The 215,304-nt window shown below is 41.8% G+C and overlaps 12 protein-coding genes across 21 annotated transcripts; 8 read left to right on the forward strand and 4 right to left on the reverse strand.

The window, feature by feature from the left end:
- Window positions 1-2,544: 2,544 nt before the first annotated feature.
- Window positions 2,545-10,525, reverse strand: atp6v1c1a (ATPase H+ transporting V1 subunit C1a). Of its 2 annotated transcripts, none has more exons than XM_041045193.1 (13): window positions 10,392-10,525; window positions 9,702-9,862; window positions 9,016-9,083; window positions 7,757-7,842; window positions 6,996-7,090; window positions 6,741-6,832; window positions 6,064-6,162; window positions 5,868-5,936; window positions 5,672-5,764; window positions 5,277-5,370; window positions 4,777-4,874; window positions 4,513-4,639; window positions 2,545-2,855 (listed from the first exon to the last, which is right to left on the reverse strand). In XM_041045193.1, exons 2-13 carry the CDS (start codon window positions 9,831-9,833, stop codon window positions 2,757-2,759), a joined length of 1,152 nt encoding a protein of 383 aa, XP_040901127.1. In that variant the 5' UTR covers window positions 9,834-9,862; window positions 10,392-10,525; the 3' UTR covers window positions 2,545-2,756. The 2 variants fall into 2 exon arrangements, with proteins under 2 accessions (XP_040901127.1, XP_040901128.1); XM_041045194.1 differs by having other exon boundaries at window positions 9,702-9,874.
- A 4,350-nt stretch (window positions 10,526-14,875) lies between these two features.
- Window positions 14,876-22,103, forward strand: LOC121185732 (antizyme inhibitor 1-like). Of its 2 annotated transcripts, none has more exons than XM_041044109.1 (12): window positions 14,876-15,071; window positions 16,608-16,729; window positions 17,974-18,184; window positions 18,346-18,519; window positions 18,626-18,798; window positions 18,983-19,117; window positions 19,295-19,376; window positions 19,554-19,628; window positions 19,819-19,981; window positions 20,168-20,283; window positions 20,438-20,655; window positions 20,774-22,103. In XM_041044109.1, the coding sequence occupies exons 3-12, from the start codon at window positions 18,083-18,085 to the stop codon at window positions 20,886-20,888; spliced, it is 1,353 nt and encodes a 450-aa protein (XP_040900043.1). In that variant the 5' UTR covers window positions 14,876-15,071; window positions 16,608-16,729; window positions 17,974-18,082; the 3' UTR covers window positions 20,889-22,103. The 2 variants fall into 2 exon arrangements, with proteins under 2 accessions (XP_040900043.1, XP_040900042.1); XM_041044108.1 differs by lacking the exon at window positions 14,876-15,071 and adding an exon at window positions 15,672-15,899.
- A 364-nt stretch (window positions 22,104-22,467) lies between these two features.
- On the reverse strand, window positions 22,468-25,486 carry LOC121185730 (Krueppel-like factor 10). Its single transcript, XM_041044107.1, has 4 exons — window positions 25,366-25,486; window positions 24,467-24,691; window positions 23,367-24,342; window positions 22,468-23,182 (listed from the first exon to the last, which is right to left on the reverse strand). The coding sequence occupies exons 2-4, from the start codon at window positions 24,680-24,682 to the stop codon at window positions 22,911-22,913; spliced, it is 1,464 nt and encodes a 487-aa protein (XP_040900041.1). The 5' UTR covers window positions 24,683-24,691; window positions 25,366-25,486; the 3' UTR covers window positions 22,468-22,910.
- Window positions 25,487-31,723: 6,237 nt separating this feature from the next.
- On the forward strand, window positions 31,724-62,629 carry ubr5 (ubiquitin protein ligase E3 component n-recognin 5). 6 transcript variants are annotated; one of them, XM_041044013.1, is made up of 59 exons: window positions 31,724-31,946; window positions 35,342-35,386; window positions 35,505-35,586; window positions 36,279-36,355; window positions 37,947-38,066; window positions 38,725-39,004; window positions 39,192-39,351; window positions 40,229-40,378; window positions 41,181-41,392; window positions 41,563-41,679; window positions 42,071-42,181; window positions 42,374-42,528; window positions 43,124-43,241; window positions 43,388-43,572; window positions 43,744-43,853; window positions 44,306-44,418; window positions 44,545-44,691; window positions 44,835-44,946; window positions 45,090-45,244; window positions 45,364-45,561; window positions 45,801-46,011; window positions 46,308-46,434; window positions 46,611-46,762; window positions 47,365-47,460; window positions 47,706-47,829; window positions 47,964-48,061; window positions 48,471-48,628; window positions 49,001-49,092; window positions 49,226-49,372; window positions 49,598-49,716; window positions 49,918-50,044; window positions 50,345-50,474; window positions 50,717-50,877; window positions 51,039-51,278; window positions 51,571-51,694; window positions 51,963-52,074; window positions 52,205-52,336; window positions 52,761-52,793; window positions 53,422-53,679; window positions 53,808-54,076; window positions 54,277-54,488; window positions 54,588-54,821; window positions 55,121-55,194; window positions 55,391-55,563; window positions 56,120-56,269; window positions 56,644-56,861; window positions 56,990-57,110; window positions 57,415-57,787; window positions 57,951-58,038; window positions 58,129-58,273; window positions 58,466-58,596; window positions 58,758-58,818; window positions 59,630-59,811; window positions 59,984-60,068; window positions 60,185-60,340; window positions 60,954-61,067; window positions 61,173-61,317; window positions 61,445-61,530; window positions 61,811-62,629. In XM_041044013.1, exons 1-59 carry the CDS (start codon window positions 31,885-31,887, stop codon window positions 62,021-62,023), a joined length of 8,580 nt encoding a protein of 2,859 aa, XP_040899947.1. In that variant the 5' UTR covers window positions 31,724-31,884; the 3' UTR covers window positions 62,024-62,629. The 6 variants fall into 6 exon arrangements, with proteins under 6 accessions (XP_040899947.1, XP_040899948.1, XP_040899949.1 ...); XM_041044014.1 differs by having other exon boundaries at window positions 59,633-59,811; XM_041044015.1 differs by having other exon boundaries at window positions 57,415-57,760; window positions 61,811-62,628.
- Window positions 62,630-63,804: 1,175 nt separating this feature from the next.
- Window positions 63,805-70,208, forward strand: LOC121186455 (protein LYRIC-like). Its single transcript, XM_041045201.1, has 13 exons — window positions 63,805-64,459; window positions 64,692-64,814; window positions 65,543-65,624; window positions 66,043-66,216; window positions 66,597-66,647; window positions 66,832-66,972; window positions 67,223-67,297; window positions 67,412-67,480; window positions 67,607-67,728; window positions 68,089-68,205; window positions 68,337-68,444; window positions 68,654-68,780; window positions 69,219-70,208. Exons 1-13 carry the CDS (start codon window positions 64,124-64,126, stop codon window positions 69,281-69,283), a joined length of 1,590 nt encoding a protein of 529 aa, XP_040901135.1. The 5' UTR covers window positions 63,805-64,123; the 3' UTR covers window positions 69,284-70,208.
- An 820-nt stretch (window positions 70,209-71,028) lies between these two features.
- Window positions 71,029-81,657, forward strand: LOC121186185 (lysosomal-associated transmembrane protein 4B-like). Its single transcript, XM_041044856.1, has 7 exons — window positions 71,029-71,124; window positions 72,181-72,292; window positions 74,174-74,247; window positions 74,601-74,723; window positions 74,927-75,025; window positions 76,460-76,555; window positions 80,587-81,657. Exons 1-7 carry the CDS (start codon window positions 71,029-71,031, stop codon window positions 80,665-80,667), a joined length of 681 nt encoding a protein of 226 aa, XP_040900790.1. The 3' UTR covers window positions 80,668-81,657.
- Window positions 81,658-82,634: 977 nt separating this feature from the next.
- LOC121186013 (matrilin-2-like) lies at window positions 82,635-92,695 on the forward strand. The gene is made up of 13 exons (XM_041044593.1): window positions 82,635-82,758; window positions 84,561-84,705; window positions 84,853-85,425; window positions 85,541-85,663; window positions 86,014-86,136; window positions 88,306-88,428; window positions 88,998-89,120; window positions 89,847-89,969; window positions 90,521-90,643; window positions 90,739-91,149; window positions 91,277-91,429; window positions 91,901-91,993; window positions 92,436-92,695. Exons 2-13 carry the CDS (start codon window positions 84,579-84,581, stop codon window positions 92,489-92,491), a joined length of 2,151 nt encoding a protein of 716 aa, XP_040900527.1. The 5' UTR covers window positions 82,635-82,758; window positions 84,561-84,578; the 3' UTR covers window positions 92,492-92,695.
- A 327-nt stretch (window positions 92,696-93,022) lies between these two features.
- LOC121186507 (skin secretory protein xP2-like) lies at window positions 93,023-101,360 on the forward strand. 2 transcript variants are annotated; one of them, XM_041045257.1, is made up of 5 exons: window positions 93,023-93,116; window positions 93,263-93,364; window positions 96,531-97,712; window positions 99,626-99,691; window positions 99,998-101,360. In XM_041045257.1, exons 2-4 carry the CDS (start codon window positions 93,277-93,279, stop codon window positions 99,685-99,687), a joined length of 1,332 nt encoding a protein of 443 aa, XP_040901191.1. In that variant the 5' UTR covers window positions 93,023-93,116; window positions 93,263-93,276; the 3' UTR covers window positions 99,688-99,691; window positions 99,998-101,360. The 2 variants fall into 2 exon arrangements, with proteins under 2 accessions (XP_040901191.1, XP_040901192.1); XM_041045258.1 differs by having other exon boundaries at window positions 93,047-93,364; window positions 96,534-97,712.
- Window positions 101,361-102,162: 802 nt separating this feature from the next.
- Window positions 102,163-105,756, reverse strand: LOC121186508 (2-iminobutanoate/2-iminopropanoate deaminase-like). Its single transcript, XM_041045259.1, has 6 exons — window positions 105,620-105,756; window positions 104,834-104,939; window positions 104,473-104,527; window positions 104,280-104,348; window positions 102,326-102,381; window positions 102,163-102,242 (listed from the first exon to the last, which is right to left on the reverse strand). Exons 1-6 carry the CDS (start codon window positions 105,682-105,684, stop codon window positions 102,183-102,185), a joined length of 411 nt encoding a protein of 136 aa, XP_040901193.1. The 5' UTR covers window positions 105,685-105,756; the 3' UTR covers window positions 102,163-102,182.
- A 250-nt stretch (window positions 105,757-106,006) lies between these two features.
- pop1 (POP1 homolog, ribonuclease P/MRP subunit) lies at window positions 106,007-114,986 on the forward strand. Of its 2 annotated transcripts, none has more exons than XM_041044858.1 (16): window positions 106,007-106,122; window positions 106,354-106,465; window positions 106,627-106,767; window positions 107,129-107,304; window positions 107,423-107,683; window positions 107,791-107,878; window positions 108,080-108,258; window positions 108,410-108,684; window positions 108,786-108,879; window positions 108,981-109,089; window positions 109,207-109,326; window positions 110,732-110,853; window positions 111,002-111,193; window positions 111,903-112,057; window positions 112,713-112,943; window positions 113,624-114,986. In XM_041044858.1, exons 2-16 carry the CDS (start codon window positions 106,357-106,359, stop codon window positions 114,321-114,323), a joined length of 2,952 nt encoding a protein of 983 aa, XP_040900792.1. In that variant the 5' UTR covers window positions 106,007-106,122; window positions 106,354-106,356; the 3' UTR covers window positions 114,324-114,986. The 2 variants fall into 2 exon arrangements, with proteins under 2 accessions (XP_040900792.1, XP_040900793.1); XM_041044859.1 differs by having other exon boundaries at window positions 106,050-106,122; window positions 106,305-106,465.
- A 652-nt stretch (window positions 114,987-115,638) lies between these two features.
- On the reverse strand, window positions 115,639-139,401 carry LOC121186189 (NIPA-like protein 2). The gene is made up of 11 exons (XM_041044862.1): window positions 139,170-139,401; window positions 129,648-129,716; window positions 128,315-128,483; window positions 123,062-123,121; window positions 122,038-122,159; window positions 119,929-120,025; window positions 119,506-119,641; window positions 119,139-119,227; window positions 116,836-116,899; window positions 116,429-116,526; window positions 115,639-116,224 (listed from the first exon to the last, which is right to left on the reverse strand). The coding sequence occupies exons 1-11, from the start codon at window positions 139,248-139,250 to the stop codon at window positions 116,118-116,120; spliced, it is 1,092 nt and encodes a 363-aa protein (XP_040900796.1). The 5' UTR covers window positions 139,251-139,401; the 3' UTR covers window positions 115,639-116,117.
- Window positions 139,402-147,750: 8,349 nt separating this feature from the next.
- LOC121186188 (potassium voltage-gated channel subfamily S member 2-like) lies at window positions 147,751-149,345 on the forward strand. The gene has a single exon (XM_041044861.1). It carries the CDS (start codon window positions 147,751-147,753, stop codon window positions 149,188-149,190), a length of 1,440 nt encoding a protein of 479 aa, XP_040900795.1. The 3' UTR covers window positions 149,191-149,345.
- The last annotated feature ends 65,959 nt before the right edge of the window (window positions 149,346-215,304 follow it).

Here is a 215,304-nt window from a genome sequence, read left to right on the forward strand (position 1 = left end):
TTAGATTTAGTTGATTTATTTGGTTTTAGTTTTTTATCATCTGATATGATTTTTTTGTATTCATTTTTAATTCATTTTATGTTCTGTTTTTGCTTGCGATGATATCCATGTATTTTATTACTTTCTCTTAGGTCAGATGTTCAAAGTGTTTCACAGCGATGCTCCACCCATACAGGTGTTTTCACTTATTTGCCTGATCAGTCCTCTGATTAGGACACAGCAGGCATGAACAAAATGTGTTTGATTAACATCTCTCTCTCTCTCTAACACACCCCTTTAATCACTCTTATTGATCTGCTGTAATGGGTGCTGTCACATAATTCATGGTATGGTTCTATCCTCAGCCTGTGCAGAGGTCCAATCAGCTGCATCTGAAAACACCTGTGAGGGAGCTCTCAGCAAAATCAATGCCCACACAATGCTTTCTATGTTTTTATTGGAGGTGTCGGCAGGCTGCGTCCCCTCAGGGAGACAGTGTTACACAGCTCTGCTCCGACTGATCCAGTTAACTCTTTATCATACAGACTACAAACACCTGAGTGATAGGTGTGTTTATATCTGTAGGTGATTTGTCACATTGACAAAGCCTGATGGAGATCTTTGTCACATCAAAACCTTAAATGAAATTTTATTGGGAGTTAACACTGCTGTGTGCAGATCTCCTGCATGACTCAATGCCATCTTTTCATAAAGTATGTAGCACTTCTTACAGCATACATACAGTACAGACACATGTATATCGTGGTGGAAGTATAACTGTAAATATATTTACTCATTTAAGCACATCAAGTGGTTTTGATATACACATGATGCAAACATGTGACCTGTTTGTAAAATATGATGCAATGTTGGAGATGAAACTTCCCAATAGTATAGGAAACACTTCTGAGTGTTGGCAGTGGGGTGTTTTTATAATGTAGTATTGCTACCTTTACTAGCAATATGTCTTCCACTACTGTATGCACTAATTAACTGAAGCTGCTGACCTGTATCTACATGATGTTATTTATTGCACTGCTGCCATGTGATTGGCTGATTGGATTGACTGCATGAATAAGCAGTGGCACAGGTGATCCTAATAAAGTGCTGAGGCTGCAGTTGGAACAGACTCAGCAAACCTGGACATCTGAAGCCTGTGAAGACTGGAAAAACATAGGCTGGTCTGATGGATCTGGATTTCTGCTGAGGCTGCAGATGGTCGGGTCAGAATTTGGCATCAACAGCATGAATCCATGGACCCAACCTGCCTTGTGTCAACAGTTCATACTGCTGCTGGTGGTGGTGGTGGTGTGATGGTGTGATGGTGTGATGGTGTGAGGAATGTTTTCTTGACTCACTTTGAGCCTTGATACCAATCAGTCACTGTCTGAATGCCACACATTTGTCTGGGTATTGTTGCTGACCATGTTCATCCCTTTATGGCCACAGTTTACAATCTTCTAATGAATACTTCCAGCAGGATAATGCTCCATGTCACAAAACTAAAGTCGTCTCAAACTGGTTTAATAACAATGAGTTCAGTGAACTTCAGTGGCCTCCTCAGTCTCCAGACCTGAATCCAGTAGAACACCTCTGCAATGTGGTAGAACAGGAGGCAGAAATATCCAGTATTAGTATGGTGCTGGGTGAGTGTGTTTGTTAAACTTTATTTAGCAGGGGTCCAGGGTGGAGTGTGTATGTAGTTGCTGGTCCCTTCCCATTCCTATATGTGTGAACCATTCTTTTTGTGTTTTCAGTCACAGCTTATTGGAGGCAGAAGTCTGCACCAAAACACTTTGGACACCTTCGAGCATCATGGAGTGGCGTCATCTAAGGTATCAGTTTGGTGCCCCCTGCTGTTGGTACATGCAGCAGGTCACTTCCATGTTTAATCGTAAGTATTTTTCTCACAGATTCCCAATGATTTCTGCTTAAAGAGGAAGTTTCCTTGAAATTGCCCATGGCTCTGCAAATGATCATGAGTCCTCACGAGGTTTCACAGCGAAACTCTTTCTCCTACACACAGAGGCTGCAATATGTGTCTCATACTCATTTCTCTCACATGAACATCTCCTTATGACCTTCACGTCATGTCACATTCATACTCCTTTGAAAACATCAAATCAGACAGGAAATGACAAACATGCTTTTCTTGATATTTATAAATCAATTCACAAACATTGATATAATTTATTCATCAATCATATTTATTTAATCAATGGCTTCACAATACTCAGAGATCTCTTTTTGACAGCAAATGTACACAACATGAAACAACAACACACACTCATATAACATCTTTGTCTCACAATGGCTGCAGTGGTAACCCACAATCTCACACACAGATCTGGTTGCCGTGGGTACAATGCTAAACTTGCCCATATGTAAACACAAATCTCTGAACACCGACACTATCAATACACACCAGCACATGTGGAATGACACAGTAAAATATACAACTCTCCAGTATGATTTTTTAATTAATTTTCACATCAAGAAAAAGCAATTATTTTGTGGCTTGTGGAGAAAAATAAACTGTAAACAAAAATATTTAAAAGTCTTTTGTTTGTCCCTTGGTTGTAAAAGTGGTAGAAGCTTGTTGATGAGCCTTTTCACCACAAGGAATGAACATGCAGCATTGTCATTCAAGCAGCTGATGTGGAGTGGAGACAGTGAGCAGAAAGACAGCTGGGACAGTGGGAGGGGGGGGGGGGGGGGGTCACCAGGAAAAAGATAATTTAATCAACACTCAACATAAAGACAAAATCAGGAAAGTGTTAAACTTTGAAGTCCAACAGATTGCAGTCGATCTTGTAGTAGACGTAAGGATAATACTCCTGCTGGCTCAGGTTCAAGCCTGGGATGTCCATCGCAGACTGGAAATGAAATAAAAAGAAACAGCAATGTTAGTGTAGTTTCAATGTAATCAAAAAAGGCATTTGTCCACCTCAAAACATGTCCCCTAAAAGTGCTTGCTTTTGCCACTGACGGGCTCAGGTTGTTATTATAAGTGTCTGACAGCATTATGGATCGGACTCCTGCAGAGACAGACGTGTCCAACATGTAGCAGAAGTCTTCACAGGCTACCTTTGGGGAACAGGCACACTGCACCTCGCATACCATCGTGTCTGCACTGAGCATTTTGACCTGGATGACTACTGCCAGGCAAACAGGAGGAGAAATCCTACACCAGAGCACATGCTTTACATGCAGATATAAGAGGGCGACTTAATGGCAATGAATGAAACTTGCCCCCTTGCACAAACAATACAGGCACTGAAAGGGATGTTACAACCAGACCAGATGAAGCCAAATGTTAGCAAAAAGGTTTATCTCTGCAGGGATCCTTTCCATAATAACAATCTGAGCCTGCTGCAGCTGTTTCACTGTTGTCAGTTATAGCGTTCTTACTCAACATTGGACAGATTCCGAACATTTTTGTCCCTATTAATGATTTAGACCCAAAAAAGATAGGAAGGTTTAAAAATACTAGAATTATCCTTCAAAACCAAAATGGCTGAACAAAGAAAAGAGCACCACCTACAGCAGAGATGTCCAAACTGTGGCTGCAGGTTTTTGTTCCAACCAAGCAGCAGCACACCAGACTCGACTCATTTAATCAACTGATCTCAGTCTTCAGACAGCTGATTGGTCAAACTGTGTGCTCTTGATTGAGGTTCAGTTTGGACACCTCTGACCTACAGAGTCAAGTGAGGACTGAGAAAAACTCAACAGCCTTTAATGCTAAGGAAAAAATGTCTCTCACCCTAAATCCCAGGTTCCCCTGCATCTAACTTCAAACCCTAAAATGTAAGACTTTTTATTTTTTATTTTAACTCCTTTTCATGACAAGTTTAAAAGTATCTGTACCACAGTCTTTTTTCCAGTAACCAGCTGTGGCCACCAGGGGGAGTACATGTTATTCTCTGACACACTGATGGAGGACAAGCAGCGATAGCAGCAGTAGAGTCCAGTATCAGTATGTCCCAAGTGAACATTACTATGCATACTTTTTTTGATGTAAAATGTACAATATACTAATTTTTATACTAATTTGCAGTTAGTATACAGAAAATCAACATCCTTTACCATCATAAACTAACGGAAATTAAATTTGGAATAAACTTGGAATATCACTGTCAATTAAACTTCCCAAAGAGAAAACAGATTTGTCTTTCTGAAGTTTTTCTTTTACTAAAATCTTTATGGATCCCTTTCATGACCTCCAACAATTAAATGAGTAGCTCCTCTGTTGCCTTTGTGTACTGATCCATGAACAGCACACTGAAAAATCGACAGTATTTACGTAGCAGCCGTGTCTGCTTTGAGTAAACTTTGTTTTGTCTCTTTTCCAGTGTGAACACACTACATACTGCTTAGATGTGTTGTGTAATACAGACTTGTGACAGACTGCAGGTTGTGTTGTTTAAATTAGTATTAAATTTCTACTACTAATGCTTACACTTCTTGATGCTATGACCTTGCAGTAAGTACAGCAGTAGAGTCTTGACACAAAATTATAAAAGTACTCACATCAATGATAGCTGCTGCACTGCTGTCCAGATGTTTGTACAGATCATTGAGCACCTCCCTCAGCTTCTTCATGGTCTTCTTGTTTGGCTGCAGCAGCATGGCCTGGAAGTTCACCGGCAGCCCGTATCTGCAGGAACACCACATCACACAAAGGAGCAACACACACAGTTTGAACAACTTTTAACTATTGTCACTAACAGACAATGTCACCTGACTATGTGCTCTGCTTTTATATAGTTAAATACATGGGCGCTATTAATGTACCTTAAAACAGATTCCACAAAAACCCTAAGTGCTTTAATGTGGATCCACGCGATGAAGGCTTCACTGAAGTTCACTTTCAGCCATCGAACAAGTGGCCCCTGCAAAGAGGAAACGCAACTTAGGCTTAGAAAGACCATTCCTGAATATTAACTTTCTGTTTTGGATATAGCAGTCTTACAACCTTGAATTAATCTGTAACCAATGACTCAAACATTTGCTGCTTATCAAAGCTTATAAAACTGGCAGATATGACTAAAAGAAAATGGTGCCATTACTTCTCTTTCTGTGTTAAACACGTCCATTTTCTACAACACTACAGGTAAGTCAGAAATATTTTTTACAGCAGTGTCAGCATTCTCTGCCTGCTGCCGGCTGTAACTGGTTCTTTTCCGGTAAAGAAAAAAAAAACTCCAGTTTTCTTCCACAGAGCACACTGGAAAAAAATCATCCCGTTTCCAGTTCCCTGCAGGGGAAAACAATTCAGTCTCCATTTCACTTACAAACTGCTTCTTCTTATCTGTGGAGAGCCGTGTCATCTCCTCTTTGTCTGCCTTCATCTCCTCTTCATTGTACTGAAAGTCTCTCACTGTGAACCTAGAAATAAGATGGAGTGGAGAGAACAGAAATCAACATCATTTTATGATGAATATTTCAGTTTTTATAACAGTGCTGGCTTACATTCTTCAGATACTAAAAATGTGTGAACAGCATCAGTGGTGTGAAAATAATAAAATAGTTTTGTCCAGCCTGTGATCACTGTAGTTCTGATACATGTGTATATATAGTTAGAGCTATTTATATTTATCTAGCAGTGAGACAGTGAGCAGATTTTCTTTTGTATACGCTGTGTTGTTGTGTGATAGTAAAGTGGTAATGTATGTAGAACAGTTCTTACTTGTTCTCCCTGGCTTTGTGTTTGAAGTCATCAATGGCTTTCCTAAATAGAGTGACACCAAACAGGCCACTGTCATTGTCTTCAAACAGCAGACTGAAAGAAAAGAAAGATCAAGTCAGACGCTTGATATGAGTGTGTTTCTGACAAAATGTCTGTTTCATTTCATATTTTATTTGCTATGTTGACATTGTCTCACTTTGAAGATCGAGGCACCACCATCTCAGCGAGTGTTTCATATGTTTTCTGCCAGTCGGTGTACGCTGTCCTGAAAGAACAAAACAGCAGAACAAATTAAGTCTTTCTTCAAAACGATGCGGTGGCAACTTTCTGCTTCATTGCTTTGAATTTGACAAAACTGCCATATTGTGGTTGACTCGTGAGGTAATACTCACTTTGGTACAACTACCAGCAGAGTGATGAGGTACTCTGAGTCCAGCACAAAGTCTTCCTTCTTGACAATGTCAGCCAGGCTCCTGGTCAGCAGGCTCCCCCTAGTGGTACACAGCAGCATTAGAACAACATGGATGTGATGCAGTGAAGTGTAGCCTGGTGTTGACAAAGCAACGCAGAGTCGCACTAACTTTTCAGGCCACAGTGACATGGTCATAAAACATGTCAAGTAATCCTTGAAGTTTAACTGATGAATGAACACAGGCCAAGAGGAAACAAAGCGCTGTGACACACTGAGTGAACTGAAACTTTTGTAAGAAAATCTGTAAGATCAATAAAACAAGATAATAAAATGATATTTCCAGGAGTGAGATCAGATCTAACCAAGGAAGGTTTTGACAAAATAACCTGGTAAGACAGTTTAGTTTGAAGAAGAAGTGTTAGTTAGTGTGGAGCTGCCTGATAGAACCGATGAGATGTGCTGTCAGCAGAGGGCCATTTAGAAGATTCAGTTCTGCTAATAGTTGCATTAATGTTAATAAGACTGGGTAAAATTCACTTTTGGTTTTTGAGATTTATTTTCTTAACTGTCCCTGGTGTTTTCTGGGACTACAGCACCTCTATTTTTCTTGAAAACTTAAGTGTTAGGAATGAGTTTTACTGTCTGTGGATTACTTACGCATTCTTCCTTTCTAAGTTCTGCAGGTTTCCCTTCAGGTTGTTATAAGCTGATGCTCTTGTCTTTAGGTCATTGTCAATCTGGGTTACTTGCTGTAAAAGACGAAAAGCAAAGCTGAAATTATTTATGACTGAGATACAGAGCAACATGGCAAAAAGAAGACAATTTTACATGAATATCTGTATAAATTCTTATAAATCCAAAGGCTTATATTTATTTTGCCTATGTATTTTCCAATCATATGGACAGACCCACCTTTGAGATGATTTCAGAGATGTTTTTAAGTGACTGCTTGATGGGATATTTTGCCATGTCCCACTGAAATCTTGTGATGTAGGTGACAAGATCAACTGAAAAAGAAAGCAAAAGACTTGTCATGCTATTATCAGCCTTTCATGAGAGTTTAGTAAGCTGAAAGTTAAGTAGAGCAGTTTCTTTACAATGCTTTCAAATACAAGTACAACGGCTTTCATCCAAATGACAAAAATACATATTTTCTTAATCACCTCGGGTGGCACCTAGTTATGCAAATAGTTTCAGTTTTATTTGGCAAGATTTTGACATATCTGTCACAGAAATTTCTGCTACTATTACAATACAATAAAGGTCAACGGAATTTAGTTTCTGATGTTGAAAGTACTGAGTAAAACTGAAAAGAATAATTTATACAATTCAACAAGTATACTTAAACTCAGTGTCCCTGTAACACTGGATGTTCCACACATCTCACTGTGAACAGCACTCACAGGAACTGTATTATACCAAAGAAAAAAAACGTAGATTTCTGAGGTAGATATCTCTGAGGTGGTTATCTCAAAGCCTGAGCAAACAAAACCAAAAGCATCTGCATGGTTAAATACCAGGGCGTAAGTGAGAATTATATTTTGTAATTTAGATGATCTGAATCTAAAAATATGACTATATAAGATTGTAGAGAACATTTAGATCAACATCAGTGAGCCCAGACTTGTATTTTCCTCAATGGAGGATTCCACGTGTTGTAATCGTCACTGTACCTCCATTGGCCAGCAGGTTCTCCTGTACTTTGTCTCGACTGTCCTCCAGCACGTCGGCCATGTACTGAGCTACCTTCTTCACCACACTGTGAACAGCCAGGAGACATCAAAACACACCATGCCAACACAAACTGCATGCACAAAGCCAGAGTAAACCCTGCATTCACCCTGCACATGCTCACACGACCACCGTGAACTCATCCTCTGAATTTTACACAAACATGCACACACATCAAAAAGTTTCACATATTCCTGTTAAGGTAATTTCCTGACAAGGCAATCTTTAATATGGCAGACTTTCAGAGATAAAGATTTTCGACCACACTGCTCAGCAGCACATCAAAGAAGAACTGTGTCAACAGGTGAAATAGATAAAAGAAACGCATAGAAAGCTGAAACATTCAGCTGTCGTGCTAGGTGGTAGTAACACAAATGCAAACTTGGCCAAACTGACCATAACAATAACAATTCAATCCTAGAGTAGTGAAGCCAAAGACTCAGCCAAATCTCATATAGAGAAAACATTAAGAAGAAAGTACATCTGCCACTTGGGTTTAATATTAACTATCTACAATACATATTATGTATTGTTCATATAATATGAAATGAAAACCTAATCCATTTAAAACTCAAATGAAAACAATAAATACATTAATAGGTGCAAATTTGAAGAATTCACTAGAGTAAGTATTCTCTTTTGTCTACATATGCTGGATGGAAACTTCAAAAAGGAACTGGATTAAAGACAGACTGTAGTCAAACAAGTGAAACGGTGTTGCAAAATTGGTCTTTCTCACAGACGTGGAAATATCCACAGAGGAAGCAAAGCAGGCCTCAGGCAGTAATGGCTGTGTGTGAGTTTTGGATGTCATATTTTCAAAAGACTATAAATTAGTCAAACATACTTGTGGCACATAAGTCATCGGGTATAAATACGACTAAAGAAAGAGCTGCTGGTGTGTCACCCAACTGTAAATTGCCAAGTTTAGACTGTGAGGCTCGCTAGCCTCAGGTCCCTGTGAAATTCCTCATTGATACAAGGTAAGGGTAGAGATTAGGGATTGGTAAACCCGCTACATCAGAAAGCCTAGAGTGCAGCAAGTTAAGGTAGATTTTTTTAATGCTGTTTAAAATACAGACTGCATTTTATGTGATTGTAAAAGCTCTATAAAGTAAAAATGTAATCACTAAAATGATCATCCTTCAGAGACAGAAAACAGAAAGATTTAGTTTAAGTCAGAATACTGCAGGTAGCATACCTTTCAACAAAGGAGTCTAATTTGGCCAGTTCATCCGACAGTCCGACCAACACATCTAGTGTCCCAACCTGTTTTTGGAGACAAAAAGCAAAAAATAAAACACACAACACATTATGACTTTTGACTCATCAGAATGGAAATCTGGGTCAGCGGGGTTGTGTTTAAACAGTGACATCTGGGGCTCAATCAGCCTACAGTGACATCCAGGGGGCCCTATGTGCTTAGGACGGCGCCTCTTTGTCCAGACCAGCTCATGCATTGCTAACAGTTCCAGGAGAACATTGCAGCCCCATGTGGCAGCAAGGTCAGCGAGGTTACTTCACCTCCAGCACAGAGAGGACCCAGATGAGCTGAACTGCTCTGTGGATGAAAACTTCACATAACCAACGCTTCAACATGCAGGCAACAGATTCGTCTAAGGGCTGCTTCCCATACACAGAATCAGCTTATTCTTGACAGTGGATATATGAGGTGAGTTTCTTTGATATTAGCCTACATCTACAACCTCTAACCTACCTTCTTTTCACACAGAAAACCATGAATTGCTTAGGAAAGAAAACTGTGACCAAAATGAGTGAACTACTTGTGTGTAAAATCCATAGATTCTTCATTATCACAAAGTTATGGCTGTGTACAGACAAAACAAATATGAAACACAACAAACAGGGATTCAATTCAATGCTAACCTTGAGGTCCGGTATGTTGAACTTGTGGTTGGTGGAGAGGTTGTTGGTACGTGTGGTGGCTGCCATCATTTTGTCCCATGTTTGCTGGCAGGTCTTCTCTCCAGGTGCAGAGATCAACCAAAACTCTGTCATGGTTACAGTACTGGTGCAGCTTAAAAAAACTGAAAAGAAAACTATATTTAGACTAATGTGACTGTCTCTGTTGTTACTCAGTTAATAAACCTATGAGGTTTTGTTCCACCCCTTCCACTGAGTCTGTCTTTTTATAAACAGCACTGCTTTGGCTACAATACTGGTAAAGTACTGTGCTTTCCCCTTCTCTCCGTTTTTAGCTAAATGCTAGCTCCAGAAAGCTGCTTGTGCTGTTGTCATGAAGTATACTGATACTGTTTACCACTAGGCATGCTAATGAAATAATGCTACAATAGCAACAGGAGCTGATTCATAGTTAAAATCCACTGCAATCTGGCAATAATATTTTCCTAGCACTCCCATTTGTTTTTTTAAAAGTTACATAAAGTTTGAAAGCCATAAACAAAGATTAAATAGCACTGTATGTCCAACGAAGCTGGCAAAAAAGATGGTTAAGGTCAAGCAACATCCAGCAGGGATTAGCTACGGTTAGCCACTTAGCATTGCTCACAACAACAACACAGGTGGCTGTTGTGATTGTTTGACAATTTCACTCACCTGTGTGTTAAAATTTGGCCGTTGCCAGTTAAAATACAGCTGTCTGCAATGTTTCTATGGCTTGATCATTTTCATAGTTGCCATTCAGTGCAGTTCGTTAGGTCTCCTGACAGCAGCATCAGAGTCAGCTGACCTGTTAGAGGAACCGGAAGGCCTCTCACAGTCTCTGCTGCTCACTGAGGTAACTCAGCAGCGACCACAGCTGGTGGATAGGGGGTACTGCAGCGCGAGTAGTACGTGCACAGCCCAAAATCAAAAGTCACAAATTTACCTCCAGAGGCTTTACAATCTGAAAAGCACACCAACCCTCAGTTCGGATAAGGAAATATTCACCGTACAGACCTCAAGGTGGAAAAATGGAAGAAATCTCTGAGCAGAGATCCGTCTTCCAGGACAGACACATGAAATAGATACCATGTGTACAGAACATCAAGGTGACAAAATTATAGATCAATGGAATGACCCACCGTTGTGGGTCTGTAATACTCAGACTTAAGGATATTTGCGTGGGGCTTGCCAACATGCAGAAGCCTCCAGATAAAGGGGAGCCTCAGCAGCTAGCCCCCACTCTGGAACAACCAAATCAAGATAATACTGCTGTTATGCAACAGTGGGACAGGGACAGCCATGAATGATGACTTTATTTTGAAGAATGGGGCTGACATTTCCATTGCCATGGTCAATTTAACAAAAGCTAATTTAGATCAGGGATTTTATTTATTTATTTATTTATTTCATTTTTAATATGGAATTTGAACAAGACTTCCACCCCAGACTTGAGCCTCAGTCAACATTCCAAGGACATTATTACCTTATTAGAGAAGGAGACAGACAACCGTGGATGCCAAGTCAGCAGCATTTGAGACTTTGGAGTTACTAAAATTGGAAAAGCTGGGTCAGGTTTCCTGACTTTGGGTGTCTCCTGTACAGAATCTGAGGAAAACGCCCCCAAAGGGACATGTTTATAGTTCAGTGGGTCTGGGGTTCATTGTTTAGGACACAATGCTTGGTCTGCCTGGAGCCAACCCTCGACATCAAACGGCAGGGTGAGTTTGCCCATGGCTGGCTAGAGGCCAGTCTGCTGGGATGTTATCAGGACGCACACACACGCCACAATCAGTCAGAGCGCAGGCTACTGCTGGGAGTCCAGTAAGTAATCTCTTCAGGTTCAATAAGAGAGAAAAGTGTTGTTTTAGCAATAAATAGTTTTGAATAGAAAAATGACCATTTACAGGCTTAATGTGATTCACTCTCACGCACAACACAGTGTCCTTGCATGGACTCCCACAGCTCTCTGGAAACAACCATCACAGCTTCTCACGCACACGTCCTGTGATTCGTTGCAAAGTTGTGTTGGGTTGATGGTTACTGTTGTGTAATAAGGCCTGGAAGTGTTAAAGCATTAAAATAAAACAGAAGCACTAAAATATCTAACAAATTTTGAAACTGATGTAATGGGCAGACTGCCACCACCTCTATTTCTTTAGAAATGCTCCCTCTGTTTCTACTAGTACTAACACAATGACACACCACACAAGTTTGGTGTTGAATCACTCGTGTTCCAGGAATTAAGGTCTCTCGAAATGCTTTGTATACACTGTCTCACTGCACATCACCTGTTTAATCTTTACACTACCTGCACTTGGTTTACCTGGACTACAGTGACCTACTGCTTCAAGATACGCAAGCCTGCTCACATACACACACAGGGCCTAAATATAAGCTAGTGTACGTATGTGAGCGTGGATACATATGATGCAGTGTGTGGGATACACACTCCATTTGTAGGCTGTAGTGTTTGCCTGAACACACACATGCAGACACACCACTGACAACACTGACTGATCATGATTTACTCGTTAAATATTGTACAAATCTTAAGAAAAAAACACTATGAGTAACTACGTCGAGTTTAATTAATGGGAACTACCTGATGTTTTTCACAATGAAACCATGTTACCACAGTTAGTGATCTCAACTCCTGACACAGAGTTATTTTGTGAACTTATTATAATTAATTAGCCTATTCTGCAGTCTATCTTGGCAGAAAGGAAATGAGGGTGAAGTGTGTATCATTTTTTAGACTGTGTTATTGTTTGGCCATCATGGTATATCTTGCTGTATCTCTCCACCACTTTGATACCATTGTTGAAAATGACATGTCGTGGGAAAACCCGAGATAAAGTTAATTCCTTTTAGGTGGAATATTATACACTATAAAAACGGCAACTTATGTTCTTTGGCACAAATACCAATCACAAGTTGTTAGGAAACATAGATAATCAGTGTTTAAAGGAAAAACTGAAATTGCCAACAAACCAAAAACAAAAGTGGGTGAGTCCTGATAACTTCAAATCTCAATCTGTGATTTATTACTAAGTAAATCAGCTCTGTTAATCATGTTCATTAGCTGAATAATGCAGGGCTTAAAATCAAAAGTTCAGTCAACCAAATATCCAATGGATTGTTTACTTAGCTTATCAAATTAAATTATACTTTGCATACTTCCAACATCAAGGTTAAAATTCCCCAGAAGTCCCTCTTTTTTCTTATATGAAAAAAGTTACAAGGTGAACACTGTTATGTGTGTTTTCTTGGCTATGCGTCTCCGAGGTGTTGGATGGCCTCTTTCTGGTCAAAATTGAATCAGTGAAAATCATGATGAAGATAGTTATGTTAACAGAAGTCAAAAATGTTGAATTGGATAAACTCAAAGCTTAAAATGTAAAAAAATAAGTTGAGGAAGGTTGAATTTCCTCTGCTATTCTTGGAAAAGCCTGTTCGCACACTGCAGATCAGGTATTTTTGATGAGATTTCTTTTGCATATTTGTTATATTCCTGCAGAGAGTTGCTTTATATTGTCCTGCTTAACATTCAGATCAGTGTGAGGAAAAGTTTGTTTGGAGTTCCTTTCACTTAGTGACATTCTTTGGCAAAAAAGAGCTGAAACCACTGCTGAGTGACTTAACAACACTTGTAACACTAGAGTCTGTTGCGTAAGACCATTTCATGGTGCGTTTAACCACTCATTTGTTCAAGTATAGAAAGATGTTGTAGATTTACAGATGTCTTATCTTAATTGAGTTTTGTTTGTAACAGAAATGTTATGCTTAAAAATATGGAGAGTAATCAAGTTGTTGAAGGCGTTTAATCATTATATTTTTTCGTTGTGGGACAATGTTGTTTGTCTCCTCTTTGACTGGAGATTTTTGGTCAGTTAGGGTTAACCTCTGCTGGGTCTTTCTAATTCTGTGCATTGATGTAATCTGTTTGCAATGTTTGCAAATAAGAATTCCTGCTGCACAATGCAGCCACTGGAGTATTTGCCCTCACAGTGGGTGGTACGCATGTCTCGCTGTTGCATACCCAGTGGCTGCGATTGCTATTATGATCCAAACAATGGAAATCAAACATTGTGCTTTGCTGGAAGCCACTTTAGATGCTATGTGCGATTAGACTTATATATACATAGGCTCATTTAGTGTCGGAGAAAACAGGCACAAAACACGGAACAGCTTTTGTGTTGCAGTCCAAGGAAAAGACGTTGCCTCTCCAGCTTTTACAATGGACTCTAAGCAATAGTTTTATTGGTGAAACAAATGCTGCTATTGTTTATTTTTCCCTAAGGAGTACTCAAAGCTCATCTAGCACTCTGAAGAATTTCACAGTTGTGTGAATTCACAACTGTTCTGGTCAACAGTAAAAAAACAAAAACACACCATGCACTGTTATATGACATGGGTCAGTCAGGGTGGATTTAAAACATTTAAACGATTTTGCACTGTTTTCTCTGATATGTTGGCTAACATATAATTTCTGTATGGAGTGGGGGATACAAAAAAATGTTTGGTGAATCATGGAAAACTGTGCAGAGTTTAGAAGAGAGAAAAGATTTGTTTTTATTTGTATTCCAATGATACAGATGTTGGTGCATTTGTAGTTAGTATTGACTGTACTGTATGTCCCTGCCACTCTGAAACATTTCCTCGAAAACACTGAACTAAGGGAACATTTAGAAACAGACGCTGCTGAAACTGAACTTTGACTCCAGGATAAAGACATGAGTGGATTGTTAGAACAAACACAAACCCCAAAGGCAAACTTAATAAATGATTTCATAGACATATTTTCCAATATTTAAAAAAAAAAAGATATTATATTGTTACCAGTAGAAAATGTGCCATGAAAATCTTTAAAAGCCTAAAACTGTGCAATAAGACACATTGATATTTTAATGATAGCTGATATTTTCTACCCAGGTATGTTGATCTCTTTATACCAGAGTGATGTCAGTGTTTATATGGAGTCAAAATAGCCCCATGGAAAACATTCCCCTTCTGTTTAGCTGACAGTAGCTGAGCTTTCCTTGGCACCCTCCTCCTCCACTGTTGAGGAGGGAGACATGCAAATGTATCTCCTTGAAAAAAACACACTGCCCCAGACCCTGCATTTTCAGACGCAGGCACAACTTCTCAAAGTCACAACAACAAAGGCACAGGGACGAGAGAATCCAGTCTGAGTTTGAACTACATGCATCCATCTACTCATTATTCATGGAACTTGGATTTTGCAACTGTTGATTTTGGCTACACTGAAAAAGGGAAATTCTGCAAACTTTAGTGGACAGCATTTTGTCCTTATTAGTGAGCCATGGGAGACACAATGAAGACGTAACACAGGTAATATTGAGAAACTTGAAACTAGCCATTTTAATATTTACTAAGGATTTTATGCATAAAGATTTTAGTCAACCAAGGTACAATTTTGTTGGTGAAGTTTACTTTCACTGTTTCACAAATTTAGTGGAGTAAAATCTAGCCTAAATTACACAAAATGATGTATTTGAAATTAGACTATTATTGTTGTTAGTATTATTGTTGCAATTTGGGGATAATTGCTGTGTTAATGTATGGTTGTGTTAATAAATGCTCCGTATGTCATGTCTTGTTGCTCTTGAAAGCAAAGCTGAGGTCACTGGTCTTTGGTTTTGACAGCTCTAAACTCCGCCCATCTGAGATGTATCAAACTCTCCACACTTATGTAAAATCAGACCAGGAAATTGTTAATGTAAGTTGTAATTTTTAAATCATATTAACTGTGTGAAAAACCTGATTAAAAAAACGTTGATGGAATCAATGTTTGATAGAAATGTTTCCAAATTAATGTCCTTCATTCTCAAAAAAACGTGGGCATGTTTGTCAATGTGGATTTTATTTTGATGCTTTAACCGGATATGTTACTGTTAATTGTGGCGCGCTTGACGCCGCTGTTTGTAAGTCTGTCGGTCCGTCTCACCGCTCAATCGACCTCCGCCGTAACCGATTGCTCGGTCGTTACTAACGAAGCTTAGTAGCTCGCACCTTCAAAACATCGGACAACAAAACGTCGACCTAATCCACCACGTCCATGGCAGTTATCCTTTTCTCTTTTTGTAATCCCATCACTCTTTAAAAATTCCGCCTAAAAAGAAAAAGCGTTCTGTCCCCTCTGTTGGGTTATCAGCAGACGTAAGTAACGTTAGCTAACAGCTTTGCTAGCTGGCTAATTAGCTTGTTGTTAAATTAACCGGGTAACGTAGCATAAATTATAAATTCTGGCTATAATAAACTTAAGATAACGCGATAGTTAGTATCATTGAAATATGAGTAACAGATGTCTGTACAACAATATTTACACTGTGTGTTGCTAGGTAGCTTGCTAAGGCTAATTTTAGCTTGACCAGTGAATACAAACGACCTGTCACAATAGCAAGCAAGGTAACTTAGGTCAGCCATGGTAAATGTGGTTTTCAATAGTAGCAGACAGTGCGGTATTTGGATTGCCATACCGGGGAATAGTGAAAATAGTATTTACTGTCGTTATTTAATATAGCAATGTAAATCAGTTCACGCAAAACTGCTAGTCATGATGACATCAGTTCAATATACTTAAAAAATGGTAACATTTCAGAAAAATACAAAAAACAGTCTTTACGGGAAAGTTATCACATACAAAGTAAACCAACCAAAAAAATCTAAAATAATTTTTCTATGCCAGTGTGCAACTCCCATCCCATAACACTCGTTCTTCCTGCTCAGACAGGCATACCAGTATTATTATCAGGCAGTACAGGACATAAATGTTAAGGTAGATGGGAGCATGTTCTCTTTGTCAGAGTTTGTTTCTCTGTCAGTGACTGATTCCTTTGTGCCCTGTCCTCATCTGGCCCTTTGTAGGTGTACAACAACTATCCAGAGGATTTAGGGGCAGCTCTATACCGAGAGCCATTTGACTTCAACGCTGAGCCACCTTGGGATCCTAGCTGATAGTGGACGAGTTCTTCCCAGGACTTATCCATGTGAGTACCTTAGGTGTGAAATGAAGAATTAATGGATCTTCTCGGGTGCAGTGTGGGTATTCTCCTAGCAGAAACATGCAGTCAAAGCCATGTTTTTTTTTTGCATGTGTCTGTTTGCAGGGATAGATATTGTTTTTAAATGCACTGTGATAAATTGCTTCACTTAAACTCTTGACAGAAGAAGTAAATGGTTGTTTTAACAAATAAGCATGTCCTAGATAGATCACAAACAGTCTATATTTATTTTAGATCTAACATTTCAGTTCTATTTCCAGCACTTCTATCACAATGACACAACAGTGTGTCCTGGACTGACTTTTAGCTGCAGTAGTTTTTCTCTTCATATGATTTAGCTGCAGTAAAGGACAACCATATGGTTATAGACGTTAATTCTGCTGATGTGTGAAATATACATTCATGTCCCCAATTAACATCATCACTTCTTTCATGAAGGATATGGTGTGTGTGACATAGTTAAGCATTTTCCAAGTTACATAAAGTCATGGTTGATGTTTAAAGAGATGATAGGGTTGAGCCATCTTTCCAACACGTATTTTGGCAGAGAACTTAATAATTAAAGCGTGCACATTTCTTCTATAATTGCAGTAATTTAATTTTCTTTCACAATGAAATCACAGAGGCACTGCACATTTACCTTTGTCCTTCTGTCTGTTCATTTGTTTCGTATCAGCCTCGTCATAGCGGTCTAGAACACAGCAGTCTTTCTAAGCACATTGTTTAGTCTCCCCATTTAACCTCCCAAAACCACAGTCATTTCAGATCTGGTCCAGTCACTACTGTGCCTCTCTGACGTATTGTGCAACATTATTGAAAGTAAAGTTGTGACACGGACGCAGACAGTATTGTACCTTGCTTAATGCCATCAAAAAGAACCTTTACGGGTCACCAGCTCAGGGATTAATGGTGATTGTTGGGAGTAATTGATGGTAAAGTAAATGAACCCTGTGCCCCAGACTCTGTGTTTTCACAGTGGCTTTTCAGAAGAATAGCCACTACCACAAAGCTGTCCCATAACATGGAACCTGTTCTGTGCTCTGATTGGATGTTCACTGAAAATAACTTGTTTCATTGGGGAATCACATCAGATCGGTTTAGCTTCCAGCTAATGAGTAAACGAGAGTTGAACAAATGAGAAACAAATATGTATCGTCCAAATATGGTGAAATTGTTTTGACGTATTGAACTTCCTGTCTTACATTGACTTTTCTTGTTTTCTTGTACAGTTTGTTGCAGAAGTCTAGGACCCCAGGGGCTCGAGAGCAAGCGAGCGAGACCACTTCAGATTAGCCACATTCTTTATGCCTGTCGGATTAGAGGAAAACGGTTGAGAGGATGAAAGGTATTGCTGATGAACCACAGTATTCTGTTGGCCTTCTGGAGGGAGGCATGGCGCTCTGTGACGTGATTGACAACCACATTTATGAACAAACTCTGGTAAGGAAGCTCACTGTCTTATAATTTTAACACCAGTAACACCTGCCGTTGTATTGTGTTGCGTTATTTGATGTGAGTGTTACATACAGACACATTTTGCAAAAGCTTGCAGTGTCTCTGTTGTTCTGACTCATCCACATTTATGTTTCCTTCTTCCTCAGTCTGAGAAGAGTGCATTCTTTGTAGCCGACCTGGGCGTCATAATGAGGCAGCATGTTCGCTGGCGAACGCACATGGCCCAGATTCGACCCTACTACACTGTCAGATGCAACAGCAGTCCAGCTGTTATTGAAGTTCTTGCTGCTCTTGGCACTGGATTCATATGCACCAACAAGGTACTAAACCATGCAGGATGGACATGATATGATGCCATGATACTCACAAGCCCACATGCTGTAAATTCATGGAGTACAATTCTGTCTTTGTCTCTTTGTATGCCAGTCTGAACTGGAGCTGGTGCAGAGCCATGGTATTCCCTCTGAAGATATCATCTACAGTGGTGTTTGCAAACAGGTTTCCCAGATTAAATATGCTGCTAAGAACGGCATTGACCTTCTGGTGTGTGATAATGAAGCGGAGCTACGCAAGATTTCTCGCTGCCACCCCAATGCCAAGTACGTGCTTGATATCCCGGCACCAATGATCATGTGACTTGAAAATTCCCATTTCTACATTCTTTAATAATTGACTTTGTTATCACTTGTTACTCACTTTTCATTTGTTACAGCAGATCACTGTTCATATGAGCAACAAAAAGGTTTTTATCAAAGATTCTTTGTTTCTTGTGTTTTAATTCAGGCTGCTGCTGCAGGTGTCAACAGAAGCATCTAACCCAGAGGATGAGATCAGCATGACATTCGGCTGTTCCCTGAAGGACTGCAGGCATCTGCTGGAGAGAGCTAAGGAACTGGGTGTGCAGGTAGTGGGGGTCAGGTGAGGCCTGCAGAAATGCACTGTGACTGGTTCTAAAGCAGTTTGAAGAAATGCAGGTATAGATTGTGTACAAAGACCACAGCAGCTCCCTCTTGAATTAACCAACAAACCTACTACAGGATGAAATTTAACTTCTAGTTAAGGTGTGAGATTGACCATTAAACTCTCACCCCACAGGTCTCACATTTCCAGCTCCTGTGAAGATGACCAGGTGTATGTTCATGCTATCTCTGATGCCCGCTGTGTCTTTGATATGGGAGTAAGTAATCTTAAATATTGCTATGTATCTTGTTACACTGTTCAGTGACTACCGTTTCCATTACCTTCTCTCACACACTGCTGACTTTTGGACACTTGTGATCGCTCCAGAAACACTCAGTGGTTAGGTAATCACTTGTGTTTTGATTACATATTTACCAGCCTTTGTGTGCCTCAGGAGGAAATCGGCTTCAACATGAAAATCCTGGACATTGGAGGCGGTTTCAGTGGCTCTGAGACTCAGCTGGAGATGGTCAGTGTATTTCTTTTAATACTTTATTTTTAGAGTTTTTATTTTACTGGAACACAAATGCACAAGAGAATGGAACAAATAGGTCACAAGGGGTAATACAGTGCAGCTCATATGTTATTAGTGGTTAGCTTTGTGTTCCTCTTCCAACAGCCACTTGCCTGCTTCTTACCATTGTTATCTTTTTTTGCAGATCAATAGTGCAGTAATGTCCATGGTGGACCTATACTTCCCTCTTTCTACTGGGGTTTCCATCATTGCTGAGCCTGGCAGTTTCTTTGTGTCCTCTGCTTTCACCCTGGCTGTTAACGTCATCTCCAAGGAGGTGGTGGCACGAGATCGGGACCAGGCACATGGTCAGTGGCCTGATAGTCATTTTCACAGGCTAATTTACTGTCAACAAAGGAGGATTATGACTGGAATAGAGAACTACACAAATTTGTGAATCATAAAATGTAATACAAAACAGAAACAAGAAAAAGTTTGCAAATAAATCTATTAAACTCTAATAGATTTTTTAAAAAAGCGTTCTCTCTGAACAGATGATCCATCTCCCAACGATGAGCCAGAGTTCCAGTACTACATGAATGAGGGAGTGTACGGGTCATTTGCCAGCAAACTCACTGAAACAACGATTGCTGCTCCATCTGTTCACAAGGTGAGTCTCAAAAATTCTTCATCCATTCATTTATTTACACAGGGTGGCCCAGTGAGAGTTGCATACTCTTTTGCATGTACAAAGGACAATAAAAGCAGAACTTAGTCACAGACTGAATGTACAAACAGATGACTTCTTCTTTGCACGTTATCAGAACATGTCCCTGGATGCTCCAGTGTTCAGCAGCAGCCTGTGGGGTCCCTCCGGGGATGACCTGGACCAGGTAGTGGAGCACTGTTTGTTGCCTGAGCTCAACATCGGAGACTGGCTCATGTTCTCCCATGCTGGGGCCTACAGTCTGGGTCAGCCACTCTGCACCACCACTGACTCACCCCCTCCCCCTGTATACTATGTCATCTCCTCTAGAGACTGGTAAGGACAGGTGACATGCTCTTAAATTTGGAGTGCATTGCAAAGGTCACAGTGTGAAAGAAATCCTGTTTTCTGTGCATAAATGTGCATTTGACTCAGATTTATTTTCCTCCGCCAGGTTTGAGATGCAGGACACAGGTGTCACCCATGAGGCCACACTGAAGAACTTCTCACTGGTCCCTTATTTCCTCAACTCTTGCCAAACAGAGGCTGCACTCTCTGTCCCAGCTTAGCAATCATCAGACCAGGAAGGTTTTGACTTCCCTTACTGGTTTCTGCTGCTAGCTTCCCCTGGTCTGCATTCCCCTGGGATGAACTGAACTAACAGTGCAGAAAGTGCTTGAAATTGCTGGGACCAGATTGAATTAATCTCGCAAACCCCAATTGTACAGTGTATTATGTGATTAGACCTGGAAAACCCAAGTAGGTGTTAATAAATATGCAACAAAATGGATGACTCCAGAAAGACAGATGCATTCTTCCCTTTGCTTTGGGCATCCCATGCCACTACAGTTTACACTCATACAATAGATATACAATAATTTTAAATAATTATATTTGACAAATGTATTATCTGTATCTCCGTTGCTGTTGCCAGTCTTGTAAAAGTAAGAGATGTATCCCAGAGTGAAGCAGTGTATTTAAACAGAAACACAGTTCTGAGACGTTGTAGAGTGCTTTGCTTCAAGATGTGTTTTAATGATTTCAATTGGTTGTATAGTTTATTTTGTGTGATTAAAAGCTCGATTCCGTTATTACATTTAAAATACGTCGTCCTTCTCAGTGTTTTAAACTGGAGGCTTGCAGCACTACGTTGCTGCACATATGAACGTGCATTTACTCAGCTGTTTGATGCAGTAAATGAAGCCAGTGTGATCAATGGGCAGTGTCACCATGAAACCCACTCCTGGAAAAATGATATGTGCAGTCTGCTCTGATTTGGCTGGAAGTCTAATGGCTCAGTGTTCACCGCTAAACTGGTGGTTTAGTGTTTTTTTCCTAAGGCGCTGAGCATCTCGCTCCCAGACTAGTGAAGGACAGGCAGGTAACTGCTATGCCACAACATAGCAAAGCAGGTTTGTTACACAGCATGTGCTGCAGATGGAACATGGGAAGTGTTGATGGATAATGAATCAGCAGACATGGAATGGAGTCTTTTTTTTTTTTTTTTTTTTTAAAGAAAGCATCATTTAAAATGCTAGAGCCCTTGCTTTTTTTTTTACTGTTTTTGTTGTATTTGCATACAAGTTTTTCAACATTTATGACTGTGTTGAAAGAAGATTACATTTTGTAACTCTGCAAGTATACTTTCAGAGTGTGTATCATATCTGTGAAGTTGTCTTCCAATCTGTGTGTAAGGCATGATGAATTATTGGGCATTTGCCTGTTATTAACTTGTAGCTGTGCTTGTCAACATGAACAGTAATAAACAAACCTCACTGACTGGACTGTGAATCGCTGAGTCTGTCTTTTATTAGCATAAACAGACCATAAATGTTGCACGTAGTGAATCCCTGCTACTGCTGTACAGATCTAGCTGGATAATTGATACCCCTCTCTCAAATACTTCATCACAATCCAGTTCTCATCTTGGATAATGTCACAGGTTAAAGGGGATTTGATTTGAGGACCTAAATCTTATCTTTCTGTATATGTTATCTGAGTAACAGCATTCAATCCATGGGTCTTTGCACATACACCTGGCATTACCATAAGTTTTTCCTTATCAACGTAACATATCCAGGCACAGATCACACTGTAATGCCAGGTGGAATCAGGGTGTAAAGAGACCTGGAAACATTTGAACAATGATGAAGAAAAAGGTTCAGGTTTATTAAAGAATTCTACTTTCCCACCAAGGAAACAGCATTGTGTGCAAAATTGTTGTATAACAAATAGATTCTCATATGGCACAAAAAATATATTCAACATTCTTTGGTCTAATATCACTGAAAAGTAAACATACATTTAGCATCATCTGTAAAAGTGTTATGATAATTACCTGGTTTAAGGCATTACAGTAGTTGGAAGTCATGTAAACAATCTCATTACCTCGTTCATGTTCAACTATAATTATTTAGCAAAGCAGCAAAGAGCTTACATGTAATGTCATTGACTTTTAGGATTAGCAGTGTTGTGCAACTGCTCAGCTGACACGTACAAATGAAGAACACAATCCTGTGCGCTGTGAGGCCCAGTCACAAAGGTTCAGTTTCACAGCTGGACAGTTTCTACCCTGGATCCATCTGGATCCCTCAGAGAGAGTTCGATGAAGAGAGTCTGAATGCTGCGGGAGCAGTGAGGTCAACAGTCTTGGTGACCCCTAAGGTCCAGCAAGGCATCTTACTCGCCGCTAGGTGTCTCCGGGCGTGCTTGGCCAGGTGGTCGCTGCGCATGAAGCGGCTGAGGCACATGGTACAAACAAACTTTTTCTCTCCTGTGTGGGTTCGGCGGTGGCGGGACAGCTCATCGGAGCGAGCGAATCGCCTCTCGCAGCCCTCCCACTTGCATTTGAAGGGCTTCTCACCTGATATGAAACAGACAATGAAATGGAAATTAAGTCATGAATTGAGGAGCCTCCGATGTCTCACTTCTCTTCATGACTAGTGGCTATTTTTACTTCTTCCAGTTTACTGTCTGCACAGGATGCTGACATTTGGCTAGTACAGTACAGTACAGTACAATTAGTCTCCATATCCTTCATCTCTTACCTGTGTGCGTCCTCATGTGGGCCTTGAGGTGGGAGCTCTTGAAGTATGTCTTGCTGCAGTCCTCACGGGGACACACATGACTGCGCACACGGGACAACTCCGGCTGCAGCGGGCTCTGTCTTTGCTGTGGTGAGGTACGACCAGGTGCCGGGGCGATGGCTGGTAACTTGGTGCCACCAGATCTCACCAGCGCTGGTTGAATGTACAGAGTAGGAACAGCTGGCTGAGGGACAAGGAGCATTATGGGACCTTTTGCAACCTCACCCCCAAGGAGAATAACCTGGGTAGAAGAACCTGCTTGGGTTTGTGGTTGTAGTAGTGGATGCTGTTGTTTGTGCTGCTGTTGTTGTGGTGTGTGCACAGTTGTAATTGCTGATGTGGCAGGTAGCTGGTGTTGCCTCTGACTCTCAGAGGATGTCACTGGCTTTTGTACAGCAGTGGTGGAAAGAGAAGAGACAGGAAGAATCTGGTGGTGGACAGGCACTGGAGAGACTCCATTAACAACAGCTGGGACAGAGGAGACAGACTGAGGGGTGTCTGGTTTATCATCTGGGCCTGACAGACTAATCTGGGTCTGGCCGTCCTTCGCCACATTTGGTAAAGTCGCACTTAAATGTTTCTGTGGCGTGGCAGCCCTGAAGTCAGACTGCATTATAATCATCTTCTCAGAGTCTCTCGTATTCAGCTCATCTTCAGAGTTCAAATCTCTTTTACAGTCTCTTGTATGAACGTGAGTGAGTCTGTCTTCCTTCGAGTCAGGGTGGACGCTGCAGCAGCAGTGCTGGCCATCTGCGGTGTGGCGGATTACACTGGTGCACTGGAACCTCTGCTGAGAAGCTGCAGTGTGTGTGTGCAGTTGAGTCTCTTCTGTTGGCTGCCAGGTTGAACTTCCAGATACTGCAGGTTGATGCAAGGTTGCTGCTGAGGGTGGATGGGCGGCCTCACAGTGGGGTGGGCTGTATGGTGGTGTCATACACTGAAAGAAAAGAAATGTTATTAATGTTTGTATTGATGAACTCGTGCTAGCAGAGTAGTTACCTTTTAAACTGCTGAAAAAAGAAACACAACATGACAACTCTCAGTCCATATGCGTCACTTACCAAAGGAGAATCCTGAGGCACAGCAGACCCCGGGGGGCCAGAGTCGTCCTCTGAGCAGTCTGAGGATGGAGTCAGGGGTCTGAAATGTCCGAGCCTGAAGCTCCTGGTTTTCCAGTGCTTAGTCATGGACATCAGAGCCTCCACAGCCTCCATGTCACCTGCACCCATGGGCTGGAATTCACTGTGGATGTTTGAGCGGAGCTCCTCAATTTCCATGTTGTAAATCTGGTACAAGAGCAGAAATTAGAACAAGACAAGACTCTGGAGTGTTCTTTTATTAAATCTAGATGAATATATTTTCATTTCACCATAGTCTTGTAATCAACTTCTTAAATAAGCCTTTATCACTGTGCTGGATTTAAGAATTCGCATTCAGTCTTCCATATGTTAATGAAGCCGACATACATGTCTCATTAACAGTCAGTGGTTTAACGCGTACTGATGTTGACATTTATCAACATATGCAGGAACATGTACAGGAGCATGTGAAGCGAGCATGATCAGCTGCTGCTCTTCAGCTCTGGGGCCCTTTCACCTACTTTCACAGGGGACAAAAGAACCAACTGTGCTGCTTACACAAACAGTCACACTACACCTAACAACCCCTCCCACCCCCTCTCTAACCTGACCATCACAGAGTACATCATACTTATCATCATAGTCCTCAAAAACCATCACTTATGAGGCTGGAGGTAAATTAATTAGTTTGTGATACAGATAAAGAAAATGTTAAAGATCTTGACAACCTTCCTTATAAATCAAAAGCAACTACTACTGTTTTTCATAAACATTATGTCTATATATATAACTTAGATAAAGCACTTGAAGTTATCAGAAGCAGAGGAATGTCCTAAGTGATGGAATATTTGATGTTGAAAAAATGAAAATGATCTACTTACATAAGTGTGTGACCGGTTTAGGGCCCCGGTTTAACCGCAGAGTACTCGTCCTTGCGTCTTGTGTGAACACTTGAAACCAAATTTGTGCGTTTCCCACTTTTCTCCTCAGCCTTGTTCCCATTCATCCTTTCAAATGCGGTGGGGAAAAGATGGGCGTGGCTCGACGCACCGCCCAATAGTACGCAAAGGTGTGTTATGCACCGACCAATGGGAGGTGGGCTCGGTGCGTGATCGGGGGCTGATGGCACCGTGGAGGCAGCGTGGTACACAACAGCGTGGGCGTGTGAAAAACATTCTAGGCTACGCTCCCCTCAACCCCCTCACCCAACACACACACAGACACACACACACACGCCTTGGATGAGTCACTTCACCCCACCTCCATCAGACAGAGCAGACACACACCTTCTATTATGACTAATCATATTTTGGAGGGATGAAATTTAGACAGCAGAACACCTGTGATCATCCGTTAGCAAGGTGTAGGTTTGTAACATAGATTACTCCAAACACAATATTGTGTTTTGTAGCTTTGAAATAGAGTTTTCTTATTAATCAAAATTTCCAGAAATATCCTCATTTTAAAGGGCATGGCTAAAAAAAAAAAATCAAGGGCTCAGACCTGTACACAATTTCCTATTAAATTTAGTCTGTAAGTGTAAGAAAACTGAATAATAAATTGTGGGAAATCATAAACCATTGATAGAATTTGTCCCCAGAATTATTATCTGAACTGGTTTGCAAGTTTTGGTTGATATTAAATAGAGGTGTGCGTCTGCAGGTGTACCAGGGTCTGCTAGACATAATGGAAGTTTTTCTATCAGGCCTTGAACTCATTCATTCAGAGAGATTGAACTGCTTTGACAACATTCCTCTTAATTTATCTGGCAGTTTCACAGAAAGTACTTAATTGCACACAATGAAATTCTAGCAGGCAGTAAAGCATTAAACAGGTTAAAACATTAATGTAAGAAAAAGGGAGAAAATGTGTTAAAGCTGGTAGCATAAGCACAAAATGATCATTTCTTTTAAGAGCTTTAAAACAATAGATTCTCAAGCCTAAAAGGATGTTACGTGATGCAATAGGAGGATGGACTTCTTGCTGTTATTGACACTTGACATTTTAAACTTTAAAAACCTTTTAAGCCTATTAAACACTCCTCGTGAATTAGACAAAGACTTCAATATATGAATCATATATATATATATATATATATATATATGGATTTTTTTTTTCTTTTAGAATTTCTTCTGAAAATCAACCTCTCATCTGGTAAATTGGAAGATGCATCAACTGGCTACAAGAGACAAACTTGTTGATGCTGGATAGACTTCACTCTCTTGCCTATTCTTTAATTAATTTTTTTTTTTTTTTATTTAAATGCTACACAGTTAGCAGCCCTCTTGTCCTTTGTGGGAAAAAGAGGTCAGCCAACAGGAGATGGCCTCAGGCAGCCCCGTGGATTAGGTAAGTGTCAGCTGTCTAGACCTTCCTGCACAGCACAGAGAACCAGAACAATAGGCCGGCTGTAGACACACAATGGAGAAATACACACACACACAGACACACAAAACTTTGACTGTGTCTGGCACTGTGGGATGTTCCTCAAAAGCATATCCAGGAATGAGACGGTCAAAGAGAAAAGTCTGGGTTCAAATGACATAAAGAAATATATAAATAAATAAATAAATAATAATTTATTTATTGCTCTCTACATCCTTAAATGTTTAATTTAACATCTAAAACATCTTTACATCCTGATTCCAGCTCTAAGTTTGAATTGAAACTATTGTGCCAATTAAAGCAAGCAAAAATGCTTTTTTGAAACAATTTTTCCATCTGAACATTGACTGGATTGATTTGGTAAATAATCTTTTACAGTGTAATTCTTTATTTTCATACACTTCCTTCTGTTTTAGCTTTCTAAAACATGCACTGTAAAACCAAAGTTTGAAGAATCTTACATTTTTATATATGTACTATAAACCCACATTTGCATAGTCTAATGCTCATTTATTTTACAGTATATTGTATTCATAAACATTTCTTTTTCAGATGTTCTGTGCTGTTTTATTATTAACATGCCAAATATGTTCGTGTTATTTTTACTATTTCCTTCGGTTCTGCCATCTTTGCCTGTCTTCATAAAGCTGTCATCTATACTACCTCAGTGCATATGTAACATGTTTGTGTGTTGAACTGACTTAGACGTCACATTTTCTTTGTTGTATCATGTTACAGCGGCAGTTAAAGAGGCTGCTGCAGTAACACCAGTTTACTCATAAAGGCCAGTTTACCCATTGGCCTGTGAAAACAGCTGTGTAGCATCTTCTGTGACTTTACAAAATCCGAGACAAAGGTCAATCAGGGTTGAGAGACAGAGAACCCATGTTATGAAATAGATGCATACCATTTGAAACGAGTGGTCATTTAATAGTCAGTCAAGATCTAATGAAAGATGAGATCAGCCTCTGCTATCTGTCATTCCTTTTTCATCTGTCGCTTGCAACTTTGTGGAAGTGCACATCTGAATCAAAACAATCTAACATAGACTAAAAGGTTCTGCTACTCAGCAACTTCAGAGCTGGGAGATAATTTTTGTGTGGGTTCATCACAAGTAGTGATGTTGTTCATGTTATACAAAGTTATTTAATCTACTGTTGTTTTTAAAATGGTGATTTGTGCTGCTTTAAACCAAAGCATGCAATACTACATACTGCAGAACTTTCTTATGTAATGTGTTATGCAAACCAAAATTATGGAATGACCTCTGCAGTAATGGTTGTGGTATAGCATGGTTCGGCCCCTTGATCTGTTTCAATTGGATTATCAAGCTGTAAACATTGCAAAGCGAGCGCTCATGGCACAAAAAAACGTATGTTTTTATAGTTCCTGGTTCTGTGCCATGATTCTGTGCCACGTTACTGGTCTTTAGCCAATCAGGTTGCTCTGGTTTTATAAGAATGATGCAATGGAAACCCAGTTTCTTGGTCCGTGTTAAATAGTCACAATAGCCGTGCCCCTTTGAGCAGAACTTTACAACATCCTCAAGGTATTGTGCAATGGACAAATGGATTTTGTTAGAATGTAGTGGCAGCATTGCCCCAGAAGTTACAGCTTCTTATACAAAGTCAGCCAATTTTGTTGTTGAATGGCAAGTGAGCTTGTGCCAACAGAGACTCACCCTTAACATTTGCCGTTACAGAAATGGATGTTTGTCTCTTTTCAAAAAGTAAAAGCCTCTTAAAAGACAGCAGCCAGGAACAGCTCATTACCTTTCTTTATTCCTCATATGCTTGCAGGCCAACATAATGCCCTTTAAGCTGTGCAGCATCTGTGACTGGGTGTTTGGAGCAGAGGGTTTGTGCCTGAGGCCTGGACTGACCTGTGCTGACGGGCCTGGAGAATTACCCCCTCATGGTTAGTACTGCCATGGACCTGTCCAGATATGTCACAACCAGAACTAAGAGGAGTTATTTTAAAGTCTTACTCTCCAGCAAGTGATCGCGTTACCTCACTGGGAATAACTGGGAACTGACCGACAGCGGCTGGTGCCGGTCCACTGATCTATGAATGAATGTGGAAGATTGTTCAATAACCAATCGGGTAATGGTTTAGCTTTGGGTCTGTCTGGTCTCTCATGGTAACACACTGAATTAAACTAAATAAAAACAAACACTATAATTTATTAAATAAAATCTTGTCCGTTTTGAAGGGATACTTTCATTAAATTACAAACCTCAGCCTGAAATGTACTAATTTCCTAAAGCCCCAAACCCAGTAACCTTGCTTGAATGAGTGCAATCTCCTGGCTCTGAATCTTTGTACCCGTTTTTAACAACACCAGAGGTTATTTGATAACCCAGTGCCCAGCTACCTAAAAATAGCTCTGGAGATTTCTGGGGTTTATTTGACTTCACTCTTGAAAAAGCTTACAGAGTTTTTTTGCAGGGCAACAGAACTGGCGTCATTAACCTCTGTGTTGAACTGAGTAAACAGAAAAAAATCCTTAAATTTTGTCGCTGCTGGTTTCATGACCAGGTATTTGCAGCAGAAAGTAAGACCTGTGGATCTAATGCAAATATAGACTTTAATTTTAAATAATAATGATGTAGAAGTATTGCCAGTTATTTTAACTAGTTACTAACAACATTGTCATTTTAACTGAAGAATAAAGTCACTAGACATTCAAACACCATTGCTCACATAAATGACAATGCCTGAAATCACATATTGTGTAAGTAAATAAAAAATCTATATAATTTTCTTTAATGTTATTTGAATGAAAAGACCTTCAGTAATGAGCAGTTTATGTAACATTTATCTTCTTCTCTTCTATATCTGCACTTTATACTTTACGAAACCATTTCTTCAGTTCTGAGTCCTGACAATGTGAGCTGCAGGTCAGACTAGATAAAGTAATATTACAACAACAAAATCAGTCATTTGGTACAAATTCACTTTGCTTTTTACTAAGTGGGAACTTGTGCTGCAGATGACAGATAAATGAGGAACCTGACCTGGGGCAGTGAAAAAGCATTTTTCTGTGTCATACTTCATTTCAGATTGGCTTGATGTGTCCTTTGACAGGAAACATCCCGGTTTCAGTTCCAGCTGTGGAGGACATTTTTTTAAACATTGTATTTTCATTCAAAGATATTGTCCAATAGATATCCTGGTGCATTACAGATTATGTCTACCTACACTGTGTACCTCTGTTTCTCTGTGTATGTATCCATATATACACATACATTTTGGCCTCTGGCAAATACTCTGAGCAGCAGTGCAGGAAAGCAACAAATACTGTCAGGTTTTGCATGGCTTTCTGGGACTAATTCAGAGCTCATTATGAAGGGTAAACCCTGCCATCTGCTGGTGTGAAAAAACAAAAGCTTTTATTAGATTAATCTGTAGATTAGAAAGATAACCAAAAGATTAGCTCCATATCCATTTGATTTTGATTTATATTAAAACATTTGATTCAAATAGTCTAAAGTCCTGTTAAGACTGCGTTTTACTTTATCCACCAATTGCCAATGACATCAGCATAAAGGTTAAAGTATTTTATTATTAAAGTGCATTATACTGAAAAACTCTTTAGCACAAGAAGCATAAAACTCTCTGGATTATTAGTATATTATTAGATTATTAGTATATTGGAACTATCATATTGGAACTATCATTGGAACTTTAATTCATGCTGTGTGGTGCCCCCTCCTGTCCCTAATGGCTGCCATAACCAGGCCAGCCCCTCCTCATATATCCAGCAGGCCAAGAATCAAGCACTGTTGAAAGACTTTTATCACTTTTACATAAATTTGACCTTGAGCCCACATTTCTGTGTCTCCTGCCTTTCTCTCACTTCTGGACCAGAGGATCATGCATGCACCACCATTGCTTAAATGATTTCCTGAGCTTCATAGGGTTTAAATAATGTGGGCAAATACACCCTGACAAAGTTTTTCATGGTAGGGAGACCAATACAGAGCCCCAGTTTTCATCCATTCATAGAGCTCAGATTTAAGTTGGATCAGTTTTAAATATATTTCTAGTGTAAGAAGAGCAGCATCATATGAGGGTCTGACATGAATTTTGCCATTTCCTGAGTGGTGCTGATAATGTTTTTGTTTTTTTTTTTCTCTCCAGAAAACCATCACGATGCATCATGACAAAGACTCTTCATTTTATCTCAAATTGATTGTCTAGTCGTTTGTCCAATAATTTTGCGATTTATGTCCATCTTCACAGTATTATTTATCTAATTAGATATGAAATGTGCATGCATAATCCTGACTATAGTTATAAAAGCTAATAAAAGTGGAATGTGAAATATCCTCCAAGATTAGTATAGAAAACTGTATCAAACCACATAAATATTAAAACCATCCTCAATCATCGCACAAAATAATGCTTAAATTGGTGTATTATGTTTTGACTGCAAAGATATAGAATAATTTAATACAGTTTTAACTGCACAGAAAGCACTTTTTAAAATCTAGATTTCTTCAGTCTTCAGACCCCTGTAATGTCCTATTGTCGTAGCTTTTTGTATTCTTTTGTCTTTGCTCGTAAAGAGACAACCTAGCAACATTTAACCCTTTCTCCGGTCTTTACAGTCCAGTAGTAGACCTGCAAATTACTGCAGGTGCTTGAAAATGCAAATAAAGAAAGATATGTCGGGTGAACCGGGTGAAAACAAAGACTTTGGAATATCAGAGTGTAGTATTTCTGATTACACTAGTATTGCTTTTCTTCTCGAGGCCAATCCCGTCCAATTTAACACATTTCCTGTTTGTGCTCGAGGTCCAACCAGCGGAGCGGTTGCATGTGTACTAATCAACACACAGAGAAGAAGCTTGGTAGAGTTAAGATGGCGGCATGTGGGTGAGGAGGCTGGGATCTGAACTCGAGGTTTTTCGCCATTAAACGATTCCTATGAATCCACATATATACTGTGATCGAAAGATTTACAATTTCCACATCTTCCACACGTTTGTGTGTGATTTTGGATTGTCCCCATGACATCTATACACTTCGTGGTTCACCCGTTGCCCGGGACCGAGGATCAGCTCAATGACAGGTATTTTGTTGCGGCCCGTGGAAAAGAAGAATTTAAATCAATATTTATGTGCGAGGTGTGCTATATAGGGGTTAGGCTGTATTTGTGGACGATGTTGACATTGTCATGCGTGTGGATTCGGGTTTTAATTATTTAAATGACCCCCCCAGGGTTGAAACAAGGCCCGGCATCTTGAACAATCCTCGTTAGCTTGCTGCTAACCAAACAGTCGGTCCAGCTTTAGTTGCTAGCCCGTTAACTGGCTATCGTACGAGTAGCTAACACTAGCAGGCTATTTCCTTGGTTCTCTAGAAGGATTGGCTCCCAGTCAAAGTTGAGATAGACAATGCGGGTTGGGGGATGGGGAAAAGAGAGGGAAATAAGGGTCGTAAAACACAATCTTGTCTAAAAAATTACGACTTTTCGTGTATAAATTGCATATACACTCTTTTGACGTGTGTCTGTGTTTGTTTTGTGGGCGTCTCGTTGATTATCGTGATCAATGAGGTAGCTAACGTCAGCTAACTGATAGCTAGCTGCTAATGCTAGCAAGCTAATTCGCTACCACGCTCTTGACAAAGCCAAATATTTGTGGTTCGGGGTCTTTTGTGACAGGGTGTTTCTGAAAGTTTAATGGCACAGTTTTCTTGCTGTAATCATCGAAAATACGTGCTCCACGTGTCCGTTTTCAACATTGCGCACAGAGATAAATATCTAAAATATTAAGTGAAGCACAGTTAGCAAGATCGTATTCTCATTAATCCTGTTATCGACTTTAATAAGGAGACAAGTCAAGGCTTACAAAGTGTGTAAGATGGATGCTGGATTCTTCAGGGTTCATGTGATCACACTTTAATTTTCATTGTTATCCAGACAGCAAGTAGCTACAGTATACATGACAGTAAATTTCATTGCACACATTATTTTTTTTAGGACTGACATGCTTGTGGCATACACAACGCTGCGTTTAATAGGGTTTCGCCAAAAAAAAAAATGTCCAAACTAAAGAGATCATTAGTCAGTAGTATTTGGAAGGAAGGTCCAGGAAATCGTGTGCGACCTGTATTTTGGCAGAACATGTGATTTATGATAAACCTATTTATATCATCCATTGAGATTGAACTGATTAATGAGCTGTTCCACTTAAAGACAAAGAGGTTGAGGAGTCAGAATGTTTTTAGAATGACCTTGAGATTAAGAACTGGATATAGGCTCAGAATATTTGAACCCTTCTGCAGGTTGGTGTGCTATTTAACTCTTGGGGACTAGCCTTGGTGTCTGGGTGTCTGAATGTAAGGAAAGCTCTGTTTACGCTTCTGGTTACAAATCTTATTGAAAATGCCATTCAGACATCTTGGTGGTATGGACCATTGGTTCCTTGAAGAGGTCATGGCTGTTTCATCCCCAGGCATGCATGCCATTGCATGCTACAGTCACCATGTGCTGCTGGGAGGCCCTCTGCTCTCTCTTCCCCATGAAGGAACTTGCAGTTGTCAGAGCAGATAAGTGCTTCTATCTTAAATGAAAAGGGATGGTCCAGCTTTGCTCATTAGAAGCACTTGCCTGGCATGAACATCTGATCAGATTTCCTCAACCAAATGCCGGTGGTTTGTTTGACCTAGCTGAGGTCTGTTTAGACACATTAGTTTAGCACAGTGTAATGGCCAATGCTATTACCTTGTACCATTTGTATCTCACCCAGAGTGATCCTGAGGAAAGTGATAGGAGCAGTGCTTATGATTTAAGAACTTGTCTCTTGTTTTAGTGAATTCATGAGAAAGGTTTGTAACAGTATTTGTATGCTTATACCTGTTATTAACATGTAAATTGTATTTAAATAGTTCTTACCTGGTCTGTAACTCTGCTGCATTTACACTCACTACTGATGATGAGTCTTCTGCATTCAGATAAAAATGTTTTCATCCCAAATGCCATTTGGCATTCGTTGACGTCCTTTCATTTGAGTTTGAATCAGGACATTCATCAGAAAAGGTGCCTCAGTACTTCTTTATCTATGCATAATGGCCATGTATGGAGGAAACAGATTACAGAACTATATATTTTACATGACAGCATAGGCCAAAAAGGTCTACTTGTGAATCCTCTCAAGACATAAGACAAAAGCTGGGATACAATGATTCTTAGACCACATGTGTTGTTAAGCATGATCGCACAGCTGCAGTCCGTCAAGACTTTGGTGTAAATGGGTTACATGAAGTATCAAACCAGTTTGTCATAAAGGACATTATAAGTTTGTATTGGATGTTATTGTGGAAGTTTTTTCTTCCACATTAACAGGAAGTAAATGTCTAATTACCTTCTTCATTGTTTGCTCTGCAGATTACTAATGAACTGCATTGGAGATTAAATTAGGCTGGCCACTTTGGAAAAGATTATATTAAAAGTTCGCAGCAATCCTTCAATATGTAGTTTTCAGTACAATATTTGTTATACTTATCCTCAAACTAGAACAGACATTGTTAATGTTGGAGTGGCAGGCTTGAGACTTTCTTAGCAATATATTATTGAGGTAGGAGGAGATATTTTGTGTGTTGGGTTCCAGGAATAAAAATCCCATTCATGTTTTGCATGGACAGTGTTAATTGTTTGACAGTTGAAGTACATTTGTGGGATAGATGGGCATGAAACTTACTTGACTGAATCATCTGTACAAAAACTATATTCTTCTGAAAAAAATGGTAATTTTTTAATAAGGCAAGGAGCATTACACTGAGCAACATCCAGTGATTGAGCATAAAATTTGTTTGTTGTTGTTTGTATAACTTTTGAAATACAGTATTTATTATTCCATTTTGAGTTATGGATTATTTTTGGATCTGCAGCAACTTGTGCCAAAGTTGACAGCCATTAAAATATTCTATAACTTCTATGACTCGTGTCTCTGACTGGCAACTTCTCCTCAGCAACAGACACTGAGACTCAGGGTTACTGTAATTTTTAGAGTCGTCCAGCAGACAAAACAGACAGAAAAATACTTTCCTTGGAAAATTGAAATTAAAATAACTGATGGCTGTAACAAAATACTTCACCGGTGATGTTGCAAGCAAAACATTGTTCAGACTTTTAAACCATCATCATCACCAATGGCTTCGTTAATGCTCAGTGGAGACTTGTTAATGCTGTCATGTGGGGCAGATGCTATGTTCCTAATTTGCCTCATTTTTTTGACATAAGTCATGAGAGATATACTAATCCTGGGGATTATAATGCCTTATCAGTTTGAACTGAAGCGGTGCACACGTGTTGCAACTGTTTGACATGCACCTTTCTGTGCAATTGATTGTATAATATGTGGTTCATATCAACACTGTTTTGAAATTACTTAAATGAACCTGCATTAATTAGGTCTTAAATGGTTTGTACCTGCATTAATGTGGTCCTCATCTTCTTGTCAGGCTCCGTGAAGTCTCAGAGAAACTCAACAAATACAGCTATAACAGGTGAGTTTCTGTCAGTGTTGTAATTGTAGGCTCCTTTGCACAATGTGATCAACTCTTGTAAACAGGATTCTGTTCATTATCCTTTATATTGTCTCAGTTGTCTTCTTTTCCAATGCAGTCATCCACACCTTAGTTTGCTGGAGCAGGCCACCCTAAAACAGTGTGTCGTCGGTCCAAACCATGCCGGATTTCTCCTTGAGGTAATTCTGTAAGACATTACATCACTAGCACGAATCGAGCAGTTGGGAGTATATTTTATTATCTGCTGCCCACCAAAAACACTTTAATGTAGTAGGAAGATTTCCATTCTAACTGGGTCGCCATTATCAGAGGACCTCTGGCTTTTGCTATTAAACACTGGGTAATTTGCCTCTGTTTTATTTTCTGGTTGTATAAATTGTAGACATAGGCTAGATCTAATAGATTGGATATGTTGTTTATACACAGGACACCACCCCAATTAGGCTAATCCACTTTGAACAGGGCTACAGACACACTGATGAGGCACGTAGTAATTGACCTCACGTCAAACTGGTGCACGTAGGTGGCAGCGTGTCCAGGAAGAGTATGGAATTAAATGGCTTCATTCTTTGCACTGTAATTTTGCATTAATAAACATCACACACAATAGCATGTGATAATGTCTAATGTAATACCACATGATGAGGTTAGAACATAAGTTATATCATTCAGTGTAGTGCACCTGTATGATAAATGAATTGGTATGGTACTATAATATAGACTCTGTAATTTTATGTTTGTCTTGATATAGACTTCAGTCTCTAATCTAACACATTGCACTCAACATTACAGTATGATTAATTTTTTTCCTTTTTTTTTTTTTCATTTGTCAAACATGTGCCACTAAAAATCATGAATGCGTTTCTTTTAGGATGGACGTGTGTGTAGAATCAGCTTTGCTGTCCAGCCTGATCGCCTGGAGCTCAGCAAACCGGATGGCAGTGATGGGTGAGAGACTACTCTAGGATGGGATCTGTCCCGGAAACTGTTTTATCTTTGGCATTGAGTTGGGACACAGATGGCTTGTGGAGATGTCTAGTTCAAGATGCACTGAACATGCTCAGGCTTACTGATTGTGGTTTCTGTGATTTGAATTCCATTTGGCATTTGTGCCCTTTTTGGCTGAGTATGAAGCTTTTGGACATGGTTTCACTTCTAGAATAAGGCTCTGGCTCTTTGCTACAAAGATTTCCAGCCATCAAGGGTAAATTTTACATCTGAATTTATATCAGGTCTATTCCCAAAATGTCCTCTCTTAGGCTGCTGTTGGACTGACAGATGCTTTGGTGTTGTGCTTGATGAGATGTTGATATTTACTAAGTGATTCCCTCAGTAGAGCTTCTAAACTTACATTGCATTGCAGGCACATATTTGTTTTTCCAATACAAGAATACTTTTATTAAAGAATACCTTTATTCTGACATTGACACCAAGCAACCAGCAGCAAGACAGTCCTAAAATTGTTAGTGTAACTTTTTCAAAGCAAGTTGCCTTTATGGCTGTGCAAGTGTGTGCTGCTTGCTGTGTTTCTTTTTTCTATAAAGAGGCTGTTTTTTTTACTAGCTGCTTTGTTTTGTGTTGGCTATGAGCGTGTATTTTTGGTGAATGGCTCATTGATAGTTGTCGATATCCTGCCAACAGTTATTTCAGAGTCGTCAAGGCCCCTCTAGCTGCTAAATGTGCATGTGAATCAGGCTGTAAAAGGCTGAGAGCTCCCTGCTGCAAACTTTTCTGCAGAGCACATGTTTTGTTCCCTGCTGCAGACTTGCAAAAGATGATGAAATGTTTCACATTGCAATAGTCTTTCAGTCAGCTCCATTGTGGGTTGCTGGGAAGCCTACGGAAAAGATCACTGCAGGTTGTCTTTGCCAAGTTTGTCTGCTTACTGAACACGGCCTAATATCCTGACTTATAATTGTTCCATGGATTGTGTGAGCTTGTGAATTTGCTTTTTCTCTGTTTCTTTGTAGTAATAATTTGAATGCCTGTTTCTGTATTCAATTGTTCTGTTACAGTATGGTACTAAATGTGATTGTGTTATTTTGTTGGAAATGATTTAAATTCAGTGCCATTGTAGTCTCTGTTTTACAAAACGCTGGCAAAATTGTCATAATTTAGTTCCCTTGCCACAGCAAAGCACCATTTATACCAACTGCCTGTTTAGAACAGAATCAGTTATGAATATTTTAGTAAAGCACTTTTGGTTAAACTCAGAACACATCCCATTATAAGAAATCTTGAAATAGGAGCAAGCAGTCGCAGCCCCAAAACCCCAAGAACTTTTAAAAATGGAAAGTCTTGAAGGAGGAACGAGTTGCAGCCAATTCTGATTCCCAAGGGTGTTGCCATGCTAGTCTCCAAAATACCCCGTCCTGTTTCACAGTATAATATTAAAAGAAAATGAATCCTGAACCAAGGGGTATACGTTAACAAATACCTGGGGTAAATTTAGTTTCTGTTAACCCAGGTAATCAAAAGTCTTTTGGTCCTTCTGGGACGTCTGTAGGTTTGTAACTGATCTCCCATCTTTTGTTTCCAGTTCAAAGTTGAGCAGTGGTTCAGGGACAGGAAGGAGCTCCAGGCCAGGCAGGACTAGTGATCCGCCCTGGTTCCTGTCTGGTTCTGACACACTGGGCAGACTGGCAGGCAACACCCTTGGGTAAGTTCGGGCAGGGTTGACAGAGACAAATGGTCCTGTGAAAGCTCAGTGTTGGGAGCATAGCACTGACGCTGCAGTGGTTTAGGGGTGCATTCCCCACAGGGTTCAGTGCCACACATTCAGAGGAGAAAACTTCAGGGTGCCGTAAAATGTAACAAATTAATGTGTCAGCCAAACGGCGTACATCATTGACCCTGCTAAATTTGCAGCATATAGTTGTTTTCTTAATGCTCTTGGGAGTTGACCACTGGAGAATCGATTCCCTCTTCAGAATATGTCTGCTGTTGAAGTTTTGCAGAATAAGTGTCCAAACCTGCACCCTTACAGTTTAATGTTGAATTATAAAAAATAATGGTTTAAATATCCAAAATATGTATGTAGTATATTTATGAATTATTATACTACATCTGTACAGTTTTATACTATATTAAAGCTTTTCTCCTACACTACCTAATTAAATTGGAAAAGGGCTACCTGTTAATTTCCTCCTGTAAATGCTGCTGATGCAAAACCTTGTTAGCCTGCTCTTCCTTGTCTCTGCTGTTACAACGGTTGAATCCCTTCCTACCCAGATGTGTGTGTGCTTTGAGTCTACTGTTATTCAGATGGTGTTTTTTGGCAGTTGTGTCTGACCATGGCCTTGCACTGTATGTAACAGGAGTCGCTGGAGCTCTGGTGTAAACGGAGGCAGTGGAGGAGGTGGAAGTGGAGGTGGAGCAGGGGGAGGAGGAGCGGGAGGTGGCAGCAGTGGAGGAGGAGGGAGTGGAGGAGCAGGTGGAGGTGGAGGCACGTCGGGCAGGTCATCCACTGCGGCTCGCGATTCCCGCCGACAGACCAGGGTGATCCGCACAGGAAGGGATCGAGGCTCGGGCCTCCTAGGTAGCCAGCCGCAGCCAGTCATACCAGCTTCTGTCATCCCTGAAGAGCTTATTACTCAGGTACTAAATTCTAAGATGGTATATACTTTTTCATGGTAAGATCATTAATCATTAATGTCAGCGTTTTCTAAAACCTTCTTTAACTGAAACAGTTTGCACAGTGAGCAGTGCACATTTATTCACTGAGCCACAAATGAGTATCAGTAAAATATGTTTTTACCTTGTTGCCCTTGTCACTTTTCCCCAGGCCCAAGTAGTCCTTCAGGGGAAGTCCAGGAGTGTGATCATTAGGGAGCTCCAGAGGACCAACCTGGATGTCAACCTCGCCGTCAACAACCTGCTGAGCCGGGATGATGAGGATGGAGATGACGGAGATGATACGGCTAGCGAGTCCTACCTCCCTGGAGGTTTGTTGAAACAATGCAAAAGAATAAGTGGGGAAAATGTTATTGTGTTTTTATTTATTCTTATTAACTAGATCACTATTTAACACTGACGTTTAGGCTTAGCAGCAGTTCTGCATGTCACAGTACACATGGCTTGTGTTAAAGAGTGAGACACTATCAGTCAAAAGTTCTATAGCGTCCCATTTGTCCAGTTTGGAAGTAAATGAAGCCTTTAAACTTATCACAAACAGTCCCTACAAGGCGACCCAACTCTTGTTGATGACAAGATGAAACCTTCTGTCTATACAAAGGCAGCGTTGGAACAACACTGTACTGCAGGAAGTAGTGCTGTGTATTTCTGTTAGAACAGTGAGAAAAAGGCAGTAACACAGGAAGACAGACTGTTTGGTCAGAGCTTCATCCTACAGCAAGATAATGAACCAAAACATTAGAAGAACAGAACCAGAACCAGACAGTGGCTTCACATGATGAAGACCAGCACAGTCTCCAGACTTAATCCACATGGAGCTGGTCTGGAATGAACTGGACTGAATGTAAAAGAAAAGCAACCTGCAAGTGCAACACATTTGTGGGAACTTCTGCAACAGTCAAGCAGCAACTTTCTGCACCATTGATTTTCACTGTAGGAAGCACAAGTGTGTTTGGCTGCTGGAAGAGTCAAAAGTTTAAATTAAATGTAACATGACCAACAATCAACTATCTTTACATCTTTATTTTTGTTCTATGCTTTTAATTTCAGAAATACTGAGATATAGGAAAAATTGAGGTGTTTCACTGGTAGTGTAAAATAACCATAAAATAACCATCAAAATAAAACAATGTGTAGGCTTTTTTTTTTCTGAAACCTTGCATCCTTTTGTACCTTTGTTCCATGCAGAGGACCTGATGTCCCTGTTGGATGCAGACATTCACTCTGCCCATCCCAGTGTGATTATTGATGCTGATGCCATGTTCTCTGAGGACATCAGCTACTTTGGCTACCCCTCTTTTAGACGCTCCTCGCTGTCTCGCCTGGGATCCTCCAGAGGTAACTCAACGACTCACCTCTGTCTAGTAAAGGGGAGGCATGGTGTTAGAGAGGCAGCACTGGTGATGGCTTTTTTTTGTGGGGGTGTAAGTTCACTGGCTTCAAAGGACAACACAACAGACAGGTTGGAGAATGATGGCAGTTTTTTTGCATTATTTTTCTGTAGAAGGATTGCTTAAAGATTTTAATAAGATATTTCTGTTACAAGCAAAATGCTTTTGCTGAAAAAATGACAATAGTTTTTAGAGATGAAAATATTTTCCTCTTCCTGCTAAATAGATACTTCACCTTTCACAATTTTATGCTAAATAATGTGCAATGAAATTGTTTTGTCCTCTTTTCTGGGGAAATTTTCTCTTCAGTCTGGGTAGCTGGTTTTGTAATAGGAATGTTTGGTGTTAAAGGCTATAAATGTTTGGTGTTGTATGGTGCATGGCTGTAGTACACACTGTGAGCTCTCTGAGAAAGGCCCGCTAGGCCCACCTGTCTTAACAGGGACCTTTTAAGGCAGTCTATTCTAAAAACCTTCCTAGCCCACTTTTAGCCCATATGCATGCTTTCTCTCTGTCTATCCACTTCCTCTTTTACGTCGCATTTTAACATATGAGCGTGCAAACTGACTCACTCACCAGTATAATTAAGTCTCCCACGCAATCTTCAGTATCGCAATTTTGATTTGCACTACAGTAATTCTAAAGACTCTTATCTCTCTCTATCTCTCTATTCTTAACACTATGTTGACGGGTCTTTCCCAGAGAGTGGCTTACTTCTATCCCACTGGTGTGACCTTATTGCATACCAGTTCTCCTTCTTCCCTTAGAGCGTGACTCAGAGCTGTTGCGTGAGCGTGAGTCTGTATTGAGGTTACGCGAACGCCGGTGGCTGGACGGGGCCTCGTTCGACACGGAGCGAGGCTCCACCAGCCGTGAAGGCGAGCCCAGCCTTGACAAGAAGAGCATCCCAGTCCAGAGCCCTGTCTCCCTGGGAGAGGAGCTCCAGTGGTGGCCTGACAAGGTACGAAGCACACAAACACTGCTGCTGATTTAATGTGTATTTTAAAACAAGGAAATACCAACCACCTCACCGTGACATTGCAATTGGAGCTTGATAGCAAATTCACTGGAGATTTAAATTTCAGTTTAGCCTCACCTGACATTTATGGAGATCTCACATTTCCTTTCCAGGATGGAGTGAAGTTTGTTAGCATTGGAGCCATGTTCTCAGAGCTGGTGGCTGTCAGCTCTAAAGGAGAGCTTTATCAGTGGAAGTGGAGCGAACCTGAACCCTACAGGAATGCACAGGTGGTGAATTCAACCTATGAACGGAATTACCAAAAACCATATTATATTTATTTTTTTAATGAAGTGCAACATGCAGCTCATTCAAGAAGAGTTGACTCGAACTTGGCTTGTGAGTAACCACTAGCGACTGAGTCACTAACGAGCCGAGTGGCATCAATGGCCTTCATAACAACTCCACAGAGGTTAAATATATTTGCCTGTCCTCCAGTCAGTGACTGAAGAGCCCTCTTGCTGAAACGTCTTCAATATCTACAACCCAGTCCACATTCCCTCAATTCAACTCTTCTTGGATAACCATGACCTGGATGACTGAGAATCCTCAGACACAACATGCACCTGCGCCTTAATGTAGCATGGCTAAAAATATAACTTAACTTTTCTGCCTTTTCAGAATCCTTCTATTCATCACCCACGTGTATCCTTCCTGGGCCTGGCCAATGAGAAGATCACCTTATTGTCTGCTAATAGCATCAGAGCCACTGTAGCTACAGAGACCAACAAGGTAGATTATCACTGCTCCTCTTGACACAAGAATGTGTGTGTGCCCTGCTTTGTTCTTAGCAACAGCTTTTGATCTCAGGATTATTTGTATGGCCAAAATTATGATTGAGTAAATAAATGTTTCTAAAGTTATTTGCATCACATACATTTAATTAATGAATTGTTAATGATCTCATGTTTGTGTGTGGAATAGGTGGCAACCTGGGTGGACGACACACTGAGCACAGTGGCCTCTAAGCTGGAGCACAGTGCGCAGGCTTTCCCTGAGCTGCAGGGAGAACGCATGGTGTCCCTGCACTGCTGTGCTCTCTACACATGTGCACAGCTGGAGAATAGCCTCTATTGGTGGTGAGGAGAAAAGGGGTTTTTCCATTACATTCAGCTACATTGAATGGAATTATAAATCCTTTGTTTTTAACAATAACATTGGCTTCTGAATGTCACCATAACATCGTTATCCTGCTGTGTACAGTCATAGCAGGCATTTGGGTGTTCATCAAAGGCTTACAATTGAATTTATGTAGGATTCAGTCAGAAAGCATTGTTAAAAAAAGGGTTTGCCTTGTCAAAACACAAGTTTTTGTCTCTCTTTGTATTGCGTTGTTAGGATTAAGTTTTGCCTTGTTAAGAAACACACACTTTTCTTAAACGGATTGAAGACATTTTCTGAATTGTAAGAGTTCCCTGGAAATTTGTGCATATGTTTCACAGAGCAGCCCTTCCTTCAAAAAACATTCAGCCGTAGTAACTGTCTTTTCCCATCCTCTGCCAAAATACACAACAGGAACCTGTAGCAAACACTGTGAATCCTCCTTGAGACCTGACATTCAGCAAGGATTGAAAAGTGATGTCTCTGTCAATACAAAGTGGGAACGGTATATGTCAGGGAAAGATTTGAATGTCAGCGATGTTTTGACACTTCACTGCTTGCATTTGTCTGCAGGGGTGTTGTGCCTTTTAGTCAACGGAAGAAGATGCTTGAAAAGGCCAGAGCCAAGAACAAAAAGCCAAAGTCCAGCGCTGGCATCTCCTCGATACCCAACATCACCGTGGGAACACAGGTGAGACACAGTTTGGACTTTTCATTGTTTTTATGACAGTGGTGAGGGCTTGTGTATAGAGTGATGACTCATTTTAGGGGATTTATATACGTTTTGCAGTTAGTATAAAACCTCGCTGCTAATAAATGTCCCAACTCCTTCCATAGGTGTGCTTGAGGAATAACCCCCTCTACCATGCCGGTGCAGTGGCCTTTTCTGTCAGTGCTGGGATTCCCAAAGTGGGTGTCCTTTTGGAGTCTGTCTGGAACATGAACGACAGCTGCAGGTTCCAGCTGCGCTCACCAGAGAGCCTCAAGAATATGGAGAAGACCACTAAGACCCAGGAAATCAAGTCAGTTTCTTTTTATGTAGCAAAAATGTGCATGTTATTTTATGCCAGTATACTTTTTACCACAATTAGAAGACACAGTCTTCAGTCTCCTCTGGTGAGAGAGATTAGCTGTGCTAGATTTCTTAAATCCACAAGTCAAATTCATCTCACTATCTTGGTCTTACCCCATAGGACTGAGAGCAAGCCAGAGCTGGTGAAGACTGAGATGGGTCCTCCTCCCTCCCCAGCGTCTACCTGCAGTGATACCTCTTCCATTGCTAGCAGTGCCTCACTGCCCTACAGTATGTCATCTTCTCTCTGCCTCTTAACCTCTAGCTCTCTCTTGACTTGTCCTTTCTATCTCCCAGGCACAGAACCAATTTCTTCCTCACTCTGTGCTCTCATTAGCCCCTTGACTTTGAAACAGATGGTGCACAAGCTTTTTATCAGCACCCCCCCACCCGCCCGCCTGTTTTCCCGTAAAGGAAGTGTAGCCAGCTCACAGTGTATACTGTGGTATATTTGGTTGGCCTTTCCCATATCATATGAACCATACCGCTTGCTTTCAGTTTTGATAATTAGTTTTCCTTAGTCCACACTAAAGTTGTACTCACCTGGTCAGCAGTTCATTCATACTGTCCTAATCAGGAGTTGAATTCTAAACCATTTACAGTTTATTAATGTAAATAATATATAATCTTCTTTGAAAATGCAGTGATGGAATCACTAAGTTAACATGCTGTCATACTTGCAGAGCGAAGGCGTTCTACCCCGGCTCCCAAAGAAGAGGAGAAAGTGAATGAAGAGCAGTGGCCTCTCAGGGAGGTGGTGTTCGTAGAGGATGTTAAAAATGTCCCCGTGGGAAAGGTGGGTGTACTGAAACATGGTAATGCATAGGATTAGAATAATGAGTAATGTAAAAGATGATTGATGTGTATTCCTGTGTCATGACATCTCAGTTTCACAACTTAATACCTTCATATTCTGTCTTAGGTACTTAAAGTGGATGGCGCATACGTTGCTGTGAAGTTTCCAGGAACATCAAGCAGCATGAGCAATCAGAGTACTGCTGCTCCCACTGACTCGGACCCGTCATCACTGTTACAGGACTGTAGACTCCTCAGAATAGACGAGCTGCAGGTACAGAAGTCGATCCACTATTGTCTTCATGTCAGTACTCTGAGTTCAGAGTTAATAGCTATATTTCTGTGTGGGTGTGAGCCTCTGTCCTCCTGACACTGCTAGTCACTGACTTTTTTTTTCTTTGAATTTGTTCTTGACAGGTGGTCAAAACTGGTGGGACTCCGAAAGTTCCTGATTGTTTTCAGCGCACACCTAAAAAGCTCTGCATCCCAGAAAAGGCTGAGATTCTGGCTGTGAATGTTGACTCCAAAGGTTGGTCTTTGCTATATGTTTTTTTATGTCAGTATGAACTTTATATACTTTGTCAGTATATTTGTTTAGTGTCTGTAGTTTTCTGTAGATGTTCATTGATGTATGAAGTGTTTCTAACCCTTACACATCTCTCTACCCCCCAGGAGTCCATGCAGTGCTGAAAACTGGTAACTGGGTAAGGTACTGTATCTTTGACCTAGCCACAGGTAAAGCTGAGCAGGAGAATAACTTCCCTACTAGTAACCTCGCCTTCTTGGGGCAGAGTGAGCGCAATGTGGCCATCTTTACTGCAGGACAGGTAAGATGACCTCCCAAAATGGTGACATATAATTGCAGATAAGCATGACATTTTGTAGAGAGATTTCATAAAATTTCTGTGCATTTAAAATGTTGAAATGATTACGTTTTGTTTTCCAGGAGTCTCCTATCATCCTCCGAGATGGAAATGGCACAATCTACCCCATGGCCAAAGACTGCATGGGTGGAATTCGAGATCCTGATTGGCTGGACCTGCCACCTATAAACAGCCTGGGAATGGGGGTGCACTCTCTGGCCAATCTCCCTTCAAACTCCACCATTAAAAAGAAAGCTGCTATTATTATTATGGCCGTTGAGGTAAAAATTACGTCATGAATTAAAAGAAAAAAACTAAACTAAACTGAAGCTAACAAATAGGCGGCTGTTGTTTCCTGTCCTTGAAATGTGAATGTTAGTCCTCAGCGACACAACAGTCCACCGGTTTTAGTGGCCATGGTTTCTATCACATCTGTCAAGTTTTTATCCACAAATGTGTCTAAGAGACACCACATGAGTAATCATAATCAGTACTCACTCATCCTTTTTGTCCCTTTCAGAAACAGACGCTGATGCAGCATGTGCTGCGTTGTGACTATGAGGCGTGTCGGCAGTACCTGGTGAACCTTGAACAGGCGTTTCTGTTGGATCAGGGCAACCAGGCTCTCGGAGCACTTCTGGGCCACCGCTGTGATGGAAACCGCAACATTCTCCATGCTGCCGTCTCTGTCTGCTTCCCTGTCAGTAATAAGGAGACCAAAGAAGAGGAAGGTAAGCTGCTGTATTAGTCTTTCAGTACTCAGGTCTTTCTGAAAGCTAGGTTTAACCATGGCATAAAAAGTAGCTTATCTTATTTTGCTGGTTACATTTTTCTTCCCAATGTGTGTGTGTGTGTGTGTGTCTTTTAGACTCTGCCATCTTTATTAGAAAATGGAATTGTGGAAGAAAATTGCTTTTTCTCTCAACACACTGTTCCAGCTCGGAGTCTGCTCAGCTGTATCAGTTTAATTGCCTGCTTTCTCCTGACTCCCTTCTCCGTGCTGAGTGACCATGCTGTTTCATTTCAGAAGCTGAAAGGTCGGAGAGAAACACATTTGCAGAGCGCCTGTCTGCTGTGGAGGCGATTGCCAATGCCATTTCTGTGGTTTCAAGCAACAGCTCTGGAAATAGGACCGGCTCCTCCAGCAGCAGAGGGTACATAACCAGCTATACTCATTTTGCGCTGTTTTGCTTAATAGTCTGCACAGAAAACTGCAAGTGTCATTTAATACACATGGCTGCTCCCCAAAAGAAAGGAATCTCTTCGCTTTCCAATTTCAGCGAGCAAGTTCTCCAGTAGTGTCATGCTTTACTCTGTGTGTCATCTCCAGGCTTCGTCTGAGGGAGATGATGCGGAGGTCTCTAAGAGCCGCGGGTCTTGGCCGCCATGAGTCCGGACCGTCATCCAGTGACCACCAGGACCCTGTGTCACCACCCATTGCCCCACCAAGTTGGGTCCCTGATCCCCCACCCATGGACCCTGGTCAGTGAATTTTAAGACTGTAAAATTAGTGGATTATGTCTGTGCTGTTTAGGGCCTACTGTGCCACTGCTTCAAAAAATAATCAAACCAAAAAAAAAAAAAAAGGTGCTTTCTCTGCTTTTGTCACAGTGTAAATTTATGTCCTCCAGTAATGTGTAAGTTCACATACCAGGTAGAAATCTTAGTAGTGTGTAGCGGTGTGTGTACCTAGGATTGTGTTGTTTTGCCATTTACTTTGTAAGAATCAAGCCACAGGGTGTGAGTGATTTCCAGAAATGTGCAGTCCTGACTCAAGATTATAAGTTGCCATGTTGTGTGCTGACATTTTGTAAGCCTAAAACGGGAGAATTGGATTTCATCTTCTCACAGGTCCGTGTAGCAGAACACCCACACTAGTGCAACCTTTTGAGTTGTTTGCCATAGTTGTCGGTCTGAAGGCCGCCTTGCACAACTGTGTTGGAAAGTCTGTGTGCAATCAGGAAATTTTCCTTCCCTTAGTCAGTCAATCTATGACTTTGCAGTGATATGTCTGCAAAGGTCAGTGAAATCTAGAGTCTTAGAAATATTTCAGAGCTTTGTTGTTTTTATTATTTTATCAACAGATGGTGACATTGACTTTATTCTAGCACCAGCTGTGGGATCACTCACCACTGCTTCCACTGGGACCAGCCAGGGACCCAGCACCTCCACTATACCAGGTAACAACATCTCCCCTGTCGAAGAGGAGTGAGGATGAGATGATATTTTTACTGCTATTCATAGTGTTGATATGTCTCTACAGGAGAGATCATTCTAAATATGTTTGTGGATAAAATATGACATATGGTGCTTTCCAATATACATAACATGGTATCTGTGGAAATTACTGATTCATCAGCTGCATTGGGCGTTTAGACTCGGTTTTTATCTGTTCTCTAATGGACTGTGTTTTCCATGTGAGCAGGGCCGTCCACTGAGCCATCTGTGGTTGAATCTAAAGACCGGAAGGCCAACGCCCACCTTATCCTAAAGCTGATGTGTGACAGTGTTGTTCTGAGGCCACACCTACGGGAGCTGCTCTCAGCAAAGTATGATTCTTTATTACTATCTGAGTATATTTACAAGTACTAGATTAGCCTGATTTAATCTGCTGTTCTTTTTTTGTTTTTCTGTCTGTCCCTCTAAAGTACTCATGTACATTGTTGTTGTTGTTATTTGACAGGGATGCCCGTGGAATGACCCCATTCATGCTGGCTGTCAGTGGGAGAGCCTACCCAGCAGCCATCACTGTTTTGGAGGCTGCTCAGAAAATGGCCAAGGGTAAGTTAATAAGTCAGTTGTCTGTGTGCTGCTGTATGCTGGCTTGCCATTTGAAGGGAGACTGTTGTGGTCACATATTGGTACTTAAATGCCAGCTCTTTGTGCATAATATTATGTACATATGCCCTATGCATGTGTGTGTCAAAGACAAAGAAAATAGGGGAGAGAGGGAAACAAATTTTGCTTGACCAACCAACCGCCGCCAAGTTCTGAGAAAGCAGCATATTTTTTGAGAATCTGATGTAATTTTATCTGGTTAGGTAACAGCTGGCACATTGGAGGTTATCCATGAGTTATGTGAATCCTGACCTATTTTGCTTCCTTGCTTGCAACAGCTGACAATCATGTTGTAGCTCACATTCCTCTGTTTCTATGTTTTCCTTTTGTTCCTCAAATGTCATGAGCACAGTGGGTGACCCGGGCATTACAGAGAAGGAGGATGCAGATTCTGTGTTCATGGAAATGATTTGCCCCTCTGGGACCAATCCAGATGATTCGCCCCTGTATGTTCTCTGCTGCAATGACACCTGCAGTTTCACTTGGACGGGAGCTGAGCACATTAACCAGGTCAGCCCTACAGGATATCGTTACACTGAAATTTAGAGAGAAAGCACATGTCAGTTGAAAAGGGCAAGTGTTGCAGACTTCCCTCAAGCTATGTACAAGGGTGTCAGTTAGTAATGGGAATTTCATTTAATAAACGGATGTTTTGGGAGACAGTTACGTAACTGACAACCAACGAGCTCAAAAAAAAAGAAAGATGTGTTTTTTTTAATGCTTAATTATTGCTACTGAGTGTAAGCAGCAGAATAAGCAGCAGGCACCAAGTAGAAAGCATGAATATATAGAACATGTCAAGCCAACCTCACTCATTTTGTCTCATAATGTTGTTGTGAGAGTCGACACAGACATTTTTCATCACACGGACTTTGTATTTAGGATATCTTTGAGTGTCGAACCTGTGGTTTGCTGGAGTCCCTCTGCTGCTGTACTGAGTGTGCGAGGGTGTGTCACAAAGGACATGACTGCAAGTAAGTCCCAGTTTTAAGTGTGACCTTATTTAATCTTTGTAAAGGTTTCAGTCTTTCTTACAATTTCTTTTCATCACTTGCGTTTAAACTAGGTCGCACTTATATTCACAAATTTGCCTCTTTTATTTCCCAGGCTGAAGAGGACCTCTCCCACAGCATACTGTGACTGCTGGGAGAAATGTAAATGTAAAACACTGATCGCCGGCCAGAAGGCTGCTCGTCTCGATCTGCTGTACAGGTTACTCACAGCCACTAACCTGGTCACAACACCAAACAGCAGGTAAGACCCGTGCTCCCTGAACTAGTTATTATCATCTTCACATCACATAGGGTAGCATTTTTTCTTTTGTGCTTTATAATTGGCAAGTAACTGAGCATTTTAGGCTAAAACATCTGAACTGTATTATCTTCATATGCTGATATATAGAAGAAGAAGTTACTTCATATTTTGGATTTTTGTGAGGAAAATATGATATTTTTGACTGACTTTTGCTTCCATCTGCAGGGGAGAACATATATTACTGTTCCTGGTGCAGACTGTTGCCAGGCAGAGTGTCGAGCACTGTCAGTACAGACCACCACGCATCAGAGAAGACAGGAACCGCAAGGCTGCTAATGCAGAAGGTAGGTTCACCGTCATTTTCTCATTTTATCCACTTTAACCATCGGTACAGATAAACAATTTATATGTTTTAAAATTTTATCTGAAACTATTTTCTGCTATCTTTTTACTCTTCTGACTTGTAAAGGTTGTGTCTTTCTGAAACATTATTTCCAGAAGGCACCTGGTGTATGCAAACATTCTTCTTCTTTCCTCTCTTTCAGACTCTGATATGCCAGACCATGATCTAGAACCACCCCGCTTTGCTCAGCTGGCTCTGGAGAGGGTTCTGCAGGACTGGAATGCCCTCAAGTCTATGATCATGTTTGGTTCTCAGGAGAATAAAGACCCGTGAGTATCACAGCAACGCAGCACCCTCCAGCTTTAAAATGGAGTTGGTAATAAGAGCTTGAAAGACTGCGCCCGGTTTACGGTTATTAAAGAAACAATATCCTAGTTTATCCTAGTTAGTTTATCCACAGATGTCCTTGCTGCTTTTTTACTAGTCGTACACCAGTCCAGTATACTTCACTGGCAGTGATACTGGCCTAATTGAATGAATTGGTATCATTCAGATGTGACTGTGATGCAGCTGCAGCCTCATGTTAACTTGTACAGTATTTTCAGTGTTGTATTTTCTGTCTTTCCTAGACTTAGTGCCAGCAGCCGAATTGCCCACCTCCTGCCTGAAGAGCAGGTCTACTTGAACCAGCAGAGTGGCACCATTCGCCTTGATTGTTTCACCCACTGCCTCATTGTCAAATGTGCCCCTGACATCACTGTAAGTCCAGTTAGTCTTTCCTCCTTCTCTCTGGCTCGCTCCCCCTTGGTTTCTCTGTTCCTTACACAGTCTTCCTAGTGTGCACACAATGTTAAATAAAATCTCTTTACCTCAGTAATTTTTGCAATAATTACTGCAGTAATTATGTGTTTTCTTCAGGTTTTTTTTTTTTCATTGTTATCACACCCTTGCACTTGGAGTTATTTTGGTCATCCGTGGGTGTTTTTGTTCTCCTGTATTAGTTCATAGACACTTTACTGGGCACACTGGTGAAGGAGCTGCAGAACAAGTACACTCCTGGCCGGAGAGAGGAGGCAGTCAATGTCACCAGGAGGTTCCTTCGCTCTGTAGCCCGGGTTTTTGTCATCCTCAGCGTGGAGATGGCTTCTTCCAAGAAGAAAAAGTATGAACATACAAAATTAAGGTTTTCATGAACAGTTTTAGACAAGTTGACCCAACCTAATTGTAACATACAATGCCAACAACGTTTGGCAGCAGATTTCACAGGATCTTTTGAATTGTTACAAACACTGATTCTGTCTTATCTCCATTTCCTCCACATAGCAACTTCATCCCACAGCCCATTGGGAAATGTCGGCGTGTTTTCCAGGCTCTCTTACCCTACGCTGTGGAGGAGCTGTGTAACGTAGCGGAGTCGCTAATTGTTCCGGTGCGAATGGGCATCGCAAGACCTACAGCTCCGTTCACTTTGGCCAGCACTAGCATTGATGCTGTTCAGGGCAGCGAGGAGCTCTTCTCTGTAGAACCTCTGCCCCCAAGACCGTCACCTGACCAGTCCAGCAGGTTGGTTGGTTCTAGTGCTTTCATTTTCCTGTGGAGGTTATTGAAGAGCAGTGAATTATGGAGGATAAAGATATACATGTATTCTAACAGTGTGCTGATTAAGAGCCCATGTTAATGTGCTGAGGTAAAGAAATGACTTGTTTTTCCAAATCATTGAGTCATTCAGTAGAATTTCACTGGAAGAGAAGAAACTAAAAGTAGAGAAGATGCTTGATTTTTCTTGTTGACTACATATAAAAATGTCTCGGCTTGTGCTTGATTTTTTTTTTTTTTTTTTTTTTTTCCCCCCCAGCTCCAGTCAGACAGCCGCCTCTTATATCATCAGGAACCCCCAGCCTCGACGCAGCAGCCAGTCTCAGCCTGTCAGAGGAAGAGACGAGGAGCAGGATGATATCGTATCAGCAGATGTGGAAGAGGTGGGGAGCCTCATTAGAAAATCATTACCGCCATAATTAACTTTATATGCAAGAGATTCAGTGCATGTTGGTGATGGTGTTTCCAAGTATGTAGAGGGCCACCTTGAAATCAAGCCGTTTATATACACTGTAAGATTACACAGACATTTTGATGGATATTTTACGTTTCATTTAGTCTTCTCATTTTATAGTATAGTTTTAGATTGGATCTGGTGTTTTGCCCTATTTCAAAGTTTACTCTCTTAGGATGTGCTCGTTTGTCTCTCAGGTTGAAGTTGTGGAGGGAGTAGCTGGGGAGGAAGACCATCATGACGACCAAGAGGAACAGGGAGAGGAAAACGCTGAGGCAGAAGGACAACACGATGAACACGACGAGGACGGTGAGACACACATCCTACTTTTCATGAGTGGAGTAAATTTAGTTTCACTGAACTTCATTTAGTGTGACGAATAATTATTTGTAGCTGAAAGCCTCGCCAACAATGAGTGAAGCATCTGTGTGACTTTTAGGGAGTGACATGGAGCTCGATCTGCTGGCAGCAGCCGAAACAGAGAGCGACAGTGAGAGTAACCACAGCAATCAGGATAATGCTAGCGGCCGCAGGAGTGTCGTCACAGCAGCCACTGCTGGCTCTGAAGCAGGTTGGTCGACAGCTGTTTTTAACCTTTCAGTTTACATTTAATTTTAGATTTTCATTTAAATCCTTCCTGAAACATTTTCCTAAGTTTCAAAGTACTGTTCCTTTTTTTTTTTAGTATTATTTATTTTAATTTAGTTAGTTATTTATTTTTGTGGAAATGCGGTCACCTGTCTTATTGACCCCCTTTAACTGGAATCTTTTCCAAACTACTTACTAAATAGCAAAACTGAAATTGGATTTCTGAATTGCTGCACTGTGGTGTATTTTATTTTCCTTGAGTTGAGTGAACAGACTAATTCTGTTCTTACAGAATCACTAGTGCTTAAAAGACAGCATTTTGGATTGTGGGGATTTGTGTTTGCAGAGCTAATGATACAGCAGACAAAATGGTCCCTGGCTGAATACCCAATGTATTTCATTTGCAGGCAGTAGGGTGTCCTTGGCATTTCCTATTTTTGGTATGAGCTCCTCTTTACTTCAATGCACATACAGATGTCAGGGCAAGAGTGAATTTGCAAAGTGCATACACAGTTTCCTGCTGAGAGTTCCTTCAGTCCGTCCACTTCTCACATTTCACTGTTATTGTGTCATTTTTGTGTCATTTTGAACTAAAACTGTCCCTCGTCACAAGTTTAGTCTCGTTCTTTCATCCAAATAACAAACTAATCAACTTGTAGCCTTTCCAAACGGTGTGGTGTTCCTTCTCCTTGGTCATCTAAAATGTGTAGTTCCTACTAATAATGTTGTTGTTGTTTCATTTTCTCTTAGAATTTTCAGTACAGTTTAAATATTGGTGTTCTGTGTCTCTAATGAAGTTTCCAAAAAAATACAAAACATTAAACCATAGATTATTTATCACAAGAGAGCAGCTGTTGTTTTGACCTGAAGCCTCAGTGTGTTCACCATCATGTTAGTGTTGTTTGGCCTTGTAGTGGTGTGATTCACTAACCCGCACTCCTGCCTGGAAAAAATCTGATGTGAAAGACAAAAAGAGAAAGAGAGGCGAGATGAATACTCAAGCCCTTAAACTTGTCTTCCTTGTCTTCTTTCCTCACCCCTTATCCTCCTGCCCCCTCCTTTCTGAAGGTGCCAGCAGTGTCCCTGCCTTCTTTTCAGAGGATGACTCCCCGTCCAATGACTCCAGTGACTCTGACAGCAGCAGCAGCCAGAGCGACGATGTCGACCAGGAAACGTTCCTTTTGGATGAACCACTGGAAAGAACAACTAGCACTTCACATGCCAACAGTGCGGCCCAGGCTCCTCGTTCCATGCAGTGGGCTGTAAGAAACACCCCCAGCCAGAGGGCCACTGGAAGTGCCCCCTCTAGCTCCTCGACACCAGCTGGTCAGTAATTTGTCTGTCTATGCAGTTTTATTTATATTTTTTTTAAAGTTTCTTTGTTTCTCTGGATTATTGTCACAGAAATCATTTATGTTAATTTGTTCCCATTATGATCCTTGTCCTTCTCACAGCGAGCTCCACAGGCCTGATATATATTGACCCTACCAACCTGCGTCGCTCCAGTGCGATCAGCTCCAGTGCAGCAGCAGCAGCGGCAGCGCTGGAGGCCAGCAACTCCAGCAGTTATCTGACATCTGCCAGCAGCCTGGCCCGGGCCTACAGCATTGTCATCAGGCAGATCTCAGACCTTATGAGTCTCATTCCCAAGTACAACCATCTAGTCTACTCACAGTACCCTGCTGCTGTTAAGCTCACCTACCAGGATGCAGTCAACCTGCAGGTAAGATACAGCGCCATCATGTGGTGGTCAAAGTAGCAAAATACTGGTGTCCCTGCCAGTTCCCATCCTTAAATATTAAACCACGTTGTATCCATGTCATTTGGCAGTGGACAGCAGTGACTGTCTGATCTTAATCATCTGTTTAATAAAAAGCTGATCTTCCAAATGAATTGAATAAGAGTAAATGTTTTCTGAAACAGAACTATGTTGAAGAGAAGCTGATTCCCACCTGGAACTGGATGGTGTCTATCATGGATTCCACCGAAGCTCAGTTGCGATATGGCTCGGCCCTGTCATCTGCTGGAGACCCTGGTCATCCCAGTCACCCACTCCACGCCTCTCAGCACTCTGCTCGCAGGGAACGTATGACTGCTCGAGAAGAGGCCAGCCTCCGTACCCTGGAAGGACGCAGGTAAAAGAAAGAAACTTTGGTTAACTTGTTTAGTGTTTGTGCATTTGTACGTTTAGCGACAGTCTCACTTGTTCTGTATGTGTTCTGTATATGTTTCAGGAGAGCAGCCACTTTGTTGACCGCTCGCCAAGGCATGATGTCGGCACGAGGCGATTTCCTGAACTACGCCCTATCACTGATGCGTTCCCACAACGATGAGCATTCTGATGTGCTTCCTGTGCTGGACGTGTGCTCGCTGAAGCATGTGGCCTACGTCTTCCAGGCTCTCATCTACTGGATTAAGGCCATGAACCAGCAGACCACACTGGACACCCCACAGATAGATAGAAAGAGGTAACTGGAGAAAATCTGAGAAAATACTGTCTCTTTATTTAAAAACTAATGAATTACATGGATAGAATTGCATAATGATTACCACTGAACAAAACTCTAGAGCCATATTTTCACTACTGTTTGTCTTTCTTTGCACTTGGTCTGCTGGGTCTTTCCTTTATTTTGTCTGGTATCTTTCTTGATAAAGACAATGCCAAGAATGATGGTTGCAGAGGCATTTGATTAACCACTGACTAACATTTAAAACAATGTCTGCATGAACCTGTGGTTTAAACGGTATTTGTTATTCATATTTGTAGGAATCGAGAGATCTTGGAACTGGGTTTGGACAACGAAGACTCTGAACATGAGAATGATGAAGACACCAATCAAAGTAAGTCAGATAATAACTAATACTCAACTCTTAATAATTACAAAAACAGCTGTATGAGATGGGCAGATGCATGAAAAAGTAGAACTCAGATTTGTTAGATTAAGACAGTTTGTTAACATTTGATATTGATTAATATTAACTTTGATTACCTGTCTTTTTTTGTGCTAACAGCTGCTTTGTTTCTGCTTTACCTCAGGTTCAACTCTGCAGGACAAGGACGAGGACCCGGTACCAGCTGAAACGGGTCAGAACCACCCCTTCTTTCGTCGCTCTGACTCTATGACCTTCCTGGGTTGCATCCCACCCAACCCATTCGATGTTCCCCTGGCTGAGGCAATTCCTCTGGCAGACCAGCCCCACCTCCTGCAGGTCAGACCTTGTTGCTCTGACTCTGATTCACACATTTACATTTTACTTTCATACATACAGCATTCATACATACAGCATTCATACATGTAACGTTGCTGACAGTGATGGCATCTATGCTGATCATGTCTTGAAAGTGCTACCACTGGCAAGGGAAGCATTGTTCCTTCATTCGAAAAATTATGTGACGGGATGATGGATATTTATCAGACATTCTGTTACAAGACAGGGGTTCACCTTTTGCTCCCATAATCATAGTCTTAGCAAAGCACCTTCAAGTTCTTAGCCATGTTTAATTGAGCCTAACAGTTCCTAGTTTCTTTCCGTCGCCACGAGGAAGCAGTGGATAGGGTTTGTTGTGGAGAGGCTGTGTTGTGGCACACTTGTGGTACAAGCAGCAGTTGTGGCTTGAAGTGGCAGGCACCACACCAACACACTAGACACAGGATACAGTCATTACACAGGCTGACATAATTGAATGGAAGATATTAAATAATGTCCAGACAGCCTCTGTGTGGCGTCAGTAACTTTACTTTCAAATTTGCGTCTTCTCTCTCAGCCTAATGCCAGGAAGGAGGATCTGTTTGGTCGTCCCTCTCAGGGTTTGTACTCCTCCTCCTACATGGCAACGAAAGGCCTGGCTGAGGCAAGCATGGACAGGAACTGCCTGGAGGTAAACATGGGCTCCTCTCTACCCTCCCCCTCTCAGGTATACCACCCCTCTTCACTGAACAAACACTCAGGCACCTGTGCTCTAATATCCACACATAACAAACACCACTGAAATGTTGGAAATAGCTCCACTTTAAAAAAAAATAAATCTGTAAAAACTATCCAAGATTCCTCATTTCCTCTTCGTTATTTCCACTACTATTTGGAGGCGTTGGAAATAATAGATGGGAACATTGGAGATGTTGGATAGTCGTTTTGCTTACACAGTCATTTAAAGTGTGGATATTGGAACATAGCCTGCGTTCTGTGTCCCATTTCCACATTTCCATTCTTTCGTCATCACACTGCCATCATCTCAAGACACACGTGTTTGCATTCCTGAAGAACTACTCTGAAACCTCACTAAAACAGATCCTGCCCACCAAGATGTCGTACTCAGCCAACCTGAAGAATGTGATGAGTATGGAGACTGGCCAGCGGAGCACTGAGAGCCAGTCACTGGCAGAGCAGGAGCTGGAGGCTTCAAAACCAGGCCCTTCACCCCATGACCTCGCTGCCCAGCTGAAGAGCAGCCTGCTTGCTGAGATTGGCCTCACTGAGAGCGATGGACCACCTCTCCCATCGTTCAGGTAATTATCTGGGCTGTGCCTCAGGCTTAGCTGGAATTGTCCTTTGAGATAAATAATTGTCAAGGATTTTTTTTTTCTTGGCCTGTTTTTTAAAATATGAAAATGTTGTGTTTCCCCTTTCTGTCCAGACCTCACTGTAGTTTCATGGGGATGATGATCTCACATGACATGCTACTAGGCCGCTGGCGTCTGTCACTGGAGCTCTTTGGCCGTGTCTTCATGGAAGACGTGGGAGCTGAGCCTGGCTCCGTAAGTTCTCATCTCAGCATTTTTGTAGTCTGTGTTTCTACATTACCCCTCGTTTCATAACCTCATAAATGTTTTTAATTTCCAAACTGAATGTGACACTTTTGCTTTGGCTCAAAAACGCTGAATTAAGCTTCATCAAGATTTTTGACTGTTGAGGGCCAGAAAGGGGGCGTCCCAGTTCAGTCCTCTCTCTTGCTACCTTTGGAATGCCAATGTTAGCATTTCACATCATATAGGTTTAACTGACAATGATCACAATGGAGCACTTACCATAAGCTCTCTTTTTTTTTTTTTTTAATACCAGATCCTCACAGAGCTTGGTGGCTTTGAGGTAAAGGAATCCAAGTTCCGTCGGGAGATGGAGAAGCTGAGGAACCTGCAGTCCCGTGACCTGGCCTTGGAAGTGGACCGGGATCGGGACCAGCTAATACAGCAGACAATGCGTCAGCTAAATACGCACTTTGGGAGGCGCTGCACCACCACACCCATGGCTGTACACCGGGTGAAGGTCACCTTCAAAGACGAGCCGGGCGAGGGCAGCGGCGTGGCCCGCAGCTTCTACACGGCCATCGCTCTGGCCCTCCTCTCCAACGATAAGCTGCCCAACCTGGACTGTGTTCAGAGTGTCAGCAAGGGCATGCAGGCCAGCAGTACGTGTCATCACGATTACAATTCAAGTATGACAATACATAGAAACTATACTGCATTATGGAACTTTCATTGTTACATTCAGTCATGCTTTTGCTATGCTGAAAGCAGTTGTCATGAGTGAAAAAGATTTTACATTATAAAGCTGACGTTTAAAAGTTAACGTGCTCTGTTTGGTGTGGATTTGCGTAGATCTAATGCAGCGTTTGAGGAACAGAGACCGAGAAAGAGAGAGGAGAAGTGGAGGGCTTCGAGCAGGATCTCGGAGAGACCGAGACAGGTGGGATTCAGGTTGATACATTACCCTCTTAAAGAAAATTGAAAGAGTCTGTGCTACATGAGCCAAACCTGTTTTATTTGTCTTGTACAGAGACTCAAGGAGGCAGTTGTCCATAGACACAAGACCTTTCAGGCCTTCATCTGAGGGAAACCCCAGTGATGAGCCCGACCCTCTGCCTGCACACAGACAAGCCCTGGGGGAAAGGCTCTACCCACGTGTTCACGCAATGCAACCGGTAACAAAACATCTGCATCTGATAAAGCCTTCTGTTATCAAAACTGTTTTTTCGCCTGATGGGTGAATTTGCACGTTTGCACATTGACATGCCGTCTCAGAGGCTTGCATTCTAGTTAATACTTCTTTTTTGGTTTAGATTTAGTTCTTTTTTTTGACTGGACTTAGACCAACTGTGTGTTTGTCTCCTCAGGCATTTGCCAGTAAAATCACTGGCATGTTGCTGGAGCTGTCCCCTGCACAGCTGCTGCTGCTGCTGGCCAGTGAGGATTCCCTCAGAGCCAGAGTTGAAGAGGCTATGGAGCTTCTCATTGCACATGGAAGGTGAAACATCCTGATCAGCCACACAGCCACAGATGCGAAATATGGTGGCGGAACTTGGATTCCATTAGTTCTAGTCTCTGTAGTGAAACACATTGATACCTCACTGGTAAACTGTACGTTTTGGCAGACTAACTAAATTCTCCTCTCTGTTGTCTTCACAGGGAAAATGGTGCTGACAGTATATTGGACCTGGGTCTCCTGGAGACTCCGGAGAAAACACAAGTAAACTCAATATCTCTGACTATCGTACTGTCCCGTCATATAGTTATTCATTTAATTTCTAACCCTGTTATATCCTGAAACATCTGGGGTCTCTTTTTGAATGTGGTTTAAGTAAGTCAGGCTAACGTGCTGGTAACCGGCTAAAATAATTCAGTCAGTTCTCATCCAGCTAATTAGGTTCTTTGAAACAGTTTGAGGATTTATTTCTTGAGTTTTAGCTTTAAATAAAGACAGATGTGGACAGCTGGACGGTCTCATGGACATAGGTCTCATTTTTATCTATGTCCCTGCATGTTACTTCTGTCATTTTGTTCTACATTGAATTCCACTGTGTTTCCACACTTTGATCACTGTTAAATTACATATTAGAAGTCAATGTGGTTAGAGCACGAATAATGCTGGTGCATGGCTGGTGAGGTTCTCGACATGCATGAGACATTTCAGTGATAATCATTAGCCCGCCATAAAAAATTTACTGTCCAAATTTCATATGTTCTGACTCTGTTCATCTTTTTAACAGCCAGAATCCCTAAATCTGGATTATTACTGTACAAACTATTTTGTTTTATAGTTTATCATTCATAATTGTAGGTAGTTAAAATGTGATAATTACATCAACAGATTATAATTCTGTCTCAATAAGTTGCGCATTCTTGTCTAAAATCATAACGGTATCAACACTCTTTCATCGTATCTCCAAGAAATGGAGCCATTTATATCTGAAAATGAGTTCATGTATGGGATTCACTCTAAAACTCTTTGCCATGCTGAGCACAGCCCTACCTTATTCTTTTTTTTTGTGTGGTTGTAGCAGCAGGAGAACCGTAAGCGTCATGGTTCAACCCGCAGCGTGGTGGACATGGAGCTGGATGACCCAGACGACGGGGACGACAACGCTCCTCTCTTCTACCAGCCTGGCAAACGAGGCTTCTACTCCCCACGGCCTGGCAAGAACACAGAGGCCAGACTCAACTGCTTCCGTAACATTGGCAGGTAATGAATTGTGGTGGTGTTCTGTCACACAAAAGAACTACATTTTGTTTGCTTGGTTAAAGGAAAACAAGATTTTCCCCACAATCTTAAGAAGTGGACAGAGTGAGGGTAAATATATCAAAGCTTGAGTTAAGTGGGAAACACAAAGTTGAATGTTTAATTTTCTTTGCAGAATACTGGGTTTATGTCTGCTGCAGAACGAACTCTGTCCAATCACTTTGAATAGACATGTCATCAAAGTGCTGCTTGGGAGAAAGGTAAGAGAAAATAAGTTTTTTATAATACACTTTTGCACCTGTAGTGCTAGCCTGCTCCATGATGTTGGTTCTTTTCAAAACAAAGTTGCTGAACATCCCTGTGTTTGTTACTGCAGGTGAACTGGCACGACTTCGCATTTTTTGACCCAGTCATGTATGAAAGCCTGCGGCAGCTGATCCGCCATTCGCAAGCTGGTGAAGCAGACGCGGTATTTGCTGCCATGGACTTGGCCTTTGCCATTGACCTCTGCAAAGAAGAAGGGGCTGGACAGGTAATGGACTACTCTGTCACCGTGTCTAACCCTAACCCAGTTATAGATTTTAACACTGAATGTCAACAAATTCATTCTTAGCCTGTGGAGTTCAAGTTAAAAATAACACTGCATTAAAATTTGCAAGGGGGTGTGTTAACCTGAGTGTTGGTGAGAAGCTATCTATAATTAGACTTTTACACGGTGATCTAGCTCAAGTCTACATTGTAAAAGGCAGTCATATAAATTACCTTTAATTTCAGGAACCTTTCTTTAACCTGTCACTTCACATTCAGATTCAGAGGTCTCACAATTCACCCCCAATATAACCTCAACGTGTCTTTATTTATACACACATCTCAAGGCTCATCTGCCCTTATTCATTCTATACTCATACAAGATATACAAAGTCCTCATAAAAACATATCAGTAGTTTATGAAGGAAATCAAACACAGTGATTGGCTTGGTTTTCTGTTTCAGTATTTGCATCATGCGTTATTTGGTAAATTAAACACTTGAGGTTGAGATTTTGAAAGCAGGATCTGAATGCTCTTTCTGTCACACTGGAAAGATTTGTAGTCTGGAATATATTTATCGTAAAGTGATGAATGACTCCTTGTTCTTCTGGCTCAGGTGGAGCTTCTGTCTGGTGGGGTTAACATGCCAGTAACTCCCCTCAACGTGTATGAGTATGTGAGGAAGTATGCAGAGCACAGGATGCTAGTGGTGGCTGAGCAGCCTCTCCATGTAAGTAAAACACAAAGCTTTTTTTTTTTTTTTTTTCTTAACACAGACAAATGTTTTGTCAGTCACCTATGTGTCCTCACTCTAATTCTGGGTTCTGTCTGTTAGGCGATGAGGAAGGGTTTGCTGGATGTACTTCCTAAGAACGCTCTGGAGGATCTGACGGCCGAGGACTTCAGGCTGCTGGTCAACGGCTGCGGAGAAGTCAATGTCCAGATGCTCATCAGCTTCACCTCCTTCAACGATGAATCTGGTAGGGCTGCTCTGTCTGGATCTGCTCTGCTCTGTCAGCGTCCGTCCATTTTTCTGTCTTTTCTCTGTTTCAGTATTGACATTTTTGATGCAATATAGTGAACAAAGACTTGTCCTTCATCCAACAGGGGAAAATGCAGACAAACTACTGCAGTTTAAACGCTGGTTTTGGTCCATAGTGGAGAAGATGAGTATGACTGAGCGGCAAGACCTGGTAAGTGTTTTTTCATTGTAAATATACTTCAAAACCAAAAACTGTTTGCCAGTTCAGTGTTGGTCAGTAATTACTGGACTCAGAATAGACTTGCACTAATGATTAGGCAAGTGGAATTATATATTCATTATTTTTGACTGTTGAACGCTACATATCAAAAACATCAGTCAGCAGCAGAATATCAGTCATTTGTTCTAAGTGTCCCCCATTGGCCATTTTGTCCTCCTTATCCCAAAACAGAGTGGTGACTAATTTGACTTATTGTTTTCCTCCTCCTCAGGTGTACTTCTGGACCTCCAGCCCTTCTCTTCCAGCCAGCGAGGAGGGCTTCCAGCCGATGCCCTCCATCACCATCCGGCCTCCAGATGACCAGCACCTCCCCACAGCCAATACTTGCATCTCACGTCTCTACGTGCCACTCTATTCTTCAAAACAGATACTCAAACAGAAACTCCTGCTAGCCATTAAGACCAAGAATTTTGGTTTTGTGTAGAGGTTCGACAGAAGAGTTTAAAAAAAAGGAAAAAAAAAACATGTTTACTGTTGTGTAATATTTACCTAGCTCCATTTTTGTAGATTTATTTTTTGTCTATACAATTTTATGAAATTCGACATACTGTCGCTATCTCCCCAGGCAGTAATATTTGTTTGTGTTGTGAACACAAACAGCTTGTTATTTTTATTTCAATTTTTATTGCTTTTTTTTTCTTTTGTGTTAATGAAGAAGAGGTATACAGTCCAGAACATTCCTGCATTGGCACTGTAAAATGTAAAGCCCACAGCTCTGCTCTATTGGCTTAAACCTTTGCTTCCCAGGAATTTGGTTTGACAGAAAGCTGTCTACCGAAACCCAGCCAAAGATGACAGCAGTAGAAGTATTTAAAAGAAGAAAAGAAGACACTGTGATTATAAGTTTTTTCCTTCCCTAGAAAAGTACTATCACTGACAGTTCACTGCTGCCTTTGTGGAAAGTCCTTTTTTTCTTGTACAGGGGGAGTAGGGAATTTCAAAATAAACTTGGATGCAAATAAGTTGTCTGGTCTTGATTTTATTTGTTTTTGTTTCCACTACTTTATGTTAAAGAGTGGTGGGAAATTTATATTAGTGTGTAAGGAGGCTGCTGTAATGAAAATCCTTGACTTTTTATATTTTGAATCAAATCACAAATATCACATCTCACCACACAGATCTAGTTTGCTCCTGTAAACCAAACCACAAGTCATTTCATAATCAAAATTAAGTGTAATAAATTGCAAATTGTGCAAAAAGTTGTGTATTCTTGTATATATTACAAGTACAAATTTGTCAGTTTATGTTGGTGTCTTGAACTGGAGGTTTATAGATTAACCCACAGAACCATGCCAGTTTAAATTCTGCTTCAGCACCACACACACTGATTTGGTTTGTTTATTTGCTGAATTTTATAAATGGCCATTCTATAAGTTTGATCTCATATTGCTATTACACGTGAATTTTTACCTGCTACACACCTGGTGGGACTACTCAACCTACCCTAGTCATTTATAGGCTACTGGATAATAGCTAGTGTACTATAATTATTAGTAGTAGTAATAATATTTTAATAACTGTGTTTATGCCATTTTGTAGAAATGTGTGCATTTGCATTATATAAATAAAACTTTTAAGAAGTGTCTCACAGAGTTTAACAAAATAATGATTGTATGGAAAATGTGTGGAGTAAATGTAATACTATTTGACAAAGAATTTGACAAAATGCACCCGAAAACTATCTTAGTCTTTCTTTAGCAGGACTGGAAAAGTTTTAAACAGAGGGATTTGGCCAATCAGCATGAGAGAAATCGTTGCCCCGCCCCATCCTTTGGAGCTGTCACGGCCCGTTTTTGTTGCCTTAAAACATTTGGTTGAAAAAAAGGAATTTAGTGCACTCGGCTAAGAAAGCTGCGCAAATCAGATTAGCCTATTAAAAAAAAAACATCGGAATGTGTCATTTATTATTGACAATAATCTTTGGGGGCTAAAGGCTCCTTCACATTAACTGAAAGCAAATGTGCAGCAACAGTTATTGGCAAATAAATAATTAAAAACACTGCTGTGTCCTGAGAATAGTCCTCCTCCTCAATCTGGCACTGAAAATACATCGTTGCCTTCTAAATAGCAATATCTACGAAACAGAACACTGTTTAAACTGGCTTTTGGATCTCACAGACTGCTACAGTGCGCAGTCGCGACTCACAATCTCGGATTTCTGGTTTACAAACGACAGTGAAGGCAGCGTCTCTCCTCCAGTTAAAACGGAGCCATATGAGGTGAACCTGCTGTACTCGCGGTCACCGTAGATGCATTGTGGTGGTCAGCTAACTGTGGCTTATACTCGTACGATGATATCAGCTAGTTTGCTGACTAGCTCGCTAACTTAGTTTGTTACCGCAGTCTTCGCTGTGTTTAGGTAGCTAGGTGTCTGACAAGGCCGATGTTGCTGGTGGAGGAGGGGATGAATTTATGGTTTTCCATCATGTCGAAATCGTTCCGTTATTTTTAGCTAGCACACCAGGCTAGCGCAGCTAATAGCGGCAAGCAAAGCGTGACTAATCTGTCTGTTGTTTCAAAAGCAATGCAAATGGAGCAGTGGCAGGACGCGGCCTCTCGGCAGGTCAAGCTGGTTACAGATCGTTTGAATGAACTGTTGTCCAAAGGCCTGGATCTGCTGCGGTCCGAGCTCGGCGTGGATTTGGGACTGAAGCCTGAGCTTATTCCGCCATGGGTGATCTTCTTAGCGGCATGTACCGGGCTGGTGCTGATGGTCGCTCTATGGGCCTCAGTCTGCCGGTCTCTTTTCAAGAAACGACCCGCCGTAAGCTCTGTGGACGACGGCATTGAAATAAAGCGCGGTGTCAGTAAACCTGTCAAAACCGAGGAACCGAAGAAAAAGAAGAAGAAAGCAGAAAAGGCACGTAAACTAAACCAGTCTACACCCTTTCATAGCTTGATATCCATACCGTTAGCGAGGCTAGCTGTCATGCTAACATCTTATTGACAGCTGGAGCTAGCTTGCATACTTTTACCCCAGGCTAGTATCCAGCCTGGCTATGCTAGCCTTTGATGGCTTTAAATATATTGACTGTAACATAACTGGAAATCGAAATGGCCCTCTACATTTTATCTTCACATGTTCTTTGCAGAAATCCCAACCAAATGGGAGAGCTGTTGCTGAACCACAGGAAGAGGCTGTAGTCTCGGAAGAGATAGTGCCACATCACCAGCCGCCGCCACCACCAGAAGCCAAGGCTGAAAAGGTTGCAGAGGTAATTTTCTGTACCTAAGACACATGGCAACACATTCTCCACAATATGGTGGTGTTATCTATCTGGACAAACATCGTTATGTGTCCATAGTGATTGATGTTTCCTGGTTATGTTTGTAAATGGTTGTTTTTGCTTCTAAGTCGTATCATTACATTTGTCCTCCTCCTTTCTCAAACGCAGTTGAGAAAACAGCACGTTTTTTTCACCGTCACCCTGCAGTGCTGTTACCAGACCAGCTGCCAGTGTTAGGTTACAGTTTTTAACTTGCAGATACAGCAAAATCCTGGACCATGGCTCTTGGCTTTGAGCAGCACAAGGTGCAGTCTTTCATCTGATGCTCCCCCTCTGGATACCACAAAATAACACAAACTGTGGCCCTAAAGATGCTGAAATCAGAATATGTAATTGTGCAGACACAGAGATTGAGAGATTGAAAATATGCTTACAAAAGGGACATGTGACAGATTTAGGGGGTCTTGGGTGTAGTTTCACTTATAAATAGCTGTGGCTGTGGAGCATGCTGATTTGATTGACTGTCCATGGTTCAGGGAGCATGGGTTCGCTTACCCAGCTGCTGTTCTTGGAGGTGAAGTCATATGTGTTGCATAGTATCTCCACTGTAGCCTTTCCCCTATTTAATTAAGCCCAGTTTCATGATCTCAAGTGCTTTTAGTCAGATACATTAGCTCTTCACTTCTACTTTATGCCCACTGTTTATCCTTTTCCAGGGAAAGAAGTCCAAGAAGAAGGCCAAACAGGCTGTGAAAGAGACCAAGACAGTGACTGCAGAGGGCAAAGAACCAGAAGAAGGTGAAATATTATGAATCATTAACTTGTTATGGTCAAAGTTGCTACTGAGGAGGTTTTGATTCATTTTTGTTTATCATTAAGACACCATTTAAGGGAACGACAACAAACTTAGCAATAATTTTGTAATTAGTTTGAATGTAGCCTTGGTTAAATATTTATTAATAATTATAATAACTAATTATAATTATAATAATTTATTATAATTTATAATAATTTACTCTACCAGTCTCAGGTTGGTAGTATAGGACCAATTTGAAGCTCCTTTTCTTCAAAATATATTTGGTGTGTATTTCAACAGTCTCTGCATCTATTTCTTCATCCTGTCTAATCCATACCATATTCCCTCACTAATCCCACAGTGACCCCATGAAGCATTTTGCAACTAATTCCACACTGCACTTACAATGTTTCTTTTCAGGCACGTGGGAAACCAAGGTAAGCAACAAGGAGAGGCGTGAACAACGCAAGAAGGACAAAAGTTCTAGTGATGGCTCAGCCAGTCCTGGTGGAGGGGACACACCAGTGAACAATCCCCCAGAGCCGCCTAAGGCCTCTGCACCCCCTGCACCTGCAAGCCAGAAGAAGAAAAAAGGTGGGTTTAATTGTGTATATTTTCATTTAGGTTGTGATTTACTTCTTTTGGGCAGTTTTAAAATTCAGAAGTGGGAAGGAATGTGCGATTTCCTTGTGTTTTCTTACCTGCACACAAACACAGAATCTCTGCTCCCTCTTGGATAAACAGCCTAATTTGGCATCTAGAGAGAGATCTGTATAGGCTGTTGTTGCATTTATGTAGTCTCTTGTTGACAGGACAGACTATGAAAACAGCCAATAAGGGAATTGAATTGAGTCTCCAGTGAGTTTTCCTTGATATGTTACAGCACAAGTGTGTGTTTGTGTGCTCTCTTGAAAAACAGCCTTGTGTGGATGGTGTTCTTGGCATATGTTGACCTTTTCATCCTTTGTTCTCAGGAGAATCCACAAAAGTGAAGGCAGAGAAGGTGGAGGCTGTGGTATCTCAAGGTAATGATCTGCAGAAAATGTCTCACCAAGCACTAAAAGACACCTCAAGTACTGATATCTTATCTTTGTGTAATAGTAAATCAAAAGTTCACTTGCTTCACCGGTTACTCTGCTATTAGAAGTGTTGCCAACCTGATCTGTGTTTATTCTGGCTGAGTGTCAAGTGCTTCTCTCCTGGTTTTAGTTAACAGCAGAGAGGTGGCAGCAGTGACTGCTGGTGTGACTGACATGGCAGTCAAGGTTTCTGCTCACAGCGTTGCTCCGAAGACAGGCCCCTGGACGACCAGTAGAGAACCCGTATCACTGTGGAGAGCAGAGATCGATGGTAAAAATGTGTTATTTCTACTACTTGAGCTCTAGGTGGTTGATACTACATGTGTTAGTGTAATATTTTCAAACTTTATGGCATTTTATGAAGCAGTTAGTGCCTGATAGCCTCTCAGTCAGCTGCAGGGGCAGATGTGGGGATTCACTGATTAATATCTTGATGCCAATATTAACCTCAGTAAATGAATCGGGTATTGGGCAGGTGTTACTGATCCACATTAAATTCTGTTTCCTCGTCACTGTTTCAGAGTCATGGACTGTGATTGACAGGGCTGTGCCCACAGCAAATATGTCTTTCACTGGACTGGGAGTTGGTACTGCTGGTAAGTATACAGTAAACTGAAAATGTGATAAATAGCTGTGGCCACTAGATGGCATAGTTCTCCAAGCATCACATGTGCCTGGCAGATTGAGTCACTGTCTTTTGTCTGTTGTAGAGCCCCACCCTGTGAGCGACCTGCCCTGGCTCAGTCAGCCCAGAGTGGACGATGAGTGGTCTGGGCTCAGTAAGGATATATAACTACATTTTTATGTAGCTTCATAATTATGATGCTCCTTTACACTTCTAACTATTTTCTGGTGATATATATATATATATATATATATATATATATATATTTTTTTTCCCTCAGATGGTGGTTCAGTCGACCCCAGCTCTGACTGGAACGCCCCCTCTGAAGCCTGGGGTAACTATGAAGAACCCACTCCCGAGCCCCCTCCTGCTCAGGAGCAGCCACTGCCTGAGCCTGCCAAGGTTAATCTTCTGATCAGAGCCTCTGTAAATACGCCCAGGAAAAACTAAGCATTATGGGAGTTACCTGGAAGTTTTAAAAATAACACACCAGTAGCTGATGAGTCCTCTGGGCTCAGGCCACAGGGCAGCTGTCCCGGTTCTTTCTTGACTGTCGCTCTGCTGCTCATAGTAGTGACTCAACAGAGCGAATATATACATACATAACTGAATGTCCTTTGATCTCATTTGTGGCTGAGTCTCCGTAGATCTGAACTGTTCAGACTTTGAATACTATTATATGTTCACTGCTCTGTTTTGTTGCTGTTTCTAAAAATGTGAGTTTTCTTTCTGAGTCATATTTTCTACAATTGTGCTTCTCAGGAGAATGATGAGGATGAAAAGGACAAGGGAGAGACTGCTTCTGATGGAGCTGCAAAAACGAAAAAGAAGAAAAAGAAGAAGAAGAAATCTGCTGAGGAGGGAGGAGCAACTGGCCAGGTAACTGCTAGTGAGGAAAAAACACGCGCACACACTTTTCTGTTCTCTTGTTCTCTTGTCTTTGACATTTCTAAACTTTTTCTTGGAGTCATGAGAGGGTTAGATGTAAACTCAGCTTGTGTCCTGTGAAGGGCGAGGAGCCAGAGAAGGAGGCAGCACCTGCAGCGTCAGTGAAGAAGCAGCCACCTGTTCAGGAGAATGTCGCTGCCATCCAGCCTGTCAAAACAGCAGCTGTTGAGGTCAGTGGAGCTAATATCTGATGCAAGGGCACGTAGCCTAAAATGCTTTTCCTTATATGAACCACAGAACTCTTCCTGCTCCGTCACATTAAACATTAAACGGTCTAGGTTAATCACAGAATTAATTGAGCAGCTGATTTCTTTTCTCTTTTTTAACTGCTTTGATCCAGCTTCTCTTTGCTGCATTTATCAAAACTGTGTTTTGCTAGGCGAGAGTGGAGCGACCAGTGAAGGACAACATATCCCCAAAACCCCCCGTCACACAAGTGCCACAGAAGTCCACTGATGGAGAGCCCACTGCCAAGCAGAACAGCCTTCCTGCTCCAAGTCAACAAAGTAAGCCCATTACACTGTCAGTCAGAAAACCAGAAGCTTCCTGACCACAGCACTGAACCATTTGGTTAAACTAATGGTTACTTTTCTGGCTAAAATTGTAATTGCAGTCTAAATTGGGATTATTTTCTGTTTGTTAAAACTCCAGGCCAACATAGGTGATATATGTCGGCATCTAGCAGGTAAAATTACAGTGTAAACCTTCATTTTCTCATCTGAGAGGAATCAGATGAGATGTCACAGGCACTTGCTGCCTTGCAGGGTTTATACTGATTCTCCCACAGTTTTCTTTTTCATGCCAGTCAGCCGTTTTTAGCAGTTAGCCAAAGGGAGGTGTGACCCTCCTGATGTGAAACAGCTTGCTGAGTGGGCATGAAAACAGCAGCTCACATGTTTTAGAGTTGTGTGACTAATCTTCCTTTTTTTTTGGTGTTTCCACAGAAAAACCTGAGGAGAGCCAAGCGCCCAAACCAGCAAAGAAGAAGAAGGCAAGGAGAGAGACATGAGATCGAGTCCAGTCTGCAGATCTCTGTATGCAAAAGACTTCATATCCTGTTTATGCAACACCTTTTGTGACAAGAACTTTGAATTGAGGTCTTCATGATGAACTTACCTTCAAACCTGTCTGGAAAATGAAAACAACTTTTATACACGTCGAGTGTCAGTCGGTGGCTCATTGAAAACTGAACCTAGATGCAGTGCAATCTAATATGATGCGGTGTTAATGATTTTTACGTATGCATTTGATACTGATTCTGTCCTCTAATTCTACTGAATCAAGTAACTGATTGAAGGAGCTGTATTGTAGTAAATAGACATGTAGAAAATACTGATCATATGTAGAAAACTGATGATGTGGTGGCTAACGACTGGACTTTCCGGTGCAGAGAATGGAAACGGTCAGCATGCATCAGGTCACACAGCGCTGGGCCGTAATGTTGAACCGACCTTTGCTTTGCAGTCTTTTATTTTGCTCTGACTTTTGTGAGCCATGATGGTACAGTGAGCACCGATGGGTGAAAAGAGATGAGAGATCAGGTGTTTGCTTCACGCCATGGCTCAGTAGAGTGTAAACATTTGTGACATAAACGAGACATGAGCATCATTAGGCGCAGAAAAGGGAACCGTGTCTGCTCTGTATTTTTAGCATCATAATGTGTGACTACAACATTTCATCGACTCAGTCCATCTGATTTGTCCCTTGTCTGACGTCGTACTGCGGTGTTTCCTTGCTGTTTTTACTGCCTGTGGCTGGAGCCGTGTGGGGAGCCTCTGATCGTAGAGGTACCATTGCGGTGTCATCAACCTCTTCATCGTTTTCCACCTGTGGTTGATTTGGAAGTCTTCAGAACCTTTTGTAAAACCTGTTTGTAATAAAAGAAAAGCTTAAGCCATATGTAAAAAGACTAAATAAAGGCCAGTTTTTCTATAGTTGGACTTCTCTGTATTACAGTTTTTGGGTCAGCAGCCCACCACTGTGTAATGATTAGTTAAACAGGATGACAATCTGTGTAGGATCATCTGTGCTGTCACGCAAAATCCCGGAGAAGTAGTTCAGTTTTTCCTCAGAGGGAGAAAAATGCTACAATGCTGTGCAAAGACGCGACCTGTAATTTCTGGATTAAAGTGTTTAATTTAAGCCTCTGCTCAATAACTTTCTGGAAATGACGGGTTACATCATCGGATTTGATCCTGTCCAGTCTGTCACACGCTCCGGTGTGTATTATCAGCAGGGCGACTAAATGCGTCAGGTTGGGCAGAGTTAAAGGCAATGAGGCCGGAAGCAGGAAGTATTGGTCTTCAAAATAAGAGTATAGTGTCAGCCAATCATAGTAAGCGAAGGGTTGAAACTGGAGAACAACCGAAGTACTGATACACACAATACACGTTAGATTATCTCAGGTTCATAATTTTATCCTGGCTACTACTCTTTAGATTTTCTGCCAACTAATAAACTGCATTTAAGTTAATTACTGAGAAAATGAAAGGCGATCTTTGCCCTTAGTGTTTTATTTTGAAACCGGAAGTTACACGTTCACCTGCCGCTGGTTTGGACTTTGACGCTGTCCTCCCCGCTAATCTGCTCACAGTGATAAGTAACGCTGAGGTCAGAGGCAGCCGGATCCTGTTTGTCAGTCCTCAGTGGAGACCCACGTCCAGCGGACGGTTCCCTGGAGAGCGGGCTCTCTTTCTTCACACACACACCGTCGCTGATCCTCGATGCCCGCGCTGTTGTGATAAAGCAGACAAGATGATGATCTCCCCGTGGGACCGCTGGTACTCCACAAGCTGCTGTCTGTGCTGCCATGTCCGCACAGGAACCATCATCCTGGGGGTCTGGTACATGGTGAGCACCGCCTATAGTTTGCCACTCACTGGATCCGTGTAGATATCCAGAAACGCCTCCACCAGGGAAAACATGGGCTCATCAGCATGTGTGCCAGATTTGATGATCAGGCTGGATTTTTTATTCCATTAATGCCCATGTTCTTACTTTCAGAAAAGGACTAAATTAATTTATTTTAAAAAGACCACATTGTGGCTTTCAGGCTCTCAGTTTGTTACACTTTAAGATGTACTTGTCTGAATAGGAGGGTTCTGTGAATAAATATGGACATTCTGAGTTTTAGGTGGGGTTTTCCTCCCCTCGATTTAAAAAAAAAAGTAAATTATTTTAGTAAAACTGGGAACCTTTCATTTAAGAAATAACTCATAATGTGAGTTTTCTTACATTTTTGTATCAAATGGAAACATGAAAATATATGTACCGTCTTTTATGTGCTATTAAATGTCAATGTGGGATATGTATGGACTGTGGGGACAGGAGAGGGTTAACTAAACCAAACACCACCACATGGAAAAATCCTCTCTCTGCTCCCTATGAATAAATTAGCTGTGGGCCTCTTCAGGTAGCAGGTTTTGTGTCACTCTGCCAATTGACCGCAAAGAATTTTCCATTGCTGATCAGTGGGGATGAGTATGAGTCATCTGCATAATGAGCTGCACCAGTCAGACCAAAACAAAGGCTTATGTATGTGTCTGTACTTTTACTTTACATTACAATAAGACATACCAGACTTAATGTGATATAGATACACTATTTCTAGGGATAAGCTTTAGTTTGTCCTTTTTAAGTTTCTACAGTTGCTGCTTATAGGAAGAAAATTCAAGAGTCAAGAAACTTCCATAAAGAGTATTTAGATCCTATTCGACTCTGCAACTTATTAAGATGAACCCATTAAATGCAAGGTGACAGATTTAGAGAGCTTAACATGCCAGAGTACGTTCAGCATCTGCCCCTTTTCATTCACCTGTTCCACTATCTCCTGCCTATGTTGCCACTCTGTCTGTCTGTCTGTCCATATTATCACCTTTATCTGCCCATATGTCCTTTGTCCCTAAGCTCATCAATGCCGTGGTGTTACTCATCCTGCTCACAGCGCTCAGTGATCCTGAGCAGTACCACCTGACCAGCGCTGAGTTGGCTAATGACCTGGATGTCATGGATGATGCCAGTAAGTAGCCCAGAAGCCTGGTGCTTTACAGTAAATGTCCCATATGTAGTCTCACAGAGCTATAAACCAGTTTGGAGAGAACATGGGAATTGTTCTGATTTTAGTATTGTAAAACATTTTCTGATTCCATTTGAATTACAATATAATTAGAATTATATGTAGTCAGGTTAACATCTTGTTTGCATGCTGTAGGAAAACCCCACTGGCCTCTATTGTTTCTGTTGTACCTGACACTAAGTCTCTTAAACCTGACTGTGACAGATGACTTCATCTCTGCTTGTGGTGTGGTGGGCTCAATAGATTTGTCAGCTGACTAATAGAATGATTTATTGTGCTGTTAGAGGGACCTCACACATTTGTCTAGACGACAGTCAGCACTTCTTTTTAAATCAAACACCCAAAGCCACAGACATGCAAGCCTAATGTCCATCTGTGCAGAGCGTTTGAAAAGCCTTCTTAACAGACCAGGTGTACGCTGGAACAGTCCGACTGGAGTTGGGCCACAGCGTATGCTGCTGGTAACCTCTGATTGGGAATGACTGTATTGTCCCAGTTCCAGGGGATTAGGGCGTCCGATGATCCATTACTGCAGGCTGGGCCAGCTGCTGCCACCCTAACATTAGGAACACACACACACATTTGGAATAAAAAAATGGCTTCTTGTTGAAATGAAGGACACTGTAAGGTCCAGTTATTCCAGCACTTTCAATGCTCAGATATGACAAACAAACTGAACTAACAGTTGCTGTGTTTTTTTTTTTTTTAAACTTCTGTCACTCCCTATGGGTTGGAAATGTGCTGCTAATTTTGTTGAAAAATGAATCTGATAGGCAACTAAAAATGATTCTAGGCCTTTTACTGCAGGTATTTTTCCTGTCAAGTAACTCAGTGCGTCTGTGATGCTGGGCTTCTGTTGACAAAGGCACTGGTTATTATTCTTTTGGTGCATTGGCTCAAAACATTCAGAGCAGCATTAAAGCCTGCACTGCAGCCAGTCAGGGCATCAACTCTTCAAATCAGGATACTGAGCTGTGAGATAGAGGGGATGAAAAAATAAGCTCACCAGGCACTGAACAGTGATCTGCTGTTTCTACTTCATTATAATGCTCTGCTATTGATGTAAAACACTGAGGGGACAAAAAAACAACCTTTTGTAAACCAACAGTTTGACTCCAAATGAATGATAATGTTGCTGCGTATCTGCTGGATGTGTAAATTTTGCTCTCAGGTTTGCTATAGTAACTTAAAAGGTGATGATATGTAAATGTTGTGTTCATAGCTTGTCTCAGGTTTAAAACTATCTCAGCTTTAAATTGACTTTTGAGGCTCGCAGCTCTTTCCTCTCCTGGTGACATTTGTGTTTGTTTGAATAATTGGTGTGTGATTTTCCAAAGGTCTGATTCTGTCTGCCCTCATGGCATTCTGCTAAATTAGACTCTGGGAAAAGAAGCATTAAATTTGCCTCTCTGTACACTTTCAAATCCTTTTATGAGCAAATGTGATTCATACTGTGATTCAGTGCTGCAAAATATCCATTGTAAGTTTATAATAGAATACACTGTGTATGGCAGTTTAACCAGTCAGACAACAGATAACAGTTCCTCCATTGAATTCACTATTTTTCCCAGTACTGCCACGTGGATTTTTGATTTTGCCTGGTGCCATTCTTATGTAACTCAATGATTAGTTCTGTTATGGTGAGTTGATACAAGGTCAGCAAATCACAGAGTAGAGGTTAATTCCTTGTCTGGTTGGACAGATGAGGCATGACATGACGTTGTAAACATTTTCTGAAATTTGATTTGGAATTGAGCGTACCTCAACCAGAGTAACATTAATAAATAATGTGTTTTTCTAACTTTACTTTTCTTGCTGCTCCAGACATGTGCATTGCCTCAGCGATCTCTCTGCTGATGATTCTTATATGTGGGATGGCCACATATGGTGCATACAAGGTAAACTCATGATTTATTTGATCTTTCTGTTCGCAATGCTGCACATCAGAACTAAACTTATATAGTTGGACGGCAAGAGTGGAAATGAGAGAAAAGAATTATTAATGTTCCTAGTCCCCTGCCATATACACTTCCACTACATCTATCTTTGAATCTTTGAAATCATAAAAAGTCCACGTACCATCCCTCCTGTTTCATCACTTTAAACACACCGTAATCTCCTTGTGACCCACATTGAGAATTGATTTCTGTCTACAGTGTTGGTTCAAAAGCTCAGCATGATTCTCTGCTCTCAGATAAATATATTAGCTTATCCTAAAAATCAAAAATCCTAAACACCATCTCTGTTTCAGCTGCGTGCTGCTTGGATCATCCCATTTTTCTGCTACCAAATATTTGACTTTGCTCTCAACACCCTGGTTGCTGTCAGCATTGTGGTTTACCCAAACACCATCCAGGACTACCTGCAGCAACTGGTAAGAAACATCACGCGTCTTTCTCTTAAGCGTGAAGTCAGTGACTTCTAACAGCAGCCTATTGACTGCTTTGTGGTTCACAAAGGTTTTACATATTGGTATCGTTGTATGGCTGCACATCTGCCTCTGCTGTCCAACGAGTGGTGCTTCTTAAATGACCTCCCTGCTGCTTACTGAGTGTTGTTTTTCTGCCTCCTGTGCAGCCTGATAACTTCCCCTACAAAGAGGAGATTGCTGCTCTCAGTAATGTCTGCCTGGTCCTCATGGTGCTGCTCTTCATTGGCTGTATTCTCAGCTTCAAGGTAATGTTTTCTCACCTTAATTTACATATTGCTCCATAGGTCGAGCAGCACTCATTGCTCTTTGAAGGCTTGCCATATTTGCAGCATAACACATTTTCTAATTAAAGTAAAGATGTATTATGTAACCTTTTGACACAAGCTGGTGCTTTTTTATGTAACCTTCTGTCCAGATGTGATTTTATGATGATTTTAGAGGGGTGGAAATAGGTTTGCTTTCACCCATCCTGAGGAATGGAGACCCCAAGTACAGTATAGGACATGAATATTTTTATTTTGTTTATTTTTATGAGATGTCCTTTTAATTATCTTGGGAGGTTTTTTGGTGAGAGCCATGCATCTCACAGCAGATGTGTCCAATAGGCCTTTTTAACAGCAGACATTTTTTACTTACTATTGTAGGAAAAGCACTAATAACACATTACAAGTAACAGTAATGATGGTTCTGTTCAACAAGATCCTGTATTCTATAATGACAAACTGCCAGCATGCTTGGCAACAATATGTTTTCTACTGTCATAAATAAGTGAAGTTTCAAATTTGTATGTAGAACATTCAGAACCTGTGTTCAGCTCAGCAGTGATTTGGACGGAGGGATTGATTCGTTTTGCACAATGAACATCATTATCAGACTGTCAGTATCAGTTCCGTTGGACTGGGAGGTAAATTTAGTCATCTCTGTTGTTGCAAATGCATCTTTGAGGATTCCTGAAAGTATCTGAGCTGTCAGAGCTTTAAAACAGCCTCTTAATTGGGTTATTATAGAAGTTAGAGAGCTCAGCCTGGCTTTGGTTCGTGCGACTGGATGAATGTAGCAGATGGTGTTGTGTTTGGCTGGGGAGTTTCAGTAGCAAGCTTCCTGTTGAGAGCCAGATTATTGCTGAATGACAGAACAACACAAACTTGTTTTTTTGCAGCACTGAAGTGGTGTGTAACCTACAGACAGACCCTGAAAACTGGCAGAATGAATTGCAATTTAAATATGATGTGAGTTTGTTTGTGAAAGTTTCTGTGAGTAACATACAGGCACTGTTGGGATAGGACAGCCTCTTATGTGGCACATGATGTGTGTGTTATCATGGCGACATCTGTGTCTGTCTGTGTGCAAAAAAATACATTGCAGAGATTCAACACTTGCACCTTTACTTCCCAAAGGACATGATGCCCTCGTTATATTTTGGAACACATTGGTACAATCACTTCCATAAAAAATGGAAAACATGGTTTTCTTGAAACTACAATACTGTGCTTAAAAGCTTAATGTTGTCAGGTTCATAGTTCATATACTGTGAATACCTGCCATGTGTTAGGTGAAGCATACTGAAAGAGGTATACTGATATTAGCTCATTAATCCACTAAATAACATAAACTGTGTCTGTCATTAATAATCTGTGTAGATTGTAATCAGTGTTTGTTTCTCCTCTGTCTGATATCAGGCTTACCTCATAGCATGTGTGTGGAACTGCTACAGATATGTGAGCAGCCGGGGTGCTTCTGAAATCCTGCTCTATGTTACGACCAATGACACCACGGTAAGTCGCCCCTGATGATCTTTACTGTACCATAAGACCCATATTACCATGACGACTTAAAGCTGGTGATGTCACATAATTGTCATAAATATATTAATTCAGTGCCTATAGGCTCCGTTAATTACGTCGTTTTTTGCAAACTTTATTCAAACAGGAGTAAATGACGCATTTGTCTGGGACTATTTTGAGTGGTGGATTAATACACATTTGTTGCATTACTGAGAATTTACAGAAGCAGGTGAGACTGAGTCAAATAAACTTCAATGTCCACATTCGTGATGATGAAGGAACATATCGTTCAGTGCCACAGTGACTCACTGGTGATTTTTAATAGATTTTGGATAATAATGGAGTTCTATGGTACATTACAATAAGACACATCAGGCTTCAGTTACACGGGCAGCACTTGTTAGTAGAGTCAAAGATTGTTGGTTTTGGTATTTTCATGGGATTTTGTTGACAGTAAGAAAGTACAGAATATCACAAAGACTTGTCCTTTAAACAGTACTGACACTGTGCCGAGTCTATGCTCCATTTAGTTGTTCAGCTTACTGGGAAGTTGCACTACAGTTAAACAAACCCTGTAGAAAAAAAGTACATTTCTTCTCATTATTTCTGTGTTGGACCACCTGTGAGAATGTTTATCAGACTTTTCCAGTGAGCTGTTACTGATGTCTGTGTGAAAAGCTCAACAATCTGTTTGCTCTCAGCTCAGTGTTAAAACATGTGCACTCCTCACATGCAGTGGACAGTTGCACAAATACTTCTGTCAGCATTGACTGTAAGAGAAATATTTTCACAACAGATTCACATTTCTACAAGTCTGCAGATATAATTGAAATACTTGAAAAAAATCACTAATGTTTAAAGTGTTTTACACTTATAATTACCATACACAGTCCATTAAACCTAGATAAATTCTTTATGGCTATCTTGTCATCGAGAGACCCAACATAAAACAATGTCTGATCTTGGTTTGCTACTTCTTTCCCTTCTAAAGGCAACAAAACAACTCCTGTGGAAAAATGATTTCCTTTTTTCAATCCAGACTGCAAGTCTTTCATTATGTGCGTAGGTTTCCAGTCTGGCAGCTGTAAAGTCATCATGCTGAAGGGGGGAAGGAAGTATAACGTCAGGCTGTCGTAGCAGGTGGTTTTATACAGGCTACAGTAGCACGGATGAATGAACAGACTTGGACGGAAAGATGAGGCTTCATGCTGGCAAAGCCATTATGATGGTGGGTGAAACACAGCAGTAGTATAGTGGGCTCTGTACTGTACTGTACTGGGGTCTCCTGTCGGTGTCCTGTTGCCCGGGTCTGGCCCTCGGCCCTCTGCTACTCTGCTGCCCACACGTCTATTATAACTACTTATACTTTGACAGAAGGGAGAAGAAAAATGAGGCTGTAAAAACACTAATGACTTGTTATGACTATCATGAAATGCTGAACGGTTAAGCTGTGAACTGTAAGCTGCTGGCTCCAGTAAGACGGACATCTGACCTTGTGGTACTTTAGGTTTCACAGGTATTTTGAGAAATCTGCTCTCCTCGGTCGGCAGCTTAAGACTCCTCTGAGTGTAACATTCCACACAATTTGAAACAATCGACTACACTCGACAGCTTTATACACTGTGTGGCTTTATGTGATGTTTTGGGGTTATAAGAAACAGAAATGTCCACAGGCTCCTGATGTGTAAAACACCTGAGCTGTAAAGAGGAAAACGGGAGGCCGCCCTCCAACTTACTGACATCATTAGTGAAAAGTGCCAGAAAAACAAGAGTCTGTCCCTTTGTTTCCTAACATCTGCCTCACCTCTGTAGGTATGCTTTTTCAGTTAGAGCCAGGCATATTCAATTAGAGCTCCCCACAGATCACGGGGAGGTTTGTGGCTTTTGCATAACAGCTTGCATGACTGTATATTAGTTATACAGTGGTTAAGTCATAAGTCCACTAATGTACTCCATGTGTGCCAAATTCCTGGACATACAGAAAGGTCACTCACACTTAAACTTTATTTAATATTTAAAGATCAAAATATAAGTTAATAATTGAAATAGAAGAAATTGCTGAATGGCCATTTCCACAGGGAGTGTAAACCTACAGGAGAACATTAGCAACCCTGTGTTCTAGCTGTTACGTTTCTATGCAACTAAACTGCAACAGCAAATACATTTTGTAGGAAATTTAACTGCAACCATGTTACGTTCTCTGTGAGTGTAATGAGGATATGTTGTTAATTCAAGCACTTGGTAGATTTGCAGATATGTTGATACTGAACACATAAATAGTAAATGTTCACAGACAACTTCTGCTAGAATATCTAATCGTGCAGTGTCATATCCACTTGCAGTGATTACAGCATTATGAAACTTCTTTATGATTATGTCTAAGAACTCAGAGCACTTGGTTAAGGTTAAGGAAAGAGTGTGGTTTTTGTTAAATGTAAACAAACATGTCTGAAGTCATTGTGAACCTTTTCTGTGTGAAACCAGACCATTTTTCCCCAACCTTAACAAAAGTGCTTTTGTTGCCTAAATAGAGAGGACTCTGGACAGTCTTTGGTTTTGTACGCCCCCCATCCACAGCATCCACCTCCTGGCGACTCCACTGCTGTAACTAAACGTAGCGCTACATTCATTCAAAAAAATACAGTCCCTTTGAACATAAGCCAGCCAGCAATTACATTTTCTACTAAACGTATTTGCTGTTGCTGTTTAGTTGTATAGAAACATCATTTATTGAAGACAGGGCTGACATGAGATCTGAGAAGTATGTTGTCAATATCTTGTTTCCTCAGTTCTGGATCTGTCATCTGTCAAAGAACAAGACATGAAGCACAAACATCTGTCCAACAGAAACTGACTTACTTGTAGTGCACATGGACAGCCATTAGCCAAATTTAGCAGCAGTCACCACTTACCCTACTTTTACTGTCAGTGTGAGGGATGAATAATAGAAGATGAATGAGTAAATCTGCCCTCTCTAAGTTAGACGATCTGTGTGCAGCTTTAAAACTAAATCTGGATGCCAGCACCTGTTTTGTTGTTTCACATGGCACAGTGTCCTATATATTCTTCATAACCCACATTCTCATACATTCCATGTACTGTATTTCCTTTTTGTTTTGAAACAGTTTATTATACCTGCAGACAACACACCCACAGAGAGCCACTAAATGGCCAAGGACCCAAAATACACCTCTGCCCATTGATCATAATGGCCTGTTTTTGCCAGCTCTTGTCAGTCAGCACTAGCCTCGTCATTATTTCTAGCATTAAGCCCACATATAGTGATGGTGCTTTTAGCTGCCATGTTGTGCAGACCTGGATCCAGCTGACTTGTCTCTACATCTATTTCTCTTAAATTAATATTATAAATCAGTTTGCCAGTGTGGCTCTGGCGATGGTAACATCAGTTAGTTGATACTGATGGACTGCCATTAAATTTTGTACAGATGTTCATTTTCCCCAGATGATGAATTCTACTGACTAATGAGCCTCTGACCTTTCCTCCTGGTACACAAATTCATATCCACCTCAGGATGTATTGTAATAACTTTGGTGATCCCCTGACTTTTCATATAGCACCATCATCATATCAAAATGTCAGTTTATTATTGCTTTGTATAAAATGTGGCATACAAATAAAGTTGTAAAGTACATAGTTCAGTTGTACATGAATGTGTTACAGTGCATGTAACATAATCGTATTTGGTTGAAATCCTGCAGTTTAGCCTATTAGAAAATCATAAGGGGTTTTGTGCTATTTGTTTTCTCTGGCTTTACAAAAGTTTCATTTAATCCAAAATCCTGTTTTTACAATTTAATTCTTCTGTTTGGAATTGCACCAAAGTTGGTTTAATATTACGTGATTTAAACAAAAACAGGCTCAGACACTGACAGAGCCATCACAGTATTTCACTGTGATTTGGATGCATTCGATATTGAATCAAACCTGCACGTCTGCAAAGCTTGGAGCAGCTCATACTAACCAAAAGCTGTTTTTCCTCTTCTTTCCTCTTTATCTTCAGGTGCTTCTACCTCCATATGACGACAGTGTCGCTGTCCCTCCCAAGCAGGCTCCTCCACCCTACACCACTGCGACGGCATGAAAACATTCCCGGGATGCTGCTGCCGACTGGACTCTGTCGTTAATGAAACCCCAGCAAAATGTATGCACCACACTGCCTCTCCAGTGTACAGTATATGCTATTCATGGATATATTGGAGCTACACACGCATTACAGTACAAGCACGCATGCACTGACATGCACAAAATCATGTCATACATATTCACATGCACACACCACAATCACCACCGTGACCTCTCATCCCTTCCTGTTATTTATTGGTGAAATCCTATTCTTCCTGTAACTCCTCCATGTATCCTTTATGTCTCTGGTTGTGTTATTCCAGAAATGATGTGCATTTTTATGCATTTGAATCTGGGTGAAGTAACATATGAAAGCTCTAGAAAGTTTGATAGATGATAGACTACATATATTTTTATTAATTCTATTTATGCTCTGTGTGTGTGTCTGTGATAGTGTTTTGTGAGTCCTGACTTTGATATTCATATTTAACTTATGCACAAATGCAAAAATGATGATATTATTGCCCACTTTAAAGAGTGAAGAGTCATCATATGTTTCCTGTTTGTCTCGTCTCTGCTTGTGATCAGGGTTGAATTGCCTTCATTCCTAACTTTCTCTCTGATGTTTTACTGCACTTTATAGACCTGTGTGTGAGGTGTCACCTTGACTGAAAGTTTTCCCAAAGAAATACATCAGCCTGTATTCTGGCATGATCTTAGAGCAGCCTGCTGTATATCGGACATATCACCTTCCTTTGCTGTTTTATTCAACATAGTTGTCCTCTGTTATAACAGTCAGGAGTGTTGGGTTGTGCTGGTTGACCCTCCTAACTTTTAAATGTAACTGTGTGTTTCTACCGAGTGACAGGAAATGTCTTGAGCTGCTATTTATCTATTTTGACAGCACAGAGGTAGCACTGATCTGGAATCGGTATCGGAATGAGTTGCTCGAGGAAACCTGCTGCAGTGGCTCCAGATCAGGCCTCTCTACGTTTAGCAGCTCAGTAAATATGGACCCTGGTTGTGTTTTTTCAATTAAGCCAACAGGAGCTTCTGGTCTGTGTAAACATGAGTCTGTTCCACCAGATGCAGTTCTATTGGCAAGCTGCTCCCTGGACACAAAATGTCCTGCAAGGACACAAAAGTCAAACGTGAGGACAGCTGCTGAATGAAAAAGAAAGATGTGACATTTGTCTATTAAAATCTAATTTCACTAACAGATGTTTGTGTCTTTATTTTGAAGGTGAAGCTTGTGTATGAAATCAAAAGTAAAATTGTGTTTCAGGGATCAAATTGAACCCAATTTCAGTATTATTATTTGAATTATACTTCACACAACTCTTTATCAACAAGTTATTTCAAAGGAAAATGTTTCTGGTTCTTTCTGCTGTTGACACTGACCCTGTCCTGTACCCTGCCCCTGGAAACTATTTGTAAGAGGTGTATAAATGTCTTCATTGTGTGGCAAGCAGGTACCACCAAACTGAGATGACTACCTGCTAGGTCTTTCCATAACTGGCTGCTTCATGGCTCCTTGACTGGGGATATGGAGAGTTCATCCAAGCATCACTTGTAAAACTACAATACACCTCTTTCACAGTGGCTATGACTTATTAGACTGCAGGACAATGTAAATTATATACCATATAAATTAAAGTGTCGAGACTTCAGACATGTTAACCCTCAGATACCCCCGCTTTATGCTCACAATTTAATGATTGTTATACATACAAATAGACAAAATCTAACACAAGTGCAGAGTTGGATCTTTTGAAATGTATTTAAGGTGGCTTCAGTCCCAGCCACCTGTCGGTAAAAGTATCCAAGTGAACGACATCTACAGAGCTACAGAGCTAACTGTTTTACCAATAGACTGAGCTGAACAAGAGGCGTCCCTGTGGTTGAAGTCAGAGGGGGTGTAAACAGAGACAGAGGGTGGATGGAGTAAAGAGCAGAGCAATGAAAGAGCCTGCGCAGACACAAAAAGACGGGGTTGGGATATATACATGTTTAGCTACTGGACAGATTGATCCTGCTCTCGACTCTGTGTTTGGATTTCTTGAGTGACTTTGATTGCAGGAATTGAGAAATTGTCCGTATTCATATAAAGGTAAGTGGCTTTATTTGTTTTCCTGAAAGCATGAGTGTTTTGTTGCTGGAGTACTGCAGACAAACATCTTTTTCGAAGAACTAATACTTTTTCTTTAGCTTTTTAGAAAACATGGTAAGAAGAGTGATCATCAGCTGTCATCTGTTCTGTATTTACACGAGATCCAGGTTAGGAAACAACTTTGTTTCCACTACATGCATCATGAAAAGCCATCAGAGTGAATGTGCAAACCAGAGATCAGGCCCCATAAAACACTGTTATGTACATGCTGCTTTTGAATCGCACAGTAAACACACTACCTTTGCTTTCATTTACAAGGAAATTTGAGAGGGTTTATTCTATGATAGACACCAACTGTTTGAGTCACACAAACACACAATAGACAACAATAAAATTACTGTAATTATGATTCATGTTTATTTGAAAGATAACTTAATGTTTCTGTACTTTCTTAGCCGCTGATGTATTGGAAGGTGGTTTTTCTTCCAACTAGTCTACATATTAAATGAATCATCTGCTGACGCATGCCAGTGAAGGACAGAGTTTTGGAAAGTTGGTTGGATATTGTGATATTGGAGTGTTGGTGTGTCTATAGCACTGCACATTTCTCATACAGACAGATAGATGTTAATGAAGAAAACACTGTCAGACTGCTGGCAGAGAGACATCAAACAGATGTGAGGTCAGAGGTCAAAAACTCTGTGTGGGATGCAACACGGAAATGTGACCCCTGCAGGTCTCAGGTCAGCAGCTACCATATACGTGTCTGTGTGGAGCTCTGACTGAGCTCTGAGTCAGTGTCATCACCCTGGGCAGAGCTGACAGAGCTGTTCAGAACGCCATCTAGAAATCCACAAATTCTAGTCGCCTACATGTTGCCTTAGAGCTAAGCGTCCTTGTGTGTGACTAATGCCACATCATTGTGTTTATGAATGTAGATCAATTTGCGAGGTATGCACTGAGTACAAGCAGGTCTCAGACAGCAGCAGAGCAGAGCTGGTAATAGTAATGAGGTAATGAATGGCTCTCCTGGGGACTGCATAGGGAAACGGTCTGTAGTCTGTAACAGCCTCTCTTAAATCACTTTAAACCACCTATGCAGCAAAACGTCCAGAAACCCTAGCATATGGAGTTCTGTCGACTTCATATGATGGCAGATGGGAAAACGTGACCTTCCTGTGTAGCTCTCACTTGTTCAGGAACACAAACCAGAGTGGAATGCTGCTATGATCCGTTTCATAAACATAATATCCTATCTGAAATTGGCCTTTTCTCTTGTCTTCGCAAGTCCACGCAGTCTGTAATACAGCTATACACATTAAAATGTGAAATCCGAACCTGGGCAGGTCAAGTATGCAAGAGGTGAAAGTTCCCCCTATTTATATCCCGCTTCGTCATTAACTTATATGTAACACTTCACCAGTCAGTTCACTGGAGTCACTTTACTTGTTTCCTGCTCCAAAGAGATTGTCTTTTCTGTCCTCTCTGGTCATTTGTTTGCCTCATGATTAGCATGACATCTCAAAAATAGTCAACAATTTTCAATGAAATTTGATGTTGAGTCAGACAATAGTTATATGAAAAAGAGGAAACACTATAATATTTTAGTCTATGGTGCATAGTCTTATTTTCCTCCACTGGACCTACATTCAGTACATTCAGGTACCAGTAGGAACCAGAAGGTATTTTGGTTCACTGGTTTGTACTCTTCCATGCAGGCATGTACTCTGCTGGCACATTATTCTGGGAGAGTTTCTGTCAGCTCTTGTTTTTGTGCCTTTATCTCTCTATAAACGCTGCAGGTGCCATCCTTCGGCAGAATGATGTTCCTGGCCTTTGGCCTCTTCTGCCTGTTGTGCTGTAATGCAGTTCAGCTGGAAAGACGCAGTCCGAGACCCCTTGCAGCCAGAAGGCAAAATGAGACCGCTGTCCAAACCAAAGCACAGGGTAAGAGATTAGTTAGAGACCAGAATGTTTGTTTCATCAGCTGCATTTATGTCTATTTCTGAGTCAAATAGGTTTTAAGATCTGGTTTAGATTGTGGTTTGAATCTGTTTCCCTGAACACAAACTACCTCCATGTCTTTCATCACAGAGATCCCTTGCAAAGCGATCCCGCTGGATTTTGTCTTTGTCATCGACAGCTCCAGAAGCATCCGTCCCAACGACTACGAGAAGGTCAAGACCTTCATCATCAATCTGATTCAGTTCCTTAAGATTGGTCCTGATGCCACACGGGTTGGTCTGCTCCAGTACGGCAGCGTTGTCCAGCCTGAGTTCTCCCTCAAGACCTACACCAACAAGGCTGACGTGGAGCAGGCGGTGAGGAACATGGAGCACCTTGCCACAGGGACCATGACCGGTCTGGCCATCCAGTACACCATGGACACTGCCTTCACAGAGGAAGAGGGAGCTCGACCGGCGAGCCTGCAAATCCCACGAATCGCTATGATTGTGACTGATGGGAGGCCTCAGGACACGGTGGAGGAGGTTGCAGCTCAGGCGAGGCAAGCTGGCATCCAGATCTTTGCGATCGGAGTGGGCAGGGTGGATATGAACACCCTGAAGGCCATAGGGAGCGAGCCACACTCTGAGCATGTGCACCTGGTGGCCAACTTTAGCCAGATAGAAACCCTCATCTCCGTGTTTCAGTCCAAACTGTGTGGAGGTGATAAATCCCATCTACGTCCCTTTTTATTCCAGTGTCACTCCTCATTCATGTGAGCATGTGTGTTTCCATTTGTTTGAGTCTGTGTGTTGGTGTGTGTCCCTGCATGCATTAGCCACAGAGATGTGTGAGGTTGTGGACCATCAGTGCCAACATATCTGTGTGAGCAGCCCTGCTTCGTACAGGTGCAAGTGCAGGAAAGGCTTCACCCTCAACCCTGATGGCAAGACATGTAAAGGTGAAGGAACTCTTTTTCCTGATCTGTTCTTTTTTAATTTAATGGTGACTCTTTCTTTTTTTTTTTTCATTTGCACAGTCATCATCCTTGGAGACTGTCCAATGCAACGAAAGACTTTTTGCTACAAAGCAGCTTCACCTTCTTCTGCTGTTTGTACTTGTACTTTGTACAGCTGTACTTTGTAAGGCTAAAGAGTGAATATTGGACTTACATGCATCCAGTGAACATCAACTCAAAATGACTGCTAACACTGCTAACAAAACAATCAGTCAGTGCAGGTAATTTTCAGTAATCCTGCAAATACCACAGCAGATGACAGTTGGGTTTCTCTCCATGTTGTCACTCTGTAGCTGAGGACATGTGTGCTGTGGTGGATCATGGCTGTGAACACATCTGTGCCAACCTGCCTGATGGCTACGAGTGTCGCTGCAGGCCAGGCTATCACCTCAACATGGACCTGAAGACCTGCAACAGTAAAAATACTTTTCTTACTTTACCAGGGGCTCTTCTCTTTCTTCTTCATATCTACTGACCTCAACCTCTGTCTTTACTTGCTCTTTTTTTAAAAAAATACTACTGTGCACTACATTTTAATATGATTGTCTGGCAATAACGGTAACTAACCCTGATAAAAATGTCACCCAGCTTTATCCTATTTCTGTATATATATATCGCTTGAACAAATCCAAATCAGAATTTCTATTTTTTCTAACACACGCACAGTGTGGTGCAGACCAGTGAAAGCTTTAATGCATGTCCATCAGCATTAAATATGCTGGACATGATTTGTCTGTTTTATTTATATCTTGCCTCCATCAGCGTAGTGTCTGAGGTTGTTTCTGGTTTCCTTATACAGTGGATATAAAAAGTGGATCTATGCATGCCAGGTTTTTGTGATGAGACCAAGATCAATCATTTCATTTCAACTTTTTCCACCTTTAATGTGACCTATAACCTGGGGGGAGGGTGTGCACACCCTCATATATCTGGGGACATGGCAGTGTTCAGAATTGACCAATCACATTCAAACCCATGTTAAATAGGAGTCAGTACACACCTGCCATCATTTAAAGTGCCTCTGATTAACCCCAAATAAACTTCAGCTGTTCTCATAGGCTCTTCCTGACATTTTCTTAGTCGCATCTTACAGCAGAGGCCATGGTCTGCAGAGCTCTTCCAGAGCATCAGAGGGATCTCACTGTTAAAAAGTATCAGTCAGGAGAAGGGTACAGAAGAATTTCCAAGGCATTTGATATACTGTGGAGCACAGTGAGTTTTGAAATGGTCCAGCCAGAGCCCAGACCTGAATCCAATTGAAAATCTGTGGGGTGATCTGAAGAGGGCTGTGCACAGGAGATGCCCTCGCAATCTGACAGATTTGGAGTGTTTTTGCAAAGAAGAGTGGGCAAACATTGCCAAGTCAAGATGTGCCATGCTGATAGACTCCTACCCAAAAAGACTGAGTGCTGTAATAAAAAGATTTCAGATATCAGTTAGTTTGTTTTTCAGTTGAGTTGTGCAGGTTATGGGTCACAGTAAAGATGGAAAAAGTTCTGAAATGATTTATCTTGTTTTTTTTTTTTTGTACTGTATATATACGGTCAGTCAGTAAGTTGTGTGGCTGATAATCTTTTTAGAACACTTTTGGTTTAATCATATGTACTCTTAGTGCGCTATAGACACCATCTTGATGAAGGCAAAATAGACCAGAAAATGTTTAGTGAACTAAAGCATGGTGTACTGGAGTGCACTTGAGCAATGTGTGTAACATTGATGGACCTCCAATCCAAATGATCCAGCATTTCTCCTACTAGCGATGTCCCTCCACCCATGGCTGGAAAACGTCCCTTTTGGTCCTCTGGTGGACATTTACAGGGCTTCAATGGGGGAGATTTCCTGAAGGAAGTGTGCTTTTGCAATCATCAGAGCAGCTGGTGAAATGTGGAGGTGTATCCAGGGTGTCATATTATCACCAAATCAAAACATGAAAGGATCGTTTGATCTTTCCTGTCTTGGGTTCACAGCTCTGCACCTTTACCAGAGTCTTTTTAAGAGTGGATATTGATTTTGCGTCAAAGAACAATAGATTTCTCCATGAAAGACTCTTTTGTCTGCTTTGTTCTTGTATTCTAAGTGTACTGTGTCCAGTTTGTGTTTATCTGCAAGTCCCTTTTCATGTAAAAAAAAACAAAAAACAGTCATAATACTAGAATGGTAGTAGACATTCTAGTTGTTGCAGAAGTAGAGCAATTGAGATTCAGAGCACTGTGACCTGAGAAACCATGGCTGTGAGCATGACTGTGTCAGCGATCCACAGTCCTACATCTGCAGGTGTAAGAAAAGCCATGTCCACAGTCTTGGACTTGCAGCAGTAAACACCTTTGTCTTGCAGTAATCAGGTCATCAAGTGACAGAACACAGTCACTTCACAGGGTCAGCTGAACAAAGAGGACCAGTGTCTCACAGTGTCTCACCCTTGCATGAGTTTTCAATTAAGAACTACTGAAAACTGAGGAATACTAAACAGGACAAATACCAAATGAAGTCTGGCCACACTGAGCTGCTGCAGATAATGAAATACACAGTGTCAACAAAGCAACAATCTCTCTGCTCTTTTCTCTTTCATATCTAATGTCACCCAGAGACTGATCACTGTGCTGATGGCACCCACGGGTGTGAACAAGAGTTTATGAACACCGAAGGCTCCTGTGTGTGTAAATGCAGAGAAGGCTACACACTCAGGCCTGATGGGAAAACGTGCAAGAGTAAGTGTTAAATGCTTTTTTTTTTCAACTTGCTAATAATGTGTTATTCATTTATACCACGTGCAATGCTGCATACATTCATATTTTTTTGCAGATGTCCTATTAACCTGTTTCACATACACAGTTTGTCTCTGAAGTGCAGCAAATATGCAACATTAGTGTAACTAGAATATTAACAAATGTATAGAAGCAAATCTGATAATCTGTAGACTCTCCAGGAAAACTTTTCTTTAGTGTATGGGGGCAGTACATAAAGACTGGTCATGTTTATGTCCAGACAAAGAAGATTTAGCTGTCTGGAGTTTGATTTCCTCTGTACCCACTGATACAATAGAATAAGTGGGGGAATACAAGAAAGGAGGAGTTGAGTTCATCCTCTGGAACATACATTAAATTGTCTCAGTAATTTTCCTATGATCTGTTCATGAGATTTTGATGTTTCCAGTGCACAAATGAAAATCCTGGTGTGGGGATCTCATCAGATACCCAAGTCCTAGTATGAGAACCATAGTGTAAACAAAGTAACCACCTCTCTGCTCTTTTTTGGTTTTGGTCTAATTGTCATCCAGAGCTTGATCACTGTGCTGATGGCACCCATGGGTGTGAACAGGAGTTTGTAAATACAGAAGACTCCTGTGTGTGTAAATGCAGGCAAGGCTACACACTCAGGCCTGATGGGAAGACATGCAAGAGTAAGTACTCAATACTTCTCCCCTTCCATAGATGTAATTTTATTGAAGAAAGAAAACGATTTTCATCCAACTTCCAGAGTCAGACAACACAGACATTAACATCTATTGCAGATCTTACATTAGTGCTACAGCACTGTCTGAACAATTTGCCTTTGTGGTTGACTCTGACCAAATTTAAAAAAAGAAATCTGGTTGGAAATTAGTTGGTCACTCTTTTGAATAAAAGGCTTATCTAACTTCAGATGTTCACTGGAACAATATTGTAAGAAACATACCATCACTGAGTTCAATGCTAGTGTGAATGCATTGATTAGGATATATTGGTAATAATTTGTGCCTTAAAGAAATGTTTAACGTGAAAAGTGTTGCCAGCCCCCAGGAGCTGCAATGGTTTTTTTTCTTTTTTTTTTTTAATGAAGATTTTGGATAGACGAAACACACCATCACTGTGTTTCTCTGCTACCAGTAATTTATTGCAGTGCTTGACTACTGTGCCCTTGATACCTGTGGATGTAAACAAGAGGTTAAAAACACAGATGACTCATGTGTAACAGCAGAAAAACCTATGTGCTCAGATGTAATTGGAAAACAAGGAAGAATACTATTCATCTGTTTGTGACTGATGGAATTAAGATTCACCACCACTGGTGATAAATCCATTGCATGGTTCAGAGTGGGAAGCAGTGAAGAGTTATTCTTAGGTTATAATCTGACCTCTACCCGCAGAGATTGATCACTGTGCTGATGGGAAACATGGCTGTGAGCAGGACTTCACGAGCACAGAAGATTCGTGTGTGTGCAAATGCAGAAAAGGATACACACTCCGACCTGACGGCAAAACATGTCAGAGTGAGTCCAAACTTATTTATTACGCTGCACATAACACACATGACTGGGATATTCATTTACAATATCCCAATATGATGAGATACTACACAGTAAAATGATCTCATTTTGTAAAACAGAAAGGCCTGACTTCAGTCTTGTGTTTGAGGCAAAGTGAACACACAAATGTTGTTATGACTCTTTCTCTGCCCTGCTGCAGTAGTTGCATGTTACATAATTCAGAATGAATCTGGACCCGGGAGGGAGGTCAGTGCTAATCCTGGTGCTCACTAAAAAATGTCCCCTCCCCCCAGATTAAGGGAATATCCTGTGTCCCCCATGATGACGCATTTATATCTTCAGATAATGATAACTGCGCTCTGTACGTCTGTAGCTTTTGTCTTGTGGAACAGACATGACAGAGGACTTACAATAACTCACAGCAGGGAAACAAATTTCCATTTAAAAAATTGCAATTTTAATGGTGGCAGGAACTAATTTCTCCGTGTTTTATAAAAAGTAAATAATTTGTCAACACCATACTAATCCTTTTCATTCTACAATGAAACTCACAGGTCTGGATCTATGTCAGACCGTGGTCCATGGCTGTGAGCATCAGTGTGTCAACACCAATGACTCCTACATCTGCAGATGTTTTGAAGGATTCACGTTGACAGAAGATGGGAAGAGCTGCAAAAGTATGATCTTAGCCTTCTTTGATGTAGACCATTGCCTTAAAAACCTCATATAAACATATAAAACGTGTTCAATGTTTAATTTGTGTGTCTGACAGAACCTGAGTGTGGTGATGGAGTAATGGATCTGGTTTTTGTGATTGATGGCTCCAAGAGTCTGGGCCTTGTCAACTTTGAGCTGGTCAAACAGTTTGTAAATGGCATTGTGGACTCGCTGGACATTTCCAAGACAGGCACACGTGTCGGCCTTCTTCAGTTTTCCACCAAGGTTCGCACAGAGTTCACCCTGGGCCAGTACACCACAGCACAGGACATCAAACAGGCTGTGACCCGGATGCGGTACATGGGGAGAGGCTCGATGACAGGGTCTGCCTTACGTCACATGTTTGAGTTCAGCTTTTCAGCCAAAGAAGGCGCCAGGCCGAACGTCCCACGTGTCAGCATTGTGTTCACTGATGGAAGATCGCAGGATGATGTTTCTGAATGGGCTACTAAAGCAAAGAACTCTGGTATGCTTATTTTTTTCAATGGAAATTTTCATTATACAGCTTTTCCATCCACATTACTAATTTTAATCAAATTAACTTTACTCCAGTGGCAGTTTGCTGTCCTTATCCTGCTTTCTTTCACTTTCAGGGGTCACCATGTATGCCCTGGGTGTTGGCAAAGCCATTGAACAGGAGCTGAGAGAAATTGCCTCAGAGCCTGATGAGAAGCACCTTTATTATGCTGAGGATTTTGAAAAAATGGGAGAAATTACAACAAAGCTAAAGTCCAGGATTTGTAAGGGTACGCCACACATGACTGAACTACTGTGTCAAACAACAAAGTTTATCACAGGAAGTTCAACAAACAGGGTCTTTGAAAGAGCTAATATCAGATTACTGATAGCACTGTTCAGTCATCTAAAGCTCAGTATTCTGGTGAATGTTCAGTAAATAAAATGGTGCATCGCTGCCACCTGCTGCTACCATTATCATTACTGATCCAAGCAACTATCTTTTTTTTTTTTAATGCAGCAGCAGCAACACAACACAACAGAATTCTCCATATCGTGTAACTCAGCAGCCATTTCTACTCTGCAGTCGTGTGAACTCCTGACTGTATCTCACCCACATGTACAGCTTCCTCTACAGACGCAGGCAGGGAGACCCGCAGGGAGAGATTTAAAAAGACAGGGTGAGGAAAAGGTGAGAGAGAGAAGATAAACAGATCCAAGGACAAGTTGATTTTCACATCTCATTTATTCTTTCCCCACAGACAAACCATCTGATGTAAACATGTGCCAGTGTGAGAACGTGATAATGTTTCAGAACCAGGTCACTGAGAAACTGAAGAACCTGGAGCAGAATAATATCCTTTTGAACTTTTGTCAACACCACAGTTACTCTAACATTCAGTGAGGATTTTTTTTTTTTTTTTTTTTAAATCTTGGGCAGATCTGTCTGTGCCAAAATATTGTTCTAATATAGAAATGACAAAAGAGCAGTGAAAATGAATGGGCAAGGAAACACATTAGCCTCTCAAATTATATTGTAAGTTCTAACTTTAATAAATACAGACAAGTTTGTTCTGACCATTTAATACTATGATATGTTTTTAGATATAGCATGATTAGATTCTGAGTACCGTCACTTTTGTAGCTGGTGGAGGTGAAGCCAGTTTTCACTGTTTTACATTCAAAGTTTTATGGTTATTTAAACACTAATTCTCTTCAAGAGATTGCAAAAGAACTGTCCTAACCTGGTAGATTGTGTGTTTCATTTGGATCTGCATCCTTCCTTAACATGGCTACTTGCAGCCATGTCAAAGAAGCTGGAGACACTCGAGAATCAGCTTGTGCTCAAATAAAAGGCTGAGATTTGTCCATCCCTCCTTTGACCTGCAGCGAAGCATTCACAGGATCACTCCATTCCTGCTCAATGCATTGATGCTTTTTGCAGAAGCTATTTATATACTTTTGTATACAACACAATGTATTCAATGTATTTTTGTCTGTAATGTTCTTTATGTGATGCCAAGTAAAATAAATAACCCGTTGAGCAGGAAACTCCACAAATAAACACTTTACATTATGTTTTCATCATGTTATGTGTTGGTCTCTTTGTCTCCTTTGGTCCTTGTTGTCACAGCGAGCAAAGGATTTCATTAAAGTCGACATCCAAACAGCAGACCCCACTGCAAAAATAGAACCAGTAAAGAAAAAAGAAAAGAACATTTTACACATGCTACTCTAAACATTGCCACAAGATGGTAGGTCTCCTCCAGAGGGGACACTCCTATAAAGGGGAGGACACACACTTTGAACAGGCGTTTGCCTCCTCCTCCAGTATGAATAGAGTGACTGTGAGCAAGAGGCAGTCAAGGAACATTCAGCCGTAGAGCCTGCACTGCTCAGCTGTATGCTCACAACAGATCGTTGTCTGGGGCAAGAGGGCAGCAGGCCATGCATGAACACACAATCCGAGAGATAATGGTGACCAGCTACTCTTAGGAACTAAGGAGAGATTAGCTGTCCATGTTTTCACTGCTAGGCAGTGTCTGTCTTTGCTAAAAGAGAGCACTGGGACTTGTCTTTGCTCCTTAATAGGTTTCAAGTTTTTTTTTTTGTTCTCATCTCAGCTCCTTTGTCAAACATGGGGTGCTCCTCATCCAGTGCACAGACTGTTGATCAGGAGAAAAGACCAGGTACAAAGCCAGAGGAGAGCAATGGAGACACAGTAGGTAAGTGGTGATCACCTTGGTGGAGTTCAAATGTTTAAAAGTGTGTGACTGTTTGTTTGTGTGTGTGTTTTTTAACTAATGAGTGTGAAACATGATCTATACTCTGTCTCAAGACATGTCCAGTAGTTTCTCAGTTACTTTCTGAGTCAGGTCTTGCTGAGGGGTGTGTGACTGCTGCCGGTACGTCTGGTACACCGTGTGCTTTTTCACTCTCTCTGCTGCACAGCACACTGCAGTGCAGAGAATTATTTATGTTGAATTATTTTCACATCAGTGCCCAGAAGTGGTGGGCATACACTTTTTAGTCATTTAACTGTTATTTTGCACAACATTCCTCTGACAAACACTGGAAACAGCACTGTATTATTTACTGATGAAATGAGACCTGAGAAGGAGCTGATTTGTACGATCATGTTTTATTCTCTACTTCATTCCATGAAGCACATTTGGGATTTAAATTCATTTAGACTGTTAGACTTTAACTAGGACTACATGCAGCTCCTACAGTAGCACTGCGTGAAAACCAGCTGGGAGAGTTTAGCAATTTGAAGCCTGAGGCAAGAGTTGTGATCCAACCTGTTTTCTGCTGCTCTGATTTGTAACTTTAGATATTTCCCTCACGCAGAAAAGTGCTTATTTTCTTCAAAGATCAAATGGAGGCGATCTAAATGTCAGTGTGCATCAGCTTCATGTTTCCAAAGTTTGTGTGCAGACAAAAAGGCCAGTCAAAAAGCGAGTCACTCAGATTATCATCTGTGTGTGCGTGATAAGGGGTGCTTGAAATTTGCTCCAGGAATTTACAGCTCTCACACACAATAGATGCAGGATCACAAAGAGGAGAGGCTAGAAGACTGACGGCCTCTTGCAAACAGTTTTGTCAGGCTGTTCTGAAATTCCTCTGCCAGGGACAGCAAAGAATGGCCTCAAACTTTTTTTGCATCTAAACATACATTCTCTCTCTGTAGGTAATTGCCTTGGTCTGTTTGGCTTTGCATGTGTTCAAGCCTGAGCAGACACCCACCAAGAGGTCTGACACAGACCATGATTGTCCATTCATAGCTCCAACAACCTATTGGCACATGGCTATGTCATGCCAGGCGCAGCTGCATGTACAGTGTGTTCTCACTGTGTCTCCCCCCACAGACACGGCATGACAGTTACAGTCCTTGTTAGAAAATGTTTCTTTTTGTATGTAATCACTTCAGCTCCTTCATAATTTGATCTGAAGAAGGAAAAGATGTAACTCTTAGTTTTGTTTTTTTGTTTTTTTAAGATAGAAGCCTAAACAGGAGTTATGTACTCATTACACCTGGCACAGTTCCTCTGTGTTCATGAACAGCACTTCCATCTTCCACTATGTCACCGTATGATGTTTGTGTCAGGGCATTGTCTCTCCAGCCAGCCAGCTATGGTCACCTGGAGAAGCTTCAGTTGGTTTCCAGGCCCTTACATCACCCCAACAAGAAAATTATTGTGCTCTTTGCCCAGGCAGTGTTCTCTAAAAGTGGCTGAATGGGTGGAGGTTTAAATCGTACAGTATACAGTCTGTTTAACAAACCAACTGTGCGACATCCAAGTCACCACTGGTCCCATCCCCTGTCCGGGCCCCTTGCCACCACCACCACCACCACCCCCACCCCTCTTGTGCTCCTGGCCAGCCATGCCACTGTTTTGACTGGGATCTCTGTCATCTTTGGCTGCTAAATCATGTTGACACACAAGTCATCCATGCCCGGAGAGGCTGTCTCTGTCTCGACCCAAACATACATTCAGGCTTTTCAGCACCAGTTCTGGCCGAGAGTTCAGACGACAGCTTTCTGCTCTGTGTCATATTTGGTCTTTGAGGTGGATCTCTGGTCAAAGAGCAGGAGACAACATGGAGAACATGTTGGAAATCTTTTTTTAAGAAGCTTAAAAAAACTGTCTAAAACTGTCTAAAAAGCCTGTAACAATTCTACACTATTAGCTCAAAAATACATATTTCACTGCACCTAAATACTTTTCGGGGTTGCGTGTTCTTCCACTGGCTCAGCTTCATTTGAATTGCAAGGCCGTCACATTCCCTTCCACCCATCACTCTCAGCTCTTTTTAGCCCTTCTGACAGATAAATAAAATCAGGAAGCTGCAGCGTCCAAACTGTCCACCCATTCAGCCAACTGAGCCCCCAACTCCCCCCCGGCTTGTCTCATTTGTGAACAATGTTCACCCAGTTATCTGTAAAATAATAATACACATCAAAAGCTTCTGTTAGGTTGTTGTGATTCTTGTAACTGAGATGTGCATCGAAGTTCCTGACATTTAAGTTGAAGTATCCAAGCCCACTATTGTTCCTCGTCTACTATAATATTTTCCCAAGCCTTATTAACACACACAGCTATAAGAACAACGGTCAAGGAATGAGAAGAAAAGTATAGTCTTCTCTCCAAAGTCAGCAAAGCCACTGTCACGTGTATTTTTTCTTTTTTTTTGGAGTGACTTGCATGTCCTCAGGGCTGTAGACAAACACAGGCTTGAATAAATCATGTTTTCAGCTACGGAAATGAAAGGATATTTTCCTCAGCACGCACTCAGTGCGCCCCTTAATGCTTATTTCCTATCACTGGCATTCCATGTTGGGTTAAGCTGTGCTCCTGCTGTATTCATGGGGTTAGGTTTTATGTCTTGAGTGAGTTAAAGTAATCCACGTAGGTAAATTATTGTCCCTGTGCACATAAAATGTATTACTCATGATATGTTTAATGCAACACTTAATTCTCTGCATGCATAATTTTTATACATTTTCAGAAGACTATTATTTTGAAATCAGTTTAGAAATAAACCATACAGGAACATACATAACATACATACATCCTTGCACAATTCTAGTCTGTGTCTGGTGCATGTTATCAGAACTGACAAATAAATGATGAATGTGGTCAATTGTTAACAAAACCATTCAGGTCAATAGACCAGTTCAAGCACAGATCCAGACCCCCTACCAAGTGTCCAACTGATTCAAATGAGTAACCCTCCTGAGGACTTTTCTGTTGCTCAGTGTTGTCATGCAGTCAGTGTTACAGATTAACAGGACATCACCTGCTGAAAGGACTGATGAAGACTGATTAGTGTCACATGGTTGTTAGTCGTAAATCCTGATCAAGCTTTTCCTGTCCCTTGTATTGACAGCAGTCAGAAACGGTATCATCGCAGAAGATGCGCAAACCATTGAGGACCAGATGCAGCTGCCTGTGCAGACTGCTTTACCAGATGATCTTCAACCAGGAACGGATGGTGAGGCAGAGGCTGTGTTAGTGGCCCTGGAGGCCCAGGAGGATCTTGGCTCTGGAGAGGACCTTCTGGCTGCTCCTGAACCACAGCCAGAACCTATTGCCCCTGAAGAGACGGCTCCAGAAGCACCGGCTGCTGCCCCAGCTGCTGCTCCAGCAGAGGTCTCTAATGAACCCGAGGCTGCTGTAGTGGTGGTGGAGGCACCACCCCCTGTGGAGGAAGTTGCCCCTGTAGAAACTGTAATGGCTGAGGCCACGCCTGAAGTCAGCCTTGTTGAGGCCACAGAGGAGGCCCCTGTTGCTGAATCTGTTGTGGCGGTGCAAGCAGAGGCCCCTGCTGTTGTTGAGGAGGTTCCTGCTGTGCCAGCTGAGGCCTCTCCTGAGGTTGCCACCCCTGCTGTTGAGCCTGTTGTATCTGAGCCAGCAGAGGCCCCAGTGGTTGTGGAAGAGGCCGTAACTGTGGCCGTTGAGGCCCCTGCAGAAGTGGCTGCTCCTGTGGAGGTAGAGGCTCCAACTGACAACGTGGCACCAGAGACTGCTTCGGCAACAACGGCTGAGTCCTCAGAACCAGCACCAAGTGAGGCTGCGGCACCAGGTGAAGCTCTAGTACCAGATGAGGCTTCAGCACCAAGTGAATCCTCAGCACCTGTAGAGGCCGCAGAGCCTGTAATAGATACTGAGATTGCTGCAGCAACAATTCCAGAGATGCTTCCATTATGTCCAATCACAGCTGAAGCAAAAGCTGAGACTCAGCCTGCCACTGAAGAGGCCGCAGAACCTCCTGCAGCCCCTGCTGAGACTGCTCCACCGGCAGAAGCCACCCCTGCTCTGGCTCCAGAGCCTGAATCTGCTGCTACTGAGCCGGTCCAGGCAGCAGAGGCTTCAGTACCTGCACCGCCAGTTTCAGAGACCCTCGCAGAAGTAGCCCCAGAAGCATCACCTGCAACTGTGACATCTGAGTCCATGGTGGGCACTACAGCCCCAGCAGAGGCTCCTGTGGCTGAACCCATCCCAGCAGACTCTGAAGCACCCACAGCACCAGCCCCTGCTGCTGACCCGGCTCCTGAACCTTCACCCAATGGTATGATACACTAACACCTCAAGAATGATTTCTTTCCAATCCTGTCATACATTTTACATCGCTTCTTGGCATGTTCAAAAAAAGAAACAGCTCATAGCCCCCATTTTTAAGTAGTCCTCCTACAGCGAATGTTGGAAAGTATGAAGATTCCCAGAATGAAATCTATATTTACAAGTGTTTTTAACTATTTAAAGCAAACTGTATTTATATTTAACACCTGACAGTTAAATTTGCTGCAGAGGAAAACTCTTAATGAATGAAGACTGACAACAATGCGAGCGAACGATGGCTGCCACTGTTAAGACGTGCGCTCATCTTGAGGGAGTTTGACAAGTTTTTCCTCATCGATTAAACACAGAATTGACAAACCTGTCAGGGCTCTGACTTCAAGGTGTCATAGCTCCTTTTATTCTGCTCGTTAAGGCATGAATGACAGATTTTGACAGTTTTTGGGTGGAGGTCAAACAGTGCAGCATTGCCACCGGCTGAAATATTTGGGAAATTTATGCAAACATGCGTGAGGCCCGATTCATGTGCAAACAAGCAGAAAGGATAGATAGGAAGCTCTTGTTCACATCCAGGTAAATAAATGACGGTTCTTCACATGTCCAAACAGCCAATCCATCTTCTTGCCACACATATGGCCAAAGTAAGAACGGAGTTTTACAACACCACCCCCTCAACTGTGTTGCCATTGGTAACTCAGCAGGTATCCAACACATGCATGATTAGCAACACCAAACTCTCAGTAAACTATTCAGCTGTCCTTGTACTAAACAATCCCTCACACAGGGTCCCATGCGTGCTCCTGTGATTGGTCGGCGCTGACAGGATGAATTGGATATTGTTGGGCCTGTGAAGCTGAACTGATAACGTAGTGTGAGGCACAGAAAGCAGCCGTACACACTCTGGGCAGCTCGTCTTGAGTGTGTCGATTATAGCAGGAACATATTTTCAGCACAACAGCTCCAGTCACGCCACGCTCATTGTTCCCTGTTGTGAGCTGCACATAGAATGATCATGTCCCACAGCTTTGAATTACACAAAACAATTTAAATACTATACAGGCCTGACTGGATTCCAGTCATCATGCAAAAATTTTGAAGTAAAAAAATAAATACATTCAGGACTCATTTGAAGATGATTGCCTTAAGATTACTCTTCAAGATTCTGTTCTATTTTATCATCTGCGTTTATTTTAGGCCATTTACAATTTGTACGTATACAGTGTTTTCTCAGAATTGGAATGAATGTGTTTTATTCAAAATAAATTTACGAAATCTGGCTACAATATGTGAAATTTTACACCTAAATGTTACTGAGACCAGATATTTTCTGGTTAAAATATAGGTAATACCCAGAGTATCCAGTGTACAGAATTACTGTGTATTAACTAGCTAAATGTACCTCCAGTGGTCAGTTGGACTGTGTAAAGTGCTGCAGTCTAGGTTAAGCCTGCACCCCACTCTTGACTGTCAGAGAACATGTTGTACTTTTAGGGCAGAGACGTCCCTCCAGGCAGCACGTGTGGAATACTGGTCTGGTGTCGAAGACCTTGCATAACTTTTATGAGACTTTCTCTCTGGAGGCTATGCTGTGTGCAAGGAAGACCAATTAGCATACAGTACAGTGTGTGTGTATGTGTGTGTTCAGAGGACAGGTTAGTCACTGGTAAACCAGTTCAGCAGAACCAGATGTGGTTAAGGAGGAACGTTAGCTCTTCACTTCTCCTCTGTGGGCTGAGGTGACAGCAGTTACGTCATAATTTTGACATTGGTAAAGTTATTTGTCAAACTAGTTCAAAGTGTCCTCAGCGTGACAGGCTGAAATATGGCTTGTATTGAATGAACATGTCACGTATGGATTTCTCTCTTTGTGTGTGTGTGTGTGTGTGTGTGTGTGTGCGTGTGCAGTGGTGTCTGCAACAGAAGCCTCTCAGGATACAGAGAGCATGAAGACCAAAAAGGAGGACTGAGTTGGTAAGAGCACAACCACAAACCACACTAAATCCAATACAAATACTGCAGGATCAGACCCACTTACTACGTGTTGGAGAGCAGTCATTGCATGCACTGGAACTTAGCAGAACTTTGAATTCTGGGTGCACAGAACAGATAAGTGAATTCTGTGACAAAACATACAAGGTTGAGTGTCAGTTTTTTGATATCAGCTAAGTCTGTCAAATCTACTTAACGAATATGAATATATTATATTATGAATATGAATAATATTCCTGTGTGTCAGCTGTTTCACACTGTTCTGACTCTTCTCTTATCCTCTTGCAGGTCTAAGAAATCGACCAAAAATAATGACAACTCCTAAAACTACAAATACAAAGTGTACTGGAAGAAAACCATGACAAAGCAACAAAACAAACACTACATTTACAGTATTCTCTCATCATCTCTCACCAAACCAAATTACAGCAGATACATTAACATGCATGGTGCCTTAATAACTTGTCTTTTAGGAAAGATCAGGGTTTTTCCTACATTTGTGATTATAAACCTTTGATGATGAGTTTTCCTACTGAGACCTGGAGTGCCTAGAGCCACACGTGGGCTTTTCTATGCAAAGTGCTATGAAAACACTTGGGACAGGTAACATGAGACAAGACGGTGCAATACTCTGTGAAATCTGTGAACTCTTGCTTTAGAGATTGTTAACTCATCAGTGACTAGAGTGGCAGTGTGCTGAAGTGTAGAGAGCAATGCTTACAGTGAATCCTTGACTATTTAAAGTAGCTGCTTCTGAGGAATACAAGCCAAACACAACTGTGAATAAAATTATGCGAAGAGGTCGAGGCGACACCAAAGTGTGTGAGAACACCAATATGAAAGGATCACACTTTCACAAATTGAATTTTTACATTTTCTGAATTGTAAATTGTGCCATTAATCCACATCTTGCTCTGTGTTTACACATTCTTTAATAGCTGCCTTTTCAATGAGGTTCGTTTAATTAACAGGAATGACAGTACTAATTGTTGAGTGACAGAGTGTACAGTGTAATACTGATAAGCACTACTGTGAGTCAAATCCATGGTTTCTTCAAAAAACTTTTTTGATATCACTTTATTGGTTTACATTGGAAAAATCATGAGTAAATGATGTTTTGTGTAAGGAAATAAAAATGCAAACAGATGATCTGATGCATATGCAAATGATTAGTAATGACATAATGAATCATTGCCAGGTTAAGGATGCAGATGATCCCAGTACTGATATGTCATCTTGCAGTTTCATGGAGCCATTTTGTGCAGTTGCCTGGCAGATGTTCATTAAATTCTCTTCCTGAAAATAACGACATTTCCAACTTACAGGCACTTACAGGCATCATAAGGCCTGCCAACGCTGATGTAAAACGCACACTGGTTTTGCTGCATGACATACACGTGTAGTAATAGATCCCCCGGTGAACAGGATATTTACATTCTCATTAATTCTACATGCTGTGTTAAAAAGCATCAAGGTTTTAGTAAAAGATTTCAGTTACATAAGTTGTGATCGACTCTTTGGGAACAAAAATCTGTTCTGATGTCTGATATCCTTTTTCTTTCTATCTGTTTTTTTTCTCTGTAATATATTCATTCTCTGAGCTTTGTCTATGATTCTGCTAACCTTTTAGTGTACAGAATAAAGTTTTACCCACTAATACGTGTGCCTTTTTTTTTTTTAAACTGAAATGGGACTGTGTGTTTCCAATACCCTAATACATGTTTTATTTTAAACACAGACACAACAGCAGGCCACTTCCATGATCCAGGCATAGAGACATATTTTTCATTGTACTGCTTATTTTCCCTGCAATTCAAATTAGTAATGACATGATGTGCATAAAACGTGTCCAGGCTCCACCGCATGTCATTTAAAATGAATTAATACTTTGCATAAAAGCTGCTTCAGCTTCTCTTGTTCCCATATTTGACATGATGCAACACACAGTACCTTATCCAAAAATTACATTGATCTTTCTCTGAGGTCTTTGATGAATTCCCTATGCTCGCAGTGAATGTTAAAACAGTGTTAGAACAATGATTAGAAAAGGACTTCTGTAATCTATAATATTTTAAATCATATTCGGGGATGTAAATCATACTGTCCTTGTGTATAAATGGTTTTCCATCCTGTACAAACGTGGGGGCATCAAGAAATATCCAAGATATATGAACGAAAATCGGAACCAACTGACAAAACTTTGAAAAAATATCACCAAGTGAGTTTACAGTGATGATCAACACGTGGTTTCACTGAGGTGAAGGGTACAGATCACCAAACATTTATGACTGAGTTACATTACATCATCCATCATCTGGTATAATGAGGGAGGATTCCCATTGACATAGTTGCAACAGCTTCATTATAGATGATACATGTATAATAAAAGGGACTAGTATTACGCAGGAATTAGATTTTATCAGTTCTTGCCTTGTCTACAAAACCAGTTTTTATTCTTTGATAGATGTCCTTGTTAGGAAACATCAGTCAGAGGACCCAAAACAGCAACGGCTTCAATCTCAACCAGTCCACCCTACAGAGAGAAACAGCTTTCAGTTTGGTTAAAACCACAACAGAATCAATGGAAAAAGGAACAGGTCTTCAGAAAATACGTACTCTGGGAAGAGCAGCAACCTGGTAGGCAGCTCTGGCTGGGTAGTTAGTGCTGAAGACTAGAGAAAGCAGCATATTAAATGGGATGAGGTTACAACAGGCACATTTACACATGCTGACACCAAGTGAAACATGAGGTGGGTCTCAGTCTGTTTGTTTCTCTTACTGACTGATATAAAGCAAACCTTTCTCACAGCAGATAGTTCGACCACCACAGGAAGAAAAGCACAGGTTTGAGTAACAACACTAATGAGGTGTTCAGTTCCATAGTCTCAGTCAGTCTGCACAAGCAATCATTAGTCCTATTAGTTACATTTGTGCTTCTCCTGCTGAGACATGTCGCTATGTTTGCCGCCAAAGGGGCTTTTGTAATTAAACCTATATCAAGTTTATTTTTGTATTTGTTGTTCTAAACTTTTATTTTTGTTTTTTTAATTAAGAAAAATCTTCTTGTACACTGGAAATGATGTGTAACAGTGTGGGTGAGCCCAGCATGGGTGAACAGACAAACAAAAACGTAATTGTTTTTTTTTTTTTGTGAAGTTTTCCATCAGTACAAAACTGAAAAATACACAGATTTCTCTGCAAACACTGAATACAGTATATAATAATACTGTATACAATTATAACAAAACTGGAATTTGGAAACTCAACCACACTATTGGACATACAATGGAAAAGTGATTTCTGGGATATGTAGTGCAATAAGTACTTAAAGGTCCTGCACACCCCTGATACACCAACACAGGTGTTTTCACTTATATTGTTTGATGTGATCTCTTCAGTGGACCAAGAAGGCGTGTACAGACCAGGCCTGATTATAATGTCTCTGATCCTTCTATTAGTTTTACAGAACCTGTTAGGGTGGGAGGATTTATAGCTTTGTCATTCTTATTGGTTCATAAAGTTCGATGAGCTCATGTAATTCCAGCATAGCTCCACCCAACTTCAGCCTGAGAGGAATAAGTGAGAACACCTGTGTGTTTGTGTGTTTAGGGTCTCTGAAACCAAAGATCAAGGGATTATAACTAAGATTTTCTGGAAACACAGTTTGAATAGTCATAAATTACTTAGCACCCCTTGATGCCACTCAGAACTGTGTATAGCTGCGTCAGCAGTAAGGTACCAGTAGATGAACAGCAACACAAGTGTGCTGGAAGAGTAAGTACTAAAACACAAACACCAGAGCAGAAGGCCAACCAATACAAAACTACTTTAAAAAAATTGCACTGAGAAGAATCTGGTGCATGTGGATAAACATCCTATTCTTTCCATGTTGAATATTTCTGGGTTCCCATGCAGGCTTTGTATTTAGAGTTGAAGGATTTCTTGGTCATCTGTGGAGCATCAGATGTGGCATGTTGTCTGACATTTAGTTTTAGGCTTAATCCACTGGCAGCAGCAACAGCAGCTCACATTTCACACTGCTTAGTGACTCAGCAAACATTAGCAGTCCCTGTACGAGCCTGATGAACAAAAAGATCACCTGTTTCACACACACAATCTGCAAAAAACAAAAAACAAGGCTAATAATTTTCTGAAAGATGCATCCTGAAAAATATAATGCTCATAAATACATTCATTTCTTTCCATAGGGAGAATTAAGATCAATGTATTTGTAGATAAGCACCCAGAAAAAAATAAGAGAGTAATCCTTCACACTCTGGGTGATAACGAGGCCATTATGCACAAAAGCATCAGGCAGGGTCTTTGTACGTAAAAGCAAACCAAATGAACAATCACCTTCTCGTGGTTAATGCTGGACATCTGGATTGTGCTGACACCTAGTGGCAAAATCTGGACTGCACAATTCAAGTGATGAAGGTTTGCTTATGGAGTCACATGACGGCTTATCACACCAAATTTCTGATCATGACAGATGGTCACGGTCACGATGACATAACAGCAGTGATAAAACTGCAAAGAGGAAATCAGAATAATAGTCAGTCAAACTTACACTGCTTGTACACATCGTTGACAATAGCGAAGTCGTTCATGTCAGCCAAGAGCACTGTGGTTTTGACAACTGCAGGAAGCAATGAAAAAATGATCAGGTGTGCAGTGAAAGATGGGAGACTCTTCCGACAAGTGATCCTTTAAGTGATCTGTTCAAAAATGCAAAACCTTTCAGGCCGTAAAATTGTTCTTACCATTCTCATAACCGCACCCAGCAGCTTTAAGGATTTCACCCATATTTACAAGAGCCTGGGGGAAAAAGCTATTAATGTAGGTGCTCAGTTCTTTATTCTGATTTGCTCATTTGTGAGAGAAGCTGATAGAAAATGGAAATGATGAGAGAGGAAGCTCTAAGGATCAAATAAATTCAAAAGCCTACACTGCATTTTTTCATACTGTAGCACCATCTTGATTAAGTGGATATATAAAACCTAAGAAACAAGCACATTATACTGATCATTACAGTAAACAACTAATTTAGAACCATCTAATAGCACAGTCTGCTGGACAGTGTCCCATTTTGCAGTGGTCCTGGTTGGTTTTGTGAACAGTCACCTGTCTGGTCTGAGCCTGAACACCACCTTGTACCAGCTGTCCACTGGAAGGATCCATCCCCAGCTGTCCTGAGATGTACACTGTCCGATCTACCACCACTGCTTGGCTGGGAGACACACAAACAGAAACAAAGACTTCTCTCCATTAGACTAAACGTCTAAAGTTGCCAAGTCTTCTTGCCGTTCCTCGTGTTCTATAAACCACAGGTGGAGAAGAGACAGTAAATTCGTTGGTAAAAAAGTTGGTACATTCTGAATTTACCAAATCTGCAGAAAATGTGGGTGAGAAAAAGTATTTGTATTTCTCTTTATATTATAACTGTTCTACATGACTGTACCTGTATTTACTTTTCTGTTCTATCAACTCTCAGAGTTCATGTAGTAAATGATAAATGACCAAACATTATAATGCATTATGATAACTTAATAAGGAGAGAAACTGTATTGAGAAAACATTAGACACAAAGCTGTGAGCATAGTTTGCTTTCAATAGTTGACAAAGTTTAAAGAGCAATCCAAAAACCTGTACTTTGGCCCTGAAGGCATATCTCATTGAGGGATTATTGCTCCACCTCCAGACACAACTACTGAGCAGAACAGTGAACTCTTCGGTGCAATTAAACAAATCTTTGTGATCACACTGAGGAAAATATCAATAGTCATAACTTTGTCAACATGTTAACACCCATCTTTGCTTTTAACATATTATTCTGACTGCTGCTGTGTCAGCTGGAACTTGACAATCTGAGGTTTCGGGCTGATGGTCCGCCCTTACAGCTCCTCTCACCTGTACGGGCCGATAGCAGCGGGAGCCTTCGTTGTGCTGATGATCCTCCTGATTAATGCAGCCATTATACTGACAATATGTCAAACGCCAGGTGAATGAAACAAGCGCTACAACTGTGACAGCGTGAGCAGCAAGGAGAAGAGAGAGAGAGGAGCACTGGATGACATAAGAGCTGCTTTACCGTAAATGACATTGTAGACGCGCGGAACATATATTCCTCTTTTTCATTTTATTTTTAGGTCAGGTAAAGAGAAATGTTTCATACTCCAGTCTAATATAAAACACAAGAAGTAGGCACACAATCTGAACAGAAAGCATGCTGAGATAATAATATATTTTTTGTTGCGCCTATACACCACAAATCCCATGAACACCTCACACCCGGAAGCAAACACGCGTCAACCAGCATGATGGAAAGTCACATGGTAGCTAAGTGTTAATGGAGAAGGTCCACACGTTTGGAACAACGCTCCTGACATACAGTCATACTCAGGAACGTAAAGGTGAACATATGCAATCTAGCTAGTCTTTTAAGATATATTTTATTCGTGTTGTCGTTAGTTAAACAAACACCTAAACTTTACGCAGGGTAACGTAACGTGGTCAGCTAGCTGGCGTTAGCGATAGGCACAGTGGCAAGTCATGTCGCTGCTTGCGGTTTGCAGCTCTTTCGTTTAACCAACAGTAAGTCCATCAGCTGGAGTCTCAGACGTGTGCCGCCTTGTTTTCTGTAGAAAATGTCCAGTGCCAAAGTGAAGATGCGGGAGAAGAAGATGAGAAACCAGCCCACCAGTGTGCAGTATCCATCCTCTCCCATGGATGTGGAGAGCAGCGCGCAGAACGGAGGTACTCTGCCCTCCCTGTTTATGTGTCCTCGTCTCTGTTTCTACTCTTGTGATGCTGTATGTGCCCTTCTCAACATAACCTCCAATCCTCTCGCTGCTGCTGTGTGGTCACATACTTTGCATGTGTCTGTGATTTATGTCAAAATGATAATCTTCCCACAGGTGGTGGTGGTGGTGGTGATGGTCCATCAGGCATCCATCCATCTACAGAGAGGTCGAAGAGCCCTCACTGCATTGGATGGGTCCGTGGACACCGGAAGGATGGTGGAAGCTACGCCAAGGAAATGCCCAAGTACATCACTGGTAAAGACATTGTCCTCCTCGTACAGATTCACACTGGACTGCATCATGAGGTGTTTTTGGTAGGAGGATTGTGTAATGTCTTCACTACCCAAGTTAATTGTCCAGTGAGATCAAGTGTCATCACTTATTAAACTGCAGGCCAAAGGATTTGATCAGCTTAATGCTTTTAATTTAATGCTTTTGTTTTTGGATCCATTAATGTGGTGCATAACTTTCGTTCAAACTAGGATGTAAGGAAATGGAAATGGAAGAAACTAAGAATGAACTTGCTTCTGAAATGCAAATGCAGTGTCACTGTCAGATGAATGACAGTTAAAAATCAGTGCCTTCACTCTTCTCTCCTGCTGCCGTTCCTACCCAGCTGGTGCTTTTGCTAAGGCCAGGGCATCAGAGGTGAGTGCCATGTTGAAAGCCGTCACCAAGACGACGGGCAGCTGCCATGTGTTCGGAGCCCTGCCCAAACACATGAGGAGACGGGCCATGAGCCACAACACCAAGCGGCTCCCTCGCAGACTGAGAGATGTGGCCAACAGAATGGTAAAGTTTAGGATGCTTACTTTTCACATCTTAATGTCTCACTCAACACTTTATTTCTCCCTATTTCACATACCAACTCTCACTCTTCAGTGACATTTCCGTTCCTTTCCTCTCCCAGCGGGAGAAGAGCCTCCAGGCTGGCTCGAAGAAGAAGAAGGAACAGGCAAAGAGCAAGAGCCGCAAGGCGCGCCGCCGGCACGGAAACCTGCTGCTGGAGTTCAACCGCCGTCAGAGGAAGAACGTATGGCTGGAGACACACATTTGGCACGCCAAGCGCTTCCACATGGTGAAAAAGTGGGGCTACTGCCTCGGGAACAGACCCACATACAAATGTTACCGCCCCTGCTACAGAGCCATGAGCAGCCACTGCTTGTTGCAGGTGAGCACACAGGCTGGGAATACATTTCATTCTTCATTTACTCCACTGGATTGTATGGAAGGAGATTTCAGTACTAGTAAAATCACTCTCTGGTTCTGTCCTCTCAGGATCTTTCATACTACTGCTGCATAGAGCTGCAGGGAGAGGAAGACAAGCTGCTGGCTTCTCTGTCACAACTGACCAGCAAGGAAGCTGGTAAGTTTATTCCCTAACCCAGTAACTGATACACAGGTTTTAGTCTTTCTCCACTAATACCTTTATACTGGGTTGTATTTTTAACTTTCACACTAACTCTTTTAGCTCATTTGAGTCTTTTCTGATTCACACAATCTGACAAGTTATCAGCGCTCATGTTTCAGTAACTGGAGAAATATGCATGTTGGTGTGTGTTTTCAGGTCCTACATTTGCTGCAGCACCGTGTCTCTCAGGGCGAAGACAGGGCAGTGTGGTGGTGTTCAGAGCGGGGTGTTACCCCTCGCAGCCCCTGGGCCCTGTTACCTTTCTCTGGAGACCCCGTACACAGGGCTCAACTCACAGACAGCTGTGGATCTGGGCTCATCCCACTATTAAACAGGTATGAGGGGTTTTAGAGGTCTAAATCGTCGTTGTTGACTAATGCAAATGCATATACATCATTGAAATTACAAACATAACCATAGAAACGAGTCATTAAAAAGACAAGATCAGCGAAGCTGTTAACTCCAGATACTGTGTTCTTTGTCCAGGATCTTCTCCCTGAGTTGCAAAGTGTGTGCCAATGTTGTGAGGCTGTAGTCCCTCCAGTTGTGCCTGTGGTAACACCTGTAGAGGGTGCTCCCACCCCAGAACCAGAACTTAAACCTGAAAAGACCTCTGAGGCCATACAGATCCCCGGAACCAAGAGAAAGCGGAACTCTAAGAATGCCAGTGGACCCCCTGCCAAGAAGATCCTGGGAGATGGAACCAGATCTCCCACCACCCCGGTCACATGGAGGTCCAGCTCAACGGGAATAGTTATAAAGTTAGTACAGTTTACAGGTTTGATTCAGATACAGACTGAGTAAACATATGGGTGGTTATTTTACCTGCAGCGTTTGTATCTCACTCGTGAATCTGTTGCAGTGATCTCACCATGGAGATCGTACGCTTTCGCCTGATTGGACCACAGTCCCACACTGTTCTGGCCGAAACTTTGGAAGCCGCTACAGCCTGTGATGTAAGGATTACAGTGTTATCAACATGAAAAGTGGAGCCCCCTCTGAGCTATGTTTACATTTCACACTGAATAACTGTGTATTTCTTTCTCCCTTTTTTAAGGAAATAAATAAATCCCAGCCGTCGTCCCTTTGGTGGCCTGAGCACTGCAAAGACGAGAGCAAGATGAATCTGCATCAGCAGCAAGCTGATATATTTCACACACTGAAAGGTTTATTCTTATTTCTCAGTCTGAATTAAAGTATTGTTGTTGTTTTTTTTTCGTCTTTAATAATTTTGCCATCTGACACACATGCTTGTCTAACAATGACTGTTTTAATTCATCCAGACATCTATTCAACGGGAGAGCTCCCCTCAGGCACAGTGCTGGGTCTGGCTGTAGATGACCCCAGGCTGACTTTACCAACAAAGAGGGTTAAAGCTTTGCCCTGTGTAAAGCAGACGCAAGGTAAAGTCTGACCTGCCAAACAGGCAGATGAGTGGGCAGGTTGTTTACAGACACAGATGATGAATAGGACATGAAAACCATAGATTATTTCCTCAGACATGAATCATTCAGTAATTGTTATCCTATCTCTTCTCTCTCTGGTTCCTAATGTGGACTTGCACGTCATACAGTTTGCAAATGGACGTAATAGTCCTTTTCATACGTTCTGACACCCGATCATTAAATAATACATGTATATTTGAACACAGAATCAGTCTGTTGTGTCTGGTCCTGAGGTTGCTTCAGTGAGTACACATCTGGTTCTGTGCTCCGGGGGGGCCTCTGCCTGGCCATGCAGATGTTCCAGGTTCGAATCCTGGCAGGACCCTGTACTCCGAACGCACCCACAGCGACTGACAACAGCTGATTCACTGCCTATGAGGAGATACTACAAAGACAATGAGGGCTGCTTTCAAACAGCGTCTTTGTTTTTCTAGTTTTCACAGTTCTGGTGAAAGTGTTTTGTCGATCCTGTCACTTCAGAGCTGTTCACAGTTTGCACATTTTTATTTTACAATAAAATTAGACCAAAGAAAAACCTATAATGTCCTATCAAACCTATAATGCAAGGGAAATTACATTTCAGTGATAATACCATGGGCAGAACTGTCTAATGCCATACTTCATTGCTCACACACACACACACACCCTTGTTTACTTTGCTGGTTGTTAGTCCTTTTCTGTGTTCACATTGTAATAAGGGCGGAGGAACAGGATTTAATCACTTCTCCTTGAAAGGCACCATATATTTAACTGAATGGAATACCCATATCCAATATCTTACAGGAATTTAAAAGCAAACATAGGAAAATATAAGATACATCTTTTTTTGTTAGTATTCTTAAGGACCTTGATCAGCATCTGCAGCCATAACAGAAGGCCCAGGCTTAAACTAACCAAGATTATTCTTCAAATCATGTCACGGTGACATTTAATCACAAGATCCTGTTTTAAACACCAAAGCTCTGTCTCATCTTCAGTTTTCCTGTGGATTAGAAGGAGAGCAGTGAAAGGTGGCTCTAGTTTCATGAGAGACATTGGCAGTTGAATATTTTTCAGCAGATCAAGTTCAGGCTTTGCAAACTCAGTCGCCAGTAGTGCTTGATTCACGTGGGTGGAGATCCAGGGCTTGAAGACCTATTCCAGGAAGCAGGTTACTGAGTTATCTGTTTGTTTGTTAATTTATTTCTTTATTTTTTACAGCATCTTCTTGTTTCCACGGTTGTTTTATTAACCAGCGATCAAGTCGCTGCTCATTTAGATTTTGGGTTATAAATCAGACATAGAAAACTCCATATGTCACAGGCGCTAGTGATGCTGGTCATACAGGAGCGTGCCATGTGTTTGCACTGTGTGTCTCTTCCAGAGGTGGACGAGGAGAAGAGGAGGGAGCTGATGCTACAAGGAGTGCCAGAACACTGCTGTCAGAGTTTCCTGTGGGAGCAGTCTGTACGGGACAACGTCACCGATAACAAGATATCAGAGCAGGTAGCTTATCATTTTCTTACCACCATAAATGTCACACAGTCATTCTCAGTAATTGTTATTGCCCCTTTTTTTGCACCAACATCTCTATTTATGAAAGATAAGCTTCGATGTTGGTCTAACCTTTCGCAATTTCTGTGTCTGGCCACAGGAGTTGAACCGTATGAGGAGTGAGGTGCTGGTGCCAGGCTCCAGGCTGGGCACCACTCCCCTGCAGGGCCGAGTCCCCATTCTGCTGGTTCACCAGCCTGGCAAGCAGGTGGGACATGAGATGAGCTCCTGGGGTGCTGGATGGGACCTGCTGCTTCCTAAAGGCTGGGGCATGGCCTTCTGGGTCCCACTGGTAGGTGGCATGGACAGTGCTTTTATTTGATTGAATTTTGCCTTATCATCTCTGCATTTCTTCCAGGATTCAGCCACAACCAGCAGTTTTGTTTTCCTGCAGTAGTATTAGTAGTAAATTTGGTTTAACTTTGTTTAAAACACTCAATCAATTCAATTCTCATAAGTTGCTGCCTATCGTATGGTTTTACGTGGTGTAGAAACCTTTTCTCATAGTCTAACTGTAGACATTAAGATGTATTAGGTTTATAATATCAGGCAGAGGGACAAGGCCAACTTTGTCCACTGGGAGGACAAAAAGGGGATAATTAGCTGCATACTGAAATTTACAAGCTCCCAAAAAAATTCAGCAACAATTTCAGTGTTCAGATGAGATTTCCTTTTTCTTTGTTTGTCCTGCATCTTGGACATGTGTACTGTCAACATTCTTCAGTTTGATGGATTTGATTTGGCCGGCATATGTCGTCCAAATGTTGAAACAGGTCAAATGAAGATTTGGGTAACGTATTCAGTGTATAATTCAGTGTCTGTATAGAATGCTCTGTGAAAGATACTTGCATAACTTGGATGCCTTGTCCATGTTTTGGGGCAGTTCCATTTTGTTTGGACGAGCACTGTGAAAATGTTAACTGTACCTTGAAATTTAAAGGCAGACTGGAAGCCCTCAGGTCGCCTACAATCCAATGTTTACTCATTTCTCTCTCTGCCAGGTGTACAGAGGAGTTCGCATCGGTGGGCTGAATATGAGTCTGAAACACTCTCAGAATAAAGGAGCCCCGCACTTCCCCCATGATTACCCAGACTGCCCTGCGGGCATTCGTTTTCAGGAGGAGCAGGAGGCCGAACTCCTGGACAAGTTCAGAAGGTCAGCTAAGAGCTAAGCTGAGAAGAGGAACCAAAATAGTAATGCTGTGTGTGGTTATTGTTATCAGAAACATGTTAAAGCCGGTATTCATTGCAGACATCTTGTACTGCCAAACCCTTTTGTGTATTTTGTAATATTATTCTGGCATATAACTAAAATGTCAGCCTGCTGACTGAAGACAGGATCTTAAGAACTTGCCCAGAATATAAAAGTCCAGTTTTCTATCATGGTTCTACAATTTATTTTAATTAACCATTAGCAAACTTAAAACTACCCTGTAAACCTTAAGGAAACATGTTTTCAGTTATATAAACCCGAAGTAAGGTGATGATGAGACTGGAAAAAGCTTTGTTGTGGTTCTGTTACCATATGACTGTGCAATCGTCTGCAAGGAAAAGATAACAAGCCTACAGTCTAAGTAACTGCTGAGATTGTCAGTGGATTAGAGGTTTTGATAGGGGGAAGCACTCCAAAGCTCTGACCCCAGTTAATTTCCATTATGCAGATCTTTCCCACCATGCAGATGAGATGGTAATAAGGCTGCATGCTGCTTATCCCCTCCTATCCACTGCTGCACAGTCGTGATTTGTTACATAAATTGGCAGGGTTGGCCCAACAGTTTGACAAGGGTTTGACCTTCCGACCTCTTCCGTAGGCGTCCGCCCGCCAAAAGGACCAATTACATTAAACATGGCTGTCTGGCTCCGTTCCGTTGCCCATGGCAACAGCTGGCTGAGGAATGGGAGCTTATCACAAGGGAAGGAAGACAGGAGAGGAAAAGAGACAGCCCGACCGAAACCACAACAGACCCTGACACGGTTATGGAGGAGACATCGCATCAAGATGTCGCTGTAACAAAGCCTCAGAGCTGCTTCACTGTACTGAGGTGAATGTTTTGTTTTATTTCTTTTATAATCTTGTTTGTGATTTATATCCTCCTCTTTTTAGTGAAAACAAACTCTCATCAGTCAGAACTGACTCCAAACACACACGCCCACCCCAGGTTGACGCTGAGGTCCCTTCAGACATTTAACATCCTGCACATCCAGATCAAATCTAACAATATTAATACAGTTGACTTTTAAAGGCCTCTTGAGCAGAAATCTGCACTGTTTTTTTTTATTTTTTATTTCTGGCTTTGGACTCCAGTTATCACTTACTTCTTTCCTCCTCTGTATGAACAGACCCGAGTGCAGCTTTTGACAAGCTTGATGCATGGCACTTCTCCAGTCTGCCTCCCTTTCATCATAATGTCCCCTGATGAGAATCCCCAAAGTACATCCAGCCTTAAATTGCTGCAATATATCACAGAGATTAATAGAGGGGAAGAGTTGCATCTGTTCTCATAAAACCATCACACAAGCTTTGAGTAATGACTGACTTTATGAGGAAAAAATTGGATTGATTTCCATTGTCCAGCCGGCGACCTTTTTGTTTTCAGCATAAGGAATTTAAAAACACTTTATGTCTTTCAGGTTGTTTAATGGGGCAAATGAAAATGCAACTTTCCCTCTTGATATTAATCACTTGTTATAAATGGATATTACTTGTTTCTTTGCTACCTAGGAACAGGAAGTCTCTCAGACTGCTCTCCGGTTGGTGCAGACCCACGACCTCTAAAGGTCAGAGGCGGCGGCGCGTCGGGGAGGTGCCGCCTCTCGACTCTTCAGCTGCGACGTTGTTTCTCACAGAGCACGGGATGAGTCTGGTGTGGGTGCGTCTGTCGTTGTTATCTAAGGGCAAACCGGAGCTCCATGCCATGGTGTGTGTGCCAATCACAGAGGACCTGAAGCTGCTGAGCAACGGGTCCGACAGCAGCGGCCCCCAGGAGCCACCGCACAGAAACCACTTTAAAAGCAGAATTAAACGCAGAAAGAAGGGCTCCAAGAAAGCTGCTACTTTCTCTTTGTCCTCTGACAAGACTGAGGGTAAAGGGTCAGACCTTCCCTCTGCCTCTGAACCAAACCTCGCCACTTCTGCTGAAGACCCCAAATTATCCTCGGAGACTTCAAAAGATCTCATCTTCGGGCTGTGGCCGGATCCCCTGCCGAGCATCATCTCTCACTGCTCCAGAGTGACTCTAGGCTGGGTCACGCAGGGCGACTTCTCCCTGTCTGCAGGCTGTGGGGAGGCTCTGGGGTTTGTCAGCGTCGCTGGTCTTGTCAACACCCTCCTCAGCCAGCCGAGCGAACACAGAGGAACGCTGCTGTTGCGCAACCCCACGTCCCTTCATTACCGCTTTGCTAAAATCAACATAGAGGTCTGATTGAAGCATCTGATCAGATGCAGAACTTGATTTCCCATAAACTCTGAATTCTGCTTTAATGGAGAAACATGAACACAACTTTTGTCCTAAGGTTATATGCAATTAGGCTGCATGATGCGTCATTAACTAAGTGATCTCACAGAATCCCTGTGCCTTTACTCTATCTTTCTGGTATTGTGCCATCATCTACCCTACAGTGTTGGCTGAGGACTTAATGCCATGCATGTGGAATGACGACCAGCTACCCTGCTACCAGGTGTCAGTACTGAAAAGAGAATTTTTAGTTGTGTATATTTTACTCTTGTCAGAGACATCCTCATCGTTTCAGCTGAATAATGTTGGTTGTTTTTGCACATTTCATATCAATTCCTTTGTCAGAGGAATCAGTTAAAAAATAGACCTGAATGAAAACTTAGTTTCAGTTAGAAATATCAGTTAAGTGTTTTATCAACTGGGTTTCAAAAAGGTATTAATTTATGGCTTATTGTGCTTCCTTTTATATCCAGACTGAAAGATGCTGAGAGCATTTATGTTGGTGGCATTCTTTTGTTTTCAAAAAGTCAGATTAACGGGTTTGGATTTGAGGAATGTGCCAGTTTCTGTTTAAAAATGCCACAGAAAAAGTTTTTGTTTGAACATAAGCTAATAAAATACTGCACATGACAGCATATGCCATCTGTGTGTAAATCCTGTCACCTTCACCTGTGTAACATCACACAAGTGCCACAGCACGCTTAATAATTTAACCTCCAGCACTGAAATGCAAATTATAGTCTGGCCCTTATAAGTAAATGCATTAAGCAAGTGATACTTTAACATTCATTCTTTTTATAGTTACACTGGCACGAACAGTGGTTTTCCACACATCCCATAATGTGTAGGTGGCAGATAAGAGTTTTGTTGCTTGGCAACACTAAAGTTTGGTAGCAGTTCAGCTGAATATGTAGTCTAAGGTTTATTTGAGGTAAAGATGGGCGGGTAGGCTCTGCAGTGGTGCTTTTTAGACCTGTTATATTTTAACTCCTTGGACAAGGATTTCAGAGCGATGTGCTCAAGTACTTGACTCTCAGATCGAAACCTGAGACATAAACGTGAGCAGCTTTAACTGATGAGCCATGAAACAAGATTTACAGAACTAATGCTGTTACTTCTTCTCTGTGTATTATTTCAAATTAAGTGACTTCACGTCACCTCAGATTAACACAACACATATATAAAGCTGTCTGGTCATCTTTGAGCTTACCCCACCATTAGAGGGCAGTAGTGCACTTATTTTGCTATAAGACATGGACTCCTCAGACTTGAAACATCAGATTTTGCCCTTGTTTATTGAAAACTGATCACAGATAGATGAATTTATTCAACTGATTAACACAATTCATATGTTTTATCATGAGGAATTTGTCACAGTGGCTAGACCTAGACCTCTTTCAAATTAAAAGTTGCTACTATTAAATCTGATGTTGCTCTTTGATCCTGATGTGTTTTATCTAATTTAGAGTCAGTCTTTTGTCTCAGGTTTTACTGATTACCCTGCGGGAAATTCTGTAAACACAAGAGAAACAGAAAATTCTCTTGGATAAATAAGAGTTCTTTTTTGAGCGAGGTACTTTTTGGCATATAAATTTAACACCAATATGGCCACGGATACTGGCGCTCAGCTGGCACTAGTTTGACTTGCTGCCTACCATTTATTTCTATAAATAGAGATATTATTGAAGCACCCAGGAAGAGGCATGCACACACACACATACAAATCTACCAAAATTACAGTCCCGACAGATGGAGCTGGTCCTATGAATCGTCTGTTTGGCCAGCTCTGTTGCACATGAGTTTGGCTGCCAGCGATCCGTATGTCGAAGTCTTTGCCTCAGGCTGCACTTTGTCTGTGTGCCTTCTCCCTGTGAACACAGACAGCACAGCTCATTAGATGGACCCTGCTGCCAGGGCTGCACACATTAGGAGTCAGATAAATCCAGGGTCACTATTGGCAGATTCATATTGTCACCACTGGCTAATCAATGCACCATGCTCAATATAAATAGGTCAGCATGCCGCACACTTTGTTGTGAAGAGAGCTGATTAAAAGTTGACCAGAACGTTACCAGGGATCCTGTCCATTGCAATAAAGTTGCGATCCTGTTGCTTTATCTTTGGCCTGTTTCGGGCTATCAGGAAAACTCCAAGGAAAGACAGAAGACAACTGGAAAATAATAATCATCCTCATCATCTTTTTTGATATAGTACTTTTCAAAACAAAGAACTTTACAATAAAAACAGAATTCACTCAAACACAGGGATTAGGATGAGGTTTAAACACATTCAGCAAAACAGAAGAGTAGGGAAATAAAAAAGAACCAGGCAGCTACAGTAAAATCAGGATATGCCATATGTTTTAAGTAGAGACTTAAAAGATGGTGCTGACTCAGACAACCTTGAGAGAATCAGGGAGGATTTACACCACCTCACATTCTAATAAGATGCAATTACCAGTGGGTTCTTGAATACTTACCCAAAAAGGAACATAAAAATGTTCAGTAAAGCCAAGCCTTCGAATTCCTGGTAAAATACTATCCCTGCAAAATAAAAATAAAAAGCCTTGAAAATCAGAAGCACATTTTACAATGGGATGAGTGCAGAGAGTTTTACTATTAACTGAAGTAGCAACACAGATAATGTTCAGGATTAGCCCTTACTGTATCCAATACAGAGCATCTTGCTCTCAGTGACAGTTTCAATAGGTGAACGTTGGCAAAGAACAGTTTGTATCTTCACTTTGCCTGTGCTCAGTTCACTGTCCACAAGACTACCAAAATAATCATTTTCCTCAGTGTGGAACAAAATTAATCTTAAAGAAGTCCACCCCCGGATGTTCTTATGCTGCCTTCTTATATACAGGGTATAATACATCAGCAATTTGTTGGTCAGTGCAGTCAGTTGTGGGTTATATGTGTAGGCAGAGAGAGAAACGGTAAACACCAAGAGCAGTATCAGAGCAGGAGCTTTTACGAAAAGGTGTGTACAACACTACACAGCCCTGTGGCTTTTACCTCCTCTGTGATGGATGTCTCTCCGTATGTCTAACACAAAAAGCTGATGTTTACAGTTGGTGTTTAGAACTGCTGAAACATTTTCTCTTATTACACTCGGCTGAAGCAGGACTGGAAATAGCTTGAAATGACGTCATGTCAGTGGCGGCTGGGGGCAATTTATCCACAAGGAGAATAACAAACTAGAAAATGGATTTAATAACGTTGGGTCCATTGTCAGAAATGGTTTTAAATTATAGTAAAGTGTTGTAGGTGTATTTTCCCCTCAAGACAAAAAATGCTTTTGAGAAACCCTTGATTTTTTTTTTTTCAGACTGAACAAAGAACACTGTTACTGACAAGATAATAAAGACCTGACCTGGCAGAACACACATGCTGTAAATACTGTGGGGCTTTTGCAGAACAAGGACTCCTAAGTGGTTCACATATATAGGAGTGAATCACCACCTTGACTGTGTATTATGGTCCACTGTGTCAGGAATTGATTTCATCTATTGCAGCGAGTTTCGGTGCATACACACAATTCTTACAGGATAGGGCTGATGTTATTCTGTGTTTTTCTTATTGCCAACAAATCCCATCAAAAGACCAAAACCAACAGTGCATCAGTCCATCTCTCATTACTTATTGACTTCCTCTCAGTGACTCTCGTGGCACAGAAAGGCAGCCCACCTGTTCCGGCTGAAGACATCAGTCTTTATTTTAAAGGTCTGCAATTTTAGAATCATTTTCTAATAAGTTTGAAGAAAGAACGACTGAATTTGAAACAAATTACAGCAGAAATAGGATCGTCCTTGATGGAAGCGCTCCTTTTCAAACCCAATCAAATTTTCATTCATTTATGATGATCCTCTCCACCCTGTGGGCCTGTTACTCGTTTTCCTTGCAGGTACTGGAGGTGGCCATGGCAGAGGCTCATCAGCAGAGTGGCAGCACCTGGGCTCATCAGGTGCCATGTGCCAGCATTCCCTTTAAAAACCCTGTTAGAGCTTGCTTGCTGGCTCTCTGTAGATAGATGTCACAATTTTGCAGGTTCAGTTGACCTGATTAAAAGACTCTTTCCTGTAAATAGTACTAAATGACCATCATTCTCTCAAGAAAGCTTCTTTCAGTTTTTTCATTTAGCCATACTAGAAGCAAGGCAAAGTTTTTGTTGGACCACTTGGGTCAAGATTAATTATTATAACAACAGGGCCACAAAGCCCACTGGTTGATGACCACATACCTGGAAAACTAATGACATTCCCATCAGCCTCAGCTGTGCTTTGTGGTTACTGCTACTTAGCAAATCTTAGCATGTTAAGACCAGACACTAAACAAAGATGGTGAACATGGTAAACATGCTGCTAAGCACTAGAATGTGTCTGCACTGTCAGCAGTACAACTTCACTGAGCTGCTAGAATTGGCCTGTTCTTGTGAAAGGCTCAGTGATTTCCTAAAACAACTATAAGCCTGGAGAACTATAGCAAATGCTACTCTGCATGAATTAATTGCAGTATGCATTTAGTGGGCACAATGATGAGAGTCTGGCTCAAAATAAAGTGCCAGCAGTCAAAGAATTTTATCACCCAGTGCAACAGAATGGCTTAATCATTTTTGGACAATGCTACATCAGGCTATGTAGGAAAGACCAGTATGTGATCAGTTCACTGTTGGTTTTGGTCATTTTGTGGAAAAACACAGAGCATCACTTGTCTTATCCTTTAAACAGGAAACCCAACAGAAGCTTAACCCCAGAAAGTGACAGATTTATGATTGACAAACCTGCAACAATGGCACTTGCGGTGAAAAACACAAAGTTGATAGGAACCACCTCTGTGGCATCAAACATTTTCATTGCCTGATTGAGAAATCTGTGGAGAGGGGAGGAGAAGAGGGTTTGAGAGGTGCAGTGAATACAATGACCTTGGTTACAGAGGCACTTTGTCGCAGCCTATTCATCCATCATCATTTTGAAGGCAATGTCACCATGGCCAATATGTTATTTTCCTCGGTTTGTTCAAAAACTGGAAACCCAAAGTTGCATCTAGTATATTGCAAACATAAGAGATGTCAACAATTTAAAAAAGGAGCCTGAAAGAGAGAGGAAAATGACGGTACACATAAATACAGAGTGAAAACCTTGACTAACTTGATCTGGAAGGCACAGGAGGCAACCATGACGACAAGCATTACGTAGAAAATGGGGTAGATGAGCTGCAGCTGGCCTTTTATCGACTCTGTGATCATCCCTGACACAGCTTTGACTGAGATGACTGTCAGAGAGGCTGTAGAAACACAGAAGCAACAGATCACTTCAGCATTTAGTTGTTCAACTTGTAGCAATGAAGAACTTCCTCACTGGTTCGTGCTGATTTGTGGAGGTGGTTGATTATCTCTCTGTGAGTTGTGGTGAATTATTTTCTTCCATCGTGCTCCGCTCAGCTCTTAACAGAAATGATAACAGAGCACGGGTCCATTTTTGGTAGCCAGGCAACAAAGCAACCTCTGACTACCTAAAATGGTTGAATCCATAGCCTCTGCCCTCAAACAGGCAGCTTTCACTTGTTCATACCGAGCAGGGCCACCAGCAGCATCACAATGACAATGTGCTTCACTTTCTTCCTCTTGTACAGATAGAGCAGGATGCAAAAGACGATGACCTCTATAAACTGTTGGGAGAGTATGAGAGAGAGGGAGAGGGGTTACACAAATCATTAATGCAGGCTCCATTTCCTCCAACTTTGCATAGAAAATGAAAATCTGAATTGCTCTCGAGTTGTACTTTTGCTGATCATTTTATCAGTGTGTGCAGCCTGGTTTAATTCAGACAAATGATCACGGCACAAAAATGAAACGAATTGCTGGTCTTTAATGAGAAGGGCCCAGGGTTGTCCTTAGAAAGACCTAGTCCATTCGTGATAAATACACCATTTAACATTGTACACAGTGTGAATGAGTCCAAAACTGTTTAATAGCCCGAGTCCTTCCAAATGAAATCATTTGATGATAGTATGACCTCTGGAAATAATGAGAAGACACTGATGGATATTTCACTTTCCTCTGATTAATCACCACCAATGGTTAATCCCATTCTTGATGGAGGCTGTTCCTCTGCAGGCTGATGAGTATTCACAATGCATTGCCAGAAGAGGAAAACACACCATCAATTTCTGCAGCCAGAGGCAGCAAGACTGTCTCAATTTAAACACATCTGTCTGTCTATCCATCCGTCTGTCTTTTGCTAAAGTCTGCTTGAACATTTTTCTTTTGTTTTTTTTTGTACAAAAGATGCTTTTTTTTTTGCCTCTGAGTGTGTTTGCATGAGTTCAGCAAATAGGTTCACATTCAGTGGAATGTGAAATACAGCTGAGAGAAATGCTGTGCCTTGAATAATGATGGCGCTGCTACCCAGGGCACACTGTTTACACCACTGGTTAGCGTGCCTGATGAGCTGCTAGCTGTCATCCTCTCAGGTTAACGTTGGCCTGGTTTGATGGATTTTGTGCAGATAATCAGTTGTTCCAAAAACAGTGAAGTGAATATTCAGGATGAGATTTGGCGTGACAGTAATCTAGTGTTTAGTTTGTGGTAGACAAAATGATGGATCGAATCAACACCTATCTAAGACTCTCAACAAAATCATTATATGCTTCACAGGATTATTTTTTTCAGGGGTGATTTTATACCTACGATGTTTATAAAAGTAACATGCAAAAAATGAAAACATCTCAGGCATGCAATGGGCTATGCATCCTCAGTGGCATTCAAGACGTCTACTAGTAGTTTCATGAATAACAGATCACTGGTGTCACACTTTCTAGTACAACATAGAACTTCTCCTTACTACTCACTCTTGAATTACACAAAGCACTGTATTTCTACCAGAGACGTTTAACCTGAAAGGTGGAAAGCACCGAGCTCCCTCTCTCACTTTGCTGCTATCAAGGGAGACCTGGCATCAATGGAAAAGCAGCGGGATGTGACCTTCTTCTGCTGAAATTTTCCTTCAGAAACACCTGAGGTGTGTTTTTTGACAAAGACTGGTGTTCATATTTGGAGCCAACATTTACATTTTTGTGAAGTACAGGTTTTGAGAGAAGCACTTTGTTTCAGCTCTGTACTTTGTTCCACATCTGTCACTATGGTAACAGCTATGTTTATGCCATCCCTGCCAGAGGCAGAATTAGAGTAGGAGAGGACATGGGTGAGTGTTAATGCACTTGCAGACTGTGAGGTGGAGGCAGTTTTTTTTTACCGAGAGTAAAAACATACACAATCTTAGTTCTAATGGAAGGAGAACTGAGCTCATCCATATGAGCTAGACCAACAAGTAATACCAGCAATCTGGGTGTGAGAATTAATAACGTCATTCTCTGAATTCAGGTTATTCATCAACTGTACTTCACCTCTTTGACTGAGGATTCATAAATGTTTTATACTTTAATTAACCTTTAAGGGTTGTCTTTCTCTTGCTCCTCTCCACAGGGAAGTTAACGGTTGGGTTAGGCTAACTAACAGCTGCAGTGACATTTCAGTGGTGTGCTGACAGAAGATTAATTAACAGTCTCCCATTTGGACTTGGACTGAGAAACAGTAGCTCAAAGAAAAAAAAGAACACGCTTACACATAATACACACATTATTAGTGGACTCAAGTAGGAGACTTTAACAGAAATACATACAAGGTAGAGCAGGAAGTGCCAGCTGATGGCATAGTACTGGACCAGATGGGCTGTGATGTGTGTGGAAGTGTGGGGGGCAAAGGTCACCAGGAGATATGTTCCTGTTATTGCCAGGGTGCCACCTATGAAGGAATGAGAGCAGAGAGTGGTGAGATTGTGGTTTCCCCCCAGCTCACTTTACATTGTTGGTAACAACACCAAGAGTGATTGTGTGATTACAGAAGTTGCACGGTTTTAAAATGCCTATTTTCCAACTCTGAACAGCATATATAGAGAGAAATAATCATAAAAATGGTTATTTAAACTGTCAGTGCAAAATGTTTTTATCCCATAATATGTGCACAACTGCACCTGTTTCTAAACTGAGAGCAGTCACAGTATTCAGACCATACATTTAGGCAAGTTGTCTCTTTGGTTTGATGTTATATTTAAAAATCAACATGGCTTGTAAAACCCTTTGCAGACATAGTGCTGCTGAAAAACAACTTGCTCTCAGTGATTCCCCCTTTTACAAATAAAACATTCAGACCAATAAATGTCTCTAATATGTTCTTATCTCATGATGTCACTCGGCAATTACAAGACAATAACAAAACTGGCAAAAAATGCCAAGGATTTATCCACTAAACCAACACTGTGCAGAGCTGTGTGGTGCCGATATGAATTTCCAGTCTAGCAGATATAATTATCATCACTGTACCGACCACCTCAATCACACCATTTAGCTCCAGACTCTTCAAACTGTTGTGACAAACAATAGCTTTTCATAAAACAATATAATGAGATAGGTCTGTTGAATAGATTGTGCCCATTCTTTCCAATGCCTGATACTCAGAAATGAGTTTTCTCAGCCAAACTGAAATATGTTTCCTTTGTCACAGGATTTTATTTTGGCACCTGAGACCATCTGTGAAGTCAGTTGGATATATCTAAACGGAAGATGTTACTTCTCAAGTGAAAGCTGCAATCGGAGAGGACACCTTAGGTCCTCAAGTGCTACGATCCCGACTGAGTGTTTGCTTACCAACGATGTCAGAGGCCCGCACCGTCTCCTTCAGGAAAACCACAGATATGATGGCACTGGCTGGGGAGTGAAAACATATTCCAGTTATTGATTTATTGATTTGAATTATAGTGTAAAAGCAACCTGTTCTCTGTTTATAATAATATCATCACAATCGATGTTTATCTCCTTGAGACAAAAACATAATTGGTGTTCAGCCATTTGTTGTAACCTTATATTCTGGATTTATTTAAGATCTGATACTTGACTGAATACTGACTCGATAAAACCATTACATCCATAATGTTGCAGACAGACTGCAGTGCTGGCTGCATACAATTTGTCACTGGCTGAGGAGAAATCACATTTGACCAGGCAGTATGCAATGTGAGAACATCGCAAATTATATGGAGTTACACAAACACACAAGCACCTAGTCATTCACATGTGCACACAGTGATACCATAAATGCATACATTGTATAAATGTATGTATGTCCACATGAATACATGTTCATGTTGATCAGCATAATAAAACCTGTCATCATGCTTAGATTAATGGAAACCATTAGGACTTCATAACACCAGCATCGAATTACAGCAAAATGCTATTCCCTGCCACATTTTTCACGAAGCCATTCATCAATATCATTGTCAAAAACTACAACGCTGAAAAGCAATCAGCCTCACATGAGCTAAGCATCAGATTAGTCTTCTTAATGTTTCCCCGGGATATGCGCCGAACCGAGGGAGACGAATAAACATCCAACATTTGGCTGTCACAGAGACAGATAGCGACGAAGGCAGATCTGCATACACACACAGACAGACATGCTGATAAACAGGCCGATACACAGAGGGTTGGCCACACAGGTGGACTAACTGCCACAGACAGAAAAACAAACTATAAGACAAACAAGCAGACAGACTGACAGGGAGGTAAACAGAATATGCAACTGACAGCAGCCTGTCACAGAGAGATCAGTTTACATAACACACTGAGGATGCCATGTTGGAGGTCCTGTTGAGAGGAGTGAATTTTGCATCAGCTATGTTGTTATATATTCCCACCACTATTTCAGCAGAGCCAGCTGTGGCAGCTGTGCTTGCTGGAAGATTTTGGACTCGTCTGCAGTGAGCCACTGCCAGACAGACGGACGGACGGACGGACGGACGGACGGACGGACGGACAGTCAGTCAGACAGGTGTGCAGGTGATGGCACTCAGACAGAGACAGGTTAACTGAAGACAGAAATGGATGGAAAATACTGAAAGAAAAAAAAACACAGACAGGCAGTTTGAGTTTGTGTGGAGGCTCTGCTTCCATCATAAGGAGATTAGCTACAGAGCATAAACAGCTCAATATGTCAGAGACACACAGCGTCTCACACATGGGATTACTGTGGTGTGGTGGCATGACAGACAGGTTCTCAGGATGTTAAACACTGACTGTACAGCTAATAAAGCCAAGCCATGAAAAGCTTTACTATAAACAATTATGCTCAATGGCTGTAGCTATATACAACATGATGCTGATAGAGTGTCTGTCAGAGGAGACATGTGAGACAAGGGATGGATGTGCATGATGTCGCAACGTTTGACGTTACTGTCAAACTGGGAGTTTATAAAGACTCCTGGTGATATTTGGATGAAACAGTCCGTTTTTAAATATTTCATACTGCGAGCATGTTCGCATACACATTTAGGACTCAAGTCTTTGCCTCTGGGACCAGCTGGATCTAACAAGTAACCATAGCAACTCCATACAAAGTGATATTCACACGGCTTGATAAAATGAGAAATGTGGCAACAGGAACCTCTGGGGTACACGGTTCTGTCACTGCGTGTTTATGAAGGTGTGTGTGTGTGTGTCAGTGTTGCCCCTCGACGTGCTCTTTATCAGTTGTGCAGAAATGGGAACCTGGATGTGGGAAAACACACCACGTTCAACATTCTTTCAGCACATGAACAGACATGAACAGATGAAAGCACAGGAAGTCTGGTTGGCTTCTCCCAGAGAAACTCTAAAGTAAGAACTCTTATCACATTGCACATATCATATGTTCGCAATGTCACAAAAGACACAGTGTAGCGACTTTAGAGAGCATTTGAACAATAGATGTAATGTTATAATACAGAGATGTAATATTTTTTAATAGTTCTAGCCTGATTGACAAACCAGACTTTGGGAAATAAAACCCTAACAACCATGGTATAACATCCTTTTTCATAATTTTCCAATTTTAAAAAACAAAGATGTGTGTTGGTACTGGCAAACCTGACTGCTCCTCACTGTGCTACACAACAGTGCTGCAGGTCTGACATCTGCGAATGATGCGGCTGCAGTGTGTGAAGTGTCTGTTTTTTTTTTTTTTTGTTCTGTTTTTTCACCATGCCAGCCTCCCTCCTCTTTTGCATGTGATGACATGGTATCTAATGGGGAGAGCTGATACTCTGCTCCATACAACAGCATCTGGGATGATGCTGTCATTCCTAATAGAGACCGATGGGTTCTGTGGACGGGGACAGTAGTAATTGCTCTCCACGGAGCGTCGGAGTACCAGTGTGACATGCAGGGACAGGCGTGCGACAGCAGCAGCATCAGCTCCCTTTTCTCCTCTCGTCAGCCCACCCAACCACTTCAACCCACCTCTTGTTTACTCACCCAAGGCCTCCTGCCGTCTGCCCACCCACCCCACCCCCCACCCGATAAGCCTTCACACAGCTCTTGGAAAATAGGCACAACAGCGCCGCAGGAGGTGTGTGTGTGTGTGTGGTGTGTGTTAGACGTGGGTATTTTTACACGCCACTACAGTTATGCTCGTGTGTGTATGTGTGAGTGTGTTTTTTCATTTGTGGCCAGTGTGAGCCAGCATGAGGTGAAGAGGTGGAGTCAAAATGGCAGACAGCAACCTGCACATTTTCCCCTGAGCTCCACTTATTAGCTCCGAGGAAGACAGACCGTGTCACGGCTGCAGACATCTCCCTCTCCTTTACCTTACTTTCACCTCTTCATCGCCGGCTTCATTAATTCTTCAAGACTCTCCTTCAACACACGTTTGAGCCGCGTATTATTCACGGCTACTCCAATTCAATACAAGTCTCCAGCAGTCAGTGGCTTTTATAAGGATAATGATGATAGTAAAATGGAAATGAGCACAGTAATTGTTAATACCTGTGGCTTTAAAGAGAGTCATTATCATTTCAGGTTTACACACACTGACACAGCACTGAGAGGTTGCTGCTTTTAAAAGAGCAAAATAATTGCTCACTGAAACAAGTACGACAACGCACAAGAAACTACAATGAACAAGAGACGCAGCCTTCTTAACAAGATTTGTGGTTGCGTTGGGTGCTTTATTCAAACCATTCATCCACTTATGAGACATGACTATAGGAAAATCGTTTGGAGCGTTGGGGTAATAGCTGTCATTAATATCCATGACTCACCACCACCTCTGGCGCAGTGAGTGATGGGTGGCGGGAGGTAAGAAGTGAACCTATTCAATATTTAACCTGTGTTTAGAGTGTTTGCACTGAGCAGCTGCCAGCTGTAGCAACCAGGCAGGCTTTGTTTTGATTGGCTAATGACTCCGGCTTAGTTCATGACAGCTTTCATTCACACAGTGGGCTATAAAAAATGATCATTTTTGGAGCAGGCTGTTGTATTTCTAATGTTGGGAACAACTGGACTTCTTGAATAAACTATAAAATTTGAAGAGTAGGAATGTGCACATTCATCTTCTGGGCGCTGGATGTAAACTAGGAAGTGGAAGAATAGATGCACCTACACTGACCTGCCGTGACCATAAGGTCTTCGTCAGATGTCAGGTTTTTAAAAAGTTCTATCTCAAAGCAACAGTTGGAAATTTCTTTTTGAAGCATGTTTCTGTAAGAGTGAGAGACTCCACTGAATAAGGTGAAGACCTGTCAGCCTTGCAGAGCAGGTAGATGTGTAGTTGTGATACACAGGAGGGAAAAACTGGAGGAGGACTCGTATTAGTTGATGGCAGATGCTTCTTTAAGAAGCAGGATGTCCCAGTATTTATTCTTGTCAATTACTTCTGTGTTTTTGTATCTTGATCATAAATCAGTTGTTCCCAATCTGGGGGTCAGGACCCTTTAAAGGGGCCATAAAATGATTAACATTAATACTTCTTTAGATGTTCTTCTAATTTTTGCTTTTAAATTACTGAATAGTTTTACATTTTCAGGCCTATAAAGAAAGTTATTCAGATAGAACAAAACATGTCCTTGGTTGACCTGATGAACATGTTTACCTGAATGACGAATGATAAAAACAAGTAGTTAACACAAGTTGTTTTAGGGGTCACAAGCCAAAAAGGCCGGGAGCCAGTACATTAAATGAAACTACAGTCCAGACTATAAATATTTGAACAGTTATATATTTTTTGTTCTTCATGTGTTCATCATGTCAAACTGAATGTGCTTCAACACATTCATATTTAATATTCTGTGGAAAATCCTTTGCAATCAGTGACTGCCGGAAGTCCTCAACCCACAAGATGAGTTCATTGTCAATTCTGTCATTACTTCCTGGAGATTTAACATGATATACAACAGATCTTTTAAATAAAGGTTCCCAAAGACAACAGTGAGAATTACCGAGTGCTCACGGTTATGAAGAAGTAATGCAAGGTGAATGCAAGGTGCTCCAGAAGTTAGATCCTTCTAAATTTCTGACAGAGATCTCTTTAGAATTTGTTCTCTAATTTTTCGCAGTAAACTGCAGATGCAGGTATTAGTGTGTAATTTTATGGCACTGCTACAGAACGGATTCCCATGACAGATCTGTATTCCGAAAATCTTCCAGCAGCATTAAGACAGACTGCTGGGCTTAAATATGGACCTGTCTACCATTTAGTGGAAAAACTGGAGAAATCCTGACATGTCCATGTTTTCCTCATGAGTAACCATATCTATAAAAACCTTACCTTATGTTACTGTCATTTCCTGAGTCTCTGGACATTTTAGAAACATACAGTATATATTCAGTATAGGTCCCATTCTGCATTTGCACCCATGATGCATTTGAGCACGTTTTTTTTTTGAGACATCACACTCAAAAGTAAAACCTGTCAGCTTTTCAGTACATAAAGTAAACACCTGGCGTGAAGAGGCCTTTTTATGACGGGATCAGAAGAAAAAGAGCACACTTCACATGGCAACACCGCCTGTCATTCCCCGAGGAAGCAACCTTTCATCCTGCCTTCATGCATGGATAATATATGAGGGGAAAAAGGGTAACACTTACCTATGACAGACACACAGCCCAGCGGGGCTATGAGCGATGCTGGGGCAAAGCCATAGGCAGCAAAGTTCCCCAGTTCCCCAATACCCATGAGAACCACACCGAACCACCACATCACGGAGGTGTAATAGGGCTTGGAGCCACGCTGAGACTGGCGAACGTGGGCATATTTCTGTCGGGGAGAGAGGGAACAGGAGCCCGAAGCAAGTCTCAGATTAAGCGGATCCAATTACTGGAGAGCTGAACAAGACAAACTCAAACATACGCTCCACAGATATCAATAACTTATACAGACAAATACACAATGCTTGAGAAAATAAGCAATTTAAGAGATAATACAGATTCACAGTGGCTGCTGCACAGTTTTAAACACAGTATAACACTCTGCTGATTAGCATTTCATCTCAGAAGAAGCATGACACCAATTAAGCAAATCAATGAGGTGGGAAGCTGTACAAGGCAAAAAGCAAATGTATAGTCCATAATCATTACCAGTTCTGTGTCTGCAAGCTTACACTGCCTAATAAACATCAGCTTAGTCCAGCACTTTGTCACATTCAGTTAAAGCTGTCTCGGCCTCTCAGTCTGTCTTACACACCCTGTCTGCTGCTGCCCACTGAGCCCTCAGCTACTGCACCTGCTTTTGATTCTCCTAAACAGAGTGTAATTTAACTACCGACATTATTTTGGTATTTTGGCGAATCGATGAAGTGTGCAGTAGAAAGAAACTCCTCATTTTAGACTTATTAGATCACAGTCTAATAATAGTAAAGCCTCTCAGTCTGGTAAATGTTAGAGGTATAATGTTGTATAATAATAATGAATTACTTATATTTACTTGGACTGATCATTTAACAGCATGTAGCTCAAAACAATGGCAAACTCTTCACTTGACATAGAGCTGATAAAGCGTCATAAGTGCATTATGTACACTTTTAGACAATAATTAGTAAAATATACAGTGCAAAATATTTGTTGTTTGAACATATTGGACAAATGTGTTTCTAATCACGGTGTCAAAGGGAAATATATTGCTAATGCTCAGACGTTCACTTTGATTCCTTTTAATTCAAATAGGCTTATTAGAATGAAATGCACAGCCACGTCTGTTATCTGCTGCACAAGGCCTGCTGTGAATATGTCAGCAGACCACACAGTCAGTGCACATTCACTAAAATCCCGATGAACACATACAGAGTTTGCAAAAGAGAGAGCAAACTGTCAGGAGAAAGCTGTCTAGCAATACTCAGAGAGTTGAAAAATGACTCTTTACAGGCGTTAAGTGCCTGCTGTGTGCCGAGCGTCTGCTGTGCTGCTGGATTCCAGCACCTCGTACCTGTATGTTGAGTGAAATGCTGATGAGGACATTCCCACATATAGAGATGATGATTCCCAGGAGATAGGTCTGTGCAGACAAACAGTAAACAGACAGAAGATTAGGTGATGCTCGACTTGTCACACAACAATTATAAACACCCCATAATACTCCCGGCAAGTCTTCCTGCTGTCACATCTGTCACTTCCATGACAACCTGTTCAATTGGTGCTCTGTTTAAGGGCACCTCTGTGTGTGTGTGTGTGTGTGTGTGTGGGGGGGCTCCTATGGAACAGAACCCTCTAAGCTTTATAATATATACATAAGGTAGAATCAGACTCTCAGTTCTCACACACTCACATGCAGTAACACAACAAACACAGACATTTAACACCAACAAAAGCACAAACACAACCAGTCCCTCACCATCATAACTCTCCCATGATATATGACACCTAACAAAGCTCTGGATGCAGGATGGTTCACACCTTTAGACACACAAACATCCTGGTCATGACACACATGCAGGGTTTTGGTAATGGATCTGGGGCGATGTAGCCTGCATTGTTGTTAGAAGCTGGTAACATGGGAAAGACTGAAGCGTCTCAGCAGCAAATTATAACAAGACAAAGAGTCTGCTGGCTGCAGACTCCAGATGCTAGTGGCTCTGTAAGGCTGTAAGAAGGCACAGCTAGATGCTAACATCAGCAAAGTCAGTAGGGCTTCATACTCTGGAGACCATGAATGTCTGTACAAAATCTCATGACAATCCACCCAGTTACTGCTAAGACATTTCAGTCTGGACCAAAGTAGTGGAACGACTGATTGACACTGCTGTTCCTAAAAAGTATTTAAAGCTCTTGACAAATTATGCCCCCTGCAAAAATACCTTGTATCCTGAGATTCTTATTTTCCCATTTTTGAAAACTTACACAATGCCACGGGGCCCTTCTAATACCAGGAAAAGATAATGTGGACATCTTCTCTCAGCAGGAGTGCATAATTGGTTTTTAACTGATGGAAGGAGAAACAGGATCTGTTTGCCTTGAGTGTTTCAAGAATACGATGGGCTGCTTTCCCCCATATGCTTGGAAAATTATTGCCAAGAGGAAATTTAATTTTAGGTCATAAACATACTGGTGGCTGTGGGCGGACAAAGTTTACAAAGAAATGAAAGCGCACAGTGGGGGTGGAATGTGAATGATGAAAATCTAAAGAAAGAAACTCAATCACTGTAAAAGAAGTAACAACAGCCAAGCACATCCAAGTGTTTATCCCTTGAAAGAGCATTATGAGAGAGATGGAGGGTGGGGAGAAATAGAAAGGGGATATATAGTGTTGGGAAGGTAAAACAAAAGGATAAGAGGCGAAAGCAAGAGGGAGGAGTGAGCTGGAGGATTGAGTGTGAGAGTGTACAGCATAGAAAGAGAAGAAACAGCAATAAGAGATTAAAAAACTCAAAGCAGAGAGAGTCAGTTCATGTTCAGTGGTCCATTCTGGGAGATAAGGCAGGCAGGAGGTTGCTGTCAATAATATCCATCTGTTACAGTTGACAATGAGATAACAGTACTGTGGTCAAATGATACCAGAATGAATGGAGTGTAAATTAATTCCTCTAGACTCCAAACACAACAGCTGATCACTATCACACAAACCAGAGGTCGTCTATCGCTCTGTCAGAGCACGTTACAGAACGTCATCGGTGAAAATATGAAAGAACATCTCTTCGCCACGCTGAAAGGGTAGAGCTGTCATTATAGCTTACTCTTAAAGTCATTAAGCCAAAGCCAAACCCCATTCTCTGGACACGGAAAATCACCATGACCCACGCTACAGCGAAGGGTGCAGAGGAGCACCACACAAAATGATGGTACCCTTCTACAGGACTCACAGGTTTAATAGCCTTTCATTTAATGAGACCAGCAGTGGAACAGGTTCTCATCTGCAGGTGTGTTTTATCATGGGGGGAAAAAAAGTGTACTGCACCACTGATTTTCATAGGTTTCCTTACTTTAGACGTACAAAAGCATGGCTCTGTGTGTGCGCTCAAACAAACCATTAAGTATTCAAGTGTTAGGACACCAAGAAAACCATGTTTATACTTGCTGGAAGCTCTGAATCAACTAGATCAACATTTGCACTTCCTCAAGATCGCCAAAGTCCCCAAGCTGCTGTACTTCATTGCTTACATATGATATCCTCTATGGTGGCTGTTTTGAACTCTTTTTGGATCTTGTTGGACTTTTGCTGAACTCTTTTGGACAGTTTTGGAACTCTTTCTGGACTGTCTGGATCTTGTGACTACTTTTGAACTGGTTTTGGACTGTAGTGGACACTTTGTTTGAATCAGCCCTTGGTTTCTTGAGTATATTCTGTATTTCCCATTTTAGTTTGACATCCTTTTTATTACGTATTGGTTCCTAGTTGTTCAGTAATTCCAATTTTTTATGTTGAAGGTTGTGTTACTCTGGTTTTGTTTTCTTGAGCTTTGTTTTCCTGTCATTGTCTTGTTTCCTGCCTGTGCTGATTGTCTGCTCCGCCCTTATGTGATTCACCTGTTGTCTATTACCCCTGTGTATATAAGCCTCGTTGCTTCTCTAGCCCTTTGTCAGTTTGTCTGTGTTTGTGCCCTAGTTTGTTCTGTTTTCATCCTGGAGTCTGTGTTCGTCTGTTGTTTTGCCCAAGTTTGCACCTGTTCTTGCCTCAGTTAATTCATGTGGGTCTCATCTGGTTGCTTTCCTGTGGCACTTCTGTGAATCTACCCCTGTGACTGTTTTGAGGAACGTAAGAGTCCTGAACTCCCTTCAGGTTTCTGCGTTTAGTTTTTTCCCTCCTCCATGAGGACACTCTGAGTTATCCCTGAAGTTTGTTTCCTGGCTTAAGGACTTTGTAACCAGTGAATTTTTGTTATTAAAGAAAATAATTTTCCTTAAGTCTGCCTGGTGGTGTCTGCTAGTTTGGCAGCTGTAGCCACAACAAGCTTACAGCAATACAACATCAATTCCTTATATAAAATGTTTCCCCTCAAAAAAAATCAGTGCAACCATAAACAATCCAAATGTAAAAACATAAAGTAGTGTGTCTCTGCAGTTCTACACTGGGTGAAACAGAAGGGGTTGATGTTTTGAGGTAAATACTAATGTGAGGATGATCACATGCTCACAGTGACCATACTGACATGCTGATGTTTAGCAAGTATAATGCTCACCATGTTAGTTTAGCCAATTAGCATGCAGCCATTTGCTGAACAGAACTATACATGAAATACAGCAGAGGCTGATGGGAATGTCATTAGTTTTGCAGGTATATTTGGTCATAAACCAAACAAAAACAAACTGGAACTTTGACCTGATGATGGTGCTAGAGGAAAAGTCAGAGTTCACCAAAGTTATGAGAATTTATCCCGACAAAGACATAAATGTCTGTACAAAATTTCCCACCAATCCATTGCATAGTTGCTGAGATATTTCAGTCTGAAACTGGCGGACTAACCGACTGACACTGGTATTCCTAGAGCCACGCTACTGGTGGGACTAAAAATAGTGCAAGCACAAAATAAAAAATCTAAATGAAACCAAAACATACAGTAAATAAAACCCAAGGTGGGTGTTGTCCTGAAAAATTACCATGACCCACATATGTGTCTTATTTTGGAGTTCAGTTCTTCACTGATAAAACATGTTATATAAATACATCCATGAGACCTATAGAATAATTATGTTAATTAATAATAATGATAGAACACACCCATTGACACACCCTGTCATTGTAGCCTGTGGCTGAATGTTTGGTGATACAGTGATGGCTGTAACACACCCACATCCACTGTCACAGGATGTGAAGTTCATCAAAAGAACAGAATGATGAAAGTTCCCTCCTCACTTCCAAACAGAGTAGAAGAGGCTTAGCTGCTGCTTTCCTTAAACCTACAGCCCATTTTCAATTAATTTTGACTTATCTGATCATCACACAACATAATTCCATCCAACAGGCTACTTTAAAGTAAAACCACTACTCCTTATTGCATAACACAACTCATCATCTCCTCACCAGCCTGATAAAGAACTTAAGCTGAGTGGATTTATGGGTAATTTATGGGCAGTTTTAAATTCAAAATCACCACGCTCAGTCCAGTCCTCTCTTCTATTTCACAGTCTATCTCTCTTTCTCTTCGTCCTCTGCTCCACATTCACCTTGACACCAAGTCTGATGAGTCCACTGACCCGTAACACACCTACAGCACGGATGGCACCACACCAGAGGTAAACAGGATTCTGACTCCAGTGTGTGTGTTTGTCTGTTTACCGTGTGTGTGAAAGTGTGCGATGATTAAAGTTTATCAGAGGTAAACAGGATTTAGGAGGAGGTGGGGAGCAGATGGGAGGCTTGATGATGAGATTCCTTGGGGACTGATATCACATCAAGGTGTGTTAGTGAATGTGTGGGTGAGCAATGATGGACTCCATCCTCAAACGCTGAAGCCCACAGACAGACAGAAAGAGACAGTGAGAGCATGATGGGCCGACTGTGTAAGACTATGACTACAGCTCTGTGGTAATTCATGATCAGACAGACGGCGTCATCGTTCAGGCCAGCTGTGGCCTGTTCACTAAACCAGGATCAATAACCCTGTCAAGCTTTACAGGACAGAGTGTAAGTGGCCTGCTGCTTTGCTGTTACTGAGCCCACGAGGAGGCTGCTGGTTAATACTGAGAGGGGCCAGGGGGTAGAACGAGGTGTTTGACTCTGTGTGTGTGTGTGTGTCTGTCTGTGCTTATGTGAGAGAGAATGAAAAACAGTGTATTTAGAGTACAAGGTAGTGGATGTACAGCCCGAGGATAGTTTATTTCACAGATTTCACACAGGAGATGTAGCAATTTGAAGTGTGGGGAGGGATTCATCTCACCTTTTATTGGATTCATTCATGTCAGTATAAGCTTTCCCGCAAGTAAATTCAGCTATAATCACAGTAAATTGTTCTTTGTGTGTTTGTGTGTTTGTTTGTTTGTTTGTTTGTTTGTTGTCTCAGTGTTGGTGAAAAGAGAGAGCACATGCATTTTCAGGGCGTTGCAGTTTTCAGTACGGGTGGTCACAGTGGGAATCAAGCACCTCGCCCAGAGAGAGAGAGAGAGAGGCATAAGGAGAGAGTGAGAGAGAGAGGGAGAGGCATAAGGAGAGAGTGAGAGAGAGAGTTTTCCTGTCACAGGAAGAGCAAACAAAGCAGTGGAGGCAGGCGAGGCCGGTACACTGGGAGTGCCTTTGGCTTGACAGCTTACTTAGCAAACATTACGCACTTTACCCAAGGAAAGCAAGACACTTCACAACAGAAGGCTCTGTGTGCTGCACTGTACTGGGGCGTGTGCTACTTTGGATTTCACCACTAATGCTTATACATTAATGAATAGTTTTATGCTATTAAACCTCTCTATACACTAATGGGTCGTACTCACAGGTTGAAAGACATTCACTGAATCAACAGGGTCAGTTTCTCAGTTATAGTATTGTAGAAGTATTGTATAATCACAGGTATAAGCAACTGGTGTAATGTAGCAGTACCTCCTTTGGTTGAGTTGCATCTAGTTAGGAATTAACTGCGACCCAGTGCCCTTGCTGGAGGAAGTGTGGATCAACACTAGTGCCATGCACACAAATTTTGGGAGGGTCCATATGTTCAGTTGGGCTGTTTAATATCAAGGATTTGGGTTTTAGTATTGATGTTTTGATCTCTCTGGGTATTTTGTGCAAAGGTTTGTGTAAAAGAGAAATGTATCACCTGAAGATTGTCAGGTCTCTGTGCATTATGAGTACCTTTACCTTTGAAAATGTCAGTATATTTTACTAATAATTCTTCTTCACCTTTATTAATTCATGTCTGAAAGCAGGACATTTGGTTTTATTTATTTAAATTTTCAGTATTGCTAAATTTAGCAAAATAAAAAAAAATCCATGTCTATATTTGGGCAGTTATCCAGTTGTTTTAGGGTGGACTTTGCATTTGAGGAAGTCCTCTGTAATTGTAGGGTTGTTCCAGGCCAGCCACATAAGAAAGCTGATTATACTCCAGCTTTTTTTTCCCAAAATGTAATTAATTTGTTACAAAGGAGGGATTCAGTTGCACAAAATGTCACCAGAGAACAATTGACACCAAAGACCTGACAGGCTAACTGGCAAACAACACAGAACACGGTGATACAGACTCTGAATAGCGTGGTTAGTGTTTAAAGCTGCTGCCAGAGTCTCAAGAAAGAGCAAAATTACTGTGAGAATCTGAAAAGGTAATTGGATTCTTTAACCAGCCACTGATCATGATTGTCAGGAAACTAGGCAACAGATCAAAGAAAGATCCTCGTGTTCTTTAACTCAGCACTTAAAAGTCATGAAAAAACAAGAGTTCAGCTGCAGCAGCAGTTGAGCAAGTTTGAAAATCAGTATCAACAAACACAAACGCCAGCACAAACTCTGTGCACCGCACCAGCACATTCATCATCACGGCACAGTCACGGGTGTCAAATTTGGTTCACTACAGTTTATCTAAGTTTACTGTTTTGCGCTGGAATCGCTGCAGTTCTGCATCTTTTGAATGAACCTGCAGTCTGTGTATTGAGTAAATTTTTTTGCATCAATGTCAGAGACTTTACATAAGGTATGTACCAATGAAAATGTTGTATATACAGTGTATTGTAGTGTATATTTGTTTGAGTCATGTTTTACCTGAAACAGAATTAATATTCTTACTGTGACTCCAATCCTGATCCCTACATCTGACCTTGTTAGGACATGTAACTCTTCTGACAATTTTGTCTTAAGCGTGTACGTGCACAAAGCCAACTGTAATCACTGGATCAGACCAAAAACCAAAACCATCTGCAAAACATATTTAGCTGCTGCACACGGCATGAATCGGTTTAAATAAGAGCTGAAGTAATAAAAGCTGAATGAGCCTGAGAGCTGACGAGGAGACTGACAGCACTGATCCTCCTCCTCCTCACCAGGACACTGACCAACAGACAGACAGAAAGAAAGACAGACAGCGTGGCCCTTTGTGTCCACTGACAATGGAGGTCTGTCCCTCCCTGGGATGGGCTGATCTCTGGATGAAGCCCTTCAGTTTCTGCTCAGGGGTGGTGGGTACAGATGAAGCATGGGTATGAGGAGTGTCAGCTCACAGATGGAAGACAAGGGCAGACGGACACATGCTGACAACCCAACCTTTTAGGTTTAGTTTTTATGTTCAGCTACATGAAATTATGTTACCTATTAGCCTGTAAGTGAATTTCAGCAGTGAGACTGTTCCCAGAAAACTTGTCTATGTGCCCACGGCAGACTGCCATGCTAACCTCTAACCACATGTTGACTGAAGCAAAGTCATTACCATGATCAAGGTCAAGACCTACTACCAAGAAAAGCTTGCAGTGTTTACTGATTTGACTTTAAGTGCTGTCAGATGAACTGACCGAGCAACATAATTCTCCTCAGGACCTTCTGTTATCAGAAAGCAGATGAAATATTAACTCAGTAAAATACTGTGGCCAAGTTGGTTGCAGAAGTATTTGTGCTAAACAGTTATTTTTAGCTGTACAGTCTCCGTCACCCACCTCCTTCACCTCCTATGGAAACAGAAGAATCTGCATGAATATAAACAATGTGCCACAAAACAGTTTGAGGCTTAACAACATACAACACCGAAATCTCGTACCAGTGAGCTTAGGTTACAAAAGGACAGTAACTAAGGACATTTACTTAAGTACTATACATAGCTTATATTTCTTTATTACCTTCCCATTCAGATTTATCTTGTACACCTTTGGAGTAAACCTGAAAACCTGAATCCATGGTTTGGAACAACTGGACTAATTTACCTAAGTGTATATAAAGACTGAGCAGCTACAACATCAAAATACTTTGTACACATCCAAGCATCAGTATAAACAATCAAATAATACAGTGTGTACTGATGTAACACTCACAGTGCCATTTTTCTGCAGAATCAGTGATAATTGAAGTACATTTTGCTGGCATTATTTTTTTTACTTTTATCTGAGAAAGATTTTGAATGCAGGACTACGTTTAATGAAATATTTTTTATATTGTCATATTATCACTTTCTTAACATTTTCTCCACCACTGGCTTTAGAGCTGCTTCAAGCAACCCTCTCTCAAATAACAGCATACATTGGCTGAAAAATACTTAGATAAATAGCCAGCTGTTGCCTATCATAGTACCTGATAAACTATGTGCATGGACCACCAGCACCATTTATCTGACGGTAATTGGCAAGCAAAGGGATATGTTCTGCTCCACATTTGCAGTCACACCAACACAAATGTTTTCAACTCTGGAAGGCAGTACACTGTGAGACAGACAGATATTGTCCCCTGGATGTTGGGATGTTCTCTGGGATGGTGGGTAGCTTTGGATCGGGGGGGGTGTTGGGACCATTAGCCAGTTGTTCAGGACTCTTACAGTAGATCTATTCTCTCACAGCCCACCCATGAGCCATTACTCATTACTCACGCCTCTCATTCCTCCTCTCTCACTCTCTCTCTCTCTCTCTTTCTCTTCCCCCCACTGGTAATGTCACAAAGAGGAAACGAGGCAGAAAGAAAGAAACACAGGGACAAGGGGAAGATGAGCACGAGGGGAATGTGTCTCTGCATAAGAGTAGGAGGACAGAGGGCTGGCATACACATAGCAGGACACTAGTAAACACACTCACACGCATTCACATTATCATACGCCAATAGCCATGCACACATTCTGCACACTAAACTGAATGCACAAATTCAGACAGTCCACTTTCCAAAGTTAAAAGTTCAAAAGAAATAAAAGGCCTTTCAACACAATGAGCCATGATCGCTTTACAGAATAGCTGCGACAGGTGCCAACACCGATACATCTCTGTGGTGTCTGGCTTCCTCATCCACACTGAGTGCTCATTACCCAAAGAGCCTTAGAGGCTGAGGTTATATTCTGAGGTCCAAGATGTTTTCAGACTTTCAACTTAATCTCGTCTTGGGCATTAGTGTGTAACTTTCAGCTCCAAATAGAATTCAGGGACAGAAAAGTGAAAATAAATAAATTAATTAAAAAAAAAATAGAAAGAGAGAAATAAAGAAAGAAAAAAATGTCCTCATATCTCTGCAGTATTTGCTCAGTGTTGCAGTGAAGCTGAACAGCTGAAACAGGTTCGACACATTTTAGATCACAGAGAGTAAACACGTTTTCATTTTACTGTTGTATGGTGTATTAGAATCTTAAACTTGAAGGCCAGCTGTTACTTATGGGTCTCTTGCGATAGGAATTTACATCTAACAGCCTCATCAAATAAATAGTTTTGTCAAAGATGTTGGTTTACTTCATAAAACATCCATGGTTTTAACAGGATTATGCATCACTATCTCTTCAACAACTTTTGAAATAAAAAAAAAACCTGTAGCCCGAGTGCCTGAGACAGCGATTTCAGTTCACACCATGTATGTTCCGTTCTTTCTCTTTTCATATGACAAAACATCTGATCTGATCTGAGACCTAAACAAACTCACCCGGAGTGGGTTTTCCAGGATCTCAGACCGGTGAGCTGAGGTCATTTGAGGATCCGCATGCGGAGAACTTGAATTCGCCATGTTTTCCTTATTGTAAGCAGGAAATTATATTCTTCTAGATCCCCGCTCCCACTCTCTTCACATCTTTGTCCGCTGTCCTTCACCTCATCCCATCCCATGCATCCCACGTCCCCTGTCGCTTCAGAGCAAACTCAGAGGGAAAAGTTCCTCGGTCTTGCGAAGTGCGGATCAGGAGTTTGTGATGACTTCAAATGCAGTCGGGAAAATGGAAAATCAATTAACAGAGTTTTACTAACAGCACGTAGACTGAATACCCTACACATATAGTATTGTTACTTTATTCTGGGACATGAATTAAATACCTGATTAAAATATGAATGGTTTGCTATTATGCTTCAATAAACTGCATCAACACACAGATTCTTTGTTTCAAGACCCACTTTGTTTGCATTCGCTGGCGATCAACTGCTCTGATGCACGACATTACGAGGTGTATTTGAAGGAACCAGATGAGAACAGGTGCCATCGTTGCTCATACAAGGAGCGTTCAGGTGCTGAAGTGGCCGCAAGGATAAGTGCAGGTTGTTGCACCAGCAATAATTGCCACATTTATTTAAATGTAGCACAATCAGGTTATAGAGTGAAGTAAAGTAGAAAAGAACAGAATAGAGATCAGCTGGTTAAAATGCAGGGGTCATATCATCAGGATGTTTCCCACATGTTGTGCTTCCTGCTTTGTGAATTCCGTCTCAAGGTCGGATGAAGCGACCATATGGACACAAGATTTATAGTGTTTGGGTTGAAATGGGAAAGTGAATTTAATTTTCTGCTTGGCAGTAGTATTGAGCCTCCCGGGTCTCTGATTCAGTGGCTAATCTGAGCTCTGCTGAAATCCACAGAAATTTGACGAGTGCAAACACAAAGGCCATTTTATCCAGTAGAAAGTGTCTTTAAGCACTGTTATGGAGTACGTGTGTGTGTAGCCTAGATCTTACTATTGAAATAATACCCAGGAATTTAAATAAATACATTTAATGATGGTGAAATAAAAATATGAATCCAATAAAACATCTCAGGGCTTCCTAAAACTGGACTTCGGGTATATGAGCCCTAGATGTTAAACAAGTTGCCACCTGCTGGGCACATTCAGGATCGCACAGAAATCTGGATGACAATCTTCCAGATGGCTGGACAACACCTCTGATTTAATAGAGTCACGTGATGTCCCACTTGTCAGACTGATGATGTTCTCACCTACAGACAACAGGTGTTCCATGTGTATGAATCTGCAAATTTATTCCCATCCTCTCCTCATCAGTGCCTTTGGAAGCCTCATCAGCAGCTGAAAGGGAGATGAAAAATGGATCATCATAACAAGCAATGACAAACAAGGCCGGCCACATTATGAGGACGGTATCTGATCTCCATTCAGTGTTGGGTACAGCTGTGGGTACGTCCCTGGTCAAAGGGATGAAGTGAGACACATTGTTGTGTTATCTTTTATGGGACCTCACTGATCCGGCTTCCTTTCTGTGAATAGATGAATGAGGAACGCTCGTTTGTTCTGGTGTGCTCAGAATAAACCAAATTATCAAGTGCAGATGAGGCTGCTCTTTCTGATGTAAATATTATATATGTGTGTGTGTGCATGGAAAGATTCAATATTTCCTTACACGCATACAAACACATAAATATTGATTTGAGGGCCATGCCTACATTTGTATACTTCAGCATAACATTTCGTTGTACAAAGGAAATGGCATATGGATTTGCACAGGAAAAAATAAAAAATCTCAGTTATCGATTGATACATCATTGTTGATATGGACTCACTATTTAGGTATACTGCAGACATAGTATTTAGAGGACAAACCCGTTTTGTGTCTCTTTTTTTGTCATTTTACGAATGCTTTGCATGTCTTTGTAGTTGTTTTGTGTTTGCATTTGTTTGCAGTAGTTCTGTATCTCTTTCTTTTTTTGGTCATGTATTTATTTATTTTTTTTGGGTTGACTTGGTTGAAAACGCACTCGCTCACAGAAATTCTGATACTAACACACCTACCTATCACCTTCCCACTCTGGCAAAGTGGGGCACCAGGGGTGGCCAATCAGATTCCACAGACTCTGTGCTCATGTGTATAGTTGCAGTTTATTGAAGCTCTGTAGCAACTGGATAACCATGATGAACAACATCTATTCAGATTTAAAAGAAGAGGGTAGAGGAGGGTCAGTCAAAGCACAGTTTTGCGTGTTAACAGTAACTACTGAATCTGAAGGGCAAAGCGGTCCAGCTATCAAAACTAGAGGAAGCTGAAGCACAGAAATAAATTGCAAGTAGCCATGCAATGCTGTGCCATTTCCTTGTGTGGGCAGACCCAGCACAAGATCTTATTGTTCCAATTATTGTCTGGGAGCTGCCTCTGTATTTAGGTCATTGCTATGTGCTACATATTATTGCTTGACATCATTTAATTAGTGTAAAATTAGTGCTCATCATGTTGAGCATGTAGATTCCAGTCAGATGGACACGGGTGTGATGATTTGCTGATACATTACGTGTATAATTGCTGTACTGAAACTCACAGTTTTTCCTCTCAGATCTGGAAGAAGGAGAATCAGCGTCTCCAGTTTCCATCTGTATTCATTCTGCTCCTTCTGTGTCTGTACGTTGGTCCTGAGTCAGCCTGCTTTCTCTGCCATAATAATCAGGGCCCATTTGATGCGATTACTGTGGTGTGAAGGGGAAGAGTGGAGATGAATGAAAGCACATTTTATTTCACGTCATAATAACATGACTAAACAGATCTCCTTCTTTTTTTTCTTTGGCTTCTATAGATCTCTCAGGAGACTGCTGGTTCATCCATCACTGCTGGCAGGCATTCGGAGAGAGCTCTGACTGACGGCTTTTGTCATGGATAGAGGGCCATGGCATTTTCCCCGGCGCTTGTGAAGTCCCTCTGAGATGCTTCAGATGACACCCTTATGTTTTCAGTCAAGGATGAGGATGTTGAACCTTGACCTCGGATGGAAAAAGATATTGGAGCATTGAAACGAGGAAACATGAGTAAGGAGTAAAAGACACAGCAGGGAGGAAAAATTAGTGGATATGAAATGTTAACAGAAGCACATAAAGACAGCGAGGGAGTGGGAAAGAAAGCAAAGGAAGGAGAGAGAACGATAAAGGCAGCCGAGCAAAAGAGAAGGAGCAGCAGATTTAGTCGACACAAAAAACTCCTACACACTCTCACTTGAGCCTGCACCTCAGGCTTCGAAGGAGAGAGGAGATAGAGAGATATCCACATCCTCTACTTAACGTTGCTCTTCTTTTCTGTCTGTCTCTCATTCTGCCTTCTCCATCCACTCTTTATCTACCCCTTCCTCTATCTCTGTCATATTCACTCACTTACTAAAGGTCTTGACTCTGATGGGGATGAATGGGCTGATTGATTGTCTCCTCTTGACTGCGTGGGCACGATTATAGACGATGACATTTGGAAATTAAGACGTCAAACTTCACCCAAATCACGCAATCAATTCAAAATCTACTCTGTTTGATATGAAATGAATTCTGTCCCATGGGCAAACACAGTAGTTTGTTTCTTTTGATTTATGTCCAGAGCCTGAAATTCAAGCCATAGATCATTTTAATACTGAGGACATTTTATTTGCTTTGTGTAATGTTCTGCCATCGGGAGCTGAGACACAACAGTGAGACTGTCTGCTGTTTTATAGATAAAATGTATACTGAGGTTCCACAAAAGTCTCCATCAAAAGATATGAGATGTAAATGAGAGCGTGCCGAGAGTGTGCAGGATCTAAACGATTTAAAATGCAGAAGGAACCAAAAAGTACTTAGTAGTTTTAAATACTTTTAAAACTGATATCGCTGTCATGGAGGTGCACCTATCAAAGTGCTTGACAAGGACCTGGTGTGTTCAATCAGCCTTGTTGGGGCAAACCAAATAGATTGAGGAGAGGGGGGAGGTTGGAGGGAGTTGGGTTGTGTTTGGTTTATTGTGTTATTTGTTTTGGGGTGTGGTAATCTGAGTGAAATGTAAATATTAATATGGTCTTTCTGGAGAGCTGTGTAAAGGTAAAGATTAGCTGCTGTACATAATGTATACACCAATGGCAGTCTGTCTTGTAGACACCACCTCTTTTGTATTTATAATGGCTGGTCTTGGTGCCTTTATATGCTGGGTGGATGTGAGTCTGCTGTTGGGTCCTGGGTGTGGGCAGGGGGAATCCATGTCAGCCATCACTGCTGTGGATTTGTTTGTAATGTAACAAGTCAGTAAAAGACAAAGCTCTGCCAGAATTTAGATGCTGTGCTTCCTCCTGCTGGCAGTTCATCTCAGTGGCTACTGCCATCCTGAGTTAAGTGAGGGGCACTTCACCAACCAAACCTTACAATAAGCTCAGGAAGTACCATGAATTGTTAAAGATTAAGCCTGTAGTTCCCAACATTTTTGGTTTGGGGCTCCTTTACAAAAAAAGCAGTATCTGACTGGGGCGTCTTGGCACATATCAGATGTCTGTGCTCTGTTAGTAGTTCCAGCAAACAGACATTTAAACTGTCTCAGGAGGTCTCAAAAAATACTCCAGAATTATCCAACATTTTATAAATAAACAATATTAGAGAAGCAAATATTGGAGAAAAGTGCAAAAAAAAAAAATGTGTGTATTAGAATGTTTTTCTTTTTTTTCCCCTGTCACATTAATCATCTCACTACCCCTCAGAATTGTCCTGTGGCCCTTGCAGTGGGCCGAATTAGTACTTTTACTTAGTATGCTTTCCTAAAAATATTTCTGTATTTTTACTTAGGGAAAGCAGGGTTTATTCCTTGTAACGAACTATTTTTACATTAATGTATTGAAAAGCAAGGCCCGTTATCAATAAGAAAGCAGATCTAAGGAGACTTGTTCAAGAAAAAAGCTGTGAGGAATATTTCCTCCTCCACAAAGCAGCACATTAAACTCAACCATGTGGGAGAAGAATGAATCAAAAGCAACCCAGTTCAATGAAAAGCACAAAGTGAATAATCCACAGATGATGGTCTGGTTAGCACAGACACTTTAGAACAAACCACCTCAGTAATCCTGAACAAAGTCCTGATGGCATTCACTGTTACAAACATCAAGCTTCTTCACCCACGCTAATGAAAATCTGAGGAGGTGTGTGTGTACCGTCACAGATACCATTCACGACTGATGAAGCTTGTAGAATGAGAAGACACCCATTATTTTCCCCTAAATCAGATATCCTGCAAAGAAAATGAACATTTCCCAGCAGGTAAAGGATAAACACTCACTGTCACGTAATCCTAAGAGCTGTGACGTGTGAACACAATCCAAATGTGCCACACTAAAGGCATGTTGTTGCCTACATGGGATTAAGTGACACTGCTGCACAGCGAGAGGAAATATGTCGAGAAATAATCAGAATGATACAGATCACAAACATCAAGGAATCAGCAGTGAGCAGAGGATGATACCCAGGCTCTGAATAAGACCCTGCTGTATGAGGATAATGACAGACTAAATAGGATTATAATCATAGCACAACATTCCCACACAATCACATATGGATGCCACAAGTGAGGGGCATTAATAAGAAAAAGTCTGTAATTTCACAATATTGTTATCAGCAGAGAGTGTTTGTGTGTGTTTTCAAGGCTGTTGTTAAGCTTCCCAAATCCTGCAAATCTGCTGAGTGGGGGTGTGGAGGATCTGGAGAGGCGTACGAGATGATCTATAATACCGTCATATTGGGAGTACCTGAAGAGGTATTAAACCCCTAAAAGCATTCAGAAAGAGGATATGGTGTGTGTGAATACAATGTTAAAGAGCCATTCTATACAGGCAATCCCATGGGCTTACATGCTCAAGTTAGCTCCAATTGTTGGGTGAAAAAAAAAACAACCCCAAAAACATGATGAAATATTAATGCGCTGGCTGCCTGGGAGTAAAAATCCAAAAGTGATCGTGTTTAGGAGTAAACAGCTCCAGTGCTGCCGGGAACCTCTGGTTATATTTCCAAACAATTATCGCAATACAATACTGCAAGTATGGATTTGCTTCCAAATTCTTAATGTATTTTCAAGTGCAGCTAAAGCCATTGACTTAAACAGGGTGGTCAGTAAATGAATTCAGTGAGAGGAGAGACTGAAATGATGACAGTGGTACAGCCTGAGGGAGCAATGGCTGCTATTACAGCCCTCACTTTAGTCCCTCTCATTCAGCGGTATGAAGTGGTGGTGCTGTAACCTTTATCATGGCTACTTATGGAAGTGTGTGTGTGTGTGTTGGAACTGAAAATAGGCCACATGTATTTTTCAAATGCTCAGACAGCAAACAACAAGACTACACCAGTATTTCTGCCAGTGCATGGACACCAAGTTAGCCCTGAACTCATAGGTTCTGGATGCAATCAACAATTTACTTGCACCACAACTTTCTGATGTGTGCGTGCTGACAAAGAGCTGACTGATGGTATAACAACAAGCAAACACCTAGGAGAATTCTTATGAGGCAGCCTTTGTCTTCAGCTGCTATCACCTTCATCAGACACATTGGGACATGTGAAACAAAACCTTCAGCGCTTAATCAATAAAAGCAAGGCTGCTCTGCAAGGCCACCGCTTCAACAACAGTGGCTTTGTGTTGTGCCAGACAGGGCCGCTAATGATGTCGCCGGTGAATTGATAAAAGAAGATGCATGTGGTGGAGATGGTCAACGTTTAAATCTCACGCTGTTGTTTTTTTTTCTTTGATCAAACATCCCAGTTTTCCACATACTCTGCAGTGAGGATCAGTAAACAACATTTGCAGTGAGGAGACACTGGCATGAGTTGAATGTCATAATTCTGTTGATCCAAGCTGCATGAGAGCAAATGTGTTTGATCAATGACCAAAGACTCAACAATCAATTGTAACCTTTACATGAAAGCATCAGGCCATGAATGTAACAGTCCTCTGCACATCTACATTAAAAACAACAACAGCATTTTGCCTATGATACTTTTGAGACATGCTTCTCTGCTTCTCTGGTACAAAATGTTGTTTTAAATGTATCATATAGACATCACATGTATAATGTCTTGGTTTGTGAAGTTTTACAGTTTAAACCCTGATGGTGCCATCTAGATTTGGGCTTGGAGAGTTCAGATTTTCAGGGTAATTCTGTGTTACACAGTGGGGGAGTCAGTTTGAAGGTGTGAGTGTTTACTGGGCAGAGAGAGTCTAATGAAAGATGCATCTGCAGTTACCTCGTTTGAAATGTGGGATCCAGCTTTTTTGGAGCTTGACTCACACTGGTGGAAAATATAAAGTCTCGACCTCTGCTCACCTTGTGAGCCCCTGCACTTTATGCAACACTAAATCACTGCAGTACACCTTAACACACTGACTGTTAGAATCCCTTATGTTAAATCTTCTTTCTTTTATATTCTTATATGGCGCTGTCTGCCATTTTTGACCTTATCATTTAAAATACTGTTTGTGTTTAATCTCCCATGGCATCACTCTGATAATATCAAGCTCATTGCGCTGAAGTTTCATTATTTTACAGTGACACCTGAAATGTATCATGGTTAATTTTAACTTGATATAGTGTCAGCACAACCCTTCTTTCCCCCTTCTGTCTGGATGCTCTCCGTGTGTTCGTTACTTGGCGACTCCCTCTCCTCCAGGAGCTGCACCTCGCCCCTGCGCACCATGATGCTGAGATCACTTAGGGAGGGCGGTGCAGAGGGAGAGCTACGTGTTGCTGCGCAGCAACAGATAGAAAGAATGAAGAGAGAGAGAGAGGGAGAGAGGGAGGAATTCCCTCGCACAAACAAAAGCGACTACCAGGGCGTGTATCAGTTCTGGCTCTGAGAATTTACGGTCAATACCTGTGGCTGAGTAAGGTGTAAAACCCCGGTGAGCGCATGATGTAAGGACTCCCAGCTATCAACAAGCCCTCGGATGTTATTTGAGGAAGAGACGCCAGTTTATTTCTTTGGAGGCAACACCATATTTGACATCGCGCCGAGTCCAAGAGGCTCCCGTCTCCTCCGCTCAAGCTGGGGAGAAGACTCAACCGGACAGAGACGCGCCTGTCTGGACTCCACGGGGGACAGAGGTCTGTGCCTTTATTACAAGGATACAACTTCCTCCTCTAAACTGTATTATGCCATCAGTGGAGTTGAAATGCGGAGTCTTGTTGTAGGAGGATTCAGTGAACTGGCAGCGCTTTAAAGTAAGTTCTTCCATGTGTCTTTGCGATGTTTCTGAAAATAACTGCTCACATGTAGCTGTTACTGTAATTTAGGAAAAACGCGTGGTGTAACAAACGGGTATCAGCTTTGTCTTTCACTTTTAAAAGCATCTGTGCCATTTAACTCAAAGGATAAAACCTTTCTCTTGGCTTCAAAATATCTGCCTTTCTTCCTCCCTCTCTCTCTTTGTGCAGCCTGTCTCTTCCTATCTGTCTTTCTCTTCGTGTCTGTGTGATCTGGGCTGTCACTCTTTCTCTCTTTGTGTGCGCCGTGCGTCTATGTGTGTCCCTCTCTGCAGACATGACAGGTCACGTCCTGGGGGAGCCGGGCGGCGGGGCTCACATGGATGACAACGCCGCCATCCGCATCAACGTGGGCGGCTTCAAGAAGCGTCTCCAGTCCGACACACTCTCCCGGTTCCCCGAGACGAGGCTTGCGCGTCTACTCCACTGTCAGTCCAAAGAGTCCATACTGGAGCTGTGCGACGACTACGACGACACAGAGAAAGAGTTTTACTTCGACAGAAATCCGGCTCTCTTCCCCTACGTGTTGAATTTCTACAACACAGGGCGGCTGCATGTCATGGCCGAGCTGTGCATCTTCTCCTTCAGCCAGGAGATCGAGTACTGGGGCATCAACGAGTTCTTCATTGACTCCTGCTGCAGCAGCGCCTACCACTGTAGGAAAATGGACCAGGACCGAGAGGACTGGGATGACCGGAGCGATGAAGGGAGCACCACTTCCTCTTTTGACGAGCTGCTGGAGTTTTACAACGACGCCACCAAGTTTGACAAACAGATGCTCGGGAGCGCACGGAGGCGCATCTGGTTAATGCTGGACAACCCCGGCTACTCCGTGGCGAGCCGCATCATCAGCGTCCTCTCCATCCTGGTGGTGCTTGGCTCCATAGCTACTATGTGCATGAACAGCATGAGCGAGTTCAGCCTGTTGGACAGTGAGGGGCAACCCACAGAAGACCCCCGTTTCGAGACTGTTGAGCACTTTGGCATCGGCTGGTTCACTCTGGAGCTGGTCGCCAGGTTCTTAGTGGCGCCAGATCTTCTGCATTTCTTCGAGCACCCGTTGAACGTTATAGACTTGGTGTCCATACTTCCGTTTTACCTGACACTCCTTATAAACCTGGTGGTGGAGAGCAGCCCGGCGCTGGCCAACCTGGGACGAGTTGCGCAAGTGCTGAGGTTGATGAGGATTTTCCGCATCCTGAAACTGGCCCGTCACTCCACAGGGCTGCGCTCCCTTGGGGCCACCCTCAGGAACAGCTACAAAGAAGTGGGCCTGCTGCTTCTCTACCTGGCTGTCGGAGTGTCGTTTTTCTCCGTCATGGCCTACACGGTGGAGAAAGAGGACAGCGAGGATCTCTCCACCATTCCGGCGTGCTGGTGGTGGGCCACCGTCAGCATGACCACGGTTGGGTACGGAGACGTGGTGCCGGTGTCCATAGCGGGCAAGCTGACCGCCTCGGCGTGTATCCTGGCCGGGATCTTAGTAGTTGTGCTTCCGATTACGCTCATTTTCAATAAATTCTCCCTGTTCTACAAGAGACAGAAACAGCTGGAGATCGCGATGAGAAGCTGTGATTTCGACGAGGGGATAAAAGAGGTGCCCTCGGTCAACCTGAGGAACTATTACGCACACAAAGTCAAATCCCTCATGGCGAGCTTATCAAACATGAGCCGGAGTTCACCCAGTGAACACAGTCTGAACGAATCAATACACTGAAGCGGTTTCATCGAGGACACCCGGTCAGGACGGGTGACACTGTTCGTTCAGTGCGGCTGCACGGGGAGCTGTCCAGGGTGCTGGAACCTCTGGACCACGAGCCCACTTCCTTTCCTGATATCTGACCGTTTGCCTCTCTGTAGCTCAGTGCAATAACGTGTTAATCTATAAGTAAAATGTACAGGTCGGCCTGAATATAAAGTCTCACTGTGCACTGTCATGATCCCTCACCACACAGGCCAAACAAAATTCGACCACATCAGATTAAAAAGACAGAGAATACTGTTGTTGTTTCCAGTCTGAGAAGGTGTCACGCTGTTGTCCACCCTCTAGCTATACTTGTCGTGATCAAATCTGTCTGAAAGTAACTCCAGCTGTATCTTTATTTTTATTTTATTTATTTGTTTGTTTTTGTTCGAAAGAGTGTTGCTGTGTAATTGTGATGTTGCAACAAGATTACTTCAGATGTGTGGTAAAAGCAAACTGTATTAAACAAGAAATACACAACACACACTCCCTTGGTTTTTAATGTGCAGAGCGAGGGTCTCCCGGTGTCTCATTGATTGAGATAATACGTTTAAGCCCGCGGGGGGGGGGGAGAGGGGGATTTATACTCGTGACTGACACGATATCTGAAACAGTTTGACAGGTCTAGCAGCGACCGTTCAGAGATGACATGTTGAATAAATCTTTTCTCGGAGGATTTAATTCTCTGGCTACATCATTTGGCAAAAAAAACAATTGTTTTTTTAATTATTCAATAGTCTACACTCCACTAATAAACTGTCAGGTATTTCACAAATAATTGACAGACATGGCATCATAATGGCAGCAAAAACACTCTATAGATGCATCACACTCAGAATTCAAACTTACAGTTACACATTTTCTGCATCCTTTAACCTTTTTCTATCTTTGCTAGAAGAAGTGCAGACGTGACGTGTGGCTACCAAGGTCTATTGAGAATACAGCTGACATGGTCCTAGTTTTCTTTTCTCAATGTTATATTTAATTTAAATCTTCCACTCCTACAAGCAATTTGTCTCCTTGTCTCCTTTCTGTGAACTTGGAAGATGAATGGCAGAGAACACCTGCACAGGTGTTCTTTTTCTGTCTGGTCTCAAGGTGTCTGGATAAAAGGAGTTTTGCTATTCCACTGGGGCAGAGTGAAGTTGGTGTACCTCTCTCTCTGCTTCTGGTCTCCATTTGCAATAAACGGCTCTGTCAGTGGACGCGGTAGCTCTCACTTAGTGGCATTGATTTCAGTTTAAAGGAGGAAGAGCCATTTTATACAAGTAGACTCAAGCTCTAAAGTCAATTCTTGTGTCATCTCATATTTTAGTACAGTTTGCTGCAGTGATTCCGGTCTGAGAAATGACTATTATTATTATATTGAGTTTAATCCTGTCATCCTGATAGCTGTGACTGGCAGCACCGCAGCATCTTCATCACTGTCAGTACTTTATCATTATTAAGTTACAGATAATTCACACGTTCATGCCCACTGCAGTGACTTGAGCCATCAAACTGATCTGCTCCAGTGGTCGATGGATAATTTGAAATTCATTGTCTCCAGTTTGATATGTGTAGACAGGCAGAAATATCATCCGTGTTGCAACTAACAAGTAGTTTGAATATGAAAAAAGCCACAGACTCTGGCTGAGGTACAGGAACTCCCAGAGGAATCCCAGAGTAGAAAATAAAATCTGTTTTTTTTTTTTTTTTTAAATATTACAAGAAAAAAGCATCAGAAAAAGAATAATTACTTAAATTCTGTGTTAATACCAAAGAGCCGCTGAATGTACATTTAACATCATAACAATATTAGAACACCGAGCTTTGATTCATTACAGACATGAGAGGAAAATAACTGAGTGGCACAGAGGTAATTTAAATGCACATCAGCAACAAGGTCATGCTCACTTGGAAAATCATAATGAGAAATTCACATTTTGCCGGTTGTTTTCCAAGTATTTCTGATGAGCTCATTTGAAATAATATTTACCCTCAGAGGCCAATTATATCCGTCTCCTATTGTTTACTCCTAAATCTTTAAAGGCTTTCCCCCCGGGAGAAAATCCAAAACACCACGGCATTGCCAAACTGGCATGGAAAAATCAGTAAATGAGTTCACAGTGACGGTGGGTGACATTCTAACATATCAAGAGAGCCATACCAGAAACAGTACTGTGGTCAGTCTTTTCCATCTTGGGGAGAGGAAAGTAATTATAGAATTTGGGAGAAGATCGAAATGTACTTTAGGAGTGTAGCCACAGGAGAAACAATAACAAGATGAGTAGATTTGGCCAATATCTTTCAAATCCAAAAGTCAGGGCTTTCTGTGTGTGAGTGTAGGTCACTGTGACTCCTGAGGAAGAAGACAGATACACTGGCTCCCCTTGGCTTGCTTGTATCATTACCCTCTGACTGTGGTGATAGATGTGAGGAAGGCCCAGGGCCTGCCTGGCACACAGCTGCGTACAGATGGCAGCTCGGATCATTAGAAGGAGGAAAGTATGCTTTACCTTACCAGCGATCAGCAGAGTTTAAACCCAGTCCAACCATTTCTTTTAATTATTAAGACTTAAAATTGTGAGTCGTCATGCAGATAGAAAAAAGGCACATGGGGATTTTGTCTTGCATGTAATCATGAAAGCTTTTAGAGGTGTACTTGATAATCAGGGTTGCTTTAATGATTTCATTTGAATGATAAATTAGTAAATCAAAAGAGTGCCTTTTGATTAAAAGTTTTCTGACGTGAAATGGGCTTCTTGCGATGTTAAAAGAGCCTGGGTTTATTTGCTTCCTTTCACATTTGCTGTGAACAAAAAAAAAAAAAAAACATGCTGAAAAAAACCAAGCTCATTAATGCAGAGCTGACAGGGAATAAGAACTAAGTGGCGTATGTGCTTCCATGTGTGTATTGTTGTGTGTGAGCAAACGTACTGTACACAAACATAGCAGACAGCGTGTCTAATGGGGAACTTATTGAAGCTGGCAGCACAAGCGTCATCTCCAGTCTGCTCTGTATTGGTGATATAAAACTCTGTTACTAAGCAGGCGTTCCGTGTTGTTGCACATTACCATCTGCTACTATCCCTTTGCTTTAAACAGTGTGGGAAGATTTGATCTTTTCAGTGTGCTTGCCCCCCCTCCCCACCACTTTCTGCATCTTCCCACCATGTCTGATCTGTGAACATCTCCAAAAATAATCTCTCATTACATGGATCATGGCATAGCTAATTATCACCTACAGATCTGATGCAAATGCAGCATGCAGGTAATGGTCGATCAGATTGCTTTACACCACCGTTAGAAAATATAAATCAAAGTCATGTTGGATTTTTCTGGTTTGTGAACGACAACCAGGGTATACTTGTTTTTTTTTTTTTTCAGTCATGGCTTGTGCATTATTTACCAGTCTGGCATGTTTATTTTGAATCAACACTTTGTTGTAATGTGTATCTTGTTCTTCCATGAAGATCAAATACTTTTGTGCTGATTTGCCACAACTAAAATGGCAAGAAATGTTATTTTGAAAGAGCAAAAGGCATCTCGGATTGAAATATCTTACAACAAGATTAAGAGTCTACAACAGTAGACAACAGCACAACACTAGCCTTAAACAAAAAGTAAAAAGCTGCTACATAAAACTTGTCCATCTAACATTCACAAACCAAAGTTGTTGGTTTTCAAAATTAAAATTTTGACCTGATATTGGCACCAGATGAAAAGTTCAATTAATCACCACAGTGACAGTTCATCCTGAGAGCAACCTGAATGTCTGCACTAACTTTTATAACAGTGCACCCACTAGTTGTCAGCACATTTCAGTCAAAGTTACAAACGTCAACTTCATGAGAGGAAAAATCAGGGAACCATCCTCTGGGAACCAAAGTAGCGGGCCAAACAGACTTTTCTGTCCCTATTTCCACACAGCTGGCAAGCTGAAAATCAAATCTCATATTTCTCACGCCTGTCTTATATCAAATGTTCTAAAATCCCAACATTTCAATTCATCAAATACCAGCTCAGACTGTAACCACAGCATAAAACCTGTCACGCTGCAAGAAACCTGTGGCATGTAAAGCTGTTGTTGGCCCTCCACCAAAAAACCCCCACAGGCACTTGATCAGACCATTAAGGTCTACGACCATTAAGAGACTCCTCCAAAGCGACAGATGTTTTTGGATCTAAATCACAATAGTGTTCCCACAGAATTTTAATGGATCGCATAATATGACCCTATGAGCACCATTCTACTTTTTACCAATGACTTTTATGAAAATCATTTCTCAGATTTATATTGAATCTTCACATCTCGTCCTGTTTAAATGGCCTAAAAGGCTGGAAAAGGTATTTTTGTTCTCAACAGCCAAGAAGTGTAATGATGTACTTTGGTGGTTTTGTTTGGATGGCACAGAGGCAGCAGTAAGAGCAAAACACTTTAATTATACGAGCCTGTATTTCAGGACTTTCCGAGTGCAAGCAGAGGAGCTACACGCAAGTCTGCTGCCTCAGTATTTTCACTGAACTTTACATCCAAGAAGGATTTGTTAACCCTTACCTTGTCTTCTGAGCTCTGTACTCTGACTGTAGGAGCTGGTCCAGGAAAAAAAAAGTTTGACAGATCTGGTGAAAGAAGGGGGAAATAATTTTAGCTCGTTTCCCCAGCCTGGATTTTCTGAGCTGCTTAGAGGATTTAAATGTGATTTATATGTGATTTCCCAGCAATCAGGCTGAGGCTTCTCAAACTATTTCGTATCACACATCTCTCGATCTTACTCATCAACCACTTACGACTGCACGAGGCAATTTAGCCCACTGTGTGCATGAGGGGAAATTAGTTGTTGGAGCAAAACCTACAGTATATTGAGAATTTTTTTTTTCCTGCAAATCATCTGGAATGTGGGGTGTGTTTAATTTCCCCAAAGCCCTTCAAGAACCCCGGAATGAGGCCGAGTGCATACACCAAGATAAGCGTTCTTATTATGTTATGCATGAAACCATCCAGGTCTGAAAAATAGTCTGGGAAAGAGAGATACACACACTCAGACACACACACACACACACAGGCACACACAAAGACGGAGACAATGCTTCTTTACCTCTCACAATTCACATGTGTCACCATACCCTACTCTGTACGTGGAGCGTGACTCACTGCTTTTTAGGAGCAGTGCAGCTAAATCAGTGCTCTTGGAGGAAACATAATGAGGCAATGGTTACATCATGAGGGTTGAGAAGGAGACAGCATCTCTATATGTAGCGACCCTGTAATCCTGACTGACTGCTCTGAGGAGTGGGAAGATATTGGGTGTTCACACACACAAGGTCTGGAGACCCCATGTCAATTAAGGAAAAGTCTCCAAAAGTCCAGAATCAGTTTGTGAAGTATCATGCATGCCAACACACACCACTGCACATGCATGGACCAAGGTAAATTGAACTACAGGTATTTCTCACTTCATTGCTTCTCCCACTGGTGATACAGAGAGTCAGACAGACTCAGATTGGATCCATTATTACACTCGGATGAGTGGTGGGGGGTCGAGTCAAGAGGACAGACACAATCAGACTTTTCCTAAGTTCAGAGTAAGGAGAAATGGTTGGGAGATGCACAGAGATTGCTTATCTGTTCATCTATGTGTGCGATGCGTTTGTGAGGCAATGTATTTGCATGTAAATGTAGTTTGTGTGTGCTTGTGCATGTGTATGAGTTTGTCATTACCTTCCCTCTGAAATCAATTTCCTTCAGGATGTGCCAAGGACACCAGTGCAGACAGTGTGATTTGTAAAGCTTTGAACGGGAGTGTGTCTGAGAGCCTTGGTGAAGGTCCACCTGAGCCCGATGGGATGACGTCAATAATATCTCAAAAAACCTTGATATCTCAAAGGTGTGTGCTTCTGGAAAAAAATATTATGCGTTGGAGGACTATCGAACTGCTCTCAACCGTCAGCTATTCTTGTACTTTAAGTGAAGACAAAAAAACCTGTGAAATAATTTACGTCAGTCAGGGCCACAAGCTGGAAGGGAATACATGTTTTGATCCTGTCCAAATGAAGACTAAGCAGAGAAAAGACAAGAACACAGAGCCTGGAGCTAAAGAAAAATTCAGCTGTTGGTGGAACATGGGATTTGTGCAGTTGTTAGGTGACAACACACACAACATGTGAGAAACTGTGGGTAAAAATTTCCTGAAAATAGCAGGGGCTGTGATAATACATCGTGAGACATGATGTGAATTTTACAGCACAATGAGTCTATTTCTGTTTCTTAGAACTGCAGCCCCTCTCCCTTTTGTCTCTCTCCCCTTTTCTCCATTGATTTTCCTGGATCATCAACTCGCTAAATACTAAGAGCTATATTCATCCCCCTATAGTACTGGGGAATGGTGATAATTGTCTAATTTGTTATAATTGCAGTGCTGTACCTTGTCTGGTATGGTTAATTGTCTTTGAAATCCACCTGGTGTTAGAATTATACTCTGCAAAACGCTGCAGCCGCTCCGGGGGGACCACACAGTCTAAATGAAACTGATTATGGAAACAAACTGAGCTTCGGCCTGGCTCTCTGCACTCAGTGAGCTGGCCCTGTGTTTTTCATTTTAGTTAATCTCAGGTTAGTTTCTGGTGGAGGCGGTTTCTGTGCTATGGTGAAGGTGGAGGTGCCTGCTGTTCCCTCTGACAGAAACATGCTGGTCACTACTGGTGACTGACAATCTGTTTGTCTGCTGGTGTATAAAACCAACAGCCTCTTGATAAATAGAACTAGTCAGTTAAAATGTGCAGATGACACCGTTTTATTGTAATGATCATCTAAAAGATAACTCCAACAAAAGAGTCCACTTGTTTGAACAAATGGATTTTTATTGTCCTCTTTATCCAGAGTCTTTGAATATGATCGATGTGTTGTCTCTGAACTGAAGTACTATCATCACCTTGTAAGGTTATGACAAATGTGTCAACAAACAGTTAACTATTTACAGACCCTGCTGACAGAACAACATTAGCAGTCATTTGGAGACATGCCTCTGGCCACCCTTTGAGTAGACTCCTGGGGAAAATATCCAGCTCTTTAGCTGCTAGATGCACCACAATAAGTTCACCAGCCACTTTATAACTTTTCCTGCAATTTAGTACAAGGCGGGAAGTGCATAAAATATTTATCAAAGCTTTAGCTTAGAAATGATAAAGTCAAGGCTCTGTTGTATGTTTCTGAACTGCCTGAGAGCAAAGGAAAACCGGAGTCAAATTCCTTGTTTGTGTGCACAAACTTGGCCAATAAAACGGATTCTGATTCTGTACACTATACACTCAATAAGCCATAATAACAAAGCGAACATGTGGTTTTTGGCAGTTCATTGAAATCAAAAACTGAAATCTTTCATTTACAAAACTGTTCAGACCTTTTGCTATGACACTGGAAATCGTGGTCAGGTGCAGCCTCTTCCTTGTGATTTGTCTTAAACTCGATTGGAGTCCACCTGTGGCAAACTGAATTGATAGGACATATAACATGCAAATAAAACCACTTGTAAAGCTTTGAGTGTCACTGAGCAAGAAGGACCTTGGTCAGGGAGGTGACCAAGAACCCAATGATCGCCCTAAGAGATCTTCAGAAGTCCTCTACAGGGATCAAAGAACCTGCTGGAGGGACGACCATCTCAGCAGCACCCCATCAATCAGGCCTTTATGGAAGAGTAGCTAGTCCCCTTGGAGTTTGGCCAGATGGTATTTAAAGGTTTGATGCGAAAAAAATCGAACCCTTTGGGCAGAACTGAAAACACTACATCTGGCGAACATCAGAATAGTACTGGCTAATTAATAATTACCACTTATCAATTATTAATTACAAATCATTCTAATTTATGTGGAATCTGTTTTACTTATTACTTGACTATTGAATATAGCTGAGTCCTGTGTGATTATCAGCTTGTGTTTTAAAGGGTAAAATGACCAAATGCCCAGCTTGTGCAGGTGCTATTCATACAGAGGGATGTGGCATTTAGAGAGGAAGTGAGGAAGCGCCAAGCAGGCTTATGTAAGAGAACTGGAGGATGACCAAAAAGAGTAAAAGCCACTGCTACAGAAAGAGTGAGAAAGTGATTATGTTGATAGTGATTAAAGATGAAAAGCCTTTCTCAATTCAAGTAATGGGATTCTCTCACTGGGAACATTCTTGAAGGGAATTTAGGTGATTCAGCAGCCCAAGATGAAAGCAGGACCAGATGGGAGATGCTGCCTCTTGTTCATCATTATCCCACTGGAGGCAACAGGGGTGTGAATCTGAGAGAACAACTGAAGTATACAGATGGATGTCTTCCCATTATGGATCATTATAGCTTCCTGTGGGCCAAATATCTGCTAATGCGAGTGTGGAACAGCGCTGTGTATTTTTATTGTGCTTATTATTCTTTTATGAGGTTGTAACACTTTAAAAGTTGTATGGGTGGCTTTGTGTGGTTGTTCATAAAGATTATGTCTGTATAATGTCAGGACAAGCCTATGCCACAAATCAACATTAACTGGTATGTCACTGTGAATGTGCAGTTAATCACTGGAGAAACGATCATATTGTTTAGCTGAAAAATAGTTGGCAGTGACGTGGGCACATCTTAGTATAAAATCCCAACTTCCAAAGCTCTGTCACATCAAATAGAGTCAGTGGTGAGGAAGAGAAAAGAGCAATGGAGGGAAAGAGGCTGAGATATTTGTTCACCCCAGACACTTCTAATCTATTAATCTGGGCTTCATGTCAAGTCCAATTGAGCAAACACACCTAAGCAAGACTCCAATGTGTCCCTTAGAGACCAGCACGGCTCAGCTGGTGTGTCCGTGTGCACACATCCAACTATGCGTGCTCTGCTTTTCAATGGGGTGTCTCCCCTAACAACCTATCTGGATTCCAGACACATACAGTATGTGTGTGCAGCTACGCACCGAGCAGGCACCTTTACCCCAGGCTGTGCTGAGCCTTATGGAGAATGCAGTGGTGTGAAGACAAAACAACAGGACCTTTATGCTCCTCTCAGCCACCCACCTTCAGGGGGACTCCCATGATGCTCTCACCTATGCTCTTGGGACGGCAGGAAGAGACAACACCACCTCTGTGAAACAGAGAGTGGCGATTGCTTTCTGGTGAAATGCCACACCAATATTCCTTGCGTAAAGGACTGGTTTCTCCTGTATCTCTGAGAGCCACTGGGGACTGATGCATCATCTGGAAGAGCTCATTACTCATTCATGGACAGTTCTCAGCACTCAACACACACACACACACATTTTCCCAGTGCAAGAGAGGACTCTCACACATTCAGTCATAAGGTCACCATTAATTAAGCTTCTCACGGTTGCAGAGATGATGATTGATCCATGGCATGCCGGCAAGCACAGCTTGACTAGTTAAAGCTACAAATAGACATCAATTAGAAAGATACTGAAGTGGAAACTATATCTGTTCATTATCTTTCTGTAACAATATCTTTCATCTCAGAACATCATTCTGTCCTATAAAGGATCTGGTCTGTCTGTATTCATCTTGTTATTTACTGTCCTCTTGTGGCCACAGTAGGCTATTCTCTCTGGAAGCTAGGCTTGATACCAGCCGTCGCATCTCCCATTTCTGTCATTTTCGTGGTTGTGACTGTCCTGCTGAGAAAGGCGGGGGTTTGTCAAACAGAGGGCGGGGGGATTTTTTGGACATTTGCGCCTGCGTATTGTGAATAATCCTGGTATCTTTGACAGGTGACTGGCTATAGCCATCTACAGACAAGTGTGCTTTCTCAGGCAGGTTGAAGCTCAGTCCAGCTTCAACCTGCCTGAGAAAACACAGAGAGCATTTCATGCATTATTATGTATAAATATGTGTGGGAACTGTACTTTCTTATTAGAAACGTACTTCAATGGTCTTTCCCTCCTAAGCATTAAGACATTGCAGTACACTGTGATTTATCATCTCAGATCGGTATAATTTGTCTTACTAATCACCTTGGTCAACATGTGTGACGATGAGGGTGTATTGTGGAGCAGCTTTCAAAAATTCCTTTGGCAAGAAAAGCTTTCACAGACATTTATTCCATTTACATATTTACAATTCACCATGTAACTTCATGCCCAAGCCTTTTAATTCTGTTCTGACTTTTAGAATCAAGGTGTACTGTTATCTGAGTTTAGTTTAAGAAGGTTGAGACAGTATATTGAGGCAGGAAAACACAGGATTCGGTGTTGGAGTATGTCATTATAAATTAATGAGAAAAAGTTTTAAGATAACAGTAAAAGTGAGGAGTATAGAAAGGTGGAGATGTCCAGGGAAGCAGCAAGGGTGGTAAGAATATAAGGTCAAACACTGTCTTTTCTGTCTGTCCCTCATTCACATAAACAAAAAAAGTTTTTTCCCCCTCTCTTCTGTTCTGATAATCATTGAGGGGGGATCTTCAGCTCTGCAAGCCTCCGTGATGGGTGGTTAAGATTTCCTCTGAAAGCACAGTCTGTTGTGGAAGCAAAAAAAAAAAAAAAAAGGGGCTTTACTATATCAGTCGGCCAGGAATCAGATTTTCTTTTATCCAGAGGTATGAATCTATGCTTCCGTCTGGTGGTGCCACTGCACCCTTAAGACAACAAAGACGATGGAATCTGAGTGGGTGTGGAATTAATGACATTCTGTCACTGCTGATATGGTGTAGAGTCCACCAAGGACTCATCTCCCCCTTCAGACCTCATAGGGAAGACACAAGGATGGTAAGAATACAAGGTATATTCCTCTATTATCGTAATTCTCTTTTCTCCTCTATTGTTTTTTTTTAAACACTGTCCTCTCTGTCTGCATCAGCTGACTACAATCACCTAATCAACCTCACCCTCAGCCTGCAGTATAAGTGCACTGATTCTTAACTCCATTCTTTGCCAGATCGTCAGTTCACATTAGTGGTAATATGCGGCCAATTCTTAATGAGTTTATTTCTCAGTATTGTTATTCCTCGTGCTTATACTAGTCTCTATACTAGTCACAAACCCTTCACTTGAGCAGTTACATTTACTCAGTTCATCATGTTAGCATGCTAATACTGGCTGTTTTAGCACTATACACAATGTGCAGCTGAGGCAAAAGGAATTACATTAGATTCCAAAAGAGACATGACTTTTTTTATCAAGTCATGCCTCTTTTGTTATGGATGACAAATCCGTTTCTCTCACTTTTCATGCAGTTAGATTTTGCTTGCCTTTGATTTGCAACTTTAAATTTGATGCCCATGCCATTATTCATCACAAAGCTGTGAAATTAGCTATGAAAACTTGATCTCAGAGTTTAAAATGTAATGTATTTTGCTTCTAAACCAGTGGTGTGCAGTGTCTGCTGTTGTACTCTAATTAGGGGCAAAACAGGACAAAGAATGAATAATCTGCCACCTCCCAATGGTGACAGAAATTTAGATGAGACAACATAGAAGCGTACTAACAAAACTAATTTAGCTCTGTATAATTAGGATAATACAAGTTAGGCTACAACTGGAATGAGTTTCTTCTCAGAAACTGTTTTAATTAAGAAGCAGAGGTTCTGGAAACTCTGACGGTTGCACACAGCATTCTTAACCATGAGTGTATCACTGTCAAATTAACTCTGACACTTTTGCTGTAGAATAATTACACAAACAAATGAACTGATGGCTGAAAAGATTGGCAGCCTCTCTCACACTGCTGGTGTAGTCAGTGCTGGGATTTCTCTGACTTACTCTGAGGTCAAGTTTCCCTTAAATCCTACTGCTTCTTATGACAAAGAAGATGTTGCTTCAGGGCTTTAGAGAAGAGACTAATTGTATTGGAGGTAATTATTCTGACAGCTTTTATCTCCTTCCACCACCTAAGCTTTAAACTCTACAAGCTTTAACTCTGAACGTACTGATAAAGGAGTGCACTATTTTTGTGCCAGAAAATCTGTCAGGGTTCTTGGCAAATGCCCTGTTACTTTATAACGTTACACTATCAGCTTAATGTCTCATAATGTGGTCGTCATCAGAGTGGTCACATCAACTCCTGGTGCTTTCTGGAGATTTTGAAATGCCCTTAAATGCCCCTACATTAATTACACCTTTAAATATCGCAGGGATGAAACACAAAACTATAACAAAGTGTCAGTGACTTTATTATAATCTACATTATTTGGACCACAGTGGTTCTTGCTGTGGACCTACTTGTCTACAATCAATGATTAAGCAGGAAATTAACAGTGTATGATTTGTGATGATTAAATCCAAAGCCAACTTGGATGCTCAAAAAAGTGCTTTGAGAAGAGTTTGCCCCAGAGTCCCAACAATATTTGGAAAAATATTGTGCTTTATTTGGAGATCAGTTATTTATGGTTTCTGAACAAGTGTTCGGCTGGCATTACTCAGGTTAATCTGGCTGTCCCTTTAGAGGATGGAGTCATTGAAAGGGGTCATAGTGAGTCACACCGTAAATGCTAATTTCCAGCTGAAGGGCATTGAGAATAATTTGATTCTTATCATTGCAAGACCGAGACAATGTCCACTCTCTGTAATCAATACAGACAATTACAAACTACTCCATGAGCTCTTTGGATGGAGGAAAGAAAGAGCTAAGAATAGATCCAGGTCAGCCACGGTCAGAGGGGTCAAACCACTAAAGCATGGCATGAATGATAATAATGCCACCTGGGGCCCCACTGTACCAGTGAGACTGATAGAATAGATTTCTGCCATGGGCTTTCCAGACTTCTAAAGCTGCATCAATTGAGGTTTGTAGGACTCATGTGTCACTGTCTCAGGTGACACCAAACCTTAACACGACAGCAGGCTATGTTGAAATCTACTGTAAGAGCCCAGCTTTCACATCACTGAAGTTGTGATTCATGAAATCCAATGTTTTGTGATCATGGTGACACATTTTTTCTTAGGTTGTCATTGCTGTGATTTTCTACTCTGCACTTTATAAAAATCACTTGACAACCACTTGTAGCCCCTGTGTGGAGTATTTCTTCCTTTGTCTTTGACTTTGGCTTTTCTCAGACTTATCAGTGCTCAGACTATTAATTTCTTCTGTGGATACTTCAAGCAGTTATTGTTGCTCTTGCAAGCCCCGTCTGATATTAAATCTAAGACCTACTTCATATTTCATGAACTAACAACAGAAATCAGTGTGTAGAGTTTGTTAACTTTGAGGTCAAGACCCCGCTTGGGGTCACTGGAGATGTCTAAAACTGATGACATGTGGTTTATGAGGTTTTGAGATATTTTTCAAGCTTCCTTCATGCTTTTGAAAATAGGGTCCAAAAGTATGCCACATTCAAACACACATGACAACTCATTAATTGCCGGGATCGTGAAAATATTTTGAACTTGGTAATGGGGTCATGGGCCAGAGAAGGTTATTAACTGGTCTCTGAAGGATGAAGAATGTGTACAAGAATTTACATGAGACACAGTGTACGTGGGATCACACAGCACATGTACACAAAGTCAGACATCACAGACCCTCACACACAGACATAGAAACAGACCCCCCACCCCCCACCCCCCGACCACCACCACCACATTGGCTCATTAAAGGAGAAATGTGGAGCAGTTGATCACAGGGAGTCCATGCAGATCTAAAGCATTATCGACCTAAAAATGGCACAGTCTGTCACTGTTCTGCCTTGGCTATCGACACGCTGTCTGCGGGCGGGGGGGGGGTTGTCTGCTGCGTGACTTTAATGGGCTGCTCTGATATCCACAGAAAAGGCTTTTGGAGATTGATTGGTGGTTTCAGCTGTCTGCCTGGTCAGCCATTCACAGCTTACAAATGAATCACACAGGAAGTCACAGGATCAGTAACTTGTTGTCCGACATCTTCTTCATACTGAGACTTTTGCACTGCTTTGGGTGGGATTAAGTCCCAGCTGTTGCAGTTTTATTTTTAACTGAACCAAAACTAACTTCACGTGTTTATTTGTGGAACTAATAATGAGTATAAGGTCAGTTATAATCAGGCTTGGTAAGTATTAAACAGCAATACACTCGTTTTAGACATGTCTTACATAATGAACAATGATCATTAATCTCAGAGGTGACCTCGTGATGTATCCTTCATCTGTTTTGCAGGATACATTTGATAACTGTGATATATTTTTTAAAATCTTTTTTCTAATCTGAGATCTTTAAGTTGTTGGGGAGAGTAACGAAGTACATTTACTCAAGTATTATATTAAGTGCAAGTTTATGTGACAGTTATGGTTAATAGAAGTTTTAAAGATTCAGATTTATAATGTTACAAAAAAAACACATGATAAACTAATAACACACATTATCATTGTCAGATGGTTTCATTTAAATAACTGTCAGACTACCAAAGAGATAAAAATATTCGATATTTCAGAAACATCAAAGATTAGGAAAGTCCAAAACATGAATACAAATCTGTTTGGCAGAGCTTTGTGTTTGTTTGGGTTTTTTTTTCTTTTTCTTTCCTACCCCATTAATCAATTCACAAGCCTTCAGAATTATCTTGTGACCCTTAGGGGAACAGACTCTTAGGCTGGGAACCACTGGACTAAAACACCTAACTGCTTAAGCATTGATCCATCAGAATTACCAGTCTCACTGTGCAATACATCAAAATTTACCAGTTACAGGGTCATTTTTCTCCAGAACATATTACTTTTACTTTTGACAGTTTAACTACATTTTGCTGATAACATTTTTTTTACTTTTACTTGTAATGGAGTATTGTTACATTAATGTATTTTACTTAAGCAAAGTATCTGAATGCTTCTAACATGACTGTCTACTGTACAGTAGTAGCCAGTCCTGTGAGTCACAGTCAGACAAACCTGCAGTAAAACAGACTGAGAGAGCCCTCTCTTAAGACTTTTACCCGACACTGTCTGCAGTGATGAATAAGCAAATTACACCAAAGATTTTCAGGTAAAAGGCTGCTAAAGACAGTGTCTTTGTTTTAAAGGAACCAACTATTTTATACTTGACACTGAAAGGGGCACCACATGTTGCACAGGTGGTGTATAATTGAACTTAAGGAGCCTTGCAGTGGCCATAAAGAGAAAAAATATACATATTGAGGCCACATATTATTACAGTGAGGACTTGATGCTACTGAGCGTGCTCCAAATGAACTGGTGTGGTATAAATGTCTTTTTTACCTTACAGCTCTTCGGGCGTTGATGTTTACAAGCACAGTGTTGCAGTCTCTAACAAGGTCTCTTTGGCAGAAAGTGCAGTTTGGGGCAGTGTCTGCCATACTGATGATGCCATAACGACGCTTAATTAAATGTTCCTTGTAATGTGTTTTATGATGAATGCCACAAGCCAACACGTGTTGGTTTGACAGTAAAGTTGTTCTTTATGCCTCAAGTGCTGCTGGGGTTTTTACCTCTTCAGACTTTTTCCTTTCTGCATGTAACTTGGAAGAAGATGAAATGTTTTGATGTTGAGGGGAGAGTCGAGTCATCAAACCAGGCCAGGATCATCGAGGGTGCCTTAAGATGGGCACTGCTAACACCTCTGACTATTTCTCATAAATGATTACCTTATGGAGTTGCATAACAAAAATCGTGCCATACGTGTACCAAGTGAGTCGAGAAAGAAGAGTATTTAAACAGTAGTGTAGGCACGTCCATTGCTTGTTGATACACATGCTGTTTCAAATGAATAATTATTTCCCATTAGCATTCATGCCCTCTCTTACGCCCTCAAAAACATTCAAAAGGCAGTGAATATGAAAAACATCTATTTATGACTGAGAGCTCTATGGGCTGCCAGAAAACAGCAAAGTCAAAGAGGTGCTGCAGGATTTACCAGAGAAAGAGTCCTCCATTGTTGACAGAGTCAGAGTGTGTGTGAGGGAAAGAACAGCAGGTGGAGGGGAGCAAAGGGAGGTGCTGCTCAGAAAGTCCTTAATCAGTCCTAAGGGGAATATGTCAAACATGATTAGTGTTAAAAACTGACATCATAAAGGATGAAAAACATTTGGTAGATGAGGGAAAATAAGGGGAAACAAACACAATGGTTCTATGTCTGCGAGAGCTGTGTGCTTTTCTGTGTTTATTTACATGTGTACACAGCTATGTGTGTGTCAGTGTACAGTACCTTCATATGTGTGCTTACATCAATGGGTGTATCAAAAGAAAGCTTTGTCTATAGAACACTTAAGGCTTCACAGAACATACAACACAACAACCAAAAACTATTAACATAACACAAGTCATGAAGACCTAAAACAGAAAACTGAGAAACAACACAATCAAAGAAAATAAGCTTGCAACTGAAACACACTTCATCTCCTCAGGCAAATTTCTTCACAATACTAAGGAGGCCTATCTTTGGTATTAAACTGGAGGGTATGAAAAACATAATATCTTTTGCAGCCATTGATTTGTAGGATGCAAGAAGGAATATAAAGCGCAGTACCAGTCTACCAAGAGACTTCCTGGTGAAAAGGTGGAAAGATATATTGCGTCACTCCAGGGGTTTCCAAAACTGTTCAACCCTTCAACAAGCAGTCCTCTTGAAGGATCCTGGCCCCTCAAGACTGCACTCTAAAAGTTCAGGACTTCAAAGAAACACAAATCAAACATAACACCGAGCGATAGCCTGCTTTCTGACAGAAGGCTGCACTGTCCACGCAGAGGTGAGTTTTACTGCTAATATTTTTTTATTGGCTTCACTGCTTCAAACCTCGAGGAACACTTGACACAAGATGTGGATTATGTGTTAGAGGAAACCACTAAAGAAGACCTGCAATTTAGATATGACTCAAACTTGAGAATGTGAAGTGCTGGCAACCATTTTTCAGAGAGGCTGAGTAATAATAATGTGGCTAACAGGAAGAGAGCTGTTGCTGTGTGGATTGAAACGACTAGCAGAGAGAGGGCTGATTTCATTATGACCATGGATGAAAATGATAAAGAGACTGATCTGAAACTGGTTAAAATTAGTAAGAAAGACAAATTTCTTCTCAACCACAGCACATTTATAAGTAAATGTGTGCAACCGAGTGCAATGCAGTGTGTAGCTCTGTATTCAAATACGGCATACATGTTTTGTGTGTGTTGAACTGTCAGTGGGGGGAGAGAGGCAATTAATCAGCCACCACCGCTCTCTTCTCGTAGTTTCTCCAAAAGGATGTGCCAAGAGGCAACTGCAGAGAGTGAGAGACAGTATCTTGATTACATTTTTCATCAAAACAATGGGCTCCAAGACTAGCAGCCGGCAGCAACCCAACCATATAATTGAGAAGATTTAATATTGCCAGGTAGAGAAACCTCTTTTCCCCGAGGGTTTGAGAACAATGCAGATAAGAGGAATATGAGCATGAAAGGCCAATTTTCAGGCACAAAGGACATGGGCCTAATTATTGACTGAGTTTTTTTTCTTTCTTTCTTTTTTTACAGAGGGTTGTGTTTTATTGTGGTCACTTAGTACTGAAATGAATAAAGCAGATGAGCAGAGAATCATAGATATACAGCTCTATCTGAAAATATAACATCATTTACTCATAAATAAAAGATTCCTTAAATTTTACAAACAGGAACATTTATGAATCAGAGTAAGAAAAAGCCCCAAGCCTTACTGCATGGGAAGTGTGGTTGAACCCGTAAATGGAGGAATGGAAGTACGGTAATTGTAGAACTTTGAATATTGATCTTAACAACATGAAGATGCCGAGTTAAAGGCCGGAAACTCTCTGCACCCAGATGGTGAAGTCTGCCTGTCTGGATGAGTCACTCTCTGATCCCTCATTTCCAAACAAATTAGGGTGAAAACAAACACTGGAAGAGAGCAGCTTGATGAGGTCTCTGGAATCAATATGTTATTATAACCTGTCTTTACCCGCCTCTGCCCATCTGTGCCCCCTGCTCGACCTAACACTGACTCAAACAACTTTCTGTTTCCCGTCCAGCACTGGCTCACTGAGGGGCTGGCAGAACCTGTTGTAGCTGTGTGTGTGTGGTTGATTGGCACACCTTCATGTACCTCATCTGGACAGTTTGCTTGCAGGCTGGCATCTGCAGCGGTTAGAAAACCAAATCATTCTCCAGGTCACTGTGGGCTGAAGTTTAAACCGGGATAAACTGGGTGAAAGGAGAGGAAACATCCTGGAGTGGTTGCTCAGACGGAAAGAGAAACAACTCATACCTGTGGGTATAGTCTTCAATCCCCCTGACTTGCATGTGGTTGCACAGGAATCAAATCAGTCTTACAAGATCACGGTGCTGTTACAAGATTTTAATATAACAGTAGTGTTTTTCAGGTCAGCTCACTGACCGGCTGCTCTGTGTACTCTGACTGTCTGGCATGCAGACAGACTGGCTGCTGAGTTAACAGCAGCAGGATTATACATGCATGTCTTATCTGGCTCTAGCAGAGCTCTCCTGACAGACTCCAGCTCTCCTGCTCTCACTCTCCGTCTCTGTCTTTGTTTCTCAGGCACAGAAGAGAAATCTTGTGAAATAGTGACCACATTACAGCTTTAATTGATTTAAACTAAATCTGATGCTTTCAAAATAGGCTGAAAAACAGCAGTGAAAGCACAGGTGAGGTTATTACCTCTGACAATGGCTCTGTTACTTCTAAGTGTATCATTAAGCCTTATCAGTGAGCCAGCATACACAGGGCCTGAAGCTGAAACCACATGGAGTGTTGCCCTCATTAATATTATCAAACACACCTGTGGTTTCCCTGCCATGACACATCAAAATGGCCGCTGTGAAAAACTATAGTGGCCCCTGAGGACAAATACCTGTAAAGAAAAAAGCACAAACACTAAGGAAATATGCTCCATGTCCAAAAATAGCATCAATAAAAACAAACAAACAAACAAACTGTGAAACATACAAAATTGAAACAACAACAATTGTGGCATTTTTCTGTTTTCACTTTTGTATGTTTTAATATTTGATGCATTTTTTTTATTTGGAGGTCATTTGTGTTACGAGCAGACAGTCTCTCCCTCATCCATCATTTTTCTATTGTTTCCCCTCCCTGGTGTTTCTTGTTTGTCCCCCATTTGTCTATTTTCCTGTCTATGTGTGTGTCTAGGCCTGGATATGATCAACCTACTTTTGGACCTACACCCCTTACCTGCAGTATAAGAACACCAATCCTTCACTCAGTTCTTCACCAAATAGTCAGTTCACACACGTGGTAACATGCAGCCGACTCTGAACTGACCTCTCTGTTTGCCCCAACTCCTCCTACAGTAGTGTTGCAATGCTCAAGCCTGCCTTGCCAGACCTCTCCTCCATCCCTGCGGAACACCATGATCTAGGAGAGGTGTTTAGCAAAGATTTGACCATCTCCCTGCCTCCACATCACCCCTACGACTGCCCCCTACGACTCATTACGTATGCCTTCATGCCACTGCAGGGTGCCACCCACTTTTCCAAGTTAGATTTGAGGAATGTGCACCACTTGTTGAGGATCGGAGAAATAGATGAATGGAAAATGGCATTCAACACCACTCCAGGCCACTTCGGGTACCTGGTGATGCCATTTGGGTGTCCTTAGGAATCTCCTGAATCAGTTTGTGTTCATCTACCTGGATGACCTTCTCATGTATGCCCGGTGCTGCACTGCCAATTGGAAAGTAAGCTACTCCTGAAAGCAGAAGAATATGAGACTGTTAGCTATGTCATCCAGAGCTGGCAGGTGAGACCAGGTCCTGAGAAGATTTGAGTAGTGGCAGAATGGTCGACCCCAAACAGCAGCTCCAGAGGTTCCTGGGTTTCACCAACGTTCACCGCTGCTTCATCAGACTCCAGGAAAGTGGCCACTCCTCTAACCAGACTCACGTCGAAATCAATCTCATTCCACTGGACACAAGAGGCTGAGCAGGCTTTCATCTGGCTCAAAGAGCTCTTCACCTCCAACCTAGTGCTGATCCAACCAGGCCAGTCCCGCCAATTTGTGTTAGAGGCTGACGAGTCTGACACCAGGGTCGGAGCAATATATCGCAACGCTCAGTCCCAGACCAGAAGGCTTTCAGTCACCTCTCCACGCTCAGTGCCATTCCTGTCTTCACCTGCTCCGGTGGATATTTCCTCTGCCTCTTCTGTTCCTGAACACTCACCCCGGCTCCCCTGGATCTGTTTGCTCTCCATTTTGAATTATCTGCCTGCCCACTCCAACGTCAAAGACTGTACATCTTTTACAGTAAATTACCTCTGATTGAACTCTAACCTGATCTGAGTTTGAGTCCTGCATTTGGGCTGAAAAGACTGTTGTTAAGAAAAAAAAGCGCAATTTATCTTTATGGTTTAATCTTCAGTGTTGTATCTGTTTTACACTTCATAGCACTTTTGGATTTGGAGGCTTTACACGCAAGTATAAAACCATAAACCATAAAAAGTGGTTTCACAAAATTGTAAGAGCTGGTGAGGAATACAGTCATTGGTCACAGCAAAAAGTGTGTTTTCATCTGATACACTGATTCAGCAAACATGTTCAGAAACACCCAAAAATACACACATTATATATTATATAACACATTATCATTATTATTTGACACATTTTACACCTGTAATCAATATATTTAAATGTATAACACACCATTTTACCCCTCATGGCAGGCAAAGCACAAGTGTAATCAATAACATTAATTATGGCTTTGTTCCATTTAAGTTCCCCAGGAGGCCATGTCACAGAGTCAGCCTGCACAATAGCTTTATAATTGGTCAGCCTAACTAAATGCAGTCATTACCAAAGGTACCCCTGTGGTTTTACAACAATTACTTGTCTAGTTGTCAAAATGTCTGCTGTAAAAAATGTCTATTACAATATAAATTTGCCCAACCAAACCAACAGGAGGTGGTGATTGGCTGCAGTGTCTGTGCAGTTCTTGATGAGGCAGATTAAATGAAAACACCTGTGTGTGTGTGTGTGTGTGTGTGTGTGTGTGTGTGTGTGTGTGTGTGTGTGTGTGTGTGTGTGTGTGTGTGTGTGCAGGTGAGTGAGTGTGTGTGTGTTTTATTTGGCTGTTTGAAGAAATAAACATGATTTCCTGGCTGTGATAGCTGTTAGGAGCAGACAGTATCTCCCTCTTCCTTTGTGTCACTTTTGTTTCCCCTGCCTGTTGTTTCTCGTTTGTCCCCTGTTTGTCTGTTTTCCTGTCTCTCTCTCTCTGTGTGTGTGTGTGTGTGTGTGTGTGTGTGTGTCCAGGCCTGGGTGTGGTCGACCTAGTTTTCTGCTTCCCGCCAGATCTCCTGCTCACCTGTTGCAAATCACTTCATTAGCCACACCCCCTTCCAGCAGTATAAAGACACCTGTTCCTCACACCATTCTTAGCCAGACCATCAGTTCACTCCTGTAGTAACATGCTGCTGAATCTTTGAGAGTAAATTCCTGCTCTTGTGGTTCTTTGTGTGCATTCAATCTGTGCTCTGACTCAGGTTCATCTACACCTGCTCCCCAGTTCCTTCCTTGCATGCTCAGTGCCTCTCCTTTTGTCTCCTGCTTACCCAACCTGCTTCCTGGTCCCAACCCCTGAACACTGTCCCTGCTGCCTGGTTCATTTAACAGACCCCCAGTTCTTGATTACCTCCCTGCCTGCTCCAGTGCCAAAAGCTGAATTACCTTTCACCATAAACCACCTGTGGTTTAGCTCTGTATGTCCTGTGTCCTTAGTTCTGCTTTTGGAGCCTTAAAGAAACTTTTGTTCTAAACATTAATTGTTCTAAAAGCTGAATTTCCCCTTGGACAGTTTCCTAGAATTGCCAAATGTGTATTGCAAGTTGCTCGTGTTTGAGTAATTCTTTTCTTCTGCTGTATATATATATGTCTTATCATGCTGAAATGGAGGTGTCCTCTGTATTCACTATGCTCAAAAATGAAAAGAATTACTGCATGAAGGTGAACTGTCCACTATGCATAAAGATGAAAAAAGCTTCTTTCATGATGGTAGATGTGCCATCTCAAAGACTGCTGGCTCTGACTTTTACAGTGTAAAAAAAAAAGTTTGAAGCTTGGATTTGGAGTTCATCTTGTAAAATGACCCAGGTCCTGAGACCTTCAGCAGATAAAAAAAAAACAAAAAAAAAAAAAACGGGAGTTGAACAAACACAAATAAGACTGAAAGAGACAACAACTTTGAAAGCTGTACAGCAGCAACTAATGACCTGAGAGGTTCCACGTTTCATTAACATGCAATCATGATAATCACATAGATTGCTAAAACGATTTTCAGCTCTATCCTCCTTCCAGTGACAGTACGCTAATGTCTGACTGTCTCCAAAGCCATTTAATTTCAGTGGTCATTCTATGGATCAAAACTTAGAAACGTCTCTTTCCATTCATAAGACACAGCCAGTCCATTAGTGTAGCTGCATAAATCACACACATTCAACCATCCCACAATACGCAGGAAGAGAAGTCATTACAATCTGACACGTTCCCTAGGAAACAGCTTCCCACTCCACTGCTGGCTAGGATGTATTTTTTTTTTTTTTTTTAAGCTTTATCTCTTCTTTTCTTATATAAAAGAAATAAAGCTCATGTCCATCATTCTCTATTGCGCTGTATGCCTCACAACATAATATATCATACGATGGTTAGGGGAGAGACAGAAACTGAGAGAGGGAGAAAAAGAGAGATTTTTTTTTTCCCCCCCCTGTTTCAAAAGCATGCAGACCATATCCAAAATGATTTAAATCACATTTCTCTTGTGCATTCGTCTCACTTCGGTGAACTCTCGGTTGGGTGTCTTCCAATTTAGGATGATTCAATGCGCAAATGAAGGGTGGCAAGTATGGCTTTGGATTTACGCCACATGAAAGGATGTTAGGAAAATCAAGAGAATGCAGGAGAACGCTGCTGACAAGACAACTCATTAAGATGATATCATGAGTGTGAATGTGACAGGTTACTGTATATTTACAGAATAAAGCATACAGTACAGCTTGTTTGTTGTGCTGCCTATCAACTTTTAACTGCCTACTTACTTAGTATACTGTACATATTGTATGCCCCTGCCCCTGCTTTCTGCTCATATGGGATAAATGAAACGGATTGACTGTAATGGTGTCCTGAGAAATTCAGTTTATTAATGTCTTAGGGTTACGTTTTGTGCTTCCATCTAACATCAATGGCCCGCAGTACCTGCAGAATGATTAATGTACGCACTATTGGTTTTCACGATAAGGATCTGCCACAAATCACCCGATCAGCTGAAATCTAAGCTGAGCAGGTCAGCTGTTGTATCTCAAATCTGTCAAAAATACTCACTGGTCTTTCAGCACAATGGCAGTTGACTTTTGAGCTGTGCCTGTTTCTCTACACAACGCACACAGGCCTTTTGATCAATGACGTGTGAGCTGGAAACCATCTGTGTGCTGGACAACTCTTCTTCATCCACACAGAGGATGTTAAGCACAAAAGCAGCAAACTGCCCTGCAGAGCACCTTCACTAACAATTAAAAAAATCTGAAACAAATCAAATCTAAACGGCAGCGCTGGAGACTGGTACGACACGAAAAACACAGTTGTGTGCAGATACTGTAATGTCAAGATGATCTTTCACTTTTATTGTACAAATCAGGGCCGTTCGGTGTCTGATTAGATTTCTTATGGTTCTCAGAAGGGTCGTCTTAGTCAACTGACAGTGAAGGGAACATAATGAACAGTTCAGCATTGGCAGAAAGGTACATCCGTGCCGCTGCATAAATTTGCTTTTGTTGCCTCGCTGTGTTTTCGAGAGCGACGCTGTCATCCATCAGTTGCCCCGTGTCAAATGGGTTGGGAGAATTCAAAAGGAAATGTTTTTAACAAACAGGCTGCAGAGTTAGGCTGAACTAGGCCCACCTGAATGCTCAGGCTGAGTCAGTGTTGTTTAGGAGAAGTTTGTGTGAAATTAGCATTGACTCAGCTAGTTATAACAGTAAGTTTCATTTTAGAAAAGTGGGTCTAATCATCAGCAGACAGCAGGGAGGAAAGTACTTGTCGTTCACAGGATAATGAGATATTTCAAAGACAAGTACGATGATATTAGAATTATATTGAAATAGTGACAATAAGTGTTGAATTAATTATCTTAGAATTGGGTTCATGATTATGGTAAACTTCTGGTACTTTAGTCCATGTTCTATACCAACTGTTTTCCAAACTACTCAGCCATCTGTTCCTATTGATTTCTATCCTGTGCAAAAAACCACATGCACACACTAGAAACTTGTCTCATGGTGTGTATATTCTGTTTCAGTCTCCCACATCAACAATGCCTCCTTAATGATTTAATATTTAATTAAAATTCCACAGTTTCCTCAAATTTCATCAGATATTAAAGTGTGTTACATGCCAAAACCCGATTCATTTCCTCAGGCCAGTGCCGACTATCAGCATTTGAAGTGTCTTTGCCATTTAAGGCTGGGGACACCTTGGAGGTTGAGCTCGGCAGAAGAGGATTTCTCCAAGTCAAATCCCTGTAATACCATAAGGCTGCTCTGTGATAGAGCTCGGGCAGCCCGGTCTTGCCTGTCCACCCACAGAGCTGTTTTATAACACCTGAGAATGAACTGCGGGTCACCCACATCGCAGTCTCACACTTGTCGAAAACATCTGAAAGTAGCAACAATGTCCTCTGTGTGCTCCACACAGTGAGAAAGATCACGGTGTTAAGATGCTCTCAGGTGAGTGCAGAGAGTGGATTACAGGAATTTACAGTCGAGAGTCCAGCAGGTGTCATAGGCCTAATTCAACAAAACAAGCAACATGAGAGCTATGCACTTTATAACTAAATGACATACCCACACGTGTACGCTCTGCATATGCACTCAGCTTTGATTACAGCATAGCTGCACTTCAACTCCTGTCTGTGATATATCAGTATTTTGAAAACTTAACCCCCAAGACTAAGATTCCAGCGTGAGACGTATTATTTTGATTTGAGGTTAAATGCAAGTCTCGCTGCTCCACACAGAATCTCTTACACAATAGCAGCTCTCCTGTACCGACTGCAATTCATTTGAGCTTCACAGAGGATGAACAGGCACCGGCTGTGAGATTTTCTGTCTCTTCTATTCATCTGTCATCATTAGGTGCTCACAGGTGGGAGTCACTACTTGTGTGTTTTTCTCAACAGCTGTAATTGGTGATGAGTGAACCCCCCCCCCCCCCCCGCTCCCTCGTCTTTAATGTGGGCTTATTGACCATGATGGCTGCTGGGGACACCTTGTCCACTGATTGCAAATGAGAATACACCGCCTTTTGCGATTATTAGTTCAGCATGGAAAGACGAGGAGTGCGAGTGCAGTGTCTGGTCTCTGTAGTGTAAATCAGAGAGGTACAGTAAAGCCGCAGATTCTTGAAACACCCAAGCAGATAAGATGGTGGGTGGCACAGCAAATAGATGACAGCATCAATTGTCAGCAGTCTCACAAATTGTCTTCTGTGGCTGACATTCCCTTTCATTTACAGGTCCTTTCACACAATTCCTTTGTTTGAGTTACTGCACGGCTCAGCCCACTCCTCATCCTCACACACGCCCTCACTTCTCAACCATCTTTTTACTCATTTTCTCTGCTCTGACAGGTGACCCCTGTTCTCTATCTACCCCTCTTCTCATCCTCTTCTTCTCCATTGTTTCTCTTTTCCTCCTCCTTGAAGATGAGATGATAGTGCTGGTAATTAGCTTGTGAGAGGTGTGAGAGCCTCTATGTGGGCTGAGAGCGCTTGACAACAGGCCAAAGATAATGAAGAGATCCGGGGTGAGAGCCCTGGGTGCTAGTCCTCTGAACTCACTGGAAGCAGAGTGGAGATAGGATGGGTGACCTGCTGAGGAGAGGGAGAGAGAGCAGGAGAGGAAGAGGGGGAGGGAGAGGAGAGGAGGAGAGGAGAGGAGGAGAGGAGATTAGGGACATCCTTGAAAAAGAAACCAATTACCTGCCAGCTCACTGTCCACAGCCTGAAATGTCCCTTCCAAACATACAACACACACACACACACACACTGTTCCTCCTCATTTGCCAAGTAATCGAGCAGCTTTCAACCACAGCACGCTGGAAAAAGTCACACATGCTCTCATTTTGTTCACTTGCTCGCTGTTGGTTGCCAAAGCTTGTGATTGTCCAATCAGAATTTTGCTATAGGCACTGAAATCTCAGCTACTAGAAAGAGAATAGAATGAATGAATGAGAATGAGCCTAAAGGGATTATCTACTGATTTTACTGATCCAGAGGACAACAACAAAGATGCCGAGAGATGTACTGAGACAGGTTTATTTCAGACTCATCTTCTATGTGTTTGTCAGAGACATGAATCTTCTCTAATCACAGGGTTTGTGTGTACTTAGGGTCTGTTAATGCAAATTTAAAACATGTATTGTTTCACTTGCCTTCAGTAGCAGTAGCAGTGCAGATGCTTTTTGTTTTCTTTGGTCAGGTTTTTGAGATATCTGTCTCTGAGTCCTCTGCCTTCACCCCAATACACTGAAGGTCATTGGAGTTTTGTTTGTGGTACTAAAAAAAAAATTGTCATCAGCTGCACCTCTTTCCTGAGCCAGTACCTTGGTTACTCTACAAGGTACTTCCAGCCATAGAAATATTCCCAGTGAAGAGCCCAGTATTTTGAGGAATACATCCACAGTGGTAATGTTGCACCTCACAATTTACATTCAAGGCCAAAGTGTAGAGACGTCAAAATTCCTGTCTGATGATTCTGTTGCGGTGCTGTTGTATTATAAAGAATGATGGAGACACTGTTTCTGAAAAAAGAATTTAGATAAACTGACCCTAATCTTAAACCTAAATCCAAGACCCAATCCTAAAACCTGAAAAACACAAGGCTGAGGTAAATGCTGCCTCAGGATTGTGCTTGTGCTAGTAACTCATCCTCTTACGTACAACATAGAAATACAAGAACCAGAACACACACTTCCTGCACACATGTTGTACATACACACACACACACACACACACACACACACACACACACACACACACAGGCACACACAGAAAAAGATGGAAGATAAGCCAGTGAACAGCCACTGTGTCTAAAAACATCTCAACTGTACCTGCACATCTCCACTGTGGCAGAACTGGGCTAACCTGTTGTAGATGAATTCATTATCATTTGGCTTTGATGTTTAATTAGGAGCCTGATTCTTATCCACAAAAAAATTAAAACGCTCTAATAAACAGATACTGTATAATTAATGAAATGCATGAATGTTTTTCTCTCTGTTACCAGGGAAACTTTGTGTGGATCAAAGGATCAGTAACTGTCTTTCACAATTTATGAGCTTTATTTCAAAGAATACGTTCAGCAGCATCAGGTGGGTGATTAATGACTCAGTGCTGCAGATGACGTCTCTGCTCTGCTAAATGTTGGCATAAATCAGTAAAACGGGAACTATATTCTTTAACAACCGCTTGCAAATATTTACTTGGACAAATGACACTTATATAATATAATTTGGTTTTGTGTTTGTTTGATGCGTAAAACATTTTAAATCACCTGTCCATCTCTCTATCATGCAGACCTGTACAAACTCCCAATCAAAGGGCTAATTCATTTCATCTGTTTTCATTTTTTACGATTTATTTCTGTCTGTTTATCTTGCACACACAATATTTGTGTGGACGCATCATTGACATGATGCATTCCCCAGCCCCTTACCCTTGAACGTAATTCTAACCTGAACCCTAAAACCAAGTCTTAACCATCAAAGCTATTTAAACTTGTGGTGTCCACCATTTTGGTCCACACAAAGCTGTTGGACCCCACAAGTAAAACAAGCCCATGCACACACATGCATACACCCGCAGAGTAGGACAGGCATGACTGAAGGCCATCACTGTATTCACAGTCCTCTCAGTGGGGAGCAGAAAGGGCAGCAATCAGTAGCCTTGTACACCACGCACGCACACACCAGCTGTGCAGCCAGTTAGCTTAGCTTGTCTCACAAAGGTAACAAATCCCACCTAAGAATTAAAATGGAAAAATTGCAGTGGCTCCCTGGATTCCTGAAATCACCATGAGGTTTCCAGGCAACCAACAGAGAGTCCACTGAAAAGCTTTGTCCCCCTTGGACACAACCAGGCTAACTACATCCCCCTGTTTAGAGTCTTTGTGTTGAGCTAAGATAATATGCAGTTGGCTTCTTATTGACTGCATATGGCTTCTGTAAAATATAAAGACACACCCTGATAACCACATCTCTACTCATTACCAGCTCTGGGTAAACGAAAGCAGGGCATGTGCTTCCTGAACAGATCTTAGGTCCCCAGGCTTCCCTTACCTTCCTGCGTGTGGTGTCCCTGTAACTCCTGATTAATATTTAACAACACCTTTGTTTCCTGAACATCAAGAATTAAATAGAAAATAAGATGAAAACAAATAAATCAAAAACACACGGTGCGTGCTACATAAAATATTTCCTATCTGAGAAGAGTTTCTCTTTATAGAGTTAATAAAGTAAAATGATTTAAATCTTGCAACAAACACTTCCTAGTGTGATGTTGTTCACAGCACTGTTTGCTGGGTAATAATTCATCAAATAAAGATAAAAGCTGAAACTAAATGTTTCCATACTCCCCAAGTTTTTATTAGTGTGTACCAAATGCTCTGCAATGACATTTTCAAAAACAGTAAAATCTTCTGAGATAAAATTCCACCAGGGAGGTTTTATGATAACCAGATCACGAGCAGGATAGGTGATCACGCTCAACAGCGTGCTGCTGGAGGTTGTTTTATTAATTCTTCAGTCTGCCTCCATATACAGAAGCATCAACGGTGCAACTGCCCACCAAAACCCACACACACTCCCTGCTGCACACTGCCCACTCACTACAAAACAACAGAGTAGAGACAGTGAGCATTCAGGACACAGGAGCCAAAGACAAGAAACTGTTCCAGGTATCAGGCTACTTATTATTCCCTCATACTGAATTCAACACATGAAATAAGGTTCTATTAATATTTTGGGCATCTGACTTGTTTGGATATCACACACAGCTTCATGAAAACCTGTGACGACACAGGGGTTGCGGAGCTATTCTAATGTTATGGGAACCTTTCATGCATCTGTCAAAACTTTAATATTCTGTATCAGGAGCTCGTTAAACAGCCATTTCTGGATGGACTCTCACACATGAAATATGATATATGGCCTTTGATATATGGGTATGAATTCATGCGTGTCAGCTGCTCACCTCTGCAAATGTGTGCATCAATCATTCAAGAAGCATTCAGTGAAAGGTTAATGAAAACACAACTTATTATGTTTCCTCAACTGATTTATTGACACACTTCATTTCAGAAGAATAATGATTAATTTGTTTGAGAGTGGCTGGTCCACAGTTTAAGGAGCTGGGATCAGAATCATGTTGCTGTCCTCCTCAGTAATAATAGACTGTACCAAAAAGTAGCATCTTATGGCACTGATGCTTTCATCTGCTTTCTGACCCCTTCACATGATTTTGACATTTCATGGATGGTTGTTTCATTGTAGTTGTTTCTTGTCAAGCTGTTCACTTCACATACTTGCAGAGCATTCTGGAAATTAATTTCATGTGTACTCAGTATAACTTAAGTATCAATCTGGGCTGTTTATGAGCCTAGATGAAAGTCCAGTGAAATCCTCTTCCCAATGGTTTGGTGCTATTTCAAGTCGTCCCCTAAGGCTTGGGTTACTAGAGCTGCTTCTCTACCTCCTAGGTAGGTTGGTAGGTTGTCAGGTAGGCTGTCAGGCTTGTTAAGGCTTTGTACACTGTCGCCGTGCAGAGAGAGCAAGAACGTATCATTATCAGTGTGTGTTAAAGAGGTCTCTTCTAGTCCTAGAAGTGTGTTAGTGTCTGACAGGAAGCCACAGCACAGAGGCAGCAAATGTTAAAAAAAAACTATAGCAGAATTAAAAGACAGTTATTCCCCATTAGAACAAGGGAGTAATCTGCCTGAAAAATCCTCTAAGCTATTCTCCCTAAATATTCTCCCTAGCATCCTTCAGTCTTCTTCTGTCTTCCCTCTGAGCTTCTTCTAAGTTAAGACCTGCCCAAAAAAAAATTGCTGTCTCTCCTCAGACTTCCATCTGTTTTCATATGTCTGTGGCTGAAAGAAGCGTTCACTGTTTCTTTCCTATCAGCAGTCCATGCTTGGTTTATTTTTAAATTCAAAGTACTTCATTGGTTTAAACTCAAAGCACTTCATAGGTTATATGGAGCATGCATTCAGTGTATATATAAGCAAATGATACAAACAAGGTTATCACATGTGCTGTGCATGTGATCTGCACAAGCAAAATCCTGTTATCTAAGAATTTATACAGACACTGTTTTTCTGAGATCACCTACAGTTCTGCAGCTCTTGGCCTTAATCAGTTCTCAGTATTTTTCTGACCAAAGATCTTTGAGTAACATCTGTGTCTCAATAGACATTTCTCAACACCTGCAGTGTTTGGTCTTTGCTGCACGTTATCATGAAATTAACCTGGCTAATGAAATGATGTCCTGTGATGGAGGAGAGGAAGGTCAGAGTGTTGGGTCAGATGCAGCAGCACAAACATGGCAGAGGCCACAGTTTCTCTTCAGTTTATGTTCAAATACTTGTCCCTACTGAAAATGAGTCACATATTAATAAAGCTTTTATCAGGTACAAGGCGTGCAGACAGGATTAAGAGGTTCAGCTTCTGTTAGACTAAACAATTACAACGAGAAGATGTCTGATAAAAGCAAATTTGAACTTCGTCTGGTATTTGTCTGTTCTAAACACTGGTTTAAGCATCAGAATACAGCTGCTCTGAAGAGATTGGTTATACAAGAGACAATAGATAACAGTGCTCTCTCAGTTAGCAGCAGACCTGTGAGGGGTCATGGCAAGACTCATTAATGCTCTCAGGCTGGCACTGAATATGGAAAACCCAACTCAGAAAGAGGAACTTGTAAAACCTAGAGAGCTTTGTAAGCTCAAAACTACAGTGAACATATTCAGTTCTTAGATCTGTACCTAACAAAGAACTTGTAGAATAAAAGTGGAATGTCTGCAGTAGTACCAATCTGAAGCAATGGACCAAATACCCGTGGACATTTTCACCAAACACCATTTTAAATCCACGCTGCAAGGAATTCAGGTTGTTCTAGACACAAAAGAGAATCTAGTAGATAGTTGGTGTCTCTTAAACTTGAGGATAAAATGTTCCTCAGAGAAAAGGAAAATTGCTTAGGGCCAGTGAAAAGAGCTGTTTAGCCAATTCTTATTTGTCCAATAATTCAGTGACCTTAGAATGCCTCAGAGCACTACTGGATATCATTCAAGGAGCAGTTTCACATCTATTCATGGTAATATACAGTATATAATAGTCTCCTACTCCCCTCCTACAGCCTGCCTACTGTTTGACCTGATTTTAAACACTAGTTGTTTTTTGTTTGCGTGAAATAAGTTGGTCTGCTCTGAGCTCGCTTCTGTATCAGAGGCAACAGCGTACCTTTTTCAGCAGAGGAGGTTAGAGGAGGGATGTAGTGACTCACCTGCTTCTGCCTTTATCCCTCCACCACCCTGGCCTATTTTATTTCCCATTCTTCACCTCAGATGCCTCTTTCGATATCTGTTCCAGTTCCTCTCCTCGTTCTCTCCCTCCCCCTCCTCAATCCCTCTCCTCTATTGCTCCTGCTCGTTGTGCCTCCTCTCCCACTCTGAACCTCACTCTCTCCTCCCCAGTTTCCACTGCTCTCTCTTTATTTGACTTGATTTATCTGGAGTCTTGTTTTCGACCAGTCAGAAACTTTTAGTCTCACTCCACACAAATACTCCTGAGGGACCTTAACAGAAGAGAGGTTGATTGAAGTGAATAGTGAAGTCAGTGAGTGAGTGAGTGTGTGTGTGAGTGTGTGAGTGTGTGAGTGTGTGTGTGAATGTGTGAGTGTGTGAGTGTGTGAGGGAGTGAGGGAGTGAGTGAGAGAGAGTGTGTGAGTGTGTGTGTGAGGGAGGGAGGGAGGGAGGGAGGGAGTGAGTGTAAGAGTGAGTGAGAGTGTGTGTGTGTGTGTGTGTGTGTGTGTGTGAGTGAGTGAGTGAGAGAGAGTGTGAGAGTGTGAGAGTGTGAGAGTGTGAGAGTGTGAGGCTTCTTTCTTTTATTCTCTTACAATGTGGCTCTGAAAAAAGGCTAAAGCCACTGTTCCTTATCTATGACCATCTATGGTCAAGGAAGGATAAATGCAGTGGTTGTAGGGAGGTTTCTGTCCTGTTCCCTCTGAAGTCAATCACCATTTCTTTTGTTTTCCTGGTGTTGAGGGACAGGTTGTTGTTTACGCACCAATTCGACAGTGCCCTCACCTCATCCCTATATGCTGACTCGTCTCCTCCACTTATTAAGCTGACCACAGTGGTGTCATCTGCGAATTTGATGATGGCGCTGGAGGAGTGGATGGGAGTGCAGTCATAAGTGTACAGGGAATAGAGGAGTGGGCTCAGCACACAGCCCTGTTGGGAGTCAGTGCTGAGCGTGATGGTGGAGGAGCAGTGGGGGCCAATCTTCAGGCGTTGTAAACACTTTTACTTCACATAGCTTCCATTTCTAATCGGAATTTAACGCATCACGTTAACTGGCCAGAGCCAACAAATGTCAATCAACATGACTGCAGCTAGAAAAGTTCTGGAAATGTAAGAGCATGTACTACAAACTAATTCATCTCTTACAATGCTCTCACTTGATTACAGAAAATCATTTGGCAAATACATTTCAAGTCAAATAGATGAATGAGTAATTACACAGTAAAAACAGATAACAGGACAAAGTAAAGAAACCCATTTTAAAAAAATAAATACGTCTCAGCTTTTAGATATTGTCTGATGTCAGAGTAAATCTCTGCGCCGCAATAAATCAGTTCATCATGCTTTCTCTTTCATGCGCAGCAGAATAAAGAGCCATTCTTCATCTAGAATGTCTCTGACCTTGGCTTTTATATCAGCGCTGGAAAGCAACTCATAAACTGCTTGTCCCTTTGCCCATTTGCCACTTTTGTTGACATCACAGTCTTTGATAAGAAAAGGTGTATGTTTGTAAAAATCCCTTCTTCTTTCTATTTTTAATTTTGACTTTCAGTGAGTTGTGACAGCTCATTACACTTTAAAATGAACTGATACAGCTGGTGAATCAGAGACTGAAAGGAATGATATAATCCTGTATTGTAAAGATAGGCTGTGTCTGTACTTCTATGGGGAAAAATGTGCATCTATTTATTTCTGTAATATTTGCATGCATGTATGCACTGATTGTATCAGTAAGCCAAATGCTGGTCTGATTGTTTCCATTCTCTCTTCTTTTTCTATTTCTCTTCTTTTTTATCCTTTCCCCTTCCCCCAACCATTTATCCATCCATTCATCCATCTTTGTTTCTCTGAGTCATGTTCCTGGGCTCATGCCAACCTGGTGGCGGTAACATGACTTTGACGTAAAGCTCTGCTGATTGCTGTGTAATGGTGGCAGCTTGACGGTGTGGGAGTTGCCAGAGGCTGTAGATCAGCTCCGTACAGAAGGTGTTAGTTCAGCGGGCCACCAAATCACTCTGGGAGGAACATCAACATTATTTCCTCAGCGGCTTGGCACAAGCTACTCCAACAGTGACTCAGACCCACAGGGGCACTGGCACTGCAGGGCTGGTGATGCTTCAGCGTGAGCACAAATGAACACACAGCTGCATTCACACACACACACACACACACGGCCAAGAAAAGTGGCACCATGCATGTGTAAAGACATACAGACTTACTCACTTACACACACGGTGTGAATCCACAGACAGCCGTCTCATTCACACTCAGGCAATCAGTATATATTACACTCACACTAACATCTCCTCAGGGATGTTTGTAAATAAGACTTAAGGAATCAACGGAGTGATAAAAATCCCAAACTTAATGTCGTTTTTATTTGCGGCATGGTCAGCAACATGACCGCTGACAGTCATTTCGCTCTCCCCGCTGGGTGCAATCTAATTTTACCCTCTCTAAATAAACCTTCTCTTCCAGTAACTAGCAAACCACACTCTCAAAATTCACTTCATGCTGTTGGAACATAAACACAGAAACCCAAAATAAAACAAAGGAATACAATAGAAATAAAACGGCTCTGCCATAAGCCACACTATCTGCCATAAAACGGGATCTTCATTCTCTGGCTGCCTGTGTGTGAAAAACCCATAACTGTAAACAGTCCAGCTGGTAATCCATTTAGAGGCCCCAGAGCTTTAGTATGTATCAGCGTAGTGCAGAGCTGAGTGGCTTTAACAGGTCCAGTGATACCTATGAAGGTCTGAAAGTCCATCACCTTGATGTAATCAGCCTGAGATCCCTAAAACTGCTTCCCCTCCCTGAGGATGGACTCTGACACAGAGTAGGACCAGGCAGATTGAAACTGACATGTGCTGGGCAGATGTGCCTGACTTACGTTTCTGAAGAACGCAGTAGGTGCTTTGGTCTCCTGTGATCTTACCCATGAATGACTGTTCCTCTCTATCAAAGGCTATTTTAAGTGGAAGTAGACTGACGGTGAACTGCCGTACATTGTTTCTGTAAACTGTATTGCTTCATACTTATTGTGTGAGATCCTTTCTGTTATTTTTTTGACACTCTAACATCATGGATGTCAATCTCTGTCGCTCAGTCTTTCCATCTCTCAATTGGCTTAATTCCCAGGAAATCTGGAACAATGAAATTTGGTGCAGACCTGCATTAACATCAGGTTAAAATTCTCAGTTATTTCAACATCTGCTCAGTGGATAGACAGATCGGTTTGTGGATAGCCTGCTTGCGCTGTCTCTGTGAAAATGTTAGTGCGCTGACATGAGTATTTAGCTCAAAGCGGCCTCACAGCATGGCTGTAGGCTTACAGTCTTGTTTCATTGCAATTAGTGTATTTGTAATACACACAGAGGATTCAATCAAAACTGTAGCATGATGACACAAACCAAAATAATCTGATGGGGGGGGGTGATGATTAATGTATCTGTCCCACTTGGCATCATACTCCTACACATGGTTCATGAGTCTGCAGGAGTCCCTCTCACTGGTTGCTGCAAAGCCCATCATGCATGTAGAATCTCTCCCTCATTGCACATTCAGGAAATTTTCTTTTCCTAAAAAAATCACATTTAGTTTTTGTACAGTTCCATAGATACTAAGAGAGGACAATGTTATGTACAGCCATCTCTATAGTATAATCTTTCTCTTTTGACCTTGGTCTACCCAGATGAATAGCTATTTTTCAGATATAAACTACTGGCTGCACTTCTGGAAACTATGAAAGTAAATAATTCTGAACAAAACCCAATCACACTGTCAGCTTCCAGCAGTTTGTCACTGTCCATTTCTCACAAACTGATCAAGCTGCTATCCAGAGGGCACCTTGTTATCAGAGACTAGAGCTGGATGAAAAAGACTTCCAGCTCTTTCTAACAAGCCTTAGCACAGTCGAAGCTTTCGTTCAAAAGTAAAAGAACATCTTCTTCTATTTCTTGTCACGCAGTCGCTGATCATCTAACATTAGTTCGTTCCCAAAACAAAGAGGACAATTAAGTCATTGTGCTCCAAACCATACAGTTTCATTATGTGGGCCAGTGTACTTGACAGCCCGGATGTGGGTGGCTTTTTCTGAAAAATTAGGTAACTTTTGTTTTCTTAATTGAGAAGTGGTGGGTGAAGTAATCGTGCTCTCATGGTTATCCAATGCTTGTAAGGATACACTGATTGCCTAAATGGGTCATTTACACCTGGTGCAAACAAACACGCTCTACTTCACATTTAACATTTAATAGAAACTCTTAACACATAGCTGTCAGGAAACGCCCACAGCGCCGGCAGCAGTGGGCCAACAGGCAGGAGCAGAGGAAAAGAACAATGATTTGAAGGCAGATGAAATGTTTCCCACCCTTGCTTTTTCTCATTGTTTTCCTCTGTTATGATCTCATCCTCTCTTCTTTTGTGATCGTTCACTAATCATAGCCCACCTTCTCCCTTCATCAGTCCCTGCTTTCTCTCCCACTCCAACAACCTTGTTTTTCTCTCTGTTTTCCAGCAGTATTTTTTTTTATTTTTTTTTTATTTAATCACAACACCCACTTCACAATCTGCTGCATCTCACAGACACCTTGCGCCTGGGCTACACAGTTAGAGAGACCAATCACAGTCAGTTTGTAAAGTTATAACTCATTCCACCTCGAATTCCAGGGGCAGAGGGAAAGCGAAAGAAGGGGGAAATGGGAAACAGCTGGTGCAACACTTACATCTAGTGGTGGAGATTTGAAATGCAACTAAAAGAAAAAAAGTTCCTGTAACCAACCCCCATGCACACATTGTTGAACCATGAGCAAGAAATGAGCAGCCCTCCCAGTGGTGTCTGCACTGTCTGAGTTGCTGTAAGAGCCCATCTGTCCTGAATAAGATGATGACATTCACAGGAATAAAGCAGCTATTTAGAATCACCTCATCATAAGCGCAACGGGCTATGGAAAGACGGCAGTGACTTTTCCTTGACTCTATATGTGACCATGTCTGCCTGCCCTGACCCCTGGATGTCCTATGATGGGATGTTCCAAAACAAGTTCACAACACAGCCGTTCCCTCCACGTATCTACGCTGACTCGTAAAGTCCTTCAAGGTCCATTTTTCCCCAAGTCATCATCTTTAACCACTGTCGCCAAACTCCATCTCATCCGCATAACAACTGCTTCTCCATTCTGTCTGTGTTGTTTTTATTCCAACTCTACACTATCCTGCTTTCTGAGTTCAGTCTCTTGCTTGTCAGTGTGTGTGTGTTTTTGTGAGTCTCTTGTCCAGACGAATCAGGATTTCAACCTCATTTCTCACATGCAAAATACTGCCAGGAAGTTACTCTGTTCCTCTCACAGCAATGCAATTTGTCTCCTCTCCTTCTCTTTTGTCACCAATAATTTAATGCAATTTCCTTCAGTCTCTTCAGCGTCAGCCATTGTACATCTCTCATTCTTGTCTTGTCAGTCTTGCCTTTCGCTTTTGACTCTCTTTCCACAATTTTACTGACACATTAACTTAATTTAGCACAGATTTAAAGTCTATCCTCATCCAAACAGCGGTGGTCAGACATGAGAATCATTCTCTGTGCTAACTAGAGGACGAAGGCAGACCAGCAGCACTAACACTGGGTCTCTGGTTCCCTCCTGTCTCCTACAGCAGCCTGGAGGCTCAATCACAATGTCCTCTTGGAACAGGGGGGATTTTTACTCTCCTGACTACGTGCAACAACAAGGTTCTGCCGACAGCTGTTTGAAGTTGCTTTAAGGCGAGCACTACTGCTGCTGTGTTTAGGAAAAAACATTTAAAGGACATTAGGCGGCTTGGATCTGACTTCAAATGGAAACTCAATCAGGGTGTGAAAAGATTCTGACTGTGCAGCAGCTCGCACTATTTGCTGTTGCTTGGAGTCTGGTTCTATTTGAGAGTGACGGGCAGTAAAAGGCAGTCAAGTTGAGAGGATCGCCCTTGTAAACATAATTTGTGGTCGAGACAAGTGGTGGGAGATGTTTGTTGTTGGTTGGATTTGCTGTGCCAAATTCAAGATTGTAAACCTGACCTGAAACATGATGAATAATCTAGGTTTAAGAGTTGAGCTGGACCAGAATGCACTCAACAAAAACCGGCATTCTGTGGTTAATGAGCGCGTATTTCTTGATTGGGTGAAAGAGTTAAGCTGACTACGTTTGTTTTGGACTGAGCTGACTTGAGCTGAGATAATCTGGCCGGGGTTGTGCTGAGCTGGGAAGAACGGGCCTGACTGAAAACCGCTGAGTTGAGTTAAACTGGTATGAGCTAAAGCCTCTCTGGTTTGGGATGGTGTGGGTAATGCTGGCTGGACTGCACACAGCAGAGCTGATGAGATTCACAAAGTGCAGCTCTTTTCACCTCTTCTTCAGGGATGAGAGCACAGGCCTGATGATGTCATTGTCATGGTAACAGCAGTCACTGTTTGAGGCTACAGATTCAGACCTTGCACTGGTTACAGGAAGCTGCAGCAATCCATCAAAACTCCAAGTTCTTTATTATAATACCTTGGGGGATGATAAAATCCTACACCTCCTATGCATTCATCCCCCCATTAAAAGAGTTAAGGCTACTCCACAGGTCTCTGATGGTGTGTATGTGTGTGTGTGTGTGTGTGTGTGTGTGTGTGTGTACAGTATGCACAGACTTGTGCCTGTGTGAAACCATGCATGCACCAGCGTGCGTGTCATGACTGTATGTGTAAGAGAGATGGAAGTAGGAGATCTGCCTCATTACCTTCGCCACCAGCCAGATTCCCCCAGCGCTAGGCTCAGGGCCAGGTGCTGGGGGCCTGGTGGCCAGGGTCTTGACTAGACAGCTGCCTGAACAGATGCCTGACACATTCATGAGGTCTGGTGGCAGGAGATAAATCTGTGTTTCTTCTGCCCCTTATCTTCCCTTTCATGCACACATCCATGTAAGTGCATACAAAGTTGAGCAGAGGCAGACATGCTACAGTACACCTTGACATGTGATAGTTGTAAAGAAATGTTGAACTGGTCTGAATAGTTTTTAATGACCATGGTTTTGCTCTTTTAAACTGATTCTTAAAAATGAAACTCAGTCTCCTGCACTTTTTGGTTTTGAATCTTTCATGGAATTATTGTATTGCAGCGTACTCTCCTTTAAAAATTAACTTCAGTTTGGTCACAAATTCAATAATGTGCATTCTGACCTCAACTTTCTTTGGACGACAGGTCACAGTGTCTGCTGCATCGTAGCTAAACCGAAGGAAGACTGTTCCTGAAAAAGAAACAGAGGTACTGAAATTACATCCTCGGCAGATCTGCACAGCCTAAACTGGATGTGTGGTCACTAAAGATTTGTTCAGACACACAATCCACTGCCAATGGCCAAGGGGGAAAAGTAATCAATTAGGCTCACATGGTATTGCAGTAATTATGTACTCCAATTTACTCCTGGAGGGTGGAGAGTGAGAGGGAAAAGAGTGGGGTGGGGGTGGAGGCATTTCATGCTACTCCAAACCACTTCCATCCATGTATCTCTCAGATCGTATCACATTATAGCGCCAGCACACCAATTCAAACTGGCACGGAGGAAACCAGGTCCATATTACCCCCTAATTGGTCATTTCCAGGGGAAGCCTTGGTTTGCAAAACCTACTTCCAGGACAGGGCTTTCTTAAACAAGCGGGGGCTTAAGACAGAGGCTACATCTGGGCGGCAGGCAGGCCGACAGGCAGGCTTTGATTGGGTTTGTCCCAGTAGTAAGTGGGCTGATTGCAGGGTAGGCAACACATTACATCAGCTTTTAGTTTCCTATTTACCTTATTCCAGGAGAGAAAGGTATATAGTGTAGGAGCTTCAAAGTAAACGGGGAGGCAGACAGGCTGAATACATTTCAATCACTGTGTCCTTGACTGTGAAACTACACAATTCACTGATGCTACTGATTATAGGGTGAGGGCCCCTTAATGTAAAGTCTGAACTGCATAACACTACATAGTGGGGCATTTTGTAATGGGAAAAAATCTGTATAGCTCTTGGCTTACCGTAGTTTACTTGCCTGTATAACTATCTGTTGATTGCAGGCATACACAACAGGTATACAAAAAAATCTGTGCCTTCCCTCACACATAGAAACGCAATGGAGAAACCTGGAAATACTTAATCCACACAGAGCATCGCGAGTGTGGAAGTTTAACCTTAAACGTGATCCATAAATGTCTTCATTTTACACTTCTGGAGGGCCTGATTAAAAACATGGCTTTCTGTTTCACACCTTTTGCTCTGCCTCGCCTGAGGACGTTTCATGCACTTGATATGAAGCAATACTTAACACAGATATATTCACTGCAGTACATGTGCAAAGGAGTGCACATGTACACACACACACACACACACACACACACACACACACACACACACACATCTTGCTCTGCCAGATTTCAATCACAGAACTGGCTATTGGATTTCTAGCTGCAGGTTACTGGTGATGAGCAGATCCATATCTAATAGATGCTAATGTGTAATTCCTGTGTGACTCCTCGGTGAGTGTGTGTGTGTCTACTTGTGTGTGTGTGTTTCTCCTACGTGCATGTACGATTACAAGCACAGAGGCATGCATTTCTCTGAATGTTCATGTGTATGTGCCTGTGTGTTTAGGTGCTTGGTTTGGTCTGTGTGTGTGTGTGTGTGTGTGTGTGTTAGTGACTCCAGGGAAATCTGAGGTTTCAGTGATGATTGTCAAACAGACAGTGAATCAGTGAACAGTAGGTGACCGTGGATCTGATTTCAGTCATATTTTACTGGCACAGGGGCGTGTTGAGCACTGGGGGGCAGTGTACTGTAGGGCTGAACCCACACATCCCATCGCACAGCACACGGGTGAGTGGGTCTAACAATAGCCTGACTGTTACAGTGTTAGAGCCAGAGCTCTCCTCACCTCCACCAGCGGAAATCACTGACGGAATTTCTGCAACTGGCAGAATAGTGAGTGAGGCAGCCTCAGTGTGTCATAACAGTAAAATCCATCCACTTCACAGAGCTCCAGCTCTGTATGAAGAATTAAAAGGTTAACCAAACATGTGTGTGCCTGGACAGCCAGTTTAGAAAAGTCACACATCATACAGAACTTCATGAATATCTCAAATTAATTATGAGTACAATGAGCACACAAGGTCATCTGAGGCAGGTTTGCGTAATTTATTAGAAACACGAAGACAAGAATATGAAAAACCGTTCAAAGTTGTCAAGGGTGTGTGTGGGTGTGTGCCTATGTGTGTTCTTCTGGGTGCCGCTCTACTGTAATAACATCGGCAGGTGGCCCAGCTAGCCCTTCACCCACCCCGTCCCCTCTGCCTTCCTCCCACTGCTCCACCGCAATGGAAAGCAGGTGTCCGACCCTGGTCTGGGGACAGAATTGAATTAATGTGCAAAAACAAATTACTCCATCAGCAGCGTCTAGAGGGGCCACAGTGACAGGCCTGCAGTCTTGTAGAGCCCAGAGCTGAGCGCACTGTCACCTGACACTGGGCCGACCGGGCTAATATCCACACCTATTACACAAGGATTCATGGGAAAACAACAGCTGGGGCCAAAGGTGAGGATGAGAAAGGAGGGAAATGAGGAAAGCGGGGAGGAGAGTGGAGGTTAGGGAGGACAAAGCTATATTCTTGGAATTACCTAGAGATCTCATTTAGCTCATAACTGCCTGTTTGTCTGTGGTGATCATCCAAAAAGGAGTGTGTTAGTCCCCTCGATCTGCAAGGCTTTGAGGAAATGTTTTGTCTAATTGGAAGCGACGGTAGTCAATACACAGGCGGGATCCCACCCTTGAATGACATGCCCAACTCTAATACTGTCTCCAATTTCAGGATTACCCTGATAATAACCGAGGCAGCCATTTCCAATATACACACGCACACACACGGACAGACTCACAATACACACAGACAGTTCTGGCATTGACATTGTAGCAGGGCACAGAGAGTAAATGTCTGAAACCATTAAATGCGTTCCCTCCAATGAGGCTCTGTTGGCAGGGTGCTCATGAGAACCATCTAGAGGAGCTGTAAAAATGACAAAGTCAATATTGAAGATGACCGCAATTACAGGCTTTCAGGGGACCAAGGAGTCACTGGTCTTCCTGAGAAGTGTGTCTGCATATGTGCTGTGAACTTCTCTTTATCATGTCTTTTATTAGTGGTCAACACACACTTTGTGCTAGATGTAAAAAAAAATTTACCAAAAGTACTTTTAATCAGAAGACGTCCAAATGAAATGAAATGTCACTGTGTCAGTTTTTGGCACTTTTTATTGTCCTCCGTCTCATTGTCTCATTGCATCCCCACAGTTGAAGTTTTTGCTCCCCATTCACCGTTCAAATAAACACGCTGCTATCGGCAGCAAGATCTAGAATGCAGGATGACCATATTTACACATGTTTCTCACTGGTTTCCTGGCAACCAAGGGCTTTCCCCCATGATGAACGCCAAGCTTCCAGATGCCCCCCCCCCTTCCATTACCCATCCTTGCTCCTTTTCACCCCCACCACCACTGCAGCTACCACTAACCCCTGGTAATCATATCATCTCCTATCATTATACCCTTTTCCCCCCCAAAATAAGGCAGCTAACCAGAACCGACATCTCCGAGACTCCCTTGCCCTTAACTCGCCCTCCCAAAACACTTTTCTATCATTTGGTGATTTGTAACAACCTTACAGTCCCAGCTCAGCTCAACTCAGCTTTCTGTCACTTCAAATACCAGCCAGGGCAGCGGATGGGTTCGGACAGAGGCCACTGTATCCCATGATACTCAAGCTAACAGCCAAACTTTGATATTAGAGATTAAGCTCCCGTCAGGCTGGCACAACTTGGCAGGGCAAAGCGAGGCGAGGCGGCCCCATAATTTCAGCCCCCTAATTTGTGAAAAAATGTGTGGAATGACATCAGCAGCTATCAAAACAAGGAAGAGCGGGGGAGGGGAAAATGGAGGGTGTCCTGGGGATTCTCTCTGGCCGACAGTGACTGATTGAGTTAGGGTGTGGTGGCGATGAGCTTTAATGTTGGGGTCTATCTGTGCTGCAGTCTGGAGCTCAGACAGAAAGTGGGGGTTAAAGGATGGGGATCAGATGAAGTTGGGGGGGTTATCATAGGCATCTCTCTTTCCTTCACCCCACTAAATCCCAGCTAATGTTTGAAAACCAGTGGCCCAGCATGTAGGGGATGCCAGGGGGTCAAAGTGAGGAGGGAGGAGGGGGTCAGGGGCAGTTATCAGCTCTGATAGCATTATCTGGGAGCAAACAGGGAACACACTGGGTTGTGATGTATAGGGGTTGGAAAGGTTGGACTGTGGTGTGGAGTGGTCCAGCCACTGTGTTACGTACAAGCCTGTCTGCATTTTCAGACGCGCATACTGTCTAAAGATATCAACATTCTCAAATACACACCAGCCAGTCAGATCATTCATAACACGTCCTTGGCCCAGTGAGTTCATTTGTAGAGTAGAGCAAGAGAGGACATCAACAAGGAGAGGATATAATAAGGTTTGAAGGTGCCTTTAGTGTTAAATCGCTGACAGGTAAAATACTGCCAACTTTCTTTAATTTTTAATTTAATCTCAAAAGCATTCACCTGGAAGCTTTCAGCTTTTATTTAAACAAATTCTTCACCTTTTCAGATTCATCAGTGAAGTGGTTGTACATGGTATTGGCAGTTGGAAGTGTTTTCTCTATCTGTGTTGTTCCTACTATCTCTCATCACCAAATTTATGACCTCCCTCACAGGTCATCAACGGGGTTACACGTCTGGCATTCCCAGCAGTGATGAAGTAGAAGGAATGAGAGACGGGGGGCAGTAAAGGGATAGAAAAGAAGTGAATAGTAGGTTAAGGGTGTGAGGAAGAAAGAGGGAGCAGGACGGAGAGGGAGAGATAACAAGTGGGAGAGAAGTGCCGATGGCTGCAGGTCAAATGCCTGAAAGCAGGAGTCAATAAAATAGAGGCCCACCTTAAAATGTGATAAGAAATTGCCTTAAGTGTGCACCATATATCACAACACCAACCCTGCTCTGAGTGCCATGTTTTGACCACTGATAGAACTTTTCCACTCACATAGCAGGTGTTTTTCAGAAGAGAAAGTACAAACTGAATTTAATTCCCAAAAATGTGGTTAATTTTCTGGTCTTGAAGAATGAAGAATAAACTCAGTCTGAGAAATGTGGCACAGTGAAACACAAGAATGCAATAAAAATAACAGGATAATCCATCTTTTTAAGGGTGAGATTCATAAGTGTCCTCCTGACATGCTTAACGTCGGAGGACAAAGTTCTGCCATTTATCTGTGAAATGCACCTTTTCTTGAGCTTAACCCAAACTTAACCCACACATAACCACAGAGGGAACAGGGGCACAACTGCTTGGCTTTCATTTCAAAACCCTCTCAAAGCCCTCTAATCACCGACTTACATCAAAACATTCAGGAGTCTGGCTTAATTAGCCAAAATCAACTGGGGCTAAACTGCATTTCTGCACTGAACATGGTGGAATTCACATTCCACATCAGGGCAAAGAACTTCAAATATCAACACAGCACCACACAAACTATCAGGCCGAATCAGCTTCCCTGCTCACTCTTTGTTTGGGTTTGTTCCATTATTTCATATCAATCAAAAACACAACAATTAATTTCTTCAGCTTAATCATCCTCATCAGCAAATACTCAGAGCTGGATTCTGTTGGCGAGGCCGTTCCCATAGTATAAACAAAGGCATTACAGCAGGGGGAAACGGCACTGCACTTTATCACTACCGTGACTTACACAAACCCCATGGTTGTTGCCGTTAGCACAGCAAATTTGCATGCATCAATTTCATTTAAAAAAAAAAAAAAAAACAGTGACAGCACTGACTTTATTTTCGGGCCCTGGCACAAGCTGTGCTGAATGTCGGCCCTCAACTTGAAACCTCAGATGTAATTCAGATTAGGGGTTAGGGGGTTGTAATAAATATCTCAATGTGGTATCACTTGTTCTTTACGTCACAAGTTGACAGATGTTCGCAGCTCAGTTAGCCGTTGTTGGGTAGGATGTGTCAGGTTGTGTCAGAAGGAACAACAAGGACTCAGAGATTTGTCAGCCAAACACATCATCAATAAATGTGATCGATGATGCAATCAGCAGGCCCTGAAGTGAATGAATTTATTACTGTCATCTCACTCAACCTCTCAGCCCGCAGCTGAACCACACACAGCCAGCCCCCCTGCACATTCTCATACACATCCTCCCACACATGCACACACAAGAAGACAAATTACAGCTCCCTCTAACCACACATCCCCATACAGATTCACACTTATGCCCCCTCAATGGACACACATCCACATGCGCATACAAACATGGTCAGTCACACACACACACGCCTGCAAAAGCAAAAATCTATTCTTCACCAGAACCTTTCTTCAACAAGTCACCAAATTTGTCATCCTGCAGCTCTAGTGTCCAGAGGATACACCAAGGCACTGTGAGAATCTCGAAAACAGGCTGCCAAAAAGAAAAATAGAGAAAACAGGAGTGTATGAGAGACATGGACACGGGTCAACGAAAGAGAGACAAGGAGAAGACAGAAGAAAGTGCAGAAAAATATGAACCCTTGGTGCCTGATGTCCCACGCAAATAATCACTTCACTGTTCGATCCCTCCATCTTTATCATACTGTAAATCTGGTGAACAAATTTACAGGGGAGGGGTGTGTGCATGTTTCAGTGTTTGTGTGCGTGTGGGGCAGTCTAGTATTTCTACCGTGACTGAGATCCAGGAAGCTGCTCCATCTGCTACCAATGTAGCCACTTCCATTAAATTTCCTCCCACAAAAGGGCATCACAGAGAGCCCATCACTTCTGAGTCTTTATCTTTGGCCTGCTTAAAGCCTCTCTGGAGGCCCCCTCCTCCACCTCGCTACGCTAGCCAACACGTACTTCCATCAATCAGATAAAAACCTATTTATTCTGCATGCAAACACCAAGGCTACAGTGCTTACAGCAGAGCACCGTGTGCAGAGAACACACTCAGAGGCAAGCACTCAAGGAAGAGTGCACACATATAAACACACAGTGTTCAGAAAAGACTAGAAAAACGCTGCAGCTGGACCTGGGAGAAACAAAGAAGATAAGGTTTCTCTGCTACTTGTTATGTTACAAACTTGACCTCAGATTGCTGCATATGACTTATCACATTTAGTGCTCTTGTCGGTGGATATTGGACATCTTGAGGGCCAGAGAGGAGCCTGTAGACCAGGGGTGTCCAAACTGTTCCACAAAGGGCCGGTGTGGCTGCAGGTTTTTGTTCCAACCAGTGAAGAGCACACAGTGTGACCAATCAACTGTCTGAAGACTGAGATCAGTTGATTAAATGAGTCAAGTCTGGTGTGCTGCTGCTTGGTTGGAGCAAAAACCTGCAGCCACACCGGCCCTTTGTGGAACAGTTTGGACACCCCTGCTGTAGACTGAAACAGCGTTTAAAAAGTCTGCTGGAGGGTCATAACCTCGACTTCAGTCCAGACAGCCTGCACATGACCCATTTCTCAAGTTCTGGGTGAACAGCAGTTCACTCATCTCAAAAATACATTTTCATCGCAAGGACCTGAGACCAGTCTCTGCCCACTCTGTCGCTAACATTTTTGGTTCCGCTGGGTGGAAGGGAAAGAAGGGGTGAACACTGACAAATAAACACCACTCAGCATAACAGACCCAGACTGACGAGGCCAAGACAGGCCCTCCTCCCTGCCCTTCTAACATTTATTCACCTCTCCAGTGGAAAGAAAAACACGCTGAGGGTGAGGTCTAGCCGGTGTAGGTGGTTCGAGAGGGTTAGGCAGCACGGTGACTGTAGGGCCCAAGCATCACCTCCTCATGTCTGTAGACTGTTAGAATAGAGAGGGAATTGGGAAGAAGTGGGAGGACAAGGAGAGACATGCAGAAGACAGAAAGTGAGCATTTATGAAATACATGTAGGATTAATTGCTAATTTCAGATGACAAGACAAACATTTAGAAGAAAATGCGATTGCTGCATCAAACTCACATTTTCATTTGCTACTTACAGTGTATGCTACATGTTGAACTTGAACTCTGTGACTGCTTCGTTTGGCCCAGTAGTAGCCTCTAACTCTGGCTCAGACACCTCCAAGGAATGTCACCCATGTGGGTGAGGGCGGCGGGGCTCGGCCTGGATGGATGGACGGGCTGAGCAGCGGAGACTGAAATAGCAGAGGCATTTAAACAAGTTAACTAATCAGCGCTCATTATAGACGATGTCTAGCCAGAACACAAACAGTGGCTCAACGAAGGCTCAGGGTGAACTGACACTCTGCGACAACTGAGCAACTGAGGCTGTTAGCTGAGCGGGCACAAGTCGGGCTCAAGCTTCACCCTGTAAAAAGTTAAATGGTGGCTATTAATAATACTATATGATGCTGAATGATTTAAGAACTTGCTCCATGCAATGACAAGTGAAGTCTGTTCCTTAAAATGTCATGGCAACGTGAAAATATTAAGATGAATTCCAGTCTAAATCCAGCCTAAAATTAGAATCACTGTATTGTTCCATATGTGTTTCTTAGTCAACGAGGTCTTTTTGGCTGTCTCTCAAATACTGATTTAGGATTACTTCAGAAAAGATAACATTTTCAACATATGTAGGTTTGTTTGACACAACAAAACTGCTTCACCAAGATCACATAGGCTTATTGCCAGGAAAACAAGGGACACGTCACATGTTTAGGTGCCTGGAGATAAGAACTACTGTCCCAAATCAAACATGGGGTCAAACAACGAGTTAGCGACGGCAAATCATTCCCTGCTTTTTAAAAAATATCAATAACAAACGTTTTATATATGATTCAAATAATTAGATACACATTGTGTCGATTATCAAACAAGGCTGTCTCTTAATACAGTTAGGAAGACAGTGGGCATTTTTAAGTGACAGTCACAGCTCTGCTCCCAATACCCTTTGAGCCCCACAGGACTCTTCTCCTTATCTTAAAAGATAACAAAGATAATAACAGATTTCCTAACAAGGTTGGTAGCCAGCTATCAGGACCCTGGGATTGATTAAAAAAATCATAAGTAATGCCTTCATTATGTATTATGTAGCAGTCTATGGCTTCCAGAGGATGGAGAATGGCATCAATAAACATCACCTTTGTACTGGGCAGTCACTGTGAGTGTCGCTGATGGCACTGGCAGAAATCAAAGCGGGATAAGAAGAACATATGACACAGAGCAGCGATACATATTTACAAAAGGCCATAAGGTGAACAAAGTGGCATGAGACTCATTTTGAAAGTATAGCTTATATAAAAGACTGACTTTGGAATAATAAATGAAGGATGGATGTGAACTTGCACAGCGAAAAAGGAAAAACCCTCTAAGGTCATTAGCACGCAAAGGATTAGGGAGCGACTGTTTATTGACACAACAACCTGTCCTTATCGCATCACAATCAATATTATATAGCTTCAGCTACATCACAGAGTAGTTAAACAGGTGCACTTTATATTCTGAACCCTCTTTGTCCACCACTCACTTTGCCTGCAGGCCTCATTGCTCTAATTGACCTGTTAGCTGCTCTGTCATAAGCATCGGGCCATTGGCCACATAGGACACATACTAGATGGTGACTATGATATGTGGTGGCCATCACATTGATGTGGAGGCTAGATACCAGCCTTATCATTATCTTATCACAGGCATCTGCTCACACAGAGGATCTGCTGCCCTGCTCTGCTGCGATGCTCTTTGAAAGGTCGTAACGACAGCCATCACGCCATGAGCTGATGAGGTCATCGTTCAATCGTCTCAGCAAAAAACACTCGTATCTACCACTGTCTCACACATAGTGGAAAAACACAAATGCATATCGCCTACTCACATGTACATGTGCGCATAGACAAGCAGATGTACGCATACAAACACGCACAGGCACATAAATGCTCTTTCTCTTACCCTCCTATGTGTGGTGAGAGAGGAGAAGTATAGGCAGAGTCAACAGACTGCAGACGGTGGAGGTAAACGGCTGGCTCCAGTCTGGAAGAGGAGCTGTTTGGATGTTATAAACTCCACCAACATAAAAGTATACACACAGAGCGCTTCTCAAGCAGGAAGGAGACATATACATTATGTCTCTATTGACACACAATAACTGAAAGTTCTGTGATTTCTATGTAAGTGCTGGCATATTTTTGTGGATTCATATGTAGCAAGGCTTTTGGATAGAGATATATTTATATAATATCAATATATATATTTGATTATTGCCTTTCACCAAGAAGTACTGCATCAGTTTATGTGCAGTATATCTAATCTGTTTCACAGTGCAAGAACTACTTTGACAAATGGCTCAAAAATAATGAATAAAAATAAAAGAAATAATATGTAAAATAAATAAAATGCCTCTGGGAATATTACAGTCCTTTCATTTGAGCTAATCTACTGGCACTGATAAAGCAATAGACTGAGGGGAAACAGATAAAGACTTTATTTGAAAGATATAGACAGCTCAAGAGACATTTAATCAGGAAGCCGGAGTGAAAAAGAGGTTCAAAGGCATGTCAAAGAAATAAATAGACAGAAGCTCTGATAACACCTCAGTACCTTGTGTTTATTTGTTTTTAGGAGTATTCACCATTAGAGGGCACCGCTGGCGTTGTTTCCCCCTCCAAACACGTCAACATGAAAGACTGATTTGCAGCAGATGAACCTGAGAACATTGGACAAAGTCTGTCCAATGGATTTTCTATTAAACAAAATAGAAATGAACTCTGTCTTGAACCCTTTTGTGTACATCCATGTGTCATCTCATCGGGCAGACAGCCCTTCACAGCTGATAAGACTGACAACACCAACACCCGTGTATTGCCTCACATTGCTTCTGAACTTGCAGATGCGTACAGTTATTATCTGAATGAACTCTGATTGAGGACAGCATAAGAAGATGTGTGATAAAATCATAAGATATGATTAGAAACTACTATGCTGACTTTGCTGTACACGGTTAAGATGCACAGGATTTTTTTTTTTTTTCACGCTCAGTTTTTATTGTATTTGCTCACAGCTGAAGGAGATCTTGATAAAACACCACCATCATTTTCTTTTCTGTGCATCTGCCGCAGTATGTGCTTCCAAACTCTTCGTGCAGCCACAGAAATTCCGGGGTTGCTTGAGGTTAATAAAACGTTTTTTGGGACAACTTTTTCACATATTGTAACAATTTTGACTGCAAAGCCCAGATGGCGTTCTATTTTATTAAACAAGATTAATTTTCCACTCATGGGCTGACTAGCTAGGAGGCCACTCTCCAGTTCAGCCATGACAGGTTGTAGTGTGTTCAGCTGGATTAGCCTTGGCATTTCATCATGCTGATTTATGCCTTACATAAAGAGACACTGACACGGATTCATTCTGACAAATGTACATGTATGAAATAAAAAAGTTTTAAAAATTCAAAATGTGTCAAAATTCAGATCTAAAGCCATAATAAGATTTCCTGTTCCATGAAACTTTAAAATAGACATACCAGGCTTTTAAATGGTGTTTACAATCACAGTAAATAATTTATAACAAACAGCAAAAAAAAAATGTAAGGCATCCGAGTTGCATTATGAATCATGTCGTTCTTTGAATGTTCTTTGATATACTGTGGTCAGCCTGTACGTACTCTCTATAAATCATCACACGTGTCTAAATATCTGGCAGTACAAAAAAAGAAAAACAAAACGTGTGCGCAGCTTACAATGTGCAAGACCCCTGAAATGGCAAACAGGCGAGTGCTGACAGCACTTCCTCATGACGTAACACAGAAAACTTTGTGTTTTTCACCCTGAAAACATCATTAGCTCAGGGTCGGAGCCCACTGCCTCTGCCCCTGTGTGCGCTCAAAACGAAAAAACCTTGAGTATGAAACATTTCAACATTTCAAGATAAGAGTCTGTGATGATGCACTGAGCCAAGAAAGCAAATGGTGTCCTGCTTTTCTGCACCTAACCCTCCTATCAATAGAGGCCTAGGATGAGCTCCAAATAAAACAATCTTCCCCCTGGCTGGAATGCATCTTCGGCTTTATTGTGAGCAAAGGTCTGCAGCAGCTGGCACTGAGAGGTCCGACACTGAAATAATCTTATCTGCCATCAGCTATAAATATTTGACAGAGAAGGGAGAGAGGGAGAGATGAGGAGTGAAGAAGAGGAAAGAGGGAATACAGGCAGAGGCGGTGGGGTGGCGGGTCTGTCTCAGGGACCTTCCGAAAGCCCGGTAACAACTTCGCCTTGGGGATTTCTTACAAATTAAAAGTCAGGCCAAGCTGAGGATTTGCTAGTCTCTTCGAAGCAGCAGCAGATTAAGATGCACTTTACAGGCATGTTCTTGGCTTTTGGCTGGCCAGTCAAACTTGCAGCACAGCACAGACTGTACTTCCTTTACACCCCATGTTCCTCATCACCATCACAAGCTCATTCTTCTGTATGGAAACACAGGTGGTACCACAAATAAACACTATAAAACCGTCTGGACAGCTTTTATATTTATACAGCACTCCCATAACACTCCTAATCAAAGGAAACAACCAGCAAAACACATTTCAGGTGGTCTGTGTTAATGTGTGTGTGCGTGTGTGTGGGTGAATGAGCGGGGAAGGAAGGGGTCACTCTATTCTTACATCCAGCTACGTCAGATTGTTTTTAATTCATTCCATATTACCTCCCGACTTGTTCTGTTTCCCTCTCCAGCTCATGGTCCAAACCCTCACACAAAAGGAGAAGATTATAGGAAGAGTGGAAAAACAAAACTAATTACACAAGGTATTTCAACCAGCCAATGCTGCTTAAAATGTAATTACATGGGTTTAGAGCTCTGGCTGAGGCTGGGGTGGCTGCAAATCTCACATTGGCAGACATGTTGCCGGTGTAAAATCTGACTGCTTCTGAAAATGACAGCAGGAGAGAGACCTGGTGTGGGCGAGGAGATGAGTATCATGCCACTGTTGACCACTTGAAAGAAAGTGGAAAATAAGTCACGGCTTTCTGAGCTTGATCAAGAAATTTACACCAGTTTATTGAGGAGTTCAGAGTTTTAAAGGTTTAGTTTGACATTTTGAGAAATGTGCTAATTTGCTTTGTGGATGAGAATATTGAGGTGATGGATGAGAACAGACTTAGATGATATTATTGATACCACTATCATATCATATCATATTATATTAACAGGTTATATCTCAGGTTAAAGCCAAAGTTTAAAAATAACAATTCACTGTTTTACAGGTGGTCGTATGCCTCTTCTTTTGTTGGGTTATGTAGAACTTGGAAGAAAGCAGTAACTTCCTGGAGACTCGGCACATACTTCCCCATAAAAGTGCAAATTAATGGTTAAACAAACGAGCTATAACATGCTAATTAGTGAGCTTTAAAGAGAATGGTTGCTAGTGTACAGAGCGGGGCTATCTGTTTCCTCCTGTTTTCACTCTTCGTGCTAAGCTAAGCTAACCATCTACTTAATGGACAGATACTGGAGTGACTTTCATCTTTTTCATCACAGTGGAGTAAGCTTATTTCCCAAAAATGTTCAGCAGCCAACAGTTTGTTGAAGATTTCCCTTCAGGTTTAAAATACAAAGATATCCTCACGTTTATTGATGTTATGCACGCAGAAGAGGTCCAATATGTCATATCATGCCATCTATTTTTACAGGTTTTTGTATCATTGCCAACAGACCTATAAACGCCCTTAAAACAAACAAATGTTCACTTTAAAACCCAATGAAAACTTTATATCTTTAAAAACTTTTTCTAAAACACCACAACACAGGTAGCGACATTTTACAAGGACATCTACTCGTTTAATCACCAATTAACTACTGTAAACTGTTATCTTTGGGTGGATGCACCTTTGAACGCTATCACAGGTGAGGAGACGCACACAAAGGGTGGTAAAGCCATAAAATTAGGGTAGCTATTTGACAAAAGGCAGATACCAGTCTGTATAAGGCAGAGGTGAAGGTTGCACACAGAGGGAGCTGATAAGATCGGCTCATCTTTCCTTAGACCACTGGCAGTTGGAGGAGAGCTCACTTTAAAGACTAGATCGTGGTTTCTTTGGAAAACAAGATGTGGTGAGAGGATAGTAAAAATCTGTTCTTTAATTCATGCAGTGACTGGTGTTTTTTTTTTCCTCTCACCACCAGTAAAAGGTTGTGAGAAAATTTTAAAGAATTAGGGGAAGTGGAGTGGACTAATCTTCTTTTTTTTCCCCCTCCGATATCTTGTGAAAGATAGGTGAGGTAAAAAAAAAAAAAAAAAATCAAATGAATAAGGGAGTTTGGGAGTGGACTAATCCTTGTTGATCAGTGCCTCCAAGCAACTTTACCCTACATCTAATTCATTTTGTGTAGGAGTAAAAGACCCAGAGATTTCATAAAAGCATCTACCTCAGCCAAAGCTTAACCTCCTTTCTAAAGGGGGCCTGCTTATGCAATGTGACAGTAAAACTCCAACCATAAACTACTGTTTATGCCCTGGCTGTAAAAGGAAGGTGTGTTTCCTCTGCCCACTTTACTGCATGTCCTCTGTAGTCTTTCCATCACTTCACAGCCTTTAATAAGACTGTCTGCAAAAGGAATCAAATGCAAATGTTTGGGAATAAAAAGCAAACATGAGCCACTGTGCTTTCCATGAATGCAAAGTTAATTGCACTGTTAAACAGAGGTATGAGTGCGTTTCATGCGAGAGACATTATCCCATTTGACCCATTGTGAGTTCCTTTAAACATGGTTTTGTTTTGTGAGTTGGATCTGAATCCGTTCTCATTTTTAACTCTTGAAACTCGAGAGTACAACTCTAGATTCTCACGTGAAGTCAGAATTTCTCTCTGTCAGTGTAGTTTGCATTTTTCTGCAGGTCATCTACAACTCTCCTCCATCATCTCCCACTTGGCAACATGTGTTCAGGCTTAGATTAAACAGGAGAAAAGAAGGAGAAAGTATGTTACCAGTTATTGGAAGTGACAAAGAAGCAACCCACTCTTCGGTCAGCTCCTGTCTCCCGTGTGATGATATATGCTGAGAGAATCTGCTCCAAAAGCAACAAAAATCAGTATTTAAAGTGTCACGGTGTTGTTAGAATTGCATTAAAAACCTATGTAAATATGCCGAGTCCTTCGACAACCTCAGCAGTGCAGAACAGGACTTCCTCCTGGAGAATGTAGATAGAATTTTTTTTTTTTTTTTCTGGAGAAGATGATGCACACAGGCCGGGGACTGGGAGGTGATTTAATACAGCTAGCATTTAGAACAATAAAGCACAGACAAAGCAGCCACTTGGACCGTGCTTCAAAGACCAGTGTGTTAAACACTTGCAGAAAGACATTCTTTGGACTCATGATCATTTGAAATAGCGGGAAAGAAGAATTAGGGAGGAAGTTGAGGAGGAGGAAGGCAGAGAAGAAGAAGAAGAGGAAGCCAAACACACAAAACTGTCAACCTGATGATACTGCAGCAACATGAAAGGGAACGAGAATTTGCAGTCCGCTTTCATTGAGTTTGGGCTTAATCTGCCGAGTTCATCTCCTCATCCTCTCGTCCTTGTGTCTTCCTGTCACCCGAGCTGCCCACAGATATGCGCTCTGCTGCTGCCTTTCGAATTAACCATAATTCAACGCAGGTCAGCGCGAGTCCTGTGGCTCCAAATGACCTTATGCACAGAGCAGAAGTGCTGATTCAGCAGCGGGAAAAGACCCATCTTTAGTCAGAACTCCACTCTGTCTCTCATCAGGTGGCTCAGTTCAGTTCCTGTGCCAAATCTAAAATTCTGGCATTCTGTTTTTAGACCTGCTGGACCTACTGGCACTGAGATCTAAGAGCCTGTACACAATATAATGGTGAAATAATAAACTTCCTCAAAGTATCAGTTCTGTAAGTCAGAGCCAGTTTAGCATGTGGTTTAAGGAGGCTTTTGTTTAAGAAATTAATGGCAGATTGTTAGGGACACGTCATTATTAAAAACAGATCAAACATATCTGCTGTCCTATTTGAACCGAGCTTGATTCCAATCATACCTTGGACAAAAGAGGGCACCAGCTGTATTTTCTCTGATTGTATTACACTGAAATGGGGGAAACACTATATTCTGATATTCAAAGAAACATAATTGTGGTTTGAATAAGGTTCTCAGAGGGAGGAACATAGTTAAGACATAAAAGGACAAACAAAGAGACAAATTCTTCAGTCACCCACTTCAAATGAACATCATTTCATTATGCAAATAAGCGAAATGAGAAACTGAAGTCTCGTTAATTAGGCTGTCCAAAAAATCTCTTTCTTTGGGAGGTATGGAAGTATTGTTTTTCATTAGGTTTATTTAATTTTTTTTTTTTTTTTTTTTTTTTTACGCAAGCACAAAAGAGCTTTATTTGGATCTAAAGGGGGAACAGAAAACGTTCTGACATATCTTGCAGTTACTCAGCCTTTGTTCTAAATGCTACTGCGGCAAGAACAGGGTGTTTTCCCTTCTAATTATTTTACCAGTCCCACTTGCTTACTCTCCGAGTGATTAATCAAAGTTAAGAAAAGCCAACCATCAACTGGGGCATGTTTCGCATTTCCTCCTGCTGGTGGAGGATCCGTCTAGGGCCTGGCTGCTTGGCCTTATTACAAGTTAATTGAAACCTTGTTTAGAAATACCAAGGTCAACATTTCCAGCCATGTTATCCCAATTAGTCTGCAATGAATCCCTTTAAACAGGGGGTATTGAGTGGCCGACCCGATGTGCTACTTGAATTCCCGGCGGGACACCCAGATTCAGAGCCTGGGAATGAAAGAGGGTGACTGGACTCTCTCCAGTCAGACACTGGCGAGAGGGCAGGAAGGGAGGGAGGGTGCTGGGTACTGCCACTGCCCCATGTCTCCATTTACAATATGAGTAATTTTATAGCAGGAATTCTTTCTGAGAGTAATCAGGCTTTCTGATACACCTCAAAGCAACACTGGATACCTCATTTGATTGTGTCTGTGTTAATTTTGGTGTTGAATTACAGATGTGTGACATTTTCAAATCCACTCTACAGTAGGCACACATTAAAGCCATCTCATACCCCTGTCAGTCCAGTGTTTGCATGTCTGCCTCAGCTGCCTAAACTGGAAAATAAATGCCCCAATAACGTACTAACAACTGCAATCAATGTTCTCTTGAGAAAGAACAGTTTTGTTACACACAGCATCTGTTTACGTAACTACGGTGCAGGAAAGGCAAACATGTGCACAAAGGTTGTCATGCAGGATTTCATTCCAACCAAAGGCTTTATCAGCTGATTTCACTGATTAGAGAAGAGGAAAGAGGAGAAACTAATCATTGAAATCAGCTGGGCAGAATGAAAACCAGCACACTTGGAACCTTCAGTGGCACTTGATCGCATATCATTGTTATAGAGTGTGAGGTGGGTTTTTAAAAATGGTCTTCATATAATGCATTACATGCATTATGCATGTGGTTGCTACAGAGGTTTAATGCTGTTCATGTGCTCGACTTAGACCCAGCTCAGGTAGAAACAGAACAAAGTACTAATCCACAGGCTGCTGCGTCGTTAAACTACATAAATCTATATCTATGGTTGTTTTCCTCTAATTTACAGACACATTCAAATGTGTCACATGAAAACTTTTGTTTTCAATGCGATAATTTAGCACAAATCAGTGTAAAGAAATATGTTTGCATTCCCGCATAGTTTCCTTAACTCTGATGTCCTAATGTGAACAAAATAAGGCAGATAGGCGAGGAGTTAAACAACAGATGCCATGATGACATTATTTGTGTGCTTAAGATTAAAGTGTTTAAGTAAAAGATGAAGAGTTCATTTCTGAGAGCCTCATGAAGTCAGTCACATTCTTACATTGATGAATCCCACCAGAGTCTGCTTGCATAATGTAAAGACACAGAGCACAAACACTCTGATAGCTGATTACAGCTCTCAGAAGGAGCTGCTGCATCTGGAAAGGAGCAACGCAGTCATTTCTTAAAAATATCAAGCAGATTCTGTTAGACGTTTTCATCTGATTGGACTCCAAGCAAGAGATGTTGTTTGATTTCTGCTTACAGTCATGTACTATATTACTCAGTACTTCTAGATTGTCTTGCAAGGGAGCAAAAGCAGCTCTTACAACAGTAAGATGTGGCTGATTACCACTCATCTGCTTCAAGACACTTTGTTCACATGCATAGTGTGTTCAGTGTATGTTAGAGTTTTGGAGTATTTGAAATGGCACCAGAGCACATATCGAATAAGAATTTACCGGTGTTCCCTTATTTAAGCACAATGATATGTTACTGCGATTTATCATCCTACATGTCAACAAATGAAAAAAATATTAAATAAACCATTAGCTCTCTTGATGTGGAGATGACTTCATAAGTCATATTATAATAGATGGATTACATACAGGGGTGTTGTAAAGACAAATGAGGGTAAATGGGTATGAGCTCAATGGGCTATGCCACTTCCCTGTTATTGATGTTAACTTTCTAAAAGAAAATATTTTTGCTGTAATTCTCCTTCAGTTGAGCGAAGCCAGAAGCTTCCATCACAGGCGAGACACTGCAGCGTGAGCAAGGACCGTGGACGAGGGCTGCTTATGTAAGTCCGGCAAAAGATGAAGGGTGAGCACCCAATATCAGTATCTCTGTGATGTGAGTAATTGCATGGAGTTACAATGAAGCAGTTCTGGGGAGTTCCCTGCTGTGGTTTCACAGCTTCCAAAAACACGAGCAGACAGTGTCATTACCTTAACTTTAAGCCAGCCATGTTGAGCTGAGCGCCACGGCTTCTCCTTTCACTGCATTTCCACTCCAAATACACAGATCACTGCACAAGGTTAAGAAAGCAGGGCCTGTGTATTTTGGCAGGTGGAATATATTCTGAAAGAGCAACAAATCTGCTATATTTAGTTTTTTGACGGCGCAGGGAGCAGAGGGAACCAAGGCCTGTGTCGGTAAACTTCAGGACCAAAGGAGAGAAGGACAAAGTACAGCATGACAGAGATGACACAGGAGATAAAAAAAAAACAAAACATATACTTGCAGAAGTGCCAGAACAGACAGCAGCTAAAATAATCTGAAAAATGAATTATAATGTTGCACAAGTTGAAGTTTCAACATAAAATCTCTGGAGTCTCAGTAGGCTGATGATTCCAGATCTGTCATTCATGCGGCCATCGAAGGGTGCGCAGCTCATCCTAACCTCCAGCCAGACAGTGACAGAACAAGGGCTGACACCTCTCTTTCCAGCACACAGCGCGGGCCGCTCAGTAGATTTACGGCCGAGCGTGGAAGCAGCAGCTGGCCGTGCCGCGCGAGAGGGAAGCTAATCTTGTTTACATTCAATCTGCTATTTCCTCCCCTCTGAAACCTTGAGAGAGCAAAGTCATGTAATACTTGTATTAAAAATAAGTGTAGCAGAAATGGGCCTACTGGCAGCGTGCGGTGAGAGTTTTTGTGGCCTGGCCAAGATGGCCTGCAGCAAAAAGCAATCGATACGCCCAATATTCCAGCACGTACTCTGGAGTAACAATAACCCACATTTAGACCTACACCACAAGTCCTCGACCTGCTCCAGAGAAAATAAAGGAGCCTACTTTCTGTGTCCGTGTCGATTGGAGCCGGTTGGTTAACATGATGAAATGTAACATTTGTTTGCGTGTGCTGAGGTGTGTGCGTGCCTGCGAATGTCAGCGTGTGTAGCGTAATGCTAGGTAAAGAAAATGTAATAACATGATCCTTTCACGTTGCACAGTACAAACTGGATATTCAGCAGATCCATCACAATACCTGAGAGTGACAACTTGTGATTTTTGAATTATGATGATTAGGGGTGCTTGACGGTTATATTAAGAAAGATGGTGGTGGTTAAACTCAGTCTGAATTAGACATAACAGGTTATGCTTTGTGTAATTCAACAGAACACTGGGTCAATACAACTTCCTTTTTCGTTATGATGCTCTTGTATCAGAATAGCTCAGCCTGAGGCCTTGTAAACTTTTTGTTTTATTTTGTTTTTTTTTTTCTTGGAAAGGCTCGCTTTTTGTTTGGCTGACTGCTGGATGTGTTTTTCCCTCTGTAGCAGATGCTGGCTGTATCAGAGGAGAAAACTCTGCCAGAAATGGAGGCCTACAGGAAACCAGCAGCCAAAACTGCAGCCATCACAGCCCTCTGGTGTGCTCTGGAATGAAACAATTGAAACTTCCTAAAAAGGTGAGACGCAGTTCAGAGCATAAAGACGGGTTTTGAAAGAAAAACTAACATTTCATTGAAGGAGCAGCACCCACAGCACAGTGGGGAGGAACACAGAGGAAGCACGCCTCTGCTGCAATAGTGTCAAGCCCAGTTCCTAACCAGCCATAGCTAACCATAAATGAAAACTATGGCTGGGAGTACACCTCCCTCAGGTGCCACATGCCTTTGATTTTTCCAGGACTGCTTATTTTGCCCAGGATCCCAAAGCTCCCCTCCTCCCACCTTTCATGGAAGTTTGCTGGATTTATGGAAGGTCTGGTACCATAGCAGCACTTTCCCAATGAAGGCACACACACAGTGCATGCAGATGTGTACAGATGGATTCACAAAAAAAAAAAAAAAAATTACGTCTGACTATTCAATGAAACCAGCTGCAGCCACTAGAGTTACCACTCTCACCCTTGTCCAAGGTTTGAAAAGAAACAATCAAAATGTGGTAAAACAAAACAAAAAAAAAAGTTCATATCACATAAGTGATGATTTTGTGCAAATGCCTTGGGGAAAAAAACATAAAGCTGATAATGTAAGCAGCAAATGAAAGGAAATAGGGATAAAATAAGGAAAAAAACACAACGGAAAAGCGCATTCTTTTTACGGAAACTAAGTTTCAAACTGAAACCATGCAATCACCACATTAAAGGGCTCCCATTCTTAAGACAACCACCGGTATGCAGTGTGGATGCCAGGGCAGTGTTTTCCATTAGATTTCTCTGTTTTTTCAGTTGATCTGGCAAATTAACTTACAACAGGCTGAACACAAGATGCAGCCTGGAAAGGAGTATAGCAGCAAATTGCATTTATCAAAAACACTCACTGGGACTGTTTACTTTATGTGATCTAATAAAAAAAAAAGCTCATGCTGAGAGTGTTTCAGTGATTGCATATGGATATGAGAGAACAGTAAGCCCCAAGTACAACTGCCCAGACCACATGAAGAAGGGCCACATTTAAACTCCATCATCGTCATTTGTTTATCACTTCAACCTATTCATGGTATCTTTGTGAGACAGTTTTTCCCATGCCTGCTGGACTGATGGGGATGTGATTGCTCATTCTCATTGTTGCATTCTTCAAGGATAACCAGGCTTATAAAAGCTGTAGGTCATATCGTCACTGACCATTTAATACTCCACAATTTACACATATGCAACCATTATTACCCGAATAAAAAAGGTCATTTTCAATTGAAGGCCAAGCCCTGGTACAAACACTTTTTTTTTCCAACCGAAAGTTTTATAGAGCCATGCTGTTTGTTGACTTATGGTTAGTACAGCAGCTTTCTCCTCCACCCGCCACTTGGTAACCTTCCTAAAAGATCATATGAGCTGGTTTCAATGAAAAAAAAAAAAAAAAAAAAAAAGTGCTGTTTCAGTTGACTTTCCCCACCACCAAAGAGTAAGGAGAAAAGAAATAGAAAAGACACACCTTGGGATACATTAATGGTGGGGCCCCTTTCATTTCTCTGCAGCTGTGTCCAGAAAACATATAACTGCCATTGCTCAAGTTTTTTTGGATGGCATCTCCTGTCAGCTAAAAGCTAAAAGGAGCAGAGACATGACATCTTATGAAGGACAGGGAACAAGATCAAACAGGATTTTCAGTGTTTTGGTGTGAGACGAAGGCCTCCAAATAGGTCAGTGGAGCTTGGATAAGAACAAGGATGACCCTGTAAAACGCATCAGCATTGCACACTATTATCCAGTCCTTCTCTCCTCCCTCGCAGCCTTGATGGAGAAACGCATGATGAACTTTGCAGATTCATTGGCTGTAAATCAAACCTAAAAAACATTTCAAGCTCCCTCTCACCCCTTGCTCTTTCTCTTTTCAAATTATTTCTGTGTTGCATGTGTTAAACCTGATGGTTTATTGTAATATATATTTATATAAATATATTTCTACATATACATGTGTATACGTTCCAGCCGTACTAAATTGAAAACATAACACCCTCCCTTGTTCCCAGTGTCTCAGCCCAGCTCAGTCCCAGCCAATACAGGTTCTTGAGGGTCACGGTCCTACAGTTTTTATGGATCTCTTTAAATCATCAAGCGCTTAGCAAAAATGGCTAAGGGTCCAAAAAGTAAAACAATGCAGTCAGGTAAGGTAATGGGGCGTTTATGCTCTATAGACCACAGACCACCCAGCCGGCAGGAGCAGCAGCAACAGAAGACTGGGCTTGTTTGCAGCTGTTCAGTTCTAAACAAGGGGACGGACCTCTGAGCACTGGTCATCAGCTCCGGTTGGAAAGTCTTTAGAGGATGCAGTGACCTTTAATTTGGCGAAGGCAGAACTGATGAAGATTAATTGTTTTGTGCTTCCTCTCTCTGTCATTTTCTGTCTCGTTATTTTTGTCTCTAAAAATAATAATTTGCCATTTTTACTGGTCCCTAAGGGGAAATTCCTTTATCACCTAGCCTCCTCCACAGGGTCAGGTCAGATTCAGCCCCCAGAGCAGTACTCCTGGGAATGGTAGGGATTCAATGTCTTGCTCAAGGACACTTCAGTAGGGTGGAAGCCTGCCAGCATGGGGCTTGAAGGACTGCTAATCTCTAAGCCACTCTGAGTGCACTTAGCTTGGACACTGCTTTGAGTGCATGTGTGTCTGCGTATTGTTCTGTATGTCAATCATTTGCATATTTTGTAAGTTTCCTGATTAAACTTGTTAGTTCACAGGACTGTATAGCTCCTGCCCTCAGGCACAGCACAGTTCATCGCCTCCATAGAGTTCTCCACTGATAAACCACCCACAGGGAGTTGAAAGTTGCTCTCTGACCCTCCTCAGAAGAGCACTGGCCAATCGCTGTGGAGATACAAGAGGAATAAGATGCTGTGTAACTGTGCTGTGAACATACGCCAGTGTGGGAACAGTAAAATGTCCTCAGTAAGCAGCGAGGACCCAAACCACAAATTTCTGTTGGAAATATGATAACCACTCATGATGAGAATTAACTGCACAGCCTGAAGACTCTAGCTTCTTGTCTTCTATCCCGAGCATATCTCTCTGGCAGCTCTGGAGTACTTTCTTAAGGTAGACCTAGATTCTGACAAGATTAAAGCTCATGAGGGGCCCTAAAAGGTTTCGCAAGAGCTGCCTGCCCAACAGCATTTTTTTGGACATAAAATGTAAGCAAGGACTGTGAGGAAATAAACACTTCCAAATTCTACTGCTTTGAGCCGTTTTGCATCACAAAGGTTAATTTAATAGCGGTGAAACCACTGTAGATAGAAATTATTATCATGTGCCATATTCTCTAAGGGAGACCTGATTTTATTATGTTGACTTTTAGAGAGTGGAGGGCCCAGTGGAATCAAAGCTCACCGTCAAATGTCCAGCCAGGCCAGAATCAGCCAGTTTCGCATGACCTTCCCTGTCACAGAGTATATTCCCAGCTTTCATCTCCCGGTGGATTTTCCTCATAAAATTCAGATAGCACAAGCCCTTCAAGGTTGATTTGAGGATGTCGACTATCTCATCCTCATTGAGCTGTGCAACAAAAACATACAAGGTTTGTTTTTCCAGTGATTAAGATACTCCAAAATATCAGATGCTGAGAGGCTCCTCGTGGAATCGAAAAGCAATTTGTGCAGTTTAATTTGGTTTGCAGTTATGGAGCAGCAGGTGCTGTCACTGGTGGTCTGCCTTCATTTTAGAAGTTGTAAAACATGTGGAAGCAAGAAGTCATGTCTGAAATCATTTCATCCATCAAAGCCTGTTTTATTTTCTGAATTCGGAGATGGAGAATGGATGGAAAATGAAATGGCAGCCTGTTTGCAGCTTCGGCGTCAGTACTTGAAAGTACACCTCTGAACATGTCAGTGTAGACCATGAATATTTTCTTCACTTTAACCGAATCACAGTAAGTTGACTGCACAGAGTTTTTGTTCTCACAGTTCACTGCTCAACGTCAGTCAGTCAGTGTCTCAGACTCTGAGCCTTTATCCCATTTCGAGCCACCTACTCCTGCAATAAGTCAGCCCTTTAACAAGTCAGGCAGCCAGTTGCCCAGACAGTCGGCCAACCAGTCCAACAGTGGCAAACAAGTGTAAGAAGGTTTATGAATCAAACGTCCCCTGGCTGATGGCTGGCTGTTCAGGACATGAGTCACACACACCAGAGTGGCGATGGCAGAGAGCGAGGCAGGCAGGGATGCATGGAAGAAGGGGAAATTCCCATTAAGGGGTGGCCAAGGAGCTGAACTCGGCCAAGCGCTCCAGCAGAATGTGCAGTTCATTAGTGGGAAAGTGCCGGGGAGAACCAGGCTGGGCCAAGTTCTTTGAGGCACGGGAAAAGCTAATAAAAGTCCAGGCCAAGGAACCATACAAGCACACTTGAACCAAGAGACTGAGCAGTGCAGCAGGACAGCAGAGGTCTCATCAGAAAAATGACCAGAGAGGCATAAATGCTTGCTTCAGTATTCCAGTGGTCTGTTTTGTCCGTGGACGTGACATCATTTGTCGGAGTTAACACAAAGATGGGGTTTCAGGGCTGCAGTCTGTGAAATACAACACAGACAGCAGTTTTAAAGTTGCGATTCCCAGCAGAATTGTACAGGAAGGTCCTGAGAGGCTATAGTTTCTGAATATCCAGATTTTATTCATCGTTTTGCTCTGGGCTGGAATTGCTTAGCTTGACTTACACCACTACAGTGCATACCAGGACCCCCGGTACTGTAGGTTAACACAGCCCCAGCAACCAGCCAGCTGTCTGAGCCAGGAGAGCTCACATAAAACACAAGCTGTTTCATTGCCTATACGCATACGGCTACACTTATACCACACATTGCTGCTTTGAGTTATGTAAAGAGAATTTCTGTTGCAATACCACAAAGACCTTTAGTTGGAGGCACAGTCGTTAAGAGGAGGAATGAGAGCAGGGATGTAAAGTGGAAGTGGAATATTTATGGAATTCCAAAGGACCTGGAATGAAAAGTGTTTTTAAAAGGTGATTTCTGAGGACCAGTGCCGAAGGTGAGGATGTGATTGACTCCATCCTCTATTTCAAGGGTGAAAACACACTCTATAATTCACAGATTCACATAGATACACAGTGAAGGGCCCAGACAGATCGTGGTGTTTTTGTTGCTGTTGTAGCCCTGTACACAAAAAGGCAGGATAGCTGAGTATTTATAGGCAGGATCTCCCTCTTCAACAGCGAGCAGGGTTTGGCCGACAGAGACTGGGCCCGAGCTCGCAGCACCTGGACAGTTACAGATCCCCGCAGCCCACTTCAACTGTTTGGACTCACCATGCACCACAGGAGCCCGTTTCTCCCCTACCCTCCAGCCACAGAGTCCTCCGCTTCCATCTCTCTCCACGCACTTAGTCCATGTTTATTCTCTCAAATAGTAACAAAGGGACGGGGCCGCCGAGAACTGTATCTTTTTACAACGTGGTGACATCACTTGTAAAAGCAGCGAGGTAAACACATGGAGCTCAGGCTCCTGGTCTTTCAGGTTTACAGGTCCCTGCCTGTCCATCCAAAGGGGCCCGGTGTAACCCCTGATGACCCCCGTACCGCTGTCTGACTCCTGACTGGGGTCAGGAACATTGCTCACATTGGTTTCACAGCCCAATGAAATCAGCCCAATGGACACGCTTGCACTGTACTGTTAATTCAGTCAGTGAAGAGCTGGGGAAAAACGTGTTTTTTCTCACTTTGTGCTGTAATACAAAGTATATGAATGAACCTCAAGCACTTACAGGGTGAGTGAAAAGATAATTGAGATAATGAATAATAATATCATCCAATTTATCATAAAGAAAACAGAAACCAGCTGGAAACGTGAAGTAAGAGAAAGCAAACAGAATCTATTTGAGAAGCATAACTGATGTTTTTAGGTCTTAAAGTGCCCAAGAGGTTTAAAAACAGGTCATTCGTGTTATTGTGTAATGCATTTTAGGGGTATAGGGATCCAAATTCTATAATGATGAGATCTTTATGATCAGAAGTCAAACAATTCATTTAATTAACAGACTATCTAAGCCAGTTGAGTCTAAGCTTGCAGTTACACCTGTCATTTCAACATGATTTTTGATACCTGATCATAAAGCTCTTATGGGAGAAGTTCTGGTTAGCCACATTTGGCCTCAAAGTGTCTGTTATGCACCTCATGTGGTTGCATTTAATTCGGTTTGTTCACATTTTCCTCCATCGTTTTATGTTTCTCAGATGAACAATGTGACTGGACAGTGTCCAGACAATGTAGAATTCCACTGACAATGAAATCTGACCACTTCAGATATGAGGTAGTTTGTTGCACAGCAAACAAAATCTAAATTAAGAGTGTCCTGACCTGTCAGTCAGTGTATCCTGGTATGACTGTATAGTTAAAGTTGTTAAAAAATGATCATGGGAATCTCAGCTTGAGCTGAATCAGCTGCTACAGTGGAAGCTTTGACAAACGCTCCTGGACCATGTATTTAATTTGACTATATCTCCTGTGTTGGTACAACAATGGCTGCTACAATGAATCCTTCTCCATCTGAAGCAAACAAGAAGTGAATGGGACTTGACTGTAAGTGAAGCCAGTGAGGATCAGCTGATCTCCAGCTGTGGAGTCACAGACATGGAGCTGGTTTCTGCTGGTTACTGGGCCACTGGGCTGCAGTCAGCACTGTAATGAGGAGCATTTGTCTCTGCTTCCTCTCTGCGGTCACTTTTACAGCATCTGTTGACTGTTGCTTGCCCCCCCACCCCGTTCCATACCACCCCCACCCCCCAACCAAAAGTCCCAGATACACAACAGCTAAATAAAAACACACAAATTAGCCATGTGGACCATGGTAAACATTTCCAGCATCCCAGTCCAAGCCAGCTGCAGCTTGCTAAAGTTACATGTGCTGTTCTATGACTCCACAGCCTTCCAAAAGCCTTCTTCACAACCTCTGTTCCTCCAAAGAGGGAACTTCCACATACATGAGCAACCCTGTTGTCGTTATTCCTACATCACTATGAATTCTCATACTTACCCAGGTTGACTGCAACTTTTTCTAACCTGGGATGACTGATTTTTTTTTTTTGGCCACTTGGGGGCAGCAGAAACAAGTTGTGAACACAACACTGACATCTTATCAGATTTTAAACTGATATGGTAAATTTGCTAGCACACTGCTACTTATTTACACATCAAGCAGATAGAGCAAAAGCTTTCATTCGGAATGGCGTCTAACAAATTTAAGACCAATATTCACTCTCCTTTTAGCTCTGTTTTTGGTCTCCACTAACACTCGAAGAATACCAAGCCCCATTATGTTCACGTCCTGGTTGTTAATTTTGGTTCTCTGCTGTTTGGTGCTGAGCAAGTGGTGTACAGAGAATTTTTAC

This window comes from Toxotes jaculatrix, chromosome 8 (genome assembly GCF_017976425.1).
Source record: "Toxotes jaculatrix isolate fToxJac2 chromosome 8, fToxJac2.pri, whole genome shotgun sequence".
In the NCBI taxonomy this organism is placed as follows: domain Eukaryota; kingdom Metazoa; phylum Chordata; class Actinopteri; family Toxotidae; genus Toxotes; species Toxotes jaculatrix.

Bases quoted from the DNA above. Each gene is read 5' to 3' on its own strand.
- atp6v1c1a (XM_041045193.1), bottom strand. From the start codon at position 9,833: ATGACAGAGTTTTGGTTGATCTCTGCACCTGGAGAGAAGACCTGCCAG. The intron at 5,937-6,063 runs GTGAGTATTACC...TTGTTCTTTCAG, and splicing joins CTGCTGGTAGTTGTACCAAA to GACAGCGTACACCGACTGGC. The intron at 4,875-5,276 runs GTAAGTGAAATG...TCCTCTTTGCAG, and splicing joins CAGATAAGAAGAAGCAGTTT to GGGCCACTTGTTCGATGGCT.
- LOC121185732 (XM_041044109.1), top strand. From the start codon at position 18,083: ATGAAAGGTATTGCTGATGAACCACAGTATTCTGTTGGCCTTCTGGAG. The intron at 19,982-20,167 runs GTCAGTGGCCTG...CTCTCTGAACAG, and splicing joins AGATCGGGACCAGGCACATG to ATGATCCATCTCCCAACGAT. The intron at 20,656-20,773 runs GTAAGGACAGGT...TTCCTCCGCCAG, and splicing joins GTCATCTCCTCTAGAGACTG to GTTTGAGATGCAGGACACAG.
- LOC121185730 (XM_041044107.1), bottom strand. From the start codon at position 24,682: ATGGAAATTGAGGAGCTCCGCTCAAACATCCACAGTGAATTCCAGCCC. The intron at 24,343-24,466 runs GTAAGTGACGCA...CTTTTCTTTCAG, and splicing joins TGCCTCAGGATTCTCCTTTG to TGTATGACACCACCATACAG. The intron at 23,183-23,366 runs GTAAGAGATGAA...GTTTCATATCAG, and splicing joins CCACATGAGGACGCACACAG to GTGAGAAGCCCTTCAAATGC.
- ubr5 (XM_041044013.1), top strand. From the start codon at position 31,885: ATGACATCTATACACTTCGTGGTTCACCCGTTGCCCGGGACCGAGGAT. The intron at 52,337-52,760 runs GTTGGTCGACAG...TTTCATTTGCAG, and splicing joins CACTGCTGGCTCTGAAGCAG to GCAGTAGGGTGTCCTTGGCA. The intron at 56,270-56,643 runs GTATACCACCCC...TCACTAAAACAG, and splicing joins CTCTACCCTCCCCCTCTCAG to ATCCTGCCCACCAAGATGTC.
- LOC121186455 (XM_041045201.1), top strand. From the start codon at position 64,124: ATGCAAATGGAGCAGTGGCAGGACGCGGCCTCTCGGCAGGTCAAGCTG. The intron at 64,815-65,542 runs GTAATTTTCTGT...ATCCTTTTCCAG, and splicing joins AGGCTGAAAAGGTTGCAGAG to GGAAAGAAGTCCAAGAAGAA. The intron at 67,298-67,411 runs GTAAGTATACAG...TGTCTGTTGTAG, and splicing joins ACTGGGAGTTGGTACTGCTG to AGCCCCACCCTGTGAGCGAC.
- LOC121186185 (XM_041044856.1), top strand. From the start codon at position 71,029: ATGATGATCTCCCCGTGGGACCGCTGGTACTCCACAAGCTGCTGTCTG. The intron at 71,125-72,180 runs GTGAGCACCGCC...TTTGTCCCTAAG, and splicing joins TCCTGGGGGTCTGGTACATG to CTCATCAATGCCGTGGTGTT. The intron at 76,556-80,586 runs GTAAGTCGCCCC...CTTTATCTTCAG, and splicing joins TTACGACCAATGACACCACG to GTGCTTCTACCTCCATATGA.
- LOC121186013 (XM_041044593.1), top strand. From the start codon at position 84,579: ATGATGTTCCTGGCCTTTGGCCTCTTCTGCCTGTTGTGCTGTAATGCA. The intron at 86,137-88,305 runs GTAAAAATACTT...AATGTCACCCAG, and splicing joins GGACCTGAAGACCTGCAACA to AGACTGATCACTGTGCTGAT. The intron at 91,430-91,900 runs GTACGCCACACA...CTTTCCCCACAG, and splicing joins AAAGTCCAGGATTTGTAAGG to ACAAACCATCTGATGTAAAC.
- LOC121186507 (XM_041045257.1), top strand. From the start codon at position 93,277: ATGGGGTGCTCCTCATCCAGTGCACAGACTGTTGATCAGGAGAAAAGA. The intron at 93,365-96,530 runs GTAAGTGGTGAT...TTGTATTGACAG, and splicing joins GAGCAATGGAGACACAGTAG to CAGTCAGAAACGGTATCATC. The intron at 97,713-99,625 runs GTATGATACACT...GTGCGTGTGCAG, and splicing joins TCCTGAACCTTCACCCAATG to TGGTGTCTGCAACAGAAGCC.
- LOC121186508 (XM_041045259.1), bottom strand. From the start codon at position 105,684: ATGGCTGCATTAATCAGGAGGATCATCAGCACAACGAAGGCTCCCGCT. The intron at 104,940-105,619 runs GTGAGAGGAGCT...TGTGTCTCCCAG, and splicing joins GCTGCTATCGGCCCGTACAG to CCAAGCAGTGGTGGTAGATC. The intron at 102,243-102,325 runs GTACGTATTTTC...TTCTCTCTGTAG, and splicing joins AGGTTGCTGCTCTTCCCAGA to GGTGGACTGGTTGAGATTGA.
- pop1 (XM_041044858.1), top strand. From the start codon at position 106,357: ATGTCCAGTGCCAAAGTGAAGATGCGGGAGAAGAAGATGAGAAACCAG. The intron at 107,684-107,790 runs GTGAGCACACAG...CTGTCCTCTCAG, and splicing joins GCAGCCACTGCTTGTTGCAG to GATCTTTCATACTACTGCTG. The intron at 107,879-108,079 runs GTAAGTTTATTC...GTGTGTTTTCAG, and splicing joins ACTGACCAGCAAGGAAGCTG to GTCCTACATTTGCTGCAGCA.
- LOC121186189 (XM_041044862.1), bottom strand. From the start codon at position 139,250: ATGGCGAATTCAAGTTCTCCGCATGCGGATCCTCAAATGACCTCAGCT. The intron at 128,484-129,647 runs GTACGAGGTGCT...TCTCCCCGACAG, and splicing joins GCATTTCACTCAACATACAG to AAATATGCCCACGTTCGCCA. The intron at 116,527-116,835 runs GTAAGTATTCAA...ATTATTTTCCAG, and splicing joins ATTTTTATGTTCCTTTTTGG to TTGTCTTCTGTCTTTCCTTG.
- LOC121186188 (XM_041044861.1), top strand. From the start codon at position 147,751: ATGACAGGTCACGTCCTGGGGGAGCCGGGCGGCGGGGCTCACATGGAT.